The sequence below is a fragment of the Balaenoptera musculus genome, chromosome 4, assembly GCF_009873245.2.
Source record: "Balaenoptera musculus isolate JJ_BM4_2016_0621 chromosome 4, mBalMus1.pri.v3, whole genome shotgun sequence".
NCBI classification, from domain to species: domain Eukaryota; kingdom Metazoa; phylum Chordata; class Mammalia; order Artiodactyla; family Balaenopteridae; genus Balaenoptera; species Balaenoptera musculus.
In genome coordinates this window covers 17,983,126-18,271,483 of record NC_045788.1, presented here as the reverse complement: position 1 = coordinate 18,271,483, position 288,358 = coordinate 17,983,126, and the positions used below count along the sequence as shown (strand labels likewise).

At 40.6% G+C, this 288,358-nt stretch overlaps 3 protein-coding genes and 1 non-coding gene across 13 annotated transcripts; 1 reads left to right on the top strand and 3 right to left on the bottom strand.

Moving 5' to 3' along the window:
• Positions 1 to 111,376: 111,376 nt before the first annotated feature.
• LOC118895096 lies at positions 111,377 to 111,483 on the top strand. The gene has a single exon (XR_005019869.1). It is a non-coding gene; the product is annotated as a U6 spliceosomal RNA (small nuclear RNA).
• Positions 111,484 to 119,974: 8,491 nt separating this feature from the next.
• On the bottom strand, positions 119,975 to 156,952 carry IL20RB (interleukin 20 receptor subunit beta). Of its 8 annotated transcripts, none has more exons than XM_036851674.1 (9): positions 156,670 to 156,909; positions 145,015 to 145,141; positions 143,134 to 143,417; positions 139,215 to 139,339; positions 138,773 to 138,880; positions 136,970 to 137,120; positions 133,642 to 133,784; positions 120,814 to 120,906; positions 119,975 to 120,366 (listed from the first exon to the last, which is right to left on the bottom strand). In XM_036851674.1, the coding sequence occupies exons 1-9, from the start codon at positions 156,740 to 156,742 to the stop codon at positions 120,337 to 120,339; spliced, it is 1,134 nt and encodes a 377-aa protein (XP_036707569.1). In that variant the 5' UTR covers positions 156,743 to 156,909; the 3' UTR covers positions 119,975 to 120,336. The 8 variants fall into 8 exon arrangements, with proteins under 8 accessions (XP_036707569.1, XP_036707571.1, XP_036707573.1 ...); XM_036851676.1 differs by having other exon boundaries at positions 143,227 to 143,417; XM_036851678.1 differs by lacking the exon at positions 156,670 to 156,909 and adding an exon at positions 146,171 to 147,867.
• Positions 156,953 to 161,624: 4,672 nt separating this feature from the next.
• NCK1 (NCK adaptor protein 1) lies at positions 161,625 to 250,697 on the bottom strand. 2 transcript variants are annotated; one of them, XM_036850141.1, is made up of 4 exons: positions 250,596 to 250,697; positions 187,540 to 187,783; positions 169,528 to 170,240; positions 161,625 to 167,486 (listed from the first exon to the last, which is right to left on the bottom strand). In XM_036850141.1, the coding sequence occupies exons 2-4, from the start codon at positions 187,763 to 187,765 to the stop codon at positions 167,292 to 167,294; spliced, it is 1,134 nt and encodes a 377-aa protein (XP_036706036.1). In that variant the 5' UTR covers positions 187,766 to 187,783; positions 250,596 to 250,697; the 3' UTR covers positions 161,625 to 167,291. The 2 variants fall into 2 exon arrangements, with proteins under 2 accessions (XP_036706036.1, XP_036706037.1); XM_036850142.1 differs by having other exon boundaries at positions 250,561 to 250,674.
• Positions 250,698 to 256,284: 5,587 nt separating this feature from the next.
• On the bottom strand, positions 256,285 to 287,907 carry SLC35G2 (solute carrier family 35 member G2). 2 transcript variants are annotated; one of them, XM_036849531.1, is made up of 2 exons: positions 287,624 to 287,907; positions 256,285 to 257,731 (listed from the first exon to the last, which is right to left on the bottom strand). In XM_036849531.1, the coding sequence occupies exon 2, from the start codon at positions 257,711 to 257,713 to the stop codon at positions 256,475 to 256,477; it is 1,239 nt and encodes a 412-aa protein (XP_036705426.1). In that variant the 5' UTR covers positions 257,714 to 257,731; positions 287,624 to 287,907; the 3' UTR covers positions 256,285 to 256,474. The 2 variants fall into 2 exon arrangements, with proteins under 2 accessions (XP_036705426.1, XP_036705427.1); XM_036849532.1 differs by lacking the exon at positions 287,624 to 287,907 and adding an exon at positions 287,334 to 287,426 and having other exon boundaries at positions 256,289 to 257,731.
• Positions 287,908 to 288,358: the final 451 nt, after the last annotated feature.

The following is a 288,358-nucleotide window of genomic DNA, read 5'->3' as shown; positions in this document are numbered from 1 at the left end:
TCTGGAGCCCTTGCGCCACAACTAGAGAGAGAAAACCCACATGCCACAACTAGAGAGAAGCCTGTGCACCGCAAGGAAGAGCCCGCGCCACAACAAAAGATTCCCGCATGCCGCAACTAAGACCTGACGCAACCAAAAAAAAAAAAACCTGATATACAGAACAGAATCACCAAAAGATTTATCAATTGGCTTTACCAGTACCACTGGACATGAGGGTAAAGGTGAGCTATAAAGAAAATTGGTTAAAATATATTTAATAAGCGTTTAGATGCCCAAATCCCCATCCTCACTTTGCCCACTAGGGAAGCTACCCCTTCCTGACCCCATAGTTTATTCTCTGTAGAGGGTAAAATAGAAGGTCTGTGGGTTGGGGGACGCCAGCCTAGTTGAGGGCAAGGGTACCTTAGAAAATAGGAAGATTAAAGTAAAAGCTTTAATTCTGGTTGACACTCCCATCTTGTTCTCTCCATTTGGTTCCCAAATTTCTGACAGACAGGCTTATGTATATTCCAATCAAGAGCATAAAAAGCCTTTTCTGGGGGAAAATCCCAAGAAAAAGATCTAAAGAAAATTACATGGGGAGTTTCTAAACCAAATGACACAGCCAGATCTGCCTACATGAAGCCTCCAGTTAGCTTCATGTCCCAATTAGGTTTAGTGCCCCGCTCAAATACAACCGGACAACCAAGGATCCCCAGGCATTTGAAGAAGTCCTCTGCTTGAAAGATAGGAGCTATCAAGGCAACTTGAAGGAAAAGACTCCATGTGAGACGAATGAAAACTTTAAAAATATTAGTAGTATCATTACAGACATAAGAGAAGATATTCTATTTCCATGAGCTAATAACAAGTGAACATTTTAAAAAGAAGGAAAGGAAGATTTTTTTAAGACACTTAGAAGTTAAAAAGATAGCAAAAATGAAAAACTTCATTTTGAGGGTTAAAAGATTAAGTTGAAAAACTATCCCTTAAAGAAGGACAAAAAGCTAAAGAGACGGAAAACTTTTAAAAGAGGAACAATAAAAGTTTAGGATGAAATTATTAGAGAAATAATTCAAGAAATTTCCCAGAACTGAAGAGCATGTGTTTTCAGACTGAATGGGTCCAGTTACTGCCCAGAACATGGGGGACAATTAACCCCCATCAGGACATGCCATCTTGAAATTTCAGAACATCAGAAGACCCTTTAAACTTCCAAAGAGGAAAAACAATAGCCAGAGGTGTCAAACAAAGAACAATTACAAGAATAACCTTCCAGCCCTAAATAATACTATTCTGATGGTAGAAGACAGTGGAGAAATGCCTCTAAAATTTTTCTGAGGAACAATTATTTTCAACCTAAAATTACACATCCAATGGAAGTATTATAAGTGTGTGGGCAAAATAAGGCATTTTTAGACATTCAAGTTCTCAAAAAGTGTATCTCCTACACATTCGTTTTCAGGAGACTACTGTAACATGTCTTTGCCAAAACAAAGGAGTAAATCAAGAAAGAGGAAGATAGGGAATAGAGGACAGAGGAAATCCAATACTGGAAATGCAAAAGGAAAAGTCTTAGGATAACAGGTGCACTGCCAGTGTAAGAGGCAACAGTTCTTACTGGGGAAGGATAGAGGGTCCCAGGGGACATTTCTTCAAGAGGATGACTGACAGCATATCTGACGTGTTTGACCATATCAAGAGGAAAGTTTTATATATTCATTCAATTAAATACTATACAGAAATTTAATGAGTCAACATACACACACACACACATCTCTCAACATGGAAAGATTTGGAAGATAAAATATTGAGTGAAAAAGCAATGAGAGTACTATGAACATTACAATACCATTAGAATTTGTTAAATTAATGGTACTAGCAATACTGTAGGCTTTTCATGGGGAGTTGGGGCAACTAAGGTCATAAAGTTCCCTTTTCTGAGGAAAGAGGAAAATGAATGGTACTGGGGAGGGGAAATCAAGGGGACTTCAATTTTATCTGTAAAGTTTCTTTTAAATGATTTTTTAAAACCTAAAGTAAAAATGACTAAGTGTAAATATTAGTTAATTCTGGATGAGTATACAAGTATTAATCTTTCATTGATCTTTCTATTTTTCTGTATTTTTCTTTTCCAGGAAGGAAAGAAGGAAGGGAGAAAAAAAGAAAGACAAAGGCAACAATCACAGGCTTTCCCAGGGCCTGGGCAGCAGAGCCAGGAAAGCAGGGGCCAGGACAAGGGGGGCCCACTCCAGCTGCCCCACTCCCTAACTAAGGTTTCTCTCCATCTTGTTCAGTCCATTGTTCACAAAAAAACACAACCATTCTGCAAGGTGCATGTTTCATTTTTCAAATAAAATCCCTTTTGAAATCTCAGTTTTTTGCTTCCTCAACACAGTCCACAGAATTTGTGCTTCAAGAGTCCAAAGTCTCAGAAAACTGAGACTCTGAAATGATGGTTTGGGAGAGGGCTTAGTAATTAAAATATTGTTAACCATTTGTATTATTGCTTAGTATAGCTATTACTTTAATAGAAAACATATAAGTAACAATTGACTCTCTCTCACTCACTCTCATTTACGTCTGGCAAATCGTCGCTAAGCCTAAAGACCTCACCTGGTGGCAGCTACCCCAAAGGCAGGTGAGTGCCTAGGATGAAATCAACAGGACTTGGGGCTGCTCTGTCAATACCACCTAAGAAGTGATAGTAAACCTCATAATGATGGAGGGACTTGGAAGTAGATGATGCTGAGAAGGCATTTGTTCTGTTTAACATAGAGATTTGCCCTTGGCCATCAAAGGGCCTGCTAAATACTCAGCTTCAAGTGCACGGTCACAGCTTCTACAGAAAAGCCAAAAAGCTGAGCCTACAGATACCAATGCATATGGTCTCAGATAGACTCGAAATAGTTCATCATCAGACACTTTCATTTGATTTGGAACTGGAAGAATTGCAAAGAAGACAAAATGAAAGGTACTGGACAGTTATCCTTTCTCTATTAAAAAAAAAAATAACTGAAGTTTGGTGAGAATGTTGAGTGCTTGGGTTCAGGTCGGTGCTTATATTCTCTGACGCTTGATGGATTTCTGGCTTCAAATGTTTTATCAAGACAATCCACCTTGTAGCTATCTCCAAAGAAGACTGTGTGGCTCTATTAAGTCCACAGTTTGCTTTTTAAAAGTGATTAAATATGCTTTTTCACAAAAACGACAAGTCATCTCCCTCCTGGAGCCAACAGAGTTTGTCACCCAGCTTCCCCGGCTTTTCAAAGCCAGCCATCAAAAAGCAAAGGAAATGTCATGACTTTGGAGCGGTCAGAAAGCTCTTAAGTCGCAGTGCAGGCTATTTCTCCTTTTGTGGCACAGAAAAGAGTGGACAGACAATGAATAAATAATCCCATTGTACTTACAAATGCGTAACAATCCTTCAAAATGAGGTGAGGAACAAAGATAGGAGATAGCAAAGCAGCCCCGGTCTTAACAGAAAAGCTTGCAATTCCAGGGCCTAAACTGCTTTTGCAAAGAAACACACACGCAGCGACCCTGACAAAATAAAAATTAAAAATGGCATCCGATTCAGAATGCCAAGAGGCTCAGCCTAAATGGCTTTCTGCATAATTCACTTTGGACACCTTCAGCCTCTGTGGCTAAAAGGCAGCTGGTCTGGGCCAAGGTTAACACCTTAAACCATTCAAAATGACTGACTTTGAAATAATCATCAGGGTCACCAGTTGTTGCTAAAAGCACCTCTTCATCATTTTTACTTCGCCACGGCCCTTCCTTTCCCTTTAAAAAAGCTCGTGGTTTTATGTTCTAGCGTTTGTCCAAGGCTTCCGTTTTTCATCTCCGGTGCCTGCAGCCGCCCCTTCCCCACCTTGAACTGCAGAATCCAGGGGCAAACAGCAAACGTCTGATCCCTGGAAGGCCCAGCGGAGAAGGTCTGATGCTGGACGAAGCAACGGGGGCCCAAGACACGGATTTGTAAAGCTCAAGCTAGAGATTCAAGGGTTCACAGAAACACAGAGAACTCCAGGAACTCAGAACTTCAAATGGCCTTAGAGAATTAACAACTAAAAACTTTTAGTTATATTTTTAAAGAAAGTGGGTGAGGGGATACTGCTTGGCATATCAAAAAAAAAAAAAAAAAAAGCCTCTTCATCAAGATAGAGAGTAGATTTTGCACATATAAAAAAAAGTTTTACTTTCTCTTTACAAGACCAGTGTTTTCTTACTCTGTAGGCAAAGGAAAAGTAGAATTTGAAAACTGGAATTGTTAGGTGTGGGACCATGATTGCAAGTATTCGTCTCCATGACAGAAGGGGACATTGGACGGCCTCATTCCCTCCCTGCACAGCTTAGCGTTCTTCTTCTTTTTTTATTTATTTTTTATTTTTTAGCATTCTTCTTAAACCATACCTGGGTACCAGATTTGATACCCACATTGATGTAAATGAGTATCTGTCCTAAGAAAACATAACACTGCACTTAACACTTTTCTTCAATAAAGGAAGTTCAAAAAATTGTATTTTGTACTGGATATGATATATTTTTCTTTCTTCCATTGATAATTTTATTGATTTTTAGATCAATAAATAAGTCCAGGCACTGTGTTGGGCATGATATAAAATAATACTTAATTTTCGGTGTCATATATTATTGTGAAGAAGACATGGTCTTTGCTTTCTCAGAGTTTACATCTCAGACTGCAGTAAGAGAGAGAGAGAATGTTGCATGTGACAATGTTAAAACCTTAGCAGCCAGTCAGGATAAGAGGCCTCTCAAAATTAGATACACAAATGGCGATTTGTCCCAGTGAAACTCTCTCACTGAGTCCAGGGTTCCTCCTTGGACTATTTTTGGCCTCTTCTTTGTCCAGTTTCATGAAGTTTTCATCCTGAGCTGCTGCCAGAGTCCTAATCACCTCAGGGAAAACAGAGAGCCTGAGCTTCAATAAGTCAATAGAGAAGATCATAAATACATCCTATAGTTGTGTTTCCCAAACTGTGTGCTGGGGCACCCCAGGGTGCTACAGTAAACACACATGGATATTTTAAATTTTCAAGGGAAACACAGGGACATATGTCAGACACTGTGAAAACTACTATTACTACAGTGTGTGTATAAACAGAGAGAACTTTTTTTCTATACCCATACAGTTGTGTGTTAACATTTTTCTTCTGAGCTACATTATCATTACAGTTATTATTACACAGTTATTTGAAGCAAGATAAATATATTACACATTTTGATATATAATCATTAAACATACTCTATTTCTCTGAATATAATACATTATTGATTATAAGACATATTCTTTTACTTACCTAGAGGGGGAAAATGTCCTGCCAATTAAACCATGATGCCAGACTTCCTTATCACATTAGGTTTTTTTAGATTTCTTAGAAGATCTTTTTTAGACTTTAGACATAGATTGTAATTATACACCATGCTTGAGCAGTCATAAAAAGGCTAATATAAGTGAAATAAATTGGCTATGGTACTCCTACATCTTCACATTTTGAGTCCAGCTCTTCTGAATCACTTTTCAACTGAGACATTAATGACCACAGTTTTCTACCCAATATCATCCTCTGTGCCATCAAGAACATTGGAGAATCAACATTTCTTATGATGTTCCACTATTGTCTATGGGATTTCTTTCCAAGCCGTGGATACCATCCTGTAAGTCTTCATTCTGGACCTTTCTTACTTGAAATTATCAGGCAATAAAACCACTTCATGACTGAGACCTAACTGAAGGAATTATAAGATGCCATTGACTATGAGACACACCTTGACTTCAGACACCATTAATGCTCTCACAGACACAATAATTATGTTTTTAATGCTACCCTGGTGAAAAGGGAGGCACAAGTCAGGGACAAGGGACACACATCAATTTTGATGAAAGTGAAGAGTCAGAAACCAACCAAGTAACGAGAGGATTTTCAACCGCATCATCAGAGCCAGTCACTTTCTCAAGGCTGTGCCTTTTGTTTGTTGCCCCTGGGTGTTTATCTATCATGAGGCAAAGGACCACAGTCAGGAGGGAGGGATCAGAAGGGAGGTATGCCGATGTCTTCTAAAGTGAGAGCAGGAGCGGAGATGAGAAAGGAGAATGTGCAGACCTCAGGCACGTTCCCAGGCAGACAAATATTAGGAAAGAAGACATGTGGAGCGTGAGCATCTAAACTAGCCACGTGCCCTCGTGCCACGTGGGAGGTCTCTGGGCATCCCCAGGGCTATGCATTCACCAGGCTGAAGACTACAACACCAGACTAACTTGACGTTGCACATACAGGGCAGTGAAATATTGTAGAGGTCTGGTCTTAAGAGAGGCCTCAATCCCCATAGACACCATGATCTGCCAAGCTGGATTGATGCCAGCTTCTTCCTCCATCCCATGGGCCAGGCAACCAAAACTGAGACAAGAGAAGAACTCCTCCTGGTTCTTTAGCAAGACAAATATTGATGTTTTCCCCCCATGTACAGCCCCCTTGCTTCTGTCACAGGTTCTGTTCCAAAGACCCGTCACATAAACATCTAGCCAGAGAGCGTGCCTAGATGCTTATGAAAATGCATGATGTTTTAAAAATGTTCTTCTGTGCTTTAATCCCCCTTTAAAATTAATGTTCCTAATTCCTGGGGCTGCTGCGATAGGATCTCAGCCATCTGCCCCTGCTAATTCCTACCACATCTTCTGATTAAACAAAGGGAGGCGGCTGAAGGCACAGGGGTTTTCTTTCAGAGGGGCCCATATATTCTTTATAGGTCTTAATTAGGAATATGATTTTCTTCTCAAATTGATTTTTTTTTAACTAAATGAACAAATTGTCTTCCTCATCTCTTCTTAATTAGAGAATGGGGAAAGAGTTCTGTTATTTCCCATCCTCACAATTTCAGCCTCTACTTCTCCCCAGCAACGCCCTGCCGCTATTAAAATGGTACTTCTGTGTTTGCACAATCCTCTGTCTACTTCCTCGTCATTTTTCTGATACATTCTATACACACAGTGCTGACCCTGACCTTTCCACGTCTCTGAGAATTGAAACAATGGCACTGAAAACATGAAATAAATAAGAGCATCCTGTTGAATTCAGAAAGTGAATACTCTATTCCACGGACACCTCTGATCTAACTACTTTAACAGATTCAATTTTTCACAAGCCACAAGGTTTACCAAAAGAAATGTAACTTCTTTTTCTATATCTCCACTCAGTCTGAGCCCTCATTTCCATTTGACACAGCAGCAAATAATTTAGGCACATTACTGATCACTCAGACATTTTAAGTTTAGCTCAGTCAAATGGTGTGTGTCCCTCGTCCTCCACCCCACCCCCCATTCTATATCCCCTTTTCATTCAGGGTAGCAGCTGGGCTCCAGAGATAGCACCAGAGTCCAGGATGTGGGAGTGGGCATGGAGGGGGCCTCTGGGCCATAGTCATCCTCACCCCATGAGCTCATCTCCCTTTATCAGCAATTTATGTACTTCTAGGGACATGGGGACTTTCTGACGCTCTCCCAGTGGAAAGCTATTCCCATGCCTTTGTGGCCTGGGGAATATTGGCAAGGGTTCCACTTCCAAAGTCCCAGAGGATAGCAGGTTACAATTCATTACTATTCTTGGAAACCTGCAATACATTTAAAGAGGTTTCTGGGTACTCCCTGGACCCACCTCAAGACAGTGCATGGGGAAGAACCCCACTCCCATTTCTAATCCTCTTGCTTCTTCCCCAGCTCAATCTCCATAACGCTGGATCTTTCACTTAGGACACTAGTTCTCAACAGGAGTGACACTGCCCCCATGGCAATTCTGAAAATTTATGAGGGCAGCTCCCCCAAAACATCTTCTCTTCAAAATTTTCAAATCTCTGGAAGAGTTGCAAGAATAGAACAACAATTTTCCAGATGAGCAAGAAATTTAGCATTAATACTATTATCTATTATACAATTTGTTAGTCAAATGTCCCTAAGTATCCCAATAATGTTCTTTATAGCTGGTTTTTAGTTCCATCCAGGATTCAATTAAGGATCATACATTGAATTTTCTTTTTTTTTATTTTATTGAAGTATAGTTGATTTACAGTGTTGTGTTAATTTCTGCTGCACAGCAAATTGACTCAATTATACATGTATATATTCTTTTTTGTATTCTTTTCCATTACGGTTTGTCACAGGATATTGAATAATATAGTTCCCTGTGCTACACAGTACGACCTTGTTGTTTATCCATCCTGTATATAATAGTTTGCCTCTGCTAATCCCAGAATTGAGTTGCCTTTAATCTCCTTTAATCTAAATAGTTGTGGCATTTAGAGGGCAGGAGGCAAGAATAATAGTCATCTCGCAATGCATGGGATGGTCCCACCAATAAAGAATTGTTCTATGTCTCATGTGACTCTTGAATATTTCTCTAGACATCCATATCAGTTTAAAAAATTGTTTATATGATAGGAAGAAGCTTTTGGGGGTGGTAGATAGGTTTATGGCATAAATTGTGGTGATGGTTTTAGGGGTATCTACTTATCTCCAAACTCATCAGTTGTAGACATTAAATATGTTCAACTCTTCATATGTCAATCATACCTCAATAATGTTTTTTTAAAGCAAATAATATATACATTTAAAATTTTTAATAAATAAAATGAAAAATAGTCTAATTATCTGCACAGAGAGCCTAACTCCATTTTACAACTAAAGTAATTTTTGCACACTTTGAATATACACTGAATTTTCAGGAACAGCAACAATGCTGTAAATTAAGGGACAGCTGTACCCTGCTTTGTCAGAAGTTTTTTCAAGGGTTTATTTCAAAAAGTATGTCACTAATGGCAATGCCATTTACAGTGATTGTCAACACATGACACCTCAATATCAGTCTGTGTTCAAAGCTGTCACTTTCACAGTGATTCAAGTTCAAGCATAGACCTACTTCATTATATCCTCTAGTGCAGGGGTCCCCAGCCCCCAGGCCCGTGGACCACTACCAGTCCACAGCCTGCAGCAGGAGGTGAGCAGCGGGCGAGCAAGCGAAGCTTCATCTGCCGCTCCCCATCGCTCCCCATGGCTCGAATTACTGCCTGAACCATTCCCCCAAACCTCCCAACCCCCCAACCTAGATCCGTGGAAAAACTGTCTTCCATGAAACCATTCCCTGGTGCCAAAAATGTTGGGGACCACTGCTCTAGTGTAGTAGTGTCCCAAGTACTTAAACATTGAAATATATGTTTTATTTTAAGTTTCTTTCATTTTATTTCTCCTTTATATTCAGAGAAAGCATTATATTGGGGGTTTTCTCTTGGTTTTTGTTTTTATGTAGGTTGGTTGTATGTATCTTTTTTTTTAATAAATCTTTATTGGAGTATAATTGCTTCACAATACTGTGTTAGTTTCTGTTGTACCACAAAGTGAATCAGCCATATGCATACATATATCCCCATATCCCCTCCCTCTTGAGCCTCCCTCCCACCCTCCCTATCCCACCCCTCTAGGTCATCGCAAAGCATCGAGCTGATCTCCCTGTGCTGTGCTGCTGCTTCCCACTAGCTATCTATTTTACATTCGGTAATATAATATGTCGATGCTACTCTCACTGGGCCCCAGCTTTGCCCTCCCCATGTCCTCAAGTCCATTCTCTACGTCTGCGTCTTTATTTCTGTCCTGCCACTAAGTTCATCAGTACCATTTTTTTTAGATTCCATATATATATGCGTTAGCATATGGTATTTGTTTTTCTCTGACTTACTTCACTCTGTATGACAGATTCTAGGTCCATCCACCTCACTATAAATAACTCAATTTCGTTTCTTTTTATGGCTGAGTAATATTCCATTGCATATATGTGCCACATCTTCTGTATCTTCTTTAATTTCAGGATAATAAGGGGGACTTTGCAAAGTAGCAGTTATAAAGAGGGGTTTCAAACAAATTGTTAGAAATGTATAAGTTAATCAGGGAAATGTGAACACAGTGATGAGGGAATTATCATTAATAACCTTTAGATGTAATATCGTATTGGGGTTATGTTTTCTAACAAGAGTCTTTTATTTTAAAAGATTGCATACAGAAGTATTTGCAGGTAAAATGCTATGATTTGCTTTGAAATGATCAGGGTAGTGGAGTGAGTCAGCTAGAGATGAAACAAGACACACCATGGATCAATAATTGTTGAGGTTGAGTGATGGGTACATCAGGCTTATTTTAGTATTCTCTCAACTGCTGTAAATGTTTGAAATTTTTGGTAATAGAAAGGTTGAGTTAAAGGAAAAGGGAGCCTACTGGGTCCGATGAGGTTGAACACCACTGGTTTATAGTGAATTGTATATATTAAGTTTTCTTTAGGGCTTAGCCTTTTGAAGTTCAAAAAAAAAAAAATTGACTCTTTTGTCCATGTTCTTTTGTATCTTCCTTCAATGAAAGTGGCAAACTGTGCAGGAAGGGGGAGAAAGGTCACTTGGAGAAGGGTGGGGACAGTGGGGATAGGGGAGACTGGGGAGAGCTTTGGGGGTGGGGAAGGAAACCTTGAAAAATATCCACTGTCCCACTATACCACCTCTCAGCATCTTAAATGCCCTCCCCTGTTGACTGCTGCAACCTCACTGAGTATGAAGTATTTCAGACCAGCAGCTCTGTGGACAGGTGCAGAGGATCGGCCTCTGCCCCACTCCCAGCCAGACCTCCTTCTGGCCCCCAGATTTCTCTTCCTCTCTACTTGTTTCTAATTCTGATTCTCAAAGATGGAACCCACTCTGGGTGTGGGATTCATTAAGGAGCATGTCCTAGGTTCTAGGCTGCAAGCTGGAGGGGACAGGGAACAAGCCAGATGACACCTGCGGACCCCAGTCTCGTAGAGGCCATGTGTGTGCTAAGGAGCTGCTCATGATGGTACACTAAACAGAAACACTGTCTCCTCAGGTTCTGAGGCTCCGTAAAATTGTAAATATGATGCAAAATTTTTGTACAGAACAACCCTTGCAGGGAGCTCCTCCAGGTGCCCCACTTCCTCCAGAGCCAAAACTGAACTCAATTTAATTCAGTGACTATTTACCGAATACCTAACCTGTAGGTAAGGCACTTTCTGGCACTGCCTTTTGAAAATATTCTTCCCAAGACCCACCTGTTTTAACTTCCTCCTGTCTTTCATTGCTCTGATCCTTCTCATTTGTGTTATTGTGTTTCAGCATCTCCTATCCCAGTCAGATCAACATTTAGAGCTGTCTCCAGCCTCACAGAGCTGCCTGCCTTCCAGACAATGTCTAGTTCATTTCAAAGTAACAATTATAAAATAGATAGCTACTGGGAAGCAGCTGCATAGCACAGGGAGATCAGCTCGGTGCTTTGTGACCACCTAGAGGGGTGGGAGAGGGAGGGTGGGAAGGAGACGCCAAGGGAGGAGATATGGGGATATATGTATATGTATAGCTGATTCACTTAGTTATAAAGCAGAAACTAACACACCACTGTAAAGCAATTATACTCCAATAAAGATGTTAAAAAAATAAAATAAAATCAGTCAAAAAAAACAAAAAACAAAGTAACATTTTAAAAACACTTTCATTAGAACCAGATTTGCAGAACAAACAAACAAACAAAAAAAACCAGAGCAATGTACAGAGCAGGGAGGAGAGGGTATGTCCCTCGCACCCTCTCTGCCCCCTTCTTTGCCCACAGACTCATCCTCCCGAGGGCTCCGCAATGGCTCCAGAATCTCCATGCCTGGAGGGAAAAGTCCCAGCGGGCGTCATGATGCTGGGGCTTCTTCAGTTGCCCCTCTCAGGGATATTTGCATTTCGAAAGAGACCGACAGTACCTTGATCCCGCCAGCTTCTCCAGCTTATAACCCTCTCCTGGCCTCACTTTCTTCCCTCCCCAAGACAGAGGCCAGGGTAGGTTATAAGAACCATCTCCTCCTTTGTTTCCTGCCCTTCCATCTCACCTGCCCAGCAGAACCCAGCCCCTAATCAGCCCCACTCTTTGCCTAAAGCCTGACCCCCTCCAAGTCAAGGTCTCCCCGTCCTGGTCTGCCCTCCTTCCCCTGCTCCGTTAGCAGCTTCCCTCAGCCGCTCCGCTCAGCCAAAAGCCTAACCTTCCTAGCGGGGAAGATGGAGCGAACCAGGAGCCAACGGGCTCAGAGCCTGGCCTCCCCACCGGCACAGCCAGCCAGACGTGAGGTTCCCTTCCTCCTGCACAAGACCAGCCCCCTCCCAAACCTGGGTCTGACGCCCTCGCCTCCAGGACCCTTCCCTGGATTCATCCTTCCCATCGTCAACTTGCACTGGAGGTTCCAGGCCCTCCACACCCTTCCCCGAACTCCTCTCGTGTCCTCTCTCCTCAGCCTGACCTCCCATTGGCTTTCACTTCTTTGCTTCCATTTATGCTTAAACCTGGTTTCTGCCCCATCACCTTGCAGAACTGCTTGCACAAAGCATGCCGTGGTCTCCACTGCCGCATCCCACAGGCGCCGTCCAGGCCTGATGGATAACAGAGCGGAACTTTTTCCACGTTTCCTGTTACCCTTCCTGCAGGGCCCCCTCACATCTCCTTACCTGGCCACCTCTGACGCGTCCTCCCACACTCGACTAACATTGCCTTCTGGAAGCTTTCCCTGAACCCCAGGTTCGCCTGTGTGCCCCTCCTCTGGCCCTCACAGGACTGGCGCTCACCCCCATCTTGACATTTATTATATGTTAAATGTATTTCCTGGAGGGCAAGGACCAGGTCTCCTTCACCTGCGCTCCTCCAGGGCCCAGCCCAGGGTCTGGCACAAGGGAAGCCAGGCATCTGCTGCGCTGAGCCGAATGTCTGAAGGTGACGTATCCCCAAATGCCCTGGCTTGCTCTGGACACTTAATGGTGACACGGTCACAAGTTTCTGTCAAAGCTGGATATTCACACTTTGGAACAGGCACATGTGAGGGGTGACCACAGGCTTCGGAACCACCTCAGCCTGATCAATTCACCTAAGAGATTCTGGGGGAAGAAGAGGCCCCATCTGCACTCAGGTGACGTTCCAGACAGCTTGAGTCCCCACCTCCACATACAGCTTCACCAAGGGTGTGCGTGTGTGTTGAGGCAAGCTCACTTAGACCACATTTGAGAGAGCAGCAAAGACCTATCAATTCCCTCTGCTTGTACCTGAACAGTGCAGTTGAGAGTTGACAATCGCATGTTCTATTCCCTCCGCCACCATCAGGGGTCAAGGGGAGTGGGTAGAACCCATTCATGGATGGAAGAGCCTTCTCCTCTTCCTCTCTGAACGCTCTTAGCACCTTGCTTACTAGCCTCTTGCTCAGAAGAGGCATTCAGTAAATAAAATGAAATTTTAAACCAAAACTATGAACATTCACACCTCATTTTTTTTCTAGCAGCTGGAATTTTCAGGGAATAAAATAATACATATCTTCTAATTAGTGATTAATGAGAGACAGTTCACGATTCTTTCCTGCATTAAAATTGTACTTTAAAATGCAAAATTAGTCAACTCTCTCACTTGGGGAGCAGAGGGGCTTTCTGGAATCCGATCAAGTCCTCCTTCCTCAGTACATTTCCCTGCTAGCAATGCTCTTAGGAATCAAATGTGGTTTATTTCATTTTAAGTCGCTTCTTTTTTCAATTCAGGAAAATGAATGTTGGAGCCAGATAAGAAACTATAGTCTGCTTTCAAGAAGGTTACAAGAAAACTGCATCTTGCATTACTAATCCTTTATCTTCATGTTAACAAAAAGATTACTGACACATTTTTGAATGAAAGAAAATAAAATAGCAAATGCATCTTAGGAAATGTGTAACTTTCATGTGACACACAAATCAGTTGTTAAATATTTTTTAAATGAGGGAAAATGCATAATAAAATTTTCCTTTAGAAGTAAAGAAACCAACTTTTGAGGATAGGAGAAAAAAAGAAAAGAAAACTAGCATTGGGAATCGTCCTTTCACAGAATGCAGAATATGAATTAAATGATTGGACCTATAACTTCTTAATAGATAACATGTTTCCTAAAAATGATTTTATTGGCCCAAGTAAGTGTTGTTCTGCAAGGGGAAACATTTCAAAGGCTGTCTCTGTGCTTCTCTCCTGCAAGGCCAGACTCCATTTCCCAGAGTCCCTGAAGAAGATTCTGGAAGACTGAAGCCAGCCAGACATATTTACCCAAGACCCTCAAAAATAATATACGAGACAGAGAGGCAACTCAGACCAATCAGCAGTGCTGACCGAACTCACCGCACAGCATGGGGTCAGGAGAGGACCACCGTTCTTGGCAGCACGGAGACCTGTCCTCACTCTCAGCCACAGACTGGGAGCCTTCAGCAAGTTTCCTAACCTCTCTGTGCTCAGTCTCCTCCTCATTTGGGGGGGCAGCAGGGGAGCCGTGCTGCACGGCATGGGGGATCTTAGTTCCCCGACCAGGGATGGAACCTGCGCCCCCTGCATCGGAAGCGCAGAGTCTTAACCACTGGACCACCAGGGAAGTCCCATCCTCCTCTCTATAAAATGAAGATAACAATATACCTACCTCAGAGAATTAAATGGTATTTGATAGATTAAATAAATAAATAAATATTGAGGAAACATAACTGCACATGACAAAAGATCGTTGTTATTTTTGAGCAAGGAAAAGAGAGCCTGAGAGGCACAGGTTACAGGATGGAAGGAGGATGGAGGAGATGATGACACAAAACATGACACATGCCACTGAAAGAATTCAGAAGATCTGGAGGGACATCTGGTTGAGTGTTTTTGTTTTTCTTTGGAAGGGATAAAAGATGCTTAGTTCCACTTTAAATGTCAGTTTTTCAGCAATGGCATGATAATAACCTGGTAATAAGAAGAAACACTCATTGATATCAGAATTGTTCTAAGTACTTTATACATCATCTCACTGGATCCCATAACAGCTCTAGGAGCTAGGTATTAATATTATCCCCAGCCAGGATCTTCCCTGGCTGTCCAGTAGCTAAGACTCCATGTTTCCACTGCAGGGGGCATGGGTTTGATCCCTGGTTGGGGAACTAAGATCCCGCATGCCTCAGGGCAAAACAAACAAATATTATCTCAAACCAGAGGGTAGAAAGAATTCCTAAGTTTTGATTCTTAGAGATGGGAGAACTTACTTAGATCTCAGCCCCATGCAATATACCCATCCTTTTCCAGAGAACTCTGCATGGAAATATCAACTGTTTGTGCTGTTCTGAGGGATGGAAGGGGGAGGGTTGATGGGGGGGAGGGGGGCAGTGGAAGTAACTACTCAAGGTTCTCCAGAGAAACAGAACCATCAGGATAACTCAAGCAGGCAGGAAGAAAGCAAAAAAAGGGTCGGGGGGGGGACTAATCCTTCCTTCCTTTGCCCTTTTGTTCTGTTTAGGCCCTCCATGGATTAGATGATGCCCACCTACATTGGAGAGGGCCATCTGCTTTACTGAATCTACTGATTCAAACACTAATCCAAAAATACCCTCACATACACACCCAGAAGTAATGTTTAATCTGGGCACCTTTTGCCCCAGTCAAACTGACGCACCAAATTAACCATCACAGCGGGTGACTGGCAGAGCAGGACTGGGCATATCTAGGTCTCTAGTCATGCTATCAACATATAGCACAAAATCTGAGCCATACCACAAAGATGACCAGAGCCACACCAGGTTTACATTATAGAACGGGATATATATATTATTGGTCCTCTTGCTAGGTTGCCAAGGCACAAGCCCATGTTCTTAAAGTCATGGCACCTGCCACAAGCTCCCCAGGAGCAGCAATGCTTATCTCCCTCACTACCTGTGTAAAGGCTGAAGCTTTACCCAAAATACTTTTTCAACTCCGGAGAAAATGCTTAGGAAATGAGCAACTAATCATCCTAATACTTCAGATGATGTTATCGTCTTCAATTATTTCCTTACAAAGACGTTCCCAAGGAAACCCCTGAGTGTTCATCATTTGAACTTACATATTGGAGAAAGGTTAAGAGGCCCTTTAATTCTAATTAAATAATTGGTAAACTCCAAGTAGAAAACAACAGTGAAAGAAAATGTATTATGTGTGAGGGAGACACTTAATGAAAGGAGTCCTCTGGAGAAAAAAAAATAATAAAACAGGGCAAAGACTTGGGAAACTGAGAAGTTCTGCATAATAAATCACCTTATTTATTGGTCTTGCCAACCTCTTCCTCCGGAGACACCCCCTCCCTCGTTTAAGTGGACCTGTGGGTAGGGGGAGGGGCTGTCAATCACAAGACACTCCTTCCTTGTCCCCAATCACGTTAGTATAGGCTTGAAATCCAGTCTGATCACTCAGAATTTCCACCCATCCCCCAACGCACAACAATGATTGGGCATGCAACACAGATCAGACAATTAGATTCTTGACCAGGACTTTTCTGGTAGAGTCAGTAAGAAAGAATGTTTCTTGCCTTGTTGGTCATAGTGATAGAAGGAAGTTAGATTGGGGCCTCCAGCACCCATCTCCCTTGCCTGAAAAGAGTAAAGGGAAAAACATGTCTATGAAAGAAAAGAAGAAAGCCCAGAGATAAACCTACGCACCTATGGTCACCTAATCTATGACAAAGGAGATCAGAATATGCAGTGGAGCAAAGATAGTCTCTTCAATAAGTGGTGCTGGGAAAACTGGACAGCTACATGTAAAAGAATGAAATTAGAACACTCCCTAACACCATACACAAAAATAAACTCAAAATGGATTAAAGACCTAAATGTAAGGCCAAACACTATAAAACTCTTAGAGGAAGACATAGGCAGAACACTCTTTGACATAAATCACAGCAAGATCTTTTTTGACCCACCTCCTAGAGTAATGAGAATAAAAACAGAAATAAACAAATGGGACCTAATTAAACTTAAAAGCTTTTGCACAGCAAAGGAAACCATAAACAAGACGAAAAGACAACCCTCAGAATGGGAGAAAATATTTGCAAACGAATCAACGGACAAAGGATTAATCTCCAAAATATACAAACAGCTCATGCAGCTCAATATCAAAAATACAAACAACCCAATTAAAAAATGGGCAGCAGGGGCTTCCCTGGTGGCGCAGTGGTTGGGAGTCTGCCTGCCGATGCAGGGGACACGGGTTCGAGCCCTGGCCTGGGAGGATCCCACATGCTGCGGAGCGGCTAGGCTTGTGAGCCACGACTACTGAGCCTGCGCGTCTGGAGCCTGTGCTCCGCGCAATGGAGAGGCCGCGTCAGTGAGAGACCCGTGCACCGCGATGAAGAGTGACCCCCGCTCACCGGAACTGCAGAAAGCTCTTGCACAGAAACGAAGACCCAACACACCCAAAAATAAATAAATTAATAAATTAAAAAAAAAAAAAATGGGCAGAAGACCTAAATAGACATTTCTTCAAAGAAGATATACAGACTGCCAACAAACACATGAAAGAATGCTCAACATCATTAATCATTAGAGAAATGCAAATCAAAACTACAATGAGGTATCACCTCACACTGGTCAGAATGGCCATCATCAAAAACTCTACAAACAATAAATACTGGAGAGAGTGTGGAGAAAAGGGAACCCTCTTGCACTGTTAGTGGGAATGTAAATTGATATAGCCACTATGGAGATCAGTATGGAGGGTCCTTAAAAAACTAAAAATAGAACTACCATATGACCCAGCAATCCCACTACTGGGCATATACCCTGAGAAAACCGTAATTCAAAAAGACACATGCACCCCAATGTTCACTGCAACACTATTTACAATAGCCAGGACATGGAAGCAACCTAAATGTCCATCAACAGAGGAATGGATAAAGAAGATGAGGTACATATATACAATGGAATATTAGTCAGCCATAAAAAGGAACAAAATTGGGTCATTTGTCGAGACATGGATGGACCTAGAGACTGTCATACAGAGTGAAGAAAGTCAGAAAGAGAAAAACAAATACTGTATATTAATACATATATGTGGAATCTGAAAAAATTGGTATAGATGATCTTATTTACAAAGCAGAAATAGAGACACAGACGTAGAGAACAAATGTATGGATACCAAGGGGGGAGGTAGGGCTAGGATGAATTGGGAGATTGGGATTGACATATATACACTATTGATACTATGTATAAAATAGATAACTAATGAGAACCTACTGTACAGCACAGGGAACTCTACTCAGTGCTCTGTGGTGACCTAAATGAGAAGGAAATCCAAAAAAGAGGGGACATATGTATACATATAGCTAATTCACTTTGCTGTACAGTATAAACTAACACAATATTGTAAAGCAAATATACTCCAATAAAAAAAATTTTAATAAAAAAAATAAAGAATGAGGTCAAGAGAAAAAAGAAGCAAAGCTAAGAAATTGCATCAGAGAAAGTTCTGTTGACAGCTATTTGTCACCTGGATCCAACTGAGCCTGGCTAGATCTATCTCTAGACTTCCCAGTTAAATGGACCAATAACTTCCCTGGTACCTTAAGTCAATTTGATTACGGTTTCCCTTGCTTATAACTGAAAGACTGCTAACTAATCAAGGATCTTTCTGCTACCATGCAAAGATGAACTTATCAGGACAAGAAAGACCCTACACCCAGGAATTTTCTGAATGTAATGTCCTATTGAAATAGCAATAAACCACCTTTTACAGATGTCCAGTGCTATCCATCTAAGTATCTTTTTTTTAGAGATATAATTGATAGGTAACATTGTATTACTTTTAGGTGTACAACATACTGATTTGATATATGTATATTTTGTGATCACCACAGTAAGTTAATATCCATCACCACCATAGTTAGAATTTTTTTTCTTGTGATGAGAACTTTTAAGATCTACTCTCTTACCAACTTTCAAATAGACAATACAGTATTCTTAACTATAGTCACCATGCAGTACATTACATCCCCAGGACTTATTTATGTTATAACTGGAAATTTGTACCTTTACCCCAGACTTGTTATTTCTTGTCCTTTGATAATAACCATGCCTAACAATTGTAAGGTGATAACTCACTCGTTATGGTTTTAACTTGCATTTCCCTGATCATGAGTGATATTGAGTACCTTTTCATGTACCTATTGGCCATCTGTATGTCTTACACAGAAAACGTCTATTCAGTTCCTCTGCCCAATTTTTTTTTTTTTTTTTTTTTTTTTTACTATGAACACAAGGGTGCGTGTATCTTTTTTTTTTTTTTTTTTTTTTTTTATTCACACACACACACACTGTATTTTATTTTTACAAGACATAAATAGACTGACACCAAGCATTGTACATGGATGACCACAACAAAAGCAACAATGATTGCAATTACCAAACATGAAACACACTCATACTATGTCATAATATTGACATTCAGTCCAGTAATCCTCCACTGTAACAGCTCCTTTACTTTGCAGTGAAAATTGATTTGTATATTCTTTGCCTCTGAGTCCTTGTGGGATTTTTTTTTTTTTTAAATTCAGACAGAAAGTCACAAAAATTATACTCATCCTCATCAGTTCACTCAGTCCCATGTAATTAATTTTTTTTTCATCTTGATCTTTTGTTAGCACTTTTATGAGTTCATCAGTTTTTCATTAGAGTTCTGAAAATGCTTATTCATTCAGTTCAGCAGTACAGTCAGTTACCAGAAACCTGTACTTGTCAGAGTCTTTTCCATGAATTTCTTGAAGATGAAACCCTTTTATAGGAACACATTTGCAAAATCATCAGAGTACACCCAGAACTGTCTGTAAATGACAAAAGACTTAAAAATGACCACGGTTAAAGATTTGATGAAAGTTCATAATAATGCAGTTGACAAGAAAATTAGTTATTTCTGAGATATACATTTTAAAGTAATAACTAGGATTATTACTTATAACATTATACCAGAACATATAAGATTTTTAGAAATTTCATGTAATGTCTGAAACATTTATATTAACATATTTCCATACATATTTCCATACAAATACAAATATAAGATTTTTAGAAATTTCATGTAATGTCTGAGACATTTATATTAACATATTTCCATACATATTTCCATACAAATACAAATATAAGATTTTTAGAAATTTCATGTAATGTCTGAAACCTTTATATTAACATATTTCCATACAAATAACCCAATGAAAGTTTAGTATTAGTTGTTTTGTTTGTTTTTTTATACTGCAGGTTCTTATTAGGCATCAGTTTCATACACATCAGTGTATACATGTCAATCCCAATTGCCCAATCCAGCACACCACCATCCCCACCTCACCGCAGTTTTCCCCCCTTGGTGTCCATATGACCATTCTCTACATTTGTGTCTCAACTTCTGCCCTGCAAACTGGCTCATCTGTACCATTTTTCTAGGTTCCGCATACATGCATTAATATACGATATTTGTTTTTCTCTTTCTGACTTACTTCACTCTGTATGACAGTCTCTAGATCCATCCATGTCTCAACAAATGACTCAATTTCGTTCCTTTTTATGGCTGAGTAATATTCCATTGTATATATGTACCACAACTTCTTTATCCATTCGTCTGTTGATGGGCATTTAGGTTGCTTCCATGACCTGGCTATTGTAAATAGTGCTGCAATGAACATTCGGGTGCATGTGTCTTTTTGAATTACGGTTTTCTCTGGGTATATGCCCAGTAGTGGGATTGCTGGGTCATATGGTAATTCTATTTTTAGTTTTTTAAGGAACCTCCATACTGTTCTCCATAGTGGCTGTATCAATTTACATTCCCACCAACAGTGCAAGAGGGTTCCCTTTTCTCCACACCCTCTCCAGCATTTGTTGTTTGTAGATTTTCTGATGATGCCCATTCTAACAGGAGTGAGGTGATACCTCATTGTAGTTTTGATTTGCATTTCTCTAATAATTAGTGATGTTGAGCATCTTTTCATGTGCTTCGTGGCCATCTGTATGTCTTCTTTGGAGAAATGTCTATTTAGGTCTTCTGCCCATTTTTGGATTGGGGTGTTTGTTTCTTTGATATTGAGCTGAATGAGCTGTTTATATATTTTGGAGATTAATCCTTTGTCCGTTGATTCATTTGCAAATATTTTCTCCCATTCTGAGGGTTGTCTTTTCGTCTTGTTTATGGTTTCCTTTGCTGTGCAAAAGCTTTGAAGTTTCATTAGGTCCCATTTGTTTATTTTTGTTTTTATTTCCATTACTCTAGGAGGTGGATCAAAAAAGATCTTGCTGTGATTTATGTCAAAGAGTGTTCTTCCTATGTTTTCCTCTAAGAGTTTTATAGTGTCCAGTCTTATATTTAGGTCTCTAATCCATTTTGAGTTTATTTTTGTGTATGGTGTTAGGGAGTATTCTAATTTCATTCTTTTACATGTAGCTGTCCAGTTTTTCCCAGCACCACTTATTGAAGAGACTGTCTTTTCTCCATTGTATATCTTTGCCTCCTTTGTCATAGATTAGTTGACCATAGGTGCGTGGGTTAATCTCTGGGCTTTCTATCTTGTTCCATTGATCTATGTTTCTGTTTTTGTGCCAGTACCATACTGTCTTGATTACTGTAGCTTTGTAGTATAGTCTGAAGTCTGGGAGTCTGATTCCTCCAGCTCCATTTTTTTCCCTCAAGACTGCTTTGGCTATTCGGGGTCTTTTGTGTCTCCATACAAATTTTAAGATGATTTGTTCTAGCTCCGTAAAAAATGCCATTGGTAATTTGATAGGGATTGCATTGAATCTGTAGATTGCTTTGGGTAGTATACTCATTTTCACAATGTTGATTCTTCCAATCCAAGAACATGGTATATCTCTCCATCTGTTGGTATCATCTTTAATTTCTTTCATCAGTGTCTTATAGTTTTCTGCATACAGGTCTTTCGTCTCCCTAGGTAGGTTTATTCCTAGGTATTTTATTCTTTTTGTTGCAATGGTAAATGGGAGTGTTTCCATAATTTCTCTTTCAGATTTTTCATCATTAGTGTATAGGAATGCAAGAGATTTCTGTGCATTAATTTTGTATCCTGCAACTTTACCATATTCATTAATCAGCTCTAGCAGTTTTCTGGTGGCAGTTTTAGGATTCTCTATGTATAGTATCATGTCATCCGCAAACAGTGACAGTTTTACTTCTTCTTTTCCAATTTGTATTCCTTTTATTTCTTTTTCTTCTCTGATTGCCGTGGCTAGGACTTCCAGAACTATGTTGAATAATAGTGGTGAGAGTGGACATCCTTGTCTCGTTCCTGATCTTAGAGGAAATGCTTTCAGTTTTTCACCATTGAGAATGATGTTTGCTGTGGGTTTGTCATATATGGCCTTTATTATGTTGAGGTAGGTTCCCTCTATGCCCACTTTCTGGAGAGTTTTTATCAGAAATGGGTGTTGAATTTTGTCAAAAGCTTTTTCTGCATCTATTGAGATGATCATATGGTTTTTATTCTTCAATTTGTTAATATGGTGTATCACATTGATTGATTTGCATATATTGAAGAATCCTTGCATCCCTGGGATAAATCCCACTTGATCGTGGTGTATGATCCTTTAATGTGTTGCTGGATTCTGTTTGCTAGTATTTTGTTGAGGATTTTTGCATCTATATTCATCAGTGATATTGGTCTGTAATTTTCTTTTTTTGTAGTGTCTTTGTCTGGTTTTGGTATCAGGGTGATGGTGGCCTCATAGAATGAGTTTGGGAGTGTTCCTTCCTCTGCAATTTTTTGGAAGAGTTTGAGAAGGATGGGTGTTAGCTCTTCTCTAAATGTTTGATAGAATTCACCTGTGAAGCCATCTGGTCCTGGACTTTTGTTTGTTGGAAGATTTTTAATCACAGTTTCAATTTCATTACTTGTGATTGGTCTGTTCATATTTTCTGTTTCTTCCTGATTCAGTCTTGGAAGGTTATACCTTTCTAAGAATTTGTCCATTTCTTCCAGGTTGTCCATTTTATTGGCATAAAGTTGCTTGTAGTAGTCTCTTAGGATGCTTTGTATTTCTGTGGTGTCTGTTGTAACTTCTCCTTTTTCATTTCTGATTTTATTGATTTGAGTCCTCTCCCTCTTTTTCTTGATGAGTCTGGCTAATGGCTTATCAATTTTGTTTATCTTCTCAAAGAACCAACTTTTAGTTTTATTGATCTTTGCTATTGTTTTCTTTGTTTCTATTTCATTTATTTCTGCTCTGATCTTTATGATTTCTTTCCTTCTGCTAACTTTGGGTTTTGTTTGTTCTTCTTTCTCTAGTTTCTTTAGGTGTAAGGTTAGATTGTTTACTTGAGATTTTTCTTGTTTCTTTAGGTAGGCTTGTATAGCTATAAACTTCCCTCTTAGAACCGCTTTTGCTGCATCCCATAGGTTTTGGGTCGTCGTGTTTTCATTGTCATTTGTCTCTAGGTATTTTTTGATTTCCTCTTTGATTTCTTCAGTGATCTCTTGGTTATTTAGTAACGTATTGTTTAGCCTCCATGTGTTTGTCCTTTTTACATTTTTTTCCCTGTAATTCATTTCTAATCTCATAGCGTTGTGGTCAGAAAAGATGCTTGATATGATTTCAATTTTCTTAAATTTACTGAGGCTTGATTTGTGACCCAAGATGTGATCTATCCTGGAGAATGTTCCGTGCGCACTTGAGAAGAACGTGTAATCTGCTGTTTTTGGATGCAATGTCCTATATATATCAATTAAATCTATCTGGTCTATTGTGTCATTTAAAGCTTCTGTTTCCTTATTTATTTTCATTTTGGATGATCTGTCCATTGGTGTAAGTGAGGTGTTAAAGTCCCCCACTATTATTGTGTTACTGTCGATTTCCTCTTTTATAGCTGTTAGCAGTTGCCTTATGTATTGAGGTGCTCCTATGTTGGGTGCATATATATTTATAATTGTTATATCTTCTTCTTGGATTGATCCCTGGATCATTATGTAGTGTCCTTCCTTGTCTCTTGTAACATTCTTTATTTTAAAGTCTATTTTATCTGATATGAGTATAGCTACTCCAGCTTTCTTTTGATTTCCATTTGCATGGAATATCTTTTTCCATCCCCTCACTTTCAGTCTGTATGTGTCCCTAGGCCTAAAGTGGGTCTCTTGTAGACAGCATATATATGGGTCTTGTTTTTGTATCCATTCAGCCAGTCTATGTCTTTTGGTTGGGGCATTTAATCCATTCACGTTTAAGGTAATTATCGATATGTATGTTCCTATGACCATTTTCTTAATTGTTTTGGGTTTGTCTTTGTAGGTCCTTTTCTTCTCTTGTGTTTCCCACTTAGAGAAGTTCCTTTAGCATTTGTTGTAGAGCTGGTTTGGTGGTGCTGAATTCTCTTAGCTTTTGCTTGTCTGCAAAGCTTTTGATTTCTCCATCAAATCTAAATGAGATCCTTGCCGGGTAGAGTAATCTTGGTTGTAGGTTCTTCCCTTTCATCACTTTAAGTATATCATGCCACTCCCTTCTGGCTTGCAGAGTTTCTGCTGAGAAATCAGCTGTTAACCTTATGGGAGTTCCCTTGTATGTTATTTGTCGTTTTTCCCTTGCTGCTTTCAATAATTTTTCTTTGTCTTTAACTTTTGCCACTTTGATTACTATGTGTCTCGGCGTGTTTCTCCTTGGGTTTATTCTGTATGGGACTCTCTGCGCTTCCTGGACTTGGGTGGCTATTTCCTTTCCCTTGTTAGGGAAGTTTTCGACTATAATCTCTTCAAATATTTTCTCTGGTCCTTTCTCTCTCTCTTCTCCTTCTGGGACCCCTATAATGCGAATGTTGTTGCGTTTAATGTTGTCCCAGAGGTCTCTTAGGCTGTCTTCATTTCTTTTCATTCTTTTTTCTTTAGTCTGTTCTGCAGCAGTGAATTCCACCATTCTGTCTTCCAGGTCACTTATCCGTTCTTCTGCCTCAGTTATTCTGCTATTGATTCCTTCTAGTGTAGTTTTCATTTCAGTTATTGTATTGGTGATCTCTGTTTGTTTGTTCTTTAATTCTTCTAGGTCTTTGTTAATCATTTCTTGCATCTTCTCAATCTTTGCCTCCATTCTTATTCCGAGGTCCTGGATCATCTTCACTATCATTATTCTGAATTCTTTTTCTGGAAGGTTGCCTATCTCCACTTCATTTAGTTGTTTTTCTGGGGTTTTTTCTTGTTCCTTCATCTGGTGCATAGCCCTCTGCCTTTTCATCTTCTCTATCTTTCTGTAACTGTGGTTTTTGGTCCACAGGCTGCAGGATTGTAGTTTTTCTTGCTTCTGTTGTCTGCCCTCTGGTGGTTGAGGCTATCTAAGAGGCTTGATGGGAGGCTCTGGTGGTGGGTAGAGCTGACTGTTGCTGTGGAGGTCAGAGCTCAGTAAAACCTTAATCCACTTGACTGTTGATGGGTGGGGCTGGGTTCCCTCCCTGTTGGTTGTTTTGCCTGAGGCAACCCAACACTGGAGCCTACCGGTGCTCTTTGGTGGGGTCAATGGCAGACTCTGGGAGGGCTCACGCCAAGGAGAACTTCCCAGAGCCTCTGCTGCCAGTGTCCTTATCCCCACGGTGAAACAGAGCCACCACTCGCCTCTGCAGGAGACCCCCCAACACCAGCAGGTAGGTCCGGTTCAGTCTCCCCCAGGGTCACTGCTCCTTCCCCTGGGTCCCGATGCACACATTACTTTGTGTGTGCCCTCCAAGAGTGGGGTCTCTGTTTCCCCCAGTCCTGTCAAAGTCCTGCAATCAATTCCCTCTAGGCTTCAAAGTCTGATTCTCTAGGAATTCCTCCTCCCGTTGCCGGACCCCCAGGTTGGGAAGCCTGACGTGGGGCTCAGAACCTTCACTCCAGTGGGTGGAATTCTGTGGTATAAGTGTTCGCCAGTCTGTGAGTCACCCACCCAGCAGTTATGGGATTTGATTTTACTCTGATTGCGCCCCTCCTACCGTCTCACTGTGGCTTCTCCTCTGTCCTTGGACGCGGGGTATCCTCCTTGGTGAAGTCCAGGGTCTTCCTGTCAATGATTGTCCAGCAGCCAGTGGTGATTCTGGTGCTCTCGCAAGAGGGAGTGAGAGCACGTCCTTCTACTCCGCCATCTTGGTTAATCTCCCCCTCTGCCCATTTTTTAATCAGATTCCACCAAAATATCTTATAGTCATATATTACTCCTCACTAATGGGCTCAAGTGTGAGGTTTATGGCTGCTTAAATTTAGAGAAAAAAAATTTAAAAAGATTCTATAGGATCCCCAAATGTCCTTCTAGAGGGAAATTGCAAGGGTCAGGTGTTCTAGTATGTCTCCTTCACAACCTGTCAGAGACTTTCACTCAGCGTCCAATCCTGCTTTCCCAAGTGAATGAGTTAAAGAAAAGGAGCTGGCCCTAACTGGCACCTGTACTGTGCCAGACACTGCTGGGTGTTTGACATGTGTCATCTAATCTCATAGCAAGCCTGTAAACATAATAATTACCCCCATTTTACAAATGAAGAAACCAAGACTCAGAAAGGTTTAGTAACCTTGAAAGATTTAGTAAGCTTGAAAGTGACTCCTATCACTCATAACTCTTTGTTCAGTACTAATCCAAAGCCCCATCCCATCACACGTGGCCCAAGAAATGAAGTTCTAACAGGTTCCCAGAAAGCAGAGAGCCAGTGATATTTATGAACAGCAGCAATGACTACCATACTTGGTATAGATACTTGTGCATGACGGGTCCATGTGAGGCAAAGACATGAGGAGAAGATAGATATGGAGAGAAAACAGAGTCTAGAAATCAGACCAGCAAACATGCAAACATTGATTGCATGTTAAGCTTTGTGCTAAGCCCTGGGGCTTCAAAAATGAATAATATAGTGTCTCTGGCTTCAAGAAGTTCATGGTCTGATGGCAGTAAATGATGCATGTTATAAATTTGTATGTTGAAGCCCTAACTCCCATTGTGGCTATTTTGGGAGATAGGGCCTTTAAGGGAGTAATTAAAGTTAAGTTTAGGTCATAAGGGTGGGGCCCCAATTCAAATACCTGGTGTCTTTACAAGAGGAAGAAGAGCTACTTGAGCTCTCTTGCTCTCGGTGCATGCACACAGAGGAAAGGCCATGTAAGGACACAGCAAGTTGGCAGCCATCTGCAGACCAAGGAGAGACATCTTACCAGAAACTAACCCTGGAACCTTGATCTTGGGCATCTAGCCTCCAGAACTGTGAGAAAATTCATTTCCTTTGTTTAAGCCACCCAGTCTCTGGTATTCTGTTATGGCAGCCAAGCAGACAATACAGTGCATAAGCAGATAATTATAATGTGATGTAGTAAGTACAATGATAGATATCTACACATGGGCACACAGGAGAAGAGGCTCCTTCAGTGATTAGAACATAATAATGTTTCACCATAGCCACAGGTCACCCCCAATTCTGTGTCCTAGTGCATAACCCAGGGGCAGGGCCCTGCCTCTACTTGGAGGAGAAAATTCAGGAGCATTGGGTAGCTTCAAGAATCAGTCATGGTCTAGTAGCTCCTCTCACGTGGCCCAAGGCAGGCCCCATGCAAGAAGTTTCTTAGAAAGATGCACAAAAGTCTACCTCCTTAAGGATCAGTGTGAAAGAGAATGTGCTAAGGCTGATACTACTACCTACTTCCCCACTATCCTCTTTGGTCATCAGCCTCCTCTCACCAAAACCCTAGGAAGCAATGATTTTCTGAGGTACCCAAGAATTCCACTTTATGTTAGATAAAAGCTATACACTGAATAATCACAATTCATGGAAGGTGATCAAAAAGAATTTCCATTTTGTCTTTCTATATCCCTTTAACATTTATTCAGCAGAGTAAGTATTTCTACTCCTGTATAAAACTCACTGTTCCCATGACTTTTCTAATGACTTATAGGAAAAATCCTACAGACACAGTTTCAAAAAGGCAGTTAGAATGTCCAGTCCCATGTAATAGCCAAATCTTCTAACTTCATTCAAAGTTCAGCTGGTCTTTCTCTCCCCAGCAATGACTTGCTACCTGGGAAGAGGAGGTTGTTGACTTCCATCTTTCTTACTCACCTTCTCTCTCATTCCTCAGTTGCAGTTTCTGACACTGCAAGATTGGGGGCTCATGGAGGGAAGAGTGAGGGGAGCAAGAAAGCTGTTACTTGACTGTCTCTGTCCTGAGCTCCATAGTTATGACTTGATGGCGCTTGATTCTCTGACCCTACCCTGAATCTCTTGTGAAGCACTTTCACAAATTATTCAGAGATCCCCACTGATTTCTCACCTACAGTTTCCTTGATCCAGGGAAACCCATTTCTAGTACAATTTGTCATTTCCTGTGTCCACAGCCCCTGGGCAGTCCACCTCCAGTTTTTGTCAGGTGGGTGCCATTGACCCTCCAGAAGTCCCTACTGCATGGGACTCAGCTCTTTCACCCACACGCAGTCATCTAGCCCTTAGGAACACTCATGCCCCTTTGCCCTGACACAGCGTGATCCCTCGGAATCATCCATCAGCAGTTAGCCAGCCCATCTCTCATCCATTCAAGATTTACTCGGTGGGAGTCAGACACCAAGCCACTATGTCCTCCATTCTGTGGAGGTCATGGAAACCCTCTGGGGAGTCCCATTAAGTGCCCCTCTCTAGGCTTGAGGCAAAGTCAAGTATGACTCACCCCTCCCATTGTGAGGACAGGAGCTACTCACAAAGCTCTCTCCAAAGAACTCCTCTTCACAAATTCTCTCTAATCTCCAAAAACCCAACTGTTTCCACTCCTGATGTGAATGTATGTTTAAGAGAGAGAAAACTAGTTTTTTTAATATTTTTCTCTGCAAATTAGCATCATGAACTGGCTCCCTGCTATGGTATCTGTCACCCGTTGTCTTTGAGTGTCAGCTAAAATTTCCATTTTAATATTCAGTTAGACTGTGGTGGGCAGAATTGCCTGTGTTCCTAAACAGTCCCACCCAGGTAGCTGAGGATTTTAAACAAGACCCCCCATGGGACCCAAACCCATGCTCACTACTGAATTAACATCACAGAAAGACCCCTCTTTCTCTGTTAGGTTTCATTCAAGGAGTTCATTCTGTCTGTTCTCTTCATTCTCTTTGATCTCATTCTTCCTAATTTCAAAGTGTTTGGATCCAAGAACCAAAGGCTGATGCCTGTGTCATTCAAACCAGCCAACTCAGAGCATGTGTTCTGACCACAATGTGATAAGATTGGAACTCATAAGAAAAGTATGACCCCACCCAAAAAAACCCATGACTTGGAAATTTATAAAAGACATTTCTAAATAACTCATGGAGCAAAGAAGTCACAACAAAGTATGGAACATTTAACAATAAAATTGAATGATGGAAAAGCTACATATTAAAATTTGTGAGATATACCTAAAGAGGTACTTAAAGGAAATTTTGTAGTCTTGAATGCATATTTTTAAAAAGAAAAAAAATGAAAGGTGACAAAGTGAGTATCCATCACAAGAAGTTAGGAAAAGAAACAAGTAAAATCAAAGAATAGAAGGACAGAAATAATAAATAAAATTAATAGTAATAAATAAAAGAAACATTATAAACAGCAATAAAATAAAGAAATCTCTGGCAAGACTGATCAAGGAAAAAAATAAAAAGAGAAAGCCCCCCACCAAAAAAATAAAAATTAAAAAGAAATTTTAAAGGACCCAACTACAGATTCAGTAGATATGTAAACAGCAAAAGGAAATGCTACAGAAAATATTATGCCAGTCAATTTGAAATTTGAGATGAAATGAAAAAGACAAATTGCCAAAATTGTCTAAAGAAGAAACAGAATGCTGGATTAGAACCATAATTAGTAAAAGCATCAGACCCTGACAGTTCTATCATTGTTTTATCAAACTTTCAAGAAGTAGATAACTCCTACCTTATCAAAATGTCCCAAAAAGTAAAGAAAGAGTAAAGGTGCCCCAACTTATTTTACAAAGTTTGTATAACCTTGCTACCCAAACAGGATGAGATTATGAGAAGGAAAAATTATAGGTCAATCTCATTTATAAGCAAAGATGAAAAATATTAACTAATATATTAGCAAAGTGAATAAAGAAAAGTATGAAAAAATTGGCCATGACTGAGTAGAGTTTATTCCAGTTCAAAAGGTTGTTCTAACAGTTAAAAATCTATTAAATGCTTCACAAAATAAGTTATCCAAATGGCCAATAAGCATATAAAAAAGTGCCTAATATCATTAGTCATCAGAGAAACGAAATGCAAATTAAATCCATGATGAGATATCACTTCATACTCATCAGGAAGGCTAAAATTAAAGACTAACAATACCAAGTGTTGACACAGATGTGGAGCAACTGGAATTCTCATACATTGCTGATAAAAAATGATAAAACTACTTTGGAAGGCTGTCTGGCAATTTCTTATAAAATTAAATATAAACCTATATTTTACTGACCAGAATTATGTCCCACGTCACAATTACATAATGAATATAATGAACTATTATTATAAAATAATTAATCTTAATATTAATTTTCCACTCATACTGTATATGAATGTTTGAAGTATATATAACCAACAAATGAGTATTATCAGAATATGTAAAGAAAAATACAAGAATAGTCCAATAGAAATAGATTATCAATTCTCTAGGGAGGAAACTCAAATGACTAATAAACATATGAAATGAAGCCCATGTTCATGATTAGGAAAGTGTAAATTAAAACAACAAAATTCACCAAATCATCAAACTGTCCGTCAAACAAGTGGGGATAAGGCCATTCCAGGTAGAAGGAACAGCATGTGCAAACACATCTAACTCTATGAGAACATTTATACCCCCATTTGTGTTTCTGTCTGAAGAGAGCAGCAAAAATTTTACATGCAAGTAAACGTCAAATCTGGACACTGAAACACTTTTCTCTCCATCCCCTGGCACAAACCCACATGAAAGTCCAGTGGCTCAGCAAATAAAGGCTCTCCAATCCCAGGTATTCTTAGGATTCTGGAGGCTCTTTCTCCTGGGGTGTGGTTACCTCTTCCTACATTAACAAGTGAGTTCCAAGCCACTCATCCATTTGTCCTGCGGGATGAAAGCACTCCTTTAGATGTTCCTGAATCAGACAAAACCAGCAGTTGGGATTACTTCCTGCCTTCCTCTTGCAAAGGTCCCCCTTCCTAGACTAGCTCCAGGAGCATCTGACCTTTGGAGGATCCTTGAGCCATGTCCTGTGTGCTGACCTTTTCTGGCATAATAGCATATTGTAGCTGAGGCTATACTACCTCGGAAATCCAAAGCACTAACAAAAATAACTTGTAAAAAAGTAGAAAGCATCAAGGGTAAAGTAAAATCATTACACGGCTCAATGTGTGCCCAAACAGCAAAAAAATTCTTCCATTGTCTACTTTTTATATTATTGTCCCTGTTTATTTGATAAATGCAGGTTTTCTAAACTTCAGTGAAATTTTCCTAGTCAAAAAAAAAGAAGTGCAGGTAAGCGTGGAAATGAAAATGTTTGCCTCAAGAAATGGAGATGGGGGGGACAATGTGTGATTTGGGGAACCACTTACGTATAGTGAGATAAGAACAAAAACATTAGAGGCCTAAATAAAATCCTGAGGTGGAAGGAAGGGCAGCAGGATTGGTTCTGCCTGGCTGGGGGGAGGGGAGGAACAGACAGCATCAGCCCCCAGAGAAGGTGACGAACTCCTTTGCCTGCAGAGCCCAGTCCTGTGTGGAGTTGGCTGTAAGAATGGAAAGAACAGCCCACAATGGGGATTAACACAGTAACTCACCCACTGAACTAATTATATCTTGTTTGAACGTTAAGGGTCATAGGGTCAGGGGCAAAACTAAGATTCATGCATCAGTGAGACTCTCTCTCTCTCTCTCTCTCTCTCCTTTTAGAAGTAAATAGCAACAGCAGGAAAAATACAAAAGGGATAGGTTTTGAAGGCCAAGTTGAAGAGCAGAAAGAAAATGAGGTAAGGTAGCTATTGCAAGCAAGCACATTAAGGTAATGTGTGTGCAGGAGTATGAAAGCTGCTGGAGGGTTTTCACTTCATGCCCCTCTAAGCAGAAGGTCTGGTTGGGGCGGTGGCGGGGGCGGGGAGGTGAGCACATTCTGGGGGAATGTACCCCGGGGAAAGCTGAGAGTGACCGTTCAGGTCTCACCAGTCCATCAGTTCTCCCAAAATCAGAATCAGCGCAGATGAACCATATGAAGCAAGGCAGTGTTTCTCAGCCTCTTTCCGTTACCATCCCCCTACGGAATCATTTTAGGTATTTTTCCCTAATTGTCCCCCATTAGATTTCAATGCCAAAGATATGCTGTATATCTGTTTACGTAATGCATGCATCTCTGTGCTGTATACGTAAAAAGAGTCAGCCTTTTTTTGCCTCCCAAGAACATTTTTCAACCCCTTGCGGGTGATGTGTTCTTCAAGGATGCACAGCCAAGGCCCATTAACCCTTTTCCTCCAGCTTGCCTCGGATGGTTTCTTATAGCCACAATCAATAGAGTAAATTAAATTCTATTTCTATAGAACAAGTAGAACAGGCAAATTTTCCAGGAATAGATTTATTATCCTGAGCTAATGACTGCAGTCCACAATGGCATTGACATACATCCAGTGGCAAGTAACAGAATTGCAGGAATACAGGTGAAGTGGAGAACCAGCTCTAAAGTGGTTTTGTGTGTGTCACAAAAATCTCACACATGCAGGTCTCTCCCCTCCTTGAAAATCACTTCTAGAATCTATATTCCACATAACCTTACCAGCCAAGACGATTGTGTCATACTTTCTGAGTCACAATTAGTGGTGTGAAATAAAAATACGTTTTACTTTTATAAAATTTTCCAAATTCAAACCATCACATAAAATTTAATGTATTTTTTTTCAGGCCGTATTGTCTCAAAATCCTGATATAGCATCCTAGAGGTGGGGGCAGAGTATTCGTTTGAAAATCACTCTTCTGGAAAAAAATTGACTTAATGATTGTGAGGCAAACATCTCAGAGTTAGCTTGAAAAAACTGGGTAAAGTCACCACACAGCCCATTGGTTCCCAAAGCATCCATCCACTTGCTTGATTCAATGAAATCTTTCCAAATTGGTTTAGAGTGTAATAATAGTTGCCATCATAGTTACCATCATTCCAGTAACCTAGAGGTAAGTGTTGCTGTTGTTCCCATTTTCCAGCTGTGCAAAATGAGGCTCATGCAAAATGAGGCCCATACCTGGTCCAAGCCCACAAGGCTAACGAAAGAGGTGGAGTTGCAATTCAAATGCAGCTCTGTCTGACCCCAAAGCCCGCATATAACCACAGCAGAGTCCCTCCCTTTGTGTAGGCAAAGCCTTGGTAGAGAGGATTGTTAAATGTCCAGCAGAAATAATTCTGCTAAAATAGGAGCTGTGTCACTCAACTTTGTGGGTTTTTGAAAAATTTAGACCACAGCGCCATCCTTCTAAAACCAAGCAGATTGGAAAAGCCACTGTGAAGATTTTTTTTCGAATTTGAGACCCACTCCAAGAGGGTGTGCTCAGAGCTCAGCAGACAATGAAAAATCATCCCTCGCTCTACCCTTTGACAATCGGTGCGCGCAACTCTTGCTCTCTGTCAACTTCCCGGCTCCAGCCGGCTCACAGGGCTCTCTACTTTGCATGCGACTGCACAGAGGCAATTTATTTTCTCATTGGAAATGGTGAGGCCGAGAGAGCAGAGCCGTGTCACACATGGGGGAGCCACCACTATAGGGAACAGAAGCTCCTTCCAGCTTGGCTTAGCTGCCATCTTTTAGTGCCTTGATAGCAGCGAGAATGGTGCATACCCAATCCCTGTCTCAAGCAGGATTGAGAGTGTCTCAAATCCCTGCCTTCTTAGAGAGAATAATGGCCAGGGTTCGTGGGGGAGAAAGGGAGGGGAACCTCTCTCTTGAAACTCTGACTATTGGGCTCCTTAAAGATGGATTAGCACTTCAGAGATTTATTCAGTTTCTTGGGTAGAGAAGCTCACTCACAGATACTATAAGTTTGGGCATGATAGCTTAGAGCTAAATCTGTGTCCTTAAGCAGAATCTCAAACCAGTAATGTTGAGAAGGCATAATGGAGTGCTGTGATAACCCAAAACTCCATAAGTAATGAAGTCACACACACCCTTATCCAAGAGTCAAGCATCAAACACCCTCAGCCATCCAGAGCATCTGAAAACACACAAGTGTCCCCTGCAGTTACCCCACACAGGCAGAAATTAAAAAAGCCAGGGAGAGCCTATGAGGCAAGATTACAGGAAGAATTACATGATTGGTGGGTTTGCAATGAAAGGAGCTCCTTCATAGGTAAGCACTGGCTCTAAAACTCAAGTGCCATTAAGAGCAAAAGGAAGGAATGGGGAGAAAATGAGAACACACAAAACCCAAATCCTAGAGAATCATACTAATAGTAGCACTGTCCAGTAGAGATACGTGAGCCTCAAATGCAAGCCACATGTGCAATTTTAAATTTCCTAATACCCACACTACAAATAAAAACGAAGAGGTAAAATTAATTTCAATGATTCATTTTACTTAACCTAATATATCCAAGATATCCTTTCAACTTATAACCTACATTTTTTAATTATTGAGATTTTTACATTCTTTTTTCTTATACTGTCTTCAAAATCCAATGTGTATTTTACACTTACAACACAGCCCAGTTTGGACTAGCCACACTTCAAGTGCTCAACGGCCAAATGCGGCTAGTGGCTAATGTATAAGTAGAAAATTCTTAGCCATATACGCTCAAGGGAATCACAAAGAGTGATAAAGGACATTCATTATAACTGGTGCAAAATTGTAAACAACTTAAATGTCCATCAAAGAGTAACTAGATTGTTCAATTTTATTATATTAAATAATTAAATACAAAGCAGCAATTAAAATGAATAAATTGAATCTAAATATACCACCATGATAGCACTCCAAAACATAGTGCTGAATGACAAAAGCAATCTGCAGAATCATACCTACACTGTACATTTAGGGAAAGTTTTAGAAATACCCCCCCCAAAAAGCCATATATTGCTTTTTTTGAAACAAACGTGTAATGCAGCAAAAAATTTAATATCAGAAGACATACACACTAACGTTGAAAAAAGTAGTTAATTCTGGGAAAGGAGAAAAGAAGGAAGAAGAGAGAGAAAAAGGTTTGGGGAATGGTAGGAGGAGTCCTCCGTTGAATATACAGTGTTTTAGGTATTCACAACAAAATATGACACAAAAAACAAAGTGTTAATATTGTTAAATCTCAGAGGTGGGTACAAAAATTCTCATTAAATTATTCTCAGTTCTTTTCTGTATATTTGATATATTTCATGCAAGGAGAGAGAGAGGGAGGCAAAAAGAAGAAGACATATCATCACAACAGAAATAAAAGAGAAGAAATAGTTGGAACAACGCAGCACAGGATTGGGGGTCATGTTCTACCTTCCTCCTGTGGACGGGGGACCCATTTGACATTCACTAGTAAGGCAAGTATTTGTTGCATTGCTTCCAAATGCAAATGCTGCAGGGCATTCAGAGATGTTCACAGCTGTGACCCTAGTGAAAAAAAATATATATGTATTCTTTTGTTTTCCATACAGTCTATGAAGGCAGAAGAGCATTTGATTTGATTTCAAAGAATCTATTTTAAAAGGTTTACACAGAACTTTTAGCACGTAAAAGGTTACCCTTCAGCCCTCTGGAACCCAGGCTGAGCAGATCCCCTACTTGGCAGTAATGGATAACTGAGGAGTCATCACACAGCCCACACAGCCATGCCCTGGCTTTATCACACCACACCGCATCTCCTCATTCCTAACTTTGAACTTGGCACATCTACTCCTGGTCCACAATCTCCCACCCTGCCATACAGGCCTAAACACACACACACACACACACACACACACACACACACACACACACACACACACTACACTTGATTCTCCCTCTTCTCCTCTTTTCTAAGCATGTTTGACTTTCAGCCCAGGGACCATTTGTGCATTTGGTGTCCTCCACAAATCTGAAGATTTTTTGTCCTTCATCCTTTCTGGTCATTTATTACAGATGCATCAAAACACTGATCCCAAGAGGTCCCCACTTTTAGCACTTCTCTATCCACGCGGCACCAATTTGTCCCTAACCTTGTTGATTGTCTCTGTGCCCGGGTCTTCTCTTGGATAAAAACAGCTTCCTCAGTTCCATGGAAACAGCTTTCAATGTTAAACACTATCAGAGATCTATTGTTTCGTGGGTTTTTTTTTTTAAGCTTAAGCAGTTACCTGCATCACATCCACACAACTTTTTTTGACACCCTCACCAGAAAGGAGCAAAAAAGAGAAAATATATATATATATATTTATACAATTAGTGAGGCACAAGCTCTCATTCTAGAAACCAGTCTCCCTGTCTGACAAATTATTTTACACTCTCTGGTGAATCTATTTCAAGTTTTCTAGGTGTCCAAGGAACACAGATCAGCCTAAGGTTTTCAGCGTCTTTTGGACTTTCTGATGGACGATTATTTAGAAGCTGAATTCCTCTGCTTTCACTGGGAAATTTTGCACCACAGACAAAGAGCTCCATTTCCTTAGAGGAACAATTTCCTTAAAGGAACAATTCTTCTGGGTTAAAAAAATTTTCAAGATAAATTCCTGTGTTATTTAATAAAAATTCCAAATAGTCTGTCATGGATCACAGAATTCTTTGAAATTCATTTATTTTAATGGAGGTTAGCATTTTAGCTGTTCATAAACTATTGGGGAGGGAGAGGCAAAAAGATTGAATTTTTCACCATCCAAACAAGCATTTTTAAACAATTCAAAAGAGTCCTAAAATCACATGACTCTATTAAAGCTCTTTCAACTCATGGATGTTATTTATACACGTAGATATGTTAGCATTGCAGAAATAAAAGCAGAGAAGCTCTAGACATGCTTCAGTCATTTGAAAAACAAAAACCAAGTATTACTGTTTAAGTGGCTCTTGAACAATTTAAATATATTGAATAGAATTTCATCTTTTCCCTAGAAGCAACCCAGGATGAGACCACAGGAAGAAATATTCTATTTCAGCCCTTCCTGACCTGCGCTCTGAGGAGTAGAAACTGAAGGGATTATCTTCACTTAAAGCCTGGAGAAAGACAGACATTGTCTTCAAAGAGTGGGGCCTCTTCACCCACAAAGCTTTAGGGGTCTGGAGGCAAAACACAACCTGTACTTCAGAGGTAAAATTTTAAGTCCCTTTCTAAAATCTTTTAAAACGGCTCTAGTTCAACAGTGGGTAGATTTTGTTTTGTTCTGTAATTTTCATACTTTGCTACCAAGACTATAAACGAATCTGTAACCCTCTGTCGGTGAGTTCATCCTTTCTTCTTTTCCTCCTTGCCCTCTTTAGATCTCTCTCTTTCCCTTCTATGCCCTATTTTCAGGTAGTATTCTGTTGAATTCATGCCTTGGGAAAGTAGCAGCATACTTTTGTCTTTGGCGCCCTCTTATGGTCACTTCATTTTTATAACAGCATCTTGGAGCATTTTGGTGAGGAGTAAAGAAACTTTGCAATTTTAAGACTGAAAAGCCATGAATACATTCACTTTAATATTTTTCCATGGAATGCCAATAAACCACTCATCCAACCAGTCAAGGACAACACCCCAAACCCAAACAGACCTAAGGGATACCCCTTCTACCTTAGGTGATGCTTCTTCTCCCCCTGCTGTGCACAGGATGTGAAATTTCCATGTTGTTAGCTGTTATCCAAGTCGCATAGACTAATCCTAGCTTCTTCACCCTTCCGTATTTCTCACTCAGCCCTGTCTCAGAAATTTTCTTCCACAGGGGCCCAAAGCCTTTGCATTCACAGCAGTGATTCTCTTCATGGTGAAACACACAAATCCTATGTAATGAGCAAGTGTGCTGGTCCCACTGTGTCCAGCACCGTCCCTGGAGCACACTTATCCCCGTCTCACACTAATCCACCAGCAGACCGCACACCCCCTTCAAGCTGCAGCTGAAATTCTATCTCCTCTCACCTCCCAAGATGGGCATGGCTGCACCTTATCTCACAGTCCCTCCATAATTCATACACATCTCCATAATGGTAATTAGCGAGTTGCACACTTTCCAAAGTGAGTTCTGGAGAATTCACTTCCCATTCCATGAGCTGCTCCGTGGAGAATAGGGTTCTGTGAACAAATACATCTGAGCAACGGAGCATACTATATTCCCTTCTTGAATAGTATGCACAGAACTATACTTGGGAAAACATTGCTTTTCTGTCACATTGGTAGAACTGAGTCACCTGTGAGGAGCCATATCTCTGCATCCCGAGGGCAGAACTGGCAGAACTTATGGAAGTCTTTACTTACCTGCTGTCACCTCTCCTCTCTGGGAGGCCAGCCCTCTGTGGGACATTCCTAGCCTCACCTAGAGCTCAGAGAACCCCGTTGTCAGACCCCTCAAGGCCACCTCATGTCTAGGTGGCCAGGAACTGACTCTCTTGCCAACTATCTGGCTTCCTGATGCTCTGTCCCCACCCCCTTGCTGTCTATGCAGACATCAGAAACTTGCTCGACCCTGGGTCTTTGCCACAGGATTTCCTGATTCCTCTGTTTGCCGGGGTGGACCCGCCCACGGGCCTCGGCTTCCAGGAACTGTGTGCCTCCTCGGACTCCTTCTGCCTGGTCACCGCCCCACCATCCCTGTCCTACCCTCATCCACGTGCCATAGCCACTCAGCCCCCTGGCAGAAAACACCTCTCTCTTTGGGGAGAACAAAATGGCATCTTAGTCAATTTCACCTCCCAGTATCTCCAGAATCTCCCCACTTCTTTCTGACCCCACATCACAAGTTTAGGCCACCTCATCTCTCCCCTGGGTGATGACAGCTGCTCCCTTGCCTCCATCCTTTCCCCCATCCATTCAAAGCATTCTTTTTAAGAGGCAAATCTGATCATGCCACTCCCCTTACAAAAACTTTCAATGCCTTCTTGTTGTTGTGTGGATTAAGACCAAACCCCTCCACAGCTGATGCTCTGACGAATCCTCCAGCTTTGTCTCCCCAACTCTCGTCCAAACATGGTACAGCCACATGGAAGTTCTTCAGGTTCTCAAAATACCACTTTTCTCCCTGCCCAGAAGACACTGTTCTCCCTGTCTGGAGCTCTCTTCCCTCTGTCCTTCACATAGCTCACCCCATCCATTCTTTCCTCTCATATAAACCTCACCTCCCCCAGAGGCCTGACTCACATGACCCCTTGGATTAGGGTCTGTACCCCCAGAGGCTCCCATTACCCCTTGCACACCGTCTGCTGTAAAACTCAACTCACTTTAAGTAAGTAACTGCTTCATGTATTCTAATTTGTTAATGTCCATCTCCCCCACTCAGGGCAGACATTAGGGCCACAGAGGCCAGGTCTATCTGGCTCACCTCTCCATCCCCAGTACCTAGCACTGGGCCTGGCACATGGCAGTGTTCAATGAACATTTGTTGAATGATGGGAATTCCTTGGCTGTCCAGTGGTTTAGACTCCGTGCTTCCACTGCAGGGACCATGGGTTTGATCCCTGGTCAGGGAACTAAGATCCCGCAATCTGCACAGCGTGACCAAGAAAAGATAATAATTAAATAAAACTTCAATTAAAAAAAATTTGTTGAATGAATTTTGGATCATGCAATTTCCATATACTCACAGAATATGCACTTTTCCCTCAACAATAATTTTATGGCCATTTCAGCATGAAGCCTCCTTAGATATCACACCAAATCAGCCATTTCTCTGTGCTTCCTGAAGGTAACTGACTCCTCTGTCCCAAATTTGAATCAAGCCTGAAATGAACTGAATTGTACATCACTGGAAGGGTCTTTCTCTTCCACATTATCAAATACCCCTCCAACAGGGGATAAAATTGTGGTAAGAATCTTTTTCATATCTAACACTCCAGAGTTTCCTAAGTGCTCTTACATGTATCATTGCACAATGTAAAATCACATTATTCTTGCATTATTATATATATATATATAATCGCAAAGTACTGTTTTTAAGTGGAGTTTCCTTGGGATCTCAAAATTACTCCTCAGTTGTACCAATACAGGTAATCAGATCATTAAAAATTCCCTGGGGACCTGGCACTTTTCCCCCCTCCCAACTTCTCCCTTGTGCACCAGCTATCACTTTTAATAAGAAGATTTGCTTGCCTAAGGAAAAAAAAGAGAGAGAGAAACACCCTGGGACTTTCAATACTGGATGACAGAATATGGCAAACCAATAACTTCAGAGGGAAGATTTTTTTCTCAATCTCGAATTATTTATACTTGACCAAACTATTGATCAAGTGTGAGGGTACAATAAAGATATTTTCAGATATTTAAGGATTTAAGATTTGACTTCCCATATATTGTTTTTAGAAAATCACTGGGAAGTTTGCTTTGGCAAAAGGAGGGAGTAAACCAAAAAGAGGATAACACAGGATTCAGGAAACAAGTGAAGCAGACAAAGAGAGTGGTGAAAACAAGTCCAAGGATGTCGCCGACGGCCTGGAGAACAAGTCGTGCAGGTGACAGCAGGAGAACAGCAGGTGGGACATTAAGTGTGGTCGTCCAGGCTGTGTCCTGCCCATGGACACACTACCCAGAAAATCCATGGGGCTGAAATCCAGCCCACGTGTGGCTCACCAAGTCAGGTATTCTGATGGAGGGCTGAGTGCCCCAAGGTTCCATATTAGCTTGTAGCATCCCTGAAAGAAGACTGTGGGACAGGAAGGTGGGAGGAGTGGACAGAATGTTTGGAACTCTTGAGAGTTTGGGAAAATTATCGATAAGATTGTTGGACCATTTGGAAAAAAAAATTAGTCGATTGTATTAGTTTGCTAGGGCTGTCATAAAAAATACTACTGACTAAGTGGTTTAAACAACAGAAATGTATTTTCTCACAGTTCTGGAGGCTAGAAGTCCAAGACCCAGGTGTCAGCAGGGTTGGTTTCTTCTGAGGCTTCTCTCTTTGGTTTGCAGACAGCCACCTTCCCACTGTGCCTTCATGTGGTCTTTCCTCTATGTGTCTGTGTCCTCATTTCCTAATTTCCCTTTATATGGGCACCCGTCATACTGGATTAGGGCCCACCATAATGGCCTCATTTAAACTTAATCACCTCTTTAAAGGCCCTATCTCCAAATACAGTCACATTCTGAGGTACTGAGGGCTAGGACTTCAACATACAAATTTGGAGAGGACATAATTTAGCCCATAATGGTCACATAGTAAACTAAGCAAAGAAAGAAAGAGAGAATGAGAGAAAGGGAGAAAGAGAGAAGGAAGGAAGGGAGGGAAGGAGGGAGGAAGGAAGGGAGGAAGGAAGGAAGGAAGGGGGAAAAGAGAGGGAAGAAGGAAAGAAAGAAAGAGAGAAAGGGAGAAAGAGAGAAGGAAGGAAAGAAGGAAGAAAGGAAGGAACGAAGAAAGGAAGGAAGGAAGGAAGGGAGGGAGGGAGGGAGGAAGGAAGGAAGGGGAAAAAGGGAGGGAAGAAGGAAAGAAAGAAAGAAAAATTATTAACGAAAGGAAAAGTAAAAGTTGTAGCAAAAAAGATCACAGTAAACTACCTGGTCAAGAACTTCCCTGGTGGCTCAGTGGTTAAGAATCCGCCTGCCAATGCAGGGGACACAGGTTTGATCCCTGCTCGGGGAAGATCCCACATGCTGCAAAGCAGCTAAGTCCGTGTGCCACAACTACTGAGCCTGTGCTCCAGAGCCCGTGAGGCACAACTACTGAGCCTGCGGGCCACAGCTACTGAAGCCCACGTGCCTAGAGCCCGTGCTCCGCAACAAGAGAAGCCACTGCAATGAGAAGCCCGAGCACCGAAACGAAGAGTAGCCCCCGCTCGCCACAAGTAGAGAAAGCCCACGCACAGCAACGAAGACCCAACACAGCCAAAAGTAAAAATAAATAAATTAACTAATTATTTTTAAAAAGCTATCTGGTCAGCAGCAAACAATATTTACATTGTTATTATAATGTAACACTAAGTTTTAACCAAGCTTCGTACTACTGAGAGAATAAGGGTGGCAATAATGTAGATGAGAGAGAGTGAGGACTAACAGGGTAAAATCCTCAGCCACCATAAAGGAAAGATACATAATAGATAATATTTGAAACAAGTTACTCAAGAAACAGTAGAACAAGATTATTTAGAGATACAGAGGTAAACACTCAGGAAAACAGCCTAAAGTGGTTGAAAGTAGTTGTATTTGGTGAGAAGGAATTGGCTTGAGGAGGGCTGGAGAAAGGAACTACTAAACTTTATTATAAGCTTTCTGTAATTTACTGTTTTAACTGTGAAGATATTACTGTGGTTAAAAAATAATTTTTTAAAGTTTAACTTTTAAATAACTCAAATTCTAACATTTAGGAGGCCACTGACACGCAGACTCATGCTACTGTATTATTTTCTTTGTGTGCAAAATTCAGAATAATCTCCTCTCACCTCCATTTAATTGAGACACATTCCAACTTGCAAAAACAGCTATTTAAAGCCTTTTACCATTTGCAACTTCTTATTCGTGTGGATTGGAATTTTCTCAGTATTTGCAGCCCAAACAAAATTCAGAAATGAACTGGATTCTGAGATTGTAAAGCCACAGTGGGCATTGGAACCTGATCTCAAATGTATGTGTTCATGAAAACTAACTCATTGTTCTCAATAACTTTATATTAAGTAAATGTTTTATGCTTTCCCTAATAAAAATGTATTCTAATAAAATGCTGCTTTTTCGCTTCCATTAAATTTTTTTTTCAGATAATGGGAAGGAAGACGTCTGTGAAGGCGGGTCTTACCTGGGAGCCCCCTTGCCTTTTGTCCACTTCGGATTCTCATCATGGATTGAAACTTCCAAGACTTTCATCACTACAACAGGAACACCAGTAAATGGGGGTGGAGGGTAAGGACAGCCCCTGGAGTCCACAGCCTAAGCCAAGGGCATCCTGTAATTGTCCATCTCTCTTCCTAGTTTTGGTAAGTCATACAGCTTCGGAATTTCAAGGTTTGGTGTTGATTTTCACATAAGTGATACAATGCATGATCTTTCCAGCTCCTTTATGATACTCACATCCAAATGTAAAGACAAGATTCTGACCCAGGGTCAGCTGGATAAAAATTCTTGTTCTTTACAGAACTATGCTCAAACAGTTCTTAAAATCTTAGGAGCAAAACCAGGTAATAACTATATGCTGATGTGAAGAAAAGCATCTTTGAAGAGTTCCTAATCAAAGCTCCTGTCCAACTGCAAGTTAATTTTTGAAGTTTCTTAGAGTTCAAGATGGTCACCAAGCTATTTGCTAAGTGTTTCTATAGTCACTTGCTTATGGAGAAAATAGGGTAGAGGATTACACGTATCTTTGATCCCTCTCTTCCCTGTAAGATGCGCAGGGACTTCAGCATTAAGTACCCAGAGGGGAGAATTTAATGTTAGACCCAAATTTTTTAGAAACAAACAGAGGCTCCACTAATGTGACATTTTGTTTGCATTAAAGAGCTAAGTTTTCAAGGCTAGAGAGGATTTGTAATATCTTCCGAGAGATCAATATTCACCTCTGGATGTTTCCACCTGGTGATTAGGAGTGCCTTCATCATCATCATCATCATCATCGTCATCAATATTCCTTCTCGCTATGGCACACAAACAGTAGTAAATTGCTTTGGGCACAGATAAACCTCTTTTCTCACATTTTTTATAAACTAAGAAACCTAAAACTTTATAAACTTGTAAACAAAAAAGGTAATGGTGTATTAAGACTGGCAATGGCAAACTCAAATGCCCACAGAGACCAGGCACATAATACATGTGAGGAAGACACATACAAAGAACATACTGTCTGTCTAAATGGGGCAGCCACTATCCTCTTCCAGCTGACTGTTGGACTGAGATTCCAATTTTGCTAAATACTCTGACTTTTCAAGAGAAGCTGGAATCCTTGATTTTTATGCGAAAGGCCATAATTTGCACTCAGCAACCAATTTAAAATTTTTTTTATGTGTAAGTTTTGCAAAATAAGGCTGTGGTCTTGACTCATCCCAGGGGCTGCTAGTTTCAACCTCTATTATCAGACAATGATAATAGATTCTCTTTTCAGTCATTAAGTCATAAACCATATCATGCAGTGTTAACCAACAATTGTAAGTGAAATGGACACAATTCTTACCAACCTAAACTCTTATCTGTCCCTGCTTTGGACTGTGACTTGTTTTCTTCTCCCACCTACAGATGGCCTCAGGTCATGGCCCTGTTCTGACTGGATACTTGGCTGGTTATTTGCCTGTTGGCTCTCAGCTCCATGCCCGCCATCTATGTCCTGTTCTGTAAGTATCACAGTGGGCTGGACACCTGCTAACTACAATTCCCACACTCATTTCCCGAGTAGATTCCAGTCATGTTCAGCCAGTGAGAATCACTGGAAGAGACTCAGAGCAGGAAGAGGGCAGAAGCTATTGTCCATTCTCTCTCTCACTCTGACCCAGGTCTCTTTCTGTCTCTGTCCCTTTCTCTCTCTCCCACCCAGCCCCTTTCAGCAGTCCACCCCAACCATGGCTAAGCCTCATTCACCTCCTGGTTCCAGATCATTCTATTTCCCCTTAAGTCCCTCCAATCCAGTGGTTTCCTGAAGTTACTACTCTTCGGATAACCTTGCCTCCCCCTGTTTTGTTTTTCCAACCCTTCCAATATCCTTATTACCAATTCCTGGATAAATTTTCTCTCTGGAACGGCCTACGTGTCAAACCTGACTATTTGAGTACTCATACATGTCTGCGTATGTTCACTTGTATAAATAACATTCGGTCATGAAAGTTGCTTGCATCTGCAAGGTGTACCTTGCACCCTGCCATTCTTACTACAACTCCAGAGACCTTCCTTTTCAAACTCAAGTGAGCTGCCACCCCATTGAAAGCTCTTGAAGTAGAGAGTAAGGCAGTGTTTCCCAATTTTGTCTTACGATACAAACTGCTTGGGACACTTGTTTGAAGACAGTTTCCCAACCCCTCCCTAAACCTGATGACTCAAATCTCCTGGAGAGTGGCTTTGAAATCTGTACTTTTGACAAAAACCTCAGGTGATTCTAACCCTCAAGCAAGCTTGAGAAACACTTGTGAGCACCACCCGTTCTACGGGAAACTCCTATGCCCATTAATAGTTGAGGTCCAATGTTAACTAAACTTACTGATGTAATCATTTCACAATATATGTAAGTCATTATGCTGTACATCTTAAACTTATACAGTGCTTTATGACAACTATATCTCAAAACTGGAAAAAAAAAAAGAGAGGCAATAGTTGCACTGAATGTTAGAGTGAATGGTGGATAAATAAAATAATTAGCAGAAAGGAAAAAAATTTTAAATAAATGAATAAATAAAAATTAATAATTGAGATCCTCTGCCCCAGATAGTCATCTTGGCTTAAGTGGGCAATCCAAGCAATCATCTCCCCACTGACACTTTTGTATAGATAAAAGCTAATGGTCACTGACAGCTTTACTTTTCTAAGACAAAATTAATCTACCAAAGTGGTATAAATAACAAAATCTGGGACTATTTCATTGAGATGAATGGGTTTGGGAATTGGAAAGACTTGGATTTAAATATCAATGATATCACTTAGTAACTATACGACATGCAACAAGCTGTTTAATCTCTTAGAGATTCAGCCTTCTGTAAAATGAGAATAATACCATCTACTTCACAGAGGTGTTCTGAGGGTTAAGTGAGAATATGTGTAAATCACCTAGCATGGTCCCTGGCCAAGGTATCCAATAAATATCTATTCCTTTCCTAATCCATAAGAAGAATGCTAGATTTGTGGTAGATTTGTATTGCATCAACCTAACTGAGCTAGAACTACATTTCCCGAAACTCCCTTCCCTGCATAATCCTGAGTTAGCAAAAGACATTTTGCTGGAAATTTGGAAGATGGGAGGGAAGCAGCAGCTATACTGCCTATACACAGTAAACAAGTAAATATAAATAAACAGGCTGTAGTAAGTGAAAGGGGGTGATCTGATAGGAAATAAATGGAGAGGAGGGAGCATGAAATTACCATCTTACACAGGATAGTCTAAGAAGGCTCCTCTGAGGAAGTAACATTTGACCCCTCATCCTGATGCCTCAAAGATAAGCTGACAGCCCAGCTAAGAGCTGGGAACAGACAGCCCAGGCAGATACAATAGCAAATGTAAAGGGTGCAAGACAGGTCAGAGCTTGGCTGGCTTGAGAAACAAAAAACGGCCCAGCATGTCCCTGGTATTTGAAGTAAAACAGAGAATGAATGGTACAAGGGGATGGTGGAAGTCTGGGCAGAAGCCAGACCATGTAGGGCTTTACTAGGCCACATCTTTTTTTTTAAATGTGGATTTTATTCTAAATGTAAGGACCCCACTGAAGGGTTGGGCTTAGGGGATGACATGATGTGACATCTCCTTTTCATGTTTTTCTAAAGATCACTTGTTTTATATCTTTTAGATTGCCAAATATTTTTAAGTCAGACAGTATCAAATGTTGAAGAATATAGGGAAACAAGAACATTCAGAGTGCTGGTGGCAATGTACTGCCATGTTGAAGAGCAATTTGACAGTTTCAGGTAAAATTGAAAATATATTACCATAGGATCCAGCACTTCCATTTCTTCCTGGTATCTGCCAGAGAAATTCTGGAATGTTACATAAGAAGACATGTCCAAGACTGCACAGAGCAACACTCTTGGCAATAATAAGACAGTGAAGTATTGGTGGATGAATAAATAAAATGAGGTCTATCCATCTAATGCAATTCTATTTGGTAAGTAAAATAAATGAGCTTGATCTATATCAATATATAAATATATATATAAATTTTCAAAAATTGTGAAATAATACTAGACAACAATGCCAGACATCAAATATAAATATGGGGGATAAAAGTATAAAATGTATATGTATAACAGATTCACTCTGCTGTACACCTGAGACTAACACAACATTGTTAATCAGCAATACTCCAATAAAAAAAAATTTTTAAGTATAAAATGTAGACAAGAAAGACATACACCAAGCTCATCATAGTGGTTTCATCAAGGAAAGACAGAAAGGGAGGATGAGTGACATTGGCAAGTTGGCCAAATAAGATAGCCCTCACTTGTATCCCCTCTTAACAACAATAACTTAATTTGGAAACCATCCACAGACAAAATGTCTTTGTGGGCGACCCAAATCAGAGAAGAACAAACTTGTCTCTGTTTGCAGATGACATGATATTATATATAGAAGACCCTAAAGACTCTACCAAAAGAACTGTTAGAACTAATCAACAAATTCAGTAAAGTTGCCAGATACAAAATTAATATACAGAAATCAGTTACATCTCTATACACGAACAACAAAATATTTGAAAGAGAAATAAAGAAAACAATCCTGTTTCCAATAGCATTTCTATACATAGAAAACTATAAGACTTTGATGAAATACATTGAAGAAGACACAAATAAATGGAGGATATACTGTTTGTGGATTGATAGAATTAATATTGTTAGAATATCCATACTACCCAAAGCCATCCATAGATTCAGTGTAATCCCTATCAAAATTCCAATGGCATTTTCCTCAGAAATAGAAAAAACAATCCTAAAATTTGTATGGAGCCACGAAAGGCCCCAAATAGCCAAAAGCAATCTTGAGAGAGAATAAAGCTGGAGTTATATGTCCTGATTTTAAACTATATTACAAAGCTATATCAATCAAAACAGTATGGTACTAGCATTAAAAAAGACACATAGACCAATGGAACAATATCAAGAACCCAGAAATGAACCCATGCATATTTAGTCAATAATATTTGACAAGGGAGCCAAGAATACTCAATGGGGAAAGAATAATCTCTTCCATAAATGAAATTGGGAAAACTGGATAATAATCACATGCAGAAGAAAGAAGCAGGACCCTTATCTTATATCACTCACAAAAATTTTCTTGAAATGAATTAAATACTTGAAAGAAGACTTGATTGGAAGACTTGAAATCATAAAACCTGTAGAAGAAAACATAGGGGGAAAGCTCCTTGACATTGGTTTTAGCAATGATTTTTTTTATGATACTAAAAAAGTGAAAGCAACAAAAGCAAAAGTAAATAAGTGGGACTATATCAAATTAAAAAGGTTTTGTAAAGAAAAAGAAACAATCAACAAAATAAAAAGGCAATTTATGGAATGGGAGAAAATATTTGCAAACCATATACCAGATAATGGTATTATTTCCAAAATATATAAGGAATTCACACAACGCTATAACAAAAAACTAAATAAATAATATGATTTCATAAATGGACAGAGGACCTGAATAAATATTTTTCCAAAGAAGACATGCAAATGGCCAATAGGTGACGCCCAACATCACTTATCACCAGGGAAATGGAAATCAAAACCACTTGAGATATCACTTCACACTTGTTAAAATGGCTATTGTCAAAAAGGCAAGAGATAACAAGTGTTGACAAGGATGTGGACAAAAGGGAACACTTGTGTGCTGTTGGTGAGAATGCAAATTGGTACAGCCACTACGGGAAAACAACATGGGGGAAGGAAATCCAAAAAAGAGGGGATATATGTATATGTATAGCTGATTCACTTTGCTGTACAGTAGAAACTAACACAATATTGTAAAGCACTATACCCCAATAAAAATTAAATAAATAAATAAAATGAAAAAAGAAAAGAAAACAGCATGGAATTTCCTCAAAATATTAGCAATAGAACTAACATTTGATCCAGAAATCCCACTCCTGGTTATATATCCAAGGGAAATAAAATGACTATCTCAAAAAGATATCTGCACTCCCGTGTTTATTGTAGCATTATTCACAGTAGCTAAGATATGGAAATAACCTAAGTGGCCATCAGTGAATGAATGGATAAAGAAAATATATAAATATATACAATGGAATATTTTTCAGCCATAAGAAAGAAGAAATCTCGCCACTTGTGACATGGATGGACCTTGAGGGCATTATGCTAAATGAAGTCAGATAGAGAATAATATTTGAGCATGTGCTTGTAGACCTTCAGGAATAATCCAGTTGTGAGGGAGAGACTGAAGAGACAGCAGGAGGAAAAGAGTGACTGCAGGAACAGAGTCCTTAGGAAAGTTAGAGGAGGAAGAGATTCTAGTACACATTGAAGGATGCTTCTTCCACTGTAACAAAAGACAAAGAATGTCAGTATAGGGGCAGATAGTCTTGAACATTTGGCTGTGGAGAAACAAGAGTGTTCCTGAAGGATGCAATAAGGTCACTAACCAAGAGAGGAGGAAGGAAGATGTTACAGGAGATTTGATAAGAAAAGAAAAGTCATCTTTCTTCTCCTCTGGAATTTTCTAAATGATGATTGAAGCAAAAATTATAGAATCACATGGTTCAAATATATGTAGAGGAAATATTTAAGACAATATATTATAAATGGGAGAGAGTAAAGGGAAAAAGTACATTTTCTATACTCCACTCAAACTGATAAAATAACAACACCAATAGACTGATAAGTTATGTGTAATACCTAGAGCAACCACTAAAAAGAAAACTATACAAAAAGATACTCTCCAAAACACTATACAAAAATCAAAATGGATTCTAAAAAATGTTCAGGCAACCCACAGGAGAAAGAAAACAGAGGGAACAAAGAGAAGACACAAAATAAAATGGCAGACATAAGCACTAATATATCAATGATTAGATTAGGCATAAATTATTTAAACACACCAATTAAAGACCAAATTGGCAGAGTGGACTTAAAAACTTGACCCAATTATATGCCATCTACAAGAAATTGTTTTAAATGTAATGATATAGACATGTAAAATAATATAAACCTATGTATCATGCAAACAGTAATCAAGGAAAGCAGGAGCAGACTTCAGAGAAAAGAAAATTACCAGAGATGGGGAAGGACATTATATAATGATAAAAGGGTCAATTCACCAAGAAGACATAGCAATCCTAAATGTGTATGCACCAAACAACAGAGCTGAATAATATGTGAAACAAAAACTGAAAGGAGAAATAGACAAATCCACAGTTATGGTTGGAGACTTTAACACCCCTTGCTCAACAATTTATAGATAACTAGACAGAAAATAAGCTGTACAAAGAACTCAACCACACATTCAACCAACAAGATCTAATCAATATTTACAGAACATTCCACCCAGTAACAGCAGAATACACATGCTTTTTAAGTGCTCATGGAACATACACCAAGATAGACTATGTCTTGGGCTATAAAATAAATTTCCAACAAACTTAAAAGAATTGATATCTTAAGAGTGTGTTCTACAACCACAATGGAATCAAACAAAAGTTAAGTAACAGAAAGATAATGTGGAAATCTTCAAACACTTGGAAACAAAACAACACACTTCCAAATAATCCATGGGTCAAATGAGAAGTCTCAAGCGAAATCAAAATATAAATTGACCTGAATGGAAATGAGAGCACAACCTATCAAAATGTGTGGGACACAGCTAGAGCAGTGCTTAGAGGAAATTTTATAGCACTAAATGCATACATTGGAAAAGAACAGTCTAAGATCAATAATCTAAGCTCTCCACTGAAGGACCAAAAAAAGAAAAGAAACCCAAAACTAGCAGAAGGAAAGACTTAATAAAGAGCGGAAAACAATGACATTGAAAACAGAAGAACAATAGAGAAAAGTCAATGACACCAACAGCTCATCCTTATAAAAGATCAATAAAATTGACAAACTTTTAGCAAGGCTGAGAAGGATAAAAAAGAGAATAAACAAGTTACCAATATCAGGAGTTAAATAGGGAATATCACTAAAAATCCTTAGATATCAAAAGAAAAATAAAGGAATACCATGAACAACTCTACACACATACATATGACAATAGATAAAATGGCCCACTTTCTCAAGAGACACAAACTACCACAACACATTCAATATGAAACAAGTAATTTGAATAGCCTTATAGCTATTAAGACAATTTAATTCAAAATTTTAAAACTATCAAAAAGAAAACTCCAGGCCCAGATAGTATCACTGGAGAATTTTACCAAATGTTTAATGAAGAATTAACACCAGTTGTACACAATCTCTTCTAGAAAATAGAAGAGGAGGGAACAGATCCCAATTCATTTTATTGATATTAAGCTAATATTACCCTGATGCTAAATCCAGACAAAAAAATACAAAAAAGAAAATTGCCAACCTATATCTCTCATGAGTATGTAAAAGCCCTTAACATAATATTAGCAAATAGAACTCAACAGTATATAAAAAAGAATTATACACCATGATTAAGTGAGACTTTTCTCCTAGTGATGCAAGGCTGGTCCAATATTCAAAAATCAATCAGTTATCCACCACATTAGCAAGTTAAAGAGGAAAAATCATATGATTACTCAATGCAGAAAAAGCACTGGACAAAATACAATACTCACTCATTATTGTTTTTAACTCTCAGAAAAATAGGAATAGAGGAAAACTTCCTCAACTTGATAAAGATTATATACCAAAAAACCTACAGCTAACATCATCATACTTAATAGTGAGAAGCTGAATGCTTTTCCTCTAAGATCAGTAACAAGGCAAGGATATCTGCTCTCACCACTCTTATTCAACATAATGCTGTACATTCTATCCAGTGCAATAAGGCAAGAAAAGGCATACAGAGCAAAAAGGAAGAAATAAAACTGTCCCTATTTGCAGATGACATGATTACCTACATGGAAAATCCCAAGGAATCTAAAAACAAAAACAAAAAAACCCTCCAAGAACTAATAAGTAAATTCAACAAAGTCACAGGATACAAGATAAACATAAAAATTTCTCTTGTATTTCTATACACTAGCCATGAACACATGGACATTGAATTTAAAAATACAATACCATTTGCAGTCTCTCAAGAAATGAAATACTTACGTATAAATCTTATAAACATGTACAGGACTTGCTTACTGAAAACTACACAATGCAAAGAAAAACCACACAATGAAAGAAATCAAAGAAGATCTAAATAAATGGAGAGACGTACCATATTCATGGATTGGAGGACTTGGCATGATAAACATGTCATGATAAAGATTGTCAATCTCCCCAAACTGATATACAATTTAACACAATTCCTACCAAAATCTCAGCAAGATTTTTTGCACATATAGACAAGAGTATTCTAAAACTTATATCGAAAGGCAAGGGAATTAAAATAAAAGTATTTTGAAAAAAGAAGAAATTAGGAAAAATCAGTCTACCCAATTTCAAGACATATAACTACAACAATCAAACTGTGTGCTTTTATACAGAGAGAGTAAAAGTGGCATTGTCCTAGATAGGGTGGACCAAAAAAGAAAGATCATACGTATGATATTCTACTTGACCTAGGCCAAAAGTTTGAAATGCTCTAAATGCAGAATCCCTGGAAATGTTTCAACAGTGTGATGTACATTGGGTGTCTATATAACATAATACACCTGAATAAAAATCAAAACATCAAGTCTCTCATTTGTCTTCAAAACTGAAAGACAACTATTTGGAGTTTTCATTTTACTCTTATTAAAATTTTTCATTAAGTTTGTTTTAAGAAAAAAGATAGAAAGAATTATATTCCATAGAAAGGGAAAACCTAGTTGTTCTACAAAAATCCAGATGGATGAGTGTGCTGATAGAGAAGACAAATACAAATATATGTTGTGGGGAATTCGAAATTTTGATTAGATTTAGTGGATGTAAATTAAATTTCTACCTCTAATAAGATGATAAGGCACATATTAAGGGAGGAACTGAGAAGAAATTATACTATTTATATTTTACAGGGTTTTATTTCCCTGACAATACTGACAAGGATTTGCAGCCGAAGAAATTGCAAAGGTGCATTCATGGTAACATCACTGCAAGTCTGAAGGTGAAAAAAACCTGACAGAATGTGTCTTCCAAAAATAGCCATCGTCTTCCTAAAAAGCAAGTGAGGGTTGAAAAAAGCTGGTGATAGACAGCTCTGGCCTCCCTATTCCAGTGTTATACAAAGACCATAGGCATGGGGAGGGCCAATAAATAGGTCACCTGCATTTGCAGATTGCTGAGGGCACACTAAACAAGGAGGGGAGTTATCAAGGTAGTCAGTAACACCTGGCCCCTCTTTAAACACCTAAGCATGACATTTAAATCAGTGGTTCTTAAATTTCAGCATCCGTCAGAAACACAACTGGGCAAGTTAAAGCTCAGACGGCTGGGCCCCACCCCCCAGAGTATCTGATTTGTAGGTCTGGTGTGGAGCCTGAGAATCTGGATTTCTAACAAGTTCCATGATGATGGCCCAGGGACTGCACTCGGAGAGCCACCAATTTAGAGGAACTTAACACACTTTTTCACTTTACTTACACACTTTTTTTGGCACTTACTTAGGGAAATTATCACAAGAAGAAGTTTTTCTCCAGATGTGCTTGTATGCCTCCCTTTATCAGATACAGTGTGTTTCCCTTTCTTCTAGGAAGCTCAAAACTCTTATTTTTATCATCAAGCATATTAAAATGTCAACTGAGGTTTGAGGTGCTTCTATATTCTTGTTCCTCAGCAGCTTCTCCTTTTATTGAAAAATGCTTTGTTTCTTTTAAGAGGAAGACAGGGTGAAATGAACAAATGAATACATGAATAACTAAACTTTCATTGCACTTTATTTCTTGCCTAGAAATATCAGACTTGGAAGCTAGCAGCACTCACTAAGTATAAGCCCTAAAATTTGATACCTTTAACTTTGTAAAATAGTAGCTTCCAAATGACTGCCCCACGTGTTACACCATTCCCCTCTGATAAGCTAGAGAAAGGGTCATTGAAAGATGGTGTCCGTGTGGGCTTTGATTTGGAGCCGGTTCACCGTGTTGATCCCACACCTGGCTGGCAAGGACGAGGCAGGAAGGTGCACTGCTGCACAGATGGCACAGTGGTAGAGCTCTGGCCCAGCACTTAGCTCATGAGCCACAGAGCCTGCCTCCCACTGTCTCTTATGACACTGGCTGCTGCAAGGTTCTATTCAACACCAGCTTCTGAATTCTCCATGTAGACATTTTCTCTGGGCCTACTCTGCCCTGCAGACAGCCCTAGCAAGAGCAGCCTCAAGTGGGACCCCAGCCCCTCAGTCATTCTCAGGTTCCAGTCATGGGTTTGGCAAGGATCCTATCACCTGCCAGGGCCCTCATCAGTCTCTGTTCCCAAATTCTTGGCCCCTTCAGCAACACCACTGTTCCTCTTGCTCACACAAAACACGTGTGCACACAAATACATACACACAATGTGCATGAACACCCTTTTAGGGACTGCTTTACAAACTCCTGGGTATAAGATTTTAGGATACCATCTATAACAGGAGTCTTTCCCAAACAGACTAGTTTGGGAAATAAAGAGACTGAATTCTACCTGGCGTATGTTTTCTCTCATCATTATCAGGCTATTTTGGATCTGGCTAGTTATTAACTTGCTATCAGCTGAATTCCACTTATAGTTTTCAAAGTGCTCACTGTCAAATGATTTCAGCCAGGGTTTTTCTTTACTGGGGATCAGCTGAGTATAGGGTCAGGCAGAGCAGCCCGACAGGAAGTCTGAAATGATGCTGTGTGTGTTGCCTGAAGGCGGAAGGATCTTGCAGGGCTGATCTATGTAGCCATGAAACAGACTCCTGATAACAATAGCTACCATTAGTCAGCACCTCCCATGTGCCAGACATCTTATCTTGCATTTAACCCTCACCGGCAACACAAGATGTCTATCACCATCTCCAATTACAGATTCTGATGCCTAAAGGCGTTAAATGACTCAAGCCAGTAGGTGATAGGACCAGATTCCACCCTTTCAACTCCAGGACACACCTTTCTGCTACACAGTGCTGGTTTGCTTCTGGGTTCATAGAGAACCTCATTTTCTCATGATCCTATGGCCCTCTAATCATGGTTTGCCACCATCTATATAAAACTCCAAAGTTATCTGCGTAGATGAAACAAAGTAATGAAAACAGATTAAATGCGTATTGGCTTTTTTTTTTAATTTACTTATTATTTATTTATTATTTATTTTTGGCTGTGTTGGGTCTTCGTTTCTGTGCGAGGGCTTTCTCTAGTTGCGGCAAGTGGGGACCACTCTTCATCGCAGTGCGCGGGCCTCTCACTATCACGGCCTCTCTTGTTGCGGAGCACGGGCTCCAGACGCGCAGGCTCAGTAGTTGTGGCTCACGGGCCTAGTTGCTCCGCGGCATGTGGGATCTTCCCAGACCAGGGCTCGAACCTGTGTCCCCTGCATTGGCAGGCAGATTCTCAACCACTGCGCCACCAGGGAAGCCCAGTGTATTGGCTTCTGAACTAATTTTTATTTAAATTAAAGGGTGCATTCGTGTCCGGACAATGGCTATGGTTTTTGGGTTTTTTTTTTCCGTCTTGTCTAAGCTCCTCACTTCCTGGTGGTTAGAACTAATGAATGCATTTGAAGGCACATGCACACACAAACATGTGAGCACACACTGGTAGACGGCTAAATGTGTTTGTCTAGCATTTGCCCTTAATTTAATTCATGAAGTTGAGCAGGACTGGTCCCACCAATCCACCAAGTTCTAACAGCATGGGGATTTGTTCAGGGATAGGTCTCTAATTCAAGTTGGTTCATCCTCATTCCCAGGAGTTTTGCCAGAGCTGCCAGGAAGAAGACACTCCATGTCCATAGGATGTAAACCTAGAGAGAGCCTGCCTGAAGACAACACAGAGAAGAGTGGAGCAGAGACATGGGGAAGAAGTCCTGAGGACAGTGTCTGAGGCCCCCAAGCCAGCATGCTTGAAGCTCACGACTGGTCTTTTCAGTTTGTGAGGCAGTACAATGCTATTTGGTCTTAAACCAAATTGAGTTGGGTTTTCTGTCATTTCAATGGAACAAGCTCTGATGGGGAATCTGTAAACTCCAGGTCTTAGCAAGCACCTGGGTCTAGTCCCTGCTTCCCTCAACTAGAGTTCTTTTAGTTGCGAATAACTCAAATAAATTTGAATTGGGGGAGGGGCATTTTTAAGGATATATGTGGAGCAGTGAGGAGGAAGAAAGGACCTGAATTCCAGAACAGGGGACCTTCTGGTCACATCAGTCCCCACCTGCAGAAAAAGAAGACCCTCAGGATGAGTGGATTTCCACTTTGCCACTCCACACTGATAGAATTCAGCTGTCCTCAGGTATCTTCTCTCCCTGGGGCGTTTCTGTTGCAGCCTCCTCACTGCTTATTCTTTCAACCTGCCGTTTCTCTGCCTTGAGTCCCTGCTCCCTCATACCTTGGACTCTCCATCACGCCTCTCAGCTCCCACTCTTCCTCGAAGCTCCTCTTCACACAGCCCTTAAGCTCCAGCTCTAGCTCCTCACAGCCTCCTCCTCTTGGCATCTTCTAGTTCACGGTCCTGAAAGAGAAAGAAGATCTGACTGGCCCACCTCTTCTTTGTGTGCAGGGCAACTTCCTAGGTGGCTGACCAGCCTGCAAAGTGACTGCCCCTTGGGTCAGTAAGCACTTGTGATCCCATCAGCTGTGGACAGGGGTGGAATCTTTTGCTTTTCCTTAGAAGGGACTGTGGGCAAGGCAAGTGCCATGATTGCACACTCTAAGTGCACGCCCACTCTCCCCCAGCTCCGCCAATGAGGGCTTTTCCTTCTGCCTACAGTACCGTTTCTTCTTTCTCCCTCAAAAGGCATCTCAAAGGTCACCTTTCCCAGAAAGAGGCTGTGTTAGATTTCCCCCTTCATAGCATCAACCATCTGCCATTGTGCAGATAATAGAATAATGTTTTAATATTTTAACTGATGTCATTTTCTCCAAGATTTTCTGATGTCTGGAAGTACTCCTGTCTTTGAGGAGCTAGACTTTGGGAACCTAGGAAAACATAAGTGATGTATTCTTGGTTTTTTGTGCTTTAAAAACCATTTAGGGGACATAAACCTGGAGTTTATTCTGAGAAAGAATAGTATCAGTCTGGCCTTGGTTTTGGAACTGGTCTGGCACCCACAGATAGGCCTGGGTGTTTTGTTAAACATAAATAACTTCACAGAACATCAATATCAGACAAGGCTACTATGAAACCATAATGCATCAAGACAAAAACAAGACCACTCCGTAATCATGTCTGAACAGAGTCAAAACACGGAAATTCTTCAAGCCACAAAAATACCCAAGATCCCCCTCTCCCAGCTAATATGAATGACTGCTACTTCTTTATGTACTAGAGCTTTAGCCTCTGTCTAGTCTTCTCTCCTTCTGGATAAAATATATTAGATACCCAATCGTAGAGTTACCCTACTTCCTGACAGCATCCAATCCAGGGCAAAACCCCATTTCCTTATAAACCGTTTCAAGTCTCTTAACACAAGCCCAGTTCTATAATAAGTCCTTCCTAACACCCTCTTGCTGACAACACCTCAGTTCTTTACGGCTTGTGCTTTCCCTCACCACACGGAGTAATAAACCAAATATTTTCTACTAAGGTGTGTTCTTGCTGGTCTTGGCAGGAGGGCATTGACATTTTGAACCTTGAAGAAGTCAAGGGGCATAGCTTATACCATAAATTAAAAGATTTGAAAGAATGTGTGTGGTCATTCAAAGTTTTTTCCAATCCGCACCCATAGCAGACTGCGTAATATTCCATAATCTGGCGAGCTAAGGCAAAGGGGAGAGAAGATCAAAGGAAACACACTGACATCTGCTGCTGAAAAATAAGCACACTCTATGGGAATATTGGGACATCAAAAACCAGTATTGCAGTCACTACACGAAAAGGAAGAAACCTGGACCCAGGTGAGTCCCTGAGAGGGGTACCCATGCCATTTACTCTCCCACCTCTCCCCATCTACCCCCACCAACCCACACTCACCAAGCCAAGTCTTTTGGAGGCAGTGTGCATAACAGAATTCCCAGATAGATTTGGGGATCCAAGAGTAAGGAGGATCTGTGCTCAGTTCCCAGGTGGAGCTCAGTACTTGCTAAAAGTCATGGAACTTCCTAAAGCCCAGCATCAGGACTCTGTGAACCCAGCCATTTCAGAATTTTTATGGAGGTTTAATTACATAGGTATGATTGGCTAAATCATTAGACTTGATGATTGAAATCCATCTCTAGGCTGGAGGTCGGGGTAATGGGTGGGCCTAAAAATTCCAAGCTTCTAATCAAGACTTGGTCTTTCTGGTGACCAGCCCCATCCTAAAACTATCTATGGGCCCACCAAGAGTCACTTCATTAGCTTAAACTCAGGTATGGTTGAAGGGGCTTCTTATGATTAACAAAAGATGCTCCCATCACTTTTATCACTCAGGAAATTCCATAGGTCTTTGGAGCTCTGTGCCAGGAATCAGGGACAAAGGCCAAATATGTATTTCTTATTATATCACACCAGCACAGTGCATGGAACAGCCAACTGTGTGGGGACAACCAAGAGGGTTGTGGGAGCAGCTAAGACCCAGACCTGAAGAAGCCTTGTGGTTGGGATAAAGAGACACAGCTGTAATATACACGGACCAGCCCTTATGAACCAGATGGAAATGAGATGCTCAGAAGATGCCAGTGTGGAAGATGACACTAGGATCCCCCCAACTCCCAATGTCTTGGCATTCTGATGCCCCCAGAACCCATATCAACCCCATGGAAGGGGAGGGGGTAGGAAATCCTGAACAGACCAAGATACTTACATCAGTGGAAACTAAGTGTCCATTTGTTGTCAGAATAAAAGCTCAAAATAGAAATTAAGTTCTGTTCTGAAAAAACTAAAACAGTTTCATATTGGGGGCACCTGACTTTGTTTAATGAGATCAGTCCACTACTTTTGTTGTCACCTGATCTAGGCTGCAGGTGTTTGGAGTCTGTGGAGGTCATGTTCACAGGACCTGTCTGTCCCCCTCACTAAGTTCTAAGTTCCTGAAACACTGGAACCCCATGTTATTTGTCATTGACCCACCAGTGCCTATCACAGTGCAGGTTTTTCATTTGCCCTGGATCAGCTATTAACCAGCTATAAATCCTTAGGAAAGTTACTTAATTCCTTTGAGATTCCATTTTGTCACCTTAAAATTAGGTAATCTACTGGCAAAAGTAAAGTATGTGTTTTCACCGATCGTAGCAAAGACTAGTATTAAATTGGTAATGAGTATGAATTGCAGAATATATTAAGAAAATGTGTTTTTCTATTTTATAGCTATATACTAATCAGAACTAGGTTAACTAGATTCAACCACTCCTTTAATCCAAGGGATTCAGAGTAGTCCTTAGGGAACCTAATTTAATGACTAGATAAGACAAATTTGTAATTAGCGTATCAACTGCTTATATGGAATTAAGTCTTTCCAAAGTGCTTGAAGGTACTTGAAACAGTTTATCTTAAGTAGACCAACTGTTCCCAAACCTGGCTCATCATCAGAATCATATGTGGAACTTTTTAATCACAGAGATCCCTCGGCCTGCCACGGAGATTCTGATTCCATGGGTCCTAGTGGGCTGTGAAATCTACATGTTTAAAAAGCGTCGCAGAAAATTTCAGTGATCAGCCAGGTATGAGAATCACCGCTTTAGAAAAAATTAACTAGACAATGGAAACTCCAACCGTATCTGAATTATCATAGATTCCAAATTAATTTCTCTTTTATACTTTATATTAGAACATGCTTTTTTCTTTTATGAATCAATACATTACTAGTGAATGCTGTGCTGTCTGGGAGTTGCTTCAAAATAAGCTGGGGAGTTGAGGAATGGGCTGGGGGAATGAGATAAAATGAAACAAGATTGGCCATGACTTGATCATTGTTGAACCTGGGGCAGAGTACAAGTATTCTATTTTGTTTCTATTATTTTATTCTCTCTACTTTCGTATATATTTGAAACTTTCCATGACAAAAAGTGTTTAAAAACAAAACTGAGGTACGTGAATAATGAGTAAAGCCTCCTGCTTCTCTCTTCTCATAATCTCATTCCCCACTATTAACGGTTATTAGAAGTTGGTTGTATATGCTTTCAGGTGTTTTTCTGTGTATTCTAAATGAATGTCCATTTTTTTTATTCCACTTATGTGCCAACTTTGTGCCAGATCCTGTAATGAAATTGGTTTAGGAGATATGCCTGGAAAATTTTCACAGAGAAATCATTGCAATCCCCTCACCAACTTTCTTCCTGCTTCCTCACTCCCACCATCACGTGTGTCACTCCCATAGCAAACAGAAGAGGGCGCCTTAAATCCCAATCAATCTGCCTGGGAGCCATTACTGCATTTTCCTCACAGCCCAGTTCTCCCCTCCTTGGGACCTTCAAAGGTTTTGAAAGCAGCCTTCAAAGGCAACTCTGAGTTCAAATCCCAGCTCCATCACTTTCTGGTTGGATACTTAATCTCCCTGTGCCTCAATATTCCCATCTGTTCATGACACTAACAGTAAAACTAACTCTTGAGGGTTATTAGGATGAGTAACACCTGTAAAGTTTAATTTTTTTTAATTTTTTTTAATTTTTCTCCCCCCACCCCAAATCCTCTAATTGACATGTGCTCTTGTGTCACTGTGAGTTTTTGCCAAATTCATGTCCAAACCCAGCTCTAACCTTATACACACACACACACACGCACACACCCCACAAATATGTTAATATTTCAGGTTTTGTTGCACTGAAATATAAGATAGTCAAACAAATCAAAAAATTATTTTCTTCAGCCTCCTTTCAATAAAAAGATGTCTTTCCACTAGGGGGATAAAAGAGGTTGACACACGTTCATATAGATATATATGTGTCCCAGACATGATCTCTAAAACCCCAAGTACTTAGCTGGCCACCTCTCAGGTTTTGTCTTGGTTTGTTTTTAAATCTCATTTCAGCCCTTTCTTTTCCAGCACAATGTACAATGGTACAATGATGCAGTATCTCCAACCATAGGTTTCCAAGATGGTCTTAACCCATCAAAACCCTTGCAACACATTTCCCAAAACCTGTCTGGGTTGGTGTTCCTTGACACTAAATTCCATTTTATCTATAGATGTATCAGCACAGAAGAGAGAGAGAGAGAGAAAGAGAAGGGTGGGGGGGGTGTGAGAAAGAGAGAGAGAGAAAAGGTTAGAGAGAGAGGGAATGCTTCCAAATACCTGGGTCATCTCCTGAATTTCTTATTTATAATCCAAATATATTTAGGTCCATGTATTCACAGGCAGAAGAACATACACTTCTTGTTCACATCCTGCATGAGTGCACACACAAACACATGTATAAATCTCTTTTGACCCTATCATGTACATACTTTGAAAAGTTTGTTAGCAGAACCAGACTGGTAATAATTCACTGCACCTCATGTATAATAAGCAGAAATGCACTAGCCTTTATGATGAATTGCCGGGGTAACACAGGGACATCTTGTTTGCATTTCAATGCACCAAGTGTCAGATTCTTATTTCATTACTTGCCGGCACATTAGTGGACAGTTTTTAATTTCTTTTTTTTTTTCCCCTTTAGCAAAGCTCCACAGAGACCTCTCGCTTTTACCACTTGCATCAAGAGCAAGGTTGCATTATTTTTAAATGCTATAGTGTCTGGGTCTCACTCGAAATGTTGCTGAATTCACAAAATAAATGATAGCATACTACCAACAGTTCTATCTGGCTTTTAAAAAAAAACACACAAAATTTCTCTTGCTTTTATTGAACTCATTCTCTGAAAGGGAGTTTGGAGGATTTGTGTTATCTTCTTCATATTTTATATTGGAAGGTGCTCTTTGTTTTTACTTATGTTTTGGAGGTTTTTTAATCCAGATTCATATTGTTCCTTACACACAATGATATGAGAAGCTACAAGAAGCTGTCCTCAAGGAAAATGTAGTTCTGGATTACCTTGTAATCTGCTGGGAGCTGTTGGACGCTTGGACCTACCGTGAAGCCCCCTGGCCTGCCCCACACTTGAGGGATGGGATGTAGATGCCACATGGACTGAGCAGATTTTTTTTTTTTTCAAAATTCTCCAAAAAATAATCTGAAGTAGACTTTCTTCCTAATATTTTCCTAGGTACATAATCAGATATAATGCAACATTCTTTAGAGCAGTGATTCTCAAACTTAACAGGCATCACTATCACCCAGAAGGCTTGTTAAAACATAGATGGCTGGGTCCCACCCACCCCCAGAGATTCTGATTTAGTAGGTCTGGGAATTTGCATTTCTAACAAGATCGCAGGTGATGCCGATGCTACAGATGGAGGAATACACTTTGAGAACCACTCCAGGGTGGATTAGAAGCCCGGCTCTGCCATTTACCTTCCCAGTGGCCTTGGGAAAGTTGTCGCACATCTCTGAGGTTTAGAGTCCTCATCAATAAAATGGAGATAGTAATAGCACTTTCCCCCTAAAGTGATTGTTAGGAAAAATGAACCAATAAATATAAAGCATCAACCATAATGCAGGATACATAGTCAGTGTTCAACAAATATTAGTCCTTTTCCCGTTCTCTTCTTCTCATAGAAGGGAGATGAGAGGTCCAATAGTCCAATACTCCACACAGGGCAGGAATCCCTCATCCATCCTCCTGCTATCGTCCTTCGGCTCCTGTCCAGTCACCTCCAGATGTGGGAAGCTCACTGCTCCAGGGAACCCATTGCTTTGTGGCCAGCAATCACTGGCAGAAAGTCATGCTGGGCTGAAATCTTATCTCCCTGAAATTACATGCCACTGCCCTCCTGAGTCATGGAGACTAAATCTTGCCTCTGAGCCTGTATGTGAGCAGGCTCAGGAAGTCCAGACTAAAAAGGTCTAGGCTTTATTCCTGGTTGGTGGGAAGTTTTTGACTAGTTTTGTTTTGTTTTGTTTAACATCTTTATTGGAGTATAGTTGCTTTACAATGTTGTGTTAGTTTCTGCTTTATAACAAAGTGAATCAGCTATATGTATACACATATCCCCATATCCCCTCCCTCCTGCGTCTCCCTCCCACCCTCCCTATCCCATCCCTCTAGGTGGTCACAAAGCACAGAGCTGATCTCCTTGTGCTATGCAGCTGTTTCCCACTAGCTATCTATTTTACATTTGGTAGTGCATATATGTCCATGCCACTCTCTCACTTCGTCCCAGCTTACCCTTCGCCCTCCCCGTGTCCTCAGGTCCATTCTCTACATCTGTGTCTTTATTCCTGTCCTGCCCCTAGGTTCATCAGAACTTTTTTTAATTTTTTTTAGATTCCATATATATGTGTTAGCATACAGTATTTGTTTTTCTCTTTCTGACTTACTTCACTCTGTATGACAGACTCTAGGTCCATCCACCTCACTACAAATAACTCAATTTCATTTCTTTTTATGGCTAATATTCCACTGTATATATGTGCCACATCTTCTTTATCCATTCATCTGTCGATGGACATTTAGGTTGCTTCCATGTCCTGGAAATTGTAAATAGTGCTGCAATGAACACTGTGATAAATGACTCTGTTTGAATTATGGTTTTCTCAGGGTATATGCCCAGTAGTGGGATTGCTGGGTCATATGGTAGTTCTATTTTTAGTTTTTTAAGGACTTCCTTACTGTTTTCCATAGTGGCTGTATCAATTTACATTCCCACCAACAGTGCAAGAGGGTTCCCTTTTCTCCACACCCTCTCCAGCATTTGTTGTTTGTAGATTTTTTGATGATGGTCATTCTGACCACTGTGAGGTGATACCTCATTGTACTTTTGATTTGCATTTCTCTAATGATTAATGATGTTGAGCATTCTTTCATGTGTTTGTTGGCAACCTGTATATCTTCTTTGGAGAAATGTCTATTTAGGTCTTCTGCCCATTTTTGGATTGGGTTGTTTGTTTTTTGATATTGAGCTGCTTGTATATTTTGGAGATTAAGTCTTTGTCAGTTGTTCCGTTTGCAAATATTTTCTCCCATTCTGAGGGTTGTCTTTTGGTCTTGTTTATGGTTTCCTTTGCTGTGCAAAACTTCTCAGTTTCATTAGGTCTCATGTGTTTATTTTTGTTTTTATTTCCATTTCTCTAAGAGGTGGGTCAAACAGGATCTTGCTGTGATTTATGTCATAGAGTGTTCTGCCTATGTTTTCCTCTAAGAATTTTATAGTGTCTGGTCTTACATTTAGTTTTTTAATCCATTTTGAGTTTATTTTTGTGTATGGTGTCAGGGAGTGTTCTAATTTCATTCTTTTACGTGTAGCTGTCCAGTTTTCACAGCACCACTTATTGAAGAGGCTGTCTTTTCTCCACTGTATATTCTTGCCTCCTTTGTCAAAGATAAGGTGACCATATGTACGTGGGTTTATCTCTGGGCTTTCTCTCCTGTTCCATTGATCTATATTTCCGTTTTTGTTCCAGTACCATACTGTCTTGATTACTGTAGCTTTGTAGTATAGTCTGAAGTCAGGGAGCCTGATTCCTCCAGCTCCAGATTTCTTTGGCTATTCAGGGTCTTTTGTATTTCCATACAAATTGTGAAATTTTTTGTTCTAGTTTTGTGAAAAATGCCAGTGGTAGTTTGAAAGGGATTGCATTGAGTCTGTAGATTGCTTTGGGTAGTATAGTCATTTTCACAATGTTGATTCTTCCAATCCAAGAACATGGTATATCTCTCCATCTGTTTTTATCATCTTTAATTACTTTCATCAGTGTCTTATAGTTTTCTGCATACAGGTCTTTTATCTCCTTAGGTAAGTTTATTCCTAGGTATTTTATTCTTTTTGTTGCAATGGTCAATGGGAGTGTTTCCTTAATTTCCCTTTCAGATTTTTCACCGTTAGTGTATAGGAATGCAAGAGATTTCTGTGCATTAATTTTGTATCCTGCTACTTTACCAAATTCATTGATTAGCTCTAGTAGTTTTCTGGTAGCATCTTTAGGATTCTCTATATATAGTATCATGTCATCTGCAAACAGTGACAACTTTACTTCTTCTTTTCCAATTTGGATTCCTTTTATTTCTTTCTCTTCTCTGATGGCTGTGGCTAAAACTTGCAAAACTATGTTGAATAATAGTGGTGAGAGTGGGCAACCTTGTCTTGTTCCTGATCTTAGGGGAAATGGTTTCACTTTTTCACCATTGAGGACGATGTTGGCTATGGGTTTGTCATATATGGCCTTTATTATGTTGAGGTAGGTTCCCTCTATGCACAGTTTCTGGAGAGTTTTTATCATAAACGGGTTTTGAATTTTATCAAAAGTTTTTTCTGCATCTATTGAGATGTTCATATGGTTTTTACCCTTCAGTTTGTTAATATGGTGTATCACATACATTGATTTGCATATATTGAAGAATCCTTGCATTCCTGGGATAAAACCCACTTGATCATGGTGTACGATCCTTTTACTGTGCTGTTGGTTTCTGTTTGCTCGTATTTTGTTGAGGATTTTTGCATATATGTTCATCAGTGATATTGGCCTGTAGTTTTCTTTTTTTGTGACATCTTTGTCTGGTTTTGGTGTCAGGGTGATGGTGGCCTTGTAGAATGAGCTTGGGAGTGTTCCTCCCTCTGCTATATTTTGGAAGAATTTGAGAAGGATAGGTGTTAACTCTTCTTTAAATGTTTGATAGAATTTGCCTGTGAAGCCATCTGGTCCTGGGCTTTTGTTTATTGGAAGATTTTTAATCACAGTCTCAATTTCAGTGCTTGTGATTGGTCTCCTTATATTTTCTATTTCTTCCTGGTTCAGTCTTAGAAGGTTGTACATTTCTAAGAATTTGTCCATTTCTTCCAGGTTGTTCATTTTATTGGCATATAGTTGCTTGTAATAATCTCTCATGATCCTTTGTATTTCTGCAGTGTCAGTTGTTACCTCTCCTTTTTCATTTCTACTTCTACTGATTTGAGTCTTCTCCCTTTTTTCTTGATGAGTCTGGCTAATGGTTTATCAATTTTGTTTACCTTCTCAAGAACCAGCTTTTAGTTTTATTGATCTTTGCTATCATTTCCTTCATTTCTTTTTCATTTATTTCTGATCTGATCTTTATGATTTCTTGCCTTCTGCTAACTTTGGGTTTTTTGTTTTTCTTTCTCTAATTGCTTTAGGTGTAAGGTTAGGTTGTTTATTTGAGATTTTTCTTGTTTCTTGAGGTAGGATTGTATTGTTATAAAGTTCCCTATTAGAACTGCTTTTGTTTCATCCCATAGGATGTGTGTTGTCTTGTTTTCATTGTCATTTGTTTCTAGGTATTTTTTCATTTCCTCCTTGTTTTCTTCAGTGATCTCTTGGTTATTTAGTAGCGTATTGTTTAGCCTCCATTTGTTTATATTTTTTACAGTTTTTTTTTCCTGTAATTGATTTCTAGTCTCTTAGCGTTGTGGTCGGAAAAGATACTTGATATGATTTCAGTTTTCCTGAATTTACCAAGGCTTTATTTCTGACCCAAAATATGGTTTATCCTGGAGAATGTTCCATGAACACTTGAGAAGAAAGTGTATTCTGTTGTTTTTGGATGGAAAGTCCTATAAATATCAATTAAGTCCATCTTGTTTAATGTGTCATTTAAAGCTTCTGTTTCCTTATTTATTTTCATTCTGGATGATCTGTCCATTGGTGAATGTGGGATGTTAAAGTCCCCTACTATTATTGTGTTGCTGTCAATTTCTCCTATTATGGCTGTTAACATTTGCCTTATGTATTGAGATGTTCCTAGGTTGGGTGCATAAATATTTACAATTGTTGTATCTTCTTCTTGGATTAATCTCTTGATCATTATGTAATGTCTTTCTTTGTCTCTTCTAATAGGCTTTATATTAAAGTCTATTTTGTCTGATATGAGAATTGCTACTCCAGCTTTCTTTTGATTTTCATTTGCATGGAATAACTTTCTCCATCCCCTCATTTTCAATCTGCATGTGTCCCTAGGTCTGAAGTGGGTCTCTTGTAGACAGCATATATATGGATCTTGTTTTTGTATCCATTCAGCCAGTCTGTGTCTTTTGCTTGAGCATTTATTCCATTTACATTTAAAGTAATTTTCGATATGTATGTTCCTATTACCATTTTCTTAATTGTTTGGGGTTTGTTATTGTAGGTCTTTTCCTTCTCTTGTGTTTCCTGTCTAGAGTAGTTCCTTTAGCATTTGTTGTAAAGCTGGTCTGGTGGTGCTGAATTCTCTTACCTTTTGCTTGTCTGGAAAGGTTTTAATTTCTCCATCAATCTGAATGAGCTCCTTACTGGGTAGAGTAATCTTGGTTGTACATTTTTCCCTTTCATCACTTTAAATATGTCCTGCCACTCCCTTCTGGCTTGCAGAGTTTCTGCTGAAAGATCTGGTGTTAACCTTATGGGGATTCCCTTGTATGTTATTTGTTGCTTTTCCCTTGCTGCTTTTAATATTTTTTCTTTGTATTTAACTTTTGATATTTGATTAATATGTGTCTTGGCGTGTTTCTCCTTGGATTTATCCTGTGTGGGACTCACTGCACTTCCTCAACTTGAATGACTCTTTCCTTTCCCATGTTAGCGAAGTTTACAACTATAATCACTTCAAATATTTTCTCAGACCCTTTCTTTTTCTGTTCTTCTTCTGGGACCCCTATAATTCAAATGTTGGTAAATTTAGTGTTACCCCAGAGCTCTCTGAGAGTGTCTTCAATTCTTTTCATTCCTTTTTCTTTATTCTGCTCTGCAGTAGTTACTTTCACTGTTTTATCTTCCAGGTCTTATCCGTTCTTCTGCCTCAGTTATTCTGCCATTGATTTCTTCTAGAGAATTTTTAATTTCATTTCATTTTCATCTCTGTTTGTTTGTTCCTTAGTTCTTCTAGGTCCTTGTTAAATGTTTCTTGTATTTTCTCCATTCTATTTCCAAAATTTTCAATATCTTTACTATCATTACTCTGAATTCTTTTTCAGGTAGACTGCCTATTTCCTCTTCATTTGTTTGGTCTGGTGGGTTTTTACCTTGCTCCATCTGCTGCATATTTGTCTGTCTTCTCATTTTGTTTAACTTATTGTGTTTGGGGGTCTCCTTTTTGCAGGCTGCAGGTTCGCAGTTCCTGTTGTTTTTGGTGTCTGCCCCCAGTGGATAAGGTTTGTTCAGTGGGTTGTGTAGGCTTCCTGGTGGAGGGGACTGGTGCCTGTGTTCTGGTGGGTGGGGCTGGATCTTGTCTTTCTGCTGGGCAGGGCCACATCCAGTGGTGTGTTTTGGGGTGTCTGCAAACTTAGTATGATTTTAGGCAGTCTCTCTGCTAATGGGGGGTGGGGTGTGTTCCTGTCTTGCTAGTTGTTTGGCATGGGGCATCCAGCACTGGAACTTGCTGGCCATTGGGTGGAGATGGGTCTTAGCATTGAGACAGAGATCTCTGTGAGAGCTCTCGCCAATTGATATTACATGGGGCTGGAAGGTCTCTGGTGGTCCAATGTCCTGAACTCAGCTCTCCCACCTCAGAGGCTTAAGCCTGACACCAGGCCAGAGCACCAAGACCCTATCAGCCACATGGCTCAGAAGAAAAGGGGAAAAAAAAGAAAGAAAAATAAATTAAAATTAAAATTAAAAAATAATAATAAATAAAACAAAATTTTTTAAATTATTAACATTAAAAAATAATAATTAAAAAAAGAGAACAACCAAATCAATAAACAAATCCACCAATGATAAGAAGCACTAAAAACTAAAGTAATATAAACATAAATATCAGAAACAAATCAGTTGCAGACAGCAAACCCCAAGTCTATAGTTGCTCCTAAAGTCCACCACCTCAAACTTGGGACGATTCGTTTTCTGTTCAGTTATTCCACACATGCAGGGTATCTCAAGTTGATTGTGGGGATTTAACTTGCTGCTCCTGAGGCTGCTGGGAGAGATTTCCCATTCTCTTCTTTGTTTGCACAGCTCCTGGGGTTCAGCTTTGGATTTGGCCCCACCTCTGCATGTAGGTTGCCCTCAGGAGTCTCTTCCTGACCAGACAGGACGGGGTTAAAGCAGCGGCTGATTAGGGGGCTCTGGCTCACTCATGCCGGGGGGAGAGAAGGGTACAGTAGTTATAATTGGAATGTGGGGCGAGCCTGGGGTGGCCACAGCCAGGAAGACATTGCAACAGCCTGAGGCACTCTGTGTTCTCCCGGGGAAGTTGTCCCTGGATCACGGGACCCTGGCAGTGGCCGACTGCACAGGCTCCCAGGAGAGGAGGTGTGGATAGTGACCTGTGCTTGCACACAGGATTCTTGGTGGCAGTGGCAGCAGCCTTAGCATTTCATGCCCATCTCTGGGGTGCGAGCTGATAGCCGTGGCTCATGCCTATCCTTGGAGCTTACTTAGGCAGTGCTCTGCCTCCTGTGGGCACATGTGGAAGGAATCCCCTCTCCTCACGCACCCCAAAACAATGGTCTCTTGCCTCTTAGGCAGGTCCAGACTTTTTCCTGGACACCCTCCCAACTAGCTGTGGCGCACTAGCCCCCTTCAGGCTGTGTTCATGCAGCCAACCCCAGTCCTCTCCATCGGGTCTGACCTCCAAAGCCCGAGCCTCAGCTCCCAGACCCCACCCATCCCAGAGGGTGAACAGACAAGCCTCTTGGGCTGGTGAGTGCTGGTCAGCACCAATCCTCTGTGCAGGAATCTCTCTGCTTTGCCCTCTGCACCCCTGTTGCTGCTCTCTCCTCCATGGCTCCAAAGCTTCCCCCCCCTTCCACCCCCCATCCCCACCAGTGAAGGGGCTTCCTAGTGTGTGGAAAGTTTTCCTCCTTCACAGCTCCCTCCCAGCAAGGCAGGTCCTATCCCCATTATTTTGTCTCTGTTTTTTCTTTTTTCTTTTGCCCTACTAATGTACATGGGGGTTTTCTTGCCTTTTGTGAAGTCTGAGGTCCTCTGCCAGTGTTCAGTAGGTGTTCTGTAGGAGTTGTTCCACTTGTAGAAGTACTTTTGATGTATTTGTGGGGAGGAAGTTGATCTCCACATCTTACTCCTCTGCCATGTTGAAGGTCCCCCCTGCCTTTGACTAGTTTTAAGCCAGAGAATGAAATGGTCAGATTTGTATTTCATAAATATCACAAGGACAAGAGTTTGAAGAATACATTTTATATGGTGAGACTGGAGCCAAGGAGACTAATTAGAAGATTACAGAGAAGAGGAAGTGAATAGGAGAGTATCAAAGGGGTAGAAAGAATAGGACTTGATCATCAGTTGTGTGTGAGGTATGAAGGAGGGGGCATGTCTAGGATGATGGCCAAAGCCCTGGCAGCTGAATAAGGGCTAACATTTACTGATAAAAGTACTACTTGAAGAACATCAGATTTTCTAGGAAATAATCAGTCCAACTTGGGGCATGGTAAGTCTGAAATACTTGTGGGATATCCTGTGGGCAGTTGAATACATAGATCTGAGATCTCAGAGTAAGATCTGAACTGTAGATGTAGATATGGGAGTCAATGACTTACATATCATAGTTGTTATAGGAGTGATTATAAGAATTATAATTATAGGATAATAATTCCATAACTATAAGAAGGAAAAATACAGAGAGAGGAAAGAGGGGGACCAGGACACAACTTGGTGGAAGAGCAACATCTAAGGGGCATATGAACCAAAAAGGATGGACCCAGGACAGCCAGAGGGATGGGAGAAGACAATGGAGAAAGCAATAACACAGAAGCCCAAGGAGAACCCCAATGTTCACTGCAGCACTCTTTACAATTGCAAAGATGTGGAAGCAACCTAAGTGTCCATCAACAGATGAATGGATAAAGAAGATGTGGTATATATATACACAATGGAATACTACTCAACCATAAAAAAGAATGAAATTTTGCCATGTGCAGCAACAGGGGTGGATTTTGAGGGCATGACCCTGAGAGTGAGGGTCTCCTTAAATTGTATACCATAGGAGTCTCAGTCACCTCACCCCAGTCCTGGACATAGATTCTCTCAAGGATCTTCTTTGATATTCTAAAACAATACTATTTGAAGATGTATAAAATTATCTCATTTTGGGGGTGATGTCACCAACATGACTAAGACATCCCTTGTTCTTCCCCCTATAGACACCTCAACAATGACAATTTGGCATCCATCCACAGATATGGGAGCTGTGGGATCCAACACCATTCACCAAGGGACCCAGGAGGTGTCATGCCCACCCATGTGGCAGATAATAGGCATATAGACCTCTGTCCCAGCTCTGGACCCTGCAGTGGTGGCCCATGAACCTGCTCCAGCCCCTCTCAGCCATAGTCTGGGAGCCCCTGGAAAACACTGTCTTAGACAATTACTCATGGACCAGAGAGCCTTTGTGGAAGTTCAGGTTTCCAGTGGAGAACTTCCAGCACACCACTGGAAGAAAAAATGCAAGTTTGAATGCATTGGAGAGGGTAAGAGGAACAATTTGGTTTTCCCACATTACCCCTTCCCAAACCAGGACAGCGCAGGGCCAAGTGACATCTTCTCTTCTTGGCCTCTGATTACTCCCACAGGGGAAAGGGAGTGTTTGAGTGAGCACTTGACTTACCTACTTGTGCCAAATGCTGCCAAGGAGGCCCATTTCTCTCTCACTCCACCCAGAGTACTGAGTCATGAGCTGCATGACTGGGGGGCAGGAAGAGGATGGGAGAGCAGCACATAGGAATCTTGGAGAACATTAAAGCGATGTGAACCCACTAACTGTACCAAGGACCCCATCAAGCCCACCCACACCTGCTAGGGACATCTAGCCCACAGATCCCCCCAACTGGCCCACAGGCAACTGCAGTGCTCCATGTGCTTCAACCACACATACCCCGACCCAGCAGCCCGTTCTCAAGGTGTACTACCAATGGCAGCAAGAACAAGCTTTGGCAGATGGCTGGTGAGCAAGCACAGAAAGCCAGTCCAAATCTGCAGGCCAGGAAGAGACCACAACCTTGAGCTTTAGTGCCTCCTCCAGAAAAACAAAAAGGAGGCTGTCAGTACATGATCTGGTGTGTTGCAGGATCAAGAGAAAGCATACAAGCTTAAGAATTCTGCCACAAGAGGAAGGAAGAAGTATGGAGCCGGTGTGTCCATAGTGGATCTGAGAAAGCCTCAGAATCCCTAGCTGGGCTAATGGAAGATATTCCTCTCCTGAAGTCAGTAAAGACAGGAGGAGGTGACTACTTCAAATGCAAAGATAGCAACTCAAGACTTCAAGAATGTGAAAAATCAAGGAAAATGACACCACCAAAGAGTTACAATAATCTTCCAGTAATTGACCCCAAAGACATGGAGATCTGCAATTTATCCAATAAAGAATTCAAAATAACTGGTTTAAGGAAGTACCATAAGCTATAAGAAAACACAGAAAGACAATTCAGTGAAATCAGGAAGAAAATACTCAGCGGGGAAAGAATAGTAGCTTCCATAAATGGAGTTGGGAAAACTGGATAATCACATGTAGAAGAATGAAATTGGACCTCTGTCTTACACCACAAAAATTAACTCAAAATGAATTCAGATTTAAACATAAAACCTGAAACCATAAAACTCCTAGAAGAAAATGTAAGGAAAAGGCTCTTTCACATTGGACTTGGAAACAATTTTTTTAGATATTACACCAAAAGCATAAGCAACAAAAGCAAAAGTAAATAAGTGGGACTACCTCAAACTAAAACACTTCTGCACAGCAAAGGAGCAATCAACAAGATGAAGAGGCAACCCAGATATATTTGTAAATCATATAACTGATAAGGGGTTAAGATCAAAAATACATAAGGAATTAATGTAACTCAACAGCAAAATTAATTAATTAATTAATCCAAATAAAATGGGCAGAGGATTTGAAGAGACATTTTTCCAAGGAAGATTACAAACGGCCAACAGGTACATTAAAAGGTGCTCTACATCACTAATTATCAGGGAAATAGTAATTAAAACCACAGTAAAACATCAACTCACACCTGTTAGAATGGCTGTCATCAAAAAGACAAGAGATATACAAGAGATAACAAGTGCAGCGAGGATGTGGAGAAAAGGGAACTTTTGTGCACTGTTGGTGAGAAGGTAAATTGGTACAGCCACTACAGAAACAGTATGGAGCTTCCTTACAAAATTAAAAATAGAACTAACATATGATCCAGAAATCCAACTTCTGGGTATATATCCAAAAGAAATGATCAATATCACAAAGAGATATCTGCACTCCCATGTTCATTGCAGCATTATTTCCAATAAGCAAGATATGGAAACAACCTAACTATACATCTACAGACGAATGGATAAAGAGTTGGTATGTATATATAAATGTGTATGTATATATTAATATATATGAATATTATTTGGCCATGAGAAAGAAGGATATTCTGCCACTTGTTACAACATGGATGGACCTTGAGGGCACTATGCTAAGTGAAATAAGTCAGAGAGAGAATGACAAATACCACATGATATCACTTATATGTGGAATCCAAAAAAGCCAAACTCACAGAAACAAATAGAATGGTGGTTGCCAGGGACTGGAGGATGGGGGAAATGGTGAGATTGGTCAATGGCACAAATTTCCAGTTATAAGATAAATAAGTTCTGAGGATCTAGTATACAACATGGTGGCTATAGTTAACAATACTGTATTATGTACTTGAAATTTGTTAAGAGAGTAGATCTGAAATATTCTCACCACAAAAAAGAAATAGTAATTATGGAGGTAGTGGAGGTATTAACTAACACTACTGTGGTAATCATCTCACAGTATTCAAGCTTATCAAATCATCATGTCATACACCTTAAACTTACACAATGTTATATGTCAACTATACCTCAGTAAAGCTGGAAAAAATTACCTTATTTCTATAAACTTATTTCTACTTTCTGCTAGTCTTGTGTATGTGCAGAGATATTCTGGAATGGATTTGTACTGAGAATGACTGTTGGGATTGAGTGTTTGAAGGTGTATCTTAGCCTAAATTCCCAGAGACAAGGGTTGGTACCACCAACCTCTAGTAGTTAAAAGCCAGAAATCTGCGAGTCAGTCCTGAAATGCCTCTTGCTCCCTCCCACATCTAACCTATAACCAAGTCCTTCTGCAGCAGTCTACAAAATACATCTCAATCTGTCCGTTTCTCTCTACCTCCATGGCCACCATCTGGCTCAAGCCACCAGAGCTATTGACAGGAACCATATCAACAGCCTGATGACTAGGCATGGTTCTGATCAGTCACCTCCAGCACTGAAAATGGACTCTGGAGGAAACTTGTAATCGCCTAAAACTAGCTTAACAGGGTAGGGGTGGGGAAGAGGTGAGGGTCGCAACTCCTGACCCGTCTGGTGCCAACAGCTGAGTGGGCCTCCAGCTTCTGCAGGAGGCCTATTCTCATCTATTTAGGCTTATTCTGACCTTCAGTATTGACCTCACAGTACAGACTTCAGATCCAGGGCCCTCAAGGCCAGTGAACACATCAGTTCTTCCTTGCCCATCTACCCACCTGGCTGTTCGCTACTGTCCTGCTCCTTCTCAGACCCTCAGCACTTGAAGGTGTCCAGCACCCCTGCTGCCAGCCCTTCAGTTCTCCCTCTACCCCCAGATTTTTCCCAGGGCTTCTGGGCCTGAGCTTCATCCCTCGGGCTGCTCCTCAGGCTCAGCCCCTCCATCCATGAAACTTATGCCCTTATTTTGACAGTTCCCCAACACCTACAGGACAAGGGCCAGTCCCCTCCTTTGCAACATGGTACACAACTGCCCAGGCCCTGCTTACCTCTCCAGCCCTGTTTTATATATTCCCCCTCCTCTCTTGAACACTCTAGCAATCTACTTGTCTCCCAGATAGGCCTCTCGGTTTCACACTTCCACATTTTGTTCATGCTGTTCCCTCTGCCTCAAAGGCTTTTCCCTCACTTCTACTACTGACTACTCCTGTTCATTCTTTGAGACTCAGGTCAGATAACCACCTCCCCCCATATTCCATCCCTCATCTTTCCACACCTACCAGTTCTAGATGCCCCTTCTTCCTGCTCCTGAATTTCCTTCTCACTCTGCACTGTACCTGTTACATATTAATTATTTGTTTATTTTTCCATCTCTATCACTGAACTATGAGCTCTTTGAAGTCATAGACCACCTCTTATTGACCTCTGTCCCCTGGGCCTTGCATAATCGCTCGCACACAGTACGTGTCAAATAAGTGCCTGTTGAGCTAAGCTGGCCTGACTCCCAGACCCCCTGCGCCCTGTGTCCCAGGTGCCAGCCCCCAGCAGGGTGACACGCTTCTCCCTCTCCACAGCAGGGACTCTGGGTGCTGCCTTTCCTGAACTGAGTCACACGGCGGCCGCTCTAAATGAAGTGCACAGGTAGTGAGGCCTGGATGGCTTTTTAAAGTTTCTCAAGGAAAAAGAAATTGTGAAACGCCCCACTGGGGCTGCAAAGCAATCTCTCCTAGTCCAGACTTGCGCCCAAAGCCAGCTGCTTGGGCCGGGAGATAACGGGGCCCCATGCTGAGCTGCCACCAGCAGACTCAGAAAAGTAACAAATTGACAACGTTCAGGAAGAAGATTCCTCATTTCCAATAGTATCATCTATACCCTGTGGCATAAAGCACCTCCTGCTTATTAACGTCTTTTACATTTTTTAGTGCTGAATCCAAGGTGAAAGGGAGGAGGGGGAGAGGGTACGTCTGTACCAGAGTCCTTTAGGAACCAGGAAAATGCCGTGGCAGAGATGAATTGTAGACCCAGAAATAGCATTTTGGGGATGAAATGTATAATGTTCACTCTTTTTCAAAAAAAAATGTTTAATACAGCCCAAATGACATCATATCAGGTCAGATAGAACAGAAGGAAGGAAGAAAAATATTGAGCATTAAAAGAAATTAATCCAGACAGGCGCTTTCTAAAATGGATTCCACACTGCACACACTGAAGACCAGGGAGATAAATCTTCATCAAAAAAGGTGTCTCCCCTTACTTGCCACAGTTAAATACCAGCTGGACTTACTTAGGTTTTAAACTATCCACTGCACTTCAAAGACCAACATCAAAACTTGAAGGAAAATAATATTTAGCTAGTCTAGTCGGGCTCTCTCCGAGGTATGCCTGTGAAGTAGGGGAGTTCCTTATCATATTCACTAAGCCCAGTAAATTTCACTCACGCAGAACCCCTGCCAGCCCCCACCCTGGCTTCCCCACTGCCCAGGACCCACGTTCCCATGCTCCCCATCCTTGAAAACATAAGCTGTCCTGTGTATCGCTGAATTATAGAGTTCTAGAAATTAACGTGTCACCACTAGTATTCTCGTGGTGGCAGGTCACTGAAGCCCACTCGATCTAGTTTCAGCAAAGAAAGGGGAGAATTCTGTTTATTCTAAGGCCACCAATCTGTCTTACAGAATCCAAGAAGAAGAATGCAGCCTTTCTCAGGAAAGAACCAGAACTCGGAGTCATCATGATTTCAAGTCCATCTCTCATTTCTGATTCTCTCTGCACATGTGCTTCACTGCCCTGGCTCTGCAGGCTGGCATTTCCTGATCCTCAGCCCACGGACAGATTGCATAACCCACAGCCCCTGAGAAACCCACGGCTCCTGCCATTCCACAAAGAAACAAAATAACTGGCTGTCTCTCCAGTTCAAGTCCAAATTCCTGGAGAAGGGAATCTGATTGGGTAAAGTATTGTCTCTGACCCAATCAGCCCTGACAAAGAGGATACATCCTATAGTGCATATGGTTGCCTTGGGCTCACCCAGAGCATCTGGGAGCAGTTGCCAGGGTAGATGTGTTTGTGTTCTGTCCAGGGTCCAGAACCAGCACTGGACAGTGGGCCACTGTGTCTGACCCTAGCACAGTCTGAGTCCTGTCCAATCTCTTTCAGGAAATCTGGACCAAGTCAGGAAAGAGAAAGCTTTTGGAGAAAGGAATTAAAGAGAGAGAGAGATACTAATTATAGGCATCAAGAGAAGCCAGCGGATGAACAAGCAGTACAAGTGTTTTACCATGGTTTTCAAATAATCATTTATCAAGAAAGAAACCAGGGAGATGCAACACTGTCATGAAAACACAATTCATACACAGACGTGAAGAACACTAGAAGGGCAGAGATGATATAATTGAAGAGTTATCTCATCCACTGAGTTATACCAAAGTGCTCATAATTTGTTTTCCATTTTCTATCTTGATGAAAAATTCTTTTTATAATGCTATAGAACTAATAAATCTTGATACGTATAGCACTGTTTTAATGATTCTTTCACACTTATATTATAATTTAATTTTTACTAAGTATGACCATGTGAAACTGCCATTTTCATAGGTCAAAAATGACAAATATCAGCAATTTCAAAATAATATATATGCATCCTTTTAAATAGAACTACAGACTTAAATGAAAACATCAGTCCTTGGGATGACTCCCACTACGTCCCTGATTCCTGCTGCCCAGAGACAACCATTTTTAGCTTTTTAGACTATTTTTTCTGATTGCTTATTTCTAAATAATATATTCTTATCTCTTGATCTTTCTATTTTATACTTTATATGTCAACTTCCTCCTGTGGAAGATATGCACCATCTCAATGCCATCAAACCTATCAGGTAACCTACAAGTTCCAGGGGATTTCTTGAGAACTTCCATCCTTCTCCTCAAATCTCAGCTGGTGCTCTCTGGACCTACAGATTAGCTGCAATACTGGAACTTCTCCTCCCATCATCCTGGGAATTCCCTTTGCCTTTGCCACTCTCCTGTGTTGCTTTTCCCCACATTAACTTGATGTTCTCCTCTTTCTTGGTTTGCAATCTCATTCTGTGGAGCACACACCCACTAGCTTTCTGAACATCTGAACAAAGCAGATACATTTGTAAGAACTTACATGTCTGCAAATATCATTCTGCCTTCAATCTTGATTGATGGTTTGGCGGAATATGGAATTCTAGATTGAAATGTATATCTTTCCTCGAATTTTGAAAGCATGACTCATTGTCTTCCATCTTCCAGAGTTTCCATGATAAATCCTATGCCATTCTGATTCCTGATATGTATGCATAGCCTGCTTATTCTCCTTAGAAGATTTTACACCCGTGTCTATATCCCAGGTGTTCTGAAATTCCATGAAGATGTATTTTGTAGTCAAACTCTGTTCATTCATTTTGATGGGCCTTTAAATCCAGAAGTTCTTGTCCTGGAAATCATCTTGTATTATTACTATAAATTTCTCCTGCATTATTTCTTGGATAGTTTCCTCTCCTCCACTTTCTCTCTTCTCTCTTTGGGGCTCCTTTTCATCAGATATTGACAGCTTGACCTGATTCTCCAGCTTTATCTTTTCTTTCCTATTTTCCAGCTCTTTTATTTTGTTATTCTATTTCTGAGGGATTATCTTCCACACTATCTTACTCAATGTTATCTTCCAACTTATTTATTAAATATATCACTTTTATCACATTTTAAATTCCCATGAGCTCTTCCATATTACATCACCTCATTTCTCTAAGGACACCTCATATAATATTACCTCTTATCTCTCTGAGGATATTCAATTATAGGGAGCTTTTTTAAAGATTTTTCTTCCCTTCTTATTTGTGGTTCTTCAGAGTTACTTTTTCCTGTTTGCTTGTTTTGGTCACTATCTTTTCTACACGAGACTTGTCACAAATGTCTGATGATCAGTGGTTGCCCATCTAAAAGTGAAGTCCTGGGACTTCCCTGGCAGTCCAGTGGTTGGAACATCACCTTCCAGGGCGGGGGTGGTGCCGGCTCGAACCCTGGTCAGGGAGCTGGGATCCCACATGTCTAGCGGCCAAAAAACTGAAACATAAAACAGAAGCAATATTGTAACAAATTCAATAAAAACTTTTAAAATGGTCCACATCAAAAAAAAATCTTTTAAAAAAAAAAAGTGAAAGTGGAGTCCTAAAAAAGCTGACCAGAAGCTCTTTGTGCTTGGGTGCAACAGGAGATCAGGTGGTGACCCAGCCATTTGTGTGGGGATTTCCAAATATTAATGTCTGGAGATTTGTTCTCTCCTGTATTCTTTGTTCTTGTGGGTTTATTCTCTTTTTATTCCTCCTGTCTCTTCAGTGAGATTTGAGCAGGGAAAAGAAGTGATTGTATGGATTCAACCCTTGAGTTGAGAGTGCTCTATTACATTTCTGACAGTTAACGTTTCTTTCTGGGGAACTGGGAGTTCACATGTCTCCTGTGTGTCCCCAATACTGTGTTTCTGCCTGCTGGTGAATCAGCCCTCAGAAGTCAAGAATGTGCCCTTATCTTTTGCTCCTTTGTTTCTGTGGTCCTCTCACAGGATAGAACCCACTCGGGGGTTCTCATTGCTTTCTCTGATCCCTTGAATGCAGAGAACAGTCAGCATACTTGGGGATTTACTTACCCCCTCTTCCTTTTTCCTGCTTTAGCTGAAGCAACAGGGACCTGTTTGCTAGAATCTGCCTATTGCTTGTGCATTTAACGTGGTTCTGACCACCCCACCTAGCACAGCCCATCTTCCAGTGATGACTCTTATCTCTGTTGCACCTTAAGACCAACAATTCCTTCTCTGTAAGGCCTTTCTTTGCACCCACTCAGAAACTGGCAAAGAACATGGGCTTCCTCTGGGAAGTAGTATGATTGGTGCAGTGCAGGGGAGCATCTGCTTTAAGACAACTCTGGGTTTTGTACCAGCTTGGTCAAATACTGAACCTCTTTTAGACAATTTCCTCATTGTGAAATGGAGATAACATTAGTATAGTGAAATAACGTTTCAAAGAATTAGTTATGATACCGTATAGCCACTGTCCCACTCACACTCTGCAATTAAAGGGAAGGAAGGACATCCACTGAGGTAGCAACAGTTACTTTTGGGAACAAATGTGCTGCATTCTTTATCTTTTATGGTCAAAGGACACTTTCTGGGTATGAAACGTGAAGATTTTTAAATGGGGATGTGAATAGAGAATGCAGATTTGTCCTGTACTCCAGAGCAAATGGAAGAGCTCCAAGATGGAGAAGAAAGAGAGTTCTGAGAGAAAGAAGAAGGAGGCACCTTGTAGGAACCCAGCTCCCTGCCTCTCATGCCCGGGGCAGGCTCAGGCTGGGCAGAGAGCATCTGAGAGCGGAGAGGGCTGTACCCTGCCCACCAGAGAGCTCTGAGAGTCAGCCAGCAAGCAGCCTTGCAGAGCTGACGTTGGGAGGTGACGGGCCGGCTGCAGGAGCCCAGGGAGTGTCCACGGGCATGAATGGAAGGCAGAAGTTCACTGAGAATGAACACTGTGAGCCAGCCTGGAAGTAAGCACAGCACAAGGCAAGTGGACCCCATCGCTGAGGCTGGGGAGGACGGCCCAGACAGATCAGAGGAATCTCTCTGCAACTGAGCTCAGGGTGACAGCAGCAACGCAAGGGCAGAAGTGGGGACAAATCAACAGAGGAAGATACCCCTGCTCCTGGCCTAAGCACAAACTGAGGTGGAAAAAGAGGCAAAGAGGGGCACCTCAGCAGATACCTCATCAGTGAGGCAACCACAGGCCAGAAGCCCGCCAACCCAATGCCACTGGGTCCTGAAGCCTCCCTTGAACAAGATATATGAGTATGGGGGGAACAGGGGCAGGAGGGGAGCCACAGACCTTGAAACGATTACATTTTAAACAGAAGGGACAAAGAAATTAGTATCTTGTGTCAAAAGGGCTTGAAACGTGGCTAGGTTACATATCTTCTAGCAGTAGGAATAGGAATTTGCCTCTGAGTTCAATATTAGAGAAATTTTTAAAGTTTCATTTCTTCTCATCTGAGTCTTTGAGGCTATTGTGACTATAAAAGCCACGGTCATTATACTTGTTTCATAGAATTTTTATTGTGATTAAATAAAGCTCTATCTATAAAGTCCCTAACACCAGGTAAGAACTCAAAAATGTTAACAACATCCATCTGCCTTTGCCCCTCCGGAGTTAAAACCTGTGGGCCTAGAAAAGTAACACAGGGAGCAAACACTCATTGCCTTGGAGCAGTGCTTAACCCTGCTCGCTGTATCCCCCAGGCAGGGGATGTCTCCCCGACACTGGTTCCCCGTCCCTGTATCTCTTTTCTGCAGAGCAGGTTAAGCTGGGCTTCTGGCTCTGAGCCCGACGCACTAATGCTTTCCCTTTGCCAATTACACTCTGAGTTCTCACTTTGCCCAAAATACCACCATTTAGGATCACTGAATCACCCTCTCTTTTTCCCCATGTCAATGTGAAGCCGGAGGTACACACACAGTCACCCTGCTAAGAATGTTAGATAAATAATGCAGTTTGCCCAGACACTGCATGTTCAATTCAGCTGGCTTTAAAGACAGACGATGTGGAAAGCCCCAACCAGGAGATAGAGATCTTTAGATCAACTACAGAAGGACAAATTTAAAACATCCGTGGACTGAATGAGACAGTCCCGTGGGGAAGATTCTTCCACCATCAGGAGGGTCCAAATTTCATACCCAGGTAACAGGTTGCTTTTCTCACTTTATAGACCTCCAGCTGGATCTGCAATTTGACGTATCAATTTCTTTCTTCCAGTAAAAGATGAGCTATGACGCAGCAGAAGATGTTATGTTCAGGAGAAAGTTAGAGGAATTTTATAGCTTATTTATGTTGTCCATACCATCCGATGGCAGTTGGCCTCTATAAATAATTATTAAAATTAATATTGTTTGAGCAAGTCCAGAAAGAAGAAAGCACTTCTGCAAACCTCTGCGTAACATAACTCTCCCTCACAGAGACTGGGGCCATAGCGACTGCATGACACGGTAGGTCATAACGCCGTGGTGATGAAAAGAACATTGTGCAGGGAATGAATAAACTCTGCCCGAGCGGCATCTTGGAATCACACTCCCAGCTTAGGAATAGCACTGCTGAGTCACTCCACCTCTGTCATTTCCCGGGAGCATCCACACACCTAATACTACCCTCTGGCTATGGTGACACTGATTAGGTAAAACCTCAAGACAAAGCAGGCCTTGCCCAAGTCACAGCTACAAGCCTGCGGTCAGCATCTGCTCTTACACATCAAGCCTACATTAAAGGCTGCGGCCCTGTCTCCAGAACGACAAAGAAGCCATGTCAAAATTGAGCATTGCCTACAATCAGAGTGGCCTCTTGTGCACTTGTGCAAAGATAATGGGAATGCACACGTATACGGTACTTTATAGTTTACAGAGGAGTTTTTACCAACTTTATTCCAATTAATCCTCAGAACATGATAAGAATAGGTATCATTATCCTTATTTTATAGGGGAGGAAACTGAGGTTCATAGAAAATAAGTGACTTGCCCAAGGCCACAAATCGAGTAAGCAGTAGAGCCAGCGTTCGCATCCAGGTCCCTGACATTGTGTTGCTTTCATTCCTGCAACTCGCGCGTATGGTAGCAGGGCACAGGGATGGGAATCCCCACCATTCACTCTTGCCCATCATTTTTCTGCACTTTTGGGGCAGCAGTTAGGGTACTTTGGGTTTATTACATTGAAAAGGAAGGGCATATAAAGCAAAGAACAAAGAAGTGAGTTTTCAGCTTTTGAGTTTAAAATAGAATTTTGGAACTTCTGACAGCAAACTGCTTGAGATCTCAAAATCCTGGCTTCTGAGTAGACAAAGGCAACATTCTGTAAAAGTAGAATTCAGAAGACACGCCTGAGTTGGGTCAGCTCCCCCACCCAAGTCTCCACAGGGCAGAAAGAGACAGAGAGGTAGAGGGGGAGTCAGAGATTAATTCAGGAGTAGGGGGTCCTTCACCCCCCAGGTGGGTGTTCTAGACCAAGGAGCTTGACCCTGCAGGGGGCAGACTCTGAGCTGGCCCTCCATGATCCATCTATCTCTACCTCCTCGTACTCGTGCCCTTGCAAATCCCCTCCCCTTGAGTGTGGGCAGAACCTGTGACTTGCTTCTGACCAACAGATATGGCAAAGGTGACAGGATGTCCGCGATCATGGGTACATGATTACACTACATACAGTTTTAGTGCCTGCCGTGCAAGGAGACACCCTCCCTTGCTGACCGTGAGAAGCCAGCTGCCGTGCTGGGAACATCCCCGTGGCGAGGACCACATACCAAGGAGCTGAGAGCATCCTCCAACCAACAGCAGCGAGAAACTGAGGCCCTCAGCCCGTGGCTGAGGAATGAATGCTGCCAACCGCCATGCAAGCCTGGAGCAGATCTTTCCCCAATTGGGTTTCAGGGAAGAACTCAGCCCCGGCAGCACCTTGACTATGGCCTTGCAAGGAACCCAGCTAGGCCGTGGCCAGACTCCCAACCTGCAGAAACCATGAGATAATACACGTGTCTTGTTTTAAGTCTCTACATGTGTGGTAATATTGTTTTGCAGCAACAGAAAACTAGTACAGATAAGTTCAGGGATCTGTGGGAGAAGGGATGCGAGTCACTCCCAGGCAAGGCCCAGCAAGGTAAGTGAGGACCTTGAGAGTTTCACAGCCCCAATACGGTAGCAGGGTACACAACATGGTAACAGGGAACTCTACCCAATATTCTGTAATAACCTAAATGGGAAAAGAATTTGAAAAAGAATAGATATATGTATATGTATAACTGAATCACTGTACTGACACCTGAAACGAATACAACATTGTAAATCAACTATACTCCAATATAAAATCAAAATTAAAAAAAAAAAGAAAGGGCTTCCCTGGTGGGGCAGTGGTTGAGAATCTGCCTGCCAACGCAGGGGACACGGGTTCAAGCCCTGGTCTGGGAAGATCCCACATGCCGCGGAGCAACTGGGCCCGTGAGCCACAATTACTGAGCCTGCGCGTCTGGAGCCTGTGCTCCGCAACAAGAGAGGCCACGATAGTGAGAGGCCCGCACACCGCGATGAAGAGTGGCCCCCACTTGCCACAACTAGAGAAAGCCCTCGCACAGAAATGAAGACCCAACACAACCATAAATAAATAAAAATAAATTAATTAAAAAAAAAAAAAAGAAGACACAATGGGGTAAAATGCTGGCAAGACACATCTGAGCAAATAGGACCTGGCATAGCCTCCCCTGAGTCTTCCCCACACTGTAGAAGCTCAGGAGTTTCATCCAAGGGGTTCAAGGATATGGCTGAGGAGGGACAACAGAGAAGGAGGGGCCTTGTGGGCAAGACCAGGAAGACACAGACCAATGACACAGACACCTCAGGAGGTGTCAGTGGTTCAGGATGCCAAAAACCAAACCAGAGGGGTAAGTGACACATCCCAGATGCCAGCATGGCCTCCTGCCACGACCAGAGACCAGGAGCTGTCCATCATGCTGAGGCACTCCAGCTCCCTGGACTGGGTATCACTCCAGGGAGACGGTGGGAGCTGGGGCAGGAACCCTGGACAATTGTGTTCAAAGTAGAAATGACCGAGTTTACCTGGAAATGATTAAGGATCCATGTTCTGCCATCAGTGTAGGAGGGCGGCCAGTAAACAACCTGATTCTACAGGTTGATGAGTGCTGGGGTAGCAGGAAAGGCAGGGATCTTGGGGCTGTGGGAAAGGGATCACTCAGTAAAGGGTTCTTGGAGGAGGTGAGAGCTGAGCTGAGTTTTAGAGGATGAACTAAAATGAGATTCTATGAATATGAGATTCCAAACTTTCATGGTTCCATGCATTTAAGTTTTCAAGGTTCTAAGATGCTTTTCTTCCCAAATCTACAGATCAAAGTCTCCCCGCTGGCACTGTTATCAATTGGGGCCCTGCTTAGGAGTGGGGAGGACGCAAACTATCTGAAATGTATCTGAATCAGACTCCTATTTCTCATCATTTCCCACATCTCTGTCATCTCTGCCTGTAGGGATTTACTCCTTTCTTAATTTACTCTTTTATTTTTAAGAAAAGTTTCACAGGCACACAGTTTCAAGAATCAAATCGTTATACAAGACTTGTATGAAAAAATAGCAATTGCACACACTGCCCCATTCCACCCCCATTTCTCACCATGCAGAGGAAACACATTCAACTTTTAGAAGATTGTTCTAGATGTTTTTCTCCCTATCTCTAAGTAACATGCTGATCCTGCTAATTCTTGATTTTTCAGTTGCACTATCCACTGGCTTCCCAGTATGGAAGATGAGACTTTTTTGCCACTGTCTCTAACCCTACCACATACACCTTCTTCTTGTCCCCATTCTCCCAATGGAGTTGATTTATAATTCTAGTTAAATTCAATACATTCAGCGTTTATATTATTATGATCATGTAAATGCTATTCACAACTAAGTCATGAGGCTTATGAACTATTATTAATATCTAATAGATTTTGTTTTCCCTGGAGTTTATGATTGTTTTGGTATTTCATTTGCTAAGTTTTCTATATTCTTATCAGTAATCTAGGTGTGAACTCTTCCTCATATATGTAAATGTCTTCTCAATATGTTCAAACTCATTAGGCATTTTATCACTTGTATCTTTTTGAATAGCTCTCTCCCAGGCTTCAGATCCACTCCAGCAATCTGAATGGCTTTGTTTCTCTCCTAAGTTGGAGTCTGTGTTTCCCATGTCCCTGTTTCACCATTTCACCATTTTTCATGTACAAACACACACACACACATGATTCCTGGTTTCAGTGTGTTTTTGTTTCCAACAGCTAGTGCTTGCAGCTCTTCTTAGGAGGACTGTCCTTGGGCAGCTGAAGGCTATTTGCCTGAAGCTGAAGATCCAAGGGCCTTGGAATTTTCATCCCCCACCTGCCACCCCCCAGAGCAACTCTTAACTAATGGACTAGTGTGGGAGCGTGCAAGCCAGCTCCTTTGTCTCAGGTTGGGACAACTCTAAAGTAACTTAACCCTCCAGCATTTTCCTGGAGGATCAGACTGAACTCTGCCTGGAATCACCCCTTGTTTGTCTTTCTCTATTTCCTTGTCCTGCTTCCTCTACTTCCTTAGAGGTCTCCTTAATAAATCACTTGCACAAGAATCCATGTCTCAGAGTCTTCAAGGGAGCCCAACATAAGACACATGTCTTCCTTTTGCTTGGTTTAATCCCTTGGTTTGTTGGAGCACATCCTTCAGTAGCTCCCTGAGAAAGAATGTATGGAATATAAACATTTTAAGACTTTGTATGCCTGAAAATGTCTTATTCTCTTGGCATCCTTAATTGATAGTTTGGCTGGTGTGATGGTTAGCTTTATGTGTCAACTTGGCTAGGCCACAGTACACAGTTACTTAATCAAACACTAATCTAGACATTGCTGTGAAAGAATTTTATAGATGTGGTTAACATCTACAATCAGTTGATTTTAAGTAAAAGAAATTACCCTTGATAATGTGGGTAGGCCTCAACCAATGAGTTGAAAGAAATTAAGGGTAAAAACTGAGGTTTCCTAAAGAAAAAGAAATTCTGCCTCAAGACTGCAACATTCATTCCTGCCTGCATCTCCAGCCTGCCCTACAGATTTCAGACTCACCAGCTCCCCCACTCACATGAACCAATTCCTTGGAAAAATTTATTTCATATATTTATATAAATATATGCCATTATACATTTATATATCCCATAGAATATATGTAGCCTATTGGTTCTGTTTCTCTGGCAAACTCTGACTGATACAACTGGGCATCAGAGTCACTCCATCCAAATATTCTGATGTTGTTACTCTTTCGTCCTATGCTAGCTCCCAGTGTTTAGAAGTCCAATACTATTTGATTCCTGATCCTCACTATATAACTTGGCTTTTCCTTCTGAAGGCTTTTAAACTCTACTTCATCCCCAGTGTTCTGAAATTTCTTGATATGTCTTAGAGTCAGCTGATTTTCTCTTATTGTGTTTGACACTCAGTGGGACCTCTCAATTTTGATATGCATGGTTTTAATTTTTCAAAATTCTCTTAAGTTGTTTTTTAATGACGTATTCTTTTTTGTTGTCATAATGATGTATTCTTTTTTGTTGTCCCTGAAAGAGGATCCCCTCTTTCAGGGACATCCATTATTCAGATGGTGGCAAACACCTTGGTTCTCTAACTCTCACATTGTCCCTCTTATTTTCTATCACTAGACTTTTTCTTCTACATTTTGAGGATGTTATCTATTTTTTTCTAACTCTTCTATTGAGTTTATCATTTTACCCTTTCATATTTTTAATTTCTAATAGTTCTTTACTCAGTAGTAATTTTTTCTTATTTTGTAAATGAAATATCTTCTTTGAGCTCTCTGAGGATATTAATGGTAGTTGTTTTTCACTTTTTCCTCCTGCAGACTATTTACTCGGAAATGCTTATAACTATTTGTTTTTGTCTCTCTCTTACATGTAAGATTTCTTCATAGTATTGTTATCCTAAATATCTACTCCTAAGAGTATAACTTTAAAAAGGTGACTGGAAGTCCCAAGTGTATGGGAGAGTTCATGAACCATCATCTCCACAACCGAGTGATCTGGCTGAGCTGTTTGTCTGGGGACCCTGGTGTCATTGTCTTTAAGTCTTTCCTCTTAGCCTGCCAAGCTTACATCCTGAGGTTTGTGTGTCCCTAACACACACTGTTTTGTAGATACCTTATTTGAGACAGCCCTAATTGAATGCAGAGTGTTGGGATTAATGACCTGTGATGCTCTCTCCCTCCTATTTCTCTGTAGGAATGCGTTATCCAATCAATGGCAAATCCCGAAGAGGTGACAAGGGACGTAGAGGTTCATCTCATCTTTTAAGTCATACCACATGGCAGCATGAGCCTAGAGAAAGGGAAGATAGAACCTCCAAGGCAGCTGTGATGAGGAATCAAGCCTGATTTGAGCTCTCATTCATGCAAGTTCCCCTCCAGAGACAGAGTGGTGTAGTGGAGAAAATACGGGCTTTGGCCCCACAGACCAAAGATGATTCCTATTTCTAACGCTTCCCGGGTATGTTAGGAAGCTAGGAGAAATTACTTAGCTTCTACAAGCATCAACTTTTCCTTTAGAAATCTAGATCAGGAGTCAATCCAATTGTCCCCCAGGACCCTAGATTTCCTCCGCCATTAGCCTAACCTACACTATGACTGTCTGCCTGCTTGCCTCTCACCTCCTCCCGACCATCATCTCCTGGATGAGAGGGGCTGGGTCGTTTATCACTGAGCTGCATAGGCAGCCTGGGGACCTGGGATTCAGTGAATGTTGGATCAATATTCATTCTCTTTCTCCTCATTTCCCCTATGAACTAGGGACCAGAATCTTTTGGAAGAATGGCTATTTTCAGTTTGCTTATAGATACAAAAGGTCCACAGAGCACAGGGAGAGAAACAAGAAGAAAGAGGGAGAGTTGGTGGTGGATTGAGAGGAAGAAGCAACCAACTGAAAGAAACTTGAGAAGAGAGGGAAAAAAATTATAGAACATATCCAAAACAGGATTATTTTGTAATGAAGGAAGACTGGGGGAAAGGAAGGCCAGAGGATACAGGTAAATTTGGATTATGGAGAAGAAAAATAGAACTTAATAGTAGAACCATGTGATTAAAAGGCTATAATATCTTAGCCTGGGTGAGAATGAGGTTCCCTTTTATGCTGACTGTTGTACTGGTTTTGACCAAAACCCTTCCCTTCAGGTAACTGCTGCTACCTCCCACTTCATCCGTGCATTTTCCTCAGTTGCCGCCACTTTCTTCCATGAGTCTACCTTCCAACCCCTGCCACAGCTGACTGAGCTAGTGGTGGGCGTCCAGTACTGTCTGGACCAATCAGAGACATTCTTCAGAACTTTCTTCATTTGTGTAGACTTAAAGGAAAAAACACAGGTGCTCTCAGAAGCTGTTTCTCACCATGTGGAGAAAGTCCATCTGCAGAGAGCAGCAGATAAGGAGCACTGACCATGCTCAAGACCATGGATCAGATTGCTGCTGTCACCCCTCCCTTTTCACAGCATGATAGTTCATTCTTCATTGACGTCCATGAACAAGTAATTTCCTTCTTTTGCCCAAGTCTGCTCAAGATAAGTTCCTGTCACTTGCAACCAAAATGGTCCTAGCTAATATGATATATGTGAAGAAAGTCTGTGATAAAAGAATATATTGTTCACATGCTTAGAAACATTTATATATGTGCACATTATCTTTAATCTTGCCAACTCATTAAAGCAGGCCTAGGAAGAGGATCTTACTTGCGTTTGTTACCAGTGGCTCTTGAGACATTTAACATAGCAAAATCCTTTCTCTAAAAGTCCCTGGCTCCAATTTCAGACCACCCTTCCTTCCCATGAATTCCCACTTTGGTCTCCTGTACTATTAATGCAAACTTTAGAGAGATATTGTTTCTTGCCTCTTCTTTGACATCATGTCCAAAATATCATCATCACTTCTACACTCTATAAATTTTGAAAGACTCTTCCTTCTCATAAACTGGTAACTTCCAAATATTGGAAATTGAAAAAAGATAAATTTGTAATTGCAGTCAAGATAGAGTAAGCACCCTCCAACTTCTCTCTCCCATTGAACACAATTAAAAATCCCGGACAGAATGCATGGAGCAATCCTCTGAGGACTCTGAAAAGTAAATGTTGACAAGTAGATTGGGAAAGGAAACCAGAACTCAAAGAACCACCCAAAGAAATGGTGAGTTTCCAGGTTTTATTCTTCAGTATCTCTGAGCCTAGATTCGAAGGCAGTCTGAAGCCTGGAATTGTGCACCAAATGAGGACAGAAAGAACTCCAAGAAAAACCATCTATCTCTGATCTGAGGCATTGGAAAGAAAGTCCCTACAGGTCTGAGAGAGTGAAAGAATTCCCCTGGGTGGCTTGGTTGGTTGTTTTTTTCCATTCTCTCACTGCTCCCAGGCAAGTTCTTGGCAATTCCTGCAGTACCTGGGTAGACTCCTAAAACTCCAAGAAAGGGGAACCCTTCTCTGACCAGAGAAACTGGGGTTTCCATAATGTGGAGATACTCCACATTGCTATATTTTCTCTACATACTCACTCATCTCATCATAGCTCTGGATGCAGACACAGATGAAGAAAGTGGATGGCAGAGTGGAGAAACTAAAGACCCAGTTTCCTAGCCAGAGGACCAGGAGGGGAGGACCTTGGGAGCCAGGAAGTGTCAGAGGAAGTGAAACCCAATCCCCAGCTACAGGGACAAGTCCTGCTAGGTCTAACCTTATCAGATCATTGTGGTTTCGTTCCTCTTGACAGCAACTGGTTTAAGCATGAAATGGAATGCAATTCTGGCCAACGAGAAATGAAAGAAGTGCTGGAGATGGGAGGGGTGGGGGCAGGGGGCAGATTTTGGTAAAGGTTTCAGAGAGAAAAAGACAGTGCTGATATGAGGTGTTATATTTGTGGACTAGGGCCACAGCAACTGTGCTGGAACCACAGGCAGAGGTGGCAGAAGACAAAGCTGACATTCTGCAACTGGCAGAATGGAAAAATGGAAAGATCCTGGAGCTGGGGAATTAACCAGTCTGGAGCTGCCCTACCCCTGGGCTTCTTGTTATAAGGGATATTATTTTTTCATGTTTTCTGAGTGAACTGAGGCAGGATTTTCTAGAATTTGCAGTCAAGTTACCTAAGAGTCATACCTGATAAGGTACACACAATGCAAAAAGATTGCTAGACCGTGGGCGAAGGGTCAGATCCTCACCCACCCAATGCTGCTCTCACTCTATGCTTTAGGTCCTTTCTTTGAACCCTGGAGCAGAGCATTACTTAAATCTTCCTCAAGGTTCAGAGGATGTATTAACTTCAGGGAAAAGTAAGAAGACTGTATCTGGAACAGGGAGGGAAGAGTGACTCCCCTTCCTCCAGGCCGTCCACAGAGACTTGCAGCATCCTCGTAATGGCTTCCTGGGTAGGCAGCAGGCCCCAGGTGATCACCCAACCACAGCAATAGTCATAGTACAGAAATAGAGGTCAGCTCTGCAAAGGAAGCTAGAAACACCCTACATGTTAGAAAAGAACTGACTGTATGGATTACCCATATAATGTTTTAACTACCATCTCATTGTTTTGTCAAATAGTAGATGTTTGACAAATGTTTAAATAAATAATTTTATAGGAAAAATACCCCAGGAATTGAAAACTTCCAGCTATTTACATCTACCTACATTTTTTCCCAGACTCATCAGAACACAGACACCATTTATGTGAAGCTATAAGAGTGGATATTCTATTTTGCATTCTGCTTTGCTTGCACTTAGCTTTGTGATGTGTGCACATTTCCACAGCTCACATACTTTTCAGTTTCAGTGGTCACAGGGAATTCTGATACACCATGGTTCTCTTAACCATTCCCACTCACTGGGCATTTGGGTCACTTTCTATTTTCCCCTGTTATGAACATGCTGCCATAAATATCTTCGTAAAAATGGCTTTTTTCCATTTGGATTATTACCTTAGGGTATTTTCCCAAAAGTGGGATTACCAAGTCAAAGGATATGAATGCTTCATAGTTCTTATTATAAATTGCCAACTTGCACTTGAGAAAAATAGGTACAAATTACAGAGTAGCCAACTGTGTGTGGGTTTTCCATGCAGAACCTAACTTAACAGGTTTTCTCGATCTTATTTATTTTTATTACTTTAATGTTGGCATTCCTTAGCTGTTCAAATCTGTATTTCTTTAGTTATTACTCAGGCTGAACATTTTTTCATGTTAGTTTACTATCTGTAAGAAACAAAAACAATACATCTTTGTTAGAGAAAATCTATTCCCTATGATGATGTGGCGACATTATAAACTCTAAGGGTGATATTAATTAACAATATTACCTGTCATTCTTTATATGTAAACAATATCCTCATATCTTTTGATAAATCCTCAAGTGGAGTGCAGGTCTTAACCATAAATTTGCATAATTCTGTATCTGTTTTGGACCTTAAGACTTATCCATAATAATTAAAATAATTTTCTAATTTTTTCATTTCATTTAGTATTTTTTCTCTACCAAAAAGTTGAAATTATTTTATAATTGATTCAATTCACCTTGTTTCTGTTGATATCTTCTATTGCTTTAAATATCGCAAATATATTTCTCTTCCATTGTAGAAATAAATATGCTATTTCATCCTCTTTTGATTTTTTTATGGCTTGTTTCATGGTCATTTGCAAGGTGCAAACCTGAGGTAAATTTCATTACTGCCTGGACTTCTGGCATACGTGGCTGAATTCTTCCCTTATAACACTAACAGAGGATAAGAACACACAGTCTTTTAGTTCTGTGTGTGGTGGGTTGGTATGGACCAACTCAGAGTTCAGGATGCTACTCTACCATAGGCCTCACCTTCCGCAGGATTCCTTACTAACCAGACAGAGCAAGTAGAAGGGTGTTCATAAGCATCATGAGTGGAAGAAAATGCACACACACACACAAATACAAATTTTAATGCATGTCTCTGTATTGTTTCTTACACCTGCATGTGCATCTATAATTATCTCTAAATAAAAAGTCTAATTAGAAAAAAACTTTTAAAATGCATGGAAATTTAATAAGATATTTTCTTTGAAGTATTCACACCCTGACTCTCAGCAGAAGTCCAAAAGCTTAGCACATGGTATTCTGCATCGTCAATTCTGGTACTCAGGGCAGGGGCCGCCAAGAGGTGGAGTCTTCATCCTCAACCTCCCATTATTTGAGGAATCAGCTTTCAAACACTGCCATATTAAGGCCAAAGGCAGGTTTAGAAGTTCTGGTTTTTAACCAAATTGCCAAATATTTATTAAGGGCCGTAAGCAATCTTGCTTGAAGGTGGGGCACCAGCTGTCAAGTAAACAACTTGTAGCGGGGAAAATATTTTAAAGTTGCCAACAGCCTCTTCCCATTGCTACAGGTGAGGTTTAATTTTTGAAGCTGGGAAACTGTTATTTTGGTACCTGATTGAATTTTGCATCCTAGAATTTAAGCGGGAATTGGTCCTCAGGCTGGCCTTCCTTTTCCTTTGCAAGGGCCTCTAAGGTGACCCTTTTAGTCATGCAGACAGAGATAAAGCAATTTCTTACCCCTTTTTCTTCAGACAGCCCAGAACCAGTCAGGGCTTTGGATGTTAAGTATTCTATTCACTAATGAAAATTTGGTTTGTATTTTAGCAGGACTGCACCTTTGCAAATAAATTATTTTAAAATGTGAATTTAAACTGTTCAGTCCCCGAAAAATATTTCTTGTTTATGAGAGATATTTCTATTTTCTCTACCTCCAGTGTTTATTCCCAGGAGATTGCCAGACCAGCTCGTGCCAGGAGCAACATCAGGCCTGGTGATCTCCTCACACTGAAGAAAGAGGATCTGGACTGGGCTTGGCAGGTGCCCCTTGGCCTGGCCAGTTGGGACCCCACACTTGGGGCTCTGCCTCTGCTGCTATTACTGCCGCTAGCCCAGCAGCCCCAGACCCTGAAACAATCTAGCCACTAGGAGCACAGATTGGAGTTTGAACCCCAATTTTATCACTATATCCCTGTATGACCTTGAGCAACTCACTTTACCTCTCCTGACTCAGTTTCCTCATTTGCAAAATGGGGAAAGTATTACCTACTAGAGGGGTGCTAAGAAAATGTTAGTTTTGCCCCCAATCTGCACCCTGGGTTGGGGGGCTTTGCCATCCTGTAACATACAAATTGACATCCAGTCAGCCAAAGGAGCTGATAAGCAAGAGAGACAGCCTGTCACCCCCACCCCATCCCACTGGATATGCCAGCAGAACCAGATCTCTGCAGCAGCCACCTGGGAGCTGCCAAGTATGTGGAGGGCATAGGAATACTCCCCGGGACCTCAGTTTATCCATCTTATCACAGACGATTTGGGAGATCTTCCCCGAGATCCGCCTCTCCCTCAGGTGCACAGAATTGCAGCTGACACCAAGGCTGACCTTGGTCTTCCTCACATCTTGGCCAAGGACATACAAAGACCCCTGGAGGGGTGAATAGTCTCTGCCCAGTGGGTCACCTCACTGAGTGGGCCCTTGACCCCCTAGCAGGAGAGCTAGACACAAGCGTGCGTGCCCGTGTACACACACCCACCACTTCTTGTATGCACACAGATTAGTACACACGCATTTTTCACCTACATCCACATTCACAAACAGAAACACACACACACCTATTTGGACACACGTACAAATACAGGCAAACACACTTGTCCCCCAGAATATGCACGTATTCATTCTCAAGCAACATACCTGTACGCTTACACGCTTACACACCACCATGCCTGTTCTCACACTCCCTTCCACATGAATGTGCACATGTGTGTGCATACACACACACACACCTGAGGACACACACATGGTGAAGCGGATTCAGACCAATGGCCCTGCATCTCATCAGAGTGTGTGACAAGCTAGTGTGTGTCTTAAGTCCGGTTGCCCAGAAGCAGATCCTGAGATGAGAGGGAGTGTACAAGTGATTGATTAGGGAAGTGCTCCCGGGGGAGTTCAGTAAGTCAGACAGCAGGATAGGGAAGAGGAGGAAGCTAGATGAAGCGATTGTACATGAAGTTGCACCTCGCCCTGATCCTTGGTGGTGCTCTGAAGCACAGATCACCCCTCATGGTGTCTCTCAAGAGGCAAGGAAACTGTCTGTCATCCTGCACCGGTAACTCAGAAGCATCCTGCCGCAGTATCTCGAAGCACCTGAACGTCTCCAGAGCCAGCAGAGCCCGCATCCTTCTGACAGCCCAGCAAACAGCTGGGTCCTGGGCCCCGGTGAAATGTTCATAAAAATAGCCTCATTTCTCCGTTACGCAAATATCAGATCCACTTCCACACAAACTGACACATAAATGAAAGATTTATGTGTCACTGACACATAAATGAAAGATTTGGGGAAGAGGGAAATCCTGTGGTAAATGAAACCCTGGCCACCAGGACCAAAGACACCCACCCCACTCGACAACTTTCAGCACATTTTGGTGCCTGCGAAGCTAGAACCACCCCCACTCCCTCCCGAAGGGCTTGGCATCCAACCTTCCACTTAGTTTTATGAACTTATGTAAGTTTCCCATCCTTTCTGTGCCTCAGCTTCCTCATCTGAAAATGAGGATAATAATAGTATCATTTAGTATACTTACTAGAGTGAGCTCTCCATGTCCGCTGGTCCTGAATCCAACAGCACTACATCATTTTATACAAGGGCCTTGAGCATTCAGCAGATTTTGGTACCTGTTGGGGGGTCCTGGACACAGAACAATGTACCACAGGTTGGGTAGTTTAAACAACAGAAGCCTATCTTAGAGTTCTGGAGGCTGGAAGTCTGAAATCAAGGTGTTGGCAAGGCTGGTTCCTTCTGAGGCTTCTCTCCTTGCTTGTAGATGGTCATCTTCTCCCTGTGTGTTGGCAGTCTTCCCTGTATGTGCATCTGTGTGTCCAAATTTTCCCTTTTCATCAGGACACCCGTCATACTGGATTAGTGCCCACCCTACTGACCTCAATTAACTTGATTATCTCCATAAAGACCCTATCTCCTAATAAGGGCACATTCTGAGGTATTGGGATAGAATTGAAGACACAATCCGACCCCTAACACCTTATAGGGTTGTCATGAGGATTAAAATGAGTTAGGTTTTGTAAAGTGCTTAGATCAGTGCCTCGCAGACAGTAAGCCCTATACACATTTTGCAATGATGATGATGATGATGATGATGATGAAGAAGAAGAAAAATTATATCAACTTGAGAACTTTTGTGCTGTGTAATAGTAAGATGTATAAGTGGTTGCAAAATGATTGTAACACAAAATATAAAAAGTTCTATAACACACAAAATGTGAAGGAAAAGAAAAAACCTGTCCAAAAGTGTTTACTCCCTGGTTGCTCTAAGACCAATTTCCACCAGCATGTGGAGTGTTTGAGCTTAGTTTGTGTGCCACAAAACTGAGCCCACCAGGTGGGCAAAATTAACCCACTGTTAGACAACTCTTAGTTACACTTTCCCACTGCCGCTCACGATAAACAAGCAAAACTCACCTCAGACTGAAAATCAACAGTAAAGGGACAGAAAAAGAGGCCTTGCCTCAAGGAATCTTCTTTTTTTTTTTTTCATTAACTCACCGCCCTGAGATCACAGAACCCAGGAGAAAGGTGAGAAAATCTTTGAGTGCATTGTTGAGTTCCAGGCTCAGGGTAGCTTCCAGGATAAATACTATAAATGCACATTTATATTGTGTGGGCCAATCAGGAAGCCCTGCGTCTTTGCTTGCCCTAGGAAATGGAAATTACTTCCTCCAGGACCCCTGGCAGGTGCGCGGAGGCTGAGCTCGTTGAATGAACCACACAATAGTGGTGACTGTTGGGAGACCCTGGAACTGAATCCCAGCGTGCTTCCCCCACAGCTCTGCTTCCATCACTGACTGGCACCTCCAATTTGCCCCTGCGGGCCTGGAGGGGCAACTGCACCCACAGGCCAGGCCTGGAGGTCACTGTGGCCTCACCCAGGCAGCTATCGCTTCAAAGGGCTCATTGAATATAAATGCAGTTATTGCATTTAATGTAATGCAATTATTAACATAGATTATTTTGAATTGGATGAATATTACATCAGATGTATTCAGCTATGAATAACAGAAAATCTAACAGATTCAAACAAATACAGGCATTCATTACTTGCTAACAAGAAAATGAGAAGAGGGTGATCCTAGGGTTGGTTTGACAGCATAATGAGGCCATTGAGGAACCAAGAGTGTCTATCTTTCCATGCTCCCATCTTTGGCTTGTTGGCTTTTGCTGCCCTGGTACCACTACCTTCTTGCTTCATCTCTCCCATGCAGGGAGGGGGCAGCCCCCTGCTACTGCTAATTTCTGGGTTGTTTTATTCATCCACTGTTTGTCTTCTCAGCAACTCTACCACCTGCTTAAACAATTTCCTACATTAAAATCCCTCTGTCACAATAACTAAAATGACTTTGTTTTCTCAATTAAAACCTGACTGGCCACACAGCTAACACAGTAACAAACTCAAATCCTCAGGGAGCAACACTTTAAGAGTGCATACATGCTTAAGGAGAACACGAAGATAATTTTTGGTAGAAATCAACAAAACTCAAAGTAGGCAATAAGAAAACGATACTAAAAATGAAGCATGTGATCACACGATGATGGTAGCACCCTTGAAAAGTGAGAAGGTGAAAGAGGGCAGCCCCCTTTCTAGTATGTTCTGTACAGGGCACCTGGACAAGGAGGTGAGTAGGGGCTCAAATTCAGCCTGTGATTCGGTCAGCGCACTATGCACCCTGCATGGGGCTAGTCTCCCAAGGAAAGGGCACTTTTTTATCATTTGCACAAAGGTTACACAAAGGTTTCTCTAATTCTCATTGGTTGGCCTTGGCCCTGTCCAGAGTTGCCAAAACTCATGGCAAGCAGAAGAATGAAGAGGAGCAGGAAGAAATATCAACAGAGCATAAAATGAGGCCCACCTGAACCCTCAAGAGCTTCGTGTAAGGTTTTTAACGTTCCGAGAACACAAGGGGAAGGGAGTTTTAAGAAGGCGGCTCCCTGTCCAGAGGCAAGGCTGGGGTATAAAGTGGAGACAGTCCATCCTCCAGAGGAGCAGAGAGAGGCAGTGCCCACAGCAGCCCTGCTGGAAGGCACCTCGTTAGAAGGAAACCCATACCTGCAGCTACTGGGGCCCGCTCCCAATAGCTGCAGCCTTTTCTTTCCTTTCCTTTTCTTTTCTTTTTTCTTTTTTTTTCTCTTTCATTTGGGAAGGTGGTCCAAATTAGAAATTTAGAACTTAGAAAGTCAACTTTGACCTCGAGTGTGGGCTTAATAGTCCCTCTTACAAAATAGCAGGACTCCCAGACAGACCTGGAACACACAGTTATTTCTGGAAGTCCTCAAAGTGGAGCCTGCCGTATATGCACAGCTGATCTGTGCAGCTGTCACCAGGCATCAGCCCTCCCTTCCTCTGGACCCCACATCTTATTTGTCCGTATCCCCTGCCCTTAAAGCTGCTTGCAGGAGCCTCAGCTCCACCAGCCCATGGGGGGATGCCTCCATCTGTGCCACATGTGCTGTGACGGATGCTCCCAAAGCCACTGACCTCAGGTGCCCTCACGGTGCTAGACCCTATGCAGAAGTGGGGAAGTGGTCTCCCCAGCTCTGTGCTTCACCTCATCACCTGGGTCCCCAAAGCAGCTCTGCCAGCACCCAGAGTCTCACCAAGTGGCCCTATCAACTCCTAGAACACTCCACTCCTGGGCCTGGGCAACCTGAGAAACCTGGGTGCTAGCAGGGACCTCTGTGTCCTCCAGGGACTCAGTCCACCAAGCTGAACCTCAAGCAGACACCATACCACCCACCTCACTTCCTCCTCTTCCTTTTTACCCTCTCCAGCCACCAAAAAGTCCTCTGTGAAGCAAAAACTCACACATACTGATGTGTCTGAGAGAAACACAGAGTACCACCTGCATCAGCGGCCAATAAAAGACCCTCTGGTACACTTGGCAGAAGGGGTGGAGGTCTCTCCTCTCCGGGGGAAGGCATCAGGTAGGAGCTGTGCAGAGTTCAAAGAAATATGGGCAGAGACATTTCCTGCCTCTGTTTGACCACCAAGCCTGTAGGTGGCGCAGCAGCAATGCCCTGGAACCGTGGAAGCTCCCTGACAGAATGGGGTTTGGGCTCTGGCCCTCCAGCTCCCTCCCCTCCACTCGCATCTCTGGGCTTCTTCTCCCTCTTCCATTCCTTTCTCTTCATGCTCACCTCCCTCCCTCCCTCCCTCCTGTTCCTTAGCCTCCCGTCATTGTTCTTCCTCTACATCCCTCCTCATTCCACTTTCCCTCTGGTACCACTTGTGGACAGAACACTTTTCTACAGGCTGTTGGAGGTAAAAAAAAAGGATTGGGAGACACTGGCCCACCCTTCGGGGTTAGCAAAATATATATATGTATATATTTGCTTGCAGAGCCAAGCAAAAGGGTAGGGCTGAGTCAAAGATGGTTTGACCCTCTAACCCTTGTGCATTCACCTGTTAAGGCAGCCTTAGGGGAAGACATGGCCGGAAAAGATAACCCAATGGGACCCTACTGTATCAGTTCAGGAGACAAAGGAAGAGTTTGAGAACCCTTGCTGATGTCTGCTCAGTGACACAACTGAATTTTTCTAATGAAAAATGAGAAAGCAAAAAAATTTTCTAAGAGGGACTCAACTATTTCTTTTTTAAAAATATAATGTTCTGCTTGAATATGTTTTTACAGTCTTTTTAAAAGCCTCACACACATTGTCAGAAGTCCTGTTAGATATAAGACCCCCAAACAGTAAGGAGGACCATAAATACTGTAAATAAGAGTTTAAAAATTTATTCAACAAACTTGATAAACTCAAGTTTTGTATTCAGATAGGAGGAGCTAGACAGATGAAAATTCCTCCTTTCTAGTTGGGAAAGGTTCATCCTAAGGATTTCTGGGCTCGACATACAGGAATTCTTCCCTTTTGTGCCAGGAAAGACAGACTCAGGCCTACAGAGCATAGAGGTGGGGAAGCAGGCTCTTAGGGGAAGCTAAGTGCTGGCTGAGAGCGTGAAACTTCCCTAGTTGTCTAAATGCATGTCCCAGACAGGGCAAGCAAGAGTCAATATCATCTATTCCAATCTGGGAGGAGGAACCAGGGATGGGTAAACGGAAGCTGATTCTTCCCATGTTTTTATATTTCTTTAAATCTTACCCCAAACATAGTAGTCTATCTAACAAACATATATTGTATTAATAAGTGTTAACTCTGTAGTGTTTTTGGTTTTTATAGAGCTTTAGAAAAGGAAACTATATGGTCTTCCAGTCTCCCAGGGCTATGGGAAGCCCAGATATGGACCCCGATGACCCATAGCAGGTACCCGGACTGAAAGCACCCTGCTTAGCAGGATGCCTAGAATCACCCAGCTAACCCAAGAGGTAACAACAAATAGCACAACTCCTACCTAATCGAGGCATGGGGTGAGGGTCCAGAAAACAGCTACCTAATCACACCAGTAACTTAGACAAAGCAAAGGGGAAATAGATAAGAGCACACGTTTTCCTGTTGATGTCCCACAGCTGCTTCCACCCACACCTTTGGATTAAGAATGATGGACAGGAGAACTACCTTCTGCCAATTAATTCCAGAGTGTAATTTGTAGCCTGGGCTCATCCTGGAAGATCCTGGGCTGCTAACAAACCATGACACTGCTTTAATTTCTCCTTTGCCCCCGCACTTTATTAAAACCTGGAGTGGGTTCCATCAAATATCCCTTCAAGGGAAAAACAGAGAGAGGGAGAGAAATGGAGCAACATTTGTCTCAATGCAATATGAAAGATTAGAGTTTGCTGGATAAAGAGGGAGAGGGGAGGGGGTAGAAATTCTTGTGAAACACACGCACGAACAGGGACACACACACACACACACAATTTCTCTTTTGCAATGACCTCCTTATGCCCCATCCATCAGCCTGGGGTTGGCTTATTCTAACTAGCAGATTCCTTTATTCAGTATAACAGGCCCATCAGACACAATCTGCATGCCAATTACTGGCACAGACCCCTTGATACCAAAAAATGTAAATTAGCTGTCAAGGAAAAGCTTCAGCTGGCCAGGTCTCTTGCTTGCTCTCCATTTCCAGCTCATATACACACTCACTCTGCTCAGCACCTAGCTCTCACCAGTGAGTCCCCAGTGGAAAAAGTCATCTAAGAAATACAAACATATTTTATTATTATTAGTATTAGTTGCTGACTTTCTCAGTACAATGTGAAATTCACCAGTGGGCGAAAGCTGCTTAGGGCAGAAATGGGTGAGAGAGGTTGATTTCTGATAATTGCATTTCTCTGGGAGCAGATCAAGGCGTCCCATGAAAGGACATTCAAAGAAATGTGAGGATAAGGGCAAAGAAAACAGACAAGGAATGGGATTCTGTAACCAAGATAACAATCAGAACTTTCACACTTAGGAATGGGCCTAGGCAGAGTTGAGGGGACAGAGGTGAGACACGCTCCAGGAACAAGCCTGCAAGACTGCTTTGCATTCTAATCAGCGATCACAAAGCCAGGCTGCAGCCAACCTAGAGGGCTTCTTATGGACACAGAAACACTCCAGTGTGTTTTCAACCCAACCTAAGCATGCTACCCACAAGGTTTCTGTCCTGCTGCTCCCAGAATCTCCAAAAGAGCACATTTGATTATACAGTTCCTATTTTCTTTTTCCCAAAATGAGTCACAGAGGTAGGAGTTTATTTTCTACTGCCAAGGGTCCATGTTGAATTTCATTTGATGGGACAAAGGACACCACATGGATCACTGTGGCTTCAGAGTGATACACCAGGAGATTCAGGGCATCCCCTTCACTCAGGGGCATGTCCAGCCCAATGTCGGGGAGGCCCTTATCCTTAAAATTTTCAGTGAGGAGTATCTCTGTATTAACAATTTTAGTTGCATGGATCCCTCCATGCAAACAACAAATTTTTTTTCATTAAATATTTTCATTATCACACAATTCAATACTTACTCAAAATCTGGATTCCTTCCATGGCAAGTGGAAAATATCTTTACTTCTAAACAAACTGTGTTTTCTTCCCATGCATTCTGGCAGCTAAAATTGTCAGCTAGGAAAGTCTGGAGTTTTTTAGATGCACAATTTTCAGAACATGATGTAAAAAGAGCTTAATTTGTCCAACTGAATGCCTACTATGTTCCTGAGACCTAAATGTGTGACAAAAATTGTAGCAAGAATGAACGAATGCCAGGAGCTAAGCCAGGTACTGCAAATAGGTTGGTGAATAAGACACATGCCTTGACCTTGAGGAGCTCAAGGTCAGATCTAGTTGAAATCCTCATCACTCACTTCTTGTCCCTGTATTTTGCAGTTGGCATTAATAAACGACTTGTCCGTTTCATGCTAGGAACTCTTGTATGAATTGCTGGGAAGAAGGCCACCGCATGCAGTACCCTATGACCAAGTGAAACTAGACTAAACACAAAGGCAAAAAGTGCCAGGCATGTGTGCTGTCTATTGATTAATTTTAAAAGGTAAAAGTGAATACACACATCTTGAGTTGAGTGTGCTGTGAGGAGCTTCAGTGCACATCCCGAGGTGAGGTGTTGGCTCAGCCGTTTCACGAGGAACTCTGGTCTGAAGGGCCGGGGGCAAGGCCTCTGCACAGGGGTCGGTATGAGCAAGTGAAAAAGACTAAGCACAAAAGGAAAAAAGGTGGATGGGCTAGGCCTGAAGTGAGATTGCCAGATTTACGTTCTTTCCAGATGAAATGTGGATCCTCTAGCAACAGGAGTAATGGAAGATTTCCCTAAATCTGCCCTCAAGCTTTTCCTTGATTGATCTGTGAGTATGGAACACTTCAAAATTGAATAGTGTGAAGAGAGAGCACCTTCAAGATGGCAGAGGAATAAGATGTGGAGATCACCTTCCTCCACACAAATACATAAAAAATACATCTACATGTGGAACAACTCCTACAGAACACCTACTGAAAACTGGCAGAAGACCTCAGATTTCCCAAAAGCCATGTGGCTGACAGGGTCTTGGTGCTCCAGCCAGCTGTCAGGCCTGAGCCTCTAAGGTGGGAGAGCTGAGATCAGGACATTGGTCCACCAGAGACCTCCCGGCCCCATGTGCTATCAATCAGCAAGAGCTCTGCCAGAGATCTCCATCTCAACGCTAAGACCCAGCTCCACTCAACGACCAGCAAGCTCCCGTGCTGAACACCCCATACCAAAAAAGTAGCAAGACAGGAATACAACCCCACCCATTAACAGAGAGGCTGCCTAAAATCATACTAAGTTCACAGACACCCCAAAACACAATAACAGATGTGGTACTGCCCACCAGAAAGACAAGATCCAGCCTCATCCACCAGAACACAGGCACCAGTCCCCTCCACCAGGAAGCCTACACAACCCACCGAACAAACCTTACCCACTGGGGGCAGACACCAAAAACAACAGGAACTACAAACCTGCAGCCTGAGAAAAGGAGATCCAAAACACAGTAAGTTAAGCAAAATGGGAAGACAGAGAAATACGCAGCAGATAAAGGAGCAAGGTGAAAACCCACCAGACCAAACAAATGAAGAGGAAATAGGCAGTCTACCTGAAAAAGAATTCAGAGTAATGATAGTAAAGATAATCCAAAATCTTGGAAATAGAATGGAGAAAATACAAGAAAGGATTAATAAGGACCTAGAATAACTAAAGAGCAAACAAACAATGATGAATAACACAGTAAATGAAATTAAAATTCTCTAGAAGGAATCAGTAGAAGAATAACTGAGGCAGAAGAACGGATATGTTACCTGGAAGATAAAATAGTGGAAATAACTACTGCAGAGAAGAATAAAGAAAAAAGAATGAAGAGAATTGAGACAGTCTCACAGACCTCTGGGGCAACAGTAAATGCACCAACATTCGAATTATGGGGGTCCCAGAAGAAGAAGAGAAAAAGAAAGGGACTAAGAAAATATTTGAAGAGATTATAGTTGAAAACTTCCTTAATATGGGAAAGGAAATAGTCAATCAAGTCTAGGAAGGGCAGAGAGTCCCATACAGGATAAATCCAAGGAGAAACACACCAAGACACATATTAATCAAACTATCAAAAACTAAATACAAAGAAAAAATATTGAAAGCAGCAAGGGAAAAGCAACAAATAACATACAAGGGAATCCCCATAAGGTTAACAGCTGATCTTTCAGCAGAAACTCTGCAAGCCAGAAGGGTGTGGCAGGACATATTTAAAGTGATGAAAGGGAAAAACCTACAACCAAGATTACTCTACCCAGCAAGGATCTCATTCAGATTTGATGGAGAAATTAAAACCTTTCCAGACAAGCAAAAGGTAAGGGAGTTCAGCACCACCAGACCAGCTTTACAACAAATGTTAAAGGAACTTCTCTAGGCAGGAAACACAAGAAAAGGAAAAGACCTACAATTACAAACCCAAAACAATTAAGAAAATGGTAATAGGAACATACATATCGAAAATTACTTTAAATGTAAATGGATTAAATGCTCCAACCAAAAGACACAGACTGGCTGAATGGATACAAAAACAAGACCCATATATATGCTGTCTACAAGAGACCCACTTCAGACCTAGGGACACATGCAGACTGAAAGTGAGAGGATGGAAAAAAATATTCCATGTAAATGGAAATCAAAAGAAAGCTGGAGCAGCAATTCTCATATCAGACAAAATGGACTTTAAAATAAAGACAATTACAAGAGACAAAGAAGGACACTACATAATGATCAAGGGATCAATCCAAGAAGAAGATATGACAATTGTAAATATATATGCACCCAGCATAAGAACACCTCAATACATAAGGCAAATGCTAAGAGTCATAAAAGGGGAAATCGACAGTAACACAATAATAGTAGGGGATTTTAACACCTCACTTTCACCAATGGACAGATCATCCAAAATGAAAATAAATAAGGAAACACAAGCTTTAAATAACACATTAAACAAGATGGATTTAATTGATATTTATAGGATATTCCATCCAAAAACAAGAGAATACACTTTCTTCTCAAGTGCTCATGGAACATTCTCCAGGATACATCAAATTTTGGGTCACAAATCAAGCCTTGGTAAATTTAAGAAAATTGAAATCATATCAAGTATCTTTTCCAACAACAATGCTATGAGACTAGATATCAATTACAGGGAAAAAACCTGTAAAAAATACAAACACATGGAGGCTAAACAATACGTTACTACATAACCAAGAGATCACTGAAGAAATCAAAGAGGAAATCAAAAAGGACCTACAAACAAATGACAATGAAAACACGACAACCCAAAACCTATGGGATGCAGCAAAAGCAGATCTAAGAGGGAAGTCTATAGTAATACAATCCTACCTCAAGAAACAAGAAACATCTCAAATAAACAACCTAACCTTACACCTAAAACAATTACAAAAAGAAGAACAAAAAAACCCCAAAGTTAGCAGAGGAAAGAAATCATAAAAATCAGATCAGAAATAAATGAAAAATGAAGGAAATGATAGCAAAGATCAATAAATCTAAGAGCTGGTTCTTTGAGAAGATAAACAAAATTGATAAACCATTAGACAGACTCATCAAGAAAAAAAGGGAGAAGACTCAAATCAACAGAATTAGAAATGAAAAAAGAGAATTAACAACGGACACTGCAGAAATACAAAGGATCATGAGACATTACTACAAGCAACTATATGCCAATAAAATGGACAACCTGGAAGAAATGGACAAATTCTTAGAAAAGTACAACCTTCCAAGACTGAATCAGGAAGAAAGAGAAAATATGAACAGACTAATCCAAGCACTGAAATTGAGACTGTGATTAAAAACCTTCCAACAAACAAAAGCCCAGGACCAGATGGCTTCACAGGCGAATTCTATCATTTACAGAAGAGTTAACACCTATCCTTCTCAAATTCTTCCAAAATATAGCAGAGGGAGGAACACTCCCAAACTCACTCTACGAGGCCACCATCACCCTGATACCAAAACCAGACAAAGATGGCATGAAAAAAGAAAAATACAGGCCAATATCACTGATGAACATATATGCAAAAATCCTCAACAAAATACTAGTAAACAGACTCCAACAGCACATTAAAAGGATCATACACCATGATCAAGTGGGGTTTATCCCAGGAATGCAAGAATTCTTCAATATACGCAAATCAATCTATGTGATACACCATATTAACAAATTGAAGAATAAAAACCATATGATCATCTCAATAGATGCAGAAAAATCTTTCAACAAAATTCAACACCCATTTATGATAAAAACCCTCCAGAAAGTAGGCATAGAGGGAACTTACCTCAACAAAATATAGGCCATATATGACAAACCCACAGCCAACATCGTCCTCAATGGTGAAAAACTGAAACCATTTCCACTAAGATCAGGAACAAGACAAGGTTGCCCACTCTCGCCACCATTATTCAACATTGTTTTGGAAGTTTTAGCCACAACAATGAGAGAAGAAAAAGAAATAAAAGGAATCCAAATCGGAAAAGAAGAAGTAAAGCTGTCACTGTTTGCAGATGACATGATACTATATATAGAGAATCCTAAAGATGCTACCAAAAAACTACTAGAACTAATCAATGAATTTGGTAAAGTAGCAGGATACAAAATTAATGCACAGAAATTTCTTGCATTCCTATACAGTAATGATGAAAAATCTGAAAGTGAAATTAAGGAAACACTCCCATTTACCATTGCAACAAAAAGAATAAAATACCTAGGAATAAACCTACCTAAGGAGACAAAAGACCTGTATGCAGAAAACTATAAGACACTGATGAAAGAAATCAAAGACGATACAAACAGATGGAGAAATATAACATGTTCTTGGATTGGAAGAATCAACATTGTGAAAATGACTCTACTACCCAAAGCAATCTACGGACTCAATGCAATCCCTATCAAACTACCACTGGCGTTTTTCACAGAACTAGAATAAAAAAATTCACAATTTGTATGGAAACACAAAAGACCCCGAATAGCCAAAACAATCTTGAGAAAGAAAAATGGAGCTGGAGGAATCAGGTTCCCTGGCTTCAGACTATACTACAAAGCTACAGTAATCAAGACAGTATGGTACTGGAACAAAAACAGAAATATAGATCAATGGAAAAGGAGAGAAAGCCCAGAGATAAACCCACGCACATATGGTCACCTTATTTTTGATAAAGGAGGCAAGATTATACAATGGAGAAAAGACAGCCTCTTCAATAAGTGGTGCTGGGAAAACTGGACAGCTGCATGTAAAAGAATGAACTTAGAACACTCCCTAACACCATACACAAAAGTAAACTCAAAATGGATTAAAGACCTAAATGTAAGGCCAGACACTATCAAACTCTTAGAGGAAAACATAGGCAGAACACTCTATGACATAAATCACAGCAAGATCCTTTTTGACCCAGCTCCTAGAGAAATGGAAATAAAAACAAAAATAAACAAATGGGACCTAATGAAACTTAAAAGCTTTTGCACAGCAAAGGAAACCATAAGCAAGACGAAAAGACAACCCTCAGAATGCGAGAAAATATTTGCAAATGAAGCAACTGACAAAGGATTAATCTCCAAACTTTACAAGCAGGTCATGCAGCTCAATATCAAAAAAACAAACAACCCAATCCAAAAATGGGCAGAAGACCTAAATAGACATTTCTCCAAAGAAGATATACAGATTGCCAACAAACACATGAAAAAATGCTCAACATCATTAATCATTACAGAAATGCAAATCAAAACTACAATGAGATATCACCTCACACCAGTCAGAATGGACTTCATCAAAAAATCTACAAACATTAAATGCTGGAGAGGGTGTGGAAAAAAGGGAACCCTCTTGCACTGTTGGTGGAAATGTAAATTGATACAGCCACTATGGAGAACAGTATGGAGGTTCCTTAAAAAACTAAAAATTTAACTACCATACGACCCAGCAATCCCACTACTGGGCCTATACCCTGAGAAAACCATAATTCAAAAAGAGACATGTACCACAATGTTCATTGCAGCACTATTTACAATAGCCAGGACATGGAAGCAACCTAAGTGTCCATCAACAGCTGAATGGATAAAGAAGATGTGGCACATATATACAATGGAATATTACTCAGCTGTAAAAAGAAATGAAATTGAGTTATTTGTAGTGAGGTGGATGGACCTAGAGACTGTCATACAGAGTGAAGTAAATCAGAAAGAGAAAAACAAATATCATATGCTAACACATATATATGGAATCTAAAAAAAAAAAAAGGTTCTGAGGAACCCAGGGGCAGGATAGGAATAAAGACACAGACGTAAAGAGTGGACTTAATGACACAGGGAGGGGGAAGGGTAAGCTGGGACGAATTGAGAGAGTGGCATTGACATATATACACTACCAAATGTAAAATAGATAGCTAGTGGGAAGCAGCTGCATAGCACAGGGAGATCAGCTCAGTGCTTTGTGACCACCTAGAAGGGTGAGATAGGGAGGGTGGGAGGGTGACTCAAGAGGTAGGGGATATGGGGGTATATGTATACATATAGCTGATTCACTTTGTTATACAGCAGGAACTAACACAAAAATGTAAAGCAATTATACTCCAATAAAGATGTTAAAAATAATAATAATAAAAAATAAAATTTAAAAATAAATAAACGACTTGCCTTGGCTTCCACTGGAGGATGGCTTATGTGTTATGTGTTCCCTCACCCAAATGCTCTTCCCCCAACTCCCAGTTTTAAGATACTGGATTTCAAAAAAGTTGTTTACTTTTTATCACCCATCAAAACAAAAACAAGTTGATTTAGGATCTGATGACATTTAGTGCTTCTACCCACTCCCTCCGTTCACTTCTGGATGCTTCAGGAGGCATTCCTAGTTTTCCTTCCATTTCTCTGACTGCTCCTTCTCCTCCTCCATTGAAGATTCTTCTTTCACTCCTTAAATGTTGGTATTTCTCAGGGTCTGTCCCAGGTTCTCCTCCTTCTCGTATATTCAGGCTCCAGGACAACAAAGAAGACAAGGAGAGTCCAAGGTGAGCCCCAGGTTTCCTGACTTGAGCACCTGGACAAACATAGATCATTCTAATCAGAGAATCTTTTATTGTAAGGAACAGAAATCCACTCAAACTAGCTCAAGTCAAAAAGGAGTCCTGGGACTTCCCTGGTGGTGCAGTGGTTAAGAATCCACCTGCCAATGCAGGGGACATGGGTTCGAGTCCTCGTCCGGGAAGATTCCACATGCTGCAGAGCAGCTAAGACCACGCGCCACAACTACTCAGCCTGCGTGCCACAACTACTGATCCCCTGTGCGACGAAGCCTGCTCGCCCGGAGACCGAGCTCCACAGAAAAAGAAGCCACCACAATTAGAAGACGGCGCACCGTAACGAAGAGTAACCCCCCGCTCACCACGACTAGAGACAGCCCGTGCGCAGCAACGAAGACCCAACGCAGCCAAAAATAAATAAATAAATAAATTTATTTTAAAAACTGGAAAAAAAATGTATTAAAGCTACTTGAATGTACTCTTAAAAAAAAAAAAAAAAGAATCCTGTGAGGACACAAAATGTCTCAGAGAAACACGAAAAACTCCCAGGCCGTCGGAAAGGCAAAACCAAAGCCACTTCGAGACAGAGACACTCTCTCCTCCCCGTGGAGTGGCTCCTCAGCTTCTCTGACTACCTCCACCCCCTTCCCATCCTCCAATCAGCCACCTCTGAGTTTCCTCTCTTCCTAATCTTCATCTAGCCCTTCATTGCCACCCCAGACACAAATCAGCCAGTCTTTGAGCTCCAGTGCCTACCGTGAACTGAAACTTGGTATCACTTAGATTCCCCAGAGAGGGCATCTGATCAGCCCAGCTGTCCTTTTCTGCACCAGGCCAGCCGGCCGGTGAGCTCCCCTGAGATGAGGTGCACACTCCTGTGCCAATCAGCTATAACTGGGGGGTGGTCAGGGGCCTGCTGTCCACCCAGCAGGGGCTGCGGGTGGAGGAAGATTCTGTAAGAAGGGAGGTATCCCCAGATGTGCCGAATACAGTGGTGTTATTCAACAGACTAATACTCATTGTGAAAATGCTAAATGCACAGCAAGAGAAGAGGACTGAGGCTTAAAACGCTCCCATTTTGGAGGAAACAGGTTGACAAGGACCAGCAGAAGAAGCAGAAGTGTCCATCACTTTAGATGTGACAATCTAGGGAGAAGAGAATTTTGAGAAGGGTATTCATTTCTTATTGCTGCTGTAACAAATTTCCACAAACTTAGTGGCTTAAAGCAATACAAATTTATTCTCTTAAAGTCCTAGAGGGCAGGAAAATGAAATGGGCTTTATGAGGCTAAAATTAAGTATTGGTGGAGCTGTGTTACTTTTGAAGGCTCTAAGGGATAATCCATTCCTTGCCTTTTCTAGCTACTAGAGGCTGCCAGCATTCCTTGACTCGTGGCCCGGCCTCACTCTGCTTCCATCATTACAGCTCCTCCCAGAATTAGACTCTCCTGTCTCCTCCCTCTTTTCCTTATAAAGACCCTTGTGATGACATTGGGTCCACCCAGATAATCCAGAATAATCTCCCCATCTCAAGATCCTTAACTTGGTCACATCTACAAAGTCCTTTTTGCCATATAAGGTAACATATTCACAGGTTCCAGGAGTTAGAACATGGATATCCTTGGAGGGTCATTATTCTGTCTCCCACAAGAAGGATATGTTGGTCACACAAGACAAACCCCGCCGCTAGCCTAAGGAACAGCCACTGAATCTCACACAGCCTCATCTGAGTCCTTCAAAAATATCATTTTCACAAAATGGAAGAAATGGAAACCGAATGTCAAAAGATTAGAGGCATGCAGGTGGTGAAAATGAGGAGGGAGAAATGCTGATCATTCCTAGGAAAAGTCCAGCAAAGGAAGATGAGAACTATAATCTGAGAGGACAAGGAGCGACAGAGTCATTGAGGTATGAAAGTTGGCGGGGGGGGGGGGGGGGGGGGGGGGGGGGGAAGATCCCTCGAGACATGGGGAGGCAGAAATAGACCAAGCCTTGAGGGTCCAGGTTTGAAGGCACCTTTGGGGAAATGCCATGGAGGGGCCCCAAGAGGAAGAGAAGTTCAGCACGACTCAGAGTCTCCAGCTGAGGCCGGATGTTGACTCCACCTCCATGACTTTCCCGAGCAGCCCCAAGCCCTGGATAAAGAGCAAAAGGCAAACAGAGGAGACGGTTGGATTGGATGGTTTCAGGGAGGCGCTGAGAAGTGAGCGATGCTGTGCTGCTGGAGAGAGCAACGGTAGAACAGCTGAGAAGGCAGAGAAGCCAGGGAAGGCCGGGGAGTGGAGAACTGAAGTGGGAGGCGGAGCCAGACAGCAGCCTAGGGAAGGGCTCCATCAGCACCTGCGGAGGGACAGCACACACGGAAGAATAAACAGCCAATCCCTAGCCACAGTGCTGCTGGTCAGCTGGGTGTGATGTAGGATCTGGGGCCGCAGAGGAGGGGTTGCGATTGGATGGGGGGCGGGGCTGCAGATGAACAGCATCACATCCCTAACCAGGCCTCACCCAAGGCTCACAGAGCTACACAGATGAGGGTGCCCGGCTTTCTTGGAGGATCCATTTGGTCACCACAGTCGAAGGAGCCCCTGGCGGCCCAGAAGGAAGGAATCAAGGTTATCTCATCAGCTTCCACCAAGTGGTCTATCATTATTTAGCCCTATATCTTTTTTGCTGGGGTCGGGCAGGGGGGACAGTTTTATACACTGTCTCCACCTGCCATGCAAATGTTTATCCAGGTTTGTCAGATGGACACTGGCAGAAAGCACATTTCTCCTCCCAGGGAAAAGAAAGATGTCACTGAAATTATCTTGGGTTCCATAGGTGACATTAGTACAGCCAGACTGCAAAACATCAAGTGCCAATTTTCATGTTAGTTTCTGTTGTGTTAAACGGAAATCCTACCCTTGTTGTGTCGATTATATTGGTGAGAAAATTCCCCCAGCCGCTGGCCCGGCGCGGGGCTGCACCTGGGCCCAGGGGCCACTTATCTGCCGTGTAGGTGAATTCTGCGCTGCTTGTCTCTAGAGGAAAATGCATCTTACATAAGGTTCTGCTCCACAGATAAGTCTGTTGTTAATATGCCTCAGACTGCCTTGGCTTCGGCTATTATCACAGATACATGCAACGTACATCGTTTTTATCAGTATGCATTGTACTTGGGGTTGAAAAAAAATAAAAATAAAAAAGGAAGAGAGACCACAGGATGTCATTTGTTATTTTCTAAAAAAGAAAAAAAAATGTTTGCTACAGTTTCCACCCATACCACGTATTATTCCCGATGAATAAATTGGAACACCGTGCTCACTTCGGCAGCACATATACCAAAACTGGAGCGACACAGAGAAGATTAGCATGGCCCCTGTGCAAGGATGACATGCAAATGCATGAAGCATTCCATATCTTTTTAAAAAAAGAAACTGGAACATCAAACACGCATTAGTCAAATGTGTGGGTTTTTCAGAATGGACTTTTCCATAGTTCAGTGTGATTGAGTAGTACGTATAGGGCATCATGCCTGAGCTAAATGCTGCCTGCCACGACTCTGTCCCATCTTTTAAATGTATGGGATATTTTTTCCCAAAAATGAAAGAAGAGGATTTGGTAATGAATTCTTTTAGCTGAGGGAATGGAGAAAATGTGGGGCCCTAGTGTGGATCTGGGCCATTTCCGCTTTCATATCCAGGAATTGATCAATCTGGGAAAACTGAGGCAGCTCAATCAGATGTTTGTTCCAATAGAAGCCAGTTTTGCAGCACAGTGAGTCCCAGCTGCACTGCTGGCAGAACTCCTGTCCCTCCTTGGAAGACCCGCCCCTGCATGGGGCATTCAAACAGTGCGACGCTGTTTGGGGGTGTTTGGGTAGTGATCGGACAGTAATGTATTTCCCCGTTTCCTGGACCCAGGAAGGCAGAAACTTGAATGATGACCAGTGATGAAACCACCAGCACAGCCAGGCCAGGCCCAGGAGCCCATGGGCTGAAGAAGCCCCAGTGAATTGGTTGCATCCATGTCTCTAGGTCTCGTGTTCCCATGTGTGAGACGCCCTGAGGGGACTAAATGACCAATGACGTCCTTCACACCAACCATGTGTACAATGCCTAATGGACGGATTTCACCCTCACTCTAGTCTGGCCTCTCCACATGTTTCTGGGCTTCCTGCTCGTCAGGGGGCAGCTGAGGTGCTGGCTGAGGATCCCACCTGAGCTCTGGCTGAACCCCATCCCCAAGAAAAGCCCAGATCCCAGACTAGAGTTGGTACTGAGAGGAAGGGATCCCAAAAATGTGGATCTGAGCACATGGATGGAGACTGGAGAGTCCAGCTCCCACAAGGGACGAGAATCTTCTGACAAGGCTGGCCAAGAGCTTTGTGCATCACTTGCCCCAAGAGGGCGTGCTGATGGCTCCAATCGCAAACAACGTGCACAAGGGCTGATGCGGGACATGTGGAAGGGACCCTCTCAATGCTCCATCCAGATCCTCTTGGGTCCCTTCCACCATTTCTGTGCATCTCCCTACTGGCTTCACTATGCTTTTCCCTAATGGCCACTATCCCACTTCTGGGATTCAGACCCTTCAAACAGAGATTAGTTTATGAGTCCTGGACAGGACTGAGTGCTAGGCCAGAGTCTTAGATGTTTTCCAGAGCTTGATCCAGACCACCAGAATTCTCTCCAGCCCGTAACTCATGTATTCCCAGCATGCTGTAATCCCCCTCACCTCTTTGCTCATCCCGTGTCCCGACTGCCTGCCTGCCAACCACTGAACCATATTTATGGTTGTCTTCTACGTGACTCGGAGCATAACATGGTTAAATCAAGAACCCCAGTACTCCTCTGTCTTACCCTCAGCTGCAGGAGCCTGGAGGCATATTTAACAGTGTCACACAGAAAGTGCCACGGTGCCTGTGCTTTGTCCCAAATCCAAGAGGAAGGCTCTTCTGTCCAATGTGGTTTAAAACGCCCCTCCCACTGTAGATCGTAGCAGCGAAGAATGCTGAGCAGGGCAGAAAACACAACATCCAGACCCCAGAAACAGGCTGAATGCCCAGGTTTAGGGAGGAGAGAGCAAGAGAGTGTGAGAGCCGCCCAGCGCTCACAGCGCCCCCATCTCCCCGTCCTGGCAGTCTGGCAGCCAGTCATTCCTCACAGGCCTGAAGCCAGAGCCCAGCGCTTACTCATTCGATAATAGACAGTAATTGCATATATGTCTGTCCATAGAAATCAGTGATAAAAAGTCAGTATTTACAGATTTACTTTTCATATCTGTTGGTACAAAGATGAAGAGCTTTCTGTCAACAGTAATAGTAACTCAGTCCAAGGTGAGTCCAGAATTTAACAAATTACACTCTCTGCCTCTTAGTCCATTGGGTAAGGACAGCAAGTCACCTTGGGGCCATTGGGGGTGCCTTCTTAGTTATGCACATTAAGGCCTTACCTATATTTGGGGAGAGGATGCTAAGGCCCCATGGGGATGTAGGTATATCACTCCCTATTGCTGATGCCCTGGAGGGGTGTAACAGGTTATATGGTGCTGTGAAGCCACGCCCCTGCCTGACACCCCACGATCTGCAGAGCTCAGGAGAAAGGTGGACAGTCTGTAGTAGGATCTGGGATCTTCTGAGAATAAAGCGTCTAAGATCCAGACTTGCGGCTAAGAAAGCTGTCGGGGTGGACAGGTCTATGGGAAATCTGGAACAGGGACCCAGGCCCTAACCAGAGGCCTGAGGCCTGGGGTCAGGGCTTGTGAGGCGAAACTAGAGCTGGCAGGGCACCTGGCTGGGGCCTGTGCTGGGCCCTGAGGGTAACAGCCGAGCAGGTGAGCAAAACCTGAGTAAATAACTTGGATGCCAGGGGTGAGAGTTCACTCTGCAGAGGACAAGCATCCATCCATCTAGGACCAGACTTTGGCAGGGATGCCCTGGGGCAGTGACCACAGTTCGGATCCAGGAGTTAAACCATCTGGGGTTCTGGAACAGCATGGAGGTGAGATATGGAGGCCTTGAGAGGTGGTTCTCATCACCCCTAGTTAGCCTGTGGGGACTCCCCAGGGTAGGTAGAAACAGTAAAGCAAGAGGATAGAATTTTTATTTCAAGCTGGTGGTGTGGCTCAAACATAAAAATCTTAAAACAAAACAAAAAACACACAACACTCCAGTCTAAACAGGTGGGCCGTGGAAGAGGCTTGCACAAGCTGGAGGGAGAGAATAAAGACTATTTTATTGGCAACCCTCTCTAGGGGTCTACCAGCCCTGCTGCCATTCTCACTGGAGGTCAGCTGGGGAAGGACCTCTACTGAGACCTCATTCCAGAGTGCCAGCTCACTCCTCCTTTTACTCCTGCCACCTTCATAAAGGCCTGGATTGAAGAGCTCCCCTGCATAAATGTAATATTGATTCGGTCAACATTCTAGAGTCCAGAGTAGCAACCACTTGGTAGCCCCTCTGGCCATCTCCCCAAGGCAATGCTCTCTGCCTTCCACCACTGGCCCGGGGAGAGATGCTCACCACATCTGGCCCCCCTCGCGCCCCGGGGAAGAGGCCCAGTCTGTTGCAGCTGAGAACAAACTGAGAGAGTAGTGCCTGGCCCTCCACGGCGGTCCCCATTGCACCTCTCTCCCCCCACCCTGTGAAGCGACCATCTCGGCTGCGCCAGGCCTCACAATTCACAAAGGGGTCCACATGCACAGCCCACCGAACAGCATCACTTGGCCTGCATTACCTCTCCATAATAATCTCATACATCAAAGCGGGGAGAGACCTGGCTCTGCCTGTAAGCGACTCCGTTAGACATTGAATATCATTATCAGAAGCCCCTCGCTCCCTCGGCTTCGTATGCAAACTCCTGAGCTCCCTGGAGTCCTTCCTGAAGAAAGTGCCCTGCACGACGGCCATTTGTTATTTTGCAGTCGAGGACGCTGAGGCTCCACGGGGGACCGAACCAAATTAACTGCAGCCAAGAATTGGCGCCAATCAAGACCTACATTGACACCTAGTGGCGTCTCTCGGAACTGCAGCTGGCTCAGGCGGGTTCCTCTGGAAGCCACCCTCAGTAAAGCAAGAAACAAAGCCACTGATCCAAATATTTACAAATATCCAAGAAGAAGACAGAGTGGGAAACAAATTCACTTTTCAGCACCTCTTTGGTGATAGGCAAACCCACACTTCATGTTTAAATATCTTAACTTGGCATGAGAGGGAGAAATTGAAACCATTACTCTTTCATCTCATCTCGGGATAAAATTCATTGAGAAAGAGAAAGGGAGGAATAGAGTCAAAAGCCTAAGTGGAATCCAACTTTACATTGCACATCCCTCTGATCTACGAATCCGACCTACATACAGTCACACAAGTGTGCAAAGATAGTCATTGCAGCAGTGTTGGGAATTTTTTTTAAGTGGAAATAACCTAAAAAGGCCAACTATTATATATATTATATATTATTGTATATAATATATTATATATAAATATGTTATAGTTATATCTAATATATAAAAAAATATAGATATCTAATAAAAGTCATATATAGTGATATATAGATAGATCACCTGGTGTACGTGTCATGACTTTTGTTTTTGTTACATAATGCGATTTTACCTTTATTTGGAGTCTCCATTCCTCCTGACGCAGAAAAAGTAACCATGGTCAATCCTGGATAAAGTCAGGCATTTTATATTTAAACTTAGTCAACGCAGAAGTTTTCTTTCCTTGCCTTGGCCTATAGATTTAGGGGCTTACTTCATATCACATCTTCAGAGGGGGGGGTGTCTGCTCCCCAAAGCTCCAAATTGAGGTTTATCACTGACCCTTCAGCTCCTGAGTCCCCAAACTCTATCCTGAGCGTTCTATAACACCCTCATATGTTATGTCTAACCCCCCAGGGGAGGGCACAGGAGACGCCCTTTTGACATCCTGACTGTCTTTTTCTTACTTCTTCCTCATCTTCCCTCTTCCTCATCCACAGCTTGATCTAGCCTGAGTTTGGGAAGAGGGGGAAAAACTGCCAAAACATAACCTTTTCTGCTCAACCTTTTGTATTTCATAGTTGGGATGAACATTTTAGACTAAAATCCAGGAACTGGCATATTTCATCTCTGATTCCACTGTGACAGCTTCCTTGAAGAGATGAGTATCTCCCACCTACCTTCCCAAATCGGGAGTGGAGGAGGGTTCCAGAGAAGAGGGAGTGTGGGATGGGAGACCAGATCTGGTGACACTTCGCGTATTATCCCATCTCTGAGAGAGAAGGATCTGGAAGGAGGCACAGCAAACAGTCACAGAGCTCACACCTAGGATGAAGGAGGAAGGAAGGAAAGGAGGAGCTTTTTGATTTATGTCCTTCTATGTTGCTCAAACTTTTTACAGTAAGCAGGTATTCCTTTTGGAGATAAATTTAGTTGGCCTAAAGATTAAAAATCAAGAGGCTAGCCAGATCTTAAGTTTGTTCCCTTCCTCTTCCTTCCATCCTTGGAAAGCAGTGCCTGTGACAGCTCTACAATAGGACAGCAGTTAGACTGTGTCACAGGAGACAGGCACTGCTGTTTCCTCGCTTGCCCGCCCTGTCTCCATCACTGAACCAGCCAGGCCCCAATCACAGAGCCGAGTGTCCACACTGAGGAAAACCCCTGGCATAAGCTCCTACTGTGTGTGGTACTGTGTGTCTGAGCCCTAAACGACGAGTGCCTTGAGCTCATCATAAACTACATGTGGACCAGAAGTAACAGAAAAGTCTTTTTTTTTTTAATGCAAAAAAAAGCCTGTTAGTCTATGGAGAGAGAAGGGAGTAGTAGAAAGTTGTGGAGACGACAGTCACACGCCCCCTGTTCTCCCTCCCTGGGCAGAAGAAGGCAGGAAACACTTTTGACCCAGATGTTTCCTGTGATGGAAATGTGATCGCACTGATGCCGGCTCTCCTTGCTCTGTTCCCAATGAGGCATGCCGGTGGTGGTGCTCGGGAGGGATTGTTTGGGTTTTTTAATTACTTTGCCCTCACCATAATCAGTGCACTTTTCTGAACTGGAATTTTTTTCAATTATGGAAATTTTTCAGCCATTCCCTCTCCTGCGATCTCACCAGTTTTCTCATTCAGAATGCCTCTCGGATTAGAATTTCTGTCTATCTTCCATGACTCTCAACTTCATAGTTTTCAGTTCTCCGTCTTTTGGTTCTGTATTATATGTAATTTCCTTCTCTCCTTTGATTGACTCGTCTCTCATCAGCTGTTCTAGCCTCTTATTTATCCTACTTATTGGAGTCTTTTTTATTTCCAAGAGCAACATTTTTCATAACTGCCTGTTCACATTTAGTCATCTCCTGGTCTCCTTGCAAAGATGCTATTCCCTCCTTACCTCTTCAATATGTAACATGATATTAAACTTTAAGGGAATATCCAAATATTGTACCTAACACCCATAGAGAGGACATAAAATGGATTGAGTTGTTGGACATTTCAAAGGATTTGTGAAGAGGATGTCTTTGGAGAGAGTGTTGGAATGCTCTGAGTTTCAATGACCCCAGGCTAAGGATGGAATGAGGGGCAGTTTATCTCTTAACCCCAACCTTAGGGTCCCATGCAGAGAGCCTGATGTGTGTTCCCTGCTGTTGGGGAAAGAGGAGGCTGGGTGCCTGGCTCACTTGGAGGAGGCCAAAGGGCCTATGAATACAGAGCAGGTGGTAGTGTCTGAGGAAACCAGAGGCTAAGGAGGAAAGCTGCAGCTGTGGACTAGTCTGGGTTCTCCAGGGAAACCCTAAGGGCCTGACTTGTGATTCACTGACAAGGGCTGCCAAAGGCTCCAAGCAGCATCCTTACCTGCCATGAGAGTCTAAGCCCCATTGGATCTGCTGGATCCTGTGGCCCGAATGGCAGAGCAGCTTGCACCGCAGCCTGGACCAATGCAGAGTCTTCTCTTGTTCTGGGCCCCTCTCAAAACTAGTGTCTTTTGGGACTTCCCTGGTGGTCCAGTGGTTAAGACTCTGAGCTCCCAACGCAGGGGACCCAGGTTCGATCCCTGGTCAGAGAACTAGATCCCTCATGCCACAACTAAGAGCCCGCAAGCCCCAACTAAAGATCCCGCACAGGGCAACAAAGATCCTGCATGCCGCAACTAAGACCTGGTGCAGCCAAATAAATAAATATTAAAAAAAAAAAAAAAAACTAGCGTCTTTTCAGATCATTCAGTAAATGGGCTGGAGGAACACATCACATGAGGAATTTGTTGCATTCAAAGTCCAAAGAGGTACACTGGGTGCTGTGCCACATTTTGGCTGTAGGAGGGTCCAAGCAACAACTTATCCTTTACCTTAGAAGGGCTATCTGAACAGAAGTAAAGGGCTGAGTAAGAAAGAATTCTCTCTCCTTCCCTCTCTCTCTCTGCCTGTCTTCAAGCTGGGACATCAGTCTTCTCCCCCCTTGAGACTGGGACGCAGACTAGAACTTACACCACTGGCTTTCCTGGGTCTCAAGTTTGCCAACTGCAGATCTTGGGACTTCTTAGTCTCTATAGCCATGTAAACCAAAACCTTAGAAGGGAGATCTTGACATGCCCCACACTACGGTGCCCCTAGATGTTTCACTGAGGTAGAAGGCCCCTGAATTTTAGTCAGGTTTACTTCCCATCCTCTAACATGAAAGTGTCTTACCGATAAGTCTAGAGTAGTTGCTACTTCTTGCTCAGTAGATCCAATCAGCATAATGTCATTAATGTAATGGACCAGTGTGGTATCTTGTAGGAGAGAAAGGTGATCAAGATAGCTGTGAACTAAATGATGACATAGAGCTAGACAGCTGATATGCCCCTGAGGTAGAGCAGGGGTCGTGTATTGCTGGCCTTGCCAACGAAAAGAAAGCTGTTTCTGGTGGCCTTTACTAACAGGTAATGAGAAAAAAAGCAATAGCTAGGTCAATAGCTGCATACCAGGTACCAGGGGATGTGTTGATTTGCTCAAGCAATGAAACCATATCTGGTACAGCAGCTGCAATTAAAAACACCACCTGCCTAAGCTTATAATATTCCATGATGCACTGTCATTCTCCAGGATCCATCCTTCTTCTGCAGAGGTCAAATAGGTGAGGTGAATGGGGGTGGGGTAGGAATCACCACCCCTGCATCTTTCAAGTCCCTGATGGTGGCACTAATCTCTGCCATCCCCCCAGGAATGTAGTATTGCCTTTGAGTTACTAGTTTCCTAGGTAGAGGCAGCTTTAGTGGCTTCCACCTGGCCTTTCCCACCTCACTCCACAGGTCAAAGAAGCAGTGTGGGAATTCTGCCAGCTAATGAGTATATCTATTTCAATTATGCATTCCAGAACCAGGGAAATAGCCACAGGGTGTGTTCAGGGACCCACTGGGCCCACTCTGACATGGACTGAATTAAACCCCGTTGATCACCTGACTTCCGTAAGTCGCTGCTCGGACTGGTGGACCACAGTGACGTGTTGGGTCTCCCAAAATCACTGTCAGTTCAGAATCAGTGTCCAGTAGTCCCCAAAAGGCCTGATTATTTCCTTTTCCCCAATGCAGTTACCCTGATAAAAGGCTGTAAGTCCCTTTGGGGAAAGCTGGGAGGAAGAATAACAGTACAAATGTTTGTTTGGTAATGTTCCAGTGTCCTTCCTAAAGGGCATTAGCAGCCCCTTCATTCAAGGGCCTCTGGGTCTATAAACTGGCTCAGGTCTGGGAATTGATTGAGAGGACACAGTTCTGTTTTTTTTTTTTTAATTTTATTGCCGTATAGCTGATTTACAGTGTTGTGTTAGTTTCAGGTGTATAGCATAGTGATTCCGTTATACATATACATATATTCATTCTTTTTCAGATTATGTTCCCATATAGGTTATTACAGAATATTGAGTAAAGTTTCCTGTGCTACACAGTAGGTCCTTGTTGGTTATCTATTCTATATGATTCAGGTTAGACTTTTGTTCCCTTGACCTAGAACTTCTCTGTTTCTACAGATCAAGTAGAAATGTAGTAGGCTTCCTATCAGCTTCACTTCTAGGAACACCATGATGAAGTAGCCAACGCCCTAAGCCTGTATGAGTCAGACTTTCCCAATGGCTGCCTTGACTCTGCTGTCCATTACACTAACCACGTCCACCTTGCCTTTGGCGGTTGATTGCCACCACTTGGCTCCTGCCACCCCGGATCTAATTACTCCCATTGCATTTAGGCCTCGATGACTGCAGCTCCCACTGTGAGATCTGACCCGCAGAGAAAGGTGATCACAGAGCTCTTCAAGGATGTCAGGGCTCCCCTCACAAACTTATTTCTCACAGGGATGGTGAAAGGTCTTCTGCAGAGAAAGACAAATACTGCATGTTTTCACTTGTATGTGAAATCTAAAAACTAAAACAAACAAATGAATATAACAAAACAGAAGCAGACTCACAGATACAGAGAACAAACTAGTGGTTCCCAGTGGGGAGAGGGGTGGGAGGAGGGGCAAGACAGGACAGGGGAAGGAGGTTAAGAGGCACAAACTAGTAGGTATAAAATAAATAACATACAAGGATGCAATGTGCAGCACAGGGAATATAGCTCATATTTTATAACAACTTTAAATGGAGTATAATCTATAAAAATATTGAATTACTATGTTGTACACCTAAAACTAATATATTATAAATCAACTATAATTCAATTTTTAGAATAAAATAAAATAAAAAGAAAGGTATGTCTTCTGGACCCTCCCAGTGGGGGAGAGAGAGAGATTGAGATTTATTATAAGGAATTGGCTCACATGATTTGGGGGCTGACAGGTCCCAAGATCCGCAGTTGGCAAACTGGAGACCCAGGGGAGCCAATGGTATAGTTGCTGTCTGAGTCTGAAGGCCTGAGAACAAAGAAAGCCAATGGTGTAAATTCCAGTCCAAGCTTGAGTCTGAAGACAGAAGTTTGATGTCCCAGCTTGAAAACAGTTGGGCAGAGAGAGGGAATTCTCTCTTACGCAGCCTTGTAATTCTACTCAGGCCTTCGTCGGATTGGATGACGCCCACCCACCTTGGGGAGGGCAGTCTGCTTTATCCAGTCTACCAACTCAAACGTTAATCTCATCCAGAAACACCCTCACAAACACACCCAGAATCATGTTCATCCAAATATCTGGGCAGCCCATGGCCCAGCCAAGTTGACACATAAAGTTAACCATCACAAGCTGGAAAAACAAAATTCATTACCTTCATGGGAGTTAACAGTCTGAGAGTTTCAGCAGGAAAGCTTACGAAGAACTCACAAAAGTATTCATAGGAGAAAGAATCAGCTTTAAACCTCAGCGGGTCCCAGGAAGCCCAAACCCAGCTTTCCACTGTTCCAATCAAGTAAGACCCTTCCTGATCCCCCTCTTCCCTCTTCCCTTCTTGAACTCCAATCTCAGAGGGGTCCACAATGGCTGCAGGTGAAGGAGGAGGATGTAAAAAAAGAGAGATAGAAACTGACCACACCCTTCCCTGAAGTAAGGAAGCCACCTGCTAAAGACAAAAGAAGCTTTATATCTCATGAGAGTTCAAAGTTTTTAGTACTATCTGGGAATAGGCAATTTTAATTATGAGTGCAAACTCCTAGTTAAAGTGGCTATAGAGCTTTCTATTACCCAGAAGTATCCAAAATAGTCTCAATTGGCAGGGAAAAAAAGCTGTCACCACTAAATTTTAAGGAAGGGTGGGAGACATTCCATGAGTTTTTAGATTTTCAAATTATCTATTATTTCCATTTCTTCTGTTATGAATTCTTCTGTCTGTTGAGTCTGTAAAATGAGCCTCAAGATGAATTTCGTCACGTCCTTTGTCATTTTTGTTCCAAAGCTCATTCTGCCTGGGAGTGTTTTCCGTGAACAAGTCCTTGCATGGTAAGTACTTTTGCAGCTGATTTAGCCCATTCTTCCTGGTTTGCACACCCAGGGCAGGATCTTAAGTTATGGACTTTCAGGTGCTGGCTCTCAGCCAACAAAATTTCTGGTGCTGCACCCCTGGTGCAGGACCAGCCCAGTTCCCATCTTTAGCGAAGACGCCCTTTTTCCTTCCTGCACCATGGGCAAGCAGCACATTTCTGGAGTGTTTTCAGCCCCTATTCGCTGGATAGGCAAGACAACCAGCCCCAACCCCAGCTTCATGAAGCAAGCACGGGTCCACTCTCCTGCCAAGCACAGTGTACACTCATCTCCATTCCCACATGAGCTTTGAAGCCCAATCTATGTATACCCAGTTCCTTCTACCCTTGGGCTACATTTCACCAGCCTACTCTGTAGGTTTATTCTTCATTATTGGTCCACAAATATTGATTGATTTTTTGATTCATTCATTCATTCATTCATTGGCTCGTGTGTGTGTGTGTGTGTGTGTGTGTGTGCATGCACATTCCATCAATCACTCCTCTGTGGCTGGAGGAGGTTACGGAGAGGGCTTGATGTGTGCTCACTTCCACCATCTTGATCAATGTCTTCCAGGCATGTCTCAGACACTACTGAGCTAGACAAGCAAGAATCATGTCCAGACCCGGTCATCTCAGTCTTCACAGAGTGGACAGGCCCATTTCCAAAGTGGCAACACTCTCCCTCGGTGATGGGAGGAGTTTGCTTATCAGTAGCTAAAGCAGAAATCCTTTCCTCTCCTGTCCTGTCCTATCCAGAAGAGTGGTCATGAGAGCTGACACAGGGCAGGCTGGTTGAACACCCTGGAGAGGCACAATTCCAGAGGTTCAGTGATACCAAGTTTCACTTCATGGTAGGCACTGGAGCACAAAGACTGGCTGATTTGTGTCTGGGGTGGCAGTAAAGGGCTAGATGAAGTTTAGGAAGGGAGGAAACTCAGAGGTGGCTGATTGGAGGATGGGAAGGGGGTGGAGGTAGTCCACCCCCTTGGCTCAGACCCAAGCTTCTTATAAGTTCTTCAACCTGAGGCTTGTCTTTGCCAATGCCAAATGAAATTTCTCCTTCAGAGTTTAAAACTTTGTTAGAAAAGAAAAGAAAGATAAAAGGAAGGAAGGAAGGGGGAGGGAGGGAGGAAGGAAGGGAGGGAGGGAGGGTGGGAGGAAGCCCTTCAGCGAGGTTAATGTAGGCAGGATGGCATCAGAGGGCCCTAGTTCTGGGGTGTGATCTCCTAATCCAAAATAACATCTGTAGGCTTACACCAAGGCAGTTTGATAGAAGACTTACTGGCATCTCCAGGAAATTTGGAGATGTGTGGCCACCTCGTAGATGAGTCATTTTAAAGCACAGGAGCAAACGTAGAAGTTACTGAGGTTTACACAGGCACTTATTTTTCTAACAGCCAGGTTTTTTAAAGTCGTTTTTTAAAATTTCCCCAGTGGGGTCCAGTGGAGGACCTTTTTTGCAGGTACCTGAGAAGGCTCATCAAATTTTCCTCCAAGGTCCTTAATGGGGTTTTACAACCTCTCCTGGGCTGGCAGCCCGCTCCACTGAAGGAGGCAGAAGGGGCCGTGTCCTCCCTTTGTGAACCTCCTGCTCCCACCTGTGTGGGTTTTCCAGGCTTTTTTGTTAGATGCTTGAGGACCTGAGAATCCCTTGAGCCAGAAAGAGAAAACTGTAATTTGGGGTCAACTCTTGTGTGCCAGTTCCAAACGTCACAGTCTGGGTGCCAAAATGGTTTAACATGACTCTCCCGTCATGGGAACAAGAAAGTCAGTCAAATCCAGGGATAGGCTAGAAATAGAACACATGAGAAAAAATACCAAAAACTCCTTTTTTAAGAGGTGGGGGGGGGGGGGGTCTTCCCTGGTGGCGCAGTGGTTGAGAATCTGCCTGCTAATGCACGGGACACGGGCTCGAGCCCTGGTCTGGGAAGATCCCACATGCCGCGGAGCAGGTGGGCCCGTGAGCCACAACTGCTGAGCCTGCGCGTCTGGAGCCTGTGCTCCGCAACGAGAGGCCGCGATAGTGAAAGGCCCGCGCACCGCGATGAAGAGTGGCCCCTGCTTGCTGCAACTAGAGAAAGCCCTCGCACAGAAACGAAGACCCAACACAGCCAAAAATAAATAAATAAATAAAATTAAAAAAAAAAAAAAAGGTAGAGAAGGGCGGCACAGAGGAAAGACCGACAGACAGGGGAGGAGGGAGACCCACGTGGGCACAGAGTGGAGCCCTTAATCATGTGCTGGGGACAGACAGAACACGAGCGAGGAGATGGTGGCCTTTGCTAAACTCTAAATCTACTGACGACATTGGAGGTTTGCTAGGGACCAAGCCCGTGGAAGTTTGCTGTTGAGTTCTCATTCTAGGAAACTTGCCTGGGTTTTCCTTTTCTCTATCCAGGAAGCCCAGGGCGCTTCGAGGAGGGTGGGAACAAAAGAAGGAATTTCCCGCACTCAACACTAGGTGGCGCCAGACAGCTGTGGACGTAATGAGGTTCCCCCCTCCAGGTGGGCTCAGAAGCTGGCGGAAGTTCCCTGAAGGGACCGAGTCAGGCCAGATTACAAGGAAACTGAGAATTCTAAGCACCCACAGGAAGTTAGCCAAAGGATAAAATGGGCACACAGAAAAATAAGAAGAAAAAAAATCTAAGAGATGGGGAAATGTAGCACAGAGGCTAGACAGTCTACAGCCTGTAAAAGGAACTTAAAAGAACTTTGCCGCGGAATCCTTGGCAGGAAAAGAGATGTGCAAGTGCAGAAAGATTGGAAGGGGAGGCTTCGCAGGCGTTCATGGCGGGGAGGGTCATGGCCTGGGCCAGGTAATGCTGGTGGTGACTGCCTTCTGACTGCTGTACCTACATTTACTAGTCTACATTTACTAGTATGATTCTTTGATACAGTGAGTCAATAAGCCCAACAGGATTCAATAACAAGAATCAGTAGAAATACATTCTATTCATCTTCTCTGAGCATTTGCTTTTTGTGTTTACAGTTATGGACCCATGACTTTTCAAATTTATTGTGTCCATTGATGTAAGCCAGAATTCTCCTTTTGATGCTCACATTGTCCCAACTTTGGCTTGGGCAAATTTACCCCTTTTAGATTGATTCTTGTATAATTTTGAATGACCCAACTATTGAAAGCTTTGCTTCTGGCCCAACAAGGTGTAGGTGTCCTGGGATTGCCTTGCACCCTTCCACCCCAGACCAGGCATGGAATCAGACATTGCTCCAAGATACCATGGCTCCTTTTGGGAGAAAAATAGCATTAGAAACCAAAATCTGGGGTACACTGCAACTGGGCCATTTCAGTGGCAAAAAGCCAAAAAGGAAATATATTTTTCATTTAATGTTTTATAAAGACATGACTTCATATTGCTATATTCAGTTCAGTTCCAGCAGTACACTGCTCCTCCTCAAATGTTTGAGTCTACCATTGGCCTTCCCTTTCACTAATCTTGAAATCTAGGTTCCCATCAAAATAAACACAATTATATACTTGCTCTGACAACTTAAGGGAATAGCTTAAAAAAAAATACACTGTCAATACAAACAGTATAAATACTGAATATAGTTTTTGTTTTAGACTGCACACTCCTGAGGCTTTGTTGCCAAACCATTTTGTTCTAGAGTCATGCTTAATCTCCCACACTGTGTAAGGACTTATTTGACAGTTGTGGTTCTGCTGTTGCCATTTACTTTCATTCAGACGAGGCTGCAACCTGCCCTTACCCCACCCCTCCATTTTCACCCCACCTTGTCATTTTCCCATAGGACTTACAAACTCCCAATATACTAGATAATTCACTTAATAATGATAATTGCTAGTATTATTTTATTATTTTATTATTATGTCTCCTTTCCCCCCACATTCGAATGTAAGCCTCATGGAGCAGGGGTTTTGTTCATTGGACTCTGGCAGCATCTGAAGGCAGGACTAAGAAAGCTGGGCTTGATTCTGGGGTCACAGGTGTCAACTCAGTTGAGCAGCACGAGACTGTGAGAGATGGTCAGTCTCCCTGCCATCCTGCTGTCGTTATTAATCACACCCATTTTCATTCATTAAAGTGTCCCAGCTTAGAGGGCCGGGTGATTGGAGGGGAGGAGGGGAGGCTGGGGAGGTAGAATACAAGTACTCCAGGCCAGAGGGAATGGCCAGCTACAGGGGAGGCAGCCCCTCTACTTTCAGGAACTAGCTCAATGTCCGGTGCATGGCTGGGCTTCGATAAGTGATTCTGGGGACATGGGACGACACTAGAATAACTGAGAGAAATTCCTGTATACCTGTAAATGCCTGCAAGGTGGATGGGCAGTGAGACTAGCTGTGAGAGGGACGCAAGCAGAGGGAAGTCAGGGGTCATTTCTGGGTTCTGGGCCTGGACAGGTGACAGCGGAGAGGGAGGAGGGGGTTGGTGACTGGAGAACTAGTATCGTCTTTATTTCTGCAAACTAAAAATATGTTTCCAGCTTAGACCAAAGGTAAAACGAACACATACTCTTCATACAAGAGTCAGACAACACAGAGGCCTACAAAATGGTACAGAGGAAATGATCTTCAGTGATCTCATCTTAAAGAGAGCCCATCCTCTGGCTCCTCGAAACCCCACCAGATGGAGAGAGGGCTCTGGGCCTCTATCTTGTAGGGGAAACACCTGGCTGAAGCAGTTAGACTGTCTCCACCTCTGGGGTGGCTGGAAGGGGCCCAGGAAGTGGGGGTGGAGACAAACCAGTTCAGAGGCTCCAGAACTGGGAGGGCTGGGGTCTAAAAGGGAGGCACAGGCCTTGCCCAGCAATCGTTTCAGCCTTCAGGAAACTTCCCCCTCCATCCCTTCTCTGACCCTGACTCTTCCTCACCTGGTGGGGGAGAAGGTCAGGAAGAGGCTTCAGTCGCGTGCCCCAGATGAACGTGCTAGGAGAGTTAAGGACACCCGAGGAGCTGTCTTAAGGAAAAGAGGTCCCCAAGGGAGTTCCTGTATCATGAGGCCTCCAGGAAGACCCAGGAGCATCCTGGCCTGATGAGGCTTTGGCCAACTGCTTCAGTCACATTTCCCATTCAGCCAGATGCTGCCCCTCGCTGGTTCCCTGCCCCAACCCTTACCTGGGGCTACTCCCACATCTCCTGACCAAAGGTGGTCTTCAGGTGACCTGCACTCAAGGCTGATGATATAACTGGAACCCTAAAGTTTTCTTTTTTGGAAGAAACCACAATGATTACCCAAGGTGACACCTTTTTATTTTTCATTCAATACTATAACAACTCTACAGGAAAAAGGAACACAGCAAACATCGCACTTATGATCGACATCCTTCTGCGGTCTCATCTCATCATGCACATGCATTTTAGCTGCTGTCCTCAGTGTGAACACACGATTTACCCTGTACAGCATTTCACGTGTCTGCAGCATCTGTGCGCGGCCCATTTTCAGGGGGCTGTGGCCTCCCTCCGGGTCATGGTTTGGAGAGCTGGCTGAGCCATTCAGTCACCTCTGCGCAGGCATTTGGCTTGAAGTGAAATCAACCCCATTGCACCGATCCTTCCTTTCCTCTTTAAGGTTCCTCTAGCAAAGCAGGATCTCCAAGCCAGCAGGTGTATAGAGCCTGGGATTATTCTTGTTACACGTGTATCTACTGCTCTTCAGAAAAGCGGAACCAGTCCCAATGCACAGTGTTGCCAATTTCCCTACAGCTCTGCAAGTGGTGGAGAGATGATATGGATATATATACATATGGTTTAACGGTTGGGTACTTAATCGCCTCATTGTATAGTTGAGAAAACTGAGAGACTAAGCACTTTCCACAGGGTCATCCCCCTAGACGACAGCAGAGAGATCCAGTGCTGGAGGTCGCATCCCCTGACCCCCCTCAGTGCTCCGTCGGCCACACCACTCTGCCTCTGACAGTTGCTTCTAACACAGACACAGCAGGCTCTTCTTCTCTTGTCCTTTGTCCTTGGAGGAAAGCCGAAGCACGGCCCTCCCCCTCGCCCTCCTGTGTACTGCAGACCAGGTTTCTAGACTTCATCTGCTAGATCCAGGCCCTGAGGAGCTCCTCAGAAGACAGCCCGGCCGCCACACAGGCTTCTACCTCTTCCCTTCTGCAGCTGATTAGCTTCTGGGGTGAATTGGTTATTTTCTGAAAAACAATTTTCATTCATATTCATTAGGTGAATAGTCATAGTAATAGTAATCGTGGAGAATATCACCAAAAACCCCAGCTATCTGATTCATTAACTTTCCAGCAGCAGAAAAGCCCAAAGACAATTCTAACCCCTAAAGCAAGGGCTTCCCACCTTCACTGAGATCATCTCCCAGGTCACCGACCAGCAGATGTCTTGGGGCCCTGCCTCCTCAGCACTCCTCCCTCAGGGACCCTGCCCCACAGAAGTCCAGAATGTAGTTCTGGTCCAAAAAATCTAACCTTCTTCCACCAGAGAGCTCTGAAAATAGTGACCTGGTCTGAGGTGCTCCACGTACAGCACTAGCAGGGTGTCCGGTCCAGGGATGGTGCTCCATAAACAGGAGTCCCTTCCTACTCATACCTCACATTCCTGCTATCTTCTCCCAGCGACCCCAATACATCATCGTAACTGGTTGTAAAAATGCAGGTATCAACCTTTCAGGGCCACTTTCCCCAGTGTCACCGCTAGCCCACTTGCCTCTAACAAACTCACTTGGGTCTTGCACAGCTTCTCCCACAGCCCTTCCCATCATCACTTTTTTTTTTCTTTTTTCTTTTTCTTTTTTTTTTTTGGCTGCGCCACAGGGCATGTGGTATCTTAGTTCCCCGACCAGGGATCAAACCCGTGTCCCCTGCAGTGGAAGCGCAGAGTCTTAACCACTGGACCGCCAGGGAAGTCCCTCCCTGTCATCACTTTAAAGAGTGGCACGTGGGCACAGACAGGTGGGCACAATGGTTTCCTCCACCCCCATCCCCAGAGACATTAGCTTCATCCAGTCGGTTGCCCTTGATCTTGTTTGTAAAGAGGTGGCTACAGGGCTCACTCCTGGTGTCCACAGGCAAATAATGGGAAAGCAAGGCTCACTGAATGGGATGTCAATGTGGAGCCCACCACCAATTCGCTGATGCTGGTCTGGTCAGATTCTCAGGACGCTGGCTACCTACATCTGCAGTGCTTATACCTGATTGCTTTTTAAACTCTAGAGGAGTGCCGTGCAATGGAAATGTAATGTGAGCTACATATGCCATTAAAAATTCTCCAGTAGCACATTTTATAAAGTAAAAAGAAATAGGTAAAGTTAATTTTAATAATATATTTTATTTTAAAAATAAATATTATTTCAACATGTAATCAACATAAAAATATTAATAAACTATTTTACACTCTTCTTGTACTGTCTTCAAAATCTGTCATGTATTTCATAGTTACAGCACATCTCAATTTGGACTAGTCACATTTCAAGTGCTTAATCATCACATATGGCTAGCAGCTACCATACTGGATGGTGTCGTTCTAGAACATTAAAGTGAAACAGCGTATCTCAGAATTTCAGAGGGTACAAAACTGTTGTCCCATAGTTTAGAACAAACTTTCAAGCAAGGTTCAGCTGATATATATTTTTTTTAATTTGAATTTGTTCTTAACATTTGAAAATCAGGAGATTTATTATAAAGTCTGGATTTCTGGATTCTCATTTCAAATTTAGGAAGCACTGGCTCACATCCCCTCTTGGCAGCAACCTGCATGAACTGAGAAGAAGCTGCTTTCTTTAGCTGGGCCATGTTTGCCATGGTCCTCACATCTATCTCTCCCTATTAAATCACATTTATTGCACTGTACACTCTTTTTTTTTTTTTATCTGTCTGGGCCCCAGAGGCATCTGGGCTCACAAACTCCACTTTCTATGAAGCACACAAAGTCAGACTTGGGATGGTCCATTGGAGCACATCTCAATTTGCAGATGACTAACTTGAGGCCATCTTGATGTTTGCTACCCACATTACAGTGGAATGTGACAGCAAGAAGAGAAAGAATAAAGCGAGTCACAGAAAGGAAACAAAGAACCTTTAGCACCAAAGCCTCCATCACCATGAAGCAATTATGGATAAAAGACAAGGAAAATACATTATATTTTAAAATAGGGAACACACACCGAGCAGTCTTAATATAATTTTCCTTGCATATATATTTTTGCCGTAGACTGTTACTTGGTGATAAAAACTTGAATGGAAAGACATTCCTAATGGTATATTTCAGAGTGCAACCATCACCAGCTGTAAAATTATAGATGAAGACATGAAATGTTTAATCCAAACAGACAAATTAAACATTTACAAACTCAATAGGACTTTTTGAAGCCCTGTCGAGGATTTCCACTTGGTAATTTTCCATGGTTTAATTGGAAAGATGCATGGACTTTGCAAGGTTGGCTGGAAGTTGCTTTTTAATAGTTTGGAGGATTATCTATGACCAGTGCAAATGTTGAAGTGCAGCTAGGCTGTACTAAAGTAAAGGCTGAGAGGGGGGAGATGGTGGTGGTGATGTGCAGCTCCAGAACTTATTCGAGAATTGATGGACACTAGCTATCTACTTCTCACACAGCACTGTGGGAAATGCATACACTCAGAGAAACTGTCCATGTTAAAATCTGGGGAGAAACAGAATAGAAATTAAAAGTCTTATGGAAAAGAATGCATGTAGGAACAGACACTAGAACAAAGTAGGAAAGATGGTAAGGGGAACAGAGAAGCAAAAGGTCGTCAAGGGTCGTGGCATTTATCTTCCATGGACAAAAGTGGTCATTCTCTCATAGAATCTCCTTGTCTCGGGACTTCCCTGGTGGTCCAGTGGGTAAGACTCTGTACTCCCAATTCAGGGGGCCCAGGTTCGATCCCTGATCAGGGAACTAGATCCTGCATGCATGCCGCAGCTAAGAGTCCCATGCCGCAACTAAGAAGCCCACGTGCTGAAACGAAGATCCTGCATGCCACAACTAAGACCCACTGCAGCCTAAATAAATGAATAAATAAATAAATAAATAAACAAATAAATAATTTTTTTAAAAAAAGAACTTTTAGTAGGGAATCCAGATAATACTTTTTAAAAATTTAAAAAATAAAAAAGAATTTCCTTGTCTCTGGTCTCATCTCAGTTGCTTGGTTTTCTCCAAAAGCTATTTTTAGGGTATGGCTCATAATGCATTAGGATTTCTAGGAGCTCTTGCCATTGGAGGGCTTTCCTTGTGCACCTGAAATTCTACAGGGAACGGACCCTTTACCTTGTTCTTTCCCGGGCCCTTTACTCTGTGGCTCTCTAACAACACACTGGGTCCTGGGATGGAACTCTGCTAGGTCATTGAATGTAGGACCAGAAGAGGGAAACTGAAGGAGGGTATTAGGAATGGAAGAGCTCGTGAGTAGAGGGTAAGCATGGGAACAGAGTTGAGAGGAAAGCCGTAAAGGGTGACTACTCGGTGGAGTTCAGCCGAGGAGGCCGAGCTTTTCACATGTGTGGAAAAGAAGAGCTAGTGACCTGCTGAGCCAGGAATGCTCCCCTCCCATCATCATCATTTTGGGTTCATTCAGGGGTTCTTCCTTTACTGCAGGGCTCCGCTTCTACTAACGGCAGAGGAGCACAAATCAGACCAATCCTCCTGCAGATAGCAGCTTCAAAAACGGATCAAAATATGAAACCAACTTCCTTAAGTCACAGGAGAGCAACCAAGAGTTGACACTTGGAAGAAGGGAATGTCTCTGGGTGAGTTTCCCATTTTTTACAGTTCCCTGAGGAACTGAGGGCAGGTCTCTCTTGGTGCCATGAACAGAAGAACCAGAAAACAGATATGGGTGCAAACAGAAAAGTTAGGAAGTGAGAGGACTAGAGTTAAGTGTTAATGGATTAAACATTCCAGTTAAATGGCAGAGATTGTTGGAACAGATTCACTTAAAAAACAAAACAAAACAAAAAAACCTCTATGCTGCTTCAAGAGACACCATTTAAATTTGAGAACACGCATAAGTTTAAGATAAAAATGTAGAAGAAGATACACCCTACAAACAGTAAATAAAAAAGGGCTATATTGATATCAGGATAAGAATACTGCCAGAGATAAAGAGGGACATCTCATGATGATAAAAGACTCAATTATTCAGGAAGACCTATCAATCATAAATATGTATGCATCTAAAACAAAGTTCAAAACACATGAAGGAAAAATTGACATGAAAGGAGAAACAGACACAACTACACTCATAGTTAGAGATTTTGTTGTCTCTCTCTCAATAACTAATAGAACTATACCAACAAAATCAGTGAGGACAAAGATGATCTGAACAGTATTAAACATTTTGGTCCAATTGATATTTATAAAACACCACCCAACAACAGCAGAATACACATACTTTTGTGCTTCAGGGAACTCTGAGCCCCTCAAGTTCTTGCTGAAGGGGATGCAGGCCAGCCCTGCCCCCTGTGTTTGATACATCCCACTGTCTTTATGTTTAGCAGTAAACCCTTTAGTCATCCAAAGGGGCTGGAGGGGGAACCAATGTAAAGAACACTGGTTGGTAAGCATTATGAAAAGGGGCAAATGAAATGAGCAAATATCCGTAAAACCTTAGAACGGTGCCTGGTGCTTAATTCTGGACCAGTGTCCCCTGGAGTCATGACTCCCTAAACTCCTGGAAAGAAAGAGAGCTGACACTAGGATCATATGGTGGGGCATGCGGGGTGTCCTGAGGACTGCACTGCAGGGAGGGATAGTCCTCCTGTGAAGCGGGATCATGGCCTGTGCTCTCAAGGCCCTGTGATGTCACAAGAGGGACTCCTTCCAGGGTGACTCCTGGCTGCTAAGGAACTACAGGAATGTATAGCTTGCAGGCAGTTCTGGCTCTAGTTGCTTCTGAGAAGCTGACCGATAACCCCGTCCTCCCAGGACAGAAGGGTGAGAAATCCCTGAGGGGACAGGGAGGGGTTTGCTTTTGTTTGTTATTATTTTGTTGTGTTCTGCTGCACTGCTCGGTGGGTTGAGGTCTGGGCTGGAGGTGGGGGGCTAGGGTGCACAGCAAGCAGACAGGTGCAACGTGGGGGGAGCTCTGGAGGCCTGCTTTCGCTTTTCCCCGACCCTGGCACAGCACACAGGGCCTGTCCCCACTGGGGACACTCAGATCTACGGCCCAGGGACCTCAGGAGTAAGATCAGAACCCTGGCTCGTGAGGAGTTGGGATCCCTCACCTTGGGTAGTCACAGGTCCAGGTAGTCCCCCTGCCCCCAGCCAAAGGCAAAGCAGACGCCACGCGCCCTACTTTCACACGTGCGCTTCACCCTGAGGACCCATGAGGCTCTTGGCGTATGAACTGACTATGCTGTGTTGGAACATATTTCTGGATGCAGCTGCTGTTACAATGATGGGAGGGAGGTAAGAAGGCTTGGCAGGCCGGTCCTCAGGGTAAGACTATGCATGACGCCTGGAATGCAGAGCCTCCTGGGCTGGGCTACACACCTGCTGCCTTGGCCGTGCCAGGACCTGGGGGCAAGGAGCAGAGGCCTGATGGGAGTCTGGGGAAGGCCACCACCCCCTGGTGAAGGGAGGTCTCCCAGCCCCTCTGACTAGGAGGGAAGTCCTATAAGTACTCTTCTCCCCTCTTTGTGCAAATGCTTGTAAACTCACGAAACGTGTGTCCCTGCCCCGCTAAGGCCCAGACTACATCGGGTCAGCGTCATGCTGAAAGGAAAAAGAGCAGTTACCAAGGTGTCGGGGAGCATCACCACGGGGCAACAGGAGTGCCGGAGCAGCCGGCCCATTTTCCAGACGGAGAGCGGCACAGCCACGAGGATCAGCATGAAGCCCACAAATGAGAACAGAGCCAGTGCCAGCGGCAGGGTCTCTCCTGGAAACGGAAAGACAGGAACCGGCTTAGGAGACAATCCCGGGCCTCCCTCACTTTCCTGGATCTGGCTCTGCACGCTGGCCAAGAGAGCAGACGCCCACACCCTGACATCTGATGTGTGCCCTAGTGACCAAAATGACCACCATTAAAACCATTTTTCTAGAATCCAGATTGGTTTCCAGAAAGCCAAAGAAGATTACGATCTTGTTCTTGGGAAGGGAAAGGGAGGCGCATCATCTGTTAAGCCACTAGCTGTGTTTGCACGTACCTCTGAGCCACTGCCAGGAAGAAGGCAGAGGGCCAGGCCCCGGGCAGGATGAGGGGGAAGCACCAAAAGAGAACAGCCCAGAAGGGAGCTGGGCAGTAACTGAAAAAAAAGTGTATTTCACAATTTACTCTTGGCATTGATTCGTATGATGGAGGAAAATGCTGAATTCAGAACACAGTCACATAATAACTCATATATCAAGCCCCTGCAAGGGTTAAGTGACTTACCCCAGGTCACACAGGTAGGGCTGGCTCCAAATTCTACTAAGTGATGTATCAGAAAGTGCCAAGTCTGAACGTCTGGAGATGCGGAAGGGGGGACGGGTTACTTTCCCATCTCTCTGTGCTATTCGTTTAGCCCCTCTGGGCTGGACTGCTCACCCAGGATGTGAAGGGTGCCACAGCCGACACAGCTGCAGAGAAGCTGGTGGGCTCTTCCAGATGGCTGGGGCCCCCACAGTTTGTATCAATGATTTTGGAAAATGTGTTGGCAGTACACATCAAGAGATACACAAATGTTCATACTCTTTCATCCACTCCTGTGAGTGGATTCCAAAGAATAATTCCAAGGAAGGAAACATATGCAGAAAGCAGTTCACAGCAATATCTTTATTAGAGCAACAGCCTCGCATAACCAGCCCCCCTCTCTGCCCAAAGCAGCACCCCTGCACCTTCTGCCACCCCAGCACGCTCTGGTGTGCCTTCTCATAGCACGTACCACCAAGGGAAACCATCTCATTTGTTTACTGCCTTGTAGCCTGTCTCCCCAACTAGAAGGTAAGCTCAGTGAGGGCAGGGACTTCCCTGCTGTATCCCAGTGATGGGGCCAGCAGGTGGCACATAGTGCTCAATAATTATTCACTGAATGAATGAATGAATCAGTGAATGAACATCATCTTCAAAAGCAGATGGCAATGATCTAAATACCCCAAATGGAGGATGATTTAATACATCATGGGATATCATCATGGCAGGTCAGGAGTTCAGCTATTAAAATGAGAATTAGGATATATACAAACTTGTTCGCTGCATCACAGGTTGTAGTGGCAAAAGACTGGAAAGCACAGAATATACCTATTTATGGGGGATGGTTACATATACTTTGGCACACCCATATATTGGCTTGTTATGCATGTTCTTTAACAACGAGGTAGATCCATACGTACTGACATGAACAGGTGTTCACAATAGCAATACCCAGCGAAGGTGAGCGAGGTACAAAGCAGTAAGCACAGTACAGTCCCAGCTGTGACTCTGAGTACTGGCATCACACGATGACTGGAAGATTAAATGCCAGACTTGCCAAAGGAAACCTCCTGAGTGGTGTGGGGAGAATGGAGAACGTGTACTTCTTACTTTATATACTTCTGTGTTGTTCGAATTTTTTAACAAGCTTGACTTACATGGTTTTAAAACGTAGTATAAAATGAGGGTCTGGGGGAGGGATAAATTAGGAGTTTGGGATTAACATATACACACTACTATATATAAAACAGATAACCAACAAGGACCTACTGTATAGCACAAGGAACTATATTCAGTATCTTGTAATAACCTATAGTGGAAAAGAATCTGAAAAAGAATAGATTTATATACATATATATATGTATAACTGAATCGCTTTGCTGAACACCTGAAACTAACACAACATTGTAAAGCAACTATACTTCAATTAAAAAATAAATAAAGACCCAAAAAAAGTAGTATAAAATGGTAATCAGAAAATCTACATGGAAAATGTTGTGGACGTGATATTTGTGAAAAAGCAGACTCAAAGTGTATATATAATTCAACAACAACATGTGTCTACACAAAGGCTAACAGCCCTTTAAAGGGCGATTTGGAAACAGCAGTCAAAATTCAAATGTGTATGCCTTTGACCCTGGAACTCTACTTCCAGGAATTTATCCTTCAAATATACCAGCAAATGATCTATGCCCAAGGTAATTAATGAAAGCATTGGCTGCAATAGCAAAATATTGGGAGAAAAAACTAAATACCCATCAATAGGAAGCTAGTTGAATTAGTTATATATACATACAGTGGAATACTATATAGCTACAAAGAAGGATGAAAAAGTTCTTTTTAGATATGGAAAAATCTACAAGATATGTAAAGTGAAAAAGACAAGATCCAGAACCGTGCATGGAGTGCACTAACATTTGTGCTAAAAGGAAGGGAAATATATAAAAGTATATTCCCATTTACTTGTAAATGTAGTGAGAAGTCTTTAGAAGGATATACAAAAAGCTAATACCTCTGGGGGATGGGTGGGAATTACATGGATGAGGAAGAGGAGGAGGAAGGCGGTTTCACAGGTAACTTATCATATTTTTTGAACTATATAAATGTACCAAATATTCAAAATGATAATTTTTTAAAAACTAAAAAGTTATACACAAATGTCACTCATGGTGTTTGTGTGCCAGAATCATGGGATGTGGCATTTTGTTTTATTTCTTTTCACTGCAGGCTTTTAAACCATAAAAAATTCAAGGGAAAAAATTAAGTCAAACAAGAGGATTCTACAGACCTTCCATAAGGCCCCGCCCAGCTGAGCGCGGCCGTGCTACACGGTGCACTACGTCCACACGAGGTCCGACGCTCAGGCCCCGGCTGCCTCACCTGCACCCCCCTCCGATACACAGGCAGCTGCCACCGGGTCAACCAGCCTTGCAACGTCTGGCCTCAGGCCTCGGGAGCTTTCAGGGAAAAGTGTTCTAGACAGCTGCCAAGTGACCCCTGCCCAGCCCCAGGGTGGACTCTCTTCGGGGGGGATTAGAACGCAGAACAATTTCACCACAGGATCCACCCAGCCTGGGGGAGCAGGTCAGGGAAACCGAGGGGATACTCAGAACCAGAGGAAGCAAGCAGCAAGCAACGAGCATCCCCCAGGAGGGGCAGACAGGCGGCCTTACCTTGCACCTTGACACATTCTGTCTGGCTGAAGGCACTGTGCCTCCCGATGGCCTTCACGAACGTCCGGACCTTCACGCAGTGTGCAGCCCCTGGCTCCATGGTTTCCAGGTGCACCGGAATGCCCCCGTGCCTCACCATCTTGACGTGTTCCTTTAGGAAAACAGAAAACGGTTACACTCTGGGGGGAGCAGGACACAAAAGAGGGAGAAGGAGGGAAGGGAAGCTGTAAATATTTCCTTTCCACGATGCATACAGAATGTTCCTCTCATTCATTCATTTATTCATTCATTCATTCTTAAATATTTATTTATTTATTTATTTATTTAGCACCTACTGTGTGCCAGGCACTGGTGTAAGCACTGAACAAAACAGGGACACAGCATTGAACAAAACAAAGTTCCTGCTCTCGTGGAGCTTATGGGGGGTAAGATAGACCATATATAACACACATCAGGTGGTGATGAGGGTTATGAAGAAAAATGAAGCAGGGCAAAGAAGTAGAGAGTGATGAGGAGGCACCAGAACAGTGATTAGGGAAGACCTCTCTGATAGGGTAATATTTGGACAGAGACCTGAAGGTCAGAAATCTGACTGGGGGCTTGGCCTGGCCACTGCTGCCAGGGGGATCAGTGCACAGGAACACTGGAGCCTGCGGGCAGTGCCTCCTCACACTTCCATCCATCCACTGTCTGTCCATCCATCTGCACGGCCCTCCACCCCCACTCACCCCCTGAGGGCTGTGCTCCGCGTCTGAACCTGCAGGGACGTGTCTGGGCCAGGCCCAGGTGGCTCAGGGCACGTGCTCCTCTCCCAGCACCGGCTCTGCACCTCCCGAAGAATCCTAGGGACCTGCGTGCTCCCGGCCAGCCCAGGCCCTGATCAGTGCCCCACACGACTCCCTCCGCCTGGCAATGCCACCTCCTACCACTGGGCCCTGACCCAGCAGGAATAAATGCTGGAAACCATGGCTGTTGCCTGTTCCACCTACACATACCACCTTCCAGGGGAAGCTACCCAGCCCACAGTCCCCGTTGAGTGGCTGGTAGGGCACATGACCTGTCCCTCAGACACTGGCATTAGGTCAGGGGTACCCTTGGCCTGAAAAGGGTCTATCAGAGGCCAGCCAGCAACCGGCGACCCCTAAGCTTGGCCTGATAAGACAAGCAGGACCAGTCAGATTTCCTCTGCTAGGAACTGATCTTGGGGAACTGATACCTGCAGCTAGAAGCAGGGACCAAGGGGAGAGGACATGGTGAGGAGGAGTCAGGCCTGGTAAGGCACAGCCATAGGCATGTGCAGGAAGGAGTGGTGAGGGATCAGGGCCTGCAAGCAAGCTGGGGAGAGGGCCACGGAAAGAGTGCAATAGAGAGGACCCACTGGAGGGAACCAGGGACTCCACAGACGGGGGCCCCTGGGCAAGTGAGTCTGTGCTGCAGCCTGACTCTGGGCCTGCTCTGATCATGGAGTCTGTGAGAGCCCCTTAGAGCACCATATTAACCCTGCGGCAGAGCCTATTTTTCCTTGTGCTGACTCGAGTGGGCCTTGTCACCATTTCAGCTTGGACAGGCCTCCACAGGTCTGCCCAAGCTCCATCCTTTCTGCTGCTGTGGCTACAGGATGCTTGGCCACTCCCTCTGGGAGAGTTGACCTCTCACCCAGCCCAGCCCGCAGCACCCATCCCACAGGGTAGGGCAGCGCCCCATCCAGGCATTCCGGGTGGCCCATTGGCTCAGAATCAGGGTTGTTTATCAGCCAGCTCCTGACTCTCTGCCCCGACTTCTGCACCCTGCCCAGATACACACCCTCGAGAGCCTTGTGCCAGCCTCATATGCTTTTGAAATCATCCAGCTGATCTGGAACACCCTGGTCTGCCGCCTGTAAACAGCAGGGAGAATGGCTGAGAAGGCATGCTGATGAGGGAGAAGAAATGCATTGTAAAGGTGTCATGGATCCAACTATGGCAGAGTTTAGTGCAAGGGGGCAGCCCTCATACTTTAGCAAATGTGGCCTGAGACAGCTCCCAGCCACGGTCTGGGTTGGACCAAGGCAGTCCTTTGAGGAAGAGGCTGCCGGGATTGTCAACCTACACCCATCTCTCCTTTCCCACACTTCACCCAGGCCCGCTCATCCTCAGGCCACCCCAGACAGCAAGCACTGCAGGGGCTGGCTTTCCTCATCCAGTTCTTGGAGGTCTGTGACTGCTTCTCCAAAGTCTAACTCAAAGGCCAAGGGTGAAAGTCTCACCTTGGCACCAGGCTCTCTCTTCCAGTAGGCCACGAAGAACTCAAACTGTGGCCCCAGGTCTTCCAGCTTAATAACCAGGTGGAAACCATCCTTGGTGATCTCCATCCCAGGTGGGGTGAGGATGGCTGTTGGCAAGACAAGGAGAGAATCAAAGCCAGCCCCAGACAGGACTGAGTTTTGTCCAGGGAGACCATGACCAAGCCATCAGTAGAAGCATGTCAGGCTCATGGGAGGGGAGGGGTTTGGATATGGCTTTGCAGTGTGCAGAGGCGTGTACACTGATCCTCTCCTGTACTCAGCAGGTGCTCAATAGACACTTTTTGAATGATGAGCAAATGAAAAACACAAACGACAACAACTTACTACAATTCGCACAGATCAGTTATATATACCGGCTGCTGCTGACTCTCAAACATCAGCAAATCAGCAGCCTGTGGATGGGTTGGCCTCTCTATTCTCAGTCCAAGGATTCTTCAATCTCATATCCTTAATGGGAGATATTGGAAAATCAGAGGGTTTTACAAATTCCAATAATCAGCTCTTGAAATTTACAGCATAAGCACAAGCACCATCCTTCATATTACTGGATCCCAAACAGAGAGGCCAGCAGCCCCCACAGATACTTTCCTATCAGGAGACCAAGAACAGAAGGGCCCACACAGACAGTCTTTAGTCCCTGGTTACTGATGATGGATCCAGGCTTGCCTCTCGGATCCAGACGCTGCAGGACCAGAGGGGCCACCGCAATTGCTGGCCTTGGCTTGGCAAGTTTAGCAGAGTGTGTTCTGGGCTACATCCTCCTGCACTGGGGTCAGTGGACACTCAAAAGAAAGGCAGTTCCTGCAGGGAGTTTTCAGAGAACAAAGTATTTCCTGGCATTTGAAGAGCTGCCTGGAAAAGGAACATGAGGACTTGGAAAGTCAGGGACCAACTGTACAAAACATACCCAGTTCGGAGGCTTCATATGAGCACACAGCACCACTAGAACTGCGTCTGAAACACCTCCAGTAGGGAAAGAGATGTTTGACTCCTCCAGTTTTAAGTTAAACATGATTAGAATTGGATCCCCTGATCTCCATCTAGGTTGAGAATAGAATTAGACAAAATGACCTAATGTCATTTCAGTTCAGAGAATTTTTTGACAAAGTTGGGACAGGAACTTCTGTCCTATGTACTCTACAAACTTATCTCATTTAATCCATCCAGCAAGCTTAAGAAGGTAAATACTGTTCCTATCGTACAGATAATGTAACAGCCTCAGAGAGGTTGAGTGACTTTCCCAGAATCACACAATTAATGGCCAGAATTTGAGTCCATGTCTTTCCACGTTTCTAGACTCTGCTGTGGGGTGTTTTTTAACTCCCAATGAACAGGATGCACATAGATCATTTAAATCAGAATCTAGGCTTGGGACCTGGAGATAAGTGGTTCTAAAGCTCCCCTGTGACATGAATTCATATAACTGAGGTTAAGAACCTCTGCTCTCAACAGGCTTCCCTTTAAGAGTAGGAGATCCTTTTCAAGAGAGCCTTAAAATAAGATTTTTCATGTGTCTGGGGAGAAGTCAGCGTGGCCTTCTTCAAAGGCCGAAGAACAGACGTAATGCCCTTGAGAGTCTCGATTCCATCCCAACTCTGCAGCTAACTTCACCTGCACGGGGACCACACAGGAGCAGCTTCTGGGGCAGGTACAGAGACTCCCTTCCACAGCTTCTCCTGCAGTGGCCCTTTTCCTGTTTATATTGGCCTTCTCAAGCACAAGTTGCTACTGCACACACCCACCCCCATAGCTTTGTAGGCACTCCCTCAATCTCCAAATGCCCCGTGTCTTCCTTTCCAACAGCTGCCAGCCCCCAGCAATGACCTTGGCTGCAGCCCGTGCTTCCAGGAGCCAGAGGGAGGTGGTTCTGGGTGCTGCCCAGGCACGGCAGGCAGACGCAAAGCTGCACTACCCTCCAGCGCCCCTCAGGCTTCCCCAGGGCCTGCAATGGGATCCCACTGCCTCCACCGTATCCTCCCAGTGCCTAGAGAAAGAGACTGGGAAGAGGAGCCCACATTCTGCACCAAAATTCCTATTGGTATCCATTCCAATGGTCCCACTGCTGCCCCCAGCTCTTCCCTCCTTCCTCTGCTCTCTGGCTCTCAGCTCTGGGCATCCCTAGGGTAATTAATATTAATATTTACTAATAGCTGAGTGCTATGATAAGACAGCACCGCCCTGAGACTTTGCACTTTTCATCTCGCCCACAACTATCCAGTGAGGCAAACTGTTGCCCTTCTTACAGATGAGGACTCAAGGGTCTGAGCTGGGATTTCAACCCCCCCTGCCTGACTCTAGAGGGCCAACTTCCCCTTCAAATTCACCTTCCTCAGCCCCTTCCAGCGTGGGCTCCTTCACCTTCTAACCGTCCTAATTTCTACCCAATCTCATATACTCCTCAGTAACCTTTGACTCATTCCATTACTGTAGATGCTGCCCCAAACCTTCCTTTGTCCTCACTGCCAGCAGAGGGTCACCTGCCACACCAAGAAAACAGGTCACTGAAGGCCTTTCCCTTGCCTCTCCTGCATGTCCCAACTGGTCACGTTATCATCCACACCTGCCCTGCCCCTTCCCGCCTCCATTCAACCCTCCAGCTGGCAGCCTCTCCACCATCACCACGGCGCCATGAAGCCACTTTCTCAAGGACCCATTTAGGGGCCTCCTTCAGGCCCAGCAGCAGCTCATCCGCTCTCCCCTCCATGACCCTCTCCCCGCCCAGCACCTACTAGTGCCTTTCTCTCCATCCTCTTTTTAAACCTAAGGTTTCCCAGGAGCCTATCCTGGCTTCTCTTTGTCCTCATGTCTTGTCCCTGGACATCTCACCTGCTCTCAAGCCACTAGCTATTAATTTTGTGTTGTGTGTCTGACATTGACCTGTCTGAGCCCCAGGGCCTGATTTCCAACTGCCAATCAGACATCCGTGGCATGATATCCTATAGGAATCTCAATCTCAAAGAGCCCAAATCCAGCAGCAACTCTTATTCCTCAGACCAGTAGCTCCTCCTGGGTTCTCTTCCTTGGGTGACACTCCCACTAACCCCATCTGGAAGATGGATGCCACCATTATCTCCCCCCACTCTGTCTCCCAGTAACTGGTCCCCAAGCGCTGTCCTTTCTAACTCAGCAATGTCTCTAGAATTTGTCCTCTTCTTCCCATCCCTTCCCCACTTCTGGGACCAGGACCCACCTTGGCTCAGCTGGAGTGTTACAACGCCGTCCTCACTGTTCACCTGCCCTGAAGGCTTGTCCTACTCCAGTTCACTTTTCACACCACAGCCAGAGTGATTGTTCTGTAAGACAGACCTGGCCTAGACCCTCTCTTCTTCTGTGACCCTCCTCTACCGATTTGATCAAGCTTTATGCCAAAGCCCTTCACCATGTGACCAGCTGCTTCCTCACCCCCGGCATCCAGACCCTGCTCCTGCTGTTCCCCACACACACCCTTCTACACACTGGTCATTATTTGCACTCTGCCGTATTTGGTCACCAATCTGGATTCTTCCCTTACTTCTTTCTCAATTATTTTCCAGGTTCTATTGCTATAGAAAATTTATTTATTTCCAAAGGACTGTTTCTGGTCCCTCTGATCATGTATAGACCCTACTGCACGAAGAAGATGCTCACACAGCATCAAAGATGGGGTTAGTGAGGCCCCAGATGGGAGGCAGTGTAAGATTTATGAGGCACTACCAGGGTAGGGAGAGGCCGTCCTAGCCCCATCTCCCCACTTCCAGAGCAGTGTTCCTTCCAGAGACAGGACTGGCTTCCAAAGTCTGTTTCAAAATGAGAGAGAGGGCCTGTGGGAAGCAGCTGGCTTTTTAAAATGGACCGGTTAGGGTTGTTGACGTCCACAGTACTCTGGCTTTGCAAGACTAACCTGATGCTGAAAAGAATCCCGACCGTCTCAGTGAGCATGGTTCCTGAAGGGGAGGTTGCTGGGGGCAGGGGAGTGAGGAGAGAAGAGCCTTACTTGCGTTTCGATTAAAGGGGTGCTTCAGCGTGCTCCAGGCTGAGGTCAGGGAGCCCAGGGTGGCCCTGACCCGGAGGCTGTACGGTACAGTGGCAGTGATGTCATCAGTGATGTCACACTCGGGCCCTTGGGTGGGCGAGCACCAGCTGCTGGGGATCCAGATGTGGCTCATGTACAGACTCTCGTACTCTCTGGCCAAAGAGAGGAGGGGACAGCGTCACACCAGCCCCTTCTACCCAGGCTCAATGATGGTTTCAAGTAACTGTCGCATCCACTGACTTTTTATGGGCCAGGAAAACAAGCATTTGCTCCATACTCCAGTTTCTCCCCTCTCCTCCCTCACCGACCATCCTTTCCTCCTTACTCCTTCTCACCAGACAAGGGAGGCCCAAGCATAAACCCCACTCTGTCCCAGTCTCTCCATCTGCACGCTCACCACCCCAGTCTCAGCCGCTGTCATCCCTTGCCTTGCTGTGTGTCTCCTGACTGATTTTCCTGCTTCCCTTCCTGCCAGTCTTCAAACCATTCATCACTCAGCAGAGCATAACATTTGTCTCCTTAGTGGCTTCCAAAGAGTCTAGAATGGAATCCAAACTCTCTCCCATGGCCTACAAGACTCTCTGGCCTTCTCACTACACCCCTAAACGTGATGCTCCCTCCACACAGGCCTGCTCGCCCCCCCTCCGACAGGCTGTCACGTTCGCTGTGCCTCAAGTGCTCTGCCCCTGCATTCCCATTGGCTGCCTGCTCCTGTCCTTCAGGTATTGGCTGAAATATCACACCCTCAGACAGACCTTCCCCGACCATCTGATAAAAAGCTGCCACAGAGTCAACTCTCTGTTGCATCAGCCTTTTAGCTTCCTCCTAGAGACGATTTCTATCTGAACTTACCTACAGCAATGCTGCCTGATAGAACTTTCCGTGTTGGTGGAAATGTTCTGTATCCATGTTGTTCTATATGGTAGCTACTAGCCGCATGTGGCTATTAAGAACTTGAAATGTGGCTCGTATGACTGGGAAAGACACATTTTAATTTAATTTAATTTAACTTTGATTAATTTAAATTTAAATAGCTGTCTGTGTCTAGTGGCTACCACACTGGACAGTGCAGACCTCGTGTACTTATTTCGTTACCTTTTTACTGTCTCCTCCTCTAAATGTAAGCTCCCTCTGTCCAGAAGCTCTGTCGACTGTACCCGTGAGCCTAAGAGAATGTCTGCACATGTAGCTGTTCAGTTTGTATAAATTGTTAATGAAATATATTGAGCACCTTCTGTGTTCCTGTCACTCCTTGACAGCTCCAAGGGCCTGGACACCTGGAGAAGGGCCAGCTGACCTATAGGATCACAATTTGTTTTGGCTTCTAGGGGCAAGCACACAGTCAGGAAAACTGAGGTCTCCCCCACCCCCAGAGGATCTGAGTCCCCAGTGATTTCTCCACCTCAAGTCAGAGGCAAACTCGTTTCTTCTTAAAATTTTCTTCAGCATTAGACAATTGACTCACTGTTGGAAAGAAGCTTCACCAAAAAGTGTTTATACATGTTTGTGTTCCCAGGGAGTTCACTGTCAAATCCATGGGACAATATCCCTGTTGCTTCAACTCTCTCAGTGCCCATGCAGACAGAGGATGCAGATCATGGGCAATAACCTCTCCCTGGGCTCACAAAGCTTCCTTGAGCTCCGGAATGAAGGTTGTGATTCCTGGAGAGGAATCAACTAATGTCTAAAAGAGAAAAACTGAAGAAAAAAAAAAAAAAAAACACCAAAAAAACAAAAAACAAAACTCACCCTTGGTACTCGACAGAATAGTGTATTATTTCTCCAGGCACAATCACTGGGCCCCACGTCAAGACATGCTTCATGTTGGTTGATTGTACAGAGAGGTTCTGAGGGGCAGGCAGAACAGCCACTCCATCTGGGACCAAGGCAGATAGACAGGCTGACAGGTAAGCTCAGGGGGCTGGCATCGGGGGAAATGCCATAGCTTCAAGTTAGTTTCTAATGAAAAGCCAAACATGCTTAGGAACTAGAAACAACTCTAATGTCACCATACTTGTGTTCATGCTAAATTTTTGCTATCATCATTGTAATTCTGCCTTTGGTGATTGAATGGCATGTTAATATTAATAATAATAATGGCTAATATTATTGAGCACTTACCATGCTTTATCTAGGCCGTGTGCTAGGTTGTCACACGATTATCTCATTTAATCCTCATGACCATACTGGGAGGTAAGGACCATTAGTTTCTCTGTTGTACAAATGAGAAAACTGAAGCACATTATGAACAACCCTTATGTCATGTTGCTCTAGATGCAGGCCTTGACTCTGCCACTTATTATGTGACCTAAAGCAAGTTGCATAAGCGCCCCACCCCTATATGGCAAACCCATACCGGCTCCTGCCAGCTTCTCATCACCACCCTCTCCTGCTACTGCCATCCTCAGGTACCAAAGCAATTCGTTTGTGTCCCCAAGAAGGCCAAACAGGGCGCAGCTGCCATCTGGGAAGTGCAGGCTCAGGTCTGCCGTGGAAGGAGTCCAGTGCAGAAAGGCACCAAGCCAGCTCGGAGGCTCCGCCCCAGGCAGCCTGCAGCCCTCTGAGCCAGCCGGGATTCAAGCACCTGCTCACACAGCTGTGTGCTCAGAGTGTGCACACAGTGGGTCTACAGTTTGCACACAGAATCAAAGAGGCCTGTGAAGCTGAACCTGCCCTCTTAAGGACTTTGCAGCCCCAGGGCTCATCCTTGCATGTAACCCAGGGTGCAGTCTGGATCTTCCACTATGGTCTTCCCCTCCGACTTTCACACACTCTTCTTTCAATGCCCAACACCTGCCTCCCTTTGCTGTTACAGTTGCAGTGATAATATCGACAGCATGGTGTGTGTGAGGCTGGGACCCTCGCCTGGGACTTTTCATCTGTGCGCCTGTCTCCAGATTGGCACCTGCTGTTCGTTATCCAGCGCTGTAACCACGAGAGGATGGGTGCTGCCAGGGACACCCCACCTGGTGCCCTTGCTTCTTCTCTAATGTAGGACCCTGGTGATGCATCCCGATCTCACTCTCAGCATCCACGGCCTGCCCTGTGAAGAAACACCTAGGGTACCCACAAGGGAGGCTTCCTGCCCTCCCCACCTTTAAACTTGTAATCACCCAAGGGATGAAAAGGAAAAGAGCCAGCTGCAGTGAGGTCACATGGGAGGGTGGAGTGTGGTCCTCTCTGACATCCTTCCTCTGGTAAAGTAGACAAAACATTTCCCTAGTCAGATATGTGAAGATTATAAAGCTATGTAAATATAAAGCTCTAATTCATAATTCTAAAACTCTCATAAATGAACTCTCCTGGCCCAGATGATTACACTGGAGAATACTATGAAATAGTTAAAGAGAAATTAACACCAATTTTATACAATCTCTTCAAAAAAATAGACGAGGAAAAAGCACTTTCCAACTAATTTATGAGGCCAGTATTACCCTGATACCAAGATCAGGTAAAGGTAGTATGTATTTAAAAAAACAAAAGACTACAGATCAATATATCTCATGCACTTAAATGCCAAAATCTTCAACAAAATACTAGCAATCCAAATTCAATAATGTATAAAAAGGATTATGCACCATGATCAAGTGGAATTTATTCCAGGTATGCAAGGCTGGTTCAATATTTGAAAATCAATTAATGTAATCCACTGCATGAACAAATTAAAGAAGAAAAATCATACAATCATATCAGTTGACACTGAAAAAGCATTTACAAAATTCAACATCCATTCATGATTTAAAAACAGAAAACAACAACAACAAAAAACCTCTCTTCGAGTCAAGAACATTAGGTAGTTACCTCAATTTGATAATGACCATCTATAAGAAACCTACAGTTAACATCTTATTCAATGGTGAAAGACTGAATTCTTTCCCCCTAAAAGCAAGAACAAGGCAAGGGTGCTCACCCTCATCACTTTTACTCGACATTGTACTAGAAGTTCTAGCAGCTGTAATAAGGCAAACAAAGGAAGTAAAAGGCATTACAGATTGGAAAAGAAGTAATTAATCTCCCCCTATTTGCACGCTACGTAGGAAATCCCACAGAATCTACCAAAAAACCTCCTAAAACTAATAGTGAGTTCAGCAAGTTCATAGGATACAAGATAAACATTAAAAATTAGTTGTACTTTTAAATACTAGAGATGAACACTTATACACAGAAATTTAAAATATTATTTACAATCATTCCCTCCCTCAAAAGAAAAACTCAGGTGTAAATCTAACGAAACATATCTAGGATTTGTATGGGGAAAACTCCACAATGCTGGTGAAAGATTTCAAAGAAAATATAAATAGATGGAGAGACATACTGTGCTCATGAATCGGACAATTTGACATAGTTAAAATGGTAATTCTCCCCAAATTGATATACAGGATTAACGTGATTCCTATCAAAATCCCAGCAAGGTTTTTTGTAGATATATACCAGCTTTTTCCAAAATTTATAAGCAAAGGCAAAGGAACGAGAATAACTGAAACAACTGTGAAAAAGAATAAAGTGAGAGAAATCAATCTACCCAATTTTAAGACTTACAGTAATGAAGATTGTGTGGTATTGACAAAGAAATAGACATATAGATTGATGAAACAATATAGATATCCCAGAAATAGACCCACACAATGCTCAACTGATTTTTGGCAAAGGTACAAAAGCAATTCAATGAAGGAAGGATAGCCTTTTCAACGAATAATATTAGAGCAATTGGATATTTGCAGGCAAATAAAAAACCTCAACCTAAATCTCACACCTTATGCAAAAATTAACTCAAAGTGGACCATAGACTTAATAATGCAAAATATGAAACTCTGAACTTTTAGGAAAAAACATAGGAGAAAATCTTCAGAGCTAGACCGAGATTTCTTAGACTTGACACCAAAAGCAAGATCCATAAAAGGAAACATTTATAAATGGGCATCATCAAACTTAAAATATCTTGCTCTGCAAAAGACCCTGTTAAGAGGATGAAAATACAAGATACAGACTGGGAGAAAGTATTTGCAAACTATATATCACACAAAGGATTCATATCTAGAATATACATACAAAGAATACTCAAAACCCTACAGTAGAAAAGCAAACAATTCAATTAGAAAATGGGCAAAAGACATGAAGAGTCATTTCACCAAAAAGCACATACAGATGGCAAATGAGCACATGAAAAGATGTTCAATATCATTAGCTATTAGGGAAATGCAAATTAAAACTTCCGTGAGATAGCACCACACAGCCATCAGAATGACTAAAAATTTTTAAAGTAACAATACCAGACCCTGGTGAGGATGCAGGGAAAGTCATTCATACATCGCTGGTGGGAATATAAAGTGGTACAGCCACTCTGGAAGATAGTTCAGCAGTTTCTTGTGAAACTAAACTTGTAATTACTATACAGCCCACCAGTTGCACTCTTGGGCATTTATCCCAAAGTAGTAAAAATTTATATCACACAAGATCTGCACAACAATGTCTATAAACAAACTGGAATCAGCCCAGAGGCCCACAGGTGAATGGTTAAACAAATTATGGTATATCCAATAAAAAGGAACAAACTATCACTACATAAAACAATCTGGATGAATCTCTAGGAAATTATGCCAAGTGAAAAAACCCAACCCCCCAAAAGTTACATACTGTATGATTCTATTTTTATAACATTTTGAAATGGCAAAATTTTAGAAATGGAGAACAGATTAATGGTTGCCAGGGGTTAGGAACAGTGGGGAAAGGCACAGTAGGCGGAGGTTCTAAAAAGGCAACAGGAGTATCGTTGTGATACTGGAACTGTTCAGTATCTTGACTGTGGCAATAAATACACAAACCTATTACACACACACACACTCGAACTAGTGCAAGTAAAGCTGGGGAAATCTGAATAAGACAGGTGGATTGTATCAATGATGTCAATATCCTGGTTGTGATATTATACTATTGTTTTGCGAAATACCATTGGGGAAACTGGGCTTTCTGTATTATTTCTTATAACTGCATATAAATCTAGAATTACCTCAACAAAATTTCAGTTAAAAAATACAAACATAGTGTCATCACACCTAAAAAATTAGCATTAATTCTGATTATCTGCATGACAAGATACATTTTAAAAGACCATGATAGGATAAATTCAAACAGGATGAAATGCACCTAGGAGAAAAGTAAAGTTGTAGAATAAGGTGCAGTCAATTAAATCAGTGAGGGACACCTGTTTAGGGTGGGAGACCTAACAATTAGGTCTCCTAATGACCAGGGCACTCATCAAGGCTTTAAGCAACATACTCTGAGGTTGAGTTTCTGGGTATATCTTTCTTCATGAGAGGCACACAGGCAGGACAACAGCAAGAGATGTCCCAAAATTTAGGTGGCTCCATTATGTTATGCAGCAGTTTGCACTTGTGTAACTGTCTTCTCCTACCTGTGAAGTTCCAAATCTAACTCCACTATGGGCAAAATACTCAGTTTCATTCCTGTCTTAAAATGAAAACTACTGCTTCTTTCTGAGCCCTGTAAGCAACATCTTCAATATCTTTATGCCATTTGTATCGTATATTCCAAATTCCTTCTTTGTTTTGTTGTTGTTTATGTAGCACACATACACATTGGGAATGAGATGGAAAATCAGTAATGCCCATGAACTACTGATGCCAGGGGATGTTTAATTGGGTTACATAGAAAGCATGGTGGCCCTACATGAGGAAAGATCCATTTTATGCTAGAACACTAAATAGGGAAGTCTATTTTCAGCTCAGACTCCAAGCTGAAAGTGACTCCTTTCACCTATGAAGTGTTTCATAGGTGAAACCCCTCCAGTTGTTAGACAAGGCTCACTGTGGTCCTGAGAACACAATTCAGTGGAGAAAAAGGAAACTTCGTTATCCACCCACCATTCTCATTAACAAGAAATGTCGTCTACCAGCCTTTCTTCAAGTCTCTGAAGAAACCAGTTAATAGAGACTCTTCCTGATGTGAATGAGCAAATGCAAAAACAAAGAATGCACTCAAGGCGGGAGGGGAGAGTAAGCTTACAGTGTGAACAGGAAAGACATATTGGCCACAGCGAGAAGGGTGCAAAATTGGGAATAATTATTTCCTCAGCCACACTGGTTGAGAATTCGCAACGGAGCTAGACCAAGATATTGGAATATCTTCTGTATAATTGTTTGGCTCCTTGTGAATAGTTATGCTCCCGTTACTGTAGAGAATTGTTCTTGTTCTAGCAGTCTGACTCCAGTATCTCAAGAAGGCCCACTGGGTGGAGCCTCTTGGGTGTTTCCAATAGAGACTTGAGCCAGGTGACTGTGACTATTTAAGATTCTGCTGCTCAGTGTGGCAGAAAGTAGCTAAGCAACATTTTTTGCATAGAGCTGCATTCACAAAGCTGATCCCTCTTTCTTGCGGCCTGTTAGTATTCTATTGCTGCTGTAACAAATTCCCACAAATGTAGTATCTGAAAACAACACGGATTTATTATTTTCCAGTTCCATAGGTCAGAAATCTGATACAGGTCTAACTGGGCTAAAATCAAGGTGTTGGCAGGACCGCAGGCTCCAGGGGAGACTGTTTTCTTGCCATTCCCAGCTGCTGGGGGCCACCCACCTTCTTGTGCATGGCTCCTCCTTCCTCCATCTTTAAAGCCAACAATGGCTGGTTGAGTCCCTTTCATGCTTCAAATTTCTCCTGCCTCTTTTTCTGTCCTCCCATCTCTCTCTCAGTGCATCCAGGAAAGGTTCTCAGCTTTGAAGGACTCATGTGATTAGATTGGGCCCACACTGATAATCCAGGATAATCTCCTAATCTCAAAATCCCATAACATTAATCATATCTTTAAAATCCCTCTTTCCATAAGAGGTAACGTATCCACAGGTTCCAGGAATTAGAACGTGGATGTCTTTGGGGGACCATCATTCTGACTACCCCATGGGGCTTGCACTTCAGGGGATACTGATACCATGAACTGACACGATACCCTAAAATGTCTCCCTCGAATACAGTAAATTATTTCAAAGAGAATCCCCTTGTATGTGACCAGAAGAAGAAAAGAGCAAGGCTGAGCTAGGACATGGCTGCTAAGCAGGTTGCTGGCATCACTCGCTGCCTAAGTAACTAGTGCCCACACCCCAGCTTCAAAAGGTATGCAAACCAATTCATGCCTCAGGAAAGTGATCTACTGCTTCAGGATCTTAAAGTATGGCCTTTGGATCAGCAGCATCACAATACCCAGGAGCTTATTAGAAATGCAGACTCTCAGGCTGCAACCTGTGCCCTACAGAACCAGAATGTGCATTTTAACAAGATCCCCCAGGTAATTCATAAGCATATTAAAGTTTGAGAAGCACTGGTATATAGAGTTCTAATTGTTTTCAACCTTGGCTGCCCATGAGAATCACTGGGGAGGTGGCTTTTTGTGGGTTTTTTTTTTTAAGTTTTATTTTGAAATAATTTCAGACTTACAGAAGAGTTGCAAAAATAGTACAGAGAGCTTCCATATACCCTTCATTCAGCCTTCCAGATGTACATGACCATAGTACAAATATGAAAAGGAAGATATTAACATTGGCCCAATATCAATAATGAAGCCTCAGTATTTATTCGAATTTCACCGATTTTTTCCCCTAAAGTCTTCCTTCCTTCCTTCCTGCCTTCCTTCCTTCCTTCCTTTTTTTTCAGGAACCAATCCAGGATCCCACATTTAGTTGTCATATCTACACTTAGTCTTCTTCAGTCTGTCCTCAATCTTTCCTTGACATTTTTTACGGGTACTGGTCAGTTGTTTTCTAGACTATTTCTCAGTTTTGGTTTGTTTAATGTTTTTTCATGATTTGATTAAGGTTGTGCATTTTTGGCACATACTCACAGGGAATACATGATGTTGCTATGTCTTATTACTGGTGGTGTTAACTTTGACCACTTGGCTAAGGTGGTGTCTTCACTATAAAATGACCATTTTCCCCTTTATAATTAATAAATAACTTAGGGGAGATACTGTGACACTATGCAAATATTCTCTCTCCCCCAACTTTCATCCATTAATTTTTGTGTTTATTGGTGGATGTTACTTGCAACAATCATTGCTGTGATGTTTTAATTGTGATTTTCTATGTGTTAACTGGAATTCTGTAAGAAAGAGCTCTTCCTTCTCCACCATTTGTAATGGAAATTTATTTTATTCTATCGTTATTTATTTTGTTACTCAAATTGTTCCAGCTTTGGCCATTGGGAGCTTTCTTGGGTTTTGTGTCCTTTTGACTTACTCCCATCTCTCACTCTCTTTTTTCATGTTATTTTTATTAATAGACTTTTAATTTTTAGAATAATTTTAGATTTATAGGGAAAAAATGCAGACAGTAAGTACACAGAGTTCCTGTACACCCTTCACTCAGCTTCCCCTAATGCTAACATCTTATATAGTCATGATATATTTGTCAAAACTAAGAAACTAACATTGTACATTACTATTAACTAAACTACAAACTTTGTGTGGATTTTGTCAAATTTTCCACTAATGTCCTTTTCTCATTCCAGGATCTAATCCAGGATACTTGTTGCATTTTGGCCCCCATCCTTTTTTGAGCACTTCCTTCCTTACCACAAGATTCTGCTCCAAACTTCTATTTTCTCTTCCCAGTTATGGAATAAACCACTTCTCTAAGGAGCCCCACCCAGGAAGTTTTGAAAAATCCCAAAGACCAGGCAACACCCTAGATTAGTTAAATCAGACCTCTGGCTGTGAAATCCTGGCATTTGTACTTTTAAAAGCTCTCCAGTTAATTCCAATGTGCACTTGAGATTGAGAACCACTGATCTAGACCTTACTTCAGGTAGCTGAAAAATAGTTAAAACTATGAACGATATATGATATCACTCATATGTGGAATCTAAAATATGACACAAATGAACCTATCTATGAAACAGAAATGGAATCATGCACATAGAGAACAGACTGATGGTTGCCAAGGGGGAGGGGGTTGGGAGAAGGGATGGAGTGGGAGGCTGGGGTTAGCAGATGTAAGCTTTTATGTATAGAATGGATAAACAACAGGTCCTACTGTGTAGCTCAGAGAACTATATTCAATATCATGGGATAAACCATAATGGAAAAGAATATAAAAAAGAATGTATATATATGTATAACTGAATCACTCTGCCATACAGCAGTAATTAACACATTATAAATCAACTATACTTCAATAAAAAAAAAAAAAACTATGAATGATAAATCCCTAAAGACTTAGATGTATTTCCCAGCAGGTTCTTATGTTTCCTGAAGACAGGAAACACTGTTTTGTTCATATCTAACCAGCACCTAACCCAGAACGCAGCACACAGCAGGCGCTCAGAAATACAGAATGAATGAAAACGAAACAGGTGAACCAAGTCTTGGCTCCTTAGTGAAATTAGCCTCGGCCTGATTTTTTCCCCTGAATTCCTATCTCACATTAGACCTTTGTGCCATTCTGAGGTTTATGCCCACCACAAAGTCCCTGGGCACATTTCCCAGGCAGAACCCCTTGCATCTCCTCCCTGGAATCGCCATTCTGGCTTCCCCTCACTGGGTCTGCTGTCAGCTCCCCTCATTTGGGTTCTGTTCTGCCACCTTTACCTCCAACAGCCCTTATAGCAAATGTGTCAGAAAACATAGCAACATCTTCTTTATTCCTTTTGCTTTGTCCCTCTAAACTTTTTCTGACCTGCTTCAATGTCTCAGCTTCTTCTGCAGAGAAGTACAAAGGGCACAGGCTCTGTAGGCAGCAGAACCAGAGTCAAATCCCAGTTCTCCCACTTATTAGATATATACACTTGGGCAAATAGCTGAACCTCTCTGAGTCTCTATTTCCTATTGTATAAAATGGGGGTTATATCACCTACCTTGCAGGATTGATGTGAGATGTCAAGAGAACATTTTTGCTAATCCAGAGCACGGTGTGCGGTCATAAATGGCAGTTGCGATGGTCATTGTTGCTGTTATTATTGCTGTTATTATTACTATTATTATTATTATTATTGGTAGTGGGAATCAGTCTCCTGAATTACACACTATTATTTGAAAGGGACAGGGCAAGGTAAATAAATTCTGTAAAAGAGAGCAAGACCTCTACCCATCTGTCCCAAGGATCTAGAGTAAGTAGTAGAAGTTCATTTAGACATTGCAGAAATCACTGCAGGCTCCTACACAGTCCAGAGTAAATGGTCAAAATTGCATAAAGGCAACCTCAGCTAAAGCAAATAACTGCTGACACCACCATCGGTTTGCATAACCAACAGATGAAAAGTAACATGGGGGTGGGCACACTTACATCTTCAGAGTGCCTTTGTTTGCATAATCTCGTTTGACACCTCCCAGCTGAAAGGTAGCTATTTTGACCATTTTGCAGATGAGGAAACTGAAGTGATAGCGATATATTCACTGAACAAGCAAGTGATAAAAGTCAAAACTCACACACAGGTCTTTCTCACTCTGACATCCTTGTGGCTTCTACCACTGGTGGGTTTTTTTGGTTTTTTTTGGGGGGGTGGGTGGTGGAGGGGGACAGGGATGGTGGTTGTAGTTTTTTGTTTGTTTTTGTTTTTATTTCTGTGTAAGTTTACAGGTGTCTGAAGAGTACTCACCTCCAGGTCTACTTGAAATAGGAGTTTTCAGGTAAAGGCTTAAAAGACTAGACTACCTCATTGAAGAAAATGTCAAATTAAAAAAATGGGTGAAGGGGATCAAAAAAGTATAAATTTCCAGTTATAAAATAAATAAATCATGGGGATGTAATATATAGCATGGTGACTATAGTTACTGTACTGCATATTTGAAAGTTGCTAAGAAAGTAGATCTTAAAAGTCTTCATCACAAGAAGAAAAAATTTGTATGGTGACAGCTGTTAACTAGACTTATTACAGTGACCATTTCACAATACATACAAATATCAAATCATTATGTTGTACACCTGAAACTAATATGTCATATGTCAGTTATACCTTAATTAAAAAAAAAAAATCAGGAAAAATATGCTGGCCTTTCCCCTTCTCATTTGGCCACCCCATCTTCTCCCTTTAGCTTAGTGGAGGAGTGTTTTCCTAACAACTTGTTTGTGCCACCAACTAATCAATCAGTCAAGTAACTAACCAATCAACTAACATGCTGAGCCTATGCTAGGGGCTGTGGGGACGCCAGGAAAGATGCCTAGGCCCTGCCTTCAGGCCAGTGCCGGAAACAGAAATAACCCACTGAAACAGAGTACATGGGGTCAAGGATCAAAGGAGGGAGGTCTGGGAAGGGGCTGCAGGAGCAGGGACCCATCTGGCATGATGATGGGAGGACGGGTTTGGGATGGGGTAAGGACTGGAGAGGGAGCTTCTGAAGGAAAGAACAACAGTAAAGACCAGGAGGAGGAAATGAGGGGGTGATGCGCCAGCTGTGAAGACAGCAGCCGCCTGTGGCCCATACTTGTTTTCAAGGAGTAGTGAGAAATAGGATTGGGGCCTAAATATGGTGTGTCATGAAACAAACAGCAAATTTGCTCATCATGTGCTGAGACATAGAGTTGTGAAGGGTTTTGAGCTACACAGGCATAAATTTGATGTTTAAGTCAGCTCTAAACATTTGCTAATCACCTCGGCACTGATTTGTTACCTGATTTAAACTAACTAGAATAATTAGTTCTCAGTGTTAAAAAAAAGAAAGTACTCAAAAAAAAAGAAAGTACTCAAGACACCCACAGACACTGCAAAGTGCCTAGTACCTTGGTGTATTCAAATTAGAAATTTCTCTTAAATGTTATTTGACAGGAAGAAACATCAAAAGCGAAAGCTGCGATTTCAGAACAATAACATGTAGGTGCAAGCAGCCAGAAATGGAGCAGAGAAAATTATGTAATCTTACTGGCAGGCAAAATGTCCCAAACCAAATACTTTTAAAAATGGTATGGAGTACCTGACTGCTACCTTTTCTGAAGTGACCAGGAGAGAATTCCAATTTTCATAAGTCTTGTACCCAATATTAAGGTTGCAAATTATGTCTTTTTATTCACGTGTATTTTGTTAGAATCTTTACTTAAACCTGTCCGTACAGTGAACATCTCTGAGGCACACACAGAAAGACTGAGATAATAACTATGTTGTGGCTTTTAAAACTAAATAGTAAGATAAATAACAAAATGCATGGATCTCTGCTAACCTTTAAACTATTTGTTCTGATGCTTTATCTTCCTAGATTGTTCTGTGGACATTAAGAGATTTCTAAACAGAATGCAGGCCTTTTCTTTGTGGGGACGGAGGATTAGGAGGTGAGAAACCTTTTCAAAAACAGACATAAGATGTTCTATGCATATATTGCAACCCCAAACCCTGGGAAAGTATTTTTCACCTTCTTAACCTATATTTGAGTCCCAGACTGTAGGCGGTATTCTGATTCATACTTACCCACGAGCAAACAAGGAATCAAGGCGTAGGAAAACCACATGATAAGACTTGTCTCGATTTCTTCTAGAACCATTGTGAGGGTCTCTGTTTGGCAGGCTCAGTTTGACCTGGAACATTGTTTCCTTCCAGAATGAAGCACTCTTTCCATATCAGCCATCCTTGCTTCAGAACGCAGAAGTTGGAGCTGAGTCTGAGTCGCTGTAAAGCCTGAATTGTTCTGGAAAGAGGAGCCAGCCCAGACAGCTCAGGAGAAGCGGGCTGGGCAGCACCCTCCTTTCTGCCCAAACCCAGATGTTGCATCAGGGGGTGTGGCCTAAGAGAGTTCCAGAGAAAAGATAACTCTGGGAAGCTTAAGAATCTGCATGGGGGAGATACCTGGATCATAGGCTCTGCCCTGGGGGACCCTGGTGGTCTCCAGAGGCACCCCTGGCAGTAGCAGGCAAGATTATCTAAACTTCTCATCAAATAGCTGTTCTCTTCCAAGTCTCTCTCCTGTGAGTTCATGCAAGCTAGGTACTGATTAGCTCTTTCTCTACATCTCCACTTCAAAAAAAGTAGAGAAGTTTAAAAAATTTTTTCTAAATATCTTTTATAGAGTCAGGAGGTGAAGAATATATAGCTTCATATTTGCTTGCATATGCAAAAAGAAAACCTGGAAGGAGATAGAGAAACTACCAAGATTGTTTACCTTGGGGCAAAGGGAGTGGGAATTGGGAAGACAGAGGAGAAAAATGGGAACGAGACTCCACTACATTTTGTTTGTTTGGGGATTTTTAAAAAATTGTTTTTATTGTGGTAAAATACACATAACATAAATTTACCATCTTAACCATTTTTAAGTATACAGTTCAGTGGTATCAAATGCATCCAAATTGTTGTACAATCATTACCAACATCTGTCCACGTAACTCTTTTCATCTTGTAAAACTGAAACTCTATATCCATTAAACAGTAACTCCGCCTTCTCCCCTCTCCTGGAAACCACCATTATACTTCTGTCTTTATGGTTTTTACTACTCTAAGTACCTCATATAAGTGGAATCATGCAGTACTTGTCTTTCTGTGACTTGCTTATTTCACTTAGCATAATGTCCTCAAGTTTTGCCCATTTTGTAGTATATGGCAGAATTCCCTTCCTTTCTAGGGCTGAAAAATAGTCCATATACCACATTTTGCTTATCCATTCATCCATTGATGGACACTTGATTTGCTTCCACGTTTTAGCTATCGTGAATATAATGCTGCTCTGAACACAGATGTACTAATATCTCAAGACCCTGCTTTCAATTCTTGTGGGTGCTGTGTTATTTTTTATGTTTTTTGATTACTGAACCATGTGAATGTATTATTGAAAACTTTATTTAAATGTTCTAAATTGGAAGGAAAATCTTATGATAGGGTTTGGCCCCTTAAAATGTCAGATTTTTAAAGACTCTAAACACTCCACATGTGCAAACGCTTCAGTGGAAAGAACATGAATTTTAGAGTGCAACACATTTTGGTTCCAGTGTCAGAATTTATTTGCAATATAACCTTGGGAAAGTTACTTATTTATTCATTCAACAGACATTCACTAAGGGCTTATTATGTACTAGATCCTGGGAATTCGATAGTTCCTGCCCTCAACCAAAACCTAGTGGAGAAAATGGACATGAGAATAATCACAAATCAATACTGAAAATGAAGTGACAGGAATATTCACAAGGGAATAAAGGAGCATTAAAGAGAAACACCTAACCCAGCCTGGGTGATCAGAAAAGACTCCCTGGAGGTGACTTTGGGCTGAGTATTAAATGCTGAAAACAATCAGCCAGCCATAGCGTGTTTAGGAAACCACGAGAAGTTTGATGCAACTGGAGAGCAAGGTTGGAGTCGCAAGAAATGGGGCTCAAAGGCAGACAAAAACAGGACTCAAGAGGGAGCTTTGAATGCCTTGTTGAGGAGCTTAGAGTTTATCCTGAGTCAATGAGGGTCAAAGGAAGGGTTAAAAGCTCAAATATAATCTGTCATTCCCTGCATTTGAGCTTTAAAAAATTTATGACTAGGGTAGAGAAAATCGTGGAAGCGGCCAGACTGGAGGCAGGTGGGCCAGGAGGGAGGGATGTCGGTCAGCCAGTTGAGAGATGTTGGCTTCCACTAGGTTTTCCCATGTCTGTAGAGAAGTGACTAAATTCAAATGATGGAGGTAGAATTGACAGCTCCTAGATGTTGAGTGGATTGGAGGAGGAGGAGGCAAACATTATTTTCAGGTTCTAGGTTTGAATAACTAGGTGGATGACAGCACCTCAACCTAAATAATGTTAAGGAGGGTGGGGTGGGAGCAGGGCAGGCAGGGTTGGGGATGGTACAGAAAAAGGCTGCATGTGTTCAGCTCGATACACTTGACTTTGAGGTGCTCATATGGGCAGGGGGAGTCTCCAATATTCAAATGATCTTTGTCTCAGTTTATGAGTGTCAGGGTATGGCACCACTTCCCCTATGTTCAGCATTTCAATGGTAGCTAAGACCAGGAAGTGGGTGAGAACATTCAGGGAGAGTATGTAGATTAAAGAGATGGGTGGATACGCTCCAGGAGAAGACCTGCATTTAAAGGACCAGCACAAGCAAAATGACATAGGAAGATATAGGGGGAATAAATAGGCCAGAGAGGTGGTCCTGGAACAAACTATGGTCTTGGAAATGATGAGGGATGGAGTGATCACCAAGGGGGGTGCAGAAGAGAGTCACTGAGTAAATTATCAAAAAATGTCTCCTGGATTTACATCACCTAGAAGGTCATTTGTAATCTCAGTAAGAGGAGTTTCAGTGGAGAACTTGGATCAGAAGCTAGATAGTTGTAGGCTGAGGACTGGATGGGAAAAGTAGCGCTCTTTTAATGTGAAGGGGAAGAAAGCAACTCTATGAGCGTCGTTTTTATAAAACAATGATGACTTGCATAATATTTGTGGGAATTAAAGAATGTAGACAAAGCACATTAGCACAGTGCCAGGAACACAGTAGGTCTTCACAAATGCTGTATTAACCATTTGTTATATTAATAATATTAACAATAAATACATTAGGGTTTATTTGCTCTGACTGGCTGGCCCTTTGTGGGCTGCCCATCTTTCACTTTGGCCCCTGGATCAGCAAAGAAAAGCTTCCAGTTGGTGACACCTATTAGAGGGTGGTCATTAAAAGCATGGGCTCTGGAGCCAGACTGGGTTGGCATTGGGGCTCTGCCACTTACTAGTTGTGTTTTTTTCGCCAAGTCTTTTAAACAATGTTTTAATGTCCTCCTCTGTAAATTGGAGACAATTATAATAGTACCTAATTCGTAGGGCTGTTGTGAGGATTATATGAGACGGTACACTTAGAACAGAATCTGGCAAAGTAAGTATACAATAAGTATTCGCTGTTTATCTTTTAACTACACCAAGGTCAAGGACACTTGCTGCATCCTCTCCTTGATCCCTGCACTCTATACACATTTCCATATATTATACGACAGACTTTCAAGGTATTGATAAAATTTGATTCCCAACTTTTCAGATGAGGACACATCTGAAATTTATTTACTGTAGATCCCAGAGCCAGTCAGGGATGGAGACAGGAATTCCAACAGAGATCTACCTAACTCCAAGTTCTTTTCACTCACCTTACTGCCTCCCAATTAGTATCAAAGGAGGGCTCACAATGTGTCTGAGGGACATAAAAGAGTTAGTGATCTAGGAGATTAGCAAAGGCTTTAGAGAACGGACAATCCTCCATAAGGAATTCCAAGGATGTACCTATTTAGATTTGGATAGGAAAGATGTACTTGCAGTTAAGCATTCCAACTGGGAGAATGGCATGGGAAAGCCCAAGGATGGAAAAGTTGAGGGGAAAACAGACTGAGGATGAAAAGGAAAAGGAAAAGGAAAGTAAACAGAAAATGGGAGAAAGAACAAGACTCATTTAGTTATGCGATGGGGGAGGAAGGAGAGTTGTTCACCAAAACTTGAGGTCTTACGATAGCTCAACCTGGGCATGGGTCCCTGTCAAGATGCCCCTGCCCAGCACTGCCATGTTGACAAGGCAGTACTGCCTGCCAATCCTTTACAAGCCACTGCAAAGAGAGTCTCTGACCTGGGCTCAGCACACCTCTAGGGGCACTGAGGGGTAATGCTACCTGCCTGCCACAAGCTTTTGAATGGCAGTTCCTCTCAGGACTGGTCCATGAACAAGGAACTCAGACCATCCACCTTTGCATGGGCCATGCCACTGTGTGAGAAGCTCTGGAGGGCCGTGCCTCACTTGCTAGCCCCTACCCTTGCCTGGATCCCCGACTCTGATCTTGCCTTTCTCTTCTGGCTTTGAGGAACTTCTCTTTCTACACTTTCTCATCAGCTGGTTGTGATATTTTGTCAATGCAACATGCCAAAACCAAACTATCCTCTAACCTGTTGCTGTACTTCTCAGATTAATTTCCTCTGCACTTCTCAGATTAATTTCCACAGCCTTCCAGAGTTGAAGATGATCAGTCACCTATGCCTGAAGATGAACCGCTGGAAGAACAAAGCTATTTCCTATCATAAGCAAGTATAGTCTAGAAATAGGAATTTTTTTTCCTATTACACTATTTGCTGCTTGAATATTTAATTACAGAAGGAAAAGCAAGGAGTTAAAGGTTTTTGTGGAAAAGAGTGGGGAAGGAAAAGGAGATTGATGGTCAAGGAAGAGAATCCTAAGCCCTCTGAGCCCCATAGGGCTGGGACTAGAATGAAGCAAGGGAGGCACCAGCGTGCAAAATTTCAGGCACTCACTCTTAGGGTTGTGCAAATGCAGAGTAGGTCCTGGTGCCCTGGCACAGACCACGTGGTCAATTAATTGCAATAACCCTTCCTTGCTCTACTTAGCACAAAATAGTTCTCTTCCCTTTACCAAGATTCCTAAATATCAATGTCCTGTGTTTTAGCACATCTGACATTTAATTGTAATCCACTGTCTCAATTATTACTTTTTTTTTTTTTTTTTCTGGAAGTAACACAGTGTATTTAAACAGTGGAATTCTCCTTGTTATAGATTTTTCTAACTCCCGCTTCCACTGAGTCTGCTCCAGATGTAACTTTCACACACTTTCAAGCTCTGGTATTCAGGGTTCTTACAGCCCTTTTTCAACCTCCTCTGAACAGATTTTCTTCAATTTCCTGCCTCGTTTATTGTCTGGCACCAGTGCAGAACATCAGGAATTTAACCTCCCTTAACCTCAATTCTTTCCTTAGGGTGTGATGAATTAAAACCCTTAAGTCTGTCAAACTGCCCTCCTTCCTGTAGTTATAACTGATTCTTTTCTATGTGACATTCCCCAACAACTCCTCCTAAGATGTAGAATCAGGCCTTATTCAGAATAGTCCTTTGTAGTTAAAAGTTCCATGTTTAAATAAAATACCATTTTATTCAATTCTAAAATTCGAAAACCAGAAACAATGACCTGTAAGTGAAGATCTTAATAATTTTCAAATGATTTTGATTGCTGTATTTTCAGTCATTCACTGGTTTAATCCTAGTCGTCAGTGATTCTATTGAGTGAAGCACACAATATGCTCAAAGTCCGTTTTATGAGGCCTCCTTTGACCATCCTATATAAATTAACACCCCACTCTCACTCTCCGACCTCATCTTGCTCTGTTTTTCCTTCATAGCACTTCTCCATTAGGCATTACATCACTAGAAATGAAAGTTTTAGGACAGCTTTTGGACAAATTTGTCCATTTTCTTCACTATCATTTTGCTAGGTTAGAAGAGTCTGGCACCTATGCAATCAAACATTTGAGGTGAGGTGGTTGGATGGGTGGTTGAAGGATAAATATCTCCAAAAGCAAAACAAAGACACAAAATCATACACATAGATATAACCGTTCAAAAGGTATTTTTCTTATCTTGATGCCAAGTGATTAGCATACGTGCTGATGAAATCAGTACTTGTCTTCTACAACATCCCCCTTATCTATAGTCTAGAAACCATATCAAAACAAGTATATGTTTGGCATTACTTGTTCCAAGAAAAGACAGGCTTATTCAGGGATCACTAATTTCTTCTACAAATGCTCAAAAAAAACATAAATTTAATAACCATTCCGGTATTTAACCTAAAACGGACACTTTAGTCTCATTCTGGATTCCACCTGTCTCCATAATTTCCCGAAAGCTATCTGCAAATGTTCTACATAATTTCTGAGCCTAGAGATTTAAAGCAACTAAATACCTTAACTACCTTAGATGTCTATTCTTAATTGTCTATTTATGTTTGTTTTCCTGTTCCAGAGTCATTATCATTCCATGAGGTACAAGAAAACATGGAGAGGAAATTGAGTACTCTTTGTCTTCTTTGTAGTTATAACTACAAATAAAATTTGCAACATTATTTCAAAATACTGAGACCAGCTTTCCCTGGAACTTTAAAAACAGCTTAAAAAAGTAATTTGAGTGGAAACATTTAGAAAATCAGCCAGTCCAATAGGTAAATTAAATGTTTGTGTGAATCCTTTGTAGGCATCAGGCCTATTCTGAAGTATTTGAGATAATTAAAGTGCACCGGCCAACAAACATACCCTCAAAAAGACACTGTGGTTTAAAACATTTACCTTCGTGAACACTGCCAATAATAACAAAAACTCCTCCTCCTGCTCTTCAAAACCTCACCAAGCCCAGTTTATGTTCTACTCATTAAACAAGTCTCAGCAAACTGTATACTTTCAAATCAAAAGAACCCCTCATTAGTAAACAAAAAAAATATATTTCTTTGGTCATTTGGTTTTAGGTCATGTAACAGCAAAAAACTAGGGTGTGGAGTATGCACAGTATGCTGGTCTGTAAGAGTTCAGAAGATGACAGTTGAGTCATATAAACTTGCTAAACCAATAGAACCAGTTTATCAGAAGAGAGGAGCTTCCTACTTTGCCTTGCAATAGAATAAAATACAGGTTTTCCCCAGAAGCAGTAATATGGCATTTTCAAAAAGTTCATTGGATGCTGTTCAAAACATAAAATGAGGATGTCATCTATCCTACATCAAATGTACTTTAAGTTAGAAGCAACCTCAGTTGTGAAGCCATTCGAAAACAGTTAAAGGATGTATATAAATACAGGATTACAAAGGATCTCCTTTTCTTCTAGCAGAATATTAAAGTGGAAAAGTTAAAGCATGCTGTAATGCTACATCCCTAATTTATTGATTTGGACATTGCACCTCAAGTATTTCTGCAAAATGGTAAGTTTCCAGATAACTCCAAGTTACAGGAAAAACAGTGAGTTAACAGTAACTGCATTTGGAGACTTGGAACTAGGGGGATAAAAGCTGGGAAAGAGCCTCTTTTACACTTTTTTAAAAACCGTATGTATTGGTTAAAAAAAGGGAAGCATCCATACCATCTGATGCCTTCCGGGAATTCAAATTTAGTATTATCAGCTTCTCATTTTTCAGGGGAAACCAGAACTCTGAATTTTATGTGAAATCCCCCAATTTTAAAATGTTAACAATTATTTTAAGCATCGTGGGTTGAACTGTATTGGTTGTATCCTGAACAGGGCACCTTGCAAGATGGGAGAAGGGTAGTGGTGGTGAGTTTTGGACTTCTCAACAGCAAAAAAAGTGGCTGGGCTTGCCCAGATAAGAGATGCCTTTTCCTAATTCTCACAATGTACCTACACAGACAGTAGTGGCCCTGCTTCTTGCCATCTCTGGATTAGACGATAGAATTAAAGCATTAAAGCTGGAGATAACTTATGTGCCACTGATCTATCCACATATCTGAGGATAACATCATTCTAACAACCCAAGTTGCTCATCTGCTAGGCTTTTTATTCTTCCAGCAATGGCAGTGGATTGCACTTAGGCCTTCTGATTTTAAGTGATATGTCTGCGACACACCATCTTTAATAGTGCCAGGTGCCTGTGTTACTGTGTTATAGTCCAAGATGTGTAACATATTTTTGTGAATATGTATTCAGCTGAACTTAAGGACTTATGACCAAATAACACATACAGCAGCAATAGCTTTTTGTCATTGAGTTTATATAAAGTTCTGAAAATTCTTCTTACAAGATTTTGGAGAAGTTATTTGTAGAAGTGGGTTGGGCAGGGTTATGTGTATTATGAATATTTAAATTGATAGCTAAGCATCTCCTCACAGGTGGAAGAAAACTACTGTAATACTGCTCTTCCCAGGACTTTCCTCCTTATCTAAAAACAAGCACACAGAAGCCAATGTGTCACAATATAGAGTGTATCAGGCTGGGAATAAGGAAACCTGGCTTCCAATACAAGTCCTGCTACTAGCTAGCTATGTAGATGTTTTCTAAGATGGTTCTAGTTCTTAAGAAAATTAATTCATGCTTTTAAAAAACAGCCATTGATGTAAAGATGGGTTTTAAGACTTTTTAAAAATTGATAAAATGTTGAAGTAGAAAATTAAGTAGTTCCCAGTGAGGTTTCATCACATAACAGGAGGAGCACACAATAACTATTATTGGCACACATGGACTATCTAGGAATTCCCTAGTTATTATAAATCTAATTATGGCACAGAAATATGCATTCTGCTTCCAGTGCTACTCCATTCCTAGCTACTTTCTCAAAATCCTTAACATCAGCTCTGCAGGGTTTGCTATAAATAGCTCATGTCTGTGATACAAAGTAGTAATTGAATTGCTCCCCCCTTTTTTTTAAACAAATATCCATTTTTTAAATAAGGAAGACTGGGGGGTGGGGACCACAAAGAGGTGGAGAATAAAAAGAAAGCATCATCAAATGGTTTGTTTAAAATTAAAAAATGTTTGCTACATAGTCATTTTACAACTACTTTAAAACTATTTTCCTCAATTTATATTCAAGTGATTTTACAGCAAAAAAGGTAAGAATACATGACTTTTGTTTCCATTAAACTTGCCTACTAATAATCATCTTAACAAACAAAGGGGGGCTGAGGAAGATAATGAAATATGAACTAAAAGGCTTTAAAAGCAGATGTAATGAAGATAGAAAATTGTACGATGTCTATATCTGCTAACTCCTATTGCTTAGTGGGAGAAGTCAGGGCTGCCACCCAGTGGCAATGTAAGTCTTTAAATGACTTGAAGATTTCGAGAATTAAAAAAACATTTAAAATAAAACAAATTAAAAAAAACAAAATCAAAAACCTCATGAATTAGACAACTTCAATTTTAGAATCAGTAATTCTGGTGTCTTAAATGTCTGTTCATAACATATTAAAGAATGGAAACATTCATTTGCTTAGGCAGCATTGGGGAAATTTTTTTAAATCTCATGACTTTCTACTATTTACTAAGTTATGTGGTTTTAGTAAGTATTTTCTATTAAAATATTGAAGGTACTTTGCTTAAATTAAATCTCCAGAATTTATAGTGGGGGGAAAAGCTGTGACCATAAAATATAACTGGTTTTCTTCTGTGATGTACAGAACTAGATTAAATACGCTACAGTAGCCTCTCATCCATACACCCAAACTTCTGCTTGATGAACAAAAACTTAATAGAAGCATCTGCAAAAATAAGATTCTAAAAATAATTTTCTCTAACCATTAGCACATCACATCTTTTCCTCAGGTATACATCAATTTTAGTGTCCCAGTCAATAAAATTCAAAGCTGAAAGAAGAAAATGAGAGTAGTAGAAATACTATTCCTGATAATTACTGATTTTTTTTTTTGGTGGGGTTGGGGAGAACCAAGTATCTCATTGCCTCTTACTTCTTCAAAATTTGGCCATAGCTTTTTTCACACTGACACAGATATAACATATTCAAAAACAAGATGCTTTGGTAAAATAACACTAGGGGAAAAAAATAACACTAGAGCATCCATTTACAGTTTGAAAAGCTAAATATCTCAGAGACTGTTTTGTTCTCTTGAATAATTAGATGAGAGAGAAGCATCAAAGGGGGGGGGGAATAATCTTAGGAATTTAGAGATTTTTGTTTCCAACAGTTGTAAATTTAAATTGTACAAGATATGTTTTCTAACCTATGTCCCGTATGTTTTGCTTTACACTGAAGACAACAAATGAATTTTGAAAAATAATGACAGACACAACATACTTGATATTTACAATGGCTTGTGACAAATATAATACCTGAAAATAATTTCTAATTTTCCATTTATTATTGCTATTTAGTCACAGAAAAGATTAACAACTCTCCACGAAATTTATTTTAGCATATGCCATATATTGATATAATTGATATAATAATTTTATATGAAGAGAACCATTGCAGAAGTAACTAAGGTGGTGCCCTTACAAGGAAATAAAGGAAAGGCAATAAAGAAATTCTTCCATATAAAGACTTTCGATCTGCATCATTTTTTCAAAATATAAAACCTTAATATTAGAAGCAAAGAGAAAAAGAGCAAAAAAAACAATAAAACAAAAGACCAAGGATAAGGAATTGCTCTATGCAGATGTTTGGCATATGTAGTATATATGTATGGACTGAGTTATAATAAAAATACTTATGTATTATAGTCAATTTTCATATAGAGTTAGAAACAGCAATTTCCAATCAAGCATGACTGGACTGATATTTTCTCAGTCTTCAATTACATGACGAATTACAACTGTATAGCAGTCACTTCTGGTCAGCAGTATCATGATAAATGCTTGATAAGATACAATTTTTCTCCTTGTTCACTTGTAAAAATTGGTGCCTTTTTGTAATGTTCTACAAGTTCTTCCATGGTGCTGAATTTACGCTGCCCAATGCAGTAGACAGTCTCTTTTAGTTGGACTTTAAAATGCTTGTTTTTCCCTTGTGCTTTTAGTGATACTGAAAAATCATTTGGCTAAAAGAGAAAAAAATTTTGAAAGACATCTATTAGCATTTTTATATGAAACTGATAACAGCTAAAGTGTGAGCACTTTAAGTACTAGGCACAATACTCAATTATTTACATGAATTATCTCCTTTATGCCTCAAAACAAACCCATTTTACAGATGAAAAAAAATCAAGGCTGAAGAGAAGCTAAGTTGCCTAAGATCATCCATCTAGTTAACAAAAGAGCCAGGATTCAAATCGAAGCAGCCACACTCTGAAGTCTCTTAACTAATATGCTCTACCTAACACCAGGGCAAATCCTTTAGTTTAACATCTGAAGCATAAAAACTATCTTCTCTCCATTCAAACTACTGGAGAGACATAGGAGAAAATCCAAGACATCCACCCCTTTTCAATTAGCAGCTAACAGTAGCTGTCTTACAGAGTAGCTGATGTAATACTCTGCAATCTCAAAGATAAAGGACACAAAAATGAGAACTAATTTAAACTCTAATAAGAGGTCATAAACTCAAATGCCTATAAGGGGCAAAAAAGAAATGTAAACAATGGCCAGGGTGGCTATATAGGGGGAACAACAGTACATGGCCAATCTAAAGGAGGTGGCCACTTAGCTGCAATTGTTGCCTTGTAGGAATACGGCTCAACATTGACAGGCCTTCCAATTTTAAAAGGGAAATCTAATGTCTAAATTCTTATACTAAATCTCCCAATATTTAAAAACTGACAATGAATTCAAATGTTTAAAAACACTGTGCAGGTCAAATGAAATATGCCTATTTGAGACCTCTACTTTAAAAATTCTACTACTAAAATTAATGGTATATTTTGGATAATATCTATGCTCAATTACCCACAAGAAAATATACAGTATTTTGCAGTCAAGCTACTTTCTTAGGTTTTTTTTTTTTTAACCTAACACTCTTTTGAATAGTCTATATCAACCTCTTATACAGTTACTGCCAAAGTTTCAAACAGTGGGTTTCTTGGAAACATCTTATGGTTATTTACCACCCACTCCAAGGTCACTCCCTTCTAATCCTTCTGCCCACTGCTTGTCCTAGAAAGGAGGGCCCGGTCAGGCATCTAACAGAAAACAAATCCCACCACTCTTCCCTATCATCAATCAATCACCTTCTCTTTCCGAGGGGTTATGTACAGGCCCCCATTTCCTGAACTTCACATCAGGCAGTTCAATTAATTTCAATCTCACCCTCTCATCTTTCCCACCCCCCCACCCCTTAAACACACACACACACACACAACTCACACAGATAGGTTTTCTTCTTTCTTTCAACCTTCTGTACAATCATACGTTAACTTTTGTACAAATACATATACACAAAAAACGCCAATACTAGTCATGAAAAGTAGTGATATCCTTTATCAAGGAAAAATAAAGGCCATTTTTAAGGGAAATGGGTATTGCCAAATTCTAAAATCCTACATAGTACCCAAAAGAGCCCACATAACTATTTTCTTAGCAATTTTTACGGTTTTACAGTTTTATTGGTTTACTAGTATTGGAACAGAATTTATCTTTTATTGCAAATGCACTTCAAATACAGTGCATGTTCAAATGGGTTTCTGAGGTACATAAGAGTGTATTCCAACTTCCAAACAAGCAATTTATAAAAAAAAGCAAATATCAATTTTTTAAATTCAGGGATTTCCTTTATTGTAAGGATGACAGTTTATCCATTATGCAATTTAAGAAATGTTTTCCCAGTTTAGTCTACTGCATTGTTCTACTCTCAGTGAAGAAACCAGTGTTCAATTTGCTCCATTTTTCAGTTTGATGCAAAAGAAAATATTTCAGGAAGGCAATACCAACAGAACTAGACAAAGCTAAATAATCCAGTGTAGGGCTATATATTACTAAAAATAAATACACTTGGAAAGAACACTGACTTTCACTAAGAAACTTTACATATTTTAACAAATATACTACCTGGTTAATTTTAGGGAAGCCACTTAACTTCTCTAATCTTCTATTTATTTTTTTAATACTCAGAGTTCTATTTCCATTTACCTTTGAAAACCAACTTACCGAAGATTCACTATCACGAATGAGGAAATCACCTTCATGCCCTCTTTCATTTAATGCCATTTCTGCTTGGTGCCTGGTGACTTTCCCATAATACCATGGATTGCCAGCAAACTTTCCAGTGAGTGAAGGCCTAATGTAATCACACTGTGGAGGCGATGGTTCCAAACCTGAGGTTAATGGATTATTCTGCATAATGGTAACATAGTTTTTCGGCACCAGACCAACCATTCCATTGATCTTCCTGCATTTCCACCACTCAGGGTCATTTTCAGGTTTTTCAATAACATCCATTACATCGCCTTTCTCAAAATTAAGTTCTTCATCATTGGATGAGCTGAATGGGTAAAGAGCCTGTACCACATGTAACACTTGCCCAGTATTTAGGTTACTGACGACTGCTGCTAATTTCTCTGACAAAGAACCCACATGGTCACCCAAAGGGCTGTCGCCTTCCTCAGTCACATAGTTTGAAGGGAACCATCCAACATGTCCATTGTAGCTACCCCGCCACCACCCATCACTGCATTTCTCCATGACGATCACCTTTGTCCCTTTTATCAATGACAATTCATCCTCTCTCTCTGCCATGTAGTTAAATTTTACATAAGCAGGCATGTTGAGGTCATACAGACGTTCCCCTGGGTCAACAAAGCTATCATCAGCAGGAGATGCAGAATCTGGCACACTAGGTTTTCTTTTCACTTTTCCAATGCCTGTTTAAATAAAAAAGGGTAATGAGAATATAAAACAATGATAATCAAAAACACCAATTTATTCATTATTAAGAAAGGATCTTCAATTCTGTAATTCTTTCAAGCCTTTTAACTAAGATAACAAATTCCATCCTTCCTTCCTTCCTCCCTCCCTCTCACTCTTTCTCTTTACATCCTCACGACTTATACATAAAGGCTCCAGCAAACCCGTATTCTTCTTGTTTTACTTTATTAACTGAGATTCTATTAACTTGCTGTATAGAAATAAAACAGTAACTTAAATTACAATTTGATATGCAATATAAAATTGTAGTTATGTCTAGGTAATCCTCCCATTTGCTTTCTTAGTTCCCAAGACCCAGGTTGCTCTATTTACCTCATGTTTATTTTAAAATAATATACTATTTACTTGCTTGTCTGCCTTCACCCATTTCACACATAGCCACCACAACAGCAGAAACTTTTGCTGACTTTGTTCATGGATATAATCCCAAGGATCTCATACAGTGCTTAGTACACAGGAGATGCTGAATATATATTTGTTAAAAGAATGAAAAAAATAACCAAATGGTACTATCATCACAAATGTATGCTACAGCAACTTTAGTCAGGCATTTTCACCGCTGCTCACTTCTTAGCACATGATTTTGTGTTCTACTTTTACTGAGAAAACTAAGGCATTCCTAGGTAAAATTTCTCAAATACTTTCTCACTATCTCAAAATTCTTTCTCATTATCCTTACTCTTTTTCTTCTCCCAAGTTCCCAACCTCTGATCCTTCTGGGTTCTTAATACCTACCATCTTTCTTGCCTCTTTTTGGGACTCTTGGCCATCCTTGTTTCCCTCCCACTCACTCCCTTCTATTTTCTAAAAACACATTTAGATCGCTTTTATTCCAAAATAAAGTTACTTCAACTCTGCTATTGTTTTTTAACTACATCATTCTTTATAAAACTGTCTTCCCTTTTTCATTCAACTTTTTCACCACTCACTCACTCCTAACGCCTTATAATCTGGTTCTCTATCTCCACCAAAACTACTCAATTAAAACTGTCATCTCGGGGGCTTCCCTGGTGGTGCAGCGGTTGAGAGTCTGCCTGCCGATGCAGGGGACACGGGTTCGAGCCCTGGTCCGGGAAGATCCCACATGCCGCGGAGCAACCGGGCCCGTGAGCCACAACTACTGAGCCTGCGCATCTGGAGCCTGTGCTCCGCAACAAGAGGCCGCGACAGTGAGGGGCCCGCGCACCTCGATGAAGAGTGGCCCCCGCTCGCCACAACTGGAGAAAGCCCTCACACAGAAACTAAGACCCAACACAGCCATAAATAAATAAATAAACAAATAAATAAATAATTGGTTTTAAAAAAAAAAAACTGTCATTTCTTCACTGCCAAATCATTCCCTTTTAGAGCCCTCGGTCTTTTCAAACTCTCTACACAGCAACGAAGATCACAGATAACTCTGTACAACATTTTCTCCTTCTTTAATTTCCCCAAGAGTCTCCTGTTTTCCCTACTGACCTGTTTAAATATTCTTGTGTTCTTCTGTCTGGGCTCCTCTAAACCTTGTTATAAAATTGCATTGTACTTGGTTACTTGTCCATCTAATAAAGGAGTGAGTTTCCTGGGGGCAGTAACCTGGATCTTATTACCTTGTATCTCCAGCACTTAGCAGTAACTATACTAGTAGCAGGAACAAAGTGAATGTTTGCTGAAAGAACAAGTGAATGATTCCTTTGTTGAAAGTGTTTCCCAAGATGCCATGCTTGGACTTAGCCTCTGCTTCAAGGAAATCATACACTTTCACTTTCTATAACTTCTGTATAGAAGGTTCCAAGGTCTCTTTGTAGCTCTAAGCTGGAATTCAAGCATTACAATTCCAACTGTCACTAGACATCTACAGAATGAATGTACCATCAGCACCTCAAATACAACCTCCATGTCCAAATAAAAATAACCTCTCCAAGATCCATAAATCAACTAACTCCCTCCCTCCCAATTTCCTTCCTTCTGGTTAATGCTGTATCATCATCATGAAAAATTCATACATCAGGGATTTCTGGCACAGCGGGGAACTCTAGGGTTCCATCCCTCCAAAAGAGTAATTAATGAGCTGGCGAATACTGTCAAAATCAAGTTTTGCGGAATTCCAGAATCTAGTAAAAAACTTATAAAAACTAGCTAGGCTTAGTGAATAAAGAAGCTGCTGCTTTGTAGTAGGAGAGCACTGTAGCATTTTAAGCTGCCTGCCTAATATCTCTTAAATCCCAAATCAGCGGTAGCTGTGAGGATAGCAAACTGAACTCCTAATGCCAGACAGAACAATATAGATATTATTCACAAAGAATTGTAATTGTGCATTTCAACCTATCTGGAAGCTACCTGAAGGACCGGCACAATGGCTTGCCTTGGTTTCACCTGACTTGGAGCATTCCCAGGGCTAGGATGTTTTCTGATGAAATCATTTAATTGATGCAGCAGACTGGTATAAGAAACAACAACTAGGATAAGAAACAGATAAAAAATCCTAGGAAGGAAAAGTTTGAGTAAGGATGCACATGGGGTAATAAGGGCTTTGAAAAGCCCCTGTGTATACCAGAAAATCAAGAAAGCCACACACATAGCCAGAACTGGCACTTGTTCAGCAAAGGCCTGAGAAGACCCCGAGCTTTCACCTATTGCTGACCTTCAAGCTCTGAAGAAGCAGTAAGTAAAGGCTAAGGAAGAGTTGCAAATGGCCTGGCTAAGTGTTGAAAGAGGGTTTTTTTTCTTTTTCTTTTGGTTTCACGTGTTTAAGAAAACTCTTTCAAAACACTAGCTGACAACTAAGCAAAAGAACACATTTCAGTGGTCATACAATGACACAGACTTTATAAAAATAGTTTAGAAAAGTCACTAAACAAGCAAACAAAACAACCACAATAAGGAGCAACAACAAACCCTAGGGACAAGGTAGAATCTGATGCTGAAAGAAAAAAGTATCAATCAAGAATTCCATGTCCATATATATACACTATCAAACGTAAAATAGATAGCTAGTGGGAAGCAGCCGCATAGCAGAGGGAGATCAGCTCAGTGCTTTGTGACCACCTAGAGGGGTGGGATAGGGAGGGTGGGAGGGAGGGAGATGCAAGAGGGAAGAGATATGGGGACATATGTATATGTATAACAGATTCACTTTGTTATAGAGCAGAAACTAACACACCATTGTAAAGCAATTATACTCTAATAAAGATGTTAAAAAAAAAAAAAAAGAATTCCATGTCCAGCAAAACTGTCCTTTAAAACTGAAGAAGTTAAGATACTCCCAAGGTAAACAAAAACTGAAGGAATTTGTCACACTACACGTGTGCTACAAAAAACGCTAAAGAGAGTCCTCCAGGCAGAGATGAAAGGACACTGAAGTCATATGAAGAACAGTGGTAAAGGTAGCTACACTGTAAATATAAAAACCAGTTACGTTTTTAGCTTGTAAGTCCTCTTTTATTCCTATATGATTTAAGATGCAAATATATAAAACGGTAATTTCAAATCTAGGTTAATGGGCACACAATGTATAAAGACAAAACTATAAAAGAGCAGATTTCTGTATACTATTGAAGCTAAATTTGCGTTACTTCAAACTTGACTGTTAAAAAGTTAAGATGCTAATTGTAATCCACAGGATAATCACTAAGAAAAAAACTAAACACACTGAAAAAGAAATGAGAAGGGAAACAAAATGTACATCATAATAAAATCAATTATATGCAAACGATGCAACTGACAAAGGAGTAATCTCCAAAATATACAAGCAGTTAATGCAGCGCAATATCAAAAAAACAAACAACCCAATCCAAAAATGGGCAGAAGACCTAAACAGACATTTCTCCAAAGAAGACATACAGATTGCCAACAAACACACAAAAAGATGCTCAACATCACTAATCACTAGAGAAATGCAAATCAAAACCACAATGAGGTATCACCTCACACCAGTCAGAAAGGCCATCATCAAAAAAATCTGCAAACAATAAATGCTGAAGAGGGTGTGGAGAAAAGGGAATCCTCCTGCACTGTTGGTAGGAATGTAAATTGATACAGCCACTATGGAAAACAGTATGGAGGTTCCTTAAAAATCTAAAAATAGAACTACCATATGACCCAGCCATCCCACTGCTGGGCATATACCCTGAGAAAACCATAACTCAAAAAGATACATGTACCACAATGTTCACTGCAGCACTATTTACCATAGCTAGGACATGGAAGCAACCTAAATGTCCATCAACAGATGAATGGATAAAGATGATGTCACTCATATATACAATGGAATATTACTCAGCCATAAAAAGGAACGAAATTGAGTTATTTGTAATGAGGTGGATGGACCCAGAGTCTGTCATACAGAGTGAAGTAAGTCAGAAAGAGAAAAACAAATACCGTATGCTAATGCACTTATATGGAATCTAAAAAAAATGGTGCTGATGAACCTAGTGGCAGGCAGGGCAGGAATAAAGATGCAGATGTAGAGAATGGACTTCAGGACACAGCAGGGGAAGGGGAAGCTGGGATAAAGTGAGAGAGTAGCACTGACATATATACACTACCAAATGTAAAATGGATGGCTAGTGAGAAGCTGCTGCATAGCACAGGGAGATCAGCTTGATGCTTTGTGATGACCTAAGGGGTGGGTTAGGGAGGGTGGGAGGGAGGCTGAAGAGGGAGGGGATATGAGGATATATATATACATACAGCTGATTCACTTTGTTGTACAGCAGAAACTAACACAACGTTGTAAAGCAGTTATACTCCAATTAAGATATGAAAAAAAAATCAATTATAAAAGGCAGTAATAAAAGAATTGAGGGGAAAAAAGGTATAAGACATATAGAAAAACAAACAGCAAAGTATGAGAAGGCCTTCCTTACCAGTAATTTCTTGAAATGTTGGATTAAAAGGTAAAGGTTGGCAGAATGGATTAAAAAAATATGATCCAACACTATGCTATCTGTAAGACACTAACTTCCGATCCAAAGATGCAAACAGGCTTGAAAGTGAAAGGATGCAAAAAGACATTCCATGAAAACGGTAACAAAAGAGAGCACAGACTTTAAGACAAAAATTGTTACAGGAGACAAAGGACATTATATGTTGATAAGAAGTCAATCCATGAGGAAGATTTAACAATTATAGATATATACATACCTAACAACAGAGCCGCAAGACATATAATAAAGCAAAAACTAACAGAATTAAAGGGAGAAATTGACAGTTCTACAATATAGTTGGAGATTTCAATACCTCACTTTCAGTAATGGATAGAACAAAAGACCATGAAACTGAAATCATATAAAATATCTTCTGTGACCACAGTGGAATGAAATTCAGAATCAATAACAGAAAGGAAAACTGGAAAATTTACAAATATATGGAAATTAATCAACACACCCAAACAACTAGTAGGTCAAAGAAAAAATTACAGGTGAGATTAGAAAATACATTGAGATAAATGAAAATGAAAACACAATATACTAAAACCTATAGGCTACAGCAAAAGCAGTGCTCACAGGGAAATTTATAGCTCTACCAGCTTACATTAAAAAAGAAAATCAATCTCAAATCAATAACCTAACTTTACTGCTTAAAGAACTAAAAAAAGATCAAGCAGAAGCTAGCAGAAGGAAGGAAATAATAAAGATTAGAGCACAGGTAAACACAAAGAGTACAGAAAAACAACAAAGAAACAATGAAACCTTTGAAAACATCAAAACTGACAAATCTTTACCGAGACTGACCAAGAAAAAAAAGAGAAAAGACTTAAATTACTAAAATCAGAACTGAAGTGGGGACATTACTAGAAACCTTACAGAAATAAAAGAATACTACAAACAACTATATGCCAATAAATTAGAAAACCTACATGAAAAGAAAAAATTGCTAGAAACACACAAACTACCAAAAATGACTCAAGAAGAAACAGAAAATGTGGATAGACTTATAAGAAGTAAAAGACTGAATCAGTAATCAACACTTCTCAACAAGGAAAGGCCCAGAACCAGATAACTTGACTTGTGAATTCTACCAAACATTTTTTTCTCAAACTTCTACCAAAAGAGAAGGAAACATTTCATAACTCATTCCATGAGGCCAGCATTACCTAGATACCAAAGACATAAAGATATCACAAGAAAACTACTGACCAATATCCTTTCCTTTATGAATATAGATATAAATATCCTCAACAAACAGTCAATTTTTGTTATTCATGGTGGTTCTGTTCTATAAAGTGACCATGAATACTTAATTAGCATACTGAACCACTGCTCCTAGGGGATACTCTGTTCACAACATTTTTGTTATGTGTGTTTCTCTTTAAAGACACTTTATTTAATATAAATTTTTGACTCACTGACACTGAACTCATGGCCAACAACACTATAAACTCATGCCTGAAGGAAGCTTACCTAGCACACATATTTTTTCCATAAAGCAAATCAAAGCTTTCTTACACTTAGGAACACTAGACAATACTTTAGCACTATGCTTGGGCACCATTTTAAACAGTAAAATCACACACACACACACACACACACACGTGGCATTAAACTTCAAAAAGGGCACTTATTTGCAGTATGAGAGCTGAAATGAGAGGTCACCTTGTTTGACCTCTGCTAGCAACTCAAATTTTTTGCCCTTGGCAAATGTCCACAAAAGTACTGCAAGTACCAATTTGGGATTTTCATGATAAAAGTGATAAAACACCCTTTCATGGTAAAAATGGTCAGCAAACTAGGAATAGAAGGGAATTTCCTCAACACAATAAAGGGCATTTATGAAAAAACCATGGTTATCATCACACTCAGTAGAGAAAGACAGAAAGCTTTTCCCCTAAGATCAAGAACAAGACATAAATGCCCTCTTTCACCACTTCTATTTAACACTGTATGAGAGGTGCTAGCCAGAGCAATTAGGCAAGATAAAGAAATAAGAGATAGCCAAACTGGAAAGGAAGAAGTAAAATAATCTTTATTCACAGATGACATGATCTTATATAGAAAATCCTAAAGAATTCACACACAAAAAAGCTAGAACCAATAACTTAGCAAAGTTGAAAGATACAAAAACACAAAAAAATCAGTGTATTTCTATATACTAGCAATGAACAATCTGAAGAGGAAATTTTTTTTTTCCTGTGCTCTTAAACCCCCAAACCTTACTGGGCTCCTTCCTTATCTTTTACTTATTTACTTATTTATTTATTTAGGCTGCGTTGAGTCTTCGTTGCTGCGCACAGGCTTTCTCTAGTTGTGGCGAGCGGGGCTACTCTTCGTTGTGCATGGGCTTCTCATCGCGGTGGCTTCTCTTTGTTGCGGAGCACAGGCTCTAGGCACACACGCTTCAGCAGTCGTGGCACGCAGGCTCAGGAGTTGTGGCTCACGGGCTCTAGAGCGTACGCTCAGTAGCGATGACACACAGGCTCAGCTGCTCTGCAGCATGTGGGATCTTCCCGGACCAGGGCTCGAACCCATGTCCCCTGCATTGGCAGGCAGATTCTTAGCCACTGTGCCCCCAGGGAAGTCCCAGGAAATTTTTAAAATTCAAGTTTTAATAGCATTAAGAATAAAATATACAGAAATAAATTTAATCCAAGAGGTCCAAGACTTGTACACTAAACACTATAAAATATTGCTGAAAGAAATTAAAGAAGACCTAAATAAATGGAAAGACATTCTGTGTTTATGCATTTGAAAACTTAGTATTTTTAGATGGCAATACAGGTGGCCCTCAGTATCCATGGGTTCGTATCTGTGGATTCAAACAACCTCAGATCAAAAATATTTGGGAAAAAAAACTCCAGAAAGTTCCAAAAAGGAAAACGTAAACGTGCCATGCACCAGAAACTATTTACACAGAATTTACATTGTATTAGGTATTATAAGTAAGCGAGAGATGATTTAAAGTATATAGGAGGATGTGTGTAGGTTAATGCAAATACTATGCCATTTTATACAAAAAACTTGAGCATCCTTGAGTTTTGGTTATCTGCAGGGGGTACTGGAACCAAACCCCTGCAGATACCAAGGGATGACTAAACTATCCAAAGTGATCCACAGATTCAATGTAATCCTTATCAAAGTACCAACATCCTTTTTTTTGCAGAAATGGAAAAAGCTGATCCTAAAATTCATATGGAATCGCAAGCTATCCCAAATAGCCAAAACAATCAAGTTAACGGACTCACACTTCCCAACTTCAAAACTTACTACAAAGCCACAGTACTCAAAACAGTGTAGTACTGGCATAAAAGGAATGATGAATAGACCAATGGAAAAGAATTGAGAGTTCTGAAATAACTCTCCATTCTATTCCAGTTGCTCCATATTTTTTGACTTTGACCTTGAGAAGGGTGCCAAGACCATTTAATGGAGGAAAGAATGGTCTCTTCAACAAATGATGCTGGGACAACTGCATATCCACAGGCAAAAGAACGAAGTTGGATTCCTACTTCATATCACATACAAATATTAACTCAAAATGGAGAGTTAAAACTTTAAAACACTCAGAAGATAACATAGGGAAAAGTCTCATGACCTTGGATTTAGCAACAGATTCTCAGATTTGACACCAAAAAAAAAAAAAAAAAGATAAACTGTACTTCATTAAAATAAAAAACACTTGTGCAAAGGACACTACCAAGAAAGTGAAAAGACAACCTACAGAATTAGAGAAGAATATTTGCAAATCATAATGCTGATAAGGGTCTCTTATCCAGAACATATATAAAGAACTCTTAGAACCCACGAACAAAACGAAAAACAACCTATCTCAAAAATGGACAAAGGACTTGAATAAATAATTCTCCAAGGAGATTGTACAAATACCCAAAAGCACACGAAAAGATGCTCAACATCATGAGTCATTAGGGAAATGCAAGTCAAAACCACATGAATTTTTTTTTTTTTAAAGAATCAATTTTATTTATTTTTGGTTGCGCTGGGTCTTCGTTGCTGCGTGAGGGGCTTTCTCTAGTTGCGGCAAGCAGGGGCTACTCTTCATTGCGGTGCGTAGGCTTCTCATGCTGTGGAGCACGGGCTCTAGACGCACAGGCTTCAGTAGTTCTGCCACACAGGCTCAGTAGTTGTGGCTCACGGGCTCTAGAGCACAGGCTCAGTAGCTGTGGCGCACGGGCTTAGTTGCTCCATGGCATGTGGGATTTTCCCGGACCAGAGCTCGAACCCGTGTCCCCTGCGTTGGCAGGCAGATTCTTAACCACTGTGGCACCAGGGAACTCCGACAATGAAATACTGATACCACTTCACATCCTACTAGGATGGCTATAATAAAACCAAATTAAACCAAACCAAAAAAAAAGGAAAATAAGTGTTGATGAGGATATGGAGAAACTGGAACCCCTCTGGTCAAAATGTAAAATGGTGCTACTGCTGTGGGAAACAGCTGATGGTTCCTCAAAATGTTGAACACAGAACTACCATAATTCCACCCCTAGGTATATACCCAAAAGAACTGAAAACAGGTATTCAAATAAATACTTGTACACAAGTGTTCATAGCTTCACTATCCACAATAACCAAAAGATGGAAATGACCCAAATGTCCATCCACAGAAGAATGGACAAACAAAATGTGGTATATCCATATAATTCAATATTATTCAGCCATAAAAGGGATGAAGTAGTGATACATGCTACAACATGAATGAACCTCAAAAACAGTAGGCTGAGTGAAAGAAACTAGACACAAAAGGTTACATATTGTATGATTCCATTTATATGACATAGCCGGAATAGGTAAATCCATATAGACAGAAAGCAGATTAGTGGTTGCCAGGAGTTAAAGGGAAGGGGTAATGGGAGCAACTGTTTAATGGGAATGGGGTTTCCTTTTGGGTGATGAAAATAGTTTGGAATTAGACAGATGTGATGGTTGCACAACACTGTTAATGTACTAAATACCACTGAACTGTACACTTTAAAACAGTTAACTTCATGAATTTTACGTCATAAAAATTATTTTCTTAGAAGATTCACACATCAAATCCTTAAAGTCATCATATGTCCTTTCTGCCAACACTTTCCATTTCCACTATTCATGTGCTAGTTCAGGCTTATGTTGTTGTGCTTGAGCCTTCACTACCCACTAACTAGTTTTTTTTTTTACTAATCCAATCTATCTCACTTCAGCCCATCATTCACATCATCCAGTCTAATCTTATATTACAGCTACAATCACATGACCCTATTGCTCAAAAGCCAACAGTGGCTCTCCTGCCTAACAGATTAAGAGAAATACTCTGCCTGGAATCCACAGCCCTCTCTAGAATGTCCTCAAGCCTTCCTTTCCAGGCTTATGGTATAGACCAGTGGCCCCCAACCTTTTTGGCATCAGGGACCAGTTTCGAGGAAGACAATTTTATTTTTCCAAGGACGGGGTGGGGCGTGGATGGGATGATGATGGTTCAGGCAATGGGGAGCGGCAGATGAAGCTTTGCTCACTGGCCCGCCACTCATCTCCTGCTGTGCTGCCAGGTTCCTAACAGGCTGCGGATCGGTATCGGTCCACAGCCCAGGGGTTGGGCACCCCTGGTATAGACTATAGAAAACAGTGTAGACCTTGAAACAGCCTTTGAGTTCAAATCCCAGGTATGCTTCTTACTAACTGTGGAAACTTGAGCAAGCTACTTCACTTTTCTGAGCTCAGAAATGGAGGAAACAGCACTTACCATGAGTGTTGTGAGAACTGAATAAAATAATGTAAAGTAATAGTACAGTACACAGAGTAAATGTTAAACAAAAGCATCTTTCTATAACGCCCTGCACTAAAACTACCCTAAATTTTAATAAGAATGGGCCACTTAAATCCCCTGAATTAGATGTTTCTACCTTCATGACTTAGTTTACCTTGTTTGTTAGTTTCTTAGCAAAACCTTATTAAAACTTCTGCCTTTCAAAAATCTACCCATTCAAGAAGTGTCATTTCAAATAACAACTTTATTATTTTATTTATCTTTCTGCTTCATGTTTTTCAACATCCTTCATTCCCCATCGTCACCCTCAATGATATGTAAGCTCTCCTTTTTTAAGTACCCCAGTACCTTGTACTTCTGAGGCACTTGTATACTAGCATTTCCTGTGTTTGTCTTTTAAGCCCATCTACTAGAGCATAAGCTTCCAGAGAGGAGCATTTTTAATGTCTCACTGATCTTTTGCATTTCCTATACTATGTAGAACTGTATATACAGCAGATGATCAATGTGTTTATTAAACTGATTAAACTGAATACTGATATAAGCAAATATAAAATTCTAAACCTGAAAATAAAGGCTAGTTCTAAAATATTTTTCTTTTGATTCTGAAAAATATAATGTCTAAGACTAATCAACCTTGTCCAAAAAAACTGTGAAGAATCTTTGGACAGACCCAACAATTAAAGCCCTAAGTGGGAAAACACCAAAACAACCTATTTTAATCTTAGAGGCCAGAAATAGTTCAGAGAAAGAATATAAGCTTGGAATATTTGTTTTCTGTGCAACACAAAGTCCTGTTTATCTTGTGAATGACTGACAAATGCATGCATAATCAATCATAATCTTCCCCTGCTTACAAATCTTCCAGAAGGGCCTGTTTATTGCCCTTTGTTTCCACTGCTTAAAAATAGTCCTTCCAATCTCATGCTATCAATGAGAGAGTAGATGCAAAAGTACTTTACAAAATTATATAAATGTAAAGTATCAGTATCTCTTAATTTCTCAAGTATGTTATCATCAGCAACAATTAGATCATTCCACAACAAGCAGGCTCCCTCAGATCAATGTATTATCTTTTCTAAATTTTTCCCAGCTTCACAGTTAGTTCACCACAATCCTAATTTTAATCAGTCCCTTTTGCATCAAATCTTTTCAATCCATTACTTATCTGACTCTAATCTTTTCCCTACTCTATAGTCATAATGTGTGCACTAGGGAAACTCTTAACAAAAGAGACCCTAAGTTTACACTTTAGTGCTATTTACTTACTGGTTAATCTGATCTTGGTCAAGTTATTTAATCTTCTTTAAACTCCAGTGTCCTTGTTTGTGAAATGGTGGTGTGCAGTAAGTACCTATCTCAGAAAATTTTTGTAAAGAATTTTTTAAAGTTTATATGTAAAGCACTCAGCACAGTGCATAGCACCTAGCAGGCACTCAATCAATGGTGGTTATTACTTTCCTACCTCCTAGTGCTTCTGGCATTTACTTTTTCAGAGTTGGGACGGAAACACTCAGGTATATGCACTGAGGATGTGCATAACTCTGAGGCAGTCACTTTTATCATTAGCTTAGTTTAAAAAAAACAAAAGCATTAGTATAGCTTTCAATCTTCCCCTCACTACAAGCCACTAGTCTTGCTTCTTTCTTCCTATAGCACTGTTTCTTGACCAAAACAATGTACTATTAACTCCTCAAAAGTTTTTAAGAATCTGGTTAAGCACTGTAAATATTCCATCTTCACACAATAGTTGTCCTCTCCCTAAGGCAAATCTTTGTACCCATAACTATTCTTTATGTAACCTGGTTTCCAAATTCTTTTATATACTTCATGCTAGTATTTGGAAGCATCTGAGTTTCTCAATATCACTGTTAAAGTATATTTATCCAAAGTGAATAGACGATGTCATGTTTTATTTGGCCAGCACACACACAAGGGAACTACTGCATCCCTTCACCTGAGTGCCTCGTAGATTTGAATCAATGCCATCACACAGTGTGTTGAGATTTTTTTTTAGCACCTACATTATCACAGCAGCTCCTACTAAGTCTTGCACTCATGTAAATTGCAGCCAGGACAGATTCTCAGCAACTTTTTCCAATTCCTTTTAAAAACTTAATGTAGAATTTTACATTAATGTCTGTTTCTATTCATCTTGTTTATTTCTCAGTTTTTAGCTTTCAAATAAATTTCTGAACTCAATGTACTAGTTATACTTCCATCATTAGGTCTTTACCTTAAGCATGTCATTTCCCTTCCATCTAAATCACAGAGTAAATAAGTGTTCAATAGAACGAGGCCTAAGGAAGTATTACTGATTCTTGCTAATTCTTTAGGGAACTATAATTCTGTTATGTTCCTCCTTCTTCAAAACCAGTTTCTCCCTTATGGACTTTACCCTGATTTCTATACCACATGTAAGACTGATCAGTTGTTTACCAGGACTAAAGACTTTCAGAGTCAGAAGGGACTTTCCAGGATCATCTGAACTTGCCCAACTCTCTCCTTTACAAATAAGGAACAGGAAATCAGGAAAGTTATATACCCTTGGCCACATGGCCAATAAGTGATATATCTGGGAGCAGAACAAAGGAATTCTAAATACATATAAATGATGTTCTTTCCAGTACAGGTTTTTATTTAATTTTTTTATATTTTTATCTGTTCATTTGATTTATATGAAGTAAGATAAATTACTGCTTTTTATTATTCTCTGCTTTATCTAAAACAATGTGCCCTTTTTGTTCTCAAGGGTATTCTGGCTACCACACAAGGAGCACATATATTGTTTCCTCTTACTTTTCAAGTCTATTCAGGGAAAAGGTGGGTGAACAGCTACAAAGCTAAATAAATATAAATTTTGGCTTACTGCAGGCAGTGAGGAAAGGAATATTTTGGTTATAAATCTCAAATCCTGACTCTCAGTCTACACATGTATTTAAGAATAACTATCAACTTTCTAAGACTCTATAGAGAGTAAGATAATTTTATACTGTATTGATGGTATATATTAAATCACTGTATCAATGATACAGTATATTCTTTTTATACCACTTCTAGTTGATTTATGGTCAACATCACTTAGATATCAAACTCAGATATGAAATATTAATAATAAATAACAACCACCACCTGCCTCCTCACCAGAATGTAAGTTCTGTGACAGTTAGTGTTAGTTTTTCATTCTATAATTTTTGTGTGGCTTGCAGTGGGTAGGCTCTCAATAAAAATGTTGATCAACCAATGAATGAATAAGTAAGCTCTTTAAAAGGAAAACTAACCCCCAAAAATGGATCTAAAATTTTAACAACTCCCCAAAAAGTAAACAAAAGAGATATATTCTAAAAGGATTTACTTGGCCACCAGAGTTAAAGAAATGAATGAGTCTTAATATTACAATTACAACTTTTTTTTCAACAAAGTGCTTTTATACTCCCTTTCCATTTTGCCCTTTGCCCCGAAATCTTTTGACAGGTTACTCTTTGTTTCCTTAGACTCCTTACACATAAGAGACTTCTACAACAATCCCTCTGTTCATTTTCCTAGAACCACCGAGCAACTGTTCAAAGAGACCAAATCAAGTTCACTATCATAAAGAGTATAAAAAGGCTATCAGCAGATACACAGATGAGGTTCTTGTTAGTATTAGAATTACTTTATGACCTGAACTCAAAAACAATCTAAGAATTCACTATTTTCTGTCAATGTTTTCATATTCTTTGTGTGCAGCTGCTCTCACAATTCATTTCAAAATATCAAGTCTCACATTAACCAAAACAGCAATTTTCTAGCAATTGCTATAGCAATTGCAATAGCTATAGCAATAGCAATAGCTATAGCAATAGCAATCCAACATTAAGTCAAAACATTCTCTTTACTGATGCTTTTATTAAACATTATCTTCTACATCGGTCCTCTGAAATCTAAGTAAAAAGCACCAGAACAATATCATGTTACTTCAAATGTTGAGGATGAAGGAACTTGCTCACTTAAAGCCTTTTTCTCCTCCTGTTTTTAATACGTTTACAATTGATTTAATTCACTTCAAATGTCTATGCTAAGTTCAAAGAACTAACTGCATCACACTCAAATAATTTATATCCTTTTCCTGTTTGTTAAACATTGATATTAAAAAATTTTTAATTACTTATCAAGTCAAAGCTATTAATATTTGATGTATCACCACTTAGCTTATGTTTCATAAACAATATAAAGCACCAGCCTATATAAACCCACCATGTTCTCTCCATAGTTTTCCTTTAAATTCACAAAGTGAAAACTCTATTTCAAAAACTACAAGAAAACTACAGATTTAATAAACAGATTAACTTACTGAAAAAATCTTTAAAGACCTTTAACCAATCCATTCTGAAAAAAAATCCCCTGTTCTCTTCGTCAGTTTGTTAACACAGCTCAGGATAATTCTCGGTGAACTTTCTGGTTCTGCAACACTGAAACTCCCCACACCCAATCCATGTGACTTGGCCTACACCCAGGCAATAGAAAGGTTTCCTGAGGCTTCTCTCTTCCCAAAACATTTTTCCCCTGAACTCTAACAGAACCTATAAAACGAGTATATCGTGATGGCCACAAATATGACCTTACTATTCATATTTATTTTGGAAGAAGCTTTAAAGCGTGTATTTTTTTTTCAACAGTTGAAAATATATTCATGTATTCATTATTTCCTTTGTTTTCTCCTTTTCTTTCTTAACCTTCAAACAATGTCTCCATCAGCACAATCAATCATTTGTGAAAAAAATCCATTAGTTATATGGGACATTTAAGTTACCAAAAAGGGATTCAGAAATTCTGAGAAAGGAAAGAAGGCTGTCGGATGCAAAAGCTGGACTTACATCATTATACAGGCTAACTATAGATCACTAGTCCTCTGGAATAGACAGCAATAACTGTAATATACTAATAAAGTTAACAGCAATAGCCTAGAACTTAAATAGATATAGTCTTGCTAAAACTGTCTCAATAATATCAGAAAATAGTATGGAATGTTTCCCAGGAGTATTAATAATAAAAACTGTATCTAATAAGGCTTTTAAAATTCATATGCAGTCACATCTAAAACTGGGGTGTTTTTCCTCTTTGCTCTATATTAGTTTTTTCACTATCTTTTGGTAATTACTGTCACATCTGCTATACTTCTCAGGATACCACTATCCTTTTAAAAAGGAACATAAAAGTTTATCTAGGTGTGGCCCTAGTCCTTTCTGTGCCTTCATCACTATGAGGCATACCTTCTTGATAGAAGTTACCTTAATTTTCCCTAATACACCTAATCAACATGCTTTAAATAAATGTCCAGTATTCACAAAATCACAAGTATTCCTGGTTCTAACTTTGGTCTCTTCAGCTATTCAAGGACAATCTCTTTCCAACTGTCTTCCATTCATATGTGAATTGTCTTCTATTCAAAAACTACTATTAAAAACTAATAATAATGGCCTTATTTGCAAAACCTTAAAATCTCAAAAAAAAGTAAACCTAGTTAAAGCAGTTAAGTATCATGGTGAAAATTCAGATTAGTAACTCCATTTATTGAATGACCTTTAGAAAAGAATAACAATAGAATAACAATAATGCTGAATAAGAAATAAAAACTAATATAAAGCAGTTAGTCAATAATATTCCATATTCATCAATCATGCCACATTACTCTCAAACTATCTTTTTTCAAGGAGAAATTTTACTTTTTCTCCTACATATATACCAAAAACTATTAAGTAACAGCATGCTTGCCTGAATATGAGGGAAATTCTGTCCCTCCCAATTCCTTCCTGTCAGCCAAGGAGAATTAAGAGAGAGAGAGAGAGAGACAGAGTAGGCCTCATTTGCACGTATTTCCTTCCTATCACAGCTTGGCCAAGCCCAATGTGAAGTAGGTTCCCCTATCTCTGGCCCTAACGGAAGGCCAGTAAAAACAAACTAACTTTACAGTTAGGGGAAGAAAGAAGAGGAAAAAAGAGAAACAAAATAAGAGAGAAGCTTTGTAGATGCTAATATACAGTAATGCACAATTTATAACTCTTTTATCAAATATAAGAATAAAATGATGGTTTGTTTTTAAAAGCACAGTTCAAACTATAAGCCATTATAGATGTAAAATGAAGCAATGTATCCTGTAAAATAAGTTGCCTTGATGACAAGGAGGATATTCTGCATCTCACTCATTTTATCCCTATCTCAATTAGATGTAGAATCTGTCTAAACTCCAACAGGCACTCATGGTTCAAGGAGCCCCTGATAGAAGATCAGAGTTAAGTTCCACGGTCAGCATCACTCTGGCTTGACTCTTGAACTCTGGCCAGATCCACCAGCTAGATTTACAGAAACTGACCTTCACTGGTCTCCTTGAACACACCTGACTTGAATACCCCTGCTATGAGCCAAATTTACCTTGCCTAGCTGAAATCCCAGCCCTGGGACGTTCTAGTCAATTCTGCTCACTGCTGCCAAAATTCAGGACAAAGAACCAAGCTCTAGCATTCATTTAAAACAAAGTATTGTCATTCTTGTTTTAATACAAAAATAACTTACCTAACGTATCCTTTAGGTTTTTTACAATCGATGCTTTCCGAGCACTGTTTTTCCTTTCCACGTAGTTAGAAGGCACAAAACCCGTTTTATTCATGGAATTTCGAACTCGCCACCAGGACTTAGAATCATCCAGAAGCCACAATCTCTCATTCTTCTTGATGTCCAGCTCTTGTTCTTGTTGGGCCACATAATCAAATTTGGCTACTACCACCACTTCTTCTGCCATTTTTCAGCAGCTTCTGCACTGTAACCACACAGAAAATATTTTACATAAGGTTTAACTAGTAGTAGTCTACATGCTTTTCAAAAAAACACACCTAAGAACCAAAGAGCACTGAATGATTGAAAATAAAAATATGAAAAAAATTAAAATACCAGGCATATACTAATCAATACAAAACTGGTATAGCTATATTAATAACTTTAAGGCAAAACTATTACTAGTGATAAGGAAATTAACTACATCATGATAAAAGGTTTCATTCAATATATATAACAGCTAAACTTATATGTACCTATTAATATAGCTCCAAAATAGAACCACAAGGAAAAACTGACAAATCCATTGTCATAGAGGACAACTTTTAACATGTTTACCTCAGTAATAAATTAAGGAGACAAAAAAATAGTAAGGCTAAAGAAGAACTGACATCACAACCGCTAAGTTTGATGTAATAAACATATACAAATATAACTTCCAAACAGGAGAATATAAACAGAACATATACAAAAATCGATCAAATGCTAGGCCATAAAAAAGTCTGTACATTTTTCATGTACTTGGCACCCTACAACCATATTCTCTGACAATGATAATAAAAAGACAGCTTTTCAAAAACGTTATATATTAATATTTAGAAACTTCTAAAAACTCATGAGTCAAAGAAGAAATCATAATATAATTTGGAAAATACTTAAAAGTAAAATTAAAGACTATACAGCTAACTTTGTGGGATGCAGCAAAAGGAGTATATAAAAAGGAGATTCGTAGTTGTAAATAGTTATATCAGAAAAATAAGAAAAGTTAAAAATAAATTAATGAACTGATCATCTGTCTTCAGTTAGAAAAGAAGAACATAAAAACAAGTAGATAAAAAGAAATAATACAAATAAAAGCAGAATTTAATGAATATAGATATAGAAGAAAGGCTCAACAAAACAAAAGGTAGTTCTTTGTCATGACAAAAAAATGGACAGTCTGGCAAGACTAATCAATGAAAAAAGGAAAAGAGAGCCCAGAAATAAACCCCCACACCTATGGTCAATTAATCTTCAACAAAAGAGGCAAAAAAATACAATGGAGAAAAGACAGTCTCTTCAGCAAGTGGTGTTGGGAAAGCTGGACAGCCATGTGTAAATCAATGAAGTTAGAACACACCCTCACACCATACACAAAAATAAACTTAAAATGGCTTAAAGACTTAAATATAAGACATGACACCATAAAACTCTTAGAAGAGAATATACGCAAGACATTCTCTGACATAAATCGTACCAAGGCAACAGAAATAAAAGTAAATATAAACAAATAGGACCTAAGCAAACTTAAAAGCTTTTGTACAGCAAAGGAAACCACAAACAAAACGTAAAGACAAACTATGGACTGGGAGAAAATATTTGCAAATGATGTGACCGACAAAGGCTTAATTTCCAAAATATACAACCAGCTCATACAACTCAATAACAAAAAAACAAACAACCCAATCAAAAAATGGGCAGAAGACCTAAATAGACATTTCTCCAAAGAAGACATATAGATGGCCAACAGGCACATAAAAAGATGCTCAACACTGCTAACTATTAGAGATATGCAAATCAAAGCTACAATGAGGTACCACCTCACACTGGTCAGAATGGCAATCATTAAAAAGTCTACAAATAACAAATGCTGGAAAGGGTGTGGAGAAAAGGAAACCCTCTTATACTGTTGGTGGGGATGTAAACTGGTGCAGTCACTATGAAAACCAGTATGGAGGTCCCTCAAAAAACTAAAAATAGAGTTGCCATATGATCCTGCAATTCCACTCCTGGGTGTATCTCCAGACAAAACTATAATTTGAAAAGATACATGTACCCCACTGTTCATTGCAGCACTATTTACAATAGCCAAGACATGGAACAACCTAAATGCCCATCAACAGAGGAATGGATAAAGAAGATGTGGTATATATATACAACGAAATACTACTCAGCCATAAAAAAGAATGAAATAATGCCATTTGCAGCAACATGGATGGACCTAGAGATTATCATAGTAAGTGAAGTAAGTCAGAAAGAGAAAGACAAATACAATATGGTATCACTTATTAAAATATGACACAAATGAACTTATCTACAAAACAGACTCACAGACATAGAGAACAGACTTTTGGTTGCCAAGGGCAGGGGGTGTGGGAGGGATGGACTGGAGTTTGGGATTAGCAGATGCAAACTATTACATATAGCATGGATAAACAAGGTCCTACTGTATAGCACAGGGAACTATATTCAATATCCTGTGATAAACCATAATGGAAAAGAATATGAAAAAGAACATATATATAGGTATAATTGAATCACTTTGCTGTACAGTAGAAATTAACACATTGTAAATCAACTATACTTCAATAAATTTTTTTTAAAATGAAAAAAAGCACACCAAATTACCAGGAATAAAAAGGGACTCATAATTATAGATGCTACAGACATTCAAAAGACATGGCAATATTAAAAACTTGATCAATAAATCTGAGAAAAATGTACAAATTTATAGAAAAATTAAAATGACAAAAGTAATAAAATTGAATTAGTCATTAAGAAATCTTCCCATAATGAAAACATCAGGGCCAGATGGTTTCACAGGCAAGTTCTATTAAAATTCAAAGAATAAATAATTCCAATTTATGCAAACTCTTTTAGAACAAAGAAAGGAAATGTTACAAACCTAAGTCACTCCTGAACCTAGAATAGCTCTTTGCTTTCTTCAGAGAGACTATTTTACATAAATAGCTATCCCAGTTTAGCAAGCAAATAAAATCAGCTTCTGATTTTGGATACTGAATATCCAAAATACTGATTCTGTTTTCTCAACGATGAAGCAAGTTCTTCAATGTACTCAGGGAAATGCATTTTAATCTAGAATTCAACAAGCCCTAGCATTCAAGGGTAAATACTTTTACATCTACAAGGTAGATACTTTTGGGGGGTTATTGCAACATCTCAAAACCTACCACACAGTCTTCTAAAATAATGACTCAAGTATATACAGCACCAAAATTAATAATGTTAAAAAAAAGAGGATGATGTGATATTCAAGAAATGACGAACAGGGAGAAACCAGAAAAATTAATTTGTATTCTTGCAATTTTTCTGTTTGAAATTACTTGCAAATTAAAACTTACAACCGGGACTTCCCTGGTGGTCCAGTGGCTAAGACTCTGCGCTCCCAATGCAGGCGGCCCAGGTTCCATCCCTGGTCAGGGAACTAGATTCCACATGCCTCAACTAAAAGTTCACATGCCACAACTAAAGATCACGCATGCCGCAACAAAAAACTGGCATGCTACGACTAAGACCAGGCGCGGCCAAATTGAAGAAAAAAAAAAAAACGTTACAACCAAGCCTAAATAATAACTGGTGCATGATGTAAAAAATCCCAAGTGATAGACTTTTTGAGACACTGAAAAGCAGAGAGATTTTGTCAGGGATACTTGGGCACCAACTGTGATTCCTTCCTGTGGGAACCTGTCCCCCCACCCCCATATTAATCTATACATTTAATAAAATTTAATTCTAGGTCCCAGTGGAATTTATTCTGAAACTTGACAAACTGATTTTTAAATTTATCTAGAAAAGAAAACATAAAACTGGCAAATATTTTGGTAAAAAAAAGAGTATAATGATAAGAGTTGGTTAAAAAAAACAAAAACAATAAGAGTTGGTATAATAGTTGGTAGGTTGTATATCCAGCATTCATTTTCTCTTTTCCTAACAATATCCCAATTATCCTCATAGTTGCCACCTCATTATTATTATTTTAGCCATGCAACTTGGGGGAATGACTCTAGCTTCAAAGGTGTATTTGGGTTAATGAAAGCTTTCCCTCCATATTAGAATCACCTACAGAGCTTTTAAAAAAATACAGGAGCTTGGGCCCCTACTTCAGAGATTCTAATCAGTGTGGATTGTCACTTAGGCATTACTATTTTTAAAAGCCATCCAAGTGATTCTAATGTACATGCAGGACTGAGAACTCATCTAAGCCAGTCATGACAATCTCTCCCTTGCTAGTTTTGTCCACATTAACCCACTTAAGGCCAATGGGATGCAAGGAAAACTATGCTAGCAACTTCAGGGTAATGATGACTGGCTCTTGAGAAACGTAGTAAAAGACTGTCTCTGTATTTTGTCATGGACAGATGTGAGGCCTGCAGCCACCTTGTTACCAGCTGGAGAATGAAGCTGACAAGTGAAAGGAGAGTTTCTGGGAAATAGAGCCAGAGCTGCTAAAATAGGTACTAAAAACTGCCCCCTAAACCTCCAGTTCCTTGAGCTAATGTATTTCTTTATTACGTTAAGACAGCTTTAGTTGGGTTTTGTTCTTTTCAGCTGAAATTCCCACTATAGGCAAACATACCTTATCAGATATCAAAATGCACTAAAATATTAAGGCAATTTAAAAGAATATGATATTGGTATAGAATATCAAATAGACGAGTAGAATATAGATTAAGGTCCAGAAACAGATACACCTACATACAGGCGGCTTTAGAAGCCCTTTTCTCTAATATACTAGCTATGAGTTCTTCTAATTTAGGTCTTTTTGAAAGAGATGGAGTACTTCAAACCACTTAATACAAAATGAATTTTTGTATATATTTTCCCCCTAAACATTTACAGTGGTCTCACCCAGGCCTAATTCACAAGCAAGTAATTTTTTTAAGTGACTTCTTTGATAAGTCTTTCCAAAGCAATCAACTTCATTTTCACAAAAGCAATTTTCTTTCAGCACTATTTTTGTTAATTTATATAATATAACAAGATTATAGTAAGAAGCACACCTGAAAGATACAACACCTCTAATTCTTGGTAAGTAGATTCAACTCAACTGGTGAGAGCAGAAATATGTCAAGGGTATCAGGTTATATGTTTCATAATGGAAATAAAGGGGTTTAGTCAGTTAATTAGGCAAGTCAGCTAACTTCTACTATGTGTCTTTAAATATGCAAATATATGAGAATTTCATATATAACAGGGGTGACATTTCAAATCATTGGAGAAGAATGAGTTATTCAATAACTGATACTAGGACTACTAACTATCTATTTGGGAAAAAAGTGTCCTACCTCACACTATATACAAAAGTAAATTAGACAGACGACCTTGACTTCCAGGAAGACAGAGTAGTTGTACTTTTCTCTATTTCTCCAGCTAAGTAGAACTAAAAACCCTGGATATTATATATGAAGAAAACTCTGAAAGGTAAAGAGAAGTCAAATCAGCTAGGGAACTCAGGACCCAAGTAACAACATAGTGGTGAATTCCCTAGGTTTTCTTTTTGCCTGGTATATTCTAGACTTGAAGATGAAGATTGGCAAGCTAAACACACCAACAGGCACAGAAAAAACAACAAAAACAACAAAACCCAGTGCTCTCCAGACAACGGATCAAAAAAGGGACAGCTTAGCAATACAGAAAACTTTTAGACGATAAAAACTCTACTCCAGTCAAACACTGCAGGAAAAACTGGCCCCACCCATACCAGCAAAGACCAAGAAGGAAACCTAGATTTTCTACCCTTGAGAGGCTGTAATGGGGCACCCCAACATCTGTGCCTGGTGGTGTAAGTAAAGACCAACTAAGGAGCCAGGACTTTTATTACCCATCAGCCAGACAATCGGCAAAGATGTAAAAGAAATCAGTAACACATTCAACCAACAGGATCTAACCAACATTTATATAATATTCCCATGAACAACAGCAAAATATACATGCTTTTCAAGTGCCCCTGAACAAATACCAAGATAGACCATATCCTGGGCCATAAAATAAACCTCAACAAATTTAAAATAACTGAAATTATAAAGTGTATTCTCTGACTACAACAGGATCAAACTAGAAATCAATAATAGAAAGATAACAGAAAAACCTCCAAATATTTGGAACATACTTCTAAATAATCCATGGGTCAAACAGTCTCAAGGAAAGTTCATTTACACTGAAGTGAAAATGAAAATAAAATCTATCCAAATTTGTGTGACACAAGATCAACCTGCAAAAAGCAACTGTATTTCTATATACTAGAAATGAACACATGGACACCAAAATTAAAAGCAATACCATTTATAATAAAAGGAAAAAAATGAAAGAAGTGCTAATCTAACAAAACATCAAGAGGACTATATGTTGAAAACTACAAATGCAGATGAAAGAAATCTAAGAAGATCTAAATAAAAGTGTTTATGGAATGGAAGATTCAACACAGTAAAGGTGTCAATTTTTTCCAAACTGATATACAGGTGATGTAATTCTTATTAAAATCCCAGCAAAAACTTTTGTATATATAGAATTATTATTCTATAATTTTTATGGAAAGGCAAAATAACTAGAATAGGAAAAACAATTTTTAAAAGTTAGAATAAAGTAGGGAAATACTTACTATGTAGCTACAGTAAGCCAAGACTTACTGTATTTGCAAAGGGATAGACACATATATCAATGGAACAGAACAGAAAACCCAGAAATAGAGCCACACAAATATGCCAGACTGAATTTTGACAAAGGTGCAAAAAGTAATTCAATGGAGGAAAAACAGCTTTCTCAACAAATGTTTCAAGAGCTAATGGACACCAAAATAGGCAAACAAAAAAATATACATTAACCTAACCTCACACCTTATACAAACACTAACTCAAACTGGATGACAATCTTAAATATAAAACTTGAAACTTTTAGAAAAATATACGGAATAAAATCTTCAGACTACAGAGCTAGGCAAAGAGTTCTTAAACTTGACACTGAAAGTAAGATCCATAAAAGGAAAAACTCAACAGTAGAAAAATAACTCCAATTAGAAAACAAGCAAAAGACATAAAGAGACATAAACTGAAGAAGATGTATAGATGGCAAACATGCACATGAAAAGATGCTCATCATCATTAGCTACTGAGAAAATGCAAATTAAAACCACACTGAGACATCACTACACACCTATCAGAATGGCTAAAATACAAGAGTAACAATAACAAATATTGACAAGGATATGTTGAAACTGAATCACTGGTACTTTGCTGATGAGAATTTTAAATGGTACAGACCCCTGGAAAACAGTTTGGCAGTTTCTTGTAAAACTAAACATGCAACCACCATACAAGGGAGCAGTTGTACTCCTGGGCTTTTATCCCAGAGACATGAAGATTTATATTCATGCAAAAACTTTTACATGAATGTTTACAGCAACTTTGTGAAGTCAAAAAATGTAAACCACCCAGATGTCCTTCAACAGGCAACTGGTTAAACAAACTGTGGTATATCCATACCATGGAATACTACCTAGCAATAAAAAGGAAAAAATGATCGATACATGCAATAACCTGGATGTATCTCCAGGGAATTATGCTGAATTGGGGGGGGGGGAGACAACCCCAAAGCTTACACACTATATAATTCCATTTATCTGACATTCTTGAAATGACAAAATTATAGACATGGTGAGCAGATTAATGGCTTCCTGGGGTTGGGAGTGGAAGGAAATGCGTGGTTATAAAAGGGCAGCAAGAGGGATCCTTGTGGTAATGGAAATGTTCTGTATCTTGACTATCAACATTAATACCCTGTTTGTTATACTGTACTACACTTCTGCCCTATGTTACCATAGTACTTCATCATTATACACATATGACAGTTTCCTCAACTATACTTTACTGACGGACAATGGGTTGTTTCCTGTCTTCTGGTATTAAATAGTGCTGCAATGAACAGTCTCATATACATGTCACTTTGTTTTCCTGTTTTCTGTGTCTCTGGGTTCGAGTCATAGAAGAATTCTGAGATGAAGCTTAAGGTTTACATAATTTTGTGAATATTGCCAAATTTCCTATTGGCTCTTTATCTTTTTGTATTCTCAACAATATATTAGAGTGATTATTTCCTCACAGCCTTGCCAAGAAACTATGTTGTCAATTTTTTGGATTTTTGCCAATTGGATAGATAAGAAATGCTACTTCAGAGCAGTTTTTATTTGTGTTTCTCTATTACAGTGAGATTGAGCACCTTTCCCAAAATTTAAAGGACATTTGTATTTGTTTTTCTGTGTGGACTACCTGTTCCTATCTTTTGACCATTTTCCTATGGTGTGGCTTCTTTCAGTTTTTAGAAGCTCTTTGTATAGTAGGAGTATATGCCCTTTGTCTTTGGTATAAATTTTTCCAATTCATCATTATCTTTTTAACTTGGTTATCGTACTTTTTGAGAAGAAAATTTTTGAAGAACAGCTCAAAATTGTAAATGCACATTTCTTTGAACCAGCAATCTACATACTATGGGCAAAAATGATTCAAGTACCCAAAGCCATTTATGTAAAAATGTTTGCTGCAGCACTGCTTATGTGAAAAATCAGGAGTGAAACGTACACCAAGAGTGCCTAAATTATAAATACTGGTATGGTAAAATGTCCAAGAAATATTAAGCAAAAAATGAAAATTCAAAATAATATGCTTATTATGATTGTATTTTGAAAACATTCTACTACATATGCTTGTATATGCATTAAAAAGTTCAGGGAGGATACACATCAAATTGCACAGTGGTAGCCTCAGTGAGTGGTTAGACTGGTAAGACTTTCATTCCCTACTCCATAGATATGTGTGGTTTGAATATTTTTCAATAGGTACGTATTACTTGATTTTTTTAAATATACTATAAAAAGAGAAAACCAACTGAAAGCTAGCTAATAGGAACTGGCATCCAGAACACAAAGTATGGGTGAGGAAACATGGGGCATGCAAGAGAAAAAAAGAAATGTAAGAGTAGTAAGTTGTCATAGAACTAAATCTGCTTTACAGTAGAATTACACAGAATTTAAACAACTGGAATCTAAAATGAAAACAAAAAACAAACAAAAAAAACCCCACTTATAATTCAGCTTTCCTTTGATGACCATTTCTTCAGTTAAGTACCAGATAAAAGAGCTAATCTTAGAGTTCAGATAGTAGGGAAAACTATGCATCTTTAAAAACAAGTAACAAAGTAAAATAACATGTTAACACTACAAGAGTGACAGCAATTGAGGTCAACTGAGAAAACAAAGTAAATGCTTCCCATCTCATGCTTACCCTGGAACAGATGCTCAGAGTAGAATTACGGGTAGTAACATTTGCACTATTTTAATAGCCATTTCTCTCTTGCTCTCTTTTGGTTAGAGACTAAAAGCTTAGTTCAAAACACAGAAATTAAATATGAAGTGACTCCATTGCACTTTGATTCAGCCCAGAGGCCTGGCTGTAAAGCTTGTCAATTAATATTCCATACTCTCCTACAAAAGCTTCAGCTCCATGTTTCCAACTACACTAACAATATTTGCACTGGGATGCTCTTGGCCCCACTCTTCTTCCAGGAATTGGATTCCTATCCTTTTGTCTCTCTGTCCTTGTACCTAGCACCTGAACCCAGGAGCCTCATCAACCAGTGTCCATTTCCTCCCTGACATCAAGTGTTGGATTTCCTTTATAAAATCTGAACTACCTATTTTGATCCTCACTGACTACCTGCCCTCCTCTGATACTATGAACGTCATGGACCTCAGACTTGACATCAGTCCCACTTTATAGTACTCACATCCTGCTTGCCTTTTTCTCCTGGGCTTATTTCCTGATCTCAGTTTGTTTTTCAAATTCACTTCCAATCTCATTCCCAAACTGGACCTACACACAGTCGCTGATCATACTTCTGGCCCTTTCTGATCTGGTTACCACAAGAACAGAACCAAGTTGGAATTAAAGAACTCAATCATTTAAACATGTCACTAAAGACAGACAACATGAAATTTACTGTTCTAGGGATCTTCATAAATTACACCACTCTTTCTTATTGGAAAGGGATCAACAGACTAAGTTGGAGAACACCTACTGGCTTAAGATGAGAGGTTTTTACACCATCACAAAGGCTGAGAGTTGCTAAAAATATGTAACTCTATACCAAGGAACGTTTACTAAATGTCTGTAATTCAGGTATATCCTAGCATTTCCCTCACAACAATCATTTAAAGTATTGTCCTCACTTTACAAGTATAACACAGATACTAAGAAGTTAAATGGCCTTTCAACCTTGGAAAACAAGTGGTTGAAACTGGGAGTCAAATGCATGTTCTTTTCACTCCCCCCAGAGTTCATGTATTTTTGATTACTGCTGACTCTTAAGGAACAGAAGAGGAATACACAAGTTATAAATACATGGAAACCAATTACCTAGTAAATCAGCAATTCTCAAACTATTTGGTTTCAAAACCCCTTTACATACTTAAAAACTGAAGAGCTTTTTTGTTTATGTTGGGTCTATCAATATTTACATTAAGAGTTAAAAGTGAGAAAATGTTAGGATATTTTTAATTCAATTAAATATAATCACATTTAATCCAATACATTTCAACATATTTTTATGAAAATTGTATTTTCTGAAACAAAATATTAATGAAAAGAATAGAATTATTTTACATTTTTGCAGATCTTTTTAATGTCTGACTTAATAGAAGACAAGTGGATTCACATATCTGTTTCTGCATTTCATGTATTACAACATCGTTTTGGCTGAAAAGAAAACCTGGTCTCACACAAATGTATGGTTGGAAAAGGGGAAGAGTATTTTAAGAGTATTTTCAGATAACCGTGGATTCTTTTTTGGTACTACACCAAAACTTGACAAGCAGTAGAGTTTCTTAAATACTAGTTTCTAACGTGGAATCTAAAACTTTATCAATGAACTTTTCCATACTGTTTTAAATATTAAAACTCATTGGCCTAAGTATTTTATTTTTTTTGTTTATCCATTCACCTTTTGTTTTTATTTATTTTTTATAAATTTATTTATTTACTTATTTATTTTTGGCTGCGTTGGGTCTTCGTTGCTGCATGCATGCTTTCCCTAGTTGCAGTGCGTGGGCTCCTCATTGCGGTGGCCTCTCTTGTTGCGGAGCACAGGCTCTAGGCAAGCAGGCTTCAGTAGTTGTGGCACGTGGGCTCAGCAGTTGTGGTTCGTGGGCTCTAGAGCGCAGGCTCAGTAGTTGTGGCGCACAGGCTAAGTTGCTCCACGGCATGTGGGATCTTCCCAGACCAAGGCTCAAACCCGCGTCCCCTGCATTGGCAGGTGGATTCTTAACCACTGCACCACCAGGGAAGTCCTGGCCTAAGTATTTTAAATTCCAGGAATGATGAGTGTAAGCCTGCTGCAAACTTTCTCTCCAACTGATTACAACTAAAATCTCCAGAAAAAAAATGCGAAGCATCAGCTACCTAAGGACCCTGAAAAGTATACAATAGGTAGATTGGAGAGGGAAATCAGCTTGAAAACAGACCAATACATAAATATCCTGTTGAATACACAAATTTCCTTTGAAATTTGACCAAACAATAAATTTCCTTTTGGTCACCCCACCACACACACACTTTATTTCCTAGCTATGACCCAAAGCCAAGAAGAATGGGAAATTGTGCGGAAGGTGCAGTAAGGAAAAACCTCATTTGGAAGAGAAGTTCATTTGGCCAAAAGACAAGGGGAAAAGGCTCTTGAAAGCCAGAGTGGGTGGGTTAAGTCCCTGAGGTTTTTTCCTTCTTTTCCCCCTCTCCCAGCCCTGTCCCAAGGCCAGCCTCAGTGCAGATCTGCACTGCTGCCACAATGGTGGAGATAGCATATACGTTAAGACCCCAAGAGGGGACTTCCCTGATGGTCCAAGGGTTAAGACTCCAGGCTTCCAATGCAGGGGACGCGGGTTTGATCCCTGGATGGGGAACTAAGATCCCACATGCCGCGTGGTGCGGCCAAAAAATAAAAAATAATAATTAAAAAAAAAAAAAAGACCCCAAGAGGACACCTATGCTTTCTCTATAACCTCTTCACCCTGAAGTCAGGCACAGTCAGGCCCAGAACTGAGCAACAACATGCGAGACTGAAACTCTAATAAGAGAACTCAATTTTTCTGGCCAAAGGAAGCAAGGGGTCACTGGGAGCTGGAGAATATTGGAAAACTCCCATGAAAGAGCAGAAGAATGTAATCTATGACAAAGACTCTCTCCTTGACCAAACTCTAGCCAGGCTCCTCTGAACCCTCTTCTTAACTAGGCCTCAATCCTGACCTATAAAAACTGCAGACTGGGCTTCCCTGGTGGCACAGCGGTTGAGAATCTGTCTGCCAATGCAGGGGACACGGGTTCGAGCCCTGGTCTGGGAAGATCCCACATGCCGCGAAGCAACTAGGCCCGTGAGCCACAATTACTGAGCCTGCACGTCTGGAGCCTGTGCTTCGCAACGGGAGAGGCCGCGACAGTGAGAGGCCCGCGCACCGCAATGAAGAGTGGCCCCCGCTCGCCACAACTAGAGAAAGCCCCCGCACAGAAACGAAGACCCAACACAGCCATAAATAAATAAATAAATAAAATTTTAAAAAAAAAAAAAACTGCAGACTCTCAGCATAAATGACTTGTCATAAATGATTACTCACACTAACAGACTTGAACAAACACTAGGATAGTTTCTAATAGCTTAAGGCTCTATCCCTAAGATGACCCCTCCAGCCCCCTTAAGTTCCTGCCTGAGAAAGCTCAATGCTGCCAGAATTTACTGTTTGTTCCAGCTAAATCTTGGTGATAGACAGATAGGCCCCTGAACTCCCTCTTAGAGCAGTTACTTTAGAAAGCTTGCAATTATAAACACTTCTTCTGCTCCCTTGAGATATAAATTGTCTACCACCTAAAACTGTCTTCTCAAGAACCCAAGAGCCATCAGTTTAAAATGCAAACATTCAAGGAGATAACTCTCACTCTTGTTCCCAGGCCCTGTAGGAAGATAAGGGCCCAACTTTGGTGGGCGCCTTGCTCTAACTTGCACCACTGCCTCTGTTATAAAGAGAAGTTTACTTCTCCTCTGGATAAGTACCAATGACAAACCCTGCTGCCCTAGCCATATGGACCAATCCCCTTCAACACCGCTCTGTGCCTTTCCCTTAGCACATTCCAACCTCTTAAAAGTCTGCTGCCTTTTGTTTTGGCAAAGTTGAATTCAGTTCACGATGGACTCTCTTCCCTATCATAATATTTATTGAATAAAATCTATCCTTACCACTTCAACTAGTATCGAGCTTGTGAATCTTTTATATCTATAATTCTAGTTATGAACAAACTTAAGTACTAAACTCCCCTCCCCCAAGTTGGACATGCATGGAATTTCCAAAGAAGCATGACAAAAGCACTGAGAACTGAAATACAAAATAAACACCACCCAAGCCCAGACCATCCTGACTGGTGCATATAGCAAACTGACTCAAAGAGTACAGCAAAGGTTTAGAAAATGAAACTGATATTGGAACTATTGCCCATAAAAACCAAGTAAAAGCTGGTTTGAACCTAATCAGATTGATGCCTACTAAAACAACAGCAAATTCTCCAAAGGATTTTAAAAGGATCCCAATTCTCACAACTTAATACTAGAAATGTCCACTATATAATTCTAATTTACCCAACATACCAAGAAGTAGGAAAATTTGGGCAAGAATTGGAAGAAAAAAAACAACCAACAGAATGATGCCAACCAATAAATAACCCAGATAATGGAATTATCAAAAGTCTTAAAGCGGCTAATATAACCATGCTCCATGAGGTAAAGGTGAACACTCTTAAATGGAAAGATAAATCTCATCTGAGGAGGAGAAGCTATTAAATAGGATCAAATGGAAATTTTAGAGTTGAAAATCATAATATTTGAAATAAAAACTTCACTGGAGAGGCTGAATGGCAGAATCAAGATGGCAGATGTATTAATTTTCTATGGCTGCTATAACAAATTACCACAAACTGGATGGTTTAAAATAACAGAAATTTATTCTGTCAGAGATCTGAAGGTCTCCATCAAGGATACAATCAAGAAGTCTGAAATCGAGGTGTTGACAGGGCTGTACTACCTCTGAAGGCTCTAGGGAACAACCTGTACTTTGCCCCTTCCAGCTTTTGGTGGCTGTCAGCATTCCTTGTGAGTGCATCTCTCTAACTCTGCCCCTGTGTTTACACTGCCTCCTCCTCTTCTGTCTAGCAAATCTCCCTCTGCCTCTTATAAGGATACTTGCCATTGGAATTAGAACTTACCAGATAATCTAGGAATTTATCCTCCTCTCAAAATCCTCAAATTAATTAATCACACCTTTTGTCACATAAGGTAATATTCACAAATTGCAGGGATTAGGAAATGGACATATCTTTTTAAAGTGTGCCATCCAACAAACTACAACAGAGGAAACACTGTGTAAACCTGAAGACAGATCAATAAAAATTATCCAATCTGCAGAACAGAGAGGGGAAAATATTTTTGAAAAAGAAAGAACAGGGCTTCAGGTACCATTGGGACAATATCAAAAGAGCTACTATTCATGTCTTTGGAATCACTAAAGAAAAGATACCGGTGCAGAAAAAACACTTGGAAGAAACAGTGGTTGAAACTTTCCAAAAGTTTGCAAAAGGCATAAATTTACAGATTCAGGAAACTAAGCAAACCCCAAATAGGATAAGTGCAAATCATGTCCAAGTACATCATAATCTAACTGCTAAAAACCATAAGTAAAAGAAAAATCTTGAAAGCAGCCAGAGAAACACAACATATTACATACAGGCCAGTGGTTCTCAACTGGGGGTTATTTCACATCCACCGGGATATGTGACAATGTCTGGAGTCATTTTTTATTGTCACTGCTGGGGAGGAGGAAGGTGCTAATGGGGATACTGCTAAACATCCTATAATGAATAGAATAGGCCTCCACAACAAGAAATTATCCAGTCCAAAGTGCTAAGGTTGAGAAATCCTGATATAGGGGGCAATCTGAACGACAGGACTTTTCATCAGAAACCATGAACCATATCTTTAAAATGTTGGAAGAAAACAACTGACAACCCAGAATTCTATATTCAGTGAAAATATCCTTCAGGAATGAAATGAAGATATTCTCAGATGAATCAAAACTAAGTCATTTTGTTGCCAACAGGCTGGCTCTAAAAGAAATGTAAAGGAAGTTTTAAGGCTAAAAGAAAAATGGTATCAGAGGGAAACTTGAAACTTCAGGAATGAAGGAGGAGCAACAAAAATGGGAAATACCTGGGTGAATATAAGATCAATTTTCATCTCTTAACTTCTTTAAAATATACATAGCTGTTGAAACAGAATATTATATTTTCATGGGGGGGCTTTCAACCTGTATGTATAATTCATATGACAATTATCATGTAAGTGGGGAGGGCAATGGGACCTATATACAGTTGTAAGGCTTTATGTTCTATTTGAGGTGGTAAAATATAAACTCTAGATATACTAGGAAAATTAAGAATATATAGTATATTATAATCTTTAGAGCAATTACTAAAAAGAAGGACAAAGAAATACAACTGTGAAAACCAATATATACATTAAAATGGATACTAAAAAAACACTCAATCCAAAAGAAGAAGGTAAAGGGAAAACAGGAACAAAAACCAAGAAACAAACAGGAACAAATAATAAAACTCAAACATATCAATAATTACATAAATGACCTAAACATGCTAATGAAAAGATATACTATCAGGGGACTTCCCTGGCAGTGCAATGGTTAAGAATCCGCCTGCCAATGCAGGGGACACGGATTCAAGCCCTGGTCTGGGAAGATCCCACATGCCGCGGAGCAACTAAGCCTGTGCGCCACAACTACTGAGCCTGCGCTCTAGAGCCTACAGCCACAACTACTGAGCCCGCATGCCAACTACTGAAGCCCGTGCCTAGAGCCCATGCTCCGCAACAAGAGAAGCCACCACAATGAGAACCCGATGCACCACAACGAAGAGTAGCCCCTGCTCACCACTAGAGAAAGCACGCGCACAGTGAAGACCCAACACAGCCTAAAATAAATAAATAAATAATTTTTAAAAAGATAAGACTATCAGATTAAATTAACAAATAAGACCCAACTGTTATCAAAAACCCATTTTAAATATAATGCTATATAGATTAAAAGTAAAAGGATCATGCACACACTAGTCAAAAGAAAGCTGGAGTGGCTATATTAATATCTGAGAAAGTATATTTCAGAACAAGGAAAATTACCAGGTATAAAGACCTGAGTTAATGAGAAAAAGGTAAATTCATCAAGACAACCCAACAATCCTAAGTATGTATGTAATTAACAAGAGTTCCAAAATACATGAAGCAAAAACTACTAGAACTGAAAGAAGTAAAGAAATCCACAATTATTCTGAACTGTAACCACTCTCAGTAATACATAGAACAAGTAGACAGAAAAGCAGGAAAGATACAGAAGATCTAAACATCAGCCAACTGAATCTAACTGAACATTATACTCAACAACAGCAACAATATGTACACATCTTTGCTAGTACACACAGAATATTCACCAAGATAGACCATATTCTGGACCATAAAACCAACCTTAATAAATGTACAAGAACTAAAATTACACAGCATATGTTCTCTGACCATGAAGAATTAAACTAGAAGTCAATAACAGAAAAATAACTGAAAAATCTCTAAATATTTGGAAATTAAACAACACACTTCTAAACAATTCATGTGCCAAAGAGTCTTCTCAAGGGAAATTTGAAAATATTTTGAACTGAATGAAAACAAAACATATGAAAATTTGCTGGATGAAGCTAAAACACTGCTTAGAAGGAGATTTGTAGCATTAAAATGCTACTAACAAAATGTTAGAAAAGAAAAAAGATCTCAAATCAATAATGTAAGCGTCCACCTTAAGAAACTAGAAAAGGAAGAGCACATTAAACCCAAAGGAAACAGAAGGACTTAATAAAGATCAGAAATCACTGAGATTGAAACAGAACATAAAAGAAAAATTACTGAAACCAAAAGGATGTTTTTTTTTTCCTAAATATATATTTTTAAAATATTTATTTATTTATTGGGCTGTGCCGGGTCTTAGTTGCTGCACGCCGGATCTTTTAGTTGTGGCATGCAGGAACTTTAGCTGCAGCATGCGAACTCTTAGTTGCAGCATGTGGGATCTAGTTCCCTGACCAGGGATCGAACCCAGGCCCCCCTGCATTGGGAGCACGGAGTCTTAGCCACTGGACCACAAGGGAAGTCCCCAAAAGGATGTTCTTTGAAAAGATCAAGAAAATTGATAACTCTCTAGTAAGAATGACCAAGAACACAAATTGTTCGTGTCTTAAGTGTTCAGTGGATAGTAGAACTTTTGAGGATGAAATCAGACTATTTGCTTGAAACTATTTCTAAACAAAGTATAGAAGGTGCAGTTTGGCTTCTCTTGAATGCTTATACTAAAACGCAAGTAGAAAAATAAAGATGGAATTGTTAATCAAGATGGAAGCAGAAATTTAAATATTAAGTTGGAAAATTCTCTGCCTACCCATATTTTAAAAAATGAGAGGAGCTTCAAGATGGCTGAAGAGTAAGACGTGGAGATCACCTTCCTCCCCAGAAATACATAAGAAATACATCTACATGCGGAACAACTCCTACAGAACACCTACTGAATGCTGGAAGAAGACCTCAGACCTCCCAAAAGGCAAGAAACTCCTCACATACCTGGGCAGTGTAAAAGAAAAAAAAAAAAGAGACAAAGAATAGGGACGGGACCTGCACCAGTGGGAGGGAGCTGTGAAGGAGGAAAGGTTTCCACACACTAGGAAGCCTCTTCCCAGACTGTGGGGGCGGGGGGGGGGAGGGAGGAGCTTCAGAGCCACGGAGGAGAGCGCAGCAACAGGGCAAAGCGGAGAGACTCCCGCACAGAGGATTGGTGCCGACCAGCACTCACCAGCCCAAGAGGCTTGTCTGCTCAACGGCCAGGACGGGCCAGGGCTGGGAGCTGAGGCTCGGGCTCCGGTCGGATCCCAGGGAGAGGACTGGGGTTGGCTGTGTGAACACAGCTTGAAGGGGCTAGTGCGGCATGGCTAGCCAAGAGGGAGTCCGGGAAAAAGTATGGAGCTGCCGAAGAGACAAGAGACTTTTTCTTGCCTCTTCGTTTCCTGGTGCTCAAGGAGAGGGGATTAAGAGCGCCGCTTAAAGGAGCTCCAGAGACTGGGCGAGCCGCAGCTATCAGCGTGGACCCCAGAGACGGGCATGAGACGCTAAGGCTGCTGCTGCCGCCACCAAGAAGCCTGTGTGCGAGCACAGGTCACTCTCCACACTTCCCCTCCCTGGAGCCTGTGCAGTCCGCCACTGCCAGGGTCCCGTGATCCAGGGACAACTTCCCCGGGAGAATGCACGGTGCGCCTCAGGCTGCTGCAACGTCACGCCGGCCTCTGCCTCCCAGCCTCGCCCCGCATCCGTACCCCTCCCTCCCCACGGCCTGAGTGAGCCAGAGCCCCCGAAGCAGCTGCTCCTTTAACCCCGTCCTGTCTGAGCCAAGAACAGACGCCCTCAAGCAACCTACACGCAGAGGCGGGTCCAAATCCAAAGCTGAACCCCTGGAGCTGTGAGAACAAAGAAGAGAAAGGGAAATCTCTCCCAGCAGCCTCAGAAGCAGCGGATTAAATCTCCACAATCAACTTGATGTACCCTGCATCTGTGTAATACCTGAAGAGACAACGAATCATCCAAAAGTAAGGAGGTGGACTTTGGGAGCAACGATATATATATTTTTTTCCCTTTTTCTCTTTTTGTGAGTGTGTATGTGTATGCTTCTGTGTGTCATTTTGTCTGTATAGCTTTGCTTTTACTATTTGTCCTAGAATTCTGTCTGTCCATTTTTTTTAATTACTTAAAAAAATTATTTTTTCTTAATAATTATTTATTTTAATAACTTTATTTTATTTTATTTTACTTTATTTTATCTTCTTCTTTCTTTCTTTTTTTTCCTCCCTTTTATTCTGAGCCGTGTGGAGGACAGGTTCTTAGTGCTCCAGCCAGGCGTCAGGGCTGTGCCACTGAGGTGGGAGAGCCAAGTTCAGGACACTGATCCACAAGAGATCTCCCAGCTCCACGTAATATCAAACAGTGAAAATCTCCCAGAGATCTCCATCTCAACGCCAAGACCCAGCTCCACTCAATGACCAGCAAGCTACAGTGCAGGACACCCTACGCCAAACAACTAGCAAGACAGGAACACAACCCCATCCATTAGCACAGAGGCTGCCTAAAATCATAATAAGGCCACAGACACCCCAAAACACACCAGCAGACGTGGACCTGCCCACCAGAAAGACAAGATCCAGCCTCATCCACCAGAACACAGGCACTAGTCCCCTCCACCAGGAAGCCTGCACAACCCACTGAACCAACCTTAGCCACTGGGGACAGACACCAAAAACAACGAAAACTACGAACATGCAGCCTGCGAAAAGGAGACCACAAACACAGTAAGTTAAGCAATATGAGAAGACAGACAAACACACAGCAGATGTAGGAACAAGGTAAAAACCCACCAGACCTAACAAATGAAGAGGAAATAGGCAGTCTACCTGAAAAAGAATTCAGAATAATGATAGTAAAGATGATCCAAAATCTTGGAAATAGAATGGAGAAAATACAAGAAATGTTTAACAAGGACCTAGAAGAACTAAAGAGCAAACAAACAGAGATGAACAACACAATAAATGAAATTTAAAATTCTCTAGAAGGGATCAATACCAGAATAACTGAGGCAGAAGAACGGATAAGTGACCTGGAAGATAAAATAGTGGAAATAACTACTGCAGAGAAGAATAAAGAAAAAAGAATGAAAAGAACTGAGGACAGTCTCAGAGACCTCTGGGACAACATTAAATGCACCAACATTCGAATTATAGGGGTCCCAGAAGAAGAAGAGAAAAAGGGACTGAGAAAATATTTGAAGAGATTGTAGTTGAAAACTTCCCTAATATGGGAAAGGAAATAGTTAATCAAGTCCAGGAAGCACAGAGAGTCCCATACAGGATAAAACCAAGGAGAAACACGCCAAGACACATATTAATCAAACTATCAAAAATTAAATACAAAGAACAAACACTAAAAGCAGCAAGGGAAAAACAACAAGTAACACATAAGGGAATCCACATAAGGTTAACAGCTGATCTTCAAACAGAAACTCTGCAAGTCAGAAGGGAGTGGCAGGACATATTTAAAGTGATGAAAGAGAAAAACCTACAACCAAGATTACTCTACCCAGCAAGGATCTCATTCAGATTTGACGGAGAAATTAAAAGCTTTACAGACAAGCAAAAGCTAAGAGAATTCAGCACCACCAAACCAGCTTTACAACAAATGCTAACAGAACTTCTCTAGGCAGGAAACACAAGAGAAGGGAAAGACCTACAATAATAAACCCAAAACAATTAAGAAAATGGTCATAGGAACATACATATCGATAATTACCTTAAATGTAAATGGATTAAATGCTCCAACCAAAAGACATACACTGGCTGAATGGATACAAAAACAAGACCCATATATATGCTATCTACAAGAGACCCACTAGGGACACATACAGACTGAAAGTGAGGGGATGGAAAAAGATATTCCATGCAAATGGAAATCAAAAGAAAGCTGGAGTAGCAATTCTCGCATCAGACAAAACAGACTTTAAAATAAAGACTATTACAAGAGACAAAGAAGGACACTACATAATGATCAAGGGATCAAACCAAGGAGAAGATGTAACAACTGTAAATATTTATGGACCCAACATAGGAGCACCTCAATACATAAGGCAAATACTAACAGCCATAAAAGGGGGAATCGACAGTAACACAATCATAGTAGGGGACTTTAACACCCCACTTTCACCAATGGACAGATCATCCAAAATGAAAATAAATAAGGAAACACAAGCTTTAAATGACCTATTAAACAAGATGGACTTAATTGATATTTATAGGACAGTCCATGCAAAAACAACAGAATAAATACACTATCTGCTCAAGTGCTCATGGAACATTCTCCAGGATAGATTATATCTTGGGTCACAAATCAAGCCATGGTATATTTAAGAAAATTGAAATCGTATCAAGTATCTTTTCCAACCACAACGCTATGAGACTAGATATCAATTATGGGAAAAAATCTGTAAGAAATACAAATACATGGAGGCTAAACAACACACTACTTAATAACCAAGAGATCACTGAAGAAATCAAAGACGAAATCAAAAAATACCTAGAAACAAATGAGAATGAAAACACAACAACCCAAAACCTATGGGGTGCACAAAAGCAATTCTAAGAAGGAAATTTATAGCTATACAATCCTACCTTAAAAAGCAAGAAACATCTCAAATAACCAACCTAACCTTACACCTAAAGCAATCAGAAAAAGAACAAAAAAACCCCAAAGTTAGCAGAAGGAAAGAAATCATAAAGATCAGATCAGAAATAAATGAAAAAGAAACAAAGGAAACGACAGCAAAGATCAATAAAACCAAAAGCTGGTTCTTTGAGAAGATAAACAAAATTGATAAACCATTAGCCAGACTTACCAAGAAAAAAAGGGAGAAGACTCAAATCAATAGAATTAGAAATGAAAAAAAAGTAACAACTGACACTGCAGAAATACAAAGGATCATGAGAGATTACTACAAGCAACTATATGCCAATAAAATAGACAACCTGGAAGAAATGGACAAATTCTTAGAAATGCACAACCTTCCGAGACTGAACCAGGAAGAAACAGAAAATATGAACAGACCAATCACAAGCACTGAAATTGAAACTGTGATTAAAAATCTTCCAACAAACAAAAGCCCAGGACCAGATGGTTTCACAGGCGAATTCCATCAAACATTTAGAGAAGAGGTAACACCTATCTTTCTCAAACTCTTCCAAAATATAGCAGAGGGAGGAACACTCCCAAACTCATTCTACGAGGCCACCATCACTCTGATACCAAAACCAGACAAAGATGTCACAAAGAAAGAAAACTACAGGCCAATATCACTGATGAACATAGATTCAAAAATCCTCAACAAAATACCAGCAAACAGAATCCAACAGCACATTAAAAGGATCATACACCATGATCACGTGGGGTTTATCCCAGGAATGCAAGGATTCTTCAATATACGCAAATCAATCAACGTGATACACCATATTAACAAATTGAAGAAGAAAAACCATATGATCATCTCAATAGATGCAGAGAAAGCTTTCGACAAAATTCAACACCCATTTATGATAAAAACCCTGCAGAAAGTAGGCATAGAGGAAACTTTCCTCAACATAATAAAGGCCATATATGACAAACCCACAGCCAACATCATCCTCAATGGTGAAAAACTGAAACAAATCCCACTAAGATCAGGAACAAGACAGGGTTGCCCACTCTCACCACTATTATTCAACATAGTTTTGGAAGTTTTAGCCACAGCAATCAGAGAAGAAAAAGAAATAAAAGGAATCCAAATCGGAAAAGAAGTAAAGCTGTCACTGTTTGCAGATGACATGATACTATACATAGAGAATACTAAAGATGCTACCAGAAATCTACTAGAGCTAATCAATGAATTTGGTAAAGTAGCAGGATACAAAATTAATGCACAGAAATCTCTTGCATTCCTATACACTAATGATGAAAAATCTGAAAGTGAAATTAAGAAAACACTCCCATTTACCATTGCAACAAAAAGAATAAAATATCTAGGAATAAACCTACCTAAGGAGAAAAAGACCTGTATGCAGAAAATTATAAGACACTGATGAAAGAAATTAAAGATGATACAAATAGATGGAGAGATATACCATGTTCTTGGATTGGAAGAATCAACATTCTGAAAATGACTATACTACCCAAAGCAATCTACAGATTCAATGCAATCCCTATCAAACTACCACTGGCATTTTTCACAGAACTAGAACAAAAAATTTCACAAGTTGTATGGAAACACAAAAGATCCCGAATAGCCAAAGCAATCTTGAGAAAGAAAAACGGAGCTGGAGGAATCAGGCTCCCTGACTTCAGACTATACTACAAAGCTACAGTAATCAAGACAGTATGGTACTGGCACAGACACAGAAATATAGATCAGTGGAACAGGAGAGAAAGCCCAGAGATAAACCCACGCACATATGGTCACCTTATCTTTGATAAAGGAGGCAAGAATATATAGTGGAGAAAAGACAGCCTCTTCAATAAGTGGTGCTGGGAAAGTGGACAGCTACATGTAAAAGAATGAAATTAGAACACTCCCTAACACCATACACAAAAATAAACTCAAAATGGATTAAAGACGTAAATGTAAGGCCAGACACTATCAAACTCTTAGAGGAAAACATAGGCAGAACATTCTATGACATAAATCACAGCAAGATCCTTTTTGACCCACCTCCTAGAGAAACGGAAGTAAAAACAAAAATAAACAAATGGGACGTAATGAAACTTAAAAGCTTTTGCACAGCAAAGGAAACCATAAACAAGACCAAAAGACAACCCTCAGAATGGGAGAAAATATTTGCAAATGAAGCAACAGACAAAGGATTAATCTCCAACATTTACAAGCAGCTCATGCAGCTCAATAACAAAAAAACAAACAACCCAATCCAAAAATGGGCAGAAGACGTAAATAGACATTTCTCCAAAGAAGATATACAGATTGCCAACAAACACATGAAAGAATGCTCAACATCATTAATCATTAGAGAAATACAAATCAAAACTACAATGAGATATCATCTCACACCAGTCAGAATGGCCATCATCAAAAAATCTAGAAACAATAAATGCTGGAGAGGGTGCAGAGAAAAGGGAACCCTCTTGCACTGTTGGTGGGAATGTAAATTGATACAGCCACTATGGAGAACAGTGTAAAGGTTCCTTAAAAAACTAAAACTAGAACTACCACATGACCCAGCAATCCCACTACTGGGCATATACCCTAAGAAAACCATAATTCAAAAAGAGTCAGTCATGTACCAAAATGTTCATTGCAGCTGTATTTACAATAGCCAGGACATGGAAACAACCTAAGTGTCCATCAACAGGTGAATGGATAAAGAAGATGTGGCACATATATACAATGGAATATTACTCAGCCTTAAAAAGGAACGAAACTGAGTTATTTGTAGTGAGGTGGATGGACCTAGAGTCTGTCATACAGAGTGTAGTAAGTAAGAAAGAGAAAAACAAATACCGTATGCTAACACATATATATGGAATCTAAAAAAAAAGAAAAACAAAGAAAAAAAAATGATCAGAAGAACCTAGGGGCAAGATGGGAATAAAGATGCAGACCTACTAGAGAACAGACTTGAGGATACGGGGAGGGGGAAGGGTAAGCTGGGACAAAGTGAGACAGTGGCATGGACATATATACACTACCAAACGTAAAACAGATAGCTAGTGGGAAGCAGCCACATAGCACAAGGAGATCAGCTCGGTGCTTTGTGACCACCTAGAGGGGTGGGATAGGGAGGGTGGGAGGGAGGGAGATGCAAGAGGGAAGAGATATGGGGATGTATGTATACGTATAGCTGATTCACTTTGTTATAAAGCAGAAACTAACACACCATTGTAAAGCAATTATACTCCAATAAAGATGTTAAAAAAAAAAAAAAGGAAAAGAAAACAAAATGACACATGCACCCCAATGTTCACTGCAGCACTATTTACAATAGCCAGGTCATGGAAGCAACCTAAATGCCCATCGACAGACGAATAGATAAAGAAGTTGTGGCACATATATACAATGGAATATTACTCAGCCATAAAAAGGAACGAAATTGAGTCATTTGTTGAGACGTGGATGGATCTAGAGACTGTCATACAGAGTGAAGTAAGTCAGAAAGAGAAAAACAAATATCGTGTATTAACGCATGTATGTGGAACCTAGAAAAATGGTACAGATGAGCCGGTTTACAGGGCAGAAGTTGAGACACAGATGTAGAGAACAGACATATGGTCACCAAGGGGGGAAAACTGCAGTGGGGTGGGGATGGTGGTGTGCTGAATTGGGCGATTGGGATTGACATGTATACACTGATGTGTATAAAATTGATGACTAATAAGAACCTGCAGTATAAAAAAACAAACAAACAAAACAACTAATACTAAACTTTCATTGGGTTATTTGTATGGAAATATGTTAATATAAATGTTTCAGACATTACATGAAAGTTCTAAAAATCTTATATGTTCTGGTATAATGTTGTAAGTCATAATTCTAGTTATTACTTTAAAATGTATATCTCAGAAATAACTAAATTTCCTTGTCAATTGCATTATTATGAACTTTAATCAAATCTTTAACCGTGGTCACTTTTAAGTCTTTTGTCATTTACAGACAGTTCTGGGTGTACTCTGATACTTTTGCAAATATGTTCCTATAAAAGGGTTTCATCTTCAAGGAATTCATGGAAAAGACTCTGACAAGTACAGGTTTCTGGTAACTGTACTGCTGAACTGAATGAATAAGCATTTTCAGAACTGTAATGAAAAACTAATGAACTCATAAAAGTGTTAACAAAAAATCAAGATGAAAAAAAAATTAATTACATGGGACTGAGTGAACTGATGAGGATGATGATAATTTTTGTGACTTTCTGTTTGAATTAAAAAAAAAAAAATCCCACAAGGACTCAGAGGCAAAGAATATACAAATCAATTTTCACTGCAAAGTAAAGGAGCTGTTACAGTGGAGGATTACTGGACTGAATGTCAATATTATGACATAGTATGAGTGTGTTTCGTGTTTGGTAATTGCAATCATTGTTGCTTTTGTTGTGGTCATCCATTTACAATACTTGGTGTCAGTCTATTTATCTCTTGTAAAAATAAAATACAGTGTGTGTTAAAAAAAAAAAAAGAAAAGACAGTGAGTAAAACTTACCTCTTCATACTATCTTCTTGGGAAAAAATAAAAATAAAAATGAGAAAGCACTATGTTCAGAACAGAACACTAAGGTTGTGGCCAAGGACCCCTTGATAAAGAGATTAGTATGGGTGTGAACATCAGACTTAATCAGCCACCCCAGCAGGAAACAGCCAGTCAGAACTGGAAGGAGACAGGAAGGAAGGAATGAAGATTGTCAGCCTTCTTAGGTTTTACAGGATGGGACCACAAAGCTATTCAGTTGGGAACATGGGATATTCTTCAAGACAAGAGAAGAAGCACCCCAAAGGCTATTCTGAAATCATGAAGGCTGCCTCCCCAGTGTCCAAAGAGGAGGCTATCACCTGGGTTTCAAAAGGCCAAACAAAGACTCCCAGCCCAAAGCCATGGGGGTCAGGCCAGTAGAGCCACTACTATGTGAGATTCCACACACTAAATTATTGTTTAATAATAAATAATTTATTATTAATCAATAAATTATTTAATTAAATATTAAAATATTTAATATTTTTAAGTGGACAAAATATTTGAACAGATACTTCACCAAAGAAGATATATGGATGTCATATAAGCATATGGAAAGATCTTCAATATCCTTAGTCATTACAGAAATGCAAATTAAAACCACAAAATGTTATCACTACACAGCTATTAAATGGATTAAAAAGAGAAGGGAGGTGAAGAAAGGAAGGAAGAACAGAAGGAAGGAAAGAAAGAAAGGGGAGGGAGGGGGCAAAGAAAGCAAGAGCGAGTGAGTGAAATAGGAAGAGAGAAAGAAGGAAACACACAAACAAACTGACACTATTAGGTGTGAATGAGGCTGCAGAGCAGCTGGAATCCATACACTACTTGTTGGAATGCAAAACAGTACAGCCACTATGGAAAACAGTCTGGCAGCTTCTTATAAACATAACTTACCATGCAACCCAGCAATCTCACTGAGCCAGATTCAAAAGGCTACATATGACATTCTGGAAAAGGCAAAATTATAGGGAAAGAGAATAGATCAGTGGTTTTCACAGGTTAATGGTGGGAAGAGAGTCTGACTACAAAGCAAGAGGAAATTTTTTTTTGAGAGCAAGATGAAGGAACTGTTCTGTACTTATATTGTGGTAGTGATTACATAACTCCAAGAATGTGTCAAATCCCATTTATACTCCAAAAAGTGTGAATCCTGTTGCATGTAAACCAAAATAAATATATAGCAGAAAACATTCATTGTTCAGCCTTAAATGGAACAATTTTTACTCATATATGGTTCTGTATCATCACCCAATATACAGTCACTGAGTTTTTGCATATCTTCCATATGTTGACATCTTTATATCATTGTGTTTTATGCAGTATCTGGAAACACCAGAGTAGAAATGAAAACTGAACATCCCAGTCTAATGAAAACAGTTTGGGTCTTATAAACTCCCTAAAAGGTCTACTATAGGAACCTTCAGGGAATTACTAATCTAAATATGGGAATAACATCAGACCAAACAGCTAAAAACATGTTCTTCCCAACCTACTTTTACAAATTCATTTGGTGTATCTATATATTAATGACACTAAGTCACTTTATCAATCATCTTATGAAATCATTTTACCATATTGTGTATGATATGTAAACAATGAGGAAGGGCACTGTTTACTAGGTAAATATATAGATCATGATAAATATGACCATTTGGGGTAAGCCAGTTGTTATATTCCGAGGAAAAAGTAAAGAACCAGCTAGTGATAGAAAATAATTCTAAAGGGTAATCTCCCATGCTAATACAAATGCAATTTTAGAATCTGCTGTACTTTAACACATAACTTGACAACTTCCTGTTTCTGATAAAAATCAGCAGAGTGACAATACCCAAGTGATGAGCTCCGGAAGTTTGGCTGGGCTACAGCTCTCTCAGTAAACAATGAAGGGGTGAAAATCCCCAAATAACTAATTTCAATATGCTGTAATGCAAAAAGACAACGCAATTCATAAGATTATTTTATTCTATTCAATGTTTTAAAACCTACTATCTCATCAAGTAATTTTAATTGCTAGACACTCTTACTAATAAAACAACATGAATAAGAATCCTACCATGAGGAAAACAAAAAATTACAGGCTAGTCTAAAATAAAGACTACTTACCTGTTTCTTTTAAAAGGACAGGTCAAATAAAATGCCATCTTATCCTATCCACTTTTGAAAATATCACTTTGAAAACATCCCCAATATGAGAAAGCACAAGATGACAAGAGCTAAAGTCCCGTGCATATCAAAATTCATTCACTTATTCATTCAACAAATGTTTATCGAGTAGTTATTACAGAGTAGGAGGACACTGAGCTAAAGCCTGAGAGTAAAGAAAGGCATATCAAGCAAAAATCCTGCTCTCAGAAAATAGACTATAACTCTATCTCTTCAACAACTTGTTTAATTAATGCCTTTTATATACAAGGCATTATTCCCTATATGATTATTTTGTCAGGTATCACAAAATTTTACTTATTACTCTCTGAATTACAATAAGCTGTACCAAGATCACAATAAGAATGTATTGCCATTTTATAATCTGAAAAATACTGCATTTAATATAAATCAAAGAAGTCATTACATGTTACTGCTAAAGTAAAAGCAATATGATAATCTTGCTAAGATTGCTAAATTATGAGCAATTATGGTATAAACCACCATCTATAACAAAAGTGTAACATAACGAAGAATTTAATGTCATAATTAATACAACAAATGTAAACACATTAACTGATCTAATCCTTATTGTGCTTCACAACTAAACATAAATGGGTAAAAAACTGACTGTAATCATATTTTTATATGTATTTTTTAACTTGTGGTAAAATACATGTTTTGGGTTGAACTCTCACCCTTCCTCCAAATTCAGATGCTGAAGTCCTAACCTCTAGTACCTCAGAATGTAACTACATTTGGAGATAGGGTTTTTAACAAAGTAATTAAGGTAAAATGAGGTCATTAGGGTGGGCTCTAATCCAGTATGATTAGTGTCATTTTAAGAGCTGATTAGTACACAAACACACTCAGTGGGAAAACTATATGAAGACAGTGGGAGAAGACAACCATCAACCAAGCCAGAAACCAACCCTGCTGACAACTGATCTCAGATCAGACTCTACCTCCGGAATTTTGAGACAATAAATTTCTGTTGTTTAAGTCACCTAGTTTGTGATACTTTGTATTGGCAGCCCTAGCAAACTAATACAATACACATAAAATTTATCATGTGAACCATTTTTAAATCTACAGTTCCACGGCATTAAGTATTCACAGTGTTATGCAATCATTACCACCATCCATCTCCAGAACAATTTTCATCTTGCAAAACTGAAACTCTATACCCATTAAATGATGACTCTCCTATATACAGCCAAACTACCAATTAAGTATGAGAGAAGAATAAAATAATTTTCAGACATGCATTCTCAAAATATTTAATTCCAATGTACCCTTATTGAGGAAACAACTGGAAAACATGCTACAGCAAAACAAAGGAATAAAGCAAGAAAAAAGACGACACTGGACCTAGGAAACAGGGGGACCAATGAAGAAAGGCAAAGAGACTTCCAGAATGCCAACAAAAGCAAATTAAGCTCTGAAACAGGTCTAGAATAAATAGTCCAAATTGGAGTAGAATTACAGGAAAAAGGGGAAAAAAAACTGATAGATTATCTGACAGGTATGACTATGTGAAAAATTATCCAAGTATGAATTTTACAGAACTGTTGTAGGGTGTGGGAAGGTTTAGCTATAAATTCAAAGAAAATTTTAAATGAGAATCTTACAAATTTCTTACAAATTTCAAGAAAAAAATATGAAGTTACACAAGAAAGGAAATTTAAACATAGGAGGTGGGTCAGCTGTAAGCAATACATACATGGTTTATGTGGTCATGATAATGAAAACACTGAATCTGATTATATTTTATCAAGACAATGGGGCCAAGAAAGATAGGTTAAGAAAATGAATATCCTCATTTATCTTAACAGAAAATCAGTAGATGTCTAAATTTAATGAATAAGAGATAATACAGGCATTAAATAGTTTTTACTTATCAAACTAATATATGAACATGGTTTAAAACGTTATATAGTGCTAAGACACCTATAACAAAAGTAACAGTTGTTTGCTCTCCTGCTCCTTTTTCCTCCCCCTTGCCTCAAGAGGTAATCACTTTCAACTTTTTTAGCTGTTTCTTCTTGCTTCATCTGGTATCATTAGAAACAGCTACTAAAGTTGAAAGAGATTACTTCTTGAGTAAAAGGGGCGGGAAAAGTAAAGGGAGAGCAAAGGACTGCTATTTTTATTACAGGTCTCTTAGCACTACTTGACATTTTAAACTATGTTCATATACTTTTTTTTTTTAATTTATTTTTGGCTGCATTGGGTCTTCGTTGCTGTGCACGGGCTTTCTCTAGTTGCGGCGAGCGGGGGCTACTCTTCACTGCAGTGCATGGGCTTCTCATTGTGGTGGCTTCTCGTCACGGAGCACCGGCTCTAAGCGTGCGGGCATCAGTAGTTGTGGCTCCTGGGCTCAGTAGTTGTGGCTCGCGGACTCTAGAGCACAGGCTCAGTAGTTGTGGTGCACGGGCTTAGTTGCTCCGCGGAACGCGGGATCTTCCCGGACCAGGGCTCGAACCCGTGTCCCCTGCATTGGCAGGCAGATTCTTAACCACTGTGCCACCAAGGAAGCCCTCATATACTATTTTGATGATTAAAAAATTTAGAAAGCCTCACTGATCCCTTAAAAATCGAAAATTAAGTCAATCAAAATATTGAATAGCTAACTTTTAAGCTGTACCAGCATCCATTCTCTCTTCTTTTTGTGATAGTATCTCAACTTCTTTCTGAGAAACTACCCTCTCCATCCCCACCCCCCCCACCCCCCAATTCTATTTCACCATTTTTTAGGTGGAGTTCCATCAACTGTGATATAGTATCTGCAATTCTTGCACGGCCAATCAGAATATTAAATTCCCTTAATTCTTGTGACCAGTTGGGGAATGGGCCTAAAACTCAAGTTGTTCATTCAGAAAGACTCCTGGGATATCTATGGGGGTTACTGGGATGACACCCTTTTCCCAACAGACTTAAACCTGAGAACATGTACCCTCAGAGTAAACATCACCATGTAGAACCTGGCAATGAAGCTGAGAGGCAAATAAAGATTAGATTTCATTTTTTGAGCCCCTAATCATTCCTCAATCTAGAACCTATCTCTGAATTTTTCATTTCAGAGATAGCAAAAAATTACCTTTCTGTTAAAAATAAACTAATAGGGCCAACATGTGTGTACGATGATAATAGGGAACCGAACTGACTGAAAAAAAGAGTATCAAATTTAAAAGAGAAAAGAACAGTCTAAGAAAGAAGACTTCAGATGGAAGAGAAATGAACAAAAACAAGAATATAAAAAGCTAGATGGGGATTAAGGAAACTCTAATACCAGCAAGTACAGATACTTCCAAACTTAATAACTCTGTGTGTATGTGCGTGTACATGTATGTACACTTTGGAAAGGGTTTAATAAGCTAACACTGAACACTATGTGGGTCTTATAAACAACCAAATCACTGACTTTACCAAGTTTTCCCTTGTAAACGTTTACCAGGTTTTTTTTGAGGTCCTTCTATGTTCCAGGCACAGTGTGAGTGAACCAGCTTACAAAGCTAAAGCTGTCCTGGAAGAGCTTACAGGTTAGTGGGAAAAGTTCTATTTCTTGTTAATATTATTTTACCTGTAATGCTGACTTATTTTAAACATATTTTGCTCCCAATTAACATCACAAACTATTCCAGTTGCATCTGTAAATTAGGTCCAGTGTGTTGCTGTTTATACATTTAGCTACCTCTGACTGGACCAATAAAACTACTTGTCTTTTCACTTTATAAACTCTTAGCTGCCAGAACACACCTATTTTAAAATATAATATAAAAACATATGGTCTCACAATTACTGAGCCTGCGTGTCTGGAGCCTGTGCTCCGCAAGAAGAGAGGCCGCGATAGTGAGAGGCCCGCGCACCGCGATGAAGAGTGGCCCCCGCTTGCCGCAACTGGAGAAAGCCCTCGCACAGAAACGAAGACCCAACACAGCCATAAATAAATAAAAATTAAAAAATAAATAAATAAATTTTAAAAAAAAGAACAAAAAATATAATGGTCCTAAGAAGGCAAGCTTGGTATCAGGTTAAAAAAGGACAGATCCAGAGGAGCAGCATAACAAGTTTATACTCACTAGTTCTAAGACAGAGGTTGTACATTCTGGTTTCGTTCTCCTCACACAGGGTAATGCCAAAAAGGAAACTACTAATAGTTGGAGAAGAGCTTTTCTACTCCATGTGTCATCCATCCTGGAGTTTCGGGAAATACAAATTATCTTCCTAAGACATGGAAGGAGGGATTTTATTCAGCCTAGACTGCCTCTAACCCCTAAGTGCTGGGGAAAAGGACCCTCATAAAGAAACATGTCCTTTTCCTAAGGAGAATGGAACTAAACTAGGTGACTCCACTCTCAAAAACAAAACAGCTGTCAGAAACTAGAGACCAGTTTTACTGGACTATGACAGTAGAACACCTGGGTTATCTCATGTCTTTATTACTGTTATCTCTACATTGCCTCCATATTTGGGTATGTGGACTGTTAAGGTAGAGGAAATGAGAGGACTGTCTAGATTCTCTAACTTTTCAGCCAAGCTTGAGAGAACCCCCAGGTGGTTGTGTAGGTGAACACAGCTTTAAAAGCACAAAGGAGGGACTTCCCTGGTGGCACAGTGGTTAAGAATCCACCTGTCAATGCATGGGACACGGGCGCAGCAGCAAAGACCCAATGCAGCCAAACATAAATAAATAAATAAAATTAAAAAAAAAAAAGGCACAAAGGAAAATCTACATTCTCTGAAATCTGATTCAAGGGAAAAAGGAGAATAGGAACCAGTCCAGGCCTGAAGACAATACACCCTACATTGTTCTCACATAAAGTGAAGCAATGCTCCACAGGTGTTTGCAAACTGTTAGAGAGCACACAGAGGGCTAGGTCTTACAGGATAATGCTCTTCTACCATCACCTCATCTAGCTTCCTCAGGCTATCCCTAATCTGTAGGGCTAGGAGGTATCTTTTACCCTATTTGACATTTAAACCATGTTCATATATTACGCTGATAAATAAGGATCTTGCAAGTGCAGGATCTGCACCTAAGAGTGAGTACCTCCTTCAATTCTGTACCCTAGGCAACTTAGATGCTTGTCTCACCCTAGTCCCAGCCCTGCTTCATTGCCCCTGTGAATAAAATATGCTTATGATACATTCAATTTCCTTTTTAACCACATCCTTGGGTTCTAGACACTGCTCTGTCATTTGCTATGACTCAGAGAATGTCACATCAACCTCCCTGAAACTCCATTTTCTTATAAGGGAACTGAATAAGATAATATCGAAAAATCTTTTTTTGAGCACCAAAACTATGATCTAAGTTTCCCCTTAAATTTTCTGGGCTAAAGAAGACCAGATTTGTATTGTGTTTTTTTGTTTATTTTTTATAAATTTATTTATTTTATTTATTTATTTTTTGGCTGCTTTGGGTCTTCGTTGCTGCGTGCAGGCTTTCTCTAGTTGCGGCGAGCAGGGCTATTCTTCGTTGCAGTGCGCGGGCTTCTCATTGCAATGGCTTCTCTTGTTGCGGAGCATGGGCTCTAGGCACACGGGCTTCAGTAGTTGTAGCATGCGGGCTCAGTAGTTGTGGCTCAAGGGCTCTAGAGCTCAGGCTCAGTAGTTGTGGCACATGGGCTTAGTTGCTCCGCGGCATGTGGGATCTTCCTGGACCAGGGCTCGAACCCATGTCCCCTGCACTGGCAGGCAGATTCCTAACCACTGAGCCACCAGGGAAGTCCCTGTATTGTGTTTTTAAATTTTTTCATTATATTAACTGCTCACTATTCCACTCCTTACTCTTTAGTACACTCTAATTACTGTACGCCCTAAAAGTGTCACTCCAAGTTGCACACGTTTCCAAAAGAGTACACACAGCCCAGGGGACAGTGGAACTAACATTTCCCCATGATGCAGAGTATAAATAAGGTTTAGGTTGCATCATCACTTTTACAAACCATATTTTCCTGACATACACCAAACTTGTAGTCACCTGAAATCCCAGACTTATTTAACATGCAATTAATCATAACATTTGAGCATCTTTCACATTAACTGCTGCACTTAATTCTACTTCTCCCTCATGCCCTCCATGTGTAATTTTTATTCAAACATAGATTCAGGACTTTACTCAGAAATCACCTCACAGCTATCAGAATGGCTATTATCAAAAAGACAACAAATAAGTATTGGTGAGGATGTGGAGAAAAGGGAACTTTCATGTACTGTTGGGAGAAATGTAAATTGGTGCAGCCACTATGGAAAACAGTATGGAGGTTCCTCAAAAACCTACAAATAGAACTACTATATGACACAGCATTTCGACTTCTGGGTATTTATCTGAAGAAAATCAAAACACTAATTCAAAAAGACATATGCACCCCTATGTTCACTGTAGCATTATTTATTTACAAGTGCCAAGATATGGAAGCAAACTAAGTGACCACCCACAGGTGAATGGATAAAGAAGATATGGTATATATAAATGTACACACACACACACAGGAATACTACTCAGCCATATAAAAGATAAAACCTTGCACTTGCAACAACGTAGATGGACCTAGAGGGTACTATGCTAAGTGAAATAAGTCAGACAGAGAAAAAGAAATACTGTATGATTTCACTTATATGTGGAATCTAAAAAACAAATGAACAAACATAACTAAACAGAAACAGAGTCATAGATACAGAGAGCAAACAGGTGGTTGCCAGAGGGGAGGGGTGGGGGGAAGAGAAGTAGGTGAGGGAGATTAAGAGGTACAAGCTCTCAGTGACAAAATAAATGAGTCACAGGTATGAAATATGCAGTGTGGGGTATATGTCAATAATTATGTAATATCTTTGTATGGTGACAGATGACCAGACTTATGATCATTTTGAAATGTATAGAAATATGAATCACTATGCTATATACCAGGAACATAGTGTTATAGGTCAATTATACTTCAAAAACAAACAACAAACAAACTCAGAAAAAAAAGATCACATTTGTAGCTACCAGAGGGGTCAGGGGAGGGAGAATTGGATAAAGGTAGTCAAAAGGTACAAACTTCCAGTTATAAGATAAATAAGTACTAGGGTTGTAATGTACAACATGATAAATATTATTAACACTGCTGTATGTTATATATGAATGTAGTTAAGAGAGTAAATCTAAGAGTTCTCATCACAAGGAAAAGAATTTTTTTTCTATTTCTTTAATGTTGTATCCATATGAGATGATGGATGTTCACTAAACCTACTGTGCTAATCATTTCATGATGTATGTAAGTCAGATCATTATGCTGTATACCTTAAATTTATACAGTGCTGTATGTCATTATATCTCAATAAAACTGAGGGAACAGTTTAGGATGGTAAATTTTGTATTATATGTATTTTGCCACAATTTTAAAAATCAGGGGGAAAAGTTATATACATTTAAACTTTCTAGGTCTAATGTTTCCCTTTTTATCATTTTCTGTTTAATTATTAAATTCTAAACAACCTAGTCTCCACACTAAAACCAGAGTAATCTGAGCTTTTAACTCCCCTACTCAAAATCCCTCAATGGTTCCTACTAGCCCTCAGGATAAAAACACCTTCATACAGTCATATCTTTCCATATTCTCCACCTATGCTCTACCCATACATAAACATCCATGTTCTGCTCCCTAAATTTGGCATCCTTTAAGGATGTTTACCTCTGTATTGCTCCTTCTTTGGAACCTAAATTCAAGAGTCATTTCTCTTATCATCAGATAAGGCTGACTTAGGTGCCTCTCCACTGTGCTCTTATACCACCTTTTATTTATTTTATTAAGGCACTCAGTGTCCTGTCACTGAAACAGGCTGCTTAAATAATGTCTCCCTACACAGCAAGTTCTTAGATGAACTAGACAAAGTCTCATTTCATTTTGTATCCTTGGCACCTTAATACATGCATGTACTAATTAAATTTACAGAATCAACATCATAACTTTCAGCTCCCTTCACATGGTGTTCCAGTCCTCAATATAGCATGCCCTTCCTCACTCAGCAAACTCCTGAATATCCTTTATGATCTCATTCATGTTTGTTATTTTTTTTCATGTTTGTTTTCTTTGCATCACTTCCCCAGACATCTCTGAGCAGAGTTAGTCAATCCCTTCTCTACGCATCTACCTTTTGTACAGTTCTTATAATTTCCGTACCTCCATATGGCAGAATCCATTAGTTGTCTACCCCTTTATTTGTTCCCTTCTTCCTAAGTAACAGAACTCCCCAACTGGGCTCACCACATGCCAACCACAATAAAAAATTATATTTTAAGCCTCCTTTGGAGTTAGATGTGACCATGTAAGTCTTATTCTCAAGTAGTAGTCAGTTGCAGCTTGCCTCCTATAACAAGTAAGGCAACCCACCCCTACATCTGGTTTTACCCAGTGTCCTTAACTCTGGTCTCCAGTATCACGTGTGACTCTGTCAGCCTCTATGATCTTACAAGACATGAATTAAGGATCACCTCAACTATTTCCATATCTAAACCTGGCAAAGCCAAGCCTTCAACCCCACTTTGCAAGCTGTACTTCTAGTCCACTACTTCCAGATAAATTTATCTCATTTTTTAACAAGGCTTTTTTAAAAAATTCTATTTTATCTATCATTGCTTTTATACAGCAGGCATATATTACCCATTCTAATATTTTTTAAAATTAGTTTAAAAATTTGTTAATTCAACTAATTATTAAAATTATATGGGTCCCTGAAGATATTGGTGAAGAAAGGTTAATATGACAAAGCCAAAAGACTGTATAGGATATATATGTACTTATTTTGCTATTAAAAAGAAACACATGCTTTTTTCCCCCCTGAAAATCATACCTATCATCTCATCAACTATTTTCTTTTTTCTTTTCTTTTCCCTTCCTTCCTTTTCTTCCTCCCTCCCTCCCCCTCCCTCCCTGTCTCTCTCCCCCTCCCTCCCTTCCTTCCTTTCTTTCATACTTTTTGCAGTGTAAAAGTTTCCAAATCTACTTTCAGAATACCATCACTACTACTAAGATAGAAACAATATTTATCACTGTATCACCAGTTCCTAGCATATCAGGCACACAAGGATCTAGTGACTGAGGCTGATGCCACATAAGGATATGTTACCTGTGGCGATGAGGTCAACAGGTAAGATTCTACATTCCCACTTTGTTAACAAACTGAGTTACGGGCAGTACTCAATTATCAATTCATCAAAAGACAGAAAGAGAAGCAAAAGAAAAAAAGTGGTAACCAAAACAAGTAAAAATAAGTCTATTTATAAACTAGATGTAAATGAGTTTAGTTCATTTATAAGAGATTATAATAAGAGGTTATCAGATTTGATATAAAAATAAAATACAAAATCAACTAAAGCTCCTTATAGGAGAGAAAAGCTGAAAATAAATGAAAAAATATTTTGGCGAACACCAACACAAAAAAAGATGATGTAGCAATCTTAATATCAGACAAAACAATATTATGGCAACATTAATAGGTATGGAGAGGTATTTCAAGTACACATGGAACGTTTTAAAAAACTAATCATGGAGTCACAAAGAAAGACAAAAAAATTTCAAAGAACTTATATCCAAGGCCACCTTCTCTGACCACAATATAATGTTGAAATCATCAATAAAACATCTTTTAAATGTTTAGAAACTTAAAAATGGACTCCTAGGCAAAAAATTTTAAAGAAAATCATAATAGAAATGATAAAATAAGAACCAAGCAACAATAAAAGTATTATGCTATCAAAATGTGGATCTCAGCTTATAGCTTTAATGCATTTTTAACAAAAATATAGATGAAATATGCTTAACTAATATTTTTCAATCAAAAACTGAAAAAAGATGAGAGTAAACATAAAGAAAGCATACATATAGTAATCATGTTTTTTAATTTTCTATATTTTGTAATGCTCTGATATGGCAGGGCCTTTCAGACCCAGGGAAGGACTGTCCCTCCCAGGATTACCTAATCCCTAGAGATAGCAAACAGTAAGCCCAAGAGCACATCTTTGATGTACAACCAATGAATCCAGAGCCCATATCCCCAACCATCTCCATCAAAAAAAACTCTCACATACCAAGCCAATATTCTCCCTGCCCTAAATCATGCCAGGGCCACTACTAGAAACAACTAAAGACCACCCCTATCACCCAGAGCTATAAATTATTCAAACTAGCCAACCCCAGACTTGCTCAAGCTTGCCTACCCTGACTCATCTTTCTCACAGAAACCACAATAAAGGCTCCATACTTTCCCCTTGACTCCTTTTGCCTCCTTGGTGTAGCGTGGCTTCTGTTTCTAAGGAACTCTGAGTAAAAACGTCTTCTTTCATGACAGTCATTTCCATGTCTGTGTGTCTTACTCTACCTGATTAAATCAAATCCTGCGTGCATTTCAAGACATTAAAGGAAATAAAGAGAAATTAAGAAAATGGAAAATCAGAAAAAAATATCCCAGAGAAGGGAAGAGTTTCTCAAACTTAATCAAAAAGCATAATATATGAAGGAAAAAAAATAAATAAATATGGAAAAGATTGACAAGTGAGTACATTAAATCCTCTGCTTTCCTTAAAATCAGTTGTGAGATAGAATTCACATACAAACTTCACTGATTTTAAGTGTAGAGTTTAATAAGTCTTGACAAATGTATAAAATTGTGAAACCCGCACCACAATCAAGATCTAAAACATTTTCATCACCACTTTCTGGTTCCCTTGTGCCCCTTTACAGTCAATCCTCTCCCCTTTAGCAACTACTAATGTGCTGTCACTATAGTTTATCTTTTCTTAAATTCCTCATAAATGAATCATACAGTTGATTACATAAAACTTAGAAGTTCTGTTCATCAGATTCCCTATTATAAAAAAAATCATTAACATACTTTTAGAAAATGTTATAAAAAAGCCTTACTAAAAAAGACGAAATTCTAGCAAGATTAGGATCACCGCAGAATGCAAACAGCAACTTATCAGACCTAGAGCTAAAGAGGTGGCATAATGGGGTTGGGACCCTTGCATTCTGGGAGGGAGCAGAACTGACACACACTCTAGAAATGGAATTGCCTTCCCTGCCCAAAGTGTTCCTCACATTTACAGTACAATACCTCTGCCCAGCACCACCATCCAATGGTTTCAAAATGTTTGCTTTACCAAAATGAGACCCATCTTAACCTCACCTCAAACCAAAGGACCCGTCTAATGGGGAAGGAGAAATAATAATAAGCATCTGACCATGGCATACACTGGTCCTACCACATATCACATCACCAGGAAACTGCCAAACTAACAAAATAATGGAATGGCATATTAAAGGCTCAACTGAACAGTCGCCCTGCTGGTCTTCCAGGATGACCCAACAACTATGGTGTTATAACCCTATTATCTAGAATGCACGAGTCCAGAAACCAAGAAGTAAAAGCTGGACTAACTAACTCTTTTCATCATCAATCCCAGTAACTCACTTGTGGAATATGGATTTCCCATACCCACAATTTAAAAGCTCTCCTGTATTAGAGGTCCTGAGGGTAATGCTTCTACCAGAAGATACAATAAGGGTTCTACTAAAAGCTACAACCATGGAAGATAATGGAAGAAAGGGTTCCAGAGGAGGAAGGCATCAAGCACCTCCTTGATGCAGGATGTGTTCTTTGCTGGAATGTTCTTCCCCACTTCTTTATCTGCTTAATTTCAACTCATCCATCCAGTCTCTAAGTAAGTGGAATTCCCTCAGAGAAACCTTTCCCAATCCCTGAATGCTAGGCCTAGACTAGTAGTCTCTCTCTCCTTTTACATTTCTCATGGTCCTGAAAGTTTCCTACATAATGGTTATCACAAATGTGTTGGTTGAAATATAACTAATGCAAACGTAACTGTACTAACTGAAATGTAATTAAATGAATGGGCACTAAAAAATGCTACAACCACTACCTGGGCACTTTGGCTTCCTCATGCTGATAGACCAGCAGACAAAGAAAGAAAGAAATATACTAGGAATGATTACTGACTCTCATTATCATTAGGAGTTGTTGTACACAGTGTAGGTAGGAAGCAGTCTGCCTCAGACTCAGGTTGTTTTACAAGCTTGGTACTAATAAAGGAAACAGGAAATTGCAGCAACCATGGCCCAAAAAGGGCAATACAACTAAGGGCTCAAGTCCCTCCGGTTTGGAAGTCTAGAGGTCACAAGCAATCTAGAGCAGCTGAACTGCCGGCCCAGCATAAGGGAAATCTAGAATGGGTGGTGAAAGAGGAAAATGATGAATATTAATCCCTGCTTCAAGACCAGTTGCAGCAGCAGGTAGCACCAGCTTGCACCAACAACCCTTTTTAAATTTCTGTTGAGGCTGCAGTGACTCGGTGAAGGATTAGAATCAATGCAGGGTCCAAACAGATCAGAGCAGAGCAAGAGGTACATTTGTGGTAACTTGTTACACAGCAAAAACCGAAAACAGCTAGAATCAAAGGAGAGGCTGGCAACAAGACACAGATTCTATCAGAAAAATCTTCATCTTCATGCAGTCCAACTCTCCTTTGATTCTAGCTGTATTAGTTTCCTAATGTTATGTAACAAACTGCCATAAATTTAGTGACTTAAAACAATACAAATTTGTTATCTTAAAGTTCTGGAGATAAGTTCAAAACAGGTTATACAGAGCTAAAATCAAAGCTTGCATTCCTTCAGGAGGCTCTAGGGGGAAATCCAGTCCAGCTTTTAGAGGCTGCCCAAATTCCCTGGCTCCTAGCCAGGTCATCATGACCTCTGCTTCCACTGTCACATTTCTTTCCTTCTTTTCTTAAATGAAACAGAGCCAATTTTATTCAAATTCTCCAAAATTTATATGCAACATATCGTTTCTAAAATGTTTCACCTTTATATAATAGTTTTATTATTTCACCTTTCTTTTATATTTTATAGTTTTTCCATTTTTTCTCTTTCTAAAACTGACGCTCCTGCCTTCCTCTTATAAGGCTCCTTGTGATTACACTGGGCGCACCCAGATAATCCAGAAAAAAATCAACCTATCTCCAGAGTTCCTTCTGCTATGCAAGGTAACATATTCACAGGTTTAGAAGATTAGGATGTATATATCTTTAGGAGACCATTATTCTGCCTACCACACTAGTCATAAGCCAAGGTTAATAGTTACAGGTAGATTCTGACTTACTTCCCCCACAGTATTCACTGTGATTCATTTTCTTTCTGCCCTAAGCCTTCTTTAAAGCCATGAAGTGAGACACCACTTGGCAGGCTCTTGTGTGCAGCCCTAAAATGGGGGAGGGAAGAAGAAAGAATTTATCCTGCACTGAGGCAACCGTCAACTGATGGAGAACAAGAACAGATGGTACAGTTTACTCCTGTCCATCCCTGAACAGACAAACTGAGAAGCATCTAGATCCTCAAAAGTTCCCACTGGGATTGAGCCCTGATTGCCACAGCACTGAATAACTCAATAACACACTCTTGTATTGGCTTTTCTTCTTTTATTTCATTCACGCTGGCCCCTTGCTCTTGTTCTCTAGGATCATCTGCCAAATAAATTACCTGCACGCAACTCCTTGCTTTTAGATTGTTCTTTAGGGGAGAGGATGAGGAGGAGACCTGGTTAAGACAGTCAGGTAAAGAGTTTTAGACACAGAAAAAGGAAACATGATTTAATAAAATGAAAGCTATGCACATAGGAGGTTGTCTAGTGTTGACACTATCACTGTATAACTTTGAGTCAAATCTCTTAACTTCTCTGTTTTAGCAACTGTAAATGAATGGTTTGACTTCCATGATTCTCTATAGTTCCTTTCAGCTCTAAACTTTTATGATACAACAAACAGCGTTATGGATTGCTGAAAGGGGACAGCAGAAAGGCAGAGTTGTGAGATTATCACCAAAGAGGTCAGCCAAGGAAATTGTTGAAATCAGCCAGTCAGAAGGTAATATAGTGTGGAGAAATTAGAACCAAAAAGCCATGGAGAAATCAGAACCCTCATACACTGCTGGTGGAAATGTAAAATGGTATAGTCACTTTGGAAAATAGTTTGGCAGTTCCTCAAAAGGCCAAACATAGTTACCATATAACCCAGGAATTCCATTCCTAGTTATACACCCAAAAGAAATATACATATTCACATAAAAATTTATAAAGTAAAGTTGAACCCTTACCTTACACCATATACTGAAAGAACTCAAAATGGATCAAAGACATAAACGGAAGAACTACAACCATAAAATCCTTAGAAGAAAACACGGCAAAAGCTTCACAACATTAGACTTGGCAATAATTTCTTAGATCTAACACCAAAAGTACAGGCAACAAAAGAAAAAATAGATAAACTGGACTTCATCAAAATTAAACTCTTTTGTGCGTCAAAGGATACTATCACAGAATGGGAGATATTATTTGCAAGTCACATATCTGATAAAGAATTGATATCCAAAATATATAAAGAACTCTTACAACTCAACAACAACAAAAAACCAACCCAATTAAAAAATGGGCAAAGAATTTGAATAGACATTTCTCCAAAGAAGATATACAAATGCCCAACAAGCACAAGATGCTCAACATCACTAATCATTAGGAAAATGCAAATCAAAACCATAATGAAATACCACCTCACATTCATTAAGATGGCTAATCCTATCAAAAAACAGAAAATAACAAGTATTGGTGAAGACATGGATAAATTAGAACCCTTGTGTATTACTGGTAGGAATGTGAAACGGTACAGCCACTGTGGAAAAGTTTGGGGTTCCTCAAAAATTAAAAATATAATCAAGCAATTCAACTTCTGGGTATATACCCAAAAGAAATGAAGGCAGAGTCTTGAATAGATATTTGCACACCCATATTCACTGCAGCATTATTCACAATAACCAAAAAGCAGAAGCAACCAGTGTCCATCAACAGATGAATGGGTAAATAAAATGATATATACAATCAATGGAATATTACCAGCCTTGAAAAGGACGTGCTACAATGTGAAGACATTATGCTATGTGAAATAAGCCAATCACAACAGGACAAATATTGTATGATTCTACTTAAATAAGGTTCCTCGAGAGGTCAACTACATAGAGACTGAAAGTATGGTGGTTACCAGGGGCAGAGGAGATGGGAGAATGAGAATTTAGTATTTAATTGATACAGAGTTTCAGTTGAGGAAGATGAAAAAGTTCTGGAAACAGGTGGTGGTGATGGTTGCACAACAATGTGAATACACTTAAAGCCACAGAACTATACACTTAAAAACAGTTAAAATGGTACATTGTTATGTATATTTTACCACAATAAAAAAATTTATACATGAATGTTCGTAACAGTATTAATCATAATAGTCAAAAGGGAGAAACAACCCAAATGTCCATCAACTGATGAAAGGATAAATTTGGTATGTCCATACAACGGAATATTATTCAGCAATAATAATACAGTACTAATGAGTTATAAAGTACTAATACATGCAATAATAAGGTACTAATACATGCTATAACATGGATGAACCTTAAAAACATTATGCTAAGTGCAAGAAGCCAGCCACAAAGGACCACATATTATATGATTCCATTTATATGAAATGCCCAGAATGAACAAATCTAGAGACAGGAAGTAGATTAATGGTTGTCTAGAAGGACTAGGGGTAGGGGAGGTCAGAGGGTGACAACAGGAGTGGGGTTTCTTTTGAGGAGTGGTGTAAATGTTCTATGTGGTGATGGTTGCAAAACTCTGCAAGTACTAAAAGCTACTGAATTGTCTACTTTATTTCAAGGTATTGTTTAATTTCCTCTTTGATTTCATTGTTGACCCACTGGTTTTTTAGTAGCATGTTGTTAAGTCTCCGTGTAATCCTTGTTTTCTCGTTTCTCTTTCTGTGGTTGATTTCAGAATTGTATACTTTAAATGGGTGAACTGTATGTATGTGAATTATATCTCAATAAAAGTTTTTTTTTTTAAAGCCAACAGGACCCAGTGACTGAATGAAACTGTAAATGAAGCAAAGGGATGAATAAAAGATTAACTACAAGAGAACAGAAACATCACAGTTTGAATTCTTGCTCTGACATTTATTATGTGTGTGACCTTGAGCAAGTTACTTAACCTCTCTGTGCTTTGGTAACATCTACTTACAGGGTTGTTGTGAAGATTAAACAAAGTCATACATAAAACACTTAGTACAGTGCATTCTACATAATCCTCTTTCCCTGCCCTATCCTCCCACCTAATGCTAAAAATTCCATGACCAATTGTAAGAAAGTATAAATTTAATGATAGTTATATCTGAATTTTAAGAAATTATGTCCGTTCCAGGTAGCAAATAACCTTAAAGCCACCAATTATATGCTACTGGCAAAGCAATTTCAACGGCTAATTCACTGCAAGTTGAAACCCCAAGGCAAACGGAAAGATAAACTTTAAAAGCTCTATTCACCAATTATCTCTCAGCTTCTTTTTCCCTTCCCCTCCTTCATTTTTAAATACTTCTTTCCTTGCCTACCAGCCTTTTTGCCTTACCCTTTATTCCAAACTACTACTCTTACTTATAGACCGCTATTGATCATGAAAAGGCAACAATAAGTTATTTTTTTCCATAATAATACATGTTAAGATGGGAAGAGAAAAAAAAAAAAAAGACTGGTCATGCAAGCTATGGAACAACCAAACTCTGCCCAGCTAACCTGCCAAAGTTCCCTAAACAAAAAGATAATGAAAAGGAATGCAGGAAAGCTCCCACTTCCCCTTGTGTAAATGGCTCTCTTATTTGATTATCTGGAGACAGAATCCTGTGGCAGCTGCAAAAAGGAACTCGAATTTCTCCACACTACCTATGACCAAGTTCCACTACCAAAAGTCAAATGCTCTAAGAAGTTAGTACAATTTGACATATAAAAACTATATTTCCATTTTAAATATACCTTCATTTCATTTCAGTGTTAAATAAGAATTTAATCTCAACCCATTTTAAAGGACAATGCCTTTCAAAGGATCACCTGCATTATAAATGCTTCCGGAATAAGATTCAGTAAAAGGATGTGGTTAAGAAGCATAAACAGATGAACCGCCATTGTACTGCTATGATTCTGTATATTTTCAGATCAGAAAATTCCTACTAAAAACTCTTCAAAATAAATTCGTAAATGTTATCTCTATATAGGCTTTTAGTACAATTCTAACTTACTGGAACATTTAAAAAGAATGTATCTCTAAAGAAAAGATGCTACAGCAAGCCCAGAAGCCTTTTTTTCCTCTACAAACTCCTTAATGCCTTCTTGATGCTTAACGGTATTGTCTTCTTGTATTGTATTTCACTTCAAAACGTTTAATGGACACGTACTAAAAAGAGCAACTACACTAACTGCTTTTAGTATAGTATGTTAATAATCCTCACAGTGACCTTATGAAGCAGATATTAATATCACCATTTTATAACCTTCAGGAAAGATGACATTTCAGAAGCTTCAAATGCGTATCACAAAGAATAGCCACACTAGCAGCAGTCAAGCTAAACTTTCTTCTTTCTGAAACTTCCTGGTTTCCTTAACCCTGTATTAAATTGGTTCTCCTCCCTCTCTACCTACTCCTGGTTTCCATATCTGGCTTCTCTTTTTTCCCCTTGCTCTTATCAATATATACCCTCTCGCTCAGTAGATCACCCATTTTTATGGCTTCATCTTATCACCTGGGCCAAATGATTCCCAAGTCTGTAATTTCAATTGTGTGCTCTAATCCAAGCTACTGTTCCCCAACATTTCTACATGAAAGTCTTGCTATCACCACAAACTCAACACACATCAATCCCAACTCATCATTATCTCCAAAACACCAACTCTTCTATCCTCTTTACTCATCTGTTAATTACAAATCACTATCATCCCCTTCACCCAGACTCCCCACTTTAGTCACACAGCAATTTGTGTTGGTTTTTCCTTTGATTCCTGTTCATCCTTTTCTGTTCCATTGACACTGCCGCCACTAAAACCCAAGCCCTCAGCAATTCACCTAAATTACCATTAGAAGTCTTGGTTATAATTCACTCCAGTCTCTCCACTTCAGTCTGTTCTGTGTAACAGTCATTCATTCATACAACACATTTACTGAATGACTAGAGCGTGCTAAGCATTGGCTGGGTGCTGCACGGATACAACAGTGAGAAAGACATCTCTTTCTAGCAGAGGACACAAGTAAAGCAAACAAAATTTTTTTTCAAATAAAATAGTTATACATTGTGATAAATGCTGTGATAGATGTAAACACAGTGCTATCATAAAGGACAAAGAATAGGAGAGCTATTTTTGTTTGGGATTTTAGAGATGGATTTTAAGCTGATATTGAAGATGAAAAGGAGGGAGTCATCTAAATATTTAGAGTGCTCCAAGCAAAGGAAACTACAAAACACATAGTTTCCAGGAGGAAAAAATGTTTGGCATGTTATGGGAAATGACCTAGTCTAATGTAACTTGAGAATAATAAGGGGGAAATGGTACAAAATAAGGTTGGAACAGACATAGGCTAATTTTATTTATGGGTAATAAGAAGTCATTAAAGGGTTTTAAGCAAGGGAGTTCTAATCTAATACACACTGTGACAGAGACTGCTAGTGCTCATTACTATCTGTGTTCTCTCTTTCATTAGCACACTGCTATACTGCATTTCCCAGCCGCCTCTGTAGTTAGATAGAGTCATGGGACTCAGTTCTGACCAATGGAATGTGGGTGAAAATGATATACGCCACTTTTTAGTGGGCCCTAAAATCTTCCTCCATACTTGCTTCCCTTTTCAAGACAGCCTCAAAAGTCATATTGTGATGATAGTGATAATTTTAAAAGATAGAGTAGCCTGTGCCCCTGAATTACTGCGTGGAGCAGAAGTATCCCCACTCCTACTCCATCACACATATACACTAGACTGACATGAAAAAGTAATTTAAACTTCCACTGTGTTAAGCCACTAAGATTTGTGCTTATTAAAGCTGTTAGCATATCACGATTAATACAGAAATCTTAACCTTTGACTACCATGTAAAGAATTAGTTAAAAGGAAAAAAAACCAGTAGAAATACAAAGACGAGTTAAGACTCAACAACAATAACAACAAAAGTTTTAAATACAGGACTTCAATAGACATTTCCTTAAAGATATACAAATGACCAAAAAGCATATGAAAGGATAGCTACTATCAAGAAAGGAGGGAAGGAAGGAAGGGAGGGAGGGAAGGAAGGAAGGGAGGGAGGGAAGGAGGGAAGGAAGGAAGGAGAGAGGGAGGGAGGGAGGGATGGTAGTTCCTCAAAAGAAAGTATTGCAGTTCCTCAAAAAATTAAATAGATAATTACCATATGGTCCAGAAATTTCTGAAAAGAGACTTGAACAGATATTTGTACATTCATGTTCACAGCAGCATTATTCATAATAGCTGAAAGTGGAAGCAACCTAAATATCCATCAATAGATGAATGGATAAACAAAATGCGGTATATATAGTCTATGGAATATTACCAGCCTTAAAAAAGAAGGAAATTTTGCACATGTGACAACATGGATGAACCTTGAAGACATTATGCTAAGTGAAATAAAGCAGTCATAAAAAGACAAATGCCAATGATTCCACTTAAATGAGATAACTAGAGCAAACAAACTCATAGAAACAGAAAGTAGAATGGTGGTTGCCAGGGGTTGGGGGAATGGGGAGTTGTTTAATGAATGCAAAGTTTCGTTTTTGCAAGATGAAAAAGTTCTGGAGATTGGTTGCACAACAATGTGAATATACTTAACAATACTGAACTATATACACTTAAAAACGGTTAGAACCGTAAATTTCATGTTATGTGTATTTTACCACAATTTTTTAGAAGAGCAGTTAATACAAATGTGAATCATTACACTGTATACATGAAACTAATAAAACGTCAATTATATCTCAAATAAATAACGACAGGAGTCCAAGTAAAAAGATGATGGTAGCTTGGTAGCCTGGACTTGAGCGGTATGGTGACTATGTAGACAGAGAACAGAAGAATTCAAGATGTATTTGGAGTTCGAAGAGACAAGATGGATTAGAAGTGTGGGAAGTAAGGGAATCAGGTATGACACCTGGGTTTTAGCTACTAGGTGAGTGGCAATACCACTGAATGAAATGAGAAAGATTGAAGAATGAACTAATGGAGGCGGCAGGGAAAGGGTACAGTTTAAGAGTAAGGAAATCAAGAATTTGTTTTGATTATTTTAAGTTCAAAATACCTATGGGATATATATACAAGTGGCAAAATCAAGGAAACAGCTTGATGTATTTGCCATATTGTATTTTCCAAAGATGGTTGAGACAATATCTTCAATGCTTCTCTTACTATGTAATTTAGACACCACCTCTTAATGGGGAGGACAATTTCCCTCCCCTTGAATATTGGCAGGCTTATTACTATGCAGAAGTAAAGCTATGCAACTTCCAAGGCTGTCATAAAAGGTGTTACAGCTTCTACTGGATACCCTCAAGATGCTTGTTCTTGGAGCCTAGCCATCATGCTATGATGAACCCCAAGCAGCCTACGTAGAGATCTACATGGAGAGGAACCAAGGCCCCTTACCCAGGGGTCCCCAACCCCTGGGCCACGGACCAGTACCGGTCCACAGCCTATTAGGAACCGGGCCACACAGCAGGAGGTGAGTGGCGAGCAAGCAAAGTTTCATCTGCTGCTCCCCATCACTCGTATTACCGCCTGAACCATCCCCGCCACCCCCACCCCGGTCCATGGAAAAACTGTCTTACACAAAACCAGTCTTTGGTGCCAAAAAGGCTGGGGACTGCTGCCCTAGCCCACAGCCAGCCAAGGAGCTCACAGTCAACTGTTAACAACAATTTGTCAGCATTATGAGCAAGCAACCCTAGATGATACCACATGGAACAGAGACAAGGCATCTCCACCCAAGTCCTGCCTAAATGTAGATCTATGAGCAGAAGAAAAATGATTATTGTTTTAAACCACTCAGTTTTGGAGTGGTTTTTACACAGTAGTAGATAATGGATACAATATATGACTCTGGAGCTCAGAGCAGAGGTCTTGCCTGAGCAAGAGAGGTCAGCCACATATCAATACTATTTAAAATCATAGGCTTAAACGAGATCACCTAAGCGAGAGTACAAGAGAGAAGTAATTCCAGAATGAAGCTCTAAACTCCAATATAAAAAGCTAAGAAAACAAAAGACATCACTAATTCAACTTCAAACTCTTTGCCAATTGCCTAATTAAGAGATACAAACATCAGGTATTTTATTAGTTTCACTGTCATAAAACTACCAGGGCCTTCTCACCTGTTCAAATCCAGACTTACTGCTCTTTCATCTGATAATCAGTTAGCATTAAGGGAATTCTCTTTATAACCTTAGGAATCCCCTTTGTCCCTCTAGAATTTGATTTCCTGTCTCCTATATTGCTCACCTTCCTCTTTCACTGAAGTTTACTCCTTCCTTTTGGTGGGTGGAGCAAATCACACAATAGCTTTCTGAGAAGGAAGTGAGGAAGAGAAATTTTTGGAGACCTTGCACGTTTTAAAATGCCTACATTCTATACTTGTACTTAATAATTTGGCTGGGTAAAGAAATCTAGCTTGGAAATCATTTTCCCTCAGAATTTAAGGGCCTTGCTCACTGTCTTCTGGCTTGTGAGGCTGCAGTTGAGAATACTCAATCTCCGCAGTTGAGGGACCCATTTCTTCCCCTCCAGAAGCTTATAGATCTTTCTCCCCCTCCGGAAGCTTAGAGTCCCATGTATTCCAAAATTTCACAATGAAATACCTCAGTGTCTGTGTGTACTGGTTATTAAGCTATTGTCCTAGACTTCAAACCTACTCTTCTCTACTCTGCTTTGTAATGCTGAGGGGCTAGAACCCTGCAAATCGCAGTTCTTTGCTAGCTGGCTTCCTGTTAAGACTCTGCCTAAAAGGGACACTAGAAAGACACCGGAAGATTGAAGGAGGGAACAGGGAGATACTCCTTCAACTCAGTATCAACTGTCAACCTTCACTCTGGAAACAGCAATGGTTCCAGTATCAGCAATTGGTTCCAGTTAGCAACTTTTTGCTTTTGTGTTTTTCCTGCCATTCCCAGACCAGCCTTACCAAGTCTCCTAAAATACTTGTACTTCCTGAGCAGGCAGCAACTCCTCAGAAGTTTGAGTTCCAGTTCCTCAGGGCCACTCTTCAAGCTTCTAAATTCCAATAATTCCAATCTCTTCTCTTTGTTTTCCCAGCCCTAGGGGCTAGTAATTACTTCCTACAGTTAATTATCTTTGTGATACCTGAAAGTTCCCTTATTGCCTCTTCAGTTCTCCAATTACCTAGTCTATTATAGTTTCTGAGGGCTGCTATAACAAAGTAACACAAACTGGGTTGGCTTAGAACAGAAATCCATCTCACAGTTCTAGAGGCCACAAGTCTGAAATCAAAGTATTGGCCATGCTCTGTCTGAAGGTATTAGTTAGGATCTGCTCCAGGCCTCTCTCCTAGCTTCTGGTAGTCTCAGGCATTCGTGGCTTGTAGATGGCCATCTTCCCTCTGTGCATGCCTGTGTCCAAACTTATGTCTAAATTTCCCCACTGTTTTTAAAGAACACCAGTCATATTGGCTTAAGGGACACTCTAATGACCTTACTTTAACTTGATTACCTCTGAAAAGACTCTATTTCCAAACAAGGTCACATTCTGAGGTACCGCAGGTTAGGGCTTCAACATATCTTTTTGCGGGGACACGACTCAACCCATAACATCTGGCTAAACAATTCTTTATATTACACAATTCTGTTATAAGTAGTATGGTCTCCATTTTCCTGACTAGACCCTAATTCAAAGTACATTTATCTGTTTTCATCCATTTTCCTTGAGAACCCAGAAGGCTTCTCAATATGCAAAATGATATTCCTCAACTTTGGGTATTTTTCTTGAATATTTCACTGTTATTTCTTTTCCACTCTTTTCTCTGTTCTCTCTTACCAGCACTTCTGTTGCTTGGAAGTTGATCTCCTGGACTGACCTTTGAATTACATACATTTTTTTACCTGTTTTCCATCTTTTCCTCTACTTTATGCAAGGTCTCCTCTACTTTAACTTCCATTCTTTTAGAGTATTTTCTTCTTACTATTACCCTCTAATTTTCAAGAGCTCTTTTTTTAGTTCTTATTGCTCCAAATTCTTTTTTTCTATTTGTTTTGGTCTCTTATATTAAAAGCTTTCCTCATGAACCTGGTGATCCTTGATTGTCTCGTTCATATTTAAAACTAGGGCCCTAAAAACTGATTGTGAATAACTTCAGAGTTTTTCTCCTTGGTTCTACTAAGAGAATCATCCTCTAAGTTCCTACTTGATTGTCAGGATTCTGGGACCCCAAGAGGAGAAGGGACCTCAATAAGGGTTCTAACATTGAGCACATTCACTTAATCCAGGTGTTTACTGTAGGATACCCGGTCTTCAATTACGTTAGTATCTACCCCTCTCTCAGAGACACTGTATTTTATCCACTGCAGAGGATAAATCTTCAGTCTTCTGCTGCCACAGTAAAGAGGGCAGTCACTTAGCTATACATATTGACAAAGAGATCTAGGCTCATGCTGCCTTTTTGTTGTTGTTTTTTTGTAATAGCTTACTGAGATATAACTCAAATTCTACACAAGTGATCAATTTAAAGCATACGATTCAATGATTTTTAGTACATTCAGTCGTGCAACCATCATCACAATCAATTTTAGAACATTTTCATCACACCAAAAAAGAAACCTGTACCCTTGAGCAGTCATTTCCCATTTCCCTCTAATCTCCCCTATTCCCAGCCCTAGGCAACCACTAATTTACTCCCTACTCTATAGATTTGTATTTTCTGGACATTTCATACAAATAAAATCATACAGTATGTGGTCTTTTGTGACTGGCTTCTTTCACATAAGCATATTGTCAAGGTTCATTCATGTTATAACATGTATGAGTACTTCATTGCTGTTTATCACAATATGCATTTTATTTACCCATCATCAGTTGATGGACATTTGGCCCGTTTCTACTTTTTGGCTATTATGATTAACTGAGCTGGCTTCTTAAACAGACTTTCAAGGAATCCTTCTATTTTTAGCACCACTCTCAGCCCCTCTTCCACAAGAATACCTGATGCTGCCAATTCCTGAGCATGAAGATTCTTCTCCATTTTTCCTACTGCCAGTTTAGGATTGAATATTTTTAAATCTACTAAAATGTTTCTATCAGGCTGTTGCTTTCCAGTTTCCAAATTTCATTGCTTCTTCCATTCTCTTTACCTATGCAGTTCCAACCTTTAAAAAATATCCTATATGATCAATCGCCTTGGTAGGCTTTGGAGGGGAGTAAAAGTAAATGCATCTTTCACTCATCCATCTTTACACAGTAATCTTTTCAATTATTTTTAGCCTTTATTCCAACATATGCATTATAAGGCTATAAATGTTCCTTTAAGCATGGATTACCTGTATCCCTTAAGTTATGTCATATTTTCATCATTCAGTTCAGAAGAGTTTAATGTTATTTCTTCTTTAATCCCTGGGTTACTTAGGAGTATACTGTTTAATTTCCAAACAGTTGACATGTCATTTTCTAATTATTTTTTGTAATTGATTTCTGGCTTAATTCCAACATGTCAGAGCACATATTCTAGAACTGATTATTTCCATGTTTTTTATGGTCCAGCATATGTCAATTTGCAGGGAAATTTCCATAGGCACTAGAAAAAAATCTGTATTCTTCAGGTGCTGGGTGAAATGTTCTATGCATGTAATTAGACTCATTTGTTAATTATGTTGTTCAAATCTTTTGACTTTTTTGTCTTGTTGTTCTACTAATTACTCAGAGTTATACTAAAATATCCCAAATTATACTTATGAATTTGTCTAATTCTCCTTTTAGTTCTGCCAGTTTTTTACCTACCAGGTTGTCAAAAATTAGAATAATTATGCAAAGTAAAGGAACACTATTTGTTGGTGAAGATATAAATTCGTATGTTTTTTCTGAATAGTAGTCTGGCAACAGTTACCAACATTTACAACATCTATACTTTTGAACCCTGTTATTTTACATCTAAAATTGCTAAACACTGCTAAATTACCAAACACTGCTTAGCAGTTAAGTGGATTCAAGAATTCTCATATAAACCTTATAATAATCCTTTGATTAAGTATTATCCCCATATTACAGATGAGAAGAATGAGGCTTACAGACGCCTAAGCCCAAACAAAGTGATGAAGCCTATACTGGAATTCAAGTTGTCTGACTCTAGAATCTTTAAACTTATATATACTGACTCGAAAGGATGTTTATAAAAGCCAAGTTAGAAAACAAAATGTAGCATGTGATCCTATTTTAAGTGAGCACGAGTTTGTATACTCATAGAAACAAGTCTGGAATATACATGTTAAAAAATAACAGAGAGGACCTCCCTGGTGGTGCAATAGTTAAGAATCCGCCTGCCAATGCAGGGGACATGGGTTCGAGCCCTGGTCCAGGAAGATCCCACATGCCGCAGACAACTAAGCCTGTGGGAGACAACTTCTGAGCCTGCGCTCTAGAGCCCGCAAGCCACAACTACTGAAGCCCGTGCACCTAGAGGCCGTGCTCCGCAACAAGAGAAGCCCCCACTCGCCGCAACTAGAGAAAGCCAGCGCGCAGCAACGAAGACCCAACGCAGCCAAAAATAAATTAATTAATTAAATAAATTTGTAAAAAAAAATAATAATAACAGAGATAGGGACTTCCCTGGTGGTCCAGTGGTTAAGAGTCTGCACTCCCAATGCAGGGGGCACAGGTTAGATCCCTGGTCGGGGAACTAAGATCCCGCATGCCACATGCAGCCAAAAAAAAAAAAAAAAAAACCGGAGATAAATACTAAAGACAAGACAAGACACCATTTAAAGGAAAGAAAGTATTATACAAGAAACCTGTGATGAGACTGCTCACACAATTAAGACTAAACATAACAGTTTTTCAGCAGCTAGCACTTAAAGGAAAAGACATTTTACTTTATTTCCTATAACAATGCAATTCCTGTTTCTCCCACCCTGCCACGTGGCTTACATTAATTCTCTCTCTCGTTTCTGACTGATATCAGGTGGACAAATACAACTACACACACACACATATATATGCACACTTACACATATATATGTATATGTATATTACTGCCTGGAACAGCTTCTTGTCTGGAGCCAATTTATTCTGCCAGTTATGATTTACCAACTACAGAGAGAGCTGATGAAAATTGCTAATTTAAAACATGACTTGGGCCTGTTCTCAATGCCCCTTTCCCCATTCTTCAAAGTATACGCACTTATGTTCTGCACTTAGATGACAAGAAAAAGAACAATGCACACGTACACTCATTATGCGTTGTGATTTATTTCTTCAGTATTTTGCTTTTCTTACTTCTTGAGATTTTACATTAAAAAATCTCATATCTCTGATAACAGAGTATATCCTACCAATTCTTAGTCACAACTTCCATGATATGCACTAGACTAAATTAAAACAAATAGTTTCAGGAAGTTCCAAGATTGTAAACTGAAGCTTCAGTGGGAGTAAAAGTAGTAGTAGTCTAGAAGCTTTATTAAAGGAAATCAGAGCCATTACAACCAGAACAAGGTAGGCAAACCTTTTCTGTAAAGGGCCAGATAGTAAATGGTTTAGTCTTTACGGGCCACACAGTCTCTGCCACATATTCTTCTTTTTTTACAACCCTTTAAAAATGTAAAATCATTCTGATTGGTTGGTTACTCCACTCTGAACTAGGGCTCACCAGATATAATTAAAGATCTGCATACCCTACCAAAAGTAGGGGAATGAGAAATCCAATCCCTCAAACCAAAAAAATTGGTGGCCAGACTTTCAGACCTCAAGCAGATTTGAGTTTTCCTTCATGAACCTGACCCAAAAGGAAAACACCTCCTGCACATCAATTAGGGTTTTCTCAAAAAATGGCTCACTTGGGCCACCATGCAATGAAATTCAAAGTCTTCAAGTCCCCATCAATTCAGACTTTCACTCACTAGATAACATCCAAGGATTACTGACACCTGAAGTAATAAGCCTCCAACATAAAAGCTGGAGACCAATTTAGAAGGAACAGAGGCTGCAAAAAAAAAAAAGGTTTAAAAAAAGCTATTTATAGCCTCAGAAATTAGAGAAGACAATGCGTCCGTGACAGAAGCACAAGATGCTCTCTATAAAAGAGAATCTTTAAGAGAACAAAAAGAACTCTTGGGAAATCAAAATCTTCACAGCAAAAAATGAAAAATTCAACAGACGGCTTAGGAAATAAAGTTAAGAAAGCCTCCCATATAAAATAGAGCCAAAAGACTAGGAGGTGAAAAGTAAGAGAAAAAGGGAGTATCAGAGGACTAGTCTAAGAAATCCAAACAAAGAACAGAAGTTTCCCAGAGAGAGATACAAAAGGGAGAAGAGTAAACCACTGTAATGGACTGAACTGTGTCCCCTCAAAATTTATATGTTGAAGCCCTAGCCCCCAGTGTGACGGTATTTGGAGATACGGCCTTCAGGAGGTAGTTATGGTTAAATGAGGTCATAAGGGTGGGGCCCTAATCCAACAGGATTGGTATCCTCAAAATAAGAGGAAAGATACAGTTCTCTCCATGGAAGGCCTTGTAAGGACACACTGAGAAGGCAGCTGTCTACAAGCCAAGAAGAGAACTCATCACAAACCAACCCTGACGGTACCTTGATCTTGGGCTTCTAGCCTCCAAAACTGTGAGAAAATTAGTATCTGTTCTTTAAACCACACAGTCTACGGTATTTTGTTATGGCAGCCTTAGCAGATTAATCCAACCATCAATGAAAAAATTCAAGAAAATTTCCCAGAACTGATGAACATAATTTGGCAGATTTGGAGGGCACAATGAATAATATCTAAGGAAACACACAAAAATAGATGTATGCCAAGTCACACCCTCATGAAATTTACAAAATTCCAGAAAGGCAAAAAACAGGATCAGGAATCAGAATGTCTTCAGAATTCTTAAATGGGTCACAAGCTAGAAAACAATGGAGAGGTGCCTTCAGAATTCAGAAGGGAAATTATTTCCAACCTACAACTCCTTACCCAACCAACCAAATCAGTGGGAAGACCAAATATAAATAAATAAATAAATAAAGGGGGTTTTATTAACACAGATCTCAACTTTTCACAGGAATCTACTGTGGGATATACCCCATCAAAAGAAGGAGTCAAAACAATAAAAAAAAAAAAAAAAGGAATTACATGATTCACAGGAAATAAGAGATTTAAGGCAAAGGGAATCACTAGTTTTATGGTAAAGAGAGAAATCCCAGGAAACTACTATGGACGAGCCAGAGAACTAGTTCAATCAGGTTCAAAAACTGGTAGAAAGGGACTTCCCTGGTAGTGCAGTGGTTAAGAATCCGCCTGCCAACGCAGGGGACATGGGTTCGAGCCCTGGTCCGGGAAGATCCCACATGCCGCAGAGCAACTAAGCCCGTGCACCACAACTACTGAGCCTGCGCTCTAGAGCCCGTGTGCCACAACTACTGAGTCCACATGCTGCAACTACTGAAGCCCACGTACCTAGAGCCAGTGCTCTGCAACGAGAAGCCACCACAATGAGAAGCCCGCGCACGGCAATGAAGAGTAGCCCCCGCTTGCTGCAACTAGAGAAAGCCTGCACGCAGCAATGAAGACCCAATGCAGCCAAAAAACTGAAAAAATTAAAAATTAAAAAAAAAACTGGTAGACAAAAACAGAGCAATTCTACTCCCACATATACTCAAAAGAAATGAGGGTGTATGTCCACTAAAAGACTTGTAAGTAAATGTTCATAGCTGCTTTATTCACAACAGCTAAAAAAAACACAAAGTATGTCAAACATCCATTAATGGTGAATTTTTTTTTTGAATTTTTTTTTAAATGTATATATTCATCCAACAAAATACTGCCATCAGTGAAAAAGACCAACTACTGCTGTACCCAACATCATGGGTGAGTCTCACAAACACAATGTTAAGTAAAAGCAGCCATTCACAAAAGTATATACTGCATGGTTCCACTTATATTAAGTTCAAGAACAGGCAAAAATAACCTATGGTGATATAGGTCAAAATGGTGATTACTTTGCGGGGGGTGGGGGGGCAGGGAGGAGATACAGATTGGGAGGACCCATGAGAGAGCCTTCTGGAGCACTAGGAACATTCTATACCTTGATCTGGGTAATGGGCCTATGCCTAAAATTGGGAAAATTCATTAGGGATACACTGAAATTTGGGCACTTTGCAATTTTAAAAAACATAATGATACTTTCTCTAAACAAGTTTTTAAAGAAATTAATGGAACTTTCAATTGGATCCCATAACAGGAATTAATCAAAAGGAAAATTTTCTAAGGTCTTATACACAAAGATCTTTATTTCAAAGTTATTTATAATAGGAAAAAAACTGGAAATAACACTTAATAAATGAGTGTCATGTAAATTCTGGATTTCTCTGGTGTGGGACAGAAATTATTATTCGGTGTCTTTCTGTTACTAGCAACCAAATTTAATACTTATTAACCCAAAGAAGCCATCTGCCAGAGGGAAGAGCATGTTCACAGGCTCCAAGGCAAAAAAGAGCTTGGCAATTCAAGGCCCAAAGAGCAGCCTAAAGGAAAAAGATAATGGCAAGAAATGCAGCTAGAAGCTGGCAAAAGCCAAATCATGGAAGGCTTTATAGGGCTTTCTAAGAACATGTGAAAGAAATGTAAAAAAACATAGAAAAACTAAAGTATTTGGGTTGGCCACAAAGTTCATTCGGGTTTTTCCAAACAAACTTTTTGGCCAACCCAAAATCTGACTTCCTAGGGCAGCAAAAATTCGGGGTTGGGGGGTGGGGGTGGGGCAGGTTGTACAGGAAGTATTCTAAATGTTTCTAAAAATAAAAATGTTGCTTAAAAACATATAGTATCTGGAAGTGATCAAGCATTTCCAAAAACCTTTCCAGTGCCTTAATTAATAAAATGTTTTTACAATATAGCTGGAATACTCAAAAAATACAAGGAACATTAAATTCTTTGTTATATTTATTATTTGAATTGATCTAAATGCAACTTGATTTTGAAGCATGCATGTACTGAAAGTTTGGGAAGGCTGATTCATTAAAAAAAAAAAAAAAAATCTTTTTCAATGCACCCATTTTTTAAAAGATCTCTCCAAGCCATACTCTCACTGCTTTATTCAACTGGTCTGTTTGAACAAAAGCAGAAATTATTCATACCATACTTATCCAATTCAGCACTCCTTAGGTACAATTTCAGGAAAAAAGAACAAGAGAATCAGTGTTTCCACAGTTTATTTTAGCAGATAATTTATTTAAACAAATAAGAATAAGCCATTATAAACAACCAAACAATAAAAGAAAAATAGCTTCTAATCTGTTGCAGGCCAAAAAAGTAAAGCATACCCTCCAGAGATATTTCACCTGGTAGTTTTCTGTGCTGTCTTATACCATTCAACTCTTGCTACATCAATGTAACAAAAATACCAAGGAGGGCTTCCCAGGTGGCGCAGTGGTTGAGGATCTGCCCGCCAATGCGGGGGACATGGGTTCGAGCCCTGGTCTGGGAGGATCCCACATGCCGCGGAGCGGCTAGGCCCGTGAGCCACAACTACTGAGCCTGCGCATCTGGAGCCTATGCTCCGCAGCCGGAGAGGCCGCGATAGTGAGGGGCCCGCGCACCGCGATGAGGAGTGGCCCCCACTTGCCGCAACTGGAGAAAGCCCTCGCACAGCAACGAAGACCCAACACAGCAAAAATAAATAATTAATTAATTAATTAATTAATTAATTAAAAAAAAACAGTGCTCCTTTAAAAAAAAAAAAGAAAAGGGCTTCCCTGGTGGCGCAGTGGTTGAGAATCTGCCTGCCAATGCAGGGGACACGGGTTCGAGCCCTGGTCTGGGAAGATCCCACATGCCGCGGAGCAACTGGGCCCGTGAGCCACAATTACTGAGCCTGAGCGTCTGGAGCCTGTGCTCCGCAACAAGAGAGGCCGTGATAGTGAGAGGCCCGCGCACCGCGATGAAGAGTGGCCCCCACTTGCCGCAACTAGAGAAAGCCCTCGCACAGAAACAAAGAACCAACACAGCCATAAATAAATAAATAAACTAAAAAAATAAATATTAAAAAAAAAAAAAATACCAAGGAAACCCTATGCTGCTGGTATTAACAGAAACTTTAAAGTTAAGAGGGAAAAAAACGTGAAGAACAAATATATAAAAGCTCTCTAACTCCCCAAATGGAACAAATGGTTTACAGAATGTTTTGCTCAATAAGCAGATTGCTCAATAACCTGGTTCTTGACAGATGAACAAAATGACAAAATAGCAAAATGTAAAAGTGTTACTGTTCTATCAAAAAGAGAAAAAGAGGGCTTCCCTGGTGGCGCAGTGGTTGAGAGTCTGCCTGCCAATGCAGGGGACACGGGTTCGAGCCCTGGTCTGGGAAGATCCCACATGCCACGGAGCAACTGGGCCCGTGAGCCACAACTACTGAGCCTGCGCGTCTGGAGCCTGTGCTCCGCAACAATAGAGGCCGCGATACTGAGAGGCCCGCGCACCGCGATGAAGAGTGGCCCCCGCTTGCCGCAACTAGAGAAAGCCCTCGCACAGAAACGAAGACCCAACACAGCCATAAATAAATAAATAAATAAATAAATAATAAATAAATTTTTAAAAAAAAAAGAGAAAAAGAACATTTAGTTAGGTCAATAAACTTAGTCACGTAATAAGTCATTGTTCACATCTACTTTCAAGGCTCCCAAAGAGTCAGTCTCTTTTATCAAGAGAGTCAAACAAACTAAAATCCAACAGTGAAACTTCTAAGAGATTCATTTTTAGTGAGTCATAGGACTCAACAGTGGACATGACAATATTATTTTTGTTAAAGCTGTTAATACATCCAACAAGCTAGAAGTCTCTATGTAGACTTTAAATCACTGTTTCAATGATTCAAACAATGCAAGTCATGAAGGTTCCCCTGCCCTCATACAGAAGTTTTGAATCTATATGAGAAGGCATTAATACACAAAATGCAAAGTAATGTGAAGCAAACAATACAAAATGACATTGCAAGAGATGAAAAGAAGTGTAGTTGCATACAGAATACACAATCTTTTTTTTTTTTTAATATACACAACTTGAGTTAGGAAGTCAAGCAGGAAATCAAGGTTTGAGTCTCAGCTCTGCCACCATCACTAGCTGAATTTTAGTGCAGTTAGTCTGTATGGATTACATTTTCCCTATCTATAAAACAGAAGGTTGAATTCCAACGTTCCCACAATATTGTTCCATAGTATTATGATACAAGTCCACCTAAGATTAAAAACCAAAGGAATGATAAAACAGTAAGGGCAGTGCGTTCAAAGGAAAGCAACAACACAAGGAACAGAAAGATCTGGAAGGCTGCACTAAAGGACCAAAAATGAAACTTCAACAAAAGTTGCCTTCATTTGCCACTTAATTTAAGGAGGAAAATTTCTTTTAAAGAACGCAGGCTATACACAGGCAAAGTCTCAACAGATACCAAGGTAGAAAAATACAAAGTCTAAATGAGAACAAGAGATTGGGTTGGTTAGGGTGGACAGCTCCTATAGAGAATTAGTGCCATCATTAGAAAACACAGGTTTTCAGCAGATTGTTAGAAGGCTGGGAATTCTGAACTATACTCTGTAAATAACAGGGAACTATTGCTGGTTTAACAGTGAGGGCGTTGGAAGCATTATTTTAAGAACAGGCAGAAGGCAGGACATACTGAGCAGGGAGAAAAGACAGGCAGAAAACCCAGTTAAAAGCTAGTGGGAAGGAACAGATATCTGAAAGAAATGTCAGAAAATGGTTGACAAAAATTGGCCAATGTTAAGTTATGTGGATAGAGGAAGTCAAAGATAAAACCAAGGTTTATGTCTGGGTAACTTAAGGCATGACAAAATCACCAAAACAAAGTCAGCATATGGAATCAGTTTTGAAGGGAAGACTATAAATTCTATCTTTCAAATAAAGTGAGCATCCAAACAGAATTGTTGCCTTATTAAATAATCTTTAAATGTCATTTGTGGCCCTGTCAGCTGTCTTCCTAAAACAGCACAGCAAAGTATTCACGGAGAATCTGTTAAATGCTTAGTAATTTCAAGAGTTTCCTCCAATTCTACTTATTGACTAAATAACTAAATAATCATTTAGTCTTCTGGTGTAGGTAGACAACATTTGGTACTTTTCCATATTATAAAGGTGAGTAAATTGTAAAAATTATTAATTAAACTATAAGAGAAAAAAATGGACTGCAACTGTATTTATTAATTCTTCCTGACAAGTGATTTATAACAATAATCACATCAAATCTACCTTGAGTTTTGGCAGGAAAGTTCTCAAAGGTTCAAAAGAAAAATGAACCCAGTGGCATAAAGCATCATTCAATATCTAACAAAATGTTCGAAGCTTTATTTACATGGACTTGAAAGCACTGGTAAAATCTGGACTAAAGATAATGCTTAGAAAAATAGAGCAAACAATTTAAAATTTAATACATGAACAAACACAGCTGAGAAATCTTGAACATTCTGCAAACTGTTCACAGATCACAATTTTCCAAAGAAGAAAATCCCAAAGTTTGTGATCAAGATGAAATAAAACTAATATTAATCAACCAATGCATAGTTCTTGAGTTTCTATCAAACTTTGAATGGGATGCCTGTTTAAGAGCCGAACCTTATTGACAATTACCAAACAAAACCTTCTTGGATTATATTTCCCCATTGACTCTGTGAACTCGCTGAAGGTTGAGACTTTAGGCACAGTGCTTTCCAACTGCTTAATAAACTGTATACTTGGTCTTTCATAAATCTACCAAAGTAAGATTTTTAACAATGAATACCTCTTGCAACACTTACCCGTTCTGACCGGACACTGAGTGAGCTTCTTTGCTCACCACCCAAGATGGGGTTAGAAATTTCTCCTTAATCTTATTCTTTCATAACTCCCATGGTTTCTCACCAAATCTAACGGGTAGAATTATTTTTAGGTGACTAGTTCATTCGTTCGACACTAATTGGGCGTCTATAATGTCAGAGTTCTCAGCCCCGAACAAAATCCAGCTTCCCGAGCTTCTTATGGCAAATTTAACTTTCATGGACACACATAAGAAAGGTTACAAAACAACTATCGAGATACATTTTCTTTTTTTACCGGATATATTACAACTCAAGTCAAAAGCTCACAGCCCAAGCAACTCGCGTACGAATCTACAGCAGGTCCATAAGATTAAAATAACCCAGCTTTCCCGAGGAGGAGGAAAACGGCTGGGGGTGGGAGGAGGGGCGGGAGGCGCATCCCGAGGACGTCCACCCTCCGCACGGGGAACGGCTCCCTCCCCCTCCTCTCGGGCTGGAGGTGAGCGCCCCCCTTCCCTCCACTACCACGTCCCTACCTTCGCGGCCTCAGATTGCGCCACAACAGCCGACAAGACTTTTGGGGAGGAAAAGAAACGGGGAAGGGCGTGCGCCTCACACTCGACCTCCCAGCCTCGCGGGGGCGGCCGGCTGCGGCGCTCACCCCGACCCGACGTTCCGGGGATGGACCGGGAGGCCGCGGGGCCGCGCCGCCCGGGGCAGTGGCCAAAGGGTCGCGCGGAGCTCCGAGGCAAACGCCCAGGCCCGGCCGAGCGGCCTCCCCGCCCCCTCCGGCTCAGCTCCGGGCCGGCAGACGGCGCCCCGGGGGCTAACTTCGCCGGGGAAGAGGAAGCACCGCGGCAAGTAACAGGCTGTGTGGATTCCCGGGGCAAGGAAAGACTGTTCTGTGCGTCTGCCTGCCGGCACGACCGTCTCACCTCCCTTCTGCCGAGCCCGGGTGGCCCCAGCTCACCTGAGGAGGGCACCGGGACGCCGCCGCGGCCGCCGCGATGGCCGTTACGGCACGAGGCCTCCGCTCAGCCGCCGCGTAGCTCTGAAGAGAGGGGCGGGGCGCGCGTGGCGGGAGGGCGGGGCTGCAGCACCGACTGGTCGCGAGGCCGTGGGCGTATCCGCGCGGGCAGGAAACCCCCTCCCTGCCCAATCTGATAGGCTCAGTCTCCCCTTCCACTGACGCGAAAGCTATCTGCGCCGCGCTGGGATTGGGCGGGCCCCCCTGTCAATCAAGCGCTGTGCTGGGTGTGGAGCGAGCTGAGGCGACTTCGCGGAGAGGGAGTGAGAACGCAAGAAGCTCCCTGCTTGACCCTGAGTCTTGTTGCTTTTGTCTCCCCGGCTGTTCTGGCTTATTACTTTGGGCCTTCCTCCTCAGCGCCACAGGAGACTCTACAGCAGAAATGACTGCTTCTCGAGTTCAGCCCCGACTGCTCTGGGAGCTTCCTTCTGGTTTCTGCACCAGAAGGTCTTGCCAGCGGAATGTTCTTAGGGGCGGGGAGCGAAAAAGAAAAAACAAACAAAAAGGCCTGGAAATGGGGACCTGAGAGAAAAATGTAAGACATATGCTTAATTTGAGCCGCAAACCGAAATAAGCTGAGTCTGAGGGCCTTCAAAGTACCCTGGTGCGTGGGTAGCTTCCCGTCTTGGCTGCGGTAGCCTTGCTGTGAGGGGGGACAGTGACCTTGGGTGCCGAGTCTGCCCATTCTTAGCGGCCCAGCCCCAGCCACCAGCCGTCAGAAAGTTGGTTCTCCTCAGACCCGCGCTGCAGCTCCCCATCACCTGCCTGGTTCCTCCCCAGACATCTCTGGGACTCTGCTTAGGCGATGCCCTCTCAGGGAAGCCTGCTGGGGTGCACAGGTATTTTCCCCATCCTGCTGTTGAAAGGGCCTGTCCATACCCCTACCTGATTGTAAACTCAATTAAGTCAGAAACCATGTCAGTATTCAGTTCTTCCCCAGTGCCTAGCACATGGTAGCTCGTCAGTAAATATTGTTTAAAGCATTAATACATCTTCCATTCCCATTTTAAATCCTGGTCCTGACTGTTAATTCCAAGAGTTTATGCTTTTCTGTATTTAACTTCAAAATTATTCGTTTGGGTCCTGATAGAGGAATGTGGTTCTCTTGCCATATATAGGATCACAAGGTCAAGCACAAATCACCCATGGTGCCTTCCTGGCCTCAAGTTGACTGGGGCAAATGGACCACGAAATTCTGGGCAGCTACTCTGTCTATATCCCATAATTAGCATCTAAAGTCAATAATGTTAAGTGAATTTTGGATTTATTCTGAGGGTCTAAATACCTGTGTATATTTTATCATGGCTGATGTGGACTGAATTGTGTTCCCTCTCAAAATTCATACGTTGAAGCCCTAACCCCCCAATGTGACTGTATTTGGAGATAGGGCCTTTGAAAGGTAATTAAGGTTAACTGAGGTGATAAGAGTGGGGCCCTAATCCTGGAGGATTAGTGTCTTTATAAGAAGAGACAGTAAGACGAGACAGCAGAGAGGTTGCTTTCTGTCTTCACAACTAGAAGACACAGTGAGAAGACAGCCACGTGCAAACAAGGAAGAGAGCTCTCACGAGAAACTAACCATACTGGCACCCAGATGTTGGACTTCTAGTCTCCAAAACTGTGAGAAATTAAATTGTTGTTTAAGCCACAGTCTGTGGCATTTTGTTATAGCAGCCCAAGCTGTCTAATACAATAGTTTTATTTGTTGATACATTTTATAAAGTTTATGGATTGAGATATTATTACATTCATTTTTGAAGCTATATAAACCATTGTCCAGAGGTTGAAACTATTTCTCCAAAATCACATGGCAAACTGTTAGCTGCACCTGGCTCAATTCAATTCTAGTTACATGTGATGGGATTAGGGAGTGTGACTACAAATATAACAGGTAAAATAGTCCTTGCCATCAGGTAGCTTATATCATTGCCTTGAGTGAGGAAATTAAACCCAGAAAAAATATGCTGAAGTCATAAGTTTAGATTTCATTTTGTATGGGAATATGTATTTTGAATGGGCCAATGATCTGAACAGACCCTTTGTGAGATTTTGATCCAGATCTGTTGACTACTGTGTGCCATCTATTTAAGCAATAGAAGAAGTAAGGGAGAGAGCTTTTTCATAAAAGGATTTTAGTTCTCTGTAAATATGTGTTTTTCTTTTAATCTTCCTTTAAAAGTTCCCTCATCACCCATTCTTACCAGGAACTCTTAAAAAAAAAAGAAAGAAAGAGAAACTAAAAAGATATAAGAGAAGGAATTGAAGAAGAAAAATAAGGAAACAGCAATGAGAGAGGAAAGCATTGGGTGGAAGGGTAGATAGACAGAAAGTCATATATTGCAGTATGGTGGGTGTACTTAGAAGGAATGGAGTCCATGTTCGTAAGCGGTGGGAGTTGTCCCAGAGACCTCCTTTCACACAGTCTGTCTCCCCAACTTCCAAATATAAACATGCGCTTGGCTTCTTCTTCCTCTCTTTTAGCAGAACTCAAACCAAAAACGGGAATCAACCCTGCTAATTAGTTATGAGTGGACTAGGGACTAGCCAGGATCAGGCAACAACATTTAGGTCAAAACTTATGACCTATGGACTAGAAATGGGCCCTCAGATATGGGTAGCTAATCTGTCTAGGATAAAAACATGTAGGCAGTTCACTTCATTCATCCCAAAAGAAAGAATTTGGGAAGACAAGGAAAGGAAAAATGAGCCTCCATGTCTTAAGACCTTTCCCAGGAAACTATGGAGGGCTTATAGTTAGAAATGCTTAGGACTTCCCTGGTGGCGCAGTGGTTAAGAATCTGCCTGCCAATGCATGGGACACAGGTTCGAGCCCTGGTCCAGGAAGATCCCACATGCCGCGGAGCAACTAAGCCCACGCACCACAACTACTGAGCCTGCACTCTAGAGCCTGCGAGCCACAGCTACTGAGCCCGTGTGCCACAACTACTGAAGCCCACACGCCTGGAGCCTGTGCTCTGCAACAGGAGAAGCCACCGCAATGAGAAGCCCACACACCGCAAGGAAGAGTAGCCCCCACTCGCGGCAACTAGAGAAAGCCTGCACGCAACAACGAAGACCCAACGCAGCCAAATATAAAATTTAAAAAAAAGAATGATCTGGTTTAGCATCACTGTAAGGACTATTTAGGACAAAAAAAAAAAAAAAACCTATCTACTAATCAGTAAGAAGAAATTAATCACAGGCTTGACTGTGAAGTATAGAAATTAGTGGACCCTGGTAACTAAATTCAATTTCTATACTGAGTATTGTCACTCTTTTATGGGAATTAATTCAACAAAAATTGATTGAGTCCACTCCGTGGTAAGCAGTACAATAGATACCAGAGATCTAAAAATCAGTCTTCAACTTAAAGGAGCTCCATTCAATGTCAGAGAATTAGATTTAAACAGATACTTACTTGTATAGTAAATACAGCAATAGATATGTACAGGGGGACATTAGGCCACAGGGGGAGGGGAGGTGTGTGGTCAAGCTAGTCAGGCAAGTAAGGCAAAGAAGGGAGGGGCTTTCCACATAGAGGGGCCTGCGTTAAAAAAAAAAAAAAAAAAAGGTATTACACAATAGTAGAATATTGCTAGAGCAGAAGATGACTAAAAGTGTAAACAAGAGTGGGTTATGCAGGTTAAGGGCCTTAGACTTTATCCTATAGGCAATAAGAAGCCATCAAAGGGTTTTCTTACAGCACTTTAAACTGTCATTCTGTTGTTTTCTGGCCTCCACTCTTTCTGATGAGAAGCCAGCTGTAATTCTTCTCATTGTTTTCCTGTGTGTCATATATCCTTTCCTCTGGCTGCTTTTAAGATTTTGTTTCCTTATCTTTGTTTATCAGCAGTTACACTATGTTTCCAGGTGTGATTTTCTTTGTATTTATGATGCTGGGGGTTCACTTATTTCCCTGGATCTGCGGATTGCTGGTTGTTGTATCTTTTTACCAGATTTGGAAGACTTTTGGCCAGTATTTCTTCAAATCTTCTTTTATGCCCCATTCTCTCTCTTCTTCTGTGACTACACTTACACTTATACTAGACTTCTTACTCCTTAGTACAGGTCATTCCAGGCTCTGTTCATTTTTTTTTCAAATCTTTTTGTTTCTGTGCTTCAGTTTGGGTAATTTCTATTGAGATCCAGTAATTCCTGAAAAATCTGAATGTTAACGTTTTCCAAAAGCACAAACACCCTACAAATGACTCTGGGTTCCTTTGGGGTATGTTTGAAGGCATATTAGGAGAACAGAAATCACAAGATATTACAACAGAGAACATAGTATTGGGTGTTGATGGACTGGAAAAGCAAAAAGGGAACACTGAAGCAGCCCAGATATAATAACTATAGAGAGCAGCTACCACCCCTAGGAGTAGTGAAAAAGAGGAATCAAGGTTGGGTCATCAGGTCTCAGGAGCTCAGAGGAATGACTTGCTGACCTGTAGCTTATACCCCTGGGAGGATGCTGTGCAGCTGGTCCTGCTGCTACTGAGAGGGAGATGATGAGGCTGGGTTGGGGGTGGAGGAGTGCCAAAAGAAGCTTAAGGCTGAGATCAATTGCTGCTTCTGGACCAAAGGGCTCTTGCTTATTGCGGGGGTAAAAATGACAGAAACTGCAAGCAAACAGGAAGGAGGAAGTCCTTTATCCCCTCTGTTTTACAGTCTCCCTCTAATGCCCTTTATTGGTGGAACCTAGTGAGACACCAGCTAGTATAGGAAAAATGTAGTTTGCAGGGTCTGAGCCATAGCATCACAGAGGAAAGTTATAGATGGGTATATTTGAGGTTAAGATAGCTCAATAACTATAGCTTAATAATCAGTACCATATCAACATTTGTTTGTGCTAAATTAGTAAAAATTTCCCAAATTAGACCCAAATTATTGTTACTCTATGTGGTTTTACAGACTTTTAAGCTCTTCTGAAAAGAATCTCAGGACACAAAGTTTTCAGTTTTCTGCTGTACTATGATTACTGTTAGTGTCTTTTTCAGGGGTAAGGAGTACCTTTACTGCAGCTCACATACATACTTACTACATAAACAAGGGCAGGTTTGGAGGAGATCTGCATAACTGAGGATGAGTAGACCCTCCCCCAGCATTCTATCTCCCACCATAAGGCACAAAATGGCATAGACTAAGTAGAGCTGGCAGGAATCCAGTCTTTTCCCTACCTCCATTTACTATGCATTGCCTAATGTGGCCTTAGCAAGGGGGAGACCAATTTCTTCTTCTCAGGTAGGACAACCACCACTGCCAGTGAAAAACCAGCTCTCTTCCTTCGTTCCCTCTTTCTTGCCTCAACTCACTCAAGCTACTTTACCAAGCCCAATCACCTCTAGTTTTCTAATGCAAATAGATGACAAAACAGGGCTTGGTATTCAGCATTTCACCTTATAGATTTTTGAATATTGAAGGATTTTTGTTAAACATTTATAGAACATTGAGCATGAACATTTTACTAATTTTTGAACTTCAGGACCACAGAATTTCCATCTGAAAGGAGTCACTTCTTCAAGTCTTATGTTCTTTAGTGATAAAAGTTAACATTCTCTACCCTTTTATTATTTATAATAAATAATCATTTTTATAATAAAAATTGCCTGTTATTATTAACAGCAAAGAGACCAGATTCATGATATTCCACATAATTTAGTATATGTTTTTAATATATTAGACTAGAATAAAGTTTTCCACATCTGCATATATTAATTATATATTATATAGCACTGTCAGTTATACAACACAACATTTACAGGTGAACATTAAAATGTCAGTGTACCTATTAATAACTGAACATTAACAAGATAATAATCAGGTATTCATTTAATGGGAGAGTCTAGTATTTCCTGATAATCCTGCCTTCTTAAATTCCTCCAGTAAAGTTTATAGCCAGCAAGGACAAAAACACTAATCATAATGATTACCCCTCCAAAGACATCATAGACACTAGGAAATATATGTAACACTAGAAGCTGCAACACCATGGCTACCACAATCTCCAAATGTTGCACGGTGCTGACCAAAGCTGGATGGAATTTGTCCAAGGCATAATAAACTCCTAAGAAGGCTGCAGTAGAACAAATGCATATAGCAATGAGATAACTCCAGGTTTCTCCATCTAATGGGATGATGGGTTCTTGAAGAACAAACATAGTAGATACTCCCCAGACTGTCCCAGTCCAACCAAAGGTAAACAGTGCAGTCCACATGCTGATCTTCTCCTTAATGGATCTGTATACTATCATGGAAAGAGCAGTGGTCAGTCCAGCCATCACAGTCATAGTGTACCCAAAGGCTTCTTTCCAGGCATTTAACAAAGAATTATCTTCATCAACAATGTTGGGGATCATGACAAGACAAACACCTAAGATGCTGCAAACAACTGTAGCCGTGTCAACGTAAGCCATTTTCTCATCTACAAGCAAAAAAGCCAAAATGGCACTGAAGACTGTGGTTGTGGCTCTCCACATAGTGGTCCCATTGCTGGGAGGAACTATTGAAAATGATGTATAAGCACAGGTGATAGAGATGACATTGCATACACCATAAAAGAAGAGTCGCAATCTGTATCCACTGGGTCCAAAGGGGGCTTCCTGGTAGTAACACACAACTAACACAGATAAGACCTGCAAAACAGAACGGATAAAAATCAGTTCTAGAGATGGAACTTTGGAACGATCAGAAACAAGCCTAGTGATAAGAGCTACACATCCATGAGCCAAAGCAGATCCAAACAGCACTATCCACATTTTTCTGGATTGAAAAATATTTTTTTCTGCAAAGCTTTGGAATTGTCCAATCTCATTGGTCATTGGGTCTTCTGTTGGTGGATGTTGAGTATCCATGGTTCCAAAGAAAGTTCTTCCTTTTCTTTTCATTTCACTCAGCAGTCCTTTCTTTGGATTTTCTTCCATAAAATTTCCATAGTCTTCATTGATTTCTTCATATCCATCATCCCCAGGCTGAGGATAATGAGAAGTATATTTCACCATCACCGTGTTTGGGTGTATTTTCACCCGTTTTTTAACTGGATATTTTTTGGAGGGAGAAGTATCCATTTCTTCAGGCAATCAATTCTATTTAAGAAGGAAAAAAAAAGACAAATGTACATATTCATCACTTGAAATATAGTTTTAATTTCTATTATAATCATATGTACCAATTCAATAATAGATAGTAGAGGTTGTAACAGGAGTTTTTTAAAAAAAGTAATAAGAAGACATGATCTGGCAATATGCCTTATCAGATGTATGAAGCCCAATGAAATTGTCTACCCTTTTTTCACTCTCATCTTAAGTCTGCCCCTATGTCTCATTCTGATTTTTCTTTGTCTCATTAAGCTCTATTTTCTTTACATCACAAACAACTGATATTTTTCCATTTGTTCATTCCTCCCTCTCTACGCATCCAATAAGATAAACACAGAAAAATAAACGACAACATAGATCAAACCTTTCCTTCTCATTGTGTCCATTTGTCTGTATTATAAATTATAAATGATTAAGTCCAAATTCTTTTGTATAATCACTTCTGTATGATACCCAAACTAGTCTTATATTACAAATTATAGTGATTTTTAAAAACATTTATTCTGGCTTCCCACACATTTTCAGATACATGGGATGCACTGAAATTAGAAAATTAATAAAATGGATTTCATGACATTCATGCATTGTTGCTATATACAGCTTTTCTGATGAGCAACTGGGCAATATGTTTAAGATTTTAACTGAAACTACCCTTTAATTCAGCAATATCACATCTAAGATTTTACCCTAAAGAGATGATCACAAGATGCTTTTTACCTTATGTTTTTTAAAAAAGAAAAAATAAGAGTACATATTTATATTTGTTTATATAATATAAAAAGTATAACAAAGGAATTATGGAAAGAGACAAAGGAAGCTAATAATCATTGGGGTGGGACAGGAAACAAGAATGGAAGGAAACATTTTTACTGTATACTTTTTAATATATTTTTTGAATCATGATAATTGTTTAAAATTAAATTACAAACTAAAAAGAAAAGTTCATCTGTTATTGAGAAAATGAGAGCATACAAAAAGGTGGGGAAAATGTATGAATAGGAGAGTTCATTGTAGCTTACCAGAATGACCCTCGATACTATGCTATGCAGCCATTAAAAATGACAATGCGGATCTTTACTGACATAGAAAGATATCCATGACATATAAAGGATTTGCCATAGTGCTGGCATATAGTAAACTCTCAATGAATATTAATAAATTCAGCTTCCTTTCACCTATAATTAACTCTTTTGAAACACTGGGTGTCTTCTACAATGTTATTCTTTCTTTGAGACCTGTATTTGTTCACTTAGTTCTCTTTAGTTCTTCCCCTCTCCCCAAGAACAATTTCCTATTTCCTTCCCAATGATTTCTCCCCTCCCCTCTAAAACATAAAAATTTTTAAAAAGGAAACCTTTTTATTTTTTGTCTTCATGACATATTCCCTGTTCCTTGCCAAAAACTCACCAGTTCTAGGATCTTAAACCATGGTCCAGAAATCAAATCCTATTTTGTTCTTTAACACCATCTGGGTAAACCAACTGTTCCTATTTACTCCTTTCTCTTCTAAATGACACCACCTTCAGTTGGAAGAGTCATTTTAAAAAACACCACCTGTGCCTCCAAGCCCTTCAGTTCCTAGCATGGACCTCCCACTTGCAGTCCTTCATGCACATTGCTATCAGGCTAATCTGGATGTTCTCTTTTTTCAACTTTTATTAGGATATTTCCACTTCAAATCATGACTTTAGCTTCAATAATCACAAACTGAACTAACAGTCTTGGTCTCCCAAATAGATTTTCCTTCCCTAAATTCCTCATTTATGTTTGAAATACCACCATCTTTCTAGTTCCCCAAGCTAGAAACGAAGGAATACTCAATTATCCTTTCTGCCATCACACTCCATTTGGTCATCAATCTTATTGTTTTTGTCTTTGAAATATTTCTCAGATTTTTCCTTTCTCCTCCAATTCCATTTTACCTTTGTGATTCTGGATCAGGTTTTTATGAATTCCCATCTAGAATATTGCAACAGCGTCCTAACTAGCCCTCTTGAATCCCAGTCCTTCTCCCCTAAAATCCAACTATATTATACCACTGTCACATTAATGCCTTTAACAGATTCAAAACAGAACAAAAAACTTCCCTCAAGCTTTCCATTCAAGAACCTACAAGCTTTCCTACCAACTACGTCATCGGTCTCAACTCCTCTGCCTAACTCTCAAGACCCTGCCTAGTCTAGCCCCTATCGATACTTAGCTCCTTAACAAACACACTTTGCTCTGATCAGTCCAGTGTTCTCCCTGTCCTGACTTCCCACATGTACATGTTTCTCTAAGCTTTTATTCTCGCTAGCTTCCCCTCTGCTCCCACTTTCTAAATACTGCTCATCTTTTAAGAAGGCCCAGTCCAAATCCTGCCTTTTAGAAACAAGCCTTCCCTGACCACTCTAGCCACTTATTTTTTTCTTCTTTGTTTAACATCTGCAGTAGTTCTTCTAATTTTTGTAATCTCATCATTTTGTTATTTAGTTGTCTCAACTCAGTGGAATTTTGTCTCCAGTCATTGTACCCAAATTTGCTGTTAAATCTCTTTTCCTTGCTAGTCAGCAAATATCTTAATGATACCTCAGTTAGATCCCATAACTTCCCACTTGCTTAAAATTGTTAAAATTATGTCTTATATCCTTTCAAAGCCTTCCCCTTCCCACTGCAGGCCAGATTTGTAGCCCCAGGAGCACAAATAGGGGAAGGACGTATTCTGTTGTTTTACTCCTTCTCCCATTCCCTCCTTTTGGAGTCCTTGGGAGGGCAGTATGGTCTACCTCTGGGACACCTCCTCCATCTCTCTTTCTAGGCTCCAGCTCCCCTGGTGTATTGGCACAGGGAGGAAGGAAAAGGAAAGGACACATATCTCATACACTGGCTGCTGTTGTGTGATGGCTTTTTGATATATAAACTTGGCTAGGCTGAACTACATTCCCTAGTTATTTGATCAAACACTAATATAAGTGCTGCTATGAAGGTTTTTGCAGATGTGATAGAAGTCCTTAATCAGTTGACTTTAAGTTAATAAAAGAAAGACTATCCTGGGTGGGCCTGACCTAATCAAGTAAGCCCTTCCAAAAATGGATTAGGCTTTCCATGAGTTCAGAGATTCCAAACAATTCATGCCATTGGGGTTCTAGCCTGCTCATGACCTTCCTTTCCTTACTACCTGTAGACAAGAAGCTTTGGCCTTTGCTCATGGGTTCCAACATGCTCCTGATCTTTTCTTTCTGACTACCTGCCCTACAGACTACAAACTTCCTTATCCAGCCTCCAGCCACAGTTACATTAGCTAATTCCTTGTAATAAATCTCCTCTTGGTTCTGTGTCTCAGGTTGAACCCTGACTCTAATACATGGTGAAATTCTCTCTTTGACTATTGTCTTTGTTTCTGTGCTAACTCTGATAGGCCATTGATACTCTCTAGGTTGCAGGCATCCAAATGCAGGCTGTCTTACGTAAATTCTGTAGAGCCTCCCAAGTGCACAAATCCCTGATGTGGGAGAGTCTCCTGCCCTGGGGCTATGGCCCACAGGTTTTTGCTGTTTGGGTCCTCTTGCCGGGTGGGCAGTTCTCTTGGTTAGGCACCAAAAGTATTCACTTGACCCCAGGAAAGTCACATATCCTTACCACTCCAATGAGTATATAGGCCACTCACCACTGCCCCCTTCTCTCCAATTTTATTTCTCTTTCCTTGAGCAAGCAAAGAACAAATTAAAATGTGCTGTCTAAGCAGACTTCCAATTGGAGAATGAGAAAGCACACCCAATCGTTGTAAATAATGATCTGGTAACTTTCACCCTCAGTTGGCTTTAAGGAGGAACAACCCTCTCCCCTCCCCATTAGGAAAAAGCACAACATTCTTCTTAGACCAAGGACCCACAATAGATAATATGATCCCGTTGACAGATTGCATTTTCCAAAGAGAGTCACTAGTCTAGTATCTCCCATACTACATGTCTGGTTTTTTAAAATGTGAGTTTGACATTATTAAATAGAGAGGTAGGGTCTATATTCCCTCCCATTAAAAGTAGCCCTGCTTTTGTGACTGTTTCAACCAATAGAGTATGGTAAAAGTGACCTATTATGACTTCTGAGGCTAGGACATAAAAGGAAATATAGCTATTCCTTCCTAGCTGCAACACTTGTGCTTGGAGCTCTGAGCCACCAAGTAAGCATCTGACTGCTCTGAAGTCACCATGCTGTGAGGAAGCTCAACCTAGCCCATGTAGAGAAACCACATGGAGAGGTCCTGAGAGCACCTGAAGAGAGAGAAATTCCTGGTAAGCCCCCAGCTGCTCCAGCCCCCTGCTGTTCCAACTCCAGCCACCCATCTGACTTTAAGTATGTAAGAGACCCTGAGTCAGGATTGCCCTGCCAAGTCCTTTCCAAATTCCTGATCTATAGAAAACATGACAGATAATAAAATGATTGTTGTCGTTTTAAGCCACTAAGATTTGGAGTGATTTGTTACCTGCAATAGATAACTGGAACACCCTATTTCCCTCCCCAGTATTTTAAGGAATCGGAAGGAGGAGTGGTCTTAGTGATAGTTAAAGTAAAAGGCCTCTTATATTTGGACCAAAATGATTGGCTTTTGAAACTGGGATATTTTGTCCCCCATTGTGAGATCCTGGATTCTAATTCTGAGGTAAGAGGAAATTTTTTTTTTTAATTGAAGTATAGTTGATTTAGAATGTTCTGTTAGTTTCTGGTGTACAGCAAAGTGGTTCTGTTATATATATGTGTATCCATATACATACACACACATATATATAACTGAATCACTTTGTTATATATATGTGTGTGTGTGGGTGTGTATACATATATGTATATATATATGAAGAGGAAAGTTTTAGTCAACATCCTGTTAGGTATAAATTAATGTATTTAATCCTAGTCCAACTGTATACTTTAAACTGTTATTTGAACTGTGTCATCTTTGTTCATTTCTCTCAGTGGATTAGTCTATAACAGATATATTCCAGGTATTTCTCAACACCATTAATATTTTATTGTATAGGGATTCCCTGGCAGTACAGTGGTTAAGAATCTGCCTGCCAATGCAGGGGACACGGGTTCGAGCCCTGGTCTGGGAGGATCCCACATGCCACAGGGCAACTAAGCCCATGCGCCACAACTGCTGAGCCTGCGCTCTAGAGCCTGCAGGCCGCAACTACTGAGCCCGCGTGCCACATCTATTGAAGCCCGCGCGCCTAGAGCCCATGCTCTGCAACAAAAGAGGCCACTGCATTGAGGAGCCCGCTCACTGCAACTAGAGAAAGCCCACGCACACAGCAACGAAGACCCAACACAGCCAAAAATAAAAATAAATAAAATAAATAAATATATTTTTAAAAATATTATATTGTATCCCACTGATGCAAAAGCCATCTTATACTAAAGGGGTACATAAAGATTTTTTTTTGTTTTGGCCACACCATGTGGCATGTGGGATCTTCCCGTGCCCCCTGCATTGGGAGCGTGGAGTCTTAACCACTGGACCCCAGGGAAGTCCCAAGATCTTATTCATTCTCCCTAGTTTTCATTTAATTTCAGGCTTTGAAATATAATTATTGAAGAGAATCTGGAATCCTGACTAGTACTTACATTTTTGCACATTTAAGTCTTTCAACCTGTGAACATTTCAATAAATACTAACTGAGGTACCATGTGCCCAGCACCATTCTAGGCTCTATAAATATGAAGATAAATAAAACAGGCATAGCCCCAGCACTCATAGAGCTTATAGACTAGTGGAAGAGACAAAAAGTAATTCAAACTTAATATTTTAATGTTAATAATGCAAGTAACTACATGAAGTACAAGAAACTGTTGGAGCACATACAAAGGGCATCTAACCCAAATATGGGGGATCTTTTCAGGTTTCCAGGTGGAAAGGATGCCTGAATTGGGACTTTAAACATATGTAACATATAGACAGGTAAAGAGGAGAAGGAGAAAAACAAAACTTCTTTTCTAGAGATAAAAAATTTGAGTCAGAAATGTTGGTTTTGAGTTCTAGCTCTGCCACCAACTAGAGCAATAATTATGTCTATTTTAAGAGAAAGAGTTTTAGATGATAATTGTTGGGGTCTTTTAACTCAACTCTCAGTTTGTCTGTTTAATGATTTCATACTTCTAGTGTTTTGGTAGCTCTCCCATGCGAGACCACCATGCAATTCAGTGATCACAAATTTCTACCACCTGCTCAAAGTTGTTCTGACCAATGTGCCAACTCAGTTCCTCCTCCTTCCTTACAGAGAGGAGGAATCTGAACTAATTTCATGGCTCCAGTTCCTCTGACACTTATGTGGGGCTGTCCCCTCCCAGGCAGAGGTGCCCATTTCAGCTGTGTAGAGCAACTCAGCTGAGAAGAGGGAATGTGAAACAATAGGACCAGAAGACTAGCCTATCCAGCTACAAATGTATCAACCTGAAATGTTGGGCAAATGGATTAAAAGGATACATAGTTTGGTGTCTGCTTGAACAATGTGCGCAATTCATTATTGCAAGCCTGAAAAAGCAGTATTTGTATCTAAAAGAGGTACTGTTTCCTAAGCTACATCCCACAACCTAAGGCCCAAGATCACCTCTCTCCTAAGGCTGAGAAAACTAACACTGCCATCCCTACTGTCTCGGTGGGAATCCTTAGAAAATCTCCTTATGGTGCCTACAGCAAATGCCACTTGGTAATCAGAGCTTCTTTCTTTAGTTACCAGACTGATCCCTAAAATGGTAAAAAGTCTTAGATATAAAGCTGGCTAGTACAACTTGATTATAATACAGTGGTTTAAATGTAGGCATTGATGTGGTATTTGACACTGATGAATCAGACTGGCTTTGAACTAAATATTTATCACAAACTGATAGGTTACTACCTTATTCCTGAGCAACCCAGTCCTGAGATACCTTATTCCCCCAGTGTGCTTGGACAGTCTTGTCCCTGAATGAAAATGAAAAGACCACACCTAACTGGTCACCTGAAAGGGAAGACCCAGCAACTACCTTTCCAGGATATTGTGAGACAGCAGGACTTGCATAGGATCTGTGCTGTTAAACATATCTCCTGAGAACTATTGAGAGAAGACATTCATCCCTCCAAACTGATGAAAAGGGGCCCATATTCTGAGGCCTCAAGGCTGTGAGCATGAGTCTACCAATCCTTATGATGAACCCTGCTTAGCATAACCTTTAACACCTCTCTTTGAATAGGGATTCACTCTCTTCCCCACTGCAGCTCATGAGGATCAGGAGAACTAGAGGCAGCATTTAAGTCTGCGTGTACTTTATTAATACTCTTTGAGACTGTATCTTTGTGTAAAGGCCCAGAGGGGAAAGAACCTCCTTCTAAGCTCCAACCTCTGGAACTAGAAAATCAGTTCTTAAATAAAGTAGAATTTGAAAGACAAGAATAATGATAATAAGTGAGAAATAACAGAGTAGAAGGTAAAGAGCATGCCTTTCTTAAATCAGTCACACTCAGGAAGTGAGGGATATTTCATGAAGAAGTAGATGTTTGCCCTTCTTAGAAGGTGTGATAATATTCACATTGTGTGTTAAGTGGCAAATGATCAAAATGAAATAAGTCTATAATCAAATCATGAAACGGAACAGTTTTATGAAGATGTAAAAGAGGGGCTGCAAGAAAAGTTAATTGTATAAGACTTCAAATACTCAGATTATAAGGAACTACCATAAGCAAATTCAACCAAAGGGGAAAAAAAAGAGGAGACATACAATCCAGTAGTCTTCTATGGTAAACCAACTGAATCTCTGTAAAAATATAAAAGGAAATTTCAGAGCAACCTGGACAGAATCATTCTAACTCAGATGTATTACTTAGGACAGATATACAATATATAATTGCAGAAATTGCAATTAAATTAGCATTTGTATTGCATCAGATTATTGCCTGACAAACAACAGTCCATCTACAGCTCTCTTAGAAAAGCAAAAAATAAGGCACATTATCAATTTCTCCTTTGTAACACTTAGATTAAAGCATCCTTGCAATAGCTCTCAGAAAAAGACTAAGAAGACAAGATCTTGATTTAGCCAGAGATCATGACAACACTTTCAGCTCTAATGGAAACAATCAGAATTAGCCTAAAAGCAAGAATGGGAAAACAAACAGAATAAAGAAAGGCACAACTGATGGCTCTAAAATCCAGAGAAAACAGAAGGAAATATGGAAGAAGTCAATAATAACAATACTATCAATAGCCAGATGTATTGATATTTAACATTTGTACAAACAACATGCTAAACTCTAAACATGGGTTAACTCAGCTTTGAGAAGAAGTGAAATCTTAGGAGGTTTTGGAGTGGAAGAGCATTGGGGAAGGGTGGAAAACGAAAAATTTGGAGAAAACTAATGGCATACCTCACTTTGAACTGCAATAACTTAAAAGGAAGTAAAGGAAGGTACTCACTTTAGGCAACTAACTCGGTACATATTATTGAACACACTCTATGTGAAGGGCACCAGGTAGGCCATGTGGAGCAAGTCAGTAGGTCTTATTGTTGAAGACAATTTGTCCCAAAGTTTTGTCTAGAACTTTGTCACCTAGTGCCCCGAATTAGTCTCTCCTTCCTGCTCTTCTCTCACTCTTTCCTCTCCCCAATCCCCTCCCTCTTTCCCCATCTTACCTTCTCAACTTTACTCCCGTCTCCCACAGACACAGCCCTGTCTGACATCCTAGCCCAGAAGAAACTGCCACTTATTCATGCAAATGACTTCAGGAAAAATGATATTTATTTTATTCCCTTAAAGGACAAAGCATTATCACTGTCAGAGTCACATTCCACTTTCATAACAGAATAAACTATTTTCATTTTCCTGAAATCATAATTTCTCTGACAGGAAGCAAGAGTGATGATGACAAAATATCTGTGCAGAAAGTAGGAGAGAAGCCTCGATCATGTGAGCACCCCTGCCACTAGAACCCCACCTTAAGAACCAGCCTCCTGTCATCCAAACCAAGATGTATACACGTCACTCCTCTGGGCCTTTTACCAGTGCCATCTGGTACTTAGCCCCTGCCTCCTTTTGTCATTTTTTAAAAATTTATTTTATTTAATCATTTTTTTCTGGCTGTGTTGGGTCTTCGTTTGCTGTGCACGGGCTTTCTCCAGTTGAGGCGAGTGGGAGCTACTCTTCGTTGCGGTGCCCAAGCTTCTCACTGCGGTGGCTTCTCTTGTTGCGGAGCACGGGCTCTAGGCGCGCGGGCTTCAGTAGTTGTGGCACGCGGGCTCAGTAGTTGTGGCTCACAGGCTCTAGAGCACAGGCTCAGTAGTTGTGGCTCACGGGCTTAGTTGCTCCACGGCATGTGGGATCTTCCCAGACCAGGGCTCGAACCCATGTCCCCTGCGTTGGCAGGCGGATTCTTAACCACTGCGCCACCAGGGAAGCCCTCCTTCTGTCATTTTATTCTCTTTGTGAATGACATTGTTAAGTTTTAAAAAGCAATGGTTCCTCAGTATGTGTTTGTGGAAATAGGGACAACCTAGTGCCCCAACCCGAATGGATAAAGAAAATATGGTATATCCAAACAATTGAATATTACTCGTCCATAAAAAGGAATGAAGTTCCAATACACGCTACAACATGGATGAACCTTGAAGACATTATGCTAACTGAAATAAGCCAGACCTAAAAGGAAATATACTGTATGATTCCACTTATATGTGGCATTTAGAATAGGCAAATTCATAAAAAGAGAAAATAGATTAGAGATTACCAGGGGCCGGGAGAAAGGGGAATGGGGAGTTACAGCTACAAGGTTTCTGTTTGGGGTAATGAAAAAGTTTTGTAAGTAGTGGTGATGGTTGCACAATATTGTGAACGTAATTAATGCCATTGAATTGAACATTTAAAAAATGTGTTAAGGGACTTCCCTGGTCTCCAGTGGTAAAGAATCGTGTTCCAATGCAGGGGACGCGGGTTCGATCCCTGGTCGGGGAACTAAGATCCCACATGCTGCGGGGCAGCTAAGCCCGAGTGCCGCAAACTACAATGCCATGCTCTCTGGAGCCCGCATGCCGCAGCTAGAGAGAGAAAACCCGCATGTCACAACTAGAGAGAAGCCCTCGCACCGCAAGGAGAGATCCCACGTGCTACAACTAAGACTCGACACAGCCAAAAATAAAAATAAGTAAATAAATAAATATTTTTAGAATGTTAAAATGGTAAGTTTTGTATTATTTATATTTTACCACAATTTTATTTAAATAGGAAAAAAGAGGGCTTCCCTGGTGGCGCAGTGGTTGAGAATCTGCCTGCCAATGCAGGGGACGCGGGTTCGAGCCCTGGTCTGGGAAGATCCCACATGCCGCGGAGCAACTGGGCCCGTGAGCCACCATTTACTGAGCCTGCGCGTCTGGAGCCTGTGCTCCGCAACGAGAGAGGCCGCGATGGTGAGAGGCCTGCGCACCGCGATGAAGGGTGGCCCCCGCTTGCCGCAACTAGAGAAAGCCCTCGCACAGAAACGAAGACCCAACACAGCCATAGATAAATAAATAAATAAACCCAAGAAAAAAGTTTTAAAAAAAAAGTTAAAAAATAAATAAATAAGTAAAAAATAAATAGGAAAAAAGAAAAGAAAAGAAAAGAAAGGGGGAAAATGTAGTGCTTCCTCCAGTGTGGGGCGGGGGAGAAAGGAAGGCATTGGTATTTTCAAAAACCTCCCCAGTAATCCTAACGTATAATTTTCTTGTGGGAGAACCACTCAACTAGATTATCTAAGGACCTTCTGGCTTTAAGATTTAATGAATCTGTATAGGTATACATATAGCTGATTCACTTCATTGTACAGCAGAAACTAACACACATTGTAAAGCAATTATACTCTAATTTAAAAAAAAAAAAAGATTTAATGACTCTGTGGCTGCTACATGATTAAGGAAGACAGAGAATGGCACAGGGGTGGAAGTTTAAAAAAAGGGGGGGGTGGTTAGATACTGAAGCCAGACTGTCTGGATTTGAATCTTAGCTACAGAACTTACTAAATATGTGACCTTGGGCAACTTACTGAACATCTTTACCTATTTCCTCTTCTGTAAAATTTTGATAATAATAGGGTTCTACTTATAGGGTAGAATAAAAATATTAAATCAGTTAATACATACAAAACACTAAGTATCTGGCACCTAGCAAGTGTTCAATAACTTTTAAATCTTTTTTTCACATGATTCTGTCTGCCTGGAATGACGTGGGCCTCCCCCTTTCCGCCCTTGTCTACCTGTAGAGCTCACATTTGTGCTTCAGTGATTTGCTCAAGTGTTACTTCCTCCTTTACAAAGTCTTCCCTGTTCTCTCCAATTTTTGTGCCCCATTGCCCCTGCATTCATTTGTTTATACCCTGTCTTTCTCACCAGACCATACACTTCTCGATAGCAGACTTTCTCACCATTATATCCTCAGCCCCTAACACAGTGTCTGGCACATACTGGCACTCAATAAATGTTTGTTGGATGGAATGGAATGGATTTGAAAACCAAGAAGAGGAAGACATGGAAAAGAATGGGGAATGATGTTGACTAGTGACATCTCTATAGGATCTTATAGGCCCACATACCCACTTCTGGTCTCTTAGCATCACTGCTCAATCAATGGTAGGCAGCCGAAAACCTGCAGTTTCCCATGATCATTCAAACTGCAGAACTGTTCAGAAGAACTCTCCCTATCCTCTGCCTTTACCCTCTTTACTAGTCAGAGTTCTCCAGAGAAACAAAATTAATAGGATGTGTATATATACACCTATAGAGAGAGAATAATTTTAAGGAACTGGCTCACACAATTATGCAGACTGGCAAGTCTAAAAGCTTCAGAGTATGCAGGCAGGCTGTAGACCCAGGGAACAGTTGCAGTTCAAGTCCAAAGGCAGTATGCTGGCAGAATTCCTTTCTCCTTGGGGGATGTCAGGTTTTTTTCTTCAGACCTTCAGCTGATTAGATGAGGCCCACCCTCCATTATGGAGAGCAATCTGCTTTACTCAAATCCACTGATTTAAATGTAAATCTCATCCAAAAACACCTTCACAGAAACATCATTATAATCTTTGACCAGCCAAGTTGACACATAAAATTAACTATCACAGCCTCATCCTTTGCTTGTCCTCCACATGCACAAAAGTTCTGGCTATCCCAAACTGCAGGAAATTCTCTATGTCATGCTCTTTTATGGCTCTGGGTTTTTACATATGCTGTTCCTTCTTTATGGAATACTCTTTTCCTGCTTTTTCACCCGGTAAATTACTGCTCATTTTTCAAGGCCCAGATTAAATGTTACCTTCTCTGGAAAATTCCCTAGGCCCATTTCCCACCACAGTCTGAGTTAGATGCCCACCTCAGTGCTTCAAGCATAGAATTTATTGAATGCATTGAATTACAACTGTGTTTTTGTCTTTCTCTTATGCTAGATCTGTGAGGATTTTAACCCCACAGGTATTAAAATTAGATATTATTAATTTTTATATTTGCAGCATCTAGCTCAATGCTTGGCATGAGATGGGTGCTTAGTAACTGTTTGTTGAATGAATGGACTATTTTTTAATGAAGCAAATTTTGTTAAGAACAAAATATAAGTAATATAAATAAATGGATTTAAATGGCTAGTAACCCAAATAGGGAGCCTTATCCATTAAAATACTTTAAAGTCCTTAATAACATTTCAAGAATAATAAAACATTAGGGTGAGCAGTTTGGCTATTAAGAAAATGTGTGTATTTAGCTTCTCTGCCTCTGGCTCTATTTATGCTGCTAGGTCTCCCATATTTTCTTTAATATTAAATTCCTCAAGCATAACTGGAGCTGTTCTTTAAATAAAGTTTATCTACTTTTCTTAATTAAACTATTATCAACCAGTTAAGAAGGGTGTGGAGATACATGTCTTTCAGCATCACCAGGCTGAAGTTCAGTTGCTATTTCCCTGCTTCCCAGAGCATGTCTCATAGCTTGGCCTAGTCAAGTGAGTCCCACCAACAAGACCACAGCAGTTCCTCATCAGGGGTCCCTGGGCTTGCTCAAGACAAGCTTCACTGAGAAGCTATTTACCACCATCAGCCCTTTAGAAAAAAACACATTTTGTTTATTCCTATTACAAAAGCAATATATGTTTATTGTAGAAAATTGAGAAATGTGAGAAAGCAAAGAAAATAAAAACAACTCATAATCCTACCACCCAGAGATAACTACTGACCCTTCCAGGCTTTTTTCTATTTGTGAACATTGTTTTCCCCAAAAATGGTATCAAACACTATATCCTATTTTATAACTTCCCCTTTACTTATCAATGTATTGTAGACATTTTTCCATGTCATTAAATATTCTACAACATCATTTTTAATGGCTAGTTAATATGGATCCAATATTGGGTTCTGAACACAACAGGTCAATCATTAACTTCAGCTTTCTGAGAGTTGAAAGGCAAATGGGATGACCAGCTGCCACCGATCCTTTACACAGGGATAGATCCATAACCATCACAGGAAAAGTCACATATGTGAAAAGGTACAGATAACAATGTTGACGTTTTCCCTGAATGTAAATGAGGAAACAGTTTTTGATGGCCAGGGGAAGATTGTGAAAGAATAAATAAGAGATAAGTCAAGAGGATTCATGTTTCCTCTTTGCTCTCTGTTCAGACGTCATCTACATAGAGAAACTAGCTGAGACCAGTAGTGAGATAAAGTGTCTTCATTCATTTTTTGTGTTTATTTAGGATCAATACACTGTTTGGTTTTGAAAGGATTTGAGGCAACCATTCAGCTAGAGTTAAAGGAAAAATGAAACCACAGGAAATATCAAGCACAGGTGCTTCAAAGCACCTGGGAAGTACTCTTTTGGATTGTTTCGTCCTGAATATGGCTCTAGATTCTCTAACTATAAGGATAGCTATGATTATTTAGCCTCTATTCTGTGACAGGCATATATTAAGAACTTTATTTTATCATTTAAAGGTCAAAACAACTCTATGAAGTAGGTATTATAATCTCCAGTTTATATATGAGGAAATAGGTTCTCAGAGGTTGGGTAACTTGCCAGTTAGTGGGTGACAGAACTAATTAATGGTAGAGACAAGATTCAGGTCCAGGTCTGCCTTCCCAAGCCCTTTCTTCTGTACTACTCTGCAAAGTAACCATCCATGGTAGGCAGAATAATGCCCCCCAAGCCCCACCAAGATGTCCACATCCTAATTCCCAGAACATTACCTTATATGACAAAGGGGAATTAAGATTGCAGATGGAGTTAAGGCGGTTAATCAACTGACCTTAAAATAGGGAGACCATCTTGGATTATCTGGTTGGGCCCAATGTAATCACAAGGACCCTTAAAAGTGGAAAACAGAGACAGAGAAGATGTGACAACAGAAGCAAAGTCAGAGTGATGCAATGTGAGGACTCAGCCTGCTGTTGCTGGCATTGAAGATAGAAGGGAATCATGAGTCGAGGGATGTGGGCAGCCTCTAGAAGCTGGAAAAGGCAAGGAAGTGGATCGTTCCCTAGAATGTCCAGAAAGGAATACACCCTGCCAACACCTTGGTTTTAGCCCACTGATACCCCGAACTGGACCTCTGACTTACAGAACTGCAAGATAATAAATTCATGTTGTTTTAAGCCACCAAGTTTGTGGTAATTTGTTACAGCAGCAAACAGAAAACTCAGACACTATCATTTTGTGAATGTCTAGAGATCAGATTTGTATTCTTAGAGAAAAGATCCAAACACTTAGTACTGGTGTGGAAAAGAACTGCCTGCATGTAATCCATGATTTTCCCCAGAAAAGAATTGTTGGTCTTCTTAAGATCTAGAAAAGTGTTGGATGAGACTACAAAGCTCTGGGTCAAGTGACATGGACAAGATTATTTTAGCCTGATGTAGAAAATATTTGCTGGCTGCTTACCCCTGTGATACTGTTTGAGACACCTGCTTTTAAGAACCACATCCTCATGGATCATCTAGCAAAAAGTGAATTATAAAACACCTCTCAAGGGCTGAGTAAACTGCCCTGTTGGATGTAGTTATTAAATACTGAATCAGAACTTTAGTTGGATACCACCAGATAGGACTTTGGATTAATAACCAATGCTGGGGGACTTCCCTGGTGGCGCAGTGATTAAGAATCCGCCTGCCCACGCAGGGGACATGGGTTCAATCCCTGGTCGGGGAAGATCCCACATGCCGCAGGGCAACTAAGCCCACGTGCCACAACTACTGAGCCTGCGCTCTAGAGCCCACGCACTGCAATGAAGAGTAGCCCCCACTCGCCGCGACTAGCGAAAGCCCATGCGCAGCAACGAAGACCCAACACAGCCAAAAATAAAATAAATAAATAAATTTATATATTAAAAAAAATAACCAGTGCTGGACAACAGGTCTAACCAATTCTTGAGGCAGCAGGTTTGAACTTGAATTCTACCTCTATCACTTTCTGCCTGTGCATATATCGTGTAACCTTTCTAAACATCAGTTTCTTCATTTGTAAGATGGGCTGATATTACTAACTTGGAAAGGTTATTAATAAGGACTTAATGAAAAGATGGATCAAAAGCATCTAGAACAATACCTGGCACATAGCAGGTGCTCAATAACTACTAGCTTGCTTCCTTCATGTTAGTCAAATACTGTGAAGATTTTTTTACTAGGATAGAAGAAATGCTTATTTTCCTCTCTGATCTGTTTCTATAGCAAGAAGGCTTACTTATAGTTTATAAATTGCTAAATTTGGAACTTTTTTAAAGGATAAAACAATGCACTCTAGGAAATGTGCCTGGAGGCCCAGATTAAAATCTGCTCCTCCAGCCCTTCCAATGATTTGAGAGACTTCTGATTCCTTGTATTATATCTCTTCCTGATTGAAAGAGCTAGAGTGATTTTTGTTATCTGTAACTAAACCTTGCCAGATACACAGATGCACTGTGTATTACATCATGTGATATGTAAAATTGAATCCCACCAGTCAAGGAACCTCCCCTGCTTATTCTGCTTTTAACAATATTATTTTAATACAGATGCCAATAAAGCATTAATATTTTGAAATTTATGGAAGAGTATTCATTCACACATAATGCCAGTCTAATGAACCAAAGGCTGAAGATAATGCTGGTGATCCCTTCCAATAGTCTTAAATTGCTATTAATTCTTTTCTTGATGAGACAGGGTGGTGAACAACAGTAATTCATAGTAGACAATTTGCTTACACTTTGTTCCTCATGTGGTTATTGTTTCAGAAAAATAGCCTAAAATTTATCAAGAAAGTTAGAATAGATTTTTGAAAGAATCAACGAGGATTGGTTGGTAGTCTGGAGTAATAAAAACATAAGGTTTTCATAAAGATGGGTAGAGAGCACTTTGAGCTCATACTGAAGAAATACATGTCAATTGTAAATAACTTAGGACTGCTAATTAAGACAGAATCCGAATAATTCCTTCAAGCCATCTTCTATTAGAAACCTTTTAAATTTTATGTGATTACTTAGATAGTTCTCTGGAAATGCAACTATCAAGGCAAGTTTATTATAACTTCCTTACACATTCTGTCTACTCAAATCTTCATCTAGGCCCAGCTAGCAAACCAGGCCAAGGGACAAGTATTAAAAGTCACTCAGACCTCTGATTTTTTTAAAGTGCTATTTCTGAGAAGACTCAGAGCCACAGAGAAGTCAGGAGCCATCACAGTATGACTCCATCTCCTCCCACATCCATGCTGGGCAGGACTTTTCAGCACATCTCAAGTTTTCTGGGTTTTGCAACAGCCCAGGGTAGCTCCTTAAATCTGCCATGCCTACTCTCTCAACAGATCTAGGCACTACCTAAAGGGAGTTTGCCAAGTCACCATCTCCTTTGTGGTCTGTGAGTTCCATGAAGGCAAGAGAGTTCTCATTCATATTTGTATTCTTAGCACACAGAGCACATTTAACAAATATTGAACAAAAATAAAGACTCAGTCCTGAACTGCATTCTACAACTGCTCCTTGAACTCTGTCCCATCCTGCTGTCAGTTATCACAAGCTCTACTGTTCATTCTCCCATTTCTGTCCTGGTTTCACCTTTGAGATTGTCCTCACATTGTTATCTTTGCTGCTTGGCTGCAATTCTGACTCTCTCTGATAGAAATATTGGTTCCAGAACCCTGAGGAAGCCTTCTCCTGGTTTGGCCTGCCACTGGACTCTATGCTGGCCCCATGCTGGCCCAGGATTGTCACAGCAGCCCAGCCAAGATATATGTGGGAGAGGGGTCAGCATCCCTGCAAACTTCTTGGATTAAGACAACTTTCATTTGAGCTACATTATTGAAGAATTTTCAATCTAAAAATAGGAATGCCCTTCAACCCCATTCCTCATGCCTCTTTGTCTTGTGAAAGAGATCCTGAACCACCCACCAAGAAAGAAATAAGGAAATGGCAATGAAATCAGACTGAATGAACAAAGGGAGTAAGGGTATTCACTGAAAGGTTGGCATTGAGCATTTGGAATTTAAAAGACCAAAAAAAGTCTTGGTTTTACCTTTTTTTTTTTTCCATTTTCAAAATGTTTTGGTGGCTAAAATAAGTTATACTTTGAATTCACTTAAGAGCAATGAATGTTAATATATTAGAAGTTACTTCATGAAATAAGGACAATGTCTTTACTTCAAAATACTTCAAAGTAGTCATCTGAATATTTGACAGAAATATTATATTTTATTAATCCTGTGTTTAAATGATTGCTTAATTACTTAGTATTTTCATTTACACTAGCCAGAAGAGATTACTTTCCACATTTTAGATTTTTCAGAGTAAAAATGATACAATCTTAGATTAGACTTTAAATTGGCTATAAACTGGGTTTTTTCACACATAATTTGTGAATATAACTGATGGTAGTTACTCTTAGGTATTTATCCCAAAAATGTTACATTGGGGGTCCTTGGGGATGAATTCTGATCTTTATATTCACATTGTTGGCCAGTAATAAACTGACATTTGGCCTAAAAATTAGTAGGCTATGTAATCCTTCACTCTATCCATGCGCTTCTTGCTCTTGAGAAAAAATAATTTACTCTGAGAGTCTGAGGGATAGCTAGCTTGTTGCACTGTGGAATTTGATTTTGGTGCTCTGACCCTGATAGCCCAGCTCTTCAGTAGGGCTCACTTTTGTATTACTGTAGCAACAGCTAGCTTTTGTTTCCATAGTCAATGACTGCATCTCCTGACCCTGCCAACCGTCTCTCAAATTCATCTTCTTACTTAGAAGAAACAGGGGAGGAATGTGGATGAACCAGTCTAAATCCATCATAATTGCTGTATTTTGCTGGTGACAGGTCCGTGGTGACATCCTGTGTGAGGGTCACTCCCTGTGCTAACAGATGCACACAGCACCAGAACGGTATGACAGCTCACTCACTCCAGGTGAGAAGAGGTTTGGGGCACACTAGGCTGAATGATAAACTCGTCAGCATGCTAGCTAACATCGCTTAGAAGAGGGATACTTAGGTGAGAAAGAATCCTTATTCTGGGCTGAATAGCAGAAGCTGCCCACGTGGATGTGGGTCAAGGCTCCTTAGATGGGGCTGAGATAGGCTGAAGTTGGGGTCGTGGCTGGCTGAGCTGGGGATGAAGGCTGCTTAGCTGAACTAAGAAGGGCAATGGATACCGGATTCCAGGGTAGGCCAGGCTGGGAGGAACAAGGTAGAATGTGGTCTAAGTGAGCTAAGAAGAATTGCGCTACGCTGGGCTATGGGAGAATGAGAGCAAAGCCTCAGGATGTTGCTGGGCTGTGTCAGTCTGGGTTATAGGAGAGGAGAAAATTACAGCTAAAGGACTTGGAGATGAGGTGAGGTAAGGAGAGAGATCGGATGGTATGGGTATGGGGTCGGGGAGAGGCAGGAAGGAGTAGTGGAGAGATGCACCAAACAGGAGCCCTAGCGCAAGTTTGAGCTGGAGACTCAGCTGACAGTTCTAGGGCAGAAGGTTAGGAAAGGGATAGCCAGGGACTATCAGCTGTGCAGGAGTTGCTAGGAGTCAACAGCTGGCTCTGGGAAGGACAAAGAATGAGAAAAAAGAAATCATTAAATTTGTAGGAGCAGAAGGTGGGAAAGAGGGGTAGGGATGAGAGTTATCATTCTGGTTAGAGCTGGCCTAAATATTCTATGTTGCCATCACTTTGGAAGTTCTGGGCATGTTAGTTGCTGTGTAGGCAAAATTGGAGAAGCCTGTCTCCTCTGTACTCAATTGTGGCTAATGACTTTAGTAGCCTCTAATGAACCGTGCATACCAGGAAAGGAAAAGGTTAACTGAGATTGAAAAAAAGCCTTATGTGGCAGTTTTCAGATAAGCAGGTTGACTTGGCTTGTGTGAAGGTGATGATGCCTGATTTGGAAAAGAGCAATTTATGTTGTACCGTTTTAAAATCCATTCTGGCACACTGTGATGAATGTGTTGGCTGGCAGCTAAGAACTTGCTGAAATGCAAGAGTCTTTCACCGTTTATAATCGACACTTCCCTTCCAGGAAAGAGCCTTTCTCATCTCTGAAGCAGTGGACTTATCAATTTGCATAAAATATGCCATTCTCAGTGAACATATATTTATCATCTACCACTTACTTTCCTACTGTCTTTTTTTAAAAAAAGCTGAATTAGTTTACAGTGAATCAGCACCTTTAAATTCAGCTGTGCTGGGTGAATCTGTCAAGAGTGGCAGGAAGTCATCGCTAGAAGGGGGAGGGGAAGGAATAAAATGATCCTTTTCTGTTTCCATGATCTTTTTTGTATGTATCTAAGTGGTTAAATCACCAATTAGGTTAGATGCTAATTAAACATAAAACAGATTACAGCACTGTTCTGATATCTTGTTAAAGTTGTACTGATTGGTTGTTTATTCTTCACCCAATTCTCACTAGACAGGATCAAATAGCTCAGCTGAGTTCAAAGAAGGCTGCCAATCCCCCAGGTCTTACACCAGTCCCTGAACAAAACAGGAACACCCAGGGTCAACAGCCTACTCTCAAATCCCTCAAAAACTACATATACCACCTGCTCACATTTGCCCTGTTCTTGCTGCTGTTTATCCATGAAAAAGCCAAGTCTGAATTTTCTCTTGAGGCCAAGATTTATGGAAATGCCAAATGAATCAGTTCAAAATTTTACACATTTGGTTTCATTTAATCATACCTGATTCTTCACACTATAGACACCACTCAATGAAATTACAACTCGGTCACATCTCTCCATATATCAAATTTTATTAAACTCAAATAACATAAAGCAATTGAAAAATGGTGACCAGATGGCATCTTGTTTCAGACCAAACCATAAGTCAGATTTTGAATGAAACTTGACAACATCTGGTTGCTTAAGTGGCATACCTAGATTTATTAAAGTCGTTCCACTCCTTTAATGCCATTTAGAGAATACACACAAATATATAATGCTACTGCAAAGCTGAAAAGAGACTTTATAAAGTCCCATCACTGGCAGGGACATTGTATATGAAGGAAAAGCACAGTATAATCCATCCCATCAAGAGTTAATTTTACCAGCAACATGTACCAAAATTTAAAATGTGTGAACTCTTTGACCCAGCAATGCCATTTGCAGGAATATATCCTAAGGAGATCACTAGTAAAGTACATAAAGATGGCAAGCAATGATATTCATCATGGCTTTCTTTACACAATGAAAAACTGGAAATAACCTAATTGTCCTTTAATGAGGGACCTGTTAAATAAAAACATCAATGCAATATTATGCAGTCATCAAAAAAGATACTATATATGTATATATATTGACATTAAAAAACCTCCATGTCACATTGCTAAGAAAACGAAGGGTATAAAAGAGTATTCATGGCATGACTTTATATAAAACAATTTATATCTATACTTACAGATGGTGAAATTTCAATTATTCAGCACTTTCTTCTTTTTACTTTTTAGTTTAATTTTCCAGATAAGCATGCATTTACTTTAAAATCCAGGAAAAAATCAAGGTATTTTCATTAGAGGAAAAAAAGTCATTACTTGGTATTTCAGTTAGACAAAAAGTCACCCAGGAAGCCAAATGTAGCTCTTACATTTCTGTGCCTTCTGTTGCAAAGAAAATTGTGGATAAACAGACCATATTACAGAGAGAAACTGGATGGATGGTGTCTAGAACCCAAACCAAAATAGAGGTGAAATACTACATAAACTAAGGAGGATGCCTTTATTATACATAGTGTTTGAAAGAATTAATTCATTGCGCATGTGTGCGTGCATTACTATATTTTCAGGACTAACAAAAAAAATAATATGGATTCTAAATGGCAGCGAAGAATATAATCATCATTGGTTTTTCTTACATAAGTTACCACTCTATAAATCTGTGTTAATGTGGAAAAATCTGACCTGAACAGATGGACCTCATGCTGTTTTCTAAAACACGAACAGATTTCTGATCTTCTGGACCAGGAAATGGAGTCAGCACTAAAACAGCGGACACCATCATCCATCTCCTAGAATTTCAATTTAAGGAGCTGCTAATAAAAGCAATATTCCCTCTTTAGAAATAATAGCACAGTGATATGTTTCTGTCCTAACGGAATGTGCTCTCGATATAGTAGCAGAACATAGTGGAGATTGGTTGCAATGGAGGTGCTGGCTGACTGATCACTGAACTGCACCAATTTTGGAGAATCCCCTCACTGTCATTCTTGGCAGGTAGCATCATTTGGCAGCTTCCATCCTTCATTCTCCAAGTTTCTCATGGAAGGCACAGTCCTGAGGGCTGCCACTCTGCCTGGTTAAATCTTCATCTCATTAGCCCAATGGCCCCCTTTCCTTGAGCATCTTCACAGGAGCAGTTTCACAATAGATACCCTTGGGCTTGAAGTCCCAATAAAGGGCTCTCAGTCAAGTAATTAGCAACTTTGCATTTTTTTTTCCCCCCGGCTCCACCACTTTCTAGCTGTGTAACTTAAGGCTGTGAGGAGGCTGGTGGAGGCAGCAAGACTGGGTCTGAGGAGGAATTGGGGCCAAGCGGATGGCCCACGAGGTCAGGATATTGGTTATATAAAGGGAGAATGAGGAAATAGTTAAATACCCTGAAGATAATGGGAACCAGATTTCTTACCATCAGAGAAGGAAGATACAAACAGAAAACGGGTGAAGACTAGAATGAACACTGTGGTGTTGGAGTGCAGTTGAAGATATTAGAGTAAACACATTTTAATATAAATAGATGAATAGATATAGAAATAAATATAGATGTGCTTAAGAGTTTCCCGGTTCTGTCTGCTAAGATGGCCCTAAAGTAACAATACTCAGTAGCAATGACCACACCTAGCTCCCAGATCTTGCATTCTCTACTAAAAGGAAGCTGGGCTCTTTGGAAAAATAGCTTTTGAAATGACTGAAATGGTTGGGGCAGGAAAAGTACAAGATGAGCCTGGAACATCTTACACTAGAAAGTACTCTGATAATAGAGATGTCAAAACAACACAAGAAGCAGCTTGAATGGGATTCGAATTGCCAAATCTGTAACAATTTCAGCCTCAAAGTCAATAATCATTAATCATAGTAATGGGTTATAATCCACCTAATAGAATAGAAATCCACAAGTCCAAACTAATGTAAATAAATGAATAAACAAACAAATAAATAAATAAAAGAAGAGAAAACTCTCCCTTACAACAGAATACCAACTAGTAAAGGTCAAATGAATGTTGGAATTGGAAAAATTGCCATTTGGCAATCATCATAATAATAATTTATTTGAGCAAGAACCATCATAAAATAAGTGACCGAAAGTTTGTTGAAGAATAGGATGTTTACATAGTCTCAAAGTGTCTCCCCACAAAATGCTTATAATTACAAAGGGAAAAATAACAACTTTACAGTGGAGACGTTATCACCTTAACCAAGTCATCAAAGTTAACATCACCAGCAAAAAGACAAATCAATATTGTGTCCCTTAATAAGATCCACTGAAAAAACACTTCTATCATTGCTTCTATCATTTTCCTGACAAAAATGTATAACTATGCCAAAAATGCATGACGTGCATCAGACAAACCTAAATGAGGAACATTCTACAAAATTAATGGCCTGAACTTTCAAAAATGTCAAGGTCACTGAAGACAAGGAAGAAATGAGGACCTGTCACAAATTAAAGATTAAAGAGACAGGACAACTAAATGCAATTCATAACACTGGATTTAACTCTAGACAAGAAATAAAAAATATTTTTCTGAAGAGGAAATTATTGGGGAAAATGGCATATATTGAATGGGGTCTGTGGATTCAATGGCAGAATTATATCAGTCTTAAGTTCCTCATTTGGGTGATAACTCTGTGGTTATGCAGGAGGGTGTCTTGTCTTTAAGGAAGACTACTTAAGTGTAGTCTTCCTACTTAAGTACTTAGGGGTAATTAGGCATCACATCTGCAGCTTATTATCAATTGGTTCAGAATAAAAGAGAAAGTATATGAATGAATGACAAAGCAAGCATTGTAAAATGTTTATAATTGGAGAATTTGGGATGAAGTATATATGAGAATTACCCTTCACCCCAAGAGTTCATTGCACTATGCATGCAAGTTTACTGTTAAGTTTGAAATTATTTCTAAATAAAATATGAAAACATATACTGGGGATAACAGAATCTACCTAGATTTTTTGGGAGAAGTACACGAGTTAATATGTGTGAGGTGCTTAAAGCAGAGCTAGGTATACAGTAAATGCTAAATAAATGTTAGTGATGATGGTGATAGTGGTAATGAAATCCTGAACTTTACACCACAACTCATCTGAATCAGGACAAGTTGACTCTGGTTCACTTATTTGTTTTCTCTTTTTAGATTCAATTTAGAAATTGAAAAAAATATTTATTTACATTTGAGATGCTAACATTATTAAACTTGTTTACTATAGTTTAAGCACACAGTGTTCATGTAGAACAATATTTTATAAACTGTTGTCCTCAAGAAAAAAGGATGTTAGTAGTATGTTTTAAATAATCAAGATCAAGTTTTCGAAATTTTCATCCTTCATTAATTTAGGCAATATGATAAAAATGAGATTATATGTTAAGTACATACATAGATATATATGTCTTTATCCAAATACAGTATATACATTAGCATGTATATATTTACTATAGGGTAACTATATACAATATTATAATAATATGCATAGAATTAAAGACCATGAGAGTTGAAAAAGGCTGTGGAGTTCATCTACTCCAATTTCTTTGAAAGTAACTCTAGCCTCTACAGCAACCCCAACAAATAGTACAGTTTCCGTTTGAACCTACAGTCACAGAAAACGTATTCCTTCTCAAGACAGCCACCTGGGAGTCATTCTGATTGTTAGAAAATTCTTTTTTAACATTGAGTCAAAAATCTCTCTATATGTAATCTCCTGAGTCTGTTCCTACATATTTGCTCTGGGGTCACTAATTAATTCCCTCTTCCACATGACATTTCAATATGAGGAACTACTATTTCCTACCCTCCCCGTCCCAGGTCTCCTATCATGAGTTTTCTCTTCTCCAAACTGAAAATCTTCTCTTTCTCAATTATTCCACGTATAATCGTGGTTTTCATCTTACCACCTTAACCATTCTTCCCTGAACATATACCAGTTTCTATGATCTCTCCTAGTCAGGAGATGCTGTTTCTATGAGGGCAGCCTGAGATCACACCAGCTATCCTGGCAGCCTCATACATTTATGTTTATTCCTTCATTTGGTCAATATTTACTAGGTGCCTATGATGTGGAAAGCACTCTGCTAACATAGTATGAGAGATAAAATTAAGAAAACAGGGACTTCCCTGGTGGCTCAGTGGTTAAGAATCCGCCTGCCAATGCAGGGGACACGGGTTCCAACCCTGGTCCGGGAAGATCCCACATGCCACGGAGCAACTAAGCCCGTGCGCCACAGCTACTAAGCCTGCGCTCTAGAGACCGTGAGCCACAACTACTGAGCCCGCGTGCCACAACTACTGAAGCCTGTGCTCCGCAACAAGAGAAGCCACCACAATGAGAAGCCTGCACACTGCAGTGAAAAGTAGCCCCCGTTCACCGCAACTAGAGAAAGCCCATGCGCAGCAATGAAGACCCAATGCAGCCCAAAATAATTACTTAATTTTTAAATTTTTTAAAAAACAGACAATGGTAATAAAAGATAACTTTTTAAAAAATCAAGAAAACATATGCTTTCTCTTAAAGAACTTACATGTTCATTTTGGAGAAAAGAAATATGCTAACAAGTACCACAAAACAGACACAACAAGTGCTATGCATGTTAAAGAAAGTTATACAATTAAATATGTATTTGCTTTAACATCAGAGTACTAGAGAACAAAGCAAAAGTAATGACAATTTCAGACTAGACCTATTTTGGTTTGGGATAGCAAGAGAACCAGTAAAAAGCAACAGCTTGGGATTTAAGCAACATTAAGAGAGAAATTTCCAGATTAGGAGAATTATTCACAGATTCAGAAGACACAAAGGGTTCATAGTTTTACCCTTAAGAGCTCTGACAATGGGATCAATAATCACTTGTCCAGAGTGATTTACATGCAACTTTATAGAAAGGCAAGAAAATAAATAGACTAGACTACTATGCACCAGGCTTATACCAAGGGCTCAGTGTGTATTATTTTACTTAATCCCACAACAACCCCAACAAGGCAGGCACTAATATCAGTCCCTCTTTAAAAAGAAAAAAAATTAAGCAAAGATCAGCAAGCTTCAGTAACTTGCCCAAGCTTACAAGGAGCTTACTGTGGCAGTCAGCCTTCAAATCCAGACTGACAGCTTCCGGTCCAACTTGAGGTCATCAACTACTTACTACCCAACAAGGCAATATCTGGCAAATTCCTACCCACGTCCCCACAAACTTCCAGGTGAACTACTTGGAGAAGGCTCTCACTAAACAATCTGTTCCTCCTCTGGGCTCAAGAACAGCTTCTGCAGGACTCTGTTACAGTCCTTGATACAAGGTATCAATGTGAATTGTGTATGTAACACAAACCCCTGATAAAGTGTTACTGCTCCAAGAACAGAGATTGTGTCCTTATCTTCTTCTTGGAATCCCTAGGCCGGAGGGCATTGCCAGACTCAACAAATGCTGGGAGAATGGCATAGCTGGCCTGCTTTGAAGAAAGTCACCCTCTTAACCAGAGACCTCTAATCCTGGGTCTAATTAGTTGTGGTGCAGAGCTTTGGTTGCCACAATGCTGCAACCTAACTTTATCTTCTATCTCTTAACTCTAACTAAATTAAGGGAATCTGGGAGTTCCCTGGCAGTCCAGTGGTTAGGACTCCGCGTTTCTACTGCAGTGGGCACAGGTTTGATCCCTGGTCAGGGAACTAAGATAATGCAAGCCTCATGGTGCAGCCAATAAAATAAAATGATTTTTTTTTATAAAAGGGAAGGGGAAAGATATATTTGACTACATAAAAACTGGAATTTTCTATACAGCAGAAAATATCATAAAGTTTAAAAATAAAAAAATCAAGAAAAAATTGCAACATGTAACAGCGTCTTTAGTATACAAAGAGTTTTTACAAGTAAGAAAAAGAATATAAGCACACCAACAGAAAAATAAGGATATGAGCTGGAAACTCACAAAACAAAAATAAGTATGACCAATAAATATATAAAAAGATGCTCTTTACTGTCTATTCAATTGGAAAAAAACCCTGATTTTGGTGATAGTGTGGGGATACTGACATTAATTCAGGGTTTATGTTGGTATATATTGGTACATCTTTTCTGTAGCACAATCTAGAAATAGTGTTCTTCCAACAAATATTTCTTGAATACACATATATCTGACACTGTGTAGATACTGAGAACATAGTAAAGAATAAAGCACGCAAGGGAGGAGACAGGAAATAATTGAACAAATAAATAAACAAATCAATGTATCAAAAAATAAAATGTACATATCCACTGAACCATCAATTTCGCTTCTAGGATTTTTTTTCTAAGAAAATAAATAAGTGCACAAATGTTTGTTCAAAGATATTATTTGCAGAACTGTCTAATAACAGCAAAAATTGGAAATAAATAAGTGTTCATTATTATAAGATTGCTTAAACAAATTATGTTCTGCCCACATAGTGCAATATTATACAACACTTAATGATGATGACCTAGTTTTATATGTATTGGTTTGAAAGACATTCATGATAAATTATATAGTGAAAATGCAACCAACAGAAGATTGGTCCATTTAAAATGCATGTGTCTTCATCTAAGAGAAAATCTGTTAAAGTATGGAGGTTCCGTAAAAAACTAAAAATAGAGTTACCATATGATCCAGCAATCCCACTCCTGGGCATATATCCAGAAAAAATGAAAGCTCTAATTCAAAAAGATACATGCACCCCAGTGTTCATAGAGGCACTGTTTACAATAGGCAAGACATTGAAGCAACCTAACTGTCCATCAACAAATGAATGTATAAAGAAGATGTGAGGTATATAGATATAGGTATAGATATAGATAGATAGATACACAATGGAATATTACTCAGCCATAAAAAAGAATGAAACAATGTAATCTGTAGCAATATGGATGGACCTAGACATTATCATACTAAGTGAAGTAAGTCAGACAAAGACAGATATTATATGATATCATTTACATGTGGAATCTAAAAAAAAATACAAATGAACTTAATTACAAAACAGAAACAGACGCACAGACCTAGAAAACAAACTTATGGTTACCAAAGGGGAAGGGGGGGGATAAATTGGAGCATGGGATTAACAAATGCACACTACCATATATAAAATAGATAAATAACAAGGATTTACTGTAGAGCACAGGGAACTATATTCAATATCTTGTAATAAACTGTAATGGAAAAGAATCAGAAAAAAAGAATATAATGCATATATGTATAACTGAATCACTTTGCTGCACTCCTAAAACTAACACAATATGGTAAATCAACTATGCTTCAATTTTTAAAATATCTATTTACAATGGTTTTCTCTGGTTTTATGTATTTCTGTCACCTAAATTTCTTACAGTGAGCATACATTTTATGAGAGAAAAACCACAGATATTCAATGTTTTGAAAAGTATATATGTAATCTTTACAGAGTTCACAAACCATATCCCACCAATATATTTGAAATTGTCAGCATTATGATACATCTTAGTCATATTTTCTTCAGATTATAACTTTCCATAAGATCGTTAGCTAGCAATTGTTCTGTATTAAATTTTTCATTAATTCTTTTTGTTTAAACTTCCTTTAGCAACATCTTTTTCGTATCAATATCAATTTTACATCTTTCTAGACTATCCTTGTTCTGGAATTAAAATATGTGTAAATACTTCGTTGCTCAGCAAAATACCAAACACTTTAATTCACCTGTTCCCAAGGTTCTGTGACTTGGGAACAGATGACTATGGAAGTTAATGGTTCTGCGGAGTTCAGAAACACTAAAGGTGTCAAAAAATAAAGATGGATTACAAAAGAAGCTCTGGAAAAAATGTGTGGCTTGTAGTGTGTGCTGGCATTGAAAACCAATGAGTGTATTTACATGTGCGTAATCTTTGTGTGCATATACACATACATGCATCCTACATATGCTATGCATATGTATACGTGAGAGTTCATGTTTATGCTCACCCTGTGTCCTCCCATGTAGGTAAATCAAACCTGTTATGCATATGCTTTATCTGCACCCCCGGGCGAGCCACATTTGCCTTCATGTTATCTGCGGGAAACCAGCATCAACCGATCCGCAAAGGGTTTCAGTGTCGAGCCAGGGAGCCGGCGCCACTCTGGCCACCTGCCTTGGAGAGCGGCTACTCAAAGGTGCGGAGTAGAACCGCAAGGCAGGCCGCCGCCCGGGAAGTAAGCCGACGAAGGAGCTTGAAGCACTTCAGCACCACGGACACGGGCTACCCCAATCGAGTCCTTTCGAGCCGAAAAGCCGGCGGAGACCGCCCCTTCCCCAGGCGCCCCCAGCCCTCTCCGCCTAGTGCGTCACCATCTCCGGGCCCTCAATCGTCACTGAGACGCCAGCTTTCCATCCCGCTCCTCGCCAAGCCCGGCAAAAGCCTGGCCGGAGATGCGGGTCCGCGCAGCGCTCCCACTCGCCCTTCCTGCTGGCCCGCGCCACCCTGCCATCCTCTTCTCTCTAAAGAGGCCACACGGGCGCACGAGGCGTAGAAATTCTACGGCCCAGAGCCGGGTCAGGGAGGGATCCCGGAGGTGGGGAGGCTGAGCGGACTTGCTCTGCGCCTCCACCCGCTACGTTCGGCCGCGGCCTGGCCCTTCCTCCTTGCCCTCGCCTTTCGTTGGGGAAAGATTTCTCCAAACCGTTTATTCTCCACGAAAATCTCAACCCATGTAGACTGGCGTCCAAGAGTCAGAGACAGACAAGAGAGTAAAGGAAAATACTCATTCTTGGCCCTATTTCTAAAACCATCCAGCATTCTTAAAAGTTTGTATTTGAAATTGATCCCATGGCGCCATAGGGACTCTCCCTTGTTTGGGTGGGCTCCTGGGCGAAAGGAAAGCAGTAGCTCCTGGCCCTTATCAGAGAGGCCGGGGAAGGACCCATACATGCGACGGCGGCAGGAAACGGGGGCGCACAGCTGATACTGACCCTACCGAACCCATGTCCAGGTTTTCCAAGAAAGCAGTGCCGGGAAGTGGGGCCCCCGCAGCCGCTCAGGCGTCGAGCAGAGCCTCCGCAAAGGCTTGTAAAGGGGGTGGGGCGCTTCGCCCAGGACCCGGCCCAACCCCAAAAGAGGGACTCGGCCTCTTAGGTGCCTCGGCTAAAAGCGAGCATGTGGGCTTGGGGGTACGCTCCCACTCCTTACGGGTGGGGCGGCCCGGCAGGCAGGGTCAAGGTCCCAGTCCGCTGCTGCCGACCAGCTGCCGGGGCCCGGTTACCTGTGTGTCGCGGCGAGGAAGGCGCGCCCGGTGCTCCGGCCGGGGCTGCCCGCTGCCGCGCGCCTAGTCCAGGCTCTGAGCCCACTGAGGCCACCGCGCGCTTCGCCCGGAAAACCGCGGCAGGGGCGGCTGAGGCCGCCTGGCTGGGCAGGGAGAGCGGCGCCGCAGGCACGAACCCTGCGCCTGCGCTCTCCGCTACTCCCCCTCGCTCCCCACCGGCAGGTGCCCAAGTGGAAGACCGCGGGGGAGCGCCGGGGATTTGTGCCCCTTACTCGCGCGGTGGGAGGGCCCAGGCGCCGCGAAAGTGCCTTCCGGGATCGCTTTAGCCTATGCCCTTCGAGAGACCCAGTCTGCCGGAGTGACATGGTTTTGAAGCAATCGCCGGTCTGCCGGAGTGACATGGTTTTCTGGAAGGGGGCAGGGAGGCAGCCTCAATCCATTTCCACCTGTCCCTTTGCGTTTAAAAGTCGCAAGTCGATTCCTTGATATTTAAAATATGTCTAGCATCAGTAAATCGTGGTCCGGGAAGGTCTTCGGGCATCCCCGACTCCACCTGGCGTTTTACCGATGAGGTCTCTGGGGCAAGGGTCTTGACGCTGCAGATCTGGTTCCTGGACTGAGGTCTATATACCCCAGTCCCGTGCTGAATGAATACAGCTTCTTGGAAACAGGGTCACGAGGACAGGCAGGAAGGCCATCAGCATAGGCCAGGCAAGGAAGGGTGAGGCCTGAACC

Excerpts from the sequence above, each read along its gene's own strand:
- IL20RB (XM_036851674.1), bottom strand. The coding sequence starts at position 156,742 with ATGGTTCTAGAAGAAATCGAGACAAGTCTTATCATGTGGTTTTCCTAC. Across the intron at positions 143,418-145,014 it reads TATTCTGTCGAGTACCAAGG|AGAGTACGAGAGTCTGTACA; the intron begins GTGAGTTTTGTT and ends CTCTTTGGCCAG. Across the intron at positions 138,881-139,214 it reads AGAGAGAGCCTGGTGCCAAG|CATGCCTTCTCAGCCATTCT; the intron begins GTGAGACTTTCA and ends CTCCCTCATCAG.
- NCK1 (XM_036850141.1), bottom strand. The coding sequence starts at position 187,765 with ATGGCAGAAGAAGTGGTGGTAGTAGCCAAATTTGATTATGTGGCCCAA. Across the intron at positions 170,241-187,539 it reads AAACCTAAAGGATACGTTAG|GCATTGGAAAAGTGAAAAGA; the intron begins GTAAGTTATTTT and ends TTATTTAAACAG. Across the intron at positions 167,487-169,527 it reads TTCGTGATAGTGAATCTTCG|CCAAATGATTTTTCAGTATC; the intron begins GTAAGTTGGTTT and ends TTTCTCTTTTAG.
- SLC35G2 (XM_036849531.1), bottom strand. The coding sequence starts at position 257,713 with ATGGATACTTCTCCCTCCAAAAAATATCCAGTTAAAAAACGGGTGAAA.